The 288,358-nt window shown below is 47.5% G+C and overlaps 2 protein-coding genes across 4 annotated transcripts in view; both read left to right on the top strand.

The window, feature by feature from the left end:
• The first annotated feature begins 113,762 nt into the window (after nucleotides 1–113,762).
• Nucleotides 113,763–212,885, top strand: traf3 (TNF receptor-associated factor 3). 2 transcript variants are annotated; one of them, XM_072490431.1, is made up of 12 exons: nucleotides 113,763–114,004; nucleotides 114,261–114,507; nucleotides 188,491–188,772; nucleotides 189,786–189,837; nucleotides 189,941–190,045; nucleotides 190,825–190,989; nucleotides 192,433–192,510; nucleotides 194,206–194,280; nucleotides 194,656–194,748; nucleotides 207,110–207,250; nucleotides 208,174–208,366; nucleotides 208,758–212,885. In XM_072490431.1, exons 1-12 carry the CDS (start codon nucleotides 113,959–113,961, stop codon nucleotides 209,327–209,329), a joined length of 2,049 nt encoding a protein of 682 aa, XP_072346532.1. In that variant the 5' UTR covers nucleotides 113,763–113,958; the 3' UTR covers nucleotides 209,330–212,885. The 2 variants fall into 2 exon arrangements, with proteins under 2 accessions (XP_072346532.1, XP_072346530.1); XM_072490429.1 differs by having other exon boundaries at nucleotides 194,656–194,757.
• A 24,070-nt stretch (nucleotides 212,886–236,955) lies between these two features.
• Nucleotides 236,956–288,358, top strand: part of amn (amnion associated transmembrane protein) — a 106,693-nt gene continuing 55,290 nt past the window's right edge. The window contains exons 1-11 of one of the 2 annotated variants that reach the window (XM_072490428.1): nucleotides 236,956–236,970; nucleotides 250,435–250,553; nucleotides 250,644–250,688; nucleotides 257,999–258,086; nucleotides 272,803–273,038; nucleotides 274,897–275,034; nucleotides 277,272–277,380; nucleotides 280,692–280,774; nucleotides 281,650–281,830; nucleotides 285,043–285,211; nucleotides 286,986–287,103. In XM_072490428.1, coding sequence (XP_072346529.1) covers nucleotides 250,680–250,688; nucleotides 257,999–258,086; nucleotides 272,803–273,038; nucleotides 274,897–275,034; nucleotides 277,272–277,380; nucleotides 280,692–280,774; nucleotides 281,650–281,830; nucleotides 285,043–285,211; nucleotides 286,986–287,103 — 1,131 coding nt within the window. In that variant the 5' untranslated portion in view covers nucleotides 236,956–236,970; nucleotides 250,435–250,553; nucleotides 250,644–250,679. Of the gene's footprint in view, nucleotides 236,971–242,993; nucleotides 243,126–250,434; nucleotides 250,554–250,643; nucleotides 250,689–257,998; nucleotides 258,087–272,802; nucleotides 273,039–274,896; nucleotides 275,035–277,271; nucleotides 277,381–280,691; nucleotides 280,775–281,649; nucleotides 281,831–285,042; nucleotides 285,212–286,985; nucleotides 287,104–288,358 lie in introns of those variants that run through there. The other variant, XM_072490427.1, reaches the window with a different exon arrangement.

Raw genomic sequence — 288,358 nt, 5'->3', positions numbered from 1 at the left:
GGTGTGCGGTCTGTGGCCATACTACCCGATTCCCACGCCCATCTAGTCAGTGAAGCGGGCGTCTATCAGTCTGTCCCGTGCCCGCTGGGCCAGCCGGTAACGGTGGACAGCCACCCGCCTGTGTCTACCCCGTCTGCCCTGACCATTGCCCCCATCCCCCTCATCTGGGGAGGACTGCGCCTCTTCCTGCTGCTCCTCCACTCCGCCCTCCTCTGCCTGCGGCACATCGCCCCTCTGCTGGGCTATGTTGTGCAGGACGCAGCACACCACAATGATGCGGCCGACCCTATCTGACCGATACTGGAGGGCGCCCCCAGAGAGGTCCAGGCACCTGAAACGCATCTTCAGCACGCCAAAGCACCTCTCGATCACTCCCCTTGTCGCTACATGGGCATCATTGTAGCGGTTCTCCGCCTCATTGCGTGGCCTCCGTATAGGCGTCATCAGCCACGATCGCAATGGGTAGCCCCCTGTCGCCCAGCAACCAGCCCCTCAGCCGGGGATGGCGTCCCTCGTACATGCCGGGGATGGATGACCGCGACAACACGAATGAGTCGTGTACACTGCCTGGGTGACGGGCGCAGACGTGCAGGATCATCATGCGGTGGTCGCAGACCACCTGTACGTTCATTGAATAGGTCCCCTTCCTATTAGTGAACACGGCCCTGTTATCTGCAGGTGGCCGCACGGCGACGTGCATCCCATCGATCGCGCCCTGGACCATGGGGAACCCGGCAACAGTAGAGAAGCCCACGGCCCGGGCATCTTGGCTGGCCGGGGTCCACGGGGAAGCGGATGTAGCGGTGCGCCATGGCATAAAGGGCATCTGTCACTGCCCGGATGCACCGATGCACCGATGTCTGCGATATGGCGGACAGGTCCCCACTCGGTGCCTGGAATGACCCCGTTGCATAAAAGTTCTGGGCCACCGTAACCTTGACGGACACGGGGAGAGGGTGTCCCCCGCCAGTGCCACGCGGTGACAGGTGTGCCAGCAGGTGGCAGATGTGTGCCACGGTTTCCCGGCTCATCCGGAGTCTCCTTCTGCATTCCCGGTCCGTGAGGTCCTGGTATGACTGCCGGGGCCGGTACACACGGGGCGCCCTCGGGGTGCCTCCGTTGCCGTGGGGCCACGACGTCCTCCTCCCCCTCCTCGTCCTGTCGGTCAGGTGTCCCTCCAGCCTGGGCGGCTGCCGCCTGCCCCTCTGCGGCAGCCTGCGCCGCCTCTCTGGCACGCTCCTCCTCCTCCTCCTCCTCCTCCTCATCCAGGGCAACATAGACATGAGCGGCTGCCACCACGGCGGCCAACATCGCTGGATGGTCTGAAAACATGACGGCCTGGTGGGGGGGAGGGGAACGACGACATGTCATCATTGCCCATATCCCCTCCTCCCCCCAGCCAGGTGGCATGGACCGCATGGGTCCAACTGTTGGAGGCTGGCACCTGGCCAGGTGGACCAACTCATTTGCCCCCCCAACCTCCACCCTGGCACGGACCCCCCTCCCCAACCCCCAACCTCCACCCCAGCACGGACCCCCCCCCCAACCTCCACCCTGGCACGGACCCCCCTCCCCAACCTCCACCCCGGCACGGACCCCCTCCCCAACCTCCACCCCAGCACGGACCCCCCCCCCAACCTCCACCCCGGCACGGACCCCCTCCCCAACCTCCACCCCAGCACGGACCCCCCCCCCCCCCAACCCCCAACCTCCACCCCGGCATGGACCCCCTCCCCAACCTCCACCCCAGCACGGACCCCCCCCCCAACCTCCACCCCGGCACGGACCCCCTCCCCAACCTCCACCCCGGCACGGACCCCCTCCCCAACCTCCACCCCAGCACGGACCCCGCCCCCCCCCAACCTCCACCCCGGCACGGACCCCCCCCCCAACCTCCACCCCGGCACGGACCCCCCCCAACCCCCAACCTCCACCCCGGCACGGACCCCCTCCCGGCACTCCCCCGGAGCCCAGCCTACTCTAACCACCCCCCCCCCCCCCGCCGCACACACACACAAGCCGAGACACACCTCTCCTCACGCAATCAGTCTGCGGCCACGCCATTTCCTGCCCAGAGCCAACCCCCCAGGCCGTCACTCACCTCCTCGCTGGTCGGCGTGAACCTGGAGCACCGGGTCACGCCGATGAAAAGGAGGTTTGATTGACGTCGACGTGAACGGTCATCACGTCGACGGGACTTCGGCCCATCCGGAAGGGAGAATATCGGCAGGCCGAAAATCGGCTGCCTTGCGCAGACCCGTGACATTCTCCGCGGGAGCGGCGCCATTAACGCCCCGCCGACTTTTCTCCCTTTGGAGACTTCGGCGGGGGCGGGGGCGGGATTCACGGCGGCCAACGGCCATTCTCCGACCCGGCGGGGGGTCGGAGAATGACGCCCCATATCTCACACAACTTTTAGAATTCTTTGAAAAAATATCGAAGAGGCTAAGTTAAGGAAAATCAGTGGATGCAGTTGGCACCAATTTTTAAAAAGCTTTTGATAATGTGCAACACAGGGCAGCACGGTGGTGAAAGTGGTTAGCACGGTTGCCTCACGGCGCCGAGGTCCCAGGTTCGATCCCAGCTCTGGGTCACTGTCCGTGTGGATTCTCCCCGTGTTTGCATGGGTTTTGCCCCCACAACTCAAAAAATGTGCAGGGTTGGTGGATTGGCCACGCTAAATTGCCCCTTAATTGGAAAAAATGAATTGGATATTCTAAATTTATTTAAAAAAAGATAATGTGCAACACACGAGACTTGTAGTAACGAAGAGCAGGGGAGCCTCTCCCTGGCAGACTCCCATCAGCTGCGCTTCCTTGCTCAACTCATCCCTGAACCTACCTGAGGGCAACTGCAAGCGAAATAAGTAGCTGTCAAAGAAATGTCTGAAATGGGCTGCCCACACTGCACCAAGTCTGGATTTGGAAATTTCTGTTCCGTCAGCTTTTGTTTCTGTAGCAGATACGAAAAGATGGCTAAAGCCAATGGACACTTGGAACGTGTTCTGACAAAACTGTTCACGGGAGTCTACAGCAGCTGGGCAGCAATCAGGAAGTCAACTGTTTGATTGGCCATTTCTCCCAGTGCAACTCATGTAGCACATTAATTCCTACTTTGGCACTTGCAATAAAAAAGAGAGAAACCTAACAGGGAGCAAGTAGCAGTCTAAAGCATCAACCATCGTCCACATCCAGGAATGAAGAACAATTTATGATGAAGGGTTATCAGAATCACAGAAATGGTACAGTGTCGAAGGAGGCCTTTCGGCCTATCGTGTCTGCACCGGTTCTCCGAATGAGCAATCCTCTCAGTGCCATTGTCCTGGATTCTCCCCATAGCCCTGCACGTTTTTACGTTTCAGATAACAGTCTAGTTCCCTTGAGTGAACCCTACCTCTACCACAACCTTACCTCTACGGGCAGCATGGTAGCATAGTGGTTAGCACAATTGCTTCACAGCTCCAGGGTCCCAGGTTCGATTCCGGCTTGGGTCACTGTCTGTGCGGAGTCTGCACATCCTCCCTGTGTGTGCGTGGGTTTCCTCCGGGTGCTCCGGTTTCCTCCCACAGTCCAAAGATGTGCAGGTTAGGTGGATTGGTCATGATAAATTGCCCTTAGTGTCCAAAATTGCCCTTAGTGTTGGGTGGGGTTACTGGGTTATGGGGATAGGGTGGAGGTGTTGACCTTGGGTAGGGTGCTCTTTCCAAGAGCCGGTGCAGACTCGATGGGCCGAATGGCCTCCTTCTGCACTGTAAATTCTACGATATGATGATGACTTTCTCAGGCAGTGCAGCCCAGACCCCAAACACTCATTATGTGTAAAAGAGTTTTCTCAGGTCACTTTTGCTTCTTTTGCTAATTACCTTAAATCTTTGCCCTTTGGTTCTCAATCCTTTCATGAGGGGCAACAGTCTCTCCCTTCCCACTCTGTCCAGACCCCTCATGATTTTGAATACTTCTGTCGACCCTCCTCTCGATCACCTCAATCAGCCCCTAAAGCAATGCTGTTGCTGGCAGTAGTTAAGACTGAGGGTGTCCATGCATGGAGAGTCCCTGCATAGGTTGGTGTCAACAGCGGCGGTGCACTGGGAATCCCCTGTTGTGTTCTCTGTGAGGGGATTTGCATAATTGCCACAGATTAAAATATTGGTTTGGGGCTGGTAATAAACAGGGTGGGGGGGAGCAGTTAACTTGAGTTGGGGTCTAATAATGCTGACATAGTGAACCCTTGTATTTAGAAGCTATTCGAAGAATGGGAGCATGACTTAAAGCTGCCAGTGCTGATTTCCAGCTAATGATGTTACTTTCAAAGGAACACATGAACGTTCAGGTTTGTGAGGTCATTGATGTTTCTTTGATAGGATAAAGGTCAGTGCTTTTGCATGTGCCGTCACTATAGAGGAGGTGGTTGCAGCCAGCCACGTATTTTCAGATAAAAGTGCTTGCGATGCATCCTGTAGTTGAACATTGTTGAATATTGCCTACAGGAACCAGGGTATCTATATTTTACAGACACACTGGGCGACATTCTCCACTCCCGCGCCGGTTGGGAGAATCGCCTGGACCGCCAAAATTTCGGGAATAGCGCGGGAATGCTGGGGGGATGGCCTGCGGGGGGGGGGGGGGGGGATCCTGCACCGGGGGGTACCTCAAATGTGGCATGGCCCGCGATCGGTGCCCACCGATCGTCGGGCCGTCCTCTCTGAAGGAGGACCTCCTTCCTTCCGCGGCCCCGCAAGATCCGTCCGCCATCTTCTTGCGGGGCAGACTCAGAGAGGACGGCAACCACGCATGCGCGGGTGACGTCAGTTATGCGGCGCTGGCCACGTCAGCTATGCGGCGCCGCCTTTACGCGACGACAAGGCCTGGCGGGTGTAGATGACGCAGCCCCGATCCTAGCCCATTGTCGGGGCCTGAATCGGTCGGGATCGGGGCCGTTTCGCGCCGTCGTGAACCTCGATGGCGTTCACGACGGCGTGGACACTTTGATGAAAGCCAGGGGCATCATTGTAAAGTTAAAAAAAATAATGCCAGTAAAATAACCTAATACAGTGGACCAACCAAAATATATTCATGAAGTTTTTTTTTTCACAGTCCTATGATCAAACAGGTGTTACATGCAAAATATTTTTCTCTGAACTGGAAATGATGACCTGAAGCCTCAAAGGCAGCTCTTGTCTTGTGGAGCATGAGAGCAGGATGTTGTGATTATGGGGGACATCTCTGATACCAGAATGTCGTGACATTGCTGACTCTACACCTATCCCTTCAGGTGGCATGAAGAAGATGCACCTGAGTCAGATCAATGAAGAGATGGGTGAAGAATGCGTACCTCAGGTGAAAAAACAACCACCATTTGTTCAGAATATTTTTACAATGGCTTCAATGTTTACTATAAATATCTTGACATTTAATAAGCTCAAATCCCCCTCCTCCTGTATATTCCAAATAAATGGAGGCTAGTTCTAGTCATGAATTAATGCATTGTGTGATGTCATTGCCAAATCCAGCGTGCATAAGCGATTAATGAATCTCTGAAGGGCTGATGCACATCCGACACAGACACGTGCTGTAGACTATTCCATCTTTCCTCCATGTGTTTTTGTTTCCGGACCATTTTGATATCAAAGTAATTTAATATAATAGTTTACACGTTTTAATTTAAGAATCTAAGTGGCTTGGGAGCTGAAGTAGTATTTCTTGCTGCTTTTTATAGGCATGGAGTATTGGGAGGCCGTGCAGTTCAGGGATTTGTAAACAGCTCAGCTGTGGTGTAATGTTTCCTGTTCACCAGTTAGGTAAATAACAACTGTGAATTTACATATAGCTACAATGCAGAGTCTTGCATTGTGAACTCGTGGCTGCAAGTCAGCTTCCAGGATTGAACCGATGCAGAAACCTCCGTTTGCTAGGGCGATTCCCCACCCTGACCCCTGACAGGTTATCCAGGTCCCCTGACCCTCTGGACAGATGACCCCATAAAGGGGGCAAACACTACATGCAAGTTGACACAACGTGAGATTTCATTGGTAGGAGGGGGTTTTCTGTTGTCAGTTTGTTGATGCTACTGGAAACTCGGGATCTTCCTGGATCTTGTTCAAAGTGGAAGGTAAGCGTTGTGTGCAACGTATAAACAAAGGTTACTGCCCCGAACCATTATTCAGAGATGGCATGAATATGGCACACCACAATGTACAAAGGTATTTATCCAAACATCCCCTTTTCATAGAAAGCAATAAAATGTGAATGCCCTATTTGAAAATTATTCGGCATACATAGTCCACAAAGAAAATGATCACGCATGAACTAAACACTTTGTTTTATTAAGTTTGTTCCAATTTCACCTGCTCCTACACACACTGATGCGACCAGCAATTCACACGAGATGATTAGTGGAAGTGAACAGTGGTTTTAATAAGCTAGATTTGTGCCTGCCTGCGACTGCTCTGGACTGAGTGCTGCCTACAGGCTGCAGATCTATATACCACCCCCGAGGGGGCGGAGCCACAGGCGGAGCCCACAAGGGTATCAACATAATACAATACAGTGGTGAATTGTAGCAGCAATACGTTCACCACATTCACCCCCGTTAAAAAATTGAAGTCCTGCGGGGGTTAAATGGGCTCACAGATCGAGTCTGTCCGGCGCCTTGATCGTTCTCTGTGATCGCCTCAGCTCCGGCTTCGCCGCGGGCACTGGTGTTGGGCTCGTTGACTCCAGAGGCGTGTCATCTGGAGCTTCATTAAGGTGGATCGGCGATGGGGGGAGGGGGGGTGTAGGCCGTGTAGAGGTGGAGACGGTGTTCGGTGTAGGGGGGGGGGGAGGCGTAGGTGATGGTCGCTGGGGAACCGGCGGGAGCCAGATCCCGGAGGGAGACTGTATCTTGTCGGCCGTCGTGGTCCGCCATGTAGGCATACTGAGGGTTGGCGTGAAGGAGCTGGACCCTCTCGACCAGGGGGTCGGACTTATGGTTCCTCAAGTGCTTCTGGAGGAGGACAGGCCCCGGTGTTGTCAGCCAGGATGGAAGTGAGACCCCGCAGGTGGATTTTCTGGGGACGACAAATAGACGGTCGTGAGGGGTAACGTTTGTGGCTGTGCAGAGGAGCGACCGAATGGAATGGAGCGCGTCGGGAGGACCTCCTGCCAGCGGGAAACCAGGAGACTTCCAGACAGTAGGGCCAGAAGGACGGCCTTCCATTCCGTCGCGTTCTCCCTCTCCACCTGTCCGTTTAACCGGGGGTTGTAACTGGTAGTCCTGCTCAAGGTAATGCCCTTACCGAGCAGATACTGACGCAGTTCGTCGCTCATAAATGAGGAGCCCCGGTCACTGTGGATGTAAGTGGGGAAACCGAACAGGGTGAAGATGCTGTGCAGGGCCTTAATGACAGTGGCTGCGGTCATGTCGGGGCATGGGGTGGCAAAGGGGAAACGGGAGTATTCGTCAACGACGTTGAGACAATACACGTTGCAGTCAGTGGAGGGTAGGGGCCCTTTGAAATCGATGCTGAGGCGCTCAAAGGGGGGGATGCCTTCACCAGGTGGGCCTTGTCTTATGGCTTATTCACCAGGTGGGCGGCTTGCACTCCGCGCAGACTTGGCAGTCCCTGGTCATGTCCCTGACCGCCTCGGTGGAGTAGGGCAGGTTGCGGGCCTTGATTAAGTGGAGAAGCCGGGTGACCCCTGGGTGACAGAGGTCATTGTGGATGGCCCGAAGTCAGTAATCTTGCACGCTGGCGCATGTGCCACGGGACAGGGCATCTGGGGGCTTATTGAGCTTCCCAGGACGATACACGATGTTGTAATTATAGGCGGAGAGTTTGATTCTCCACCTCAAGATTTTATCATTCATGATCTTGCCCCGCTGTGTGTTGTTGAACATAAAGGCGACCGACCGTTGGTCGGTGACGAGGGTGAACCTCCTACCGGCCAGGTAGTGCCTCCAATGCCGCACAGCTTCCACAATGGCTTGAGCTTCCTTTTCAACCGAGGAATGTTGAATCTCGGAGGCGTTGAGGGTGCGGGAAAAGAAGGTCACGGGCCTGCCTGCCTGGTTAAGGGTAGCAGCCAGGGCGACATCCGACACGTCGCTCTCCACCTGGAAGGGGATGGACTCGTCCACCGCGTGCATCGTGGCCTTGGTAATGACTGCCTTGATGCGGCTGAAGGCCAGGCGGGCCTCAGTCGTGGGGGAAAAGATGGTGGCTTTGATAAGTAGGCGGGCTTTGTCCGCATAGTTGGGGACCCACTGGGCATAATATGAGAAGAACCCCAGGCATTGTTTCAGAGCCTTGGGGCAGTGGGAAGGGGAAGTTGCAGGAGGGGGTGCACGCGGTCGGGGTTGGGCTCTAGGACTCTGTTTTTCACGACATAGCCGAGGATGGCTAGGCGGGTTGTGCGGAAAACGCATTTCTCCTTGTTGTAGGTGAGATTGAGGGCTTGGGCGGTTTGGAGGAACTTCTGAAGGTTAGTGTCGTGGTCCTGCTGATCATGGCCGCAGATAGTGACGTTATCCAAGTACAGGAACGTGGCCCGCAGCCCGTACTGGTAAACCATTCGGCCCATCATTCTTTGGAATATCGAGACCCCGTTAGTGATGCCGCAGGGGACCCTGAGGAAGTGGAAGAGGCGGCCGTCTGCCTCAAAGGCAGTGTAGTGGTGATCTTCCGGGCGGATCGGAAGCTGGTGGTATGCGGACTTCAGATCTACCGTGGAGAAAACCCGGTAGTGTGCAACCTGATTAACCATGTCCGCTATGCGGGGACGGGGGTACGCCTCGAGTTGCGTGTACCGATTTATAGTCTGGCTGTAGTCTACAACCATCCGGTTCTTTTCCCCGGTCCTGACGACCACCACTTGGGCTCTCCAGGGGCTATTACTGGCCTCGATGATCCCCTGCCTCAAGAGCCGCTGGACCTCTGACTTGATACAAGTCCTGTCCTGGGCACTGTACTGCCTGCTCCTGGTGGCGACGCATTTACAGTTTGAGGTGAGGTTCGTGAAGAGCGGGGGAGGGGTGACCTTAAGGGTCGCGAGGCTACATACAGTGAGAGGGGGTAGGAGCCCGCTGAACTTCAGGGTCAGGCTTCTAAGGTTCCACTGGAAATCCTGTCCTAACAAGAGAGGAGCGCAGAGATGGGGGAGGACATAGAGTTTAAAATCGGCGTACTCGGCGCCCTGTATCGCTAGGTTCATGACACAGTACCTCCGGATCTGCACTGAATGTGATCCTGAAGCAAGGGAGATTGTTTGGGATGCAGGAGAAATCTGGTGGGAACAGCGCCTTACCGTGTCCGGATAGATGAAGCTCTCCGTGCTCCCAGAGTCAAACAGACAGGGCGTTTCGTGCCCATTGACCTCGACAGTCATCATCGAGTTCCTGAGGTGCTTGGGCAGTGACTGGTCGAGAGTGACAGCGCCAAGCTGCGGGTAGCCGGCGTGGTCGGTGGTAGCGGGGTGGTCCCAAGATGGCGGCCCCCATCGGTCGCACGTGTCGGGCGGCGTTGAAGATGGCGGCCAAGATGGCGGCCCCCGTCGGTCGCACGTGTCGGGTGGCGTTGAAGATGGCGTTGAAGATGGCGGCCCCCATGAGTCGTACGTGTCGGGTAGGGTTAAAGATGGCTGCCCCACGGATAGCACGAGGCGGATGACGCGTCAAAAGGGGGCGTTACTGGCAGACACGCAGCCACACTGTGGGGTCTGCGGGCCTGTGAGTCTGTGAGTCGGGCCTGCGATTTTGGAACTTTGGGTTGGGCCAAGCAGACTTTGGCAAAATGTCCGTTCTTGCCGCAGTCGCTGCAGGTCGCGTTCCGAGCTGGGCAACGCTGCTGGGTTGCTGGTTCTGACTGCAGAAATAGCAAGGCGGCCCCCCGGGTTGGGCGGGCAGCTGTGCGGTACAGGCCTGGGACACCTTCGGGTCGGGTGATGGTCGCGCCTCCGGCGCCCACGAGGATATCGCGTGGTTGGAGGGGAAAGCATTTAGGCTCTGGAAGGCTACCTCTAATGAGGTGGATATTTTTACCGTCTCTTCTAGGTCGAGGGCGCCCTTTTCGAGCAGGCGCTGTCTGACATGTTGGACCGGACTCCAGCCACATAGGTGTCCCGGATGGCGAGTTCCATGTGCTGCGAGGCCGTGACATCCTTGTAGTTGCAGTTTCGAGTGAGTACCTTCAGATCGCGTAGATATTCCTCCAGCGATTCCCCGGGGCGTTGACGATGTGTGGTGAGGAGATGCCGCGCGAACACTTCGTTCACCGGCCTCACGTAATGTCTTTTCAGGATCGCGACCGCGTCTGTGTACGTGGTCGCGTCTTCGATTAGTACAGAGATTCTGTGGCTCACCCGGGCGTGGAGGAGACTCAGTTTCTGTGCCTCTGTGACGGTGGGCGAGGAGGAGGCGGCGAGGTAGGCCTCAAAGCAGCGGAGCCAGTGTGAAAAGATTCCTTTGACTTCAGCTGCCTGTGGGTTGAGTTCCAGTCGATCAGGTTTGAGGGCGGCTTCCATTGCGATATCTTAGCTTATTAAATTGATGCAACCATCAATTCACACAAGATGATTAGTGGAAGTGAACAGTGGTTTTAATCAGCTAGATCTGTGCCTGCCTGCGACTGCTCTGTACTGAGTGTCGCCGACAGGCTGCAGATCTATATACCACCCCCGAGGGGGCGGAGCCACAGGCGGATCCCACAAGGGCATCAACATAATACAATATAATATAGTGGTGAATTGTAGCAGCAATACATTCACCGCACACACTACACACACTGGCCGGGATTCTCCCGTCTCACCTGTGGAGGGACCCGTTGGTTTGGTTTCTTCTGGTTTCTGGGGTGACATTGCCTCTCTGGGGAATTTTGCTGCTGTGGTAATTGTTGGGAATGGTTGACCTCTGGGACTGATGGTCATTCGGGTGGTGAAATCAAATCTGCCTCATCAGCTGTCTACTGTGAAAGAGCAGTTTCCCTGCTTACACGTAGATATCTTCCGTGGTCAAGAAAAATCACGTTGTTCACTTTCACTATGTATGATCATGGTAACAGCTTTTCTACATAGCTTCCAAGTTGCCATGTGGGCTGTCTTTCGTTGACAGCGTTGAATGTTCACACTCGGCTCTCCAACTCTCAGCTCTGACAATGATGATTTGGCAGCTTTATCAAAGTGAAATTTGGCTTTCTGGCATTTCACTTTGATCTTGTCACACACCCGTGTCACTCCTTCTAGCCTCAGTCATTTTCTCACTGTGAGAGGAGTAATCTGGCTGTGAAGTGCCATTAGTCATTGGACTGGACTACTTTCCATGCTTTCAGTAAGAGTGTTTCTGCACTCTGAGGTCGCCCTGTACACTTGTGTACTGGATCTAAACGACCTTTTTACGATTCTTTTTGTTCAATCTAAGCATTCAAAAGGGAATTAGACTGTTATCTGAAAAGGAAGAATGTGCAGCGTTCAGGGAAGGAGGCGGGGAAATGGCACTAAGTGCCATTGGCTGGCACTGGCACTGGCTCATTTAGAGAGCCAGTTCAGGTCAAATGGCCTACTGTACTGTAACATAGAACATAGAACATAGAACAATACAGCGCAGTACAGGCCCTTCGGCCCACGATGTTGCACCGAAACAAAAGCCATCTAACCTACACTATGCCATTATCATCCATATGTTTATCCAATAAACTTTTAAATGCCCTCAATGTTGGCGAGTTCACTACTGTAGCAGGTAGGGCATTCCACGGCCTCACTACTCTTTGCGTAAAGAACCTACCTCTGACCTCTGTCCTATATCTATTACCCCTCAGTTTAAAGTTATGTCCCCTCGTGCCAGCCATTTCCATCCGCGGGAGAAGGCTCTCACTGTCCACCCTATCGAACCCCCTGATCATTTTGTATGCCTCTATTAAGTCTCCTCTTAACCTTCTTCTCTCCAACGAAAACAACCTCAAGTCCATCAGCCTTTCCTCATAAGATTTTCCCTCCATACCAGGCAACATCCTGGTAAATCTCCTCTGCACCCGCTCCAAAGCCTCCACGTCCTTCCTATAATGCGGTGACCAGAACTGTACGCAATACTCTAAATGCGGCCGTACCAGAGTTCTGTACAGCTGCAACATGACCTCCCGACTCCGGAACTCAATCCCTCTACCAATAAAGGCCAACACTCCATAGGCCTTCTTCACAACCCTATCAACCTGGGTGGCAACTTTCAGGGATCTATGTACATGGACACCTAGATCCCTCTGCTCATCCACACTTTCAAGAACTTTACCATTAGCCAAATATTCCGCATTCCTGTTATTCCTTCCAAAGTGAACCACCTCACGCTTCTCTACATTAAACTCCATTTGCCACCTCTCAGCCCAGCTCTGCAGCTTATCTATATCCCTCTGTAACCTGCTACATCCTTCCACACTATCGACAACACCACCGACTTTAGTATCGTCTGCAAATTTACTCACCCACCCTTCTGCGCCTTCCTTTAGGTCATTGATAAAAATGACAAACAGCAACGGCCCCAGAACAGATCCTTGTGGTACTCCACTTGTGACTGTACTCCATTCTGAACATTTCCCATCAACCACCACCCTCTGTCTTCTTTCAGCTAGCCAATTTCTGATCCACATCTCTAAATCACCCTCAATCCCCAGCCTCCGTATTTTCTGCAATAGCCTACCGTGGGGAACCTTATCAAACGCTTTACTGAAAACCATATACACCACATCAACTGCTCTACCCTCATCTACCTGTTCAGTCACCTTCTCAAAGAACTCAATAAGGTTTGTGAGGCATGACCTACCCTTCACAAAGCCATGCTGACTATCCCTGATCATATTATTCCTATCTAGATGATTATAAATCTTGTCTCTTATAATCCCTTCCAAAACTTTACCCACTACAGACGTGAGGCTCACCGGTCTATAGTTGCCGGGGTTGTCTCTGCTCCCCTTTTTGAACAAAGGGACCACATTTGCTGTCCTCCAGTCCTCTGCCACTATTCCTGTAGCCAATGATGACATAAAAATCAAAGCCAAAGGTCCAGCAATCTCTTCCCTGGCCTCCCAGAGAATCCTAGGATAAATCCCATCAGGTCCCGGGGACTTAGTCAACAGTTCTGTGATTCTCTTGGCAATTATCACCATTGACTCGGCCTTTTTGTTTGATTGGGGATCGTGTGGAGATGAATTGTAGTGCTGAATTTTCCATTCATTAAGTGCTCTAAGTCACTCATGAACTGAGGGCGATTGTCACTCATAGAGGCATAGAGTTTACAGTGCAGAAGGAAGCCATTCGGCCCATCGAGTCTACACCGGCCCTTGAAAAGAGCACCCTCCTTAAGCCCACGCCTCCACCCTATCCCCGTGACCCAGCAACCCCACCTAACATTTGGACACTAAGGGGCAATTTAGTGTGGCCAATCCACCTAACCTGCACATCTTTGGACTGTGGGAGGAAACCGGAGCACCCGGAGGAAACCCACACACACATGGGGAGAACGTGCAGACACCACACAGACAGCCATCCGAGGCCGGAATTGAACCTGGGACCCTGGATCTGTGAGGCAGCAGTGCTAACCACTGTGCCGCTCATTGCAATATTGGGAATGACATATTGACTGAAATGTGCATCGGTTGTCATTGATATGAGCAAACCTAACTCACAGTAGTCTAAATAGTAGACAACTGTGACAATATAATCAGTACAAGTGAGGGTGAAGAGGTCTCCTCCAAGCTTCACCCACGGTCAGTCTGGGATGTAATGAGCCATGAGTCTCAGACTAAAGGGACGATCCTTTAAAACAGAGACGAGGAGGAATTTCATCAGCCAGAGGGTGGTGAATCTGTGGAACTCTTTTCCGCAGAAGGCTGTGGAGGCCAAATCACTGAGTGCCTTTAAAACAGAGAGAGATAGGTTTTTGATCAATAAGGGGGTCAGGCGTTATGGGGAGAAGGCAGGAGAATGGGGATGAGAAAAATATCAGCCATGATTGAATGGCGGAGCAGAATCGATGGGCTGAGTGGCCCAATTTGTTCCTATGTCTTATGGTCTTATGAGTGACCCTTTAGCTTTTGTTGCTTAATGTTCATCACAAGCACTGAGGGTCTCAACAAATTTTCCAGTCCCTCAGTGTATTTGTCGACATCAAGAATATTGAAATTGTATGAAGGCTCCTCAGAGAGGTCCATGCTATACAGAGAAAAGTTGAATTCTATTGCCTGAATTGGAATGTGAGGTAAAGGTAAAGTCTCCATAGTCCCAGATGACCATTGGCTGCTTTCCCCTTTGAGGGGGAGAGCTGATTGGTGGTGATTTAACCTGAGGATCACCACACCTCCGGTGAGGGCAAGGTTGAGAAGGCGGGGCCTTCTTGAATAACCTCAGCCGGTACAGGAATTGAACCCGTGCTGCTGGCCATGTTCTGCATCACAAACCAGCTGCCTATTGAAGCTGTATAGAGGCACCAAAGAGTGGAACATGGAGACATGTTGGATTTTATTGCACTTTCTGGAATGTTTGTGTCACAGAGTTTCATCGCACAGAAAGAGGTTCTTTGGCCCATCATGCCTGCATCGGAAATCTAACACCTACTATATTGACTTCTATGCTATGATGTTTCAAATACTCATCTAAATGTTTCTTAAATGATGTAGGAATTACCCCTCTACTACCCTTTCAGGCAGTGAGTTCCAGATTTCCACCACCCTCTGGGTGAAAAGGATTTTCCTCAAATTCCTGTTAAACCTCCTGCTCCTTCCCGTAAATCTATGCTCACTGGTTATTGACCCCTCTACTAAGAGGAAATGTTTCTTCCTATCTCCCCTATCTACGCCCCTTGTAATTTTGTACACCTCAATCAGGTTCCCCTCAGCTTTCTCTGCTTTAAGGAGAACAAGCCCAGCCTAACTTGCCTCTCTTCTTAGCTGAAACTCTCCAGCCCAGGCAACATCCTGGTGAATCTCCCCTGCACCCTTTCTGGTGCAATCATATCCTTCCTGTAGTGTGGCGACCCAGAATTGCACACAGTGCTCTAGCTGTGGCCTAACCAACATTTTATACAGCTCCATGAAACGTGGTCTGGGCGATGGCCATTTTGAGACATTTTCAGAGGACGCCATTTTATATCGGAGGTGCAGCAGAACTCACAGCCCGAGAAAATGCCCTGCATATTGCAAAACGTGCACCAGATGCTCCAAGAGAAACCATTTTGCCCAGCAATGCCTGTCAATTGCAAGAACGCAGCAACCTAAGAGTGTTAATGTAATAGCCAAGGCTAATAAAATTAGTGATTCATCAATTATGCAAAGTACAGCCCTGGACAGGCAAACTGAGTTTAATAGTGCACCAGAGGGCCTGGAAGGTTCTTTTTTCATGGACATGATCAATGCTGAACAACGAAACACAAAAATAGAAGAAGAAATAGCAAGCCACTTGGATAATTAGACAATTCCGCTCATAATTAAGCAAACCTATACAAACATCAAACTGGACACAGGTGACAGAGCGAATTTAATCAGTGAAGCAGACCTGCTAAAGATGTGGATTCAACCACGAATAGAGGATAACGATTGCAAACTTACCGACTACCATGGCGCACCAATCAACGTGGGAACGTGTAACCAGCAAGTCGAAGTGAATGCACAATTATTCACAGTTAAATTTGCAATTATTGAAACAGACAAGCGGTCACTGCTAGGCACAGCAGCATGTGAGTCACAGCAGCTAATACAGCGATTATCCGATACAGACATCGACGATACAGACACCGAACATGCAGACACTGACGATACAGACCCGGACTACACAGACGCCAACGATACAGACACCAACTATACAGACACCTAAAATACAGACACCAACTATACGACACCGAAGATACAGACACCGACTATACAGACACCGAAGATACAGACACCGAAGATACAGACACCGACTATACAGACACCGACTATACAGACACCGACTATACAGACACCGAAGATACAGACACTGACTATACAGACACTGACTATACAGACACTGACTATACAGACACTGACTATACAGACACTGACTATACAGACACCGACTATACAGACACCGAAGATACAGACACCGAAGATACAGACACCGACTATACAGACACCTAAAATACAGACACCAACTATACGACACCGAAGATACAGACACCGACTATACAGATACCGAAGATACAGACACCAATTATACAGACACCAACGATAGACACCAAAGATACAGACACCAACTATACAGACACCGACTATACGATACCGAAGATACAGACACCAATTATACAGACACCAATGATAGACACCGATGATACAGACACCAACTATACAGACACCAAAAATACAGACACCGACTATAAGATACCGAAGATACAGACACCAACTATACAGACACCAACGATAGACACCGAAGATACAGACACCAACTATACAGACACTGAAGATACAGACACCGATGATACAGACACTGACTGTACAGACACCGAAGATACAGACACCGAAGATACAGACACCGATGATACAGACACTGACTGTACAGACACCGAAGATACAGACACCGATGATACAGACACTGACTGTACAGACACCGAAGATACAGACACCGAAGATACAGACACCGAAGATACAGACACTGACAGTACAGACACCGAAGATACAGACACCGAAGATACAGACACCGATGATACAGACACTGACTGTACAGACACCGAAGATACAGACACCAAAGATACAGACACCGATGATACAGACACTGACTGTACAGACACCGAAGATATAGACACCGAAGATACAGACACCGATGATACAGACACTGACTGTACAGACACCGAAGATACAGACACCGAAGATACAGACACCGATGATACAGACACTGACTGTACAGACACCGAAGATACAGACACCGAAGATACAGACACCGATGATACAGACACTGACTGTACAGACACTGACTGTACAGACACCGAAGATACAGACACCGAAGATACAGACACCAACTATACAAACACCGACAGTACAGACACTGAAGATACAGACACCGAAGATACAGACACCAAATATACAGACACCGAAGATACAGACACCGACTATTCAGACACTGAAGATACAGACACCGACTATACAGACAACTGAAGCTACAGACACTGACAATACAGACACTGACTGTAAAGACACCGAAGATACAGACACCGAAGATACAGACACCGATGATACAGACACAGACTGTACAGACACCGAAGATACAGACACCGAAGATACAGACACCGATGATACAGACACTGACGATACAGAAACCGAAGATACAGACACCGATGATACAGACACTGAATGTACAGACACCGAAGATACAGACACCGAAGATACAGACACCGATGATACAGACACTGACTATACAGACACCAAAGATATAGACACCGACTATACAGACAACTGAAGCTACAGACACTGACAATACAGACACCAACAATACAGTCACTGACTATACAGAAACCAACGATACAGACAATGAAGATATAGACACCAATGATACAGACACTGACTGTACAGACACCGAAGATACAGACACCGATGATACAGACACTGACTGTACAGACACCGAAGATACAGACACCGAAGATACAGACACCGATGATACAGACACTGACTGTACAGACACCGAAGATACAGACACCGAAGATACAGACACCGAAGATACAGACACTGACTGTACAGACACCGAAGATACAGACACCGAAGATACAGACACCGATGATACAGACACTGACGATACAGAAACCGAAGATACAGACACCGATGATACAGACACTGACTGTACAGACACCGAAGATACAGACACCGAAGATACAGACACCGATGATACAGACACTGACTGTACAGACACCGAAGATACAGACATCGATGATACAGACACTGACTGTACAGACACCAAAGATACAGACACCGAAGATACAGATACCGATGATACAGACACTGACTATACAGACACCAAAGATATAGACACCGACTATACAGACAACTGAAGCTACAGACACTGACAATACAGACACCAACAATACAGTCACTGACTATACAGAAACCAACGATACAGACAATGAAGATATAGACACCAATGATACAGACACTGACTGTACAGACACCGAAGATACAGACACCAATGATACAGACACTGACTGTACAAACACTGACTGTACAGACACTGACTGTACAGACACCGAAGATACAGACACCGAAGATACAGACACCGAAGATACAGACACTGACTGTACAGACACCGAAGATACAGACACCGAAGATACAGACACCGATGATACAGACACTGACTGTACAGACACTGACTGTACAGACACCGAAGATACAGACACCGAAGATACAGACACCAACTATAAAGACACCGACTGTACAGACACTGAAAATACAGACACCGAAGATACAGACACCAACTATACAGACACCGAAGATACAGACACTGACTGTACAGACACCGAAGATACAGACACCGTAGATACAGACACCGAAGATACAGACACCGAAGATACAGACACCAAATATACAGACACTGACTGTACAGACACCGAAGATACAGACACCGACTATACAGTCAACTGAAGCTACAGACACTGACAATACAGACACTGACTGTACAGACACCGATGATACAGACACTGACTGTAAAGACACCGAAGATACAGACACCGAAGATACAGACACCGATGATACAGACACTGACTGTACAGACACCGAAGATACAGACACCGAAGATACAGACACCGATGATACAGACACTGACGATACAGAAACCGAAGATACAGACACCGATGATACAGACACTGAATGTACAGACACCAAAGATACAGACACTGACTGTACAGACACCGAAGATACAGACACCGAAGATACAGACACCGATGATACAGACACTGACTATACAGACACCGAAGATACAGACATCGATGATACAGACACTGACTGTACAGACACCGAAGATACAGACACCGAAGATACAGACACCGATGATACAGACACTGACTATACAGACATCAAAGATATAGACACCGACTATACAGACAACTGAAGCTACAGACACTGACAATACAGACACCAACAATACAGTCACTGACTATACAGAAACCAACGATACAGACAATGAAGATATAGACACCAATGATACAGACACTGACTGTACAGACACCGAAGATACAGACACCGATGATACAGACACTGACTGTACAGACACCGAAGATACAGACACCGAAGATACAGACACTGATGATACAGACACTGACTGTACAGACACCGAAGATACAGACACCGAAGATACAGACACCGAAGATACAGACACTGACTGTACAGACACCGAAGATACAGACACCGAAGATACAGACACCGATGATACAGACACTGACGATACAGAAACCGAAGATACAGACACCGATGATACAGACACTGACTGTACAGACACCGAAGATACAGACACCGATGATACAGACACTGACTGTACAGACACCGAAGATACAGACACCGAAGATACAGACACCGAAGATACAGACACTGACTGTACAGACACCGAAGATACAGACACCGAAGATACAGACACCGATGATACAGACACTGACTGTACAGACACCGAAGATACAGACACCGAAGATACAGACACCGATGATACAGACACTGACTGTACAGACACCGAAGATACAGACACCGAAGATACAGACACCGATGATACAGACACTGACTGTACAGACACCGAAGATACAGACACCGAAGATACAGACACCAATTATAAAGACACCGACTGTACAGACACTGAAAATACAGACACCGAAGATACAGACACCAACTATACAGACACCGAAGATACAGACACCGACTATTCAGACACTGGTGATACAGACACCGACTATACAGACAACTGAAGCTACAGACACTGACAATACAGACACCGACTATACAGACACCAATAATACAGTCACTGACTATACAGAAACCAACGATACAGACAATGAAGATACAGAAACCAATGATACAGACACTGACTGTACAGACACCGAAGATGCAGACACCGATGATACAGACACTGACTGTACAGACACCGAAGATACAGACACCGAAGATACAGACACCGATGATACAGACACTGACTGTACAGACACCGAAGATACAGACACCGAAGATACAGACACTGATGATACAGACACTGACTGTACAGACACCGAAGATACAGACACCGAAGATACAGACACCAATGATACAGACACTGACTGTACAGACACCGAAGATACAGACACCGAAGATACAGACACTGACTATACAGACACCGAAGATACAGACACTGACTATACAGACACCGAAGATACAGACATCGATGATACAGACACTGACTGTACAGACACCAAAGATACAGACACCGAAGATACAGATACCGATGATACAGACACTGACTATACAGACACCAAAGATATAGACACTGACTATACAGACAACTGAAGCTACAGACACTGACAATACAGACACCAACAATACAGTCACTGACTATACAGAAACCAACGATACAGACAATGAAGATATAGACACCAATGATACAGACACTGACTGTACAGACACCGAAGATACAGACACCGATGATACAGACACTGACTGTACAGACACCGAAGATACAGACACCGAAGATACAGACACCGATGATACAGACACTGACTGTACAGACACCGAAGATACAGACACCGAAGATACAGACACTGACTGTACAGACACCGAAGATACAGACACCGAAGATACAGACACCGACTGTACAGACACCGAAGATACAGACACCGAAGATACAGACACCGAAGATACAGACACCGAAGATAAAGACACCGATGATACAGACACTGACTGTACAGACACCGAAGATTCAGACACCGAAGATACAGACACCAATTATAAAGGTACCGACTGTACAGACACTGAAAATACAGACACCGAAGATACAGACACCAACTATACAGACACCGAACATACAGACACCGACTATTCAGACACTGGTGATACAGACACCGACTATACAGACAACTGAAGCTACAGACACTGACAATACAGACACCGACTATACAGACACCAATAATACAGTCACTGACTATACAGAAACCAACGATACAGACAATGAAGATACAGAAACCAATGATACAGACACTGACTGTACAGACACCGAAGATGCAGACACCGATGATACAGACACTGACTGTACAGACACCGAAGATAAAGACACCGAAGATACAGACACCGATGATACAGACACTGACTGTACAGACACCGAAGATACAGACACTGAAGATACAGACACCGATGATACAGACACTGACTGTACAGACACCGAAGATACAGACACCGAAGATACAGACACCGATGATACAGACACTGACTGTACAGACACCGAAGATACAGACACCGAAGATACAGACACCAAATATACAGACACTGACTGTACAGACACCGAAGATACAGACACCGACTATACAGACAACTGAAGCTACAGACACTGACAATACAGACACTGACTGTACAGACACCGATGATACAGACACTGACTGTAAAGACACCGAAGATACAGACACCGAAGATACAGACACCGATGATACAGACACTGACTGTACAGACACCGAAGATACAGACACCGAAGATACAGACACCGATGATACAGACACTGACGATACAGAAACCGAAGATACAGACACCGATGATACAGACACTGAATGTACAGACACCAAAGATACAGACACTGACTGTACAGACACCGAAGATACAGACACCGAAGATACAGACACCGATGATACAGACACTGACTATACAGACACCGAAGATACAGACATCGATGATACAGACACTGACTGTACAGACACCGAAGATACAGACACCGAAGATACAGACACCGATGATACAGACACCAAAGATATAGACACCGACTATACAGACAACTGAAGCTACAGACACTGACAATACAGACACCAACAATACAGTCACTGACTATACAGAAACCAACGATACAGACAATGAAGATATAGACACCAATGATACAGACACTGACTGTACAGACACCGAAGATACAGACACCGATGATACAGACACTGACTGTACAGACACCGAAGATACAGACACCGAAGATACAGACACTGACTGTACAGACACCGAAGATACAGACACCGAAGATACAGACACCGAAGATACAGACACTGACTGTACAGACACCGAAGATACAGACACCGAAGATACAGACACCGATGATACAGACACTGACGATACAGAAACCGAAGATACAGACACCGATGATACAGACACTGACTGTACAGACACCGAAGATACAGACACCGAAGATACAGACACCGATGATACAGACACTGACTGTACAGACACCGAAGATACAGACACCGAAGATACAGACATCGATGATACAGACACTGACTGTACAGACACCGAAGATACAGACACCGAAGATACAGACACCGATGATACAGACACTGACTATACAGACACCAAAGATATAGACACCGACTATACAGACAACTGAAGCTACAGACACTGCCAATACAGACACCAACAATACAGTCACTGACTGTACAGAAACCAATGATACAGACAATGAAGATATAGACACCAATGATACAGACACTGACTGTACAGACACCGAAGATACAGACACCGATGATACAGACACTGACTGTACAGACACCGAAGATACAGACACCGAAGATACAGACACCGATGATACAGACACTGACGATACAGAAACCGAAGATACAGACACCGATGATACAGACACTGAATGTACAGACACCGAAGATACAGACACTGACAGTACAGATACCGAAGATACAGACACCGAAGATACAGACACCGATGATACAGACACTGACGATACAGAAACCGAAGATACAGACACCGTTGATACAGACACTGAATGTACAGACACCGAAGATACAGACACTGACTGTACAGACACCGAAGATACAGACACCGATGATACAGACACTGACAGTACAGACACCAAAGATACAGACACCGAAGATACAGATACCGATGATACAGACACTGACTATACAGACACCAAAGATATAGACACCGACTATACAGACAACTGAAGCTACAGACACTGACAATACAGACACCGAAGATACAGACATCGATGATACAGACACTGACTGTACAGACACCGAAGATACAGACACCGAAGATACAGACACCGATGATACAGACACCAAAGATATAGACACCGACTATACAGACAACTGAAGCTACAGACACTGACAATACAGACACCAACAATACAGTCACTGACTATACAGAAACCAACGATACAGACAATGAAGATATAGACACCAATGATACAGACACTGACTGTACAGACACCGAAGATACAGACACTGACTGTACAGACACCGAAGATACAGACACCGAAGATACAGACACTGACTGTACAGACACCGAAGATACAGACACCGAAGATACAGACACCGAAGATACAGACACTGACTGTACAGACACCGAAGATACAGACACCGAAGATACAGACACCAATGATACAGACACTGACGATACAGAAACCGAAGATACAGACACCGATGATACAGACACTGACTGTACAGACACCGAAGATACAGACACCGAAGATACAGACACCGATGATACAGACACTGACTGTACAGACACCGAAGATACAGACACCGAAGATACAGACATCGATGATACAGACACTGACTGTACAGACACCGAAGATACAGACACCGAAGATACAGACACCGATGATACGGACACTGACTATACAGACACCAAAGATATAGACACCGAAGATACAGACACTGACTATACAGACACCAAAGATATAGACACCGACTATACAGACAACTGAAGCTACAGACACTGCCAATACAGACACCAACAATACAGTCACTGACTGTACAGAAACCAACGATACAGACAATGAAGATATAGACACCAATGATACAGACACTGACTGTACAGACACCGAAGATACAGACACCGATGATACAGACACTGACTGTACAGACACCGAAGATACAGACACCGAAGATACAGACACCGATGATACAGACACTGACGATACAGAAACCGAAGATACAGACACCGATGATACAGACACTGAATGTACAGACACCGAAGATACAGACACTGACAGTACAGATACCGAAGATACAGACACCGAAGATACAGACACCGATGATACAGACACTGACGATACAGAAACCGAAGATACAGACACCGTTGATACAGACACTGAATGTACAGACACCGAAGATACAGACACTGACTGTACAGACACCGAAGATACAGACACCGATGATACAGACACTGACTGTACAGACACCAAAGATACAGACACCGAAGATACAGATACCGATGATACAGACACTGACTATACAGACACCAAAGATATAGACACCGACTATACAGACAACTGAAGCTACAGACACTGACAATACAGACACCAACAATACAGTCACTGACTATACAGAAACCAACGATACAGACAATGAAGATATAGACACCAATGATACAGACACTGACTGTACAGACACCGAAGATACAGACACTGACGATACAGACACCGAAGATACAGACACCGAAGATACAGACACCGATGATACAGACACTGACTGTACAGACACCGAAGATACAGACACCGAAGATACAGACACCGAAGATACAGACACTGACTGTACAGGCACTGACTGTACAGACACCGAAGATACAGACACCGAAGATACAGACACCGATGATACAGACACTGACTGTACAGACACCGAAGATACAGACACCGAAGATACAGACACCGAAGATACAGACACTGACTGTACAGGCACTGACTGTACAGACAACGAAGATACAGACACCGAAGATACAGACACCGAAGATACAGACACCGATGATACAGACACTGACTGTACAGACACCGAAGATACAGACACCGAAGATACAGACACCGATGATACAGACACTGACTGTACAGACACCGAAGATACAGACACCGAAGATACAGACACCAATTATAAAGACACCGACTGTACAGACACTGAAAATACAGACACCGAAGATACAGACACCAACTATACAGACACCGAAGATACAGACACCGACTATTCAGACACTGGTGATACAGACACCGACTATACAGACAACTGAAGCTACAGACACTGACAATACAGACACCGACTATACAGACACCAATAATACAGTCACTGACTATACAGAAACCAACGATACAGACAATGAAGATACAGAAACCAATGATACAGACACTGACTGTACAGACACCGAAGATGCAGACACCGATGATACAGACACTGACTGTACAGACACCGAAGATACAGACACCGATGATACAGACACTGACTGTACAGACACCGAAGATACAGACACCGAAGATACAGACACTGATGATACAGACACTGACTGTACAGACACCGAAGATACAGACACCGAAGATACAGACACCGATGATACAGACACTGACTGTACAGACACCGAAGATACAGACACCGAAGATACAGACACTGACTATACAGACACCGAAGATACAGACATCGATGATACAGACACTGACTGTACAGACACCAAAGATACAGACACCGAAGATACAGATACCGATGATACAGACACTGACTATACAGACACCAAAGATATAGACACCGACTATACAGAAACCAACGATACAGACAATGAAGATATAGACACCAATGATACAGACACTGACTGTACAGACACCGAAGATACAGACACCGATGATACAGACACTGACTGTACAGACACCGAAGATACAGACACCGAAGATACAGACACCGAAGATACAGACACTGACTGTACAGACACCGAAGATACAGACACCGAAGATACAGACACTGACTGTACAGACACCGAAGATACAGACACCGAAGATACAGACACCGATGATACAGACACTGACTGTACAGACACCGAAGATACAGACACCGAAGATACAGACACCGATGATACAGACACTGACTGTACAGACACCGAAGATACAGACACCGAAGATAAAGACACCGATGATACAGACACTGACTGTACAGACACCGAAGATACAGACACCGAAGATACAGACACCAATTATAAAGATACCGACTGTACAGACACTGAAAATACAGACACCGAAGATACAGACACCAACTATACAGACACCGAAGATACAGACACCGACTATTCAGACACTGGTGATACAGACACCGACTATACAGACAACTGAAGCTACAGACACTGACAATACAGACACCGACTATACAGACACCAATAATACAGTCACTGACTATACAGAAACCAACGATTCAGACAATGAAGATACAGAAACCAATGATACAGACACTGACTGTACAGACACCGAAGATGCAGACACCGATGATACAGACACTGACTGTACAGACACCGAAGATACAGACACCGAAGATACAGACACCGATGATACAGACACTGACTGTACAGACACCGAAGATACAGACACTGAAGATACAGACACCGATGATACAGACACTGACTGTACAGACACCGAAGATACAGACACCGAAGATACAGACACCGATGATACAGACACTGACTGTACAGACACCGAAGATACAGACACCGAAGATACAGACACCAAATATACAGACACCGAAGATACAGACACCGACTATTCAGACACTGAAGATACAGACACCGACTATACAGACAACTGAAGCTACAGACACTGACAGTACAGACACTGACTGTACAGACACCGATGATACAGACACTGACTGTAAAGACACCGAAGATACAGACACCGAAGATACAGACACCGATGATACAGACACCGAAGATACAGACACCGATGATACAGACACTGACGATACAGAAACCGAAGATACAGACACCGATGATACAGACACTGAATGTACAGACACCAAAGATACAGACACTGACTGTACAGACACCGAAGATACAGACAGCGAAGATACAGACACCGATGATACAGACACTGACTATACAGACACCGAAGATACAGACATCGATGATACAGACACTGACTGTACAGACACCGAAGATACAGACACCGAAGATACAGACACCGATGATACAGACACTGACTATACAGACACCAAAGATATAGACACCGACTATACAGACAACTGAAGCTACAGACACTGACAATACAGACACCAACAATACAGTCACTGACTATACAGAAACCAACGATACAGACAATGAAGATATAGACACCAATGATACAGACACTGACTGTACAGACACCGAAGATACAGACACCGATGATACAGACACTGACTGTACAGACACCGAAGATACAGACACCGAAGATACAGACACTGATGATACAGACACTGACTGTACAGACACCGAAGATACAGACACCGAAGATACAGACACTGACTGTACAGACACCGAAGATGCAGACACCGAAGATACAGACACCGATGATACAGACACTGACGATACAGAAACCGAAGATACAGACACCGATGATATAGACACTGACTGTACAGACACCGAAGATACAGACACCGAAGATACAGACACCGATGATACAGACACTGACTGTACAGACACCGAAGATACAGACACCGAAGATACAGACATCGATGATACAGACACTGACTGTACAGACACCGAAGATACAGACACCGAAGATACAGACACCGATGATACAGACACTGACTATACAGACACCAAAGATATAGACACCGACTATACAGACAACTGAAGCTACAGACACTGACAATACAGACACCAACAATACAGTCACTGACTGTACAGAAACCAACGATACAGACAATGAAGATATAGACACCAATGATACAGACACTGACTGTACAGACACCGAAGATACAGACACCGATGATACAGACACTGACTGTACAGACACCGAAGATACAGACACCGAAGATACAGACACCGATGATACAGACACTGACGATACAGAAACCGAAGATACAGACACCGATGATACAGACACTGAATGTACAGACACCGAAGATACAGACACTGACTGTACAGATACCGAAGATACAGACACCGAAGATACAGACACCGATGATACAGACACTGACTATACAGACACCGAAGATACAGACATCGATGATACAGACACTGACTGTACAGACACCAAAGATACAGACACCGAAGATACAGATACCGATGATACAGACACTGACTATACAGACACCAAAGATATAGACACCGACTATACAGACAACTGAAGCTACAGACACTGACAATACAGACACCAACAATACAGTCACTGACTATACAGAAACCAACGATACAGACAATGAAGATATAGACACCAATGATACAGGCACTGACTGTACAGACACCGAAGATACAGACACCGATGATACAGACACTGACTGTACAGACACCGACTATACAGACACCGACTATACAGACACCGAAGATACAGACACCGACTATACAGACACCGAAGATACAGACACCGAAGATACAGACACCGAAGATACAGACACCGAAGATAGACACCGACTATACAGACACCGACTATACAGACACCGAAGATACAGACACCGACTCTACAGACACCGAAGATACAGACACCGAAGATAAAGACACCGAAGATAAAGACACCGAAGATAAAGACACCGAAGATACAGACACCAACGATACAGACACCGAAGATACAGACACCGAAGATACAGACACCGACTATACGACACCGAAGATACAGACACCGACTATACAGACACCGAAGGTACAGACACCAACTGTACAGACAGCGACGATAGAGACACCAACAATACAGTCACTGACTATACAGAAACCAACGATACAGACAACGAAGATACAGACACCGAAGATACAGACACTGACTGTACAGACACCGACTATACAGACCCCGAAGATCAGACACCGACTATAGAGACAACTGAAGATACAGACACTGATGATACAGCCAATGATGATTCAGACACTGGCGATACAGACACCAACTATACAAAAAACAACGATACAGACAACGAAGATACAGACATTGAAGATACAGACACCGATGATACAGACACTGACTGTACAGACACCGAAGATACAGACACCGAAGATACAGACACCGACTATACAGATACCGAAGATACAGACACCAACGATAGATACCGAAGATACAGACACCGAAGATACAGACACCGACTATACAGACACCGACTATACAGACACCGACTATACAGACACCGACGATACAGACACCGAAGATACAGACACCGACTATACAGACACCGACTATACAGACACCGACTATACAGACACCGAAGATATAGACACCGACTATACAGACACCGACTATACAGACACCGAAGATACAGACACCGACTATACAGACAACCGAAGATACAGACACCGAAGATACAGACACCGACTATACAGACACCGACTATACAGACACCGACTCTACAGACACCGACTCTACAGACACCGAAGATACAGACACCGACTATACAGACACCGAAGATACAGACACAGACTATACATACACCAACTCTACAGACACCGACTATACAGACACCGACGATACAGACACTGAAGATACAGACACCGACTATACAGACACCGAAGATACAGACACCGACTATACAGACAACCGAAGATACAGACACCGAAGATACAGACACCGACTATACAGACACCGACTATACAGACACCGAAGATACAGACACCGACTCTACAGACACCGACTCTACAGACACCGAAGATACAGACACCGAAGATACAGACACCGACTATACAGACAGCGAAGATACAGACACCGAAGATAAAAACACCGAAGATACAGACGCCAACTGTACAGACAGCGACGATACAGACACCAAAAATACAGACAACGACTATACGATACCGAAGATACAGACACCAATTATACAGACACCAACGATAGACACCGAAGATACAGACACCAACTATACAGACACCGAAGATACAGACACCGGCTATACAGACACTGAAGATACAGACACTGACGATACAGAAACCGAAGATACAGACACCGATGATACAGACACCGATGATACAGACACTGACTGTACAGACACCGAAGATACAGACACCGATGATACAGACACTGACTGTACAGACACCGAAGATACAGACACCTATGATACAGACACTGACTGTACAGACACCGAAGATACAGACACCGGTGATACAGACACTGACTGTGCAGACACTGAAGATACAGACACCGAAGATACAGACACCGATGATACAGACACTGACTATACAGACACCAAAGATACAGACACCGACTATTCAGACACTGGTGATACAGACACCGACTATACAGACAACTGAAGCTACAGACACTGACAATACAGACACCGACTATACAGACACCAATAATACAGTCACTGACTATACAGAAACCAACGATACAGACAATGAAGATACAGAAACCAATGATACAGACACTGACTGTACAAACACCGAAGATGCAGACACCGATGATACAGACACTGACTGTACAGACACCGAAGATACAGACACCGAAGATACAGACACCGAAGATACAGACACTGACTGTACAGACACCGAAGATACAGACACCGAAGATACAGACACCGATGATACAGACACTGACTGTACAGACACCGAAGATACAGACACCGAAGATACAGACACCGATGATACAGACACTGACTATACAGACACTGAAGATACAGACACCGACTATACAGACAACTGAAGCTACAGACACTGACAAGACAGACACCGACTATACAGACACCAACAATACAGTCACTGACTATACAGAAACCAACGATACAGACAACAAAGATAGAGACACCAATGATACAGACACTGACTGTACAGACACCGAAGATACAGACACCGAAGATACAGACACAGAAGATACAGACACCGATGATACAGACACCGAAGATACAGACACCGAAGATACAGACACCGATGATACAGACACTGACTGTACAGACACCGAAGATACAGACACCGAAGATACAGACACCGATGATACAGACACTGACGATACAGACACCGAAGATACAGACACCGAAGATACAGACACCGATGATACAGGCACTGACTGTACAGACACCGACTATACAGACCCCGAAGATCAGACACCGACTATACAGACAACTGAAGACACAGACACTGATGATACAGCCAATGATGATTCAGACACTGGCGATACAGACACCAACTATACAGAAACCAATGATACAGACAACGAAGATACAGACACCGAAGATACAGACACCAACGATAGATACCGAAGATACAGACACCGAAGATACAGACACCGACTAATCAGACACCGACTATACAGACACCGAAGATACAGACACCGACTATACAGACACCGAAGATACAGACACCGAAGATACAGACACCGAAGATACAGACACCGAAGATACAGACACCGACTATACAGACACCGACTATACAGACACCGAAGATACAGACACCGACTCTACAGACACCGAAGATACAGACACCGAAGATAAAGACACCGAAGATAAAGACACCGAAGATACAGACACCAACGATACAGACACCGAAGATACAGGCACCGAAGATACAGACACCGACTTACGTCACCGAAGATACAGACACCGACTATACAGACACCGAAGGTACAGACACCAACTGTACAGACAGCGACGATACAGACACCAACAATACAGTCACTGACTATACAGAAACCAACGATACAGACAACGAAGATACAGACACCAATGATACAGACACTGACTGTACAGACACCGAAGATACAGACACCGAAGATACAGACACTGACTGTACAGACACCGACTATACAGACCCCGAAGATCAGACACCGACTATAGAGACAACTGAAGATACAGACACTGATGATACAGCCAATGATGATTCAGACACTGGCGATACAGACACCAACTATACAAAAAACAACGATACAGACAACGAAGATACAGACATTGAAGATACAGACACCGATGATACAGACACTGACTGTACAGACACCGAAGATACAGACACCGAAGATACAGACACCGACTATACAGATACCGAAGATACAGACACCAACGATAGATACCGAAGATACAGACACCGAAGATACAGACACCGATTATACAGACACCGACTATACAGACACCGAAGATACAGACACCGACGATACAGACACCGAAGATACAGACACCGACTATACAGACACCGAAGATACAGACACCGACTATACAGACACCGACTATACAGACACCGACTATACAGACACCGACTATACAGACACCGAAGATACAGACACCGACTATACAGACAACCGAAGATACAGACACCGAAGATACAGACACCGACTATACAGACACCGACTATACAGACACCGAAGATACAGACACCGACTCTACAGACACCGAAGATACAGACACCGACTATACAGACACCGAAGATACAGACACAGACTATACATACACCAACTCTACAGACACCGACTATACAGACACCGACGATACAGACACTGAAGATACAGACACCGACTATACAGACACCGAAGATACAGACACCGACTATACAGACAACCGAAGATACAGACACCGAAGATACAGACACCGACTATACAGACACCGACTATACAGACACCGAAGATACAGACACCGACTCTACAGACACCGACTCTACAGACACCGAAGATACAGACACCGAAGATACAGACACCGACTATACAGACAGCGAAGATACAGACACCAAAGATAAAGACACCGAAGATACAGACGCCAACTGTACAGACAGCGACGATACAGACACCAACGATACAGACACCAAAAATACAGACAACGACTATACGATACCGAAGATACAGACACCAATTATACAGACACCAACGATAGACACCGAAGATACAGACACCAACTATACAGACTCCGAAGATACAGACACCGGCTATACAGACACTGAAGATACAGACACTGACGATACAGAAACCGAAGATACAGACACCGATGATACAGACACCGATGATACAGACACTGACTGTACAGACACCGAAGATACAGACACCGATGATACAGACACTGACTGTACAGACACCGAAGATACAGACACCTATGATACAGACACTGACTGTACAGACACCGAAGATACAGACACCGGTGATACAGACACTGACTGTGCAGACACTGAAGATACAGACACCGAAGATACAGACACCGATGATACAGACACTGACTATACAGACACCAAAGATATAGACACCGACTATACAGACACCAAAGATATAGACACCGACTATACAGACAACTGAAGCTACAGACACTGACAATACAGACACCGACTATACAGACACCAACAATACAGTCACTGACTATACAGAAACCAACGATACAGACAATGAAGATACAGACACCAATGATACAGACACTGACTGTACAGACACCGAAGATACAGACACCGAAGATACAGACACCGACTATACAGACACCGACTATACAGACACCGAAGATACAGACACCGACTATACAGACACCGAAGATACAGACACCGACTATACAGACAACCGAAGATACAGACACCGAAGATAGAGACACTGACTATACAGACACCGAAGATACAGACACCGACTCTACAGACACCGACTCTACAGACACCGAAGATACAGACACCGAAGATACAGACACCGACTATACAGACAGCGAAGATACAGACACCGAAGATAAAGACACCGAAGATACAGACACCAACTGTACAGACAGCGACGATACAGACACCAACGATACAGACACCAAAAATACAGACAACGACTATACGATACCGAAGATACAGACACCAATTATACAGACACCAACGATAGACACCGAAGATACAGACACCAACAATACGGACACCGAAGATACAGACACCGGCGATACAGACACTGAAGATACAGACACTGACGATACAGAAACCGAAGATACAGACACCGATGATACAGACACCGATGATACAGACACTGACTGTACAGACACCGAAGATACAGACACCTATGATACAGACACTGACTGTACAGACACCGAAGATACAGACACCGGTGATACAGACACTGACTGTGCAGACACTGAAGATACAGACACCGATGATACAGACACTGACTATACAGACACCAAAGATATAGACACCGACTATACAGACAACTGAAGCTACAGACACTGACAATACAGACACCGACTATACAGACACCAACAATACAGTCACTGACTATACAGAAACCAACGATACAGACAATGAAGATACAGACACCAATGATACAGACACTGACTGTACAGACACCGAAGATACAGACACCGAAGATACAGACACCGAAGATACAGACACCGACTATACAGACACCGACTATACAGACACCGAAGATACAGACACCGACTATACAGACACCGACTATACAGACACCGAAGATACAGACACCGACTATACAGACAACCGAAGATACAGACACCGAAGATACAGACACCGACTATACAGACACCGACTATACAGACACCGACTACACAGATACCGACTATACAGACACCGAAGATACAGACACCGAACATACAGACACCGACTATACAGACAACCGAAGATACAGACACCGAAGATACAGACAGCGACTATACAGACACCGACTAAACAGACACCGAAGATACAGACAGCGACTCTACAGACACCGAAGATACAGACACCGAAGATACAGACACCGACTATACAGACACCGAAGATACAGACACCGAAGATACAGACACCGAAGATACAGACACCAACTGTACAGACAGCGACGATACAGACACCAACGATACATTCACCAAAAATACAGACACCGACTATACGATACCGAAGATACAGACACCAATTATACAGACACCAACGATAGACACCGAAGATACAGACACCAACTATACAGACACTGACAATACAGACACCGACTATACAGACACCAACAATACAGTCACTGACTATACAGAAACCAACGATACAGACAATGAAGATACAGACACCAATGATACAGACACTGACTGTACAGACACCGAAGATACAGACACCGACTATACAGACACCGACTATACAGACACCGACTATACAGACACCGAAGATACAGACACCGGCGATACAGGCACCGAAGATACAGGCACCGAAGATACAGGCACCGAAGATACAGGCACCGAAGATACAGGCACCGAAGATAAAGACACCGACTATACAGACACCGATGGTACAGACACCGAAGATACAGACACCGACTATACAGACACCGACGATACAGACACCGACTATACAGACACCGACGGTACAGACACCGACGGTACAGACACCGACGGTACAGACACCGACGATACAGACACCGACGATACAGACACCGAAGATACAGACACCGAAGATACAGACACCGACTATACAGACACCGATGATACAGACACCGATGATACAGACACCGAAGATACAGACACCGACTATACAGACACCGAAGATACAGACACCGAAGATACAGACGCCGAAGATACAGACACCGAAGATACAGACACCGACTATACAGACACGAACTATACAGACACCGACTATACAGACACCGATGATACAGACACCGAAGATACAGACACCGAAGATACAGACACCGAAGATACAGACACCGAAGATACAGACACCGAAGATACAGACACTGACTATACAGACACTGACTATACAGATACCGACTATACAGACACCGACTATCCAGACACCGACTATACAGACACCGACTATACAGAAACTGACGATACAGACACTGACTATACAGACACCGACTATACAGACACCGACTATACAGACACCGACTATACAGAAACTGATGATACAGACACTGACTATACAGACACCGACTATCCAGACACTGACTATACAGACACCGACTATACAGACACTGACGATGCAGACACTGACGATACAGATACCGAGTATACAGACACCGACTATACAGACAGCGAAGATACAGACACCGAAGATAAAGACACCGAAGATACAGACACCAACTGTACAGACAGCGACGATACAGACACCAACGATACAGACACCAAAAATACAGACAACGACTATACGACACCGAAGATACAGACACCAATTATACAGACACCAACGATAGACACCGAAGATACAGACACCAACTATACAGACACCGAAGATACAGACACCGGCTATACAGACACTGAAGATACAGACACTGACGATACAGAAACCGAAGATACAGACACCGATGATACAGACACCGATGATACAGACACTGACTGTACAGACACCGAAGATACAGACACCGATGATACAGACACTGACTGTACAGACACCGAAGATACAGACACCTATGATACAGACACTGACTGTACAGACACCGAAGATACAGACACCGGTGATACAGACACTGACTGTGCAGACACTGAAGATACAGACACCGAAGATACAGACACCGATGATACAGACACTGACTATACAGACACCAAAGATATAGACACCGACTATACAGACAACTGAAGCTACAGACACTGACAATACAGACACCGACTATACAGACACCAACAATACAGTCACTGACTATACAGAAACCAACGATACAGACAATGAAGATACAGACACCAATGATACAGACACTGACTGTACAGACACCGAAGATACAGACACCGAAGATACAGACACCGAAGATACAGACACCGACTATACAGACACCGACTATACAGACACCGACTATACAGACACCGAAGATACAGACACCGACTATACAGACAACCGAAGATACAGACACCGACTATACAGACACCGACTATACAGACACCGACTATACAGACACTGACTACACAGATACCGACTATACAGACACCGACTATACAGACACCGACTATACAGACACCGACTATACAGACACCGAAGATACAGACACCGACTATACAGACACCGAAGATACAGACACCGACTATACAGACAACCGAAGATACAGACACCGACTATACAGACACCGACTAAACAGACACCGAAGATACAGACAGCGACTCTACAGACACCGACTCGACAGACACCGAAGATACAGACACCGACTATACAGACAGCGAAGTTACAGACACCGAAGATACAGACACCGAAGATACAGACACCAACTGTACAGACAGCGACGATACAGACAGCAACGATACATTCACCAAAAATACAGACACCGACTATACGATACCGAAGATACAGACACCAATTATACAGACACCAAGGATAGACACCGAAGATACAGACACCAACTATACAGACACCGAAGATACAGACACCGGCTATACAGACAACTGAAGCTACAGACACTGACAATACAGACACCGACTATACAGACACCAACAATACAGTCACTGACTATACAGAAACCAACGATACAGACAATGAAGATACAGACACCAATGATACAGACACTGACTGTACAGACACCGAAGATACAGACACCGACTATACAGACACCGAAGATACAGACACCGACTATACAGACACCGACTATACAGACACCGACTATACAGACACCGGCGATACAGACACCGACGATACAGACACCGACGATACAGACACCGAAGATACAGGCACCGAAGATACAGGCACCGAAGATAAAGACACCGATAGTACAGACACCGACTATACAGACACCGACTATACAGACACCGACGGTACAGACACCGACGGTACAGACACCGACGGTACAGACACCGACGGTACAGACACCGACGATACAGACACCGAAGATACAGACACCGACTATACAGACACCGATGATACAGACACCGAAGATACAGACACCGACTATACAGACACCGAAGATACAGACACCGAAGATACAGACGCCGAAGATACAGACGCCGAAGATACAGACACCGAAGATACAGACACCGAAGATACAGACACCGACTATACAGACACTGACTATACAGACACTGACTATACAGATACCGACTATACAGACACCGACTATACACACACCGACTATACACACACCGACAATACAGAAACTGACGATACAGACACTGACTATACAGACACCGACTATACAGACACCGACTATACAGACACCGACTATACAGACACCGACTATACAGAAACTGATGATACAGACACTGACTATACAGACACCGACTATACAGACACCGACTATACAGACACCGACTATACAGACACCGACTATACAGACACCGACTATACAGACACTGACTATACAGACACCGACTATCCAGACACTGACTATACAGACACCGACTATACTGACACCGACTATACAGACACCGAAGATACAGACACCGAAGATACAGACACCGAAGATACAGACACCGAAGATAGACACCGAAGATACAGACACCAACGATACAGACACCGAAGATACAGACACCGATGATACAGACACCGACTGTACAGACACCGAAGATACAGACACCGAAGATACAGGCACCGAAGATACAGACACCGAAGATGCAGACACCGAAGATACAGACACCGATGATACAGACACCGACTGTACAGACACCGAAGATACAGACACCGAAGATACAGACACCGATGATACAGACACCGAAGATACAGACACCGACGATACAGACACCGAAGATACAGACACCGACTATACGGACACCGAAGATACAGACACCGAAGATACAGACACCGACTATACAGACACCGACTATACAGACACCGAAGATACAGACACCGAAGATACAGACACCGAAGATACAGACACCGACTATACAGACACCGAAGATACAGACACCGAAGATACAGACACCGAAGATAGACACCGAAGATACAGACACCAACGATACAGACACCGAAGATACAGACACCGAAGATAGACACCGAAGATACAGACACCAACGATACAGACACCGAAGATACAGACACCGATGATACAGACACCGACTGTACAGACACCGAAGATACAGACACCGAAGATACAGACACCGATGATACAGACACCGACTGTACAGACACCGAAGATACAGACACCGAAGATACAGACACCGATGATACAGACACCGAAGATGCAGACACCGAAGATACAGACACCAACGATACAGACACCGAAGATACAGACACCGATGATACAGACACCGACTGTACAGACACCGAAGATACAGACACCGAAGATGCAGACACCGAAGATGCAGACACCGACTATACAGACACCGATGATACAGACACTGACTGTACAGACACCGAAGATACACGAGTATATACCCGTGGCTCACACGGAAATGTCAGTACAGACTCCAGAGGAACAATCCAAGACTCAGGCCACAGCTCCGCACACAGCGAATGCCAAAAAAGGTTCTACTGAAAGGGCAGTGGACCTAGAAGATACGGGTGCCCTCGAGAGTATGAAACAATGCATAAATACCAAGTCGTAAGTCGACAGATACAAAATATTCAAAGCGAAGCAAAGGCTGCTTCAGAGGATGACTCTATGGGTTCTGGAGACAAATGTCTCCTCAAAAAAAAACACGACGGTGATGTCAATAGCTGCTCGTCAAAAATCAAACAGGAATGTTGCGCGGAACAATAGAAAACAAGAACGAACTGTCCGAAGAGCAGGACAAACAAGAGTTTGAAAAGCAATGAAAGAGATCAAATAAGCCAAGAAGCACTGATCTTGAGCGACAAACACAAAACAACTGGCGCAGTGTAGCATAGGATGGCCTCACAATAGAAAATGATGTGCTTTTGGAATTGAAACAGCATCAGGAGCTAAACGTGAAGGAACTGGAGAGGACACGAGCTGTGCAACGGGAGGAGAAGAGGCAACTAGAAACCCTGCAACTGGCCTCACAGTGTCAACGAGCAGAAATAGTACACCAGAAACAGCTTATTGAGGAGAATCGTCAACTCATAAACCAGCTCAACACAAAGATGAATTCCCTTCAGCACAGGATTTAGTCTCTAGAAAGAGAGCGAATTCCCATGAAAGGGAATTGCCTTGAATTGGAGAAGAAACTTATTCAGTCGATAAAAGCATTTGAAGCAAGCGAAGACAATAACAGAAATTACACACGGAGATAGGTGAATTGCATCAGGAAATCAAGCAACTGAACATCCAGAAGGAAGAGCTAAATAGAAAGACAGACGCTACGGAAACCCGCCTGCAAGAGAAAAGGGTAGAGCTGCAAGTGGTGACGGATAATCTCAGAGATACCAAAGAACAGCAGCTCAGTGCAAAGTGCAGCACACTCCAGCAAGTAGAGGACAAGCTGACAGGGCAGTCTGACTATGAAGAGGTTAAAAAAGAGATGCATATCCTGAAGTTGATGGAAGGTGTAGCATCAGAAGGACCTGGATCACAGGACACATCCACAACATGAGAGGTACTTCTGCTGGAGAAGAACCGCCCATTGCAATCTGAAAATGCAACTCTGCGTATCACCAACAGTGATCTCAGTGATCCAGTTCCAGCATTAGGTCGAGGACAACAGCTCCAGCTCAAAGTCCAGCGTATGCAAGATATAGAAACCGAGAATCAGAAACTGCGGGACACACTTGAGGAATACAACATGGAGTTTGCAGAAGCCAAGAATCAGGAAGTAACAATAAAAGCACTTAAAGAAAAAAATCAACGAGTATGAGCAGATCTTGAGCAGAAAAGCAGAAAGCCGTGCTCTTGGAAAAGAGCAGAAATTACAGAATGACTTCACAGAAAAGGACAGGAAGTAGAAGGAGACTCAAGCATTTTTGACCTCCAAATCTGAGGAGGCTGATCACAACGTTGAAGTATTACAGACAGCCCTGGAATCAACCCAGGCTGAGCCATGTGATTTAAAAGCAAAGTATGATGCAGAATCAATTGCCAAAGTGCTACCCACTGTGCTACCGTGCCGCCCTATCCATCCAGGGGTGGTTAAGGCATTATTGGCTTTTATGGAGCAGATCAGGGAGGGCAGACCTGTGAGCATTTTTACATCTTAGTAACAGGACTTTTTTTTTCCCCCATGTCCATCAGGTCTATTCTCAGATTGACTTTTTCTGGTGGATATGTCTCTCCTCTCCTTCCTGGGGTGAAGAGTACGGGGTACTCGGCAATTGTGATCTCAGATCATGCCCAACATTTTGTGTATCTGCTATTAGAGCCAGGTCCCTTTCAACGCACGCTGTGGAGATTGGACATGCCGTTGTTGGCAGGCATAGGATTTTGTGAGCGCATATCCTCCACTATTGGGGAGTACATTACGTTCAACAAGAGTGAGTCTGTCTCACCTTCTGAGTTGTGGGAGGCCCATAAGGCAGTCATTGGTGAGGGCGGGGGGGGGTAACCTTCTACATGTCACATAAGGAAAGGATTGGGAGGGTGGAGCAGCAGAGGCTGGTGGGTTCCATCCCTGAGGTGGACCATCGGTACTTGCTTGCCCCTACACTAGAGTTGCCTGTGAGCAGGAAAAAGGTGCAGACGGAATTTGAGCTACTCTCAACAGGTAAGGCGGTGAGCCAACTGCGGCACTCGAGGGGGACACTCTACGAACACAGGGAGAAAACCAGTTGCCTTCTAGCGCACCAGCTGAGACACAGGCTGCCTCCCGTGAGATTGTGTAGGTAAATGACTCAGTTGGCAGGTTGGTTTCCGCCTCATTGAAGGTTAATGCCGCTTTTGAAGCCTTTTATCAAAGTTTCTATAGATCAGAGCCTCCGGAGTGGAATTCGTCCATAGTGCAGTTTTTGATGGGGCTGTCCTTCTCGGTGGTGGAGGGGGAGAGAAGGGTGGAGTTGGACTCCGCATTAGGCCCCGAGGAGATTATGAAATGTATTGATTTAATGCAGTTGGAAAAAGCTCCGGGACCGGTTGGATTTCCCATCGAATTCTGTCAGACATTTGCGGGTCAGTTGATCCCACTGATATTGGACATGTTTAATGATTCCTAGTCCCAGGGGGTAATGCCAGTTACACTGGCACAGGCCTTGATTTTGAAGAAGGGTAAGGACCCTACAGACTGTGGGTTGTATCGGCCTATCTCGTTGTCGACTGCTGGTGCTAGATTGCTGGCTGACGTGTTGGCCATGCGGCTGGAGTCCTGCCTCCCAGTGTGGATTTCTGAAGAGCAGGCAGGTTTGTAAAGAATCGGCAGTTTTGGGCCAATATGTCAATTATTAAATATCATTCTTTCCCCCTCTCCAGGGCCCAAACCGTAGGTGATTGTCTCAATGGATGCCTAAAAAAGCATTTGACATGGTCGAGTGGGGGTATCGATCTAACATTCTTGGGAGCTTTGGCTTTAGGCCAGGTTAATAGTTTGGATTTGTCTTCTGTATAGGGCTCCCACTGCAAGTGTTTGCACAAATGCCTTGAGCCCGGGTTTCTTTCGGTTGAATAGGGGTACAAGGCAGAGTTGTCCATTGTCTCCACTTTCAATGGCTTTGGCAATTGAACTGCTGGCCATAGCATTAAGATCTGAGCAGGGAGGGAGGGAACATAGGGTTTCCTTGTACGTAGACGATCTGCTTCTTTATATCATGGACCCAGTTTCCACCATAGATAAAACAAGGAGGCTACTTAGGGGTTTTGGCTCCTTCTCCATGTATAGGTTGAATTAGGACAAGAGTGAATGCTTTCTGGTGAACCCCCCAGGGAGGGGAGCCGATCTGGGGATGTTGCCTTTTTGCTTTGCCTGGTCTAGCTTTCGTAATCTGGGAATCTGGTTGGCCCAGGATTGGGCCTCATTCCATAAATTAAATTACGCTAGTCTGGTGAATGGGGTCAAGTCTGACTTGTGAAGTGGGATAACCACTCCCTGTTCTTAGTGGGCAGGGTTCAGACTATTAAAATGAATGTCCTCCTGAGGTTTTTATTTCTTTTTCAGTGCCTCCCTATTTTTTATCCCCAAATCTTTCTTTGCTAGAGTCAACAAAATGATAGCTTCCTTCAATTGGGTGGGCAAGTTTCTTCAGAGGGAGAGACAGTTGGATGGATTAGCTTTCCCTAACCTGTTGTTTTATTACTGGGCAGCTGATATTGAAAAGTTATTGGGGTGGCTCAAGGATCTGAATTCCATATGGGAAAAGATGGAGGCGGCTCTTGTAGTGGTTCTAGCTTGGGGGCCTTGGTAACTGCCTCTCTTCAGTTTTCTCCTGCAAAATGTATCTTAATTCCGGTAGTGGTGGCCATTCTGAGGAACTAAAGCTCAGCCAGTGACATCCACATCCCATGAGCAAATAAAATGGAGGCAGTTTAAACAACATTTTAAGCTGGGCTCGATGTCGTTGTTCGCCCCTATTTGTCAGAATCATCCCCTTGTGCCAGCGGGTTTAGGCTCGTTCAGGTTGTGCGAGGCAGATGTCAGATGCAGAATCCGTGGCCTTGCAGATGAGCTGTTTCACAATGTGAACCCCTTTTTCAACCTTTCCATTGGACTGCGGATAGTGTGGGCTGGAAGTGACATGTTAGAAATGGTATGACTTGGCAAACATAGTCCACCCGTGGCTGTTGAAGCACGGGCCATTGTCATTCATGACAGTGAGTGGGATACCATGCCTGGAGAACGTCTCCTTACAGGCCTTGATGACGGTCCGAGATGTGAAGTCTGAGAGCTTCACGACTTCAGGGTATTTGTCAATAATCAACACGTAGTCACAACAATTTGCACGAAAGAGGTCGATGCCAACCTTGGACCAAGGGGAGATCTTGATCTCATGCTGCTGGAGCATCTCCTTGCTCTGCGCTGGCTGGAAGAGTTGACAGGTCGCACAGTTGAGGACCATGTTCGAGGTGTCCTGGTTAATACTGGGCCAGTAAACAGCCTGCCTGGCTCTGCGTCTGCACTTCTCGGTGTCCCTCATGGATTTGGCGGAGCACCAAGCTCTGGACACTGAGTGGAATGACAATCCGGTCCAGCTTGAGGAGGATGCCATCAATCACCGTCAGGTCGTCCTTTACATTGTAAAATTGAGGGCACTGCCCTTTCTGCCAGCCATTGGCGAGGTGGTGCATGACACGCTGCAAGAGGGGGTCTTTGGCTGTCTCCTCGCGGATACGAACCACCTTCTCACCAGATGCCGGGAGGGTGCTAGCACACAGCTGCACCTGTGATTCAATCTGCCGGATGATTTCCAGCGGTTCTCTAGGCAATGTGATGGAGCGGGACAATGCATCAGCGATAATGAGCTCCTTGCGAGGCGTGTACACTAAGTCAAAGTCATACCTTCTGAGTTTGAGGAGGATGCGCTGCAACCGAGGCGTCATGTCGTTCAGATCCTTGTGGATAATGTGGACCAGAGGCCTATGATCCGTCTCGACAGTGAATGTTGGCAGGCCGTAGACATAGTCGTGAAACTTGAGAATGCCAGTGAGAAGACCCAGGCATTCCTTCTCTATTTGCGCATACCTTGCTTCGGTGGGCGCCATGGCCCTCGATGCGTAGGCTACCGGTGCCCAGGATGAAGTGTCATTGCGTCGAAGCAGCACCGCACCGATGCCATCCTGGCTCGCATCTGTCGGGATCTTCGTCTCCCTGTCTGGGTCGATAAATGCCAAGACGGGTGCAGTGGTGAGCTTGGCTTTCAGCTCCAACCACTCTGCCTGATGTGCTGCCTTCCACTCAAAGGCAGTGGACTTTTTTACCAGGTTTCGTAGGGCTGTGGTGTGTGAGGCCAGGTTTGGGATCAACTTGCCCAGAAAATTGACCATGTCCAGGAAGCGCAACACCGCCTTCTTGTCTTCAGGGACCTTCATGGTTTTGATGGCCTTGACCTTGTCTGTGTCCGGGCGCACGCCCTGCTGAGAGATCTGGTCACCTAGGAACTTGAGTGTCGACATGCCAAAGCAACATTTGGACCTGTTCAGCTTCAGGCCATTGGCGTGGACACGGCGGAATACCTGCTGGAGACGGGAAACATGCTCTTCAGGGGTCGTGGACCATATGATGATGTCATCCACGTACACACAAACCCCTTCAATGCGCTCCATCATCTGCTCCATGATGCGATGGAAGATCTCCGATGCCGAGACAATGCCAAACGGCATGCGATTATAGCAGTATCTGCCAAACGGTGTGTTGAAGGTGCAGAGCCTTCTGCTGGGCTCATCCAGCTGGATTTGCCAAAATCCATGTAACCCATCTAACTTGGTGAAAAAACGTGCGTGTGCCATCTCACTGGTGAGTTCCTCCCGCTTCGGGATGGGGTAGTGTTCACGCATTATATTCTTATTGAGATCTTTGGGATCAATGCAGACGCGCAAGTCTCCCGAATGCTTTCTAACACATACCATTGAGCTGACCCAGTCAGTCGGTTCGGTTACCTTGGAAATTATGCCCTGGTCCTGAAGATCCTTTAGCTGCGCCTTCAGGCGCTCCCTCAGCGGAGCCGGGACCCGGCGTGGTGCGTGGACCACTGGCTTGGCATCAGGTCATAGCAGAATCTTGTATCGATATGGCAGCGTGCCCATCCCGTCGAAAACATCCGGACACTAAGCAAGGATGTCAATGTGTAACCCCGCTGCACGAGGTTCAGCTGCTTGCAGACATGCGCACCAAGTAGGGATGCCCTGTCTGGCTTGACAATTTCAAAACGTAATCGTGCATGGGTGCATTTCCGTTGTAGTCCAGGAGCCTGCAGGCTGCTGGTAGGACCTTGGGGGGCTTCTTGATGCTTTGAAATCCGCCTGTGAAAGGAGGTTGGCAGAAGCACCTGTGTCCAGCAGTGGTTGACCTGCATCACCGCACGCCATTCATCCGCAGAATCCACAGCGAGGATGGATTGAATTTGTGATGAGTTGGATGTGGCACATTCACATTTGGTAATGATGCCCACACAGTAGGCGGAGTCCAGGCATTCTTCCTCTGGATCCATTGTGCTGCCAGGATCAGAATCCTGTAATCGTTGTTGCACACCCTGAACGCACATTCGTCGGAATTGGGATCGCTGGCCCCTGACTGGTGGTGCAGACCTGCACAAGGCTGCATAGTGTCCAGGCTTCCCGCAGTTTAAACATCGCCTGCCTCTTGCAGGGCAGTGTTTCTTTAAATAGGCGTTGCCGCAGTTCGGGAACGTCATGACTGACGCTCCACACGTCATCGCACATGCGCAGTGCGGCTGTCCGCCACTTTGTTATCCCGTTCGCATCGCGCATGCGTGGGGCCCCGGGAATAGCGCGTGAAATAGCCGCTTTCATCAATGCTGAGACGCTGCTTCCAGGAGATGGCCTGCACGCACACTGCCTCGTGGGAGACAAGTTTCTCATTTTCAGCCGATTTGTACTGGGCATAGTGATTTTCAGCGTGTTCATGCACTGTGCATGTTTCAATCGCGACTGGCAGGGTCATATGCTTGATTTTCAGTAGCTGCTCTCTCAGAGGATCAGAGTGAACTCCAAAAACGATTTGGTCTCTGATCATGGAGTCAGCAATATCACCAAAGTTGCAGGACAGCGCTAGCAGGCGGAGGTTAGTTAAGAAGGAGTTGAAAGATTCATCTTTACCTTGAAGACGCTGTTTCAATGTGTCGCGCTCGAAGATTTTATTGATGTCCACGTCACAGTGACTATCAAACTTGAACAGGATGGTCTGAAACTTTGTCTTGTCCTGGCCTTCGGTGAAGTGAAAAGAGTTGAAGAGTTTGATGGCTTGATCACCCGCTGTTGAGAGGAGAAGCGCGATCTTCCTTGCATCAGACGCACCCACGAGGTCTGAAGCTTCGATGTACAGCAGAAACTTTTGCTTGAATGTCCGCCAGTTGGCACTGAGATTGCCGGAGGTCCTGAGCTGGTGAGGAGCCTGAATCTTCTCCATGGTGCCGGGATACATTCGCTGGTTGTCACGGAACAGACTGAGGTAAACCACCTGGATCAAGCAGCCTCCTGGTAGCATGATGTGTTATGTACTCTGGGATAACACAGGCTGCAACTGGATGCAGCTTTAACCAGAAGATACTCCAGACCTTGAAGTTAGTTCAATCTGATTTATTGAACCGGTAGCAGTTAGCACAGTTCTCTATGAGTTCGACTCTCTGCTAACCTAAGTGTGGTTACTCTGTCTGACTGAACCAGACTAGCTCTTAGCCATGTGCTGGAGGTGTAATACTGTACATACACCCTGACTCACTCTGTAGATGTTCATCAGTGGAAAGAGGCAGAGTGTGAGTGCCTTGTGCCTTTTATATTGAGATACCACCCCTGATTGTCCTGCCTGCTCATTGGGCATGTCCTGTTCTCTGTGTTCATTAGCTGCCTGTCTGTGCCTGTCTATATATCATTATCTGCATGTCTGCATATCATGACCCAGGTCATGGGAGGGAGGAGGTTTGGGGATCTGTCTGTGGATGGTAGGTTTGTCGGTTTTAAGGGGCTGTTGGACAAATTCCAGCTCCTGAGGACTAATTTATTTTGGAATTTCCAGGTTCTCAATTCTTCGCGTAAGGAGATTTCTTCATTTCCCTTGGCACCTTCACCCTCCCTCTTGAATAGGATCTTATCCACGGCCGAGTTGGGTGAGGGAAGGATTTTGGACATTTGTAGCCAGATTCTGTTGGCGGATGAGGCTCCGTTGGATGAGGTGAAGAGGAAGTGGCAGGTTGAGTTGCGTCCAGTTTGTGATGAGGGGTGTGGAGTGTGGCTCTTCTCGGGGTCAACTCTACCTCCTCATGTGCCAGGCTCAGCTTGATTCAGTTCAAGGTTGTGCACAGGTGCATCTGACCAAGGCAAGGATGAGTGTTTTTTTCTCGGGATTGGAGGATAGGTGGGAAGGTTGTTCTGGGGGGCTGGCAAATTATACCCACATGTCCTGGTCGTGTCCTAAACTTGTTAACTTCTGGGTCTCCTTCTTTAACACCACATCAGGGATCCTTGATATTGAGCTGGTACCTTCCCCGCTGGTGGCCATTTTCAGGGTATTGGACCCTCTAGTGCAGTGCTGCAGATGGAGATGAAGGCGGATGTCCTCACCTTGGCCTTGTTGATAGCCCGGAGGTGAATTCTGCTGGGGTGGAGGTCTCCTACACCATCTAGTGCCTCGGACTGGAGTTTCTATATTTAGAGAAGGTCAAGTACACCATCAGGGGGACAGCAAGATGGTTCTACTCGAGATGGCAGACACTCATTTCCTTTTCAGAGAGATAGTCACCGTCAGCTGATGATGGGGCGGGCTTCAGTTGTTTAGCTTTTAGGTTGTATGTTGAAGGGTGGGGTTTAGGGGGTTAAGTATTGCATTGATTGTGCTATTTTTGTGTTATACCTTTATGCATTTGGTGTAAAGAGTAATGTTTATTTTGTTATAATGAAAAAATTCTTCAATAAAAATATTTTTAAAAAGTAGTTAAAGTGTTTCATTTTATTGTTAAGCATTGTTACCAGGTATTTGAAAGCTATTTCTAGTATGATAAAGTTAGTTCAATCCTGTGTTAGTACTAAAGTCGATTTTCATATACCATATTCCCATTTGTGCATGGAACCACTCCTGGAGCGAAGTGTCCTTTCCACACAGTCTTACAAATTAAATTAAATATTGGGGTTTCTATCCGGTATCCTCGCCACTGTTAGGGTCTGGTCCAGTATCGTAATAGCAGATATAGGTATCAGTTACAGCAGAAGTTAACTAAAGCCACAAATGAATGCCAAAAATGCAAACTGATCAGGTGGTATCCGCATGGTAAATGTATACAAGTTCTGTTTGTGGCCAGAAAAAACACATAGGTCCTTTGAAAGATTTAGCATGGTGGTGAGGATTGAGGAGTAGGGTATGGTTGAAATGTAAATGTATATGTTGTGTATTCATTTTCACTATTGAGGATGATACAGTGGTAGATTCCTTGGATATAAATGGATCAATGGCCTTAGTTTGGTTTGAGGCCCTGGAGATTGATCAGATTTCTAGATCTGATAACATTTAACCTCAAATGCAGGAGAAAATCAGACTAGGTGATCCATTAATTTTGCAGACTAATAGTTCTTTGAACTCTAAATTAGTTTGAATTGACTGGGGAAAGGGCTTGATACACGAACATTTTTACACATGTACCAAGCCCCATTCATTGATAACTAGATAGGAACAAACAAACAAACACGAGTCGGTCATTCAGCCCCTTGAGCTTGTTCTGCTATTATGGCTGATCTGTGTCTTAACTCTATTCAACCAGTTTTGCTCCATGTCTTGTCAGTAAAGCTCATGTTTTGGCAGGCTGGAGTAACATAATTAAAATATTGCATGGGGAATTTCTAGCTATGCTAAATGTTTTATGGTTTAAAATACAATGCCAAATGGCACTTATAATTTTCACGTAAAAAGCAATGTTTTGCTGATGTTTGGGGACTCAAAATATTAAAACATAGGAAAACAATGTAATAGATGATTGAGAAATGATATGACCAACACATTTTCTTTCGAGCTCCTGCAACTCAAACTCAGCAGCACCAATGATTGTTGCAGTGAGAAAGAGCGGGAATGAGGGATGGTGGAGGGAAGAGAGAGTGTGTGCAAGGGGTGGGGGAAGAGAGAGTGTGTGCAAGGGGTGGGGGAAGAGAGAGTGTGTGCAAGGGGTGGGGGAAGAGAGAGTGTGTGTGAGGGGTGGGGGAAGAGAGAATGTGTGTGTGAGGGGTGAGGGAAGGGAGAGTGTGTGCGAGGGGTGGGAGAAGGGAGAGTGTGTGTGAGGGGTGGGGGAAGAGAGAATGTGTGAGGGGTGGGGGAAGAGAGAGAGTGTGTGAGGAGTGGGGGAAGAGAGAATGTGTGAGGGGTGGGGGAAGAGAGAGAGTGTGTGAGGGGTGTCATGATATTCAAACACACACATCATGATAGACACACCAACAGACAAATCAGAACACACAACACCACAACCAATGACAGAAAGATATAAAAGCACAGACACGACCCCCGGTGGTCAGTATTAGCTGCAGAGGAGGACCAGGACAGATCGGTTACCAAACACACTCAGGGAGACAGCACGTGCAGAGTATCCAGAACGAACTGTATTATAAGAGTTAAAATAAAATAGAGTTGTACCACATACAACTGTGTTGGCTCATCTGTGCACCAGAGCACCCAACACCACATGGTACAGGAGTGGATCGATACCTGCCGGCATACCTCAGTGTACAGAGACAAGCAGCAGTGCCCAGGCAAAATGATAGAGCTCCCGGTTCCGCAGCCGCTCCAGTGCCACGGCGACCTCCGCGAAAACTGGCGCCGATTCCGGCAATGGTTCGAATTGTTCCTGGTGGCAGCTGAACTCCAAGACCTGGATGATAGCGAAAAAATTGAATTTCTCCTCACCATCGCCGGTGCAAGGGCAAGAGAAATATTCACAAGGTTCAGGTTCTTCAGGAGGCAGCAAAGGTACGATTACCAGGCAGTCCTGGACAAATTCTCCAAGTACTGTGAAGAAAACGCAATCCAATCGGCAAGTAAAGGTAAGAAAAGCTGCAGTACTCACCTCGTGGCTGGGATCCCGGAGCCCGAATTCCCAGAGGCCGAAATCCCGGGCCTGAGAGGGGGCTGGGTCGAGGTCGGCGGCCATCTTGCTAAAGGTATCACGCTAGCACAGTTGCGCGAGCAGTGCGCAGAACCGGAAGTTTCGTTTGCGCATGCGCGAGATGCTGCGCATGCGCAGTCAAGAAAACGGCCATCGGTAAAGGAACAGCGATTTGAGCATGCGCAGTCGCTTCCTACGTGCTACATACCGAGCGTCAGGATGTCAGAGGCCCCAGACTGCACCAATTTAAAGGGGAAACGTCCCAAATCCAATTTAAAAGGGAAACGTCCCAAATCAAAAAAACAAAAATCTGTTAAAGCTGTAAAACAACCTTCCCTCACCTGGAATGACAGCACAGTGCCGCAAATTGACCCAGGAGATGAATTTGACCTCCGAAGAACCCTCCGACAAGCAGTTACCTACGCACAAGCCGATGATTCCGACCTCGAATACTTCGATGACGATCTTTACAGTGTTTCCGGACCTCGCGAGCCCAATGATAGCTCCGTGGTCCTATACGACTATGACTCGGACGAACCTTTCGTGTTGCACATTGGCGGCCCCCACATTGAATCCGACGCAGATGCGGATTCATTTTTCGGATTTGAGGATCTTCAATCCAGCAGATATGATGGTCCAACTTATCAGTACCGGATGATGCTGCAGCCTGACATTAACAGACAGGGAGCGGTGCAAGCACACGGAGAGCGCCCTGCTGCCACACAGAGCGTGGTCCACGTCTCGCTCAATGTTCCCGACTCTATGAAAGAAGACATGCAAGACTCCAGAGCGCAGTCCTCGCATGAACCAGAAGTGACTCCAGTGTCACAAATCTCCACAGCTGAACCGGCTTGAGGACCAGCCCATTCTTGAGGCGGTCACCCATTAGACTGGACTTATAACGCTGTTCATACGTTCAAAAAGTCAAACACTTCTGTATTATAACCTGTTGTTGTTTATTGTTCCAGATATCGTCTGACCAGACCAATGTTCAAGTTTTTTTTTCTCTCGCATCCAAGTTTTGTTATGGTACAACCTTGTTAGTGTGACGCACCCGACATCGCCCCATGTAAATAGTTACGTCATAAACACACGCTGTACACAACACAAACACACACTCTTAGATGCACTCACGACACAATTATATTTATAACCACGTAGGCACATATCTTTGTAAAAAGGGGGGATGTCATGATATTCAAACACACACATCATGATAGACACACCAACAGACAAATCAGAACACACAACATCACAACCAATGACAGAAAGATATAAAAGCACAGACACGACCCCCGGTGGTCAGTATTAGCTGCAGAGGAGGACCAGGGCAGATCGGTTACCAAACACACTCAGGGAGACAGCACGTGCAGAGTATCCAGAACGAACTGTATTATAAGAGTTAAAATAAAATAGAGTTGTACCACATACAACTGTGTTGGCTCATCTGTGCACCAGAGCACCCAACACCACAAGGGGTGGGGGAAGAAAGAGAGTGTGTGAGGGGTGGGGGAAGAAAGAGAGTGTGTGAGGGGTGGGGAAGGGAGAGAGTGTTTGAGGGGTGGGGGAAGAGAGAGAGTGTGTGAGGCGTGGGGGAGAGAGAGAGTGTGTGTGAGGGGTGGGGGAAGAGAGAGAGTGTGTGAGGGGTGGGAGGGAGGGAGAGTGTGTGATGGGTGGGGGAAGAGAGAGAGTGTGTGAGGGGTGGGGGAAGAGAGAGAGAGTGTGTGAGGGGTAGGGGAGAGAGAGAGTGTGTGAGGGGTGGGGGAAGGGAGAGAGTGTGTGAGGGGTGGGGGTAGAGAGAGAGTGTGTGAGGGGTGGGGGAGGAGAGAGTGCCTGTGAGGGGTGAGGGAAGGGAGAGTGTGTGCGAGGGGTGGGGGAAGGGAGAGTGTGTGTGAGGGGTGTGGGAAGAGAGAATGTGTGAGGGGTGGGGGAAGAGAGAGTGTGTGTGAGGGGTGGGGGAAGAGAGAATGTGTGAGGGGTGGGGGAAGAGAGAGTGTGTGCGAGGGGTGGGGGAAGAGAGATAGTGTGAGAGGGGTGGGGGAAGAGAGAGAGTGTGTGAGGGGTGGGGGAAGAGAGAGAGTGTGTGAGGGGTGGGGGAAGGGAGAGAGTGTGTGAGGGGTGGGGGAAGAGAGAGAGTATGTGAGGGGTGGGGGTCAGAGAGAGTGTGTGAGGGGTGGGGGAAGAGAGAGAGTGTGTGAGGGGTGGGGGAAGGGAGAGAGTGTGTGAGGGGTGGGGGAAGAGAGAGAGTGTGTGAGGCGTGGGGGAGAGAGAGAGTGTGTGTGAGGGGTGGGGGAAGAGAGAGTGTGTGTGAGGGGTGGGGGGGAGGGAGAGTGTGTGATGGGTGGGGGAAGAGAGAGAGTGTGTGAGGGGTGGGGGAAGAGAGAGAGAGTGTGTGAGGGGTAGGGGAGAGAGAGAGTGTGTGAGGGGTGGGGGAAGGGAGAGAGTGTGTGAGGGGTGGGGGTAGAGAGAGAGTGTGTGAGGGGTGGGGAGGAGAGAGTGCCTGTGAGGGGTGAGGGAAGGGAGAGTGTGTGCGAGTGGTGGGGGAAGGGAGAGTGTGTGTGAGGGGTGTGGGAAGACATAATGTGTGAGGGGTGGGGGAAGAGAGAGTGTGTGTGAGGGGTAGGGGAAGAGAGAATGTGTGAGGGGTGGGGGAAGAGAAAGTGTGTGCGAGGGGTGGGGGAAGAGAGATAGTGTGAGAGGGGTGGGGGAAGAGAGAGAGTGTGTGAGGGGTGGGGGAAGAGAGAGAGTGTGTGAGGGGTGGGGGAAGGGAGAGAGTGTGTGAGGGGTGGGGGAAGAGAGAGAGTATGTGAGGGGTGGGGGAAGAGAGAGAGTGTGTGAGGGGTGGGGGAAGAGAAGAGAGTGTGTGATGGGTGGGGGAAGAGAGAGAGTGTGTGAGGGGTGGGGGGAGGGAGAGTGTGTGATGGGTGGGGGAAGAGAGAGAGTGTGTCGGGGGGGGGAAGGGAGAGAGGGTGTGTGAGGGGCGGGGGAGAGAGAGAGTGTGTGAGGAGTGGGGAAAGGGAGAGAGTGTGCGAGGGGTGGGGGAAGAGAGAGTGAGTGTGAGGGGTGGGGGAGAGAGAGAGAGAGAGTGTGTGAGGGGTGGGGGAAGAGAGAGTGAGTGTGAGGGGCAGGGGAAGAGAGAGTGTGTGTGAGGGGTGGGGGACGGGAGAGAGTGTGTGAGGGGTGGGGGAAGAGAGAGTGAGTGTGAGAGGCGGGGGAAGGGAGAGAGTGTGTGATGGGTGGGGGAATTGAGAGTGTGTATGAGGGGTGGGGGAAGAGAGAGTGTGTGAGGAGTGGTGGAAGAGAGAGTGAGTGTGAGTGGCGGGGGAAGGGAGAGAGTGTGCGAGGGGTGGGTAAAGAGAGTGTGTGTGACGGGTGGGGGAAGAGAGAGAGTGTGTGAGAGGCGGTGGAAGGGAGAGTGAGTGAGAGAGGCGGGGGAAGAGAGAGTGTGTGAGGGGTGGGGGAAGAGAGAGAGTGTGCCAGGGGTGGGGGAAGGGAGAGTGTGTGCGAGTGGTGGGGGAAGAGAAAGAGTGTGTGAGGGGTGGGGAAGAGGGAGAGTGTGTGAGGGGTGTGGGAAGAGAGAGAGTGTGTGAGGTCTGGGGGAAGAGAGAGAGTGTGTGAGGGGTGGGGAAGAGAGAGAGTGTGTGAGGGGTGGGGCAGAGAGAGAGTGTGTGAGGGGTGGGGAAAGAGAGAGTGTGTGTGACGGGTGGGGGAAGAGAGAGAGTGTGTGAGAGGCGGTGGAAGGGAGAGTGAGTGTGAGAGGCGGGGGAAGAGAGAGTGTGTGAGGGGTGGGGGAAGAGAGAGAGTGTGCCAGGGGTGGGGGAAGGGAGAGTGTGTGCGAGTGGTGGGGGAAGAGAAAGAGTGTGTGAGGGGTGGGGAAGAGGGAGAGTGTGTGAGGGGTGTGGGAAGAGAGAGTGTGTGTGAGGTCTGGGGGAAGAGAGAGAGAGTGTGTGAGGGGTGGGGAAGAGAGAGAGTGTGCCAGGTGTGGGGGAAGGGAGAGTGTGTGCGAGTGGTGGGGGAAGAGAAAGAGTGTGTGAGGGGTGGGGAAGAGGGAGAGTGTGTGAGGGGTGTGGGAAGAGAGAGTGTGTGTGAGGTCTGGGGGAAGAGAGAGAGTGTGTGAGGGGTGGGGAAGAGAGAGAGTGTGTGAGGGGTGGGGCAGAGAGAGAGTGTGCGAGGGGTGGGGGAAGGGAGAGAGTGTGTGAGGGGTGGGGAAGAGAGAGAGTGTGTGAGGGGTGGGGAAGAGAGAGCATGTGCGAGGGGTGGGGGAAGAGAGAGAGTGTGTGAGGGGTGGGGGAAGAGAGAGAGTGTGCCAGGGGTGGGGGAAGGGAGAGTGTGTGCGAGTGGTGGGGAAAGAGAAAGAGTGTGTGAGGGGTGGGGAAGAGGGAGAGTGTGTGAGGGGTGTGGGAAGAGAGAGTGTGTGTGAGGTCTGGGGGAAGAGAGAGAGTGTGTGAGGGGTGGGGAAGAGAGAGAGTGTGTGAGGGGTGGGGCAGAGAGAGAGTGTGCGAGGGGTGGGGGAAGGGAGAGAGTGTGTGAGGGGTGGGGAAGAGAGAGAGTGTGTGAGGGGTGGGGAAGAGAGAGCGTGTGTGAGGGGTGGGGGAAGGGAGAGAGTGTGTGAGGGGTGGGGAAGAGAGAGAGTGTGTGAGGGGTGGGGAAGAGTGAGCATGTGCGAGGGGTGGGGGAAGAGAGAGAGTGTGTGTGAGGTGTGGGGAAGAGAGAGAGTGTGCGTGTGGTGAGGGAAGAGAGAGTGAGTGTGAGGGGTGGGGAAGAGAGAGTGAGTGTGAGGGGTGGGGAAAGAGAGAGTGAGTGTGTGAGGGGTGGGGGAAGAGAGAATGTGTGTGAGGGGTGGGGGAAGAGAGAATGTGTGTGAGGGGTGGGGGAAGAGTGAGCGCGTGTGAGAGGCGGAGGAAGGGAGAGTGAGTGTGAGAGGCAGGGGAAGAGAGAGAGTGTGTGAGGGGTGGGGGAAGGGAGAGAGTGTGTGAGGGGTGGGGAAGAGAGAGAGTGTGTGAGGGGTGGGGAAGAGAGAGCATGTGCGAGGGGTGGGGGAAGAGAGAGAGTGTGTGTGAGGTGTGGGGAAGAGAGAGAGTGTGCGAGTGGTGAGGGAAGAGAGAGTGAGTGTGAGGGGTGGGGAAGAGAGAGTGAGTGTGAGGGGTGGGGAAAGAGAGAGTGAGTGTGTGAGGGGTGGGGGAAGAGAGAATGTGTGTGAGGGGTGGGGGAAGAGTGAGCGCGTGTGAGAGGCGGAGGAAGGGAGAGTGAGTGTGAGAGGCAGGGGAAGAGAGAGAGTGTGTGAGGGGTGGGGGAAGAGAGAGTGTGTGTGAGGGGTGGGGGAAGGGAGAGTGTGTGTGAGGGGTGGGGGAAGAGAGAGAGTGTGTGAGGGGCGGGGAAGAGAGAGTGAGTGTGCGAGGGGTGGGAGAAGAGAGAGTGAGTGTGCGAGGGGTGGGGGAAGAGAGAGTGTGCAAGGGCGGGGGAAGAGAGAGTGTGCGAGGGGTGGGGGAAGAGAGAGTGTGCGAGGGGTGGGGGAAGAGAGAGTGTGCGAGGGGCGGTGGAAGAGTGAGTGTGTGAGGGGCGGTGGAAGAGAGAGTGAGTGTGCGAGGGGTGGGGGAAGAGAGAGAGTGTGCGAGGGGTGGGGGAAGGGAGAGTGTGTGTGAGGGGTGGGTGTTGTGTTATGTAATTTGGAATAACACAAGCTGCCACTTGATGCTTTGAGTAAAAGATGCTCCAGTCTTTGAAGAGAGTTCAATGTGTTTTATTGAACTATTAGCACAGTTCTCAATGAGTTTGACTCTCTGCTCATCTAAATTACATCGAAACATACCTGTTGGACTTTAACCTGGTGTTGTAAGACTTCGTACTGTGCTCACCCCAGTCCAACGCCGGCATCTCCACATCACATCTAAATGTAGTAAGTCAGTCTAAGTGAACCAGCCTTGCTCTAAGCCATGTGCTGGGGTGTGATGCTGAGGATACACCCTGTCTCACTCTGTAGATGTTGATCTGTGGAAAGAGTCGGGGTGTGAGTGCCTCATCCCTTTTATAGTGAGATACCACCCCTGAGTGGCCTGACTGCTCATTGGTCGGGTCCTATTCTGTGTTCATTAGCTGCATGTTTGGATATCATGACAGTGGGGAAGAGAGAGTGTGTGAAGGGTGGGGAGAGAGTGTGTGAGGGGTGGGGGAAGAGAGAGTGTGTGAAGGGTGGGGAGAGAGTGTGTGAGGGGTGGGGGGAAGAGAGAGTCTGTGAGGGGTGGGGAAGAGAGAGTCTGTGAGGGGTGGGGAAAAAGAGAGTCTGTGTGGGGTGGGGGAAGAGAGAGTCTGTGTGGGGTGGGGGAAGAGAGAGTCTATGAGGGGCGGTTGAAGAGAGAGTGTGTGAGGGGTGGGGGAAGAGAGAGAGTATGCGAGGGGTGGGGGAAGAGAGAGTGTGTGAAGGGTGGGGAGAGAGTGTGTGAGGGGTGGGGGAAGAGAGAGTGAGTGTGAGGGGTGGGGGAAGAGAGAGAGAGTGTGCGAGGGGTGGGGGAAGAGAGAGTGTGCGAGGGGTGGGGGAAGAGAGAGTGAGCGAGGGGTGGGGGAAGAGAAAGTGTGCGAGGGGTGGGGAAAGAGTGATGTGTGAGGGGTGGGGGTAGAGAGAGTGTGTGTGAGGGGTGGGGGTAGAGAGAGTGTGTGTGAGGGGTGGGGGAAGACAGAGAGTGTGTGAGGGGTGGGAGAAGAGAGAGTGTGCGAGGGGTGGGGAAGAGAGAGTCTGAGAGGGGTGGTTGAAGAGAGAGTGTGTGAGGGGTGGGGGAAGAGAGAATGTGTGAGGGGTGGGGGAAGAGAGAGTGTGTGAAGGGTGGGGAGAGAGTGTGTGAGGGGTGGGGGTAGACAGAGTGTGTGTAAGGGGTAGGGGAAGAGAGAGAGTGTGTGAGGGGTGGGGGAAGAGAGAGAGAGTGTGCGAGGGGTGGGGAAGAGAGAGTGTGCGAGGGTGTGGGAAGAGAGAGTGTGCGTGGGGTGGGGAAGAGAGAGAGAGTGTGAGGGATGGGGGAAGAGAGGGAGTGTGCGAGGGGTGGGGGAAGAGAGAGTGTGCGAGGGGTGGGGGAAGAGAAAGTGTGCGAGGGGTGGGGAAAGAGTGATGTGTGAGGGGTGGGGTAGAGAGAGTGTGTGTGAGGGGTGGGGGTAGAGAGAGTGTGTGTGAGGGGTGGGGGAAGACAGAGAGTGTGTGAGGGGTGGGGGAAGAGAGAGAGTGTGTGAGGGGTGGTTGAAGAGAGAGTGTGTGGGGGGTGGGGGAAGAGAGAATGTGTGAGGGGTGGGGGTAGAGAGTGTGTGTAAGGGGTGGGGGAAGAGAGTGTGTGTGAGGGGTGGGGAAGAGAGAGTGTGTGTGAGGGGTGGGGAAGGAGAGAAAGTGTGTGGGGTGGGGGAAGAGAGAGTGTGTAAGGGGCGGGGGAGGAGAGAGTGAGTGTGAGGAGCGGGGGAAGAGAGAGAGTGTGTGAGAGGCGGGGAAGAGAGAGTGTGCACGGGGGGGGGGGAAAAGAGAGTGTGAGGGGAGGGGGAAGGGAGAGTGAGTGTAAGGGGTGGGGGAAGGGAGAGAGTGTGTGAGGGGTGGGGGTAGAGAGAGAGTGTGTGAGGGGTGGGGGAGGAGAGAGTGCCTGTGAGGGGTGAGGGAAGGGAGAGTGTGTGCGAGGGGTGGGGGAAGGGAGAGTGTGTGTGAGGGGTGTGGGAAGAGAGAATGTGTGAGGGGTGGGGGAAGAGAGAGTCTATGAGGGGCGATTGAAGAGAGAGTGTGTGAGGGGTGGGGGAAGAGAGAGAGTATGCGAGGGGTGGGGGAAGAGAGAGTGTGTGAAGGGTGGGGAGAGAGTGTGTGAGGGGTGGGGGTAGACAGAGTGTGTGTAAGGGGTGGGGGAAGAGAGAGAGTGTGTGAGGGGTGGGGGAAGAGAGAGAGAGTGTGCGAGGGGTGGGGAAGAGAGAGTGTGCGAGGGTGTGGGAAGAGAGAGTGTGCGTGGGGTGGGGAAGAGAGAGAGAGTGTGAGGGATGGGGGAAGAGAGGGAGTGTGCGAGGGGTGGGGGAAGAGAGAGTGTGCGAGGGGTGGGGGAAGAGAAAGTGTGCGAGGGGTGGGGAAAGAGTGATGTGTGAGGGGTGGGGTAGGGAGAGTGTGTGTGAGGGGTGGGGGTAGAGAGAGTGTGTGTGAGGGGTGGGGGAAGACAGAGAGTGTGTGAGGGGTGGGGGAAGAGAGAGAGTGTGTGAGGGGTGGTTGAAGAGAGAGTGTGTGGGGGGTGGGGGAAGAGAGAATGTGTGAGGGGTGGGGGTAGAGAGTGTGTGTAAGGGGTGGGGGAAGAGAGTGTGTGTGAGGGGTGGGGAAGAGAGAGTGTGTGTGAGGGGTGGGGAAGGAGAGAAAGTGTGTGGGGTGGGGGAAGAGAGAGTGTGTAAGGGGCGGGGGAGGAGAGAGTGAGTGTGAGGAGCGGGGGAAGAGAGAGAGTGTGTGAGAGGCGGGGAAGAGAGAGTGTGCACGGGGGGGGGGGGGGAAAGAGAGTGTGAGGGGAGGGGGAAGGGAGAGTGAGTGTGAGGGGTGGGGGAAGGGAGAGAGTGTGTGAGGGGTGAGGGAAGAGAGAGTGAGTGTAAGGGGTGGGGGAAGGGAGAGAGTGTGTGAGGGATGGGGGTAGAGAGAGAGTGTGTGAGGGGTGGGGGAGGAGAGAGTGCCTGTGAGGGGTGAGGGAAGGGAGAGTGTGTGCGAGGGGTGGGGGAAGGGAGAGTGTGTGTGAGGGGTGTGGGAAGAGAGAATGTGTGAGGGGTGGGGGAAGAGAGAGTGTGTGTGAGGGGTGGGGGAAGAGAGAATGTGTGAGGGGTGGGGGAAGAGAGAGTGTGTGCGAGGGGTGGGGGAAGAGAGATAGTGTGAGAGGGGTGGGGGAAGAGAGAGAGTGTGTGAGGGGTGGGGGAAGAGAGAGAGTGTGTGAGGGGTGGGGGAAGGGAGAGAGTATGTGAGGGGTGGGGGAAGAGAGAGAGTATGTGAGGGGTGGGGGTCAGAGAGAGTGTGTGAGGGGTGGGGGAAGAGAGAGAGAGTGTGTGAGGGGTGGGGGAAGGGAGAGAGTGTGTGAGGGGTGGGGGAAGAGAGAGAGTGTGTGAGGCGTGGGGGAGAGAGAGAGTGTGTGTGAGGGGTGGGGGAAGAGAGAGAGTGTGTGAGGGGTGGGGGGGAGGGAGAGTGTGTGATGGGTGGGGGAAGAGAGAGAGTGTGTGAGGGGTGGGGGAAGAGAGAGAGAGTGTGTGAGGGGTAGGGGAGAGAGAGAGTGTGTGAGGGGTGGGGGAAGGGAGAGAGTGTGTGAGGGGTGGGGGTAGAGAGAGAGTGTGTGAGGGGTGGGGGAGGAGAGAGTGCCTGTGAGGGGTGAGGGAAGGGAGAGTGTGTGCGAGTGGTGGGGGAAGGGAGAGTGTGTGTGAGGGGTGTGGGAAGACAGAATGTGTGAGGGGTGGGGGAAGAGAGAGTGTGTGTGAGGGGTAGGGGAAGAGAAAATGTGTGAAGGGTGGGGGAAGAGAAAGTGTGTGCGAGGGGTGGGGGAAGAGAGATAGTGTGAGAGGGGTGGGGGAAGAGAGAGAGTGTGTGAGGGGTGGGGGAAGAGAGAGAGTGTGTGAGGGGTGGGGGAAGGGAGAGAGTGTGTGAGGGGTGGGGGAAGAGAGAGAGTATGTGAGGGGTGGGGGAAGAGAGAGAGTGTGTGAGTGGCGGGGGAAGGGAGAGAGTGTGCGAGGGGTGGGGAAAGAGAGAGTGTGTGTGACGGGTGGGGGAAGAGAGAGAGTGTGTGAGAGGCGGTGGAAGGGAGAGTGAGTGAGAGAGGCGGGGGAAGAGAGAGTGTGTGAGGGGTGGGGGAAGAGAGAGAGTGTGCCAGGGGTGGGGGAAGGGAGAGTGTGTGCGAGTGGTGGGGGAAGAGAAAGAGTGTGTGAGGGGTGGGGAAGAGGGAGATTGTGTGAGGGGTGTGGGAAGAGAGAGTGTGTGTGAGGTCTGGGGGAAGAGAGAGAGTGTGTGAGGGGTGGGGAAGAGAGAGAGTGTGTGAGGGGTGGGGCAGAGAGAGAGTGTGTGAGGGGTGGGGAAAGAGAGAGTGTGTGTGACGGGTGGGGGAAGAGAGAGAGTGTGTGAGAGGCGGTGGAAGGGAGAGTGAGTGTGAGAGGCGGGGGAAGAGAGAGTGTGTGAGGGGTGGGGGAAGAGAGAGAGTGTGCCAGGGGTGGGGGAAGAGAGAGTGTGTGCGAGTGGTGGGGGAAGAGAAAGAGTGTGTGAGGGGTGGGGAAGAGGGAGAGTGTGTGAGGGGTGTGGGAAGAGAGAGTGTGTGTGAGGTCTGGGGGAAGAGAGAGAGTGTGTGAGGGGTGGGGAAGAGAGAGAGTGTGCCAGGGGTGGGGGAAGGGAGAGTGTGTGCGAGTGGTGGGGGAAGAGAAAGAGTGTGTGAGGGGTGGGGAAGAGGGAGAGTGTGTGAGGGGTGTGGGAAGAGAGAGTGTGTGTGAGGTCTAGGGGAAGAGAGAGAGTGTGTGAGGGGTGGGGAAGAGAGAGAGTGTGTGAGGGGTGGGGCAGAGAGAGAGTGTGCGAGGGGTGGGGGAAGGGAGAGAGTGTGTGAGGGGTGGGGAAGAGAGAGAGTGTGTGAGGGGTGGGGAAGAGAGAGCATGTGCGAGGGGTGGGGGAAGAGAGAGAGTGTGTGAGGGGTGGGGGAAGAGAGAGAGTGTGCCAGGGGTGGGGGAAGGGAGAGTGTGTGCGAGTGGTGGGGGAAGAGAAAGAGTGTGTGAGGGGTGGGGAAGAGGGAGAGTGTGTGAGGGGTGTGGGAAGAGAGAGTGTGTGTGAGGTCTGGGGGAAGAGAGAGAGTGTGTGAGGGGTGGGGAAGAGAGAGAGTGTGTGAGGGGTGGGGCAGAGAGAGAGTGTGCAAGGGGTGGGGGAAGGGAGAGAGTGTGTGAGGGGTGGGGAAGAGAGAGAGTGTGTGAGGGGTGGGGAAGAGAGAGCGTGTGTGAGGGGTGGGGGAAGGGAGAGAGTGTGTGAGGGGTGGGGAAGAGAGAGAGTGTGTGAGGGGTGGGGAAGAGAGAGCATGTGCGAGGGGTGGGGGAAGAGAGAGAGTGTGTGTGAGGTGTGGGGAAGAGAGAGAGTGTGCGAGTGGTGAGGGAAGAGAGAGTGAGTGTGAGGGGTGGGGAAGAGAGAGTGAGTGTGAGGGGTGGGGAAAGAGAGAGTGAGTGTGTGAGGGGTGGGGGAAGAGAGAATGTGTGTGAGGGGTGGGGGAAGAGTGAGCGCGTGTGAGAGGCGGAGGAAGGGAGAGTGAGTGTGAGAGGCAGGGGAAGAGAGAGAGTGTGTGAGGGGTGGGGGAAGGGAGAGAGTGTGTGAGGGGTGGGGAAGAGAGAGAGTGTGTGAGGGGTGGGGAAGAGAGAGCATGTGCGAGGGGTGGGGGAAGAGAGAGAGTGTGTGTGAGGTGTGGGGAAGAGAGAGAGTGTGCGAGTGGTGAGGGAAGAGAGAGTGAGTGTGAGGGGTGGGGAAGAGAGAGTGAGTGTGAGGGGTGGGGAAAGAGAGAGTGAGTGTGTGAGGGGTGGGGGAAGAGAGAATGTGTGTGAGGGGTGGGGGAAGAGTGAGCGCGTGTGAGAGGCGGAGGAAGGGAGAGTGAGTGTGAGAGGCAGGGGAAGAGAGAGAGTGTGTGAGGGGTGGGGGAAGAGAGAGTGTGTGTGAGGGGTGGGGGAAGGGAGAGTGTGTGTGAGGGGTGGGGGAAGAGAGAGAGTGTGTGAGGGGCGGGGAAGAGAGAGTGAGTGTGCGAGGGGTGGGAGAAGAGAGAGTGAGTGTGCGAGGGGTGGGGGAAGAGAGAGTGTGCAAGGGCGGGGGAAGAGAGAGTGTGCGAGGGGTGGGGGAAGAGAGAGTGTGCGAGGGGCGGTGGAAGAGTGAGTGTGTGAGGGGCGGTGGAAGAGAGAGTGAGTGTGCGAGGGGTGGGGGAAGAGAGAGCGAGGGGTGGGGCAAGGGAGAGTGTGTGTGAGGGGTGGGTGTTGTGTTATGTAATTTGGAATAACACAAGCTGCCACTTGATGCTTTGAGTAAAAGATGCTCCAGTCTTTGAAGTGAGTTCAATGTGTTTTATTGAACTATTAGCACAGTTCTCAATGAGTTTGACTCTCTGCTCATCTAAATTACATCGAAACATACCTGTTGGACTTTAACCTGGTGTTGTAAGACTTCGTACTGTGCTCACCCCAGTCCAACGCCGGCATCTCCACATCACATCTAAATGTAGTAAGTCAGACTAAGTGAACCAGCCTTGCTCTAAGCCACGTGCTGGGGTGTGATGCTGAGGATACACCCTGTCTCACTCTGTAGATGTTGATCTGTGGAAAGAGTCGGGGTGTGAGTGCCTCATCCCTTTTAGAGTGAGATACCACCCCTGAGTGGCCTGACTGCTCATTGGTCGGGTCCTATTCTGTGTTCATTAGCTGCATGTTTGGATATCATGACAGTGGGGAAGAGAGAGTGTGTGAAGGGTGGGGAGAGAGTGTGTGAGGGGTGGGGGAAGAGAGAGTGTGTGAAGGGTGGGGAGAGAGTGTGTGAGGGGTGGGGGGAAGAGAGAGTCTGTGAGGGGTGGGGAAGAGAGAGTCTGTGAGGGGTGGGGAAAAAGAGAGTCTGTGTGGGGTGGGGGAAGAGAGAGTCTGTGTGGGGTGGGGGAAGAGAGAGTCTATGAGGGGCGGTTGAAGAGAGAGTGTGTGAGGGGTGGGGGAAGAGAGAGAGTATGCGAGGGGTGGGGGAAGAGAGAGTGTGTGAAGGGTGGGGAGAGAGTGTGTGAGGGGTGGAGGAAGAGAGAGTGAGTGTGAGGGGTGGGGGAAGAGAGAGAGAGTGTGCGAGGGGTGGGGGAAGAGAGAGTGTGCGAGGGGTGGGGGAAGAGAGAGTGAGCGAGGGGTGGGGGAAGAGAAAGTGTGCGAGGGGTGGGGAAAGAGTGATGTGTGAGGGGTGGGGGTAGAGAGAGTGTGTGTGAGGGGTGGGGGTAGAGAGAGTGTGTGTGAGGGGTGGGGGAAGACAGAGAGTGTGTGAGGGGTGGGAGAAGAGAGAGAGTGTGCGAGGGGTGGGGAAGAGAGAGTCTGAGAGGGGTGGTTGAAGAGAGAGTGTGTGAGGGGTGGGGGAAGAGAGAATGTGTGAGGGGTGGGGGTAGAGAGTGTGTGTAAGGGGTGGGGGAAGAGAGTGTGTGTGAAGGGTGGGGAGAGAGTGTGTGAGGGATGGGGGAAGAGAGAGTCTGTGAGGCGTGGGGAAGAGAGAGTCTGTGAGGGGTGGGGAAAAGAGAGCCTGTGTGGGGTGGGGGAAGAGAGAGTCTATGAGGGGCGATTGAAGAGAGAGTGTGTGAGGGGTGGGGGAAGAGAGAGAGTATGCGAGGGGTGGGGGAAGAGAGAGTGTGTGAAGGGTGGGGAGAGAGTGTGTGAGGGGTGGCGGTAGACAGAGTGTGTGTAAGGGGTGGGGGAAGAGAGAGAGTGTGTGAGGGGTGGGGGAAGAGAGAGAGAGTGTGCGAGGGGTGGGGAAGAGAGAGTGTGCGTGGGGTGGGGAAGAGAGAGAGAGTGTGAGGGATGGGGGAAGAGAGGGAGTGTGCGAGGGGTGGGGAAGAGAGAGTGTGCGAGGGGTGGGGGAAGAGAAAGTGTGCGAGGGGTGGGGAAAGAGTGATGTGTGAGGGGTGGGGTAGAGAGAGTGTGTGTGAGGGGTGGGGGTAGAGAGAGTGTGTGTGAGGGGTGGGGGAAGACAGAGAGTGTGTGAGGGGTGGGGGAAGAGAGAGAGTGTGTGAGGGGTGGTTGAAGAGAGAGTGTGTGGGGGGTGGGGGAAGAGAGAATGTGTGAGGGGTGGGGGTAGAGAGTGTGTGTAAGGGGTGGGGGAAGAGAGTGTGTGTGAGGGGTGGGGAAGAGAGAGTGTGTGTGAGGGGTGGGGAAGGAGAGAGTGAGTGTGAGGAGCGGGGGAAGAGAGAGAGTGTGTGAGAGGCGGGGAAGAGAGAGTGTGCACGGGGGGGGGGGGGAAAGAGAGTGTGAGGGGAGGGGGAAGGGAGAGTGAGTGTGAGGGGTGGGGTAAGGGAGAGAGTGTGTGAGGGGTGAGGGAAGAGAGAGTGAGTGTAAGGGGTGGGGGAAGGGAGAGTGTGTGAGGGGTGAGGGAAGGGTGAGTGTGTGAGGGGTGGGGGAAGGGAGAGTGGTGGGAGGAAGAGAGTGTGTGAGGGGTGAGGGAAGAGAGTGCGTGCAAGGTGTGGGGAAGGAGAGAGAGTGTGAGGGGTGGGGGAAGGGAGAGAGTGTGAGGGGTGGGGGAAGGGAGAGTGTGTGAGGGTGGGAGGAAGAGAGTGTGTGAGGGGTGGGGGAAGGGAGAGTGTGCGAGGGGTGGGGGAACAGATAGTGTGTGAGGGTGGGAGGAAGAGAGTGTGTGAGGGATGGGGGAAGGGAGAGTGTGTGAGGGGTGAGGGAAGGGAGAGTGTGTGAGGGGTGAGGGAAGGGAGAGTGTGTGAGGGGTGAGGGAAGGGAGAGTGTGTGAGGGGTGAGGGAAGGGAGAGTGTGTGAGGGGTGAGGGAAGGGAGAGTGTGTGAGGGGTGGGGGAAGGGAGAGTGTGTGAGTGGTGGGAGGAAGAGAGTGTGTGAGGGAAGAGAGTGCGTGCAAGGTGTGGGGAAGGAGAGAGAGTGTGAGGGGTGGGGGAAGGGAGAGTGTGTGAGGGTGGGAGGAAGAGTGTGTGTGAGAGGTGGGGGAATGGAGAGTGTGCGAGGGGTGGGGGAACAGAGAGTGTGTGAGGGTGGGAGGAAGAGAGTGTGTGAGGGGTGGGGGAAGGGAGAGTGTGCGAGGGGTGGGGGAACAGACAGTGTGTGAGGGTGGGAGGAAGAGAGTGTGTGAGGGGTGGGGGAAGGGAGAGAGTGTGAGTGGTGGGGGTAGAGAGAGTGTGTGGGGTGGACAGAGTTGTTAATCCACCTCTGCACTCCCTCGGGAAGCAGCCAACCCTGTTGCCGGTGGGGGTGGGGGGGGGTGGGGGGCGGAAGATGTGCGTCGGGCTACCCTTGTCTCTGACATCCCCTGACCACCTTTACTGTCTCCCCCACCCTACGACTCCCATTCCATCTTCACTCACCTTTGGTCTGGGGTCCCACGGCATTTCTGGACTTTGGGTGGGCACAGTGCTGGCACTGGTGGGGCTAACTAGCTGCCGACCTCTGGCTGGCACCTCTTGGAGGTTAGGACTTCTCCTGCCAGGGACCTCAATCGCAGGGGGGGGGGGGAGACTCAATGGTGGCCACAAGTGCCTGAAGAACATTTGATCCCATCCGGCTTAGATACCCCGCTGACTCTCCTACCAATGGGCAAGACTCCCATTGGCCCCATAAAATCCAACCCATTAACTCTGCAGTCACGTTACATTTGTATTCAATCCTTGTTTGGAGCCAATAAAATGATTTCATAACAACAATGACTGGCATGGTTTACTATTCTTAGTAATCATGTTATCGTAGTAAAACATGTTGAAAATGTGTAATTTGGCTGGCCCAGATGATTGAGCAGTGAAGATCAAGAATTCTATTCTTAGTGCTCCTACTTCTAACTCTATTCCACAATAGGGGTCATTTCACCAGTGGAGCCACCTAGTGGAGCATTTGGTTGTAGCACAGTAACAAAATCTCGAGAATGATAGATCCAGCAGTTTAATATTGGTTAAAGGGAAGGTGTTGGTATGCATTATAAAGGATACAATTGATAATCACCCAGGTAAGTTAGCAGCTACTAGATAATTCTGCAGTGGCTGTAGGAAATGGAGGTATTATCTGCTTTTAGTTCAATGAGGAAATAACCAAATTAGCAGAGGAAGGCAGGACTGTCGATATGGTAAGCTTTTATTTTCAGTAAGCTTTAATAAACACATCATTTCAAGAGCTGTTGGGTAAGATTTCATCATGTACGATTGATGGTGAGATATTATGGATGATTGATGGTAAGATATTATGCCGGATAGCAATTTGGTTACAATATTTAGTGTTTGTGACAATGTCGTTCTAGCTCTGTTTTCAGTCCTTGGTTCCTTCAGCAGCACTTTATCCGTCTCTGTAGAAAGTTGTCTCTGTAAATTCAGAAAGCGCATCACCAAGAGCGAGGTTACGGAATTCATTATGGGATGGCTTTACCACATGCATCAGTCTCCATGCGACAAAGGGAGACTGATTTAAGTCAGTCAGGATGGATTCCGCAGCACGGAAAGTGAATGTATGCACTCACAGGGCTTCCGGGAGGAGTGGCGATACAAGTCACTGCCTCGATGTCTCGGAAGACTCACGCCACCCTTCCAGGAAAAAGCAGGGCAACTCATTTGTTCACTGAGGCAGGCGAGGTTGTATTAATCCTGGAAATGCAAGCATTTAAACTTTTAGACAGAATGATTGGCTGATGCTGTTAATTGTCAGTTATCAAGGGATAAATTAATGTAATCAATTTATATCAATCTCAATCACTAGTCACATCTGATAATTATAATTAATAACAGTTTGTCATTTATTTAGCATCCAGTTAATGCTGAATTACTGCGACATTACTGAACTCCTTTTGTTACCAGTTATTTACTTTGCCTATGGTGTTTCAGAGGGTGGTAATAGTTGATAATGTGCAACTTGTCTGAACTCTTCGATTTCACAAGCAAAGTTAACTCATTCATTTGACTTGTCTTACTTGTAGTTAATTTTTTTTTCTTTTTAAAAAAAATGTTTCCAATTAAGGGGCAATTTAGCATGACCAATCCACCTACCCTACACATCTTTGGGTTGTGGGGGTAAGACCCACGCAGACACGGGGTGAATGTGCAAACTCCACACGGACAGTGAACCGGGGTCCTCGGCGCTGTGAGGCAGCAGTGCTAACCACTGTGCCGCCCCTCCAATTGTAGCTAATTGAGTAAATTCAAATATAGTCTGAACTGGTTGATGTAAACGAGTTGTGCAAGGTAAATGTAGGCATCCAATTTACTTTTTGTGTCATACTAGATTGTAAATTTAATTTAATTTTAATTCATAGATGGTGACGGATTAAGGATTAATTTGGTGACGTTGATAAATATTCTTCTCAGTCTGTTTATTTTAATACAATTTACCTTGCTTGTAATTTTAGGAGCTACATTCTCTCCAATATCCAAGTCTCTAAAATTGACCTAAGTAGCTCTTGAATATCTCCCCCAACTCCCATTGATCTTCCAGCAATTCACCCGTCTGTCCACTCAGGGGGTCCCACTTCACATTTAATAATTCTTTCTTTATTTACAGGGTTGCAGATTTCTGGACTTACTGAAATACTTTTTTCAAACTCAACCCTCTTTCTCTCTGTTTTCATATTTTCTCATATTCTTTCTTATCTGTGTCATACGCGCTGCTGCAGGTGTCCTGAAACTTGAAGCTGTCGCCCTTTTCAATGGTGTGCTTATTTTGAACTTTTGCAGTCTCATTTCAAAAATATCCCATTCGAAACCTAAATGTGCCAATTTCTCTTTCAATTTCATTTCAACTCCACCAGCAAGATGATGAGGCCATTAGGAAGGCAAGTGTGGTATTACCAGAACAACACAGTATAAAAATAAATTGATAGTTATATATACGTAAGCTGTACTAGGACATGCCGTTACTATTATACAAGTAATGTGTTTAGTTTTAGTTTGCAGTCCACGCTGGCCGGTTTGCGCCGGCCAGTGAACGGGAGTGAGGTGGGGGGAGGGGCTGCGGCCATCGGAGCCTGGCAGAACAGGGTCCGAGTGGTCTAGCCGGGGTGGAAAGTTGGGGGGGGAAGGAACCGAGGGTAGGGGGAGGAGTTTTACAAGAGGCAGTGGACGGGAGGAGCTGGAGGCCTGGGGGGGGGGAGGGGGGGGGAGCTGTGTAAGATTAAGGGTGACTACGGGTAATCCCTGATTTATTTTTGTCATTTGTTTATGTAAACATGCGGGTTGAGGTTTGGGGGTTGGTGGGTAGATGGGATCGTTGTTGTTATTATGGGGACTGACATATCTTGCTGATTATTGTTTATTGTTGATGGATGTAAATGTGGGAGAAAATGTGAAAATGGAGGAGAATAAAAAAAATTTTTTTTTAAGTTTTAGTTTGCACACATAATAAGGGGTATATTGGAACCTTGAAGAGGAGTGTGACGAAAGTAGAACCAGGCTTGGTTCTTGCTTATGAGGCTAGACTTGATGTATTAGACTATAAGACCGTAAGATACAGGAGCAGAATTAGGCCATTCGGCCCATTGAGTCTGCTCCACCATTCGATCATGGCTGAAATGTTCATCCATATTCTTATGCCTTCTTCCCATAACCTCTGATCCCCTTATTAATCAAGAAATCCCCTATTAATCAAGAGCACCAGATTTTGCTCAAGATGCTGTTACCTACAGGGCGCCAGACCAAGAGCTGGAAGGTGGAATTAAACAGAATAGTTCTTCTTGGGACTTGCGGACTGGAAGCAGGAGTAGGCAATGTAGCCTCTCGAGCCTGCTCCACCGTTCAATACGATCATGGCTGATCTCATCATGGCCTCAACTCCACCGTCTTGCCGGTTCTCCGTAACCCTTCAACCCATCACTAATTAAAAATCTAACTCCTCCTTAAATTTACTAATTTTCCCAGCATCCACCACACTCTGGGGTAGCGAATTCCACAGATTCTCCACCCTTTGGGAGAAGTAGTTTCTCCTCATCTCTGTTTTAAATTTGCTCCCCCTTATCCTGAGACAATGACCTCTCATATTAGAAATATCTTCATTCGAGAAATAAAGCTTAGAAGGGATGTGGCAACATTTTTCAAATGAAAAAGAATAGATGATTTTACATGGATGTGGATGAAATACCTCAACTGGGTGCAAAGGAAATATGCAGGCAAAGAGTTAGGTTAAATGCCAAGAGATTTATTTCCGCAACAGATTACGGAAGCATGCAGTCAGTATAAATTCCCTACCATCCTTCAAAAAGGAGCGGGACAGGTGCCTGAGAGAGGATGACAAATAATAAAAAAACGGATACATGGTAGCTGAGAATAATCAGATAAGCTCCCCTTCTTACACTGCCTTAGGGGATCTTTTTATATACCAAAATGGGTTTGGTTCTTCTTGATTATTTTTACCCTACACAAGAGATTGTGTAATTAATGAGCATGGGTCAATGTTGTGGCTGCTTAAGTAGTACTTGAAGGACTTGGTATTCTTTTAAAATCGTTTTTGTTTACATATTCATACAAGTTTCAATAAACATAGTTAACCAATAAGAGTTATTTCTGTGAGTCAACATTATTTTAGAAAGGAAATGTGAGGATTACCTGTATGATATCTGTCATGATATTCAGGTAAACATCATAGCACAAACATACATTCATACTGATGGACAGATCAACGGACCAATCAACACACACACAACACCACAGCCAATCACAGGCAAGAGCATACACAGTACAAAACAGGGAACACAATACTTCCTGGGCATTCCAGCAGGAGACAGCTCAGGCTACAGAGCTCATAGCAAGCCACTTAGACATCCACCATGTGCTGAGTGCCACTACAAGATAGTATTAGGAATAGGTCCACAGATTCTAGGGTTATGATCGAACCTCAGTAACCAGTTTACCACTGTAAATAAATGTTAGTAATAAAACTGAGTTGTACCATTCGCAACCCTGTTGGTTCGTCTGTAGCAGAGTACCCAACACATCATAGTACCAGGAGTAACTGTGGTACCTACCTACGAATCCTCCGGAATCTGCCATCCTGCGCCATGGACACCGTCAGCACACCGCAGCCGCTACAAATCGCTGGAAACCTCGGCGTTAATTGGAAGCTGTTCAAACAGCGCTTCCAGTTCTTCCTGGAAGCCACCGAAAGGGAGAGCGCTTCGGACACCAGAAAGATCGCCATCCTCCTCTCCACGGCAGGTCAACACGCCATCCATGTCTACAACTCCCTAGTGTTTGCGGAAGGTGAGGACAAGACCAAGTACAAGACGATCCTTCTCAAACTCAACCAACACTTCAACGTTGAGGTCAACGAGAGTTTCGAGAGGTATCTCTTCCAGCAGCGCCTGCAGGGTAAGGATGAGCCCTTTCAATCTTTCCTAACACACCTCCGTATCCTCGCGCAGTCCTGCGGTTACGACACCACCTCCGATTCCATGATTCGGGACCAGATCATTTTTGGGGTCACCTCGGGCACCCTACGCCAGCAACTCTTAAAAATTGAAGGCCTCACCCTAGCCTCCGCAATCGAAGCCTGTGTCCTGCATGAAAACGCGACTAGCCGCTACTCCCAATTTCAGGCTGCCGAATCGGCGCGGCAGGGGTCCTACGCGGCCGGATCGGCGAGGCAGGCATCCTACGAGGCCAAACAGGTCCAGGCGATCGGGTTCCTCCTGGCCTGTGGCCGGGACGAGGGCGGCCATTTTGCGCGCTTTTCGAGGCCTTCCGCGTTTGTACGCGCCAAAAACGACATCGACACAGAGGGACGTGATGCACAGGTGCGCTCGACACAAGACCGAACTGCGCATGTGCGGTGGCGCAATGAACGGCATGACGTCACGACGTGCGGCAACTGCGGAGCCGCACATTTAAAGCGGCAATGTCCAGCAAGAAACCGACAATGCCTCCGCTGTGGCAAGATGGGCCACTATGCTGCCTGCTGTCGAGCAGCTCAACCTGCCAATGTTCCCCATTTCCGACAACCTCGCAGGGACGTGCGGACCATTCAGCCTCCTTACTACGAGTCGTGCCCAGACGATATCCAGACCAGTGACACAGACGACCAGGACGCCTTCCGTGCTGTGGTCATTGATGGGAACCGGATGTCTCCAGCCAGGACCCACCAGCCGTTGCAAGTGAACAGTGTCAATCCGGGTGATGAATGGTGTGCCACACTAACGGTCAACCGATCACCGATAACATTCCGTCTGGACACTGGCACCTCCGCCAACCTCATAGCATGGTCAGCCTTCTACGCCATGAAGGTCAGACCACCAATTTGGCCATCCCGTTGCAAGATGGTAGACTACAACGGGAACGTTATCCCGGCTATGGGATCCTGCCAGCTCCAGGTGACACACAACACACACACGGCCACACTCTCATTCGAAATAGTCGGATCATCAAAGGACTCCCTGCTCGGCGCACAGGCATGCAAGGTTCTCCACCTCGTACAACGAGTCCACGCTCTGTCTCCAGAAGGCACATCTGACTTCCCGGATGCAGACTTCAGGGCACAGCTCCAATCGCTCCTCGCCCACAACCAGGAGGCATTCGAGGGCATGGGAACACTGCACTACACCTACAGAATTTGGGTCAAACTGGACGCCACACCGATCATTCACGCACCTCGCAGGGTCCCAGCGCCACTCAAAGACCGCCTCAAACGGCAGCTGCAGGATCTCCAGGACCAAGGGGTGCTATCCCGGGTCACGGAGCCCACGCCATGGGTCAGCTCCATGGTGTGTGTTAAGAAGCCCACTGGCAAGCTCCGGATCTGCATTGATCCAAAAGACCTCAACAACAACATAATGAGGGAACACTACCCCATACCCAAATGGGAAGAGATCACGAGCGAAATGACCCGGGCTAAAATCTTCACAAAACTGGATGACTCGAAGGGTTTTTGGCAGATCCAACTGGATCAGTCCAGCCGAAAGCTGTGCACCTTCAACACCCCTTTCCGCAGGTTCTGCTACAACCGGATGCCATTTGGCATCATCTCGGCATCCGAGGTTTTTCACAGGATCATGGAGCAGATGATGGAGGGCATCGAAGGGGTGCGCGTCTACGTGGACGACGTCATCATCTGGTCTGCCACACCACAGGAGCACATCAATTGTCTCCAGCGCGTCTTTGCGGCATACGGGAAAACGGCCTGCGCCTCAACCGAGCCAAGTGTTCTTCGGCCAAACCGAGCTGAAGTTCCTGGGGGACCACATTTCCCGGTCAGGGGTCCGTCCGGATGCAGACAAGGTGAGCGCCATTACAGCCATGCCGCAGCCGGCAGACAAGAAAGCAGTGCTACGCTTCCTAGGCATGGTCAACTTCCTGGGGAAGTTCATTCCCAACCTTGCCTCCCACACGACGGCTCTGCGCCACCGAGTCAAGAAGTCCACGGTGTTCCAGTGGCTGCCCAGACACCAGAAGGAATGGGAGGAGTGTGGTAGTATGCATTAGGGGTCATGTGGGACTGTGAAGCCATGATGTCATTGGCTGACAGATCCCGGGTCCTGGTTGGACGTTGACCTCTAGCTCCGCCCTGAAGGCGGAGTGTAAGTACCTGGAGCCCTCCCCCGCAGGTAGTCTACTACTGAACTGCGGGGGAAACAGTCACGCTTAATAAAGCCTCATCGACTTCACTCTATTCGTCTCTCGGAGTCTTTGTGCGCTACAATTTATTAAGCGTGCCTAAAAAGGACTATGGAGCTCAGGATCATCCCGGAATGCCTGAGGATCAGCCCCCACGCAGTGAACGCGGCAGCAGCTTTCAAGCATTGGCAGACTTGTTTCGAGGCCTACCTCAGAACGGCCACCGGCCGGGTCACAGAAGACCAAAAACTACAGGTCCTGCACTCGAGGTTAAGCACGGAGATTTTCTCTTTCATCGAAGACGCGGAGGATTTCCAGACGGTGTTCGCAGCACTGAAAAGTCTCTATGTCTGCCCAGTAAACCAGATCTACGCTCGCTATCAACTCGCAACGAGACGGCAAAGTCCCGGAGAATCGATAGATGAATTCTACGCCGCGCTACTAATTTTGGGACGAGCCTGCAGCTGCCCGTCGGTGAACGCAAATGAACACACGGACATGTTAATGCGCGATGCTTTTGTGGCAGGTATGAACTCCTCCCAAATCCGCCAAAGACTTCTAGAAAAAGAGTCGCTAGGACTCTCAGAGGCACGGGCCCTAGCAGCCTCCCTAGACGTGGCCGCGCGTAATACCCGCACCTATGGCCCCGACCGCGCGGCAGCCCATTGGGCTCCGTACGTACCCGTCACGACAAACTCAGCCCCCCCCCCCCCCCGGACACCCCACAGGCTTGCGCGGTCCAAACACCAAGTCGCACCGGGGGCGCCCGCTGCTATTTCTGCGGCCAGGCGAAACACCCCCAGCAGCGCTGCCCGGCCCGCTCAGCGATCTGCAAGAGCTGCGGTAAAAAGGGCCATTTCGCGGTTGTGTGCCGGTCCCGCGAGGTCGCCGCTGTCCCGGGAGAACAGGGAGCCCTGCACGCCGCTTACGCTCCCCAACCCCCCCTGCACCCCATGTACGACCCGCAGGCGCAGCCACTCTGGGTCCCGACCACCGCGGTCCCGGGAGAACAGGGAGCCCTGCACGCCGCTTACGCTCACAACCCCCCCCCCCCGCGCCCCATGTATGACCCGCCGGCGCTACCACTTTGGGTCCCGACCACCGCTCTCCCCGGAGAAGAGGGAGTTCTGCGCGGCTCTAACGCCCCCCAAACCCCCCCCCCCCCGCGCCCCACGTATGACCCGCCGGCGCTACCAATTTGGGTCCCGACCACCGCTGTCCCCAGAGATGAGGGAGCCCCGCGTGTTCCTAACGCTCCCCAACCCCCCCCCCCAGCGCCCCATGTGCGACCCACAGACGCCGCCATTTTGGGTCCCGGCCACCACGAGGGGAGGAAGGGCGCCGCCATCTTGGACCACCCCAGACCTGTACGACGCATGGGGGTGGCCATTTTGTCCACCCCGCCGCCATCTTGTGACCCCCCAGCCATGTGCGATGCATGGGGGCAGCCATTTTGTTCATCCCCGACGCCATCTTGGACGGCAACAACAGACCCCAGTGTCGACGGCTCCACGGGGTTCGAAGAAGACGCTCCACTACTACAACCACGTCTCGCTTCAATAACGCTGGACCAAGCTCGGCCCCGGACACTCCAGACGACGACGACAACGGTGCTGATAAACGGGCACGAGACACCATGCCTAGTCGACTCCGGGAGCACGGAGAGCTTTATCCACCCCGACACGGTAAGACGCTGTTCCTTGACCACCCATCCCAGCACACAAAAGATTTCCCTAGCTGCAGGATCCCACTCCGTACAGATCAAAGGCTTCTGCATAGTTACCCTAACGGTGCAGGGGAGGGAGTTCAAAAACTACAGGCTCCACGTCCTTCCCCAACTCTGCGCCCCCACATTACTGGGATTAGACTTCCAGTGCAATCTACAGAGCCTTACCTTCAAATTCGGCGGCCCAATACCCCCACTCACTATCTGCGGCCTCGCAACCCTCAAGGTGCAACCCCCGTCCTTGTTTGCGAACCTCACCCCGGATTTCAAACCTGTCGCCACTAGGAGCAGACGGTACAGCGCCCAGGACCGGACCTTCATTTGGTCCGAAGTCCAGCGGCTACTAAAGGAAGGCATAATCCAGGCCAGCAACAGTCCCTGGAGAGCACAGGTGGTAGTAGTGAAGACAGGGGAGAAGCAAAGGATGGTCATAGACTATAGCCAGACCATCAACAGGTACACACAACTAGACGCGTACCCTCTTCCCCGCATATCCGACATGGTCAATCGGATTGCCCAATATAAAGTCTTCTCCACCGTGGACCTCCAGTCCGCCTACCATCAGCTCCCCATCCGCCCAAGTGACCGCAAGTACACAGCCTTCGAGGCAGACGGGCGATTATACCATTTCCTAAGGGTCCCATTTGGCGTCACAAACGGGGTCTCGGTCTTCCAACGAGAGATGGACCGAATGGTTGATCAACACGGGTTGCGGGCCACGTTCCCGTATCTCGACAATGTAACCATCTGCGGCCACGACCAGCAGGACCACGACGCCAACCTCCAAAAATTCCTCCAGACCGCTAAAGCCTCGAACCTCACGTACAACAAGGACAAGTGCGTTTTTAGCACCAACCGGCTAGCCATCCTGGGCTACGTAGTGCGCAATGGGATAATAGGCCCCGATCCCGAACGTATGCGCGCCCTCATGGAATTTCCCCTCCCGCACTGCTCAAAAGCCCTGAAACGCTGCCTGGGGTTCTTTTCATACTACGCCCAGTGGGTCCCCCAGTACGCAGACAAGGCCCGCCCTCTAATACAGACCACGACCTTCCCTCTGTCGACAGAGGCTTGCCAGGCCTTCAGCCGCATCAAAGCGGATATCGCAAAGGCCACGATGCGCGCCATCGACGAGTCCCTCCCCTTCCAGGTCGAGAGCGACGCCTCCGACGTAGCTCTAGCGGCCACCCTTAACCAAGCGGGCAGACCCGTGGCCTTTTTCTCCCGAACCCTCCACGCCTCAGAAATCCGCCACTCTTCAGTGGAAAAGGAAGCCCAAGCCATAGTGGAAGCTGTGCGACATTGGAGGCATTACCTGGCCGGCAGGAGGTTCACTCTCCTCACCGACCAATGGTCGGTAGCCTTCATGTTCGATAATGCACAGCGGGGCAAAATCAAAAACGACAAGATCTTAAGGTGGAGGATCGAGCTCTCCACCTTCAACTGCGAGATCTTGTATCGTCCCGGAAAGCTGAACGAGCCGTCCGATGCCAACGCACAAATTAACCGCGTCCAAACCCTCCACGAGGACCTCTGCCACCCGGGGGTCACTCGGTTTTTCCACTTTATCAAGTCCCGCAACCTCCCATACTCCTTAGAGGAGGTCCGTACAGTCACAAGGAACTGCCACATCTGCGCAGAGTGCAAACCGCATTTTTTCAGGCCGGGTGGTGCGCACCTGATTAAGGCTTCCCGCCCCTTTGAACGCCTTAGTCTGGATTTCAAAGGACCCCTCCCCTCCACCGACCGCAACATATACTTCCTTAATGTGGTGGACGAGTACTCCCGCTTTCCATTCGCCATCCCCTGTTCTGACATGACCGCGGCCACAGTCATTAAAGCCCTGAACACCATATTCACACTGTTCGGTTGCCCCGCATATGTCCACAGCGACAGGGGGTCCTCTTTCATGAGTGATGAGCTGCGCCAGTTCCTGCTCAGCAACGGGATAGCCTCGAGCAGGACGACCAGCTACAACCCCCGGGGGAACGGGCAAGTAGAGAGGGAGAACGGCACGGTCTGGAAGACCGTCCTACTGGCCCTACGGTCCAGGGACCTCCCAGTTTCCCGGTGGTAGGAGGTCCTTCCGGACGCCCTCCACTCCATCCGGTCACTACTGTGTACTAGCACTAATCAAACGCCTCATGAGCGCCTCCTTGACTTCCCCAGGAAGTCCTCCTCTGGAACGTCGCTGCCGACCTGGCTGGCGGCCCCAGGACCCATCCTGCTCCGAAAGCACGTGCGGGCGCATAAGTTGGACCCGTTGGTCGAAAGGGTTCACCTCCTTCACGCGAACCCGCAGTACGCCTACGTGGAGTACCCCGACGGCCAACAGGACACGGTCTCTCTGCGAGATCTGGCGCCCGCCGGCAACACACACACCACCCCGACACCAATCACCCAACCCCCCCCCTTCCTGCCACCGCCGCACCCCGTGACCGCCCCCTTCCCAGGAGGATCAGTCCTCCTCCCAGGCCCGACCAGGAATAAAGCCCAAGCTGAAACCGTAAGGCTCCCGGAGTGGACAACACCAGAACAAGCACCACCACCACCGGGGCCGAGGCGATCGACACGGACGACCAGACCGCCCGACCGACTCGTGGCGTCGCTCTAACAGTACAATGTGGACTTTAACGAGAACATTTTGTCTTTTCCTGACGATTACTGTAAATAGTTGAAACAAAAAAAAAACCTTGTACATACTGTTATATTGAAAGTTTTCCTCCCAGGACCAGCCTTGTAAACCCTTACCACCATGCGAAGCATCACCCCGCTGGGTTCATTTTTAACAAGGGGTGAATGTGGTAGTATGCATTAGGGGTCATGTGGGACTGTGAAGCCATGATGTCATTGGCTGACAGATCCCGGGTCCTGGTTGGACGTTGACCTCTAGCTCCGCCCTGAAGGCGGAGTATAAGTACCTGGAGCCCTCCCCCGCAGGTAGTCTACTACTGAACTGCGGGGGAAACAGTCACGCTTAATAAAGCCTCATCGACTTCACTCTATTCGTCTCTCGGAGTCTTTGTGCGCTACAGAGGAGCTCAAAATTAAGCTCACCACAACCCCGGTATTGGCATTTTTCAACACATTTCGTGACACTAAAATTTTGACTGATGCCAGCCAGTCCGGCATTGGGGCGGTACTCCTACAGCGGGATAACACTGCATCATGGGCCCCGGTCGCCTATGCCTCACGGGCTATGACCCCCACAGAACAGCGCTACGCGCAGATCGAAAAGGAGTGCCTGGGTTTGCTGACCAGAATAGACAAGTTCCATGACTACGTGTATGGTCTCCCCCAGTTTACCGTTGAGACTGACAATCGCCCCCTGGTCAGCATCATAAATAAGGACCTGAATGAGATGACCCCTCGCCTCCAGCGAATCCTACTTAAACTCAGGAGGTATGACTTCCAACTGGTCTACACCCCGGGAAAGGACTTTATCATTGCGGATGCCCTATCTAGAGCAGTGAGCACACCGCCCGATTCGGAGGGGTTCGTCTGTCAGGTCGAAGGTGGCCTTCGCATCGGCAAATCTGCCAGCTGACGACTCCAGTCTGGCCCGTATTCGCCGGGAGACTGCGGCTGACCCACTTCTACAACGGGTGATGCGCCACATGACGGGAGGGTGGCTCAAAGGACAGTGCCCGCAATTCTACAATGTCCGAGGCGACTTGGCCGTCATTGATGGTGTCCTCCTAAAGCTGGACCGGATTGTGATTTCGCACAGCATGCACAAGCTGGTCCTCGACCAACTACACGAGGGCCATCTGGGGGTCGAGAAGTGCAGACGGAGGGCCCGAGAGGCGGTATACTGGCCGCGCATCAGTGATGACATTGCCAATATGGTGCTCAACTGCCCCACCTGCCAAAGGTTTCAACTGGCGCAACCTCCTGAGACGCTTCAGCCCCATGAGCTGGTGACGTCCCCCTGGGCGAAGGTGGGTGTGGACCTTTTTCACTTGCTTGGCAGGGACTATGTAATCATCATTGATTACTTTTCAAACTATCCAGAGTTCATACGCCTGCACGATTTGACATCGTCCGCTGTCATAAGGGCCTGCAAAGACACCTTCGCTCGCCACGGCATTCCGATTACTGTCATGTCGGACAATGGGCCCTGTTTTGCCAGCCAGGAATGGTCGTCCTTTGTTGCTTCGTCTGGCTTCACACACGTGACGTCCAGCCCTCTGCATCCCCAGTCCAATGGAAAGGCGGAGAAGGGCATTCACATCGTCAAGCGGCTCCTCTGCAAGACTGCTGCTGCCGGATCGGATTTCTGCCTAGCCCTGCTGGCCTATCGCTCGGCCCCACTAGCCACTGGCCTCTCACCAGCCCAGCTGTTGATGGGTCACGCCCTCAGGACCACTGTGCCATCCATTCTGGTACCCACAACCAACCATTCTCTGGTACTACACAGAATGCAACAGCAGCACGCTCGCCAGAAAAGGGCATATGACACACGGGCAACTGATCTTCCCGCCCTGACGCCTGGAGACGACGTCCGCATCCACCTACCAGAAGGTGGCTCCTGAAGTTCTCCGACGCGTGGCTCCCCGCTAGTTCCTGGTTCGCATGCCTGATGGATCCATTCGTAGGCGCAATCAGCGGGCTCTTCGCCTACTTCCACGCTCGCCTCCAAAGTTGTATATTTGCTTCAGCTGTGGGATAAAGATAAAATAATCCTTAACAGACACGGTAGTTACAACAAACTAGATTGAATAATTTTATCCGTTCCCTCCCCCGCCCCCTCCTCCCCATTCCTGCTCCTCCGCATATCTTTGACTTTTTTCTACGTTGATCGTAATTCTGTTTCTTTCTTCTATTCATTCTATCACAAAGTCAGAACTGTTAAACTAGCAGCGCTTAGTATGTAAGTATATTGCCCTCAGTCCATTCCCAAGGCCTTGGGAGCTGCCACTGTAAACCAAAGGTCTCCTCATTGAATTTGCACTCACTGTGTAATTGACAGCCCTTTCATGACAAAGAGGGGGGGGGAAATGTACAGAACGTCCAGTGTCACTGCCATGGCTGTACATCCACTGGGAAGGGAACATCCACTACCACTGCTATGGCTGTGCACACACTGGGAAGGGAACATCCAGTACCACTGCCATGGCTGTGCATACACTGGGAAAGGAACATCCAGTACCACTGCCATGGCTGTGCATACACTGGGAAGGGAACATCCACTACCACTGCCATGGCTGTGCACACACTGGGAAGGGAACATCCAGTACCACTGCCATGGCTGTGCATACACTGGGAAGGGAACATCCAGTACCACTGCCATGGCTGTGCATACACTGGGAAAGGAACATCCAGTACCACTGCCATGGCTGTGCACACACTGGGAAGGGAACATCCACTACCACTGCCATGGCTGTGCATACACTGGGAAGGGAACATCCAGTACCACTGCCATGGCTGTGCATACACTGGGAAAGGAACATCCAGTACCACTGCCATGGCTGTGCACACACTGGGAAGGGAACATCCAGTACCACTGCCATGGCTGTGCATACACATGGAAGGGAACATCCACTACCACTGCCATGGCTGTGCACACACTGGGAAGGGAACATCCAGTACCACTGCCATGGCTGTACACACACTGGGAAGGGAACATCCAGTACCACTGCCATGGCTGTGCATACACTGGGAAAGGAACATCCAGTACCACTGCCATGGCTGTGCATACACTGGGAAGGGAACATCCACTACCACTGCCATGGCTGTGCACACACTGGGAAGGGAACATCCAGTACCACTGCCATGGCTGTGCATACACTGGGAAGGGAACATCCACTACCACTGCCATGGCTGTGCATACACTGGGAAGGGAACATCCAGTACCACTGCCATGGCTGTGCATACACTGGGAAAGGAACATCCAGTACCACTGCCATGGCTGTGCACACACTGGGAAGGGAACATCCAGTACCACTGCCATGGCTGTGCATACACTGGGAAGGGAACATCCACTACCACTGCCATGGCTGTGCATACACTGGGAAGGGAACATCCAGTACCACTGCCATGGCTGTGCATACACTGGGAAAGGAACATCCAGTACCACTGCCATGGCTGTGCACACACTGGGAAGGGAACATCCAGTACCACTGCCATGGCTGTGCATACACTGGGAAGGGAACATCCAGTACCACTGCCATGGCTGTGCATACACTGGGAAAGGACCATCCAGTACCACTGCCATGGCTGTGCACACACTGGGAAGGGAACATCCACTACCACTGCCATGGCTGTGCATACACTGGGAAGGGAACATCCAGTACCACTGCCATGGCTGTGCATACACTGGGAAAGGAACATCCAGTACCACTGCCATGGCTGTGCACACACTGGGAAGGGAACATCCAGTACCACTGCCATGGCTGTGCATACACCGGGAAGGGAACATCCACTACCACTGCCATGGCTGTGCACACACTGGGAAGGGAACATCCAGTACCACTGCCATGGCTGTACACACACTGGGAAGGGAACATCCACTACCACTGCCATGGCTGTGCATACACTGGGAAAGGAACATCCAGTACCACTGCCATGGCTGTGCACACACTGGGAAGGGAACATCCAGTACCACTGCCATGGCTGTACACACACTGGGAAGGGAACATCCACTACCACTGCCATGGCTGTGCATACACCGGGAAGGGAACATCCACTACCACTGCCATGGCTGTGCATACACTGGGAAAGGAACATCCAGTACCACTGCCATGGCTGTGCACACACTGGGAAGGGAACATCCAGTACCACTGCCATGGCTGTGCATACACTGGGAAAGGAACATCCACTACCACTGCCATGGCTGTGCATACACTGGGAAGGGAACATCCACTACCACTGCCATGGCTGTGCACACACTGGGAAGGGAACATCCAGTACCACTGCCATGGCTGTGCACACACTGGGAAGGGAACATCCAGTACCACTGCCATGGCTGTGCACACACCGGGAAGGGAACATCCACTACCACTGCCATGGCTGTGCATACACTGGGAAGGGAACATCCAGTACCACTGCCATGGCTGTGCATACACTGGGAAGGGAACATCCAGTACCACTGCCATGGCTGTGCACACACTGGGAAGGGAACATCCACTACCACTGCCATGGCTGTGCATACACTGGGAAGGGAACATCCAGTACCACTGCCATGACTGTGCATACACTGGGAAGGGAACATCCACTACCACTGCCATGGCTGTGCATACACTGGGAAAGGAACATCCAGTACCACTGCCATGGCTGTGCACACACTGGGAAGGGAACATCCAGTACCACTGCCATGGCTGTGCATACACTGGGAAAGGAACATCCACTACCACTGCCATGGCTGTGCATACACTGGGAAGGGAACATCCACTACCACTGCCATGGCTGTGCACACACTGGGAAGGGAACATCCAGTACCACTGCCATGGCTGTGCATACACTGGGAAGGGAACATCCAGTACCACTGCCATGGCTGTGCATACACTGGGAAGGGAACATCCACTACCACTGCCATGGCTGTGCATACACCGGGAAGGGAACATCCAGTACCACTACCATGGCTGTGCATACACTGGGAAGGGAACATCCAGTACCACTGCCATGGCTGTGCATACACTGGGAAGGGAACATCCAGTACCACTGCCATGGCTGTGCATACACTGGGAAGGGAACATCCACTACCACTGCCATGGCTGTGCACACACTGGGAAGGGAACATCCAGTACCACTGCCATGGCTATGCATACACTGGGAAGGGAACATCCAGTACCACTGCCATGGCTGTGCATACACTGGGAAGGGAACATCCACTAACACTGCCATGGCTGTGCATACACTGGGAAGGGAACATCCAGTACCACTGCCATGGCTGTGCATACACTGGGAAGGGAACATCCAGTACCACTGCCATGGCTGTGCACACACTGGGAAGGGAACATCCACTACCACTGCCATGGCTGTGCACACACTGGGAAGGGAACATCCAGTACCACTGCCATGGCTGTGCACACACTGGGAAGGGAACATCCACTACCACTGCCATGGCTGTGCATACACCGGGAAGGGAACATCCACTACCACTGCCATGGCTGTGCATACACTGGGAAGGGAACATCCACTACCACTGCCATGGCTGTGCACACACTGGGAAGGGAACATCCAGTACCACTGCCATGGCTGTGCACACACTGGGAAGGGAACATCCACTACCACTGCCATGACTGTGCATACACTGGGAAGGGAACATCCACTGCCATGGCTGTGCATACACTGGGAAGGGAACATCCAGTACCACTGCCATGGCTGTGCACACACTGGGAAGGGAACATCCACTACCACTGCCATGACTGTGCATACACTGGGAAGGGAACATCCACTGCCATGGCTGTGCATACACTGGGAAGGGAACATCCAGTACCACTGCCATGGCTGTGCACACACTGGGAAGGGAACATCCACTACCACTGCCATGACTGTGCATACACTGGGAAGGGAACGTCCACTGCCATGGCTGTGCATACACTGGGAAGGGAACATCCAGTACCACTGCCATGACTGTGCACACACTGGGAAGGGAACATCCAGTACCACTGCCATGACTGTGCACACACTGGGAAGGGAACATCCAGTACCACTGCCATGACTGTGCATACACTGGGAAGGGAACATCCAGTACCACTGCCATGACTGTGCATACACTGGGAAGGGAACATCCACTACCACTGCCATGACTGTGCATACACTGGGAAGGGAACATCCACTGCCATGGCTGTGCATACACTGGGAAGGGAACATCCAGTACCACTGCCATGACTGTGCATACACTGGGAAGGGAACATCCAGTACCACTGCCATGGCTGTGCACACACTGGGAAGGGAACATCCAGTACCACTGCCATGGCTGTGCACACTGGGAAGGGAACATCCACTACCACTGCCATGACTGTGCATACACTGGGAAGGGAACATCCACTACCACTGCCATGGATGTGCACACACTGGGAAGGGAACATCCACTACCACTGCCATGGCTGTACACACACTGGGAAGGGAACATCCAGTACCACTGCCATGACTGTGCATACACTGGGAAGGGAACATCCACTACCACTGCCATGGATGTGCATACACTGGGAAGGGAACATCCACTACCACTGCCATGGCTGTGCATACACTGGGAAGGGAACATCCAGTACCACTGCCATGACTGTGCATACACTGGGAAGGGAACATCCACTACCACTGCCATGGCTGTGCACACTGGGAAGGGAACATCCACTACCACTGCCATGACTGTGCATACACTGGGAAGGGAACATCCACTACCACTGCCATGGCTGTGCACACACTGGGAAGGGAACATCCACTACCACTGCCATGGCTGTACACACACTGGGAAGGGAACATCCAGTGCCACTGCCATGGCTGTACACACACTGGGAAGGGAACATCCAGTACCACTGCCATGGCTGTGCATACACTGGGAAGGGAACATCCACTACCACTGCCATGGCTGTACATACACTGGGAAGGGAACATCCAGTACCACTGCCATGGCTGTGCACACACTGGGAAGCGAATGCCACTCTCATTGCCATGGCTGTACATACGCTGTGAAGAGAATGCCAGTGCCACAGCTATCGCTGTACATACACAGGAAAGAGAATGCCCAGTATGTTATGGGCCAGGGTTTAGAGAACCCCAAAGTGTATCATGGAGTTCACCTGACCCACAACTTTTAATAGGTTGTGGTATAGGGGGCACATGGCCCACTCTACAGGTGTGGTACAGCAGAAATGGAAAAGTATTTTTTAAAGCAAAACAATGTTTATTCTATGAACTCAAGTTAACCTTTTTAAAACATACAGTGAACATCTTAGCAACCATTAATTCAAATACAACCCCCAAAGAATACAACATTAATAATTCTTAAGCTGTCCTTTTAACATCCAGAAGACTTTTTTTTAAAAAACCTTTCAGCAGAAGCACATCAGGTTAAAGTCACTACTAAGAACATTTATAATTCTGAATTCACCAAATGATCAAGAGACAGTCTTTTCATGGCAGAGAGAACATCAGTACAGCTGCTTTGTCTGGCTTCAGCTCCAACACTGAAAACGAAACCAAAAAGACACCGATACATTCAAGCTTTTTTCAAAGTGAAACTAAAAAACAGAGCCAGAGCTCAGCTCCACCCACTCTCTGACATCACTGCAGTAATAAACACCCTTTTCTTAAAGGTACTCTCACTGCAGATATTTATATATACACACCCATTTATAAACACCCATTTCTTCAAGGTACTCTCACATGACACCTCCCCCCAAGAAAAAAAAAGTAACCCATCTACTTCAAGATGGGTTCATTTTTCACCTTTTCACCATCCTTTAAGAAATGCACATAGTAAATATACTTTACCGTAAAAAAACAAAACACACGCAAACAGGTATAATAATATCGTCCATTGTTTTTCGTTCTTCTTCCTCCAACTGAAATCCTTCTCAATTGCCAGGCTCTTGGAACAAGAAGGTCTCTGCACGATCCTTCCATTTCTCTATGCCTCGGCATTTCTCTTTAAAGTCAGATACTTTAGTTCTTTCTGATCACAGAGTCCTTTGTAATTCTCCCACACAGGAGCATTGGTTTTCACAGCTTTCAGACCATTAAATGCCTGTTGAAAGTTCGCTGTCTACTGAAGTTTTTGACGTTTCTTAAGCAAGTCCATCAGTGGAGCAACCACGCTACAAAAATGTTTCACCAATGTTCGATGAAATCCACTCATGCCAAGAAATCGCATTACTTCCCGTCGTGTCGAGGGTATCGGAAACTCCTCAAGGAAAGTGACTTGGGCTTTTCCAAATTCACTTTTGGCGAGGTTTATCACCAAACCCACCTCCTGAAGTCGATCAAATAACTCCATCAGATGTTTTAAATGTTCTTTCCATGTCGGGCTGAAAATTACCAGATCGTCGCTGTATACCGCACAATTGGGTAATCCTGAAAACCTTTGTTAGTTAACCGTTGAAATGTGGCTGGGGCGTTTTTCATGCCAAATGGCATAACTTTGAATTGGTATATACCATCTGGAGTCACAAAAACTTAACTCTCCTTCGCCTTTTCGGATAAAGGCACCTGTCAGTAACCTTTAAGTAAATCCAATTTGGAAACAAAATCCGATTGTCCCACCTTCTCAACGCAATCCTCCAAACGTGGGACAGGACAAGAGTCCGTTCTTGTAACTGCATTAACCTCCACAGTGTAGCCACCTGAGTTGGCCACTTCCTGACTTAAAATGGAGAACAGCAAAGGCTAAAGGGAAATTCAGTCAACACAGGCAAAAACTAGCAGGTGCAAGTTTACTGTGTATTAGACTCTGCAAAAACCCAGACAGCATCGATACAAGCAGCCATCTGCATAGTAATGTAGCAGCCATCTACATAGTAATGAGCGATCCCCGGGAACAATCGAAACATTTGAGGTAAACAAGGCCAAGCCAGACTCCTCGCCGCCAGCAGGAGCCAACACAAAAGAGGTTAACAGACACATAAAGACCGCCCAACGATCAGGGAACAGCTCCAGTATTGGAGAAACCGAACCAAGCGATTGGAACGAAGTCCAATCACTTGAAACCAGGTACGGGGTCCGCCTCGAAAGGCGGGAAAGCTCCTGGGGACTATAAAGTGAAGCCCCCAAGTTCAAATCATCTTTCTTGACAGGGTCACACAGCAACGCGAAGCAACCCTTGACAGTGACCTGTCCGGCGGCCTCCAAGAACGTAAGTTTCAAGTCAACGCGCGCTATTGGATAGGCGCTCCTAGCTACCAGTCCATACCAGCTTTTGAATCCCGCAGACTCAGAACCCGAACGAAAGGCCATTTGTTCCCCTGACCTGGTGGGCCAGTCCGAAGCTAAGTATTGGCCTGTTAGTGATAGAAATAGCTTAGAAAGTAGAGTTTATGCATGAGTAGCGATTTACTGTGTATACTAAATGTGCTTTGATTTGAATCTTACTAATTGGTGTACTGAGTTATTGATCATTACTTGAGCTTGAACCTCGTGGCGGTATCATAAAGATACCTGGCGACTCTCGAGCAAAGGTTATAAAACAGAGCAAATTGAACCAACCAAAACTTAGCAACATATTACTGGCGACATCCTGATGGGACCCGATCTAGAAGTGGCTTAACCACTCCGGGTGAACCAAAAATTTGAATTAGAAATCCAATTGGGAACAGAAAAACCACAAGTGTTTAAGCAGTTCTGGATCAATCCTCTTAATTCGGAAGTGTGTTAATGCATGCGCAACTAACAGGGCGATAAGGTAATACTGATAGATTTTTTTGTTGCAACAAAACTGTTGGGAGTTTGTATTCCGGAAAATGGCGGAAGCCGTACCCGTAATTACAGCGCCGCCTTAATACCCCTTGTTCCAAATTTCAAGAGAAGCATTTAGAGAGGAAAGATGGCAATGCAGGCAATGCAACGCCTCATTAACCCCGAAGAATTCGTGATCGCAGTGACCAGCAGTAGAGTAGGACTGTGTCCCGTTTGGGAAGAGGAAATCAGAAAGTACCTCAAAGGGAAAGGATGGCCCCTTTGGAGCAAATTCTGTGAAAATGAGGAAACAGGTTCCGGGAGTACAGGACATACTTGGTGGGAGAACCTGAGCGAGATTCACAAGAAGAGCTTAGGAAAAGCTCGCAAGCCGATGGCAATCGTGTCCTGTTTGGCACAATTGTGAAGCACAGAGGAGGTTGTTAGGATGCTCCAGAAAGAGATAGAAGGCATACATCGAATGAGCAAGGTCGATGTCAGTGAGGTAGAGAAAGAGAACGTAGAGTTAAGGAGGAAGTTAGCGGCAAAGGACGGAGAGGTGGATGATGCCAAGTGGGCACACCAGTCTTGTCAAGCGCTCTTAAGCAGCTTCCAATCCCAGTACGAAAAGGCCTATCAGGACACGCAACATGCAGCCCTGGTACGAGAGGAAACTGAGAAGCAGGTAGAGGCATTGCAGAGGCAGTGTCGTGACCTGAAGGCAGCATTAAGAGCACTCCATGCTGCCACCACGGAGCAAAGACAAAGCTCATTAGACCACGCAAAGTGCCGGAAGCAGATTGCAAAACTGCAATCTCTGCTTTCAGTTCAAAAAGGATTCCAGGAAACCTTTGGATCACAGTTAGATGAGGAAGACGGCCCTGATTGGGAAGAATTGAGTGAGACAGCGCAGAGATATGTTCAGGGAACATGTGCGCAGGGAAAGCCCCAGAAGGGAAAAGCGCCCCAACCCCCCACAGAGGAGATAGTTCAGGCTCCAATGAACCCAGTCACCACCCAACGCACAGCCACATCGGACGACACGGAATTTCTGTACACCTCCCCCTTAACAGTGACCCAATTACGGGACGTGTGCGATAAAATCAAATCGTTCCTCCCCACCTCAGACGCCCACCACTTCTTTGCCAGAGTAAAACAGCAGGCTACCATGTATGGCCTGGATGAGCGAGAGCAAGTAAAGCTCACAGTTTTGAGTTTAGACCCTTCGGTCGTAGCAGCCCTTCCCGACCCACAGAATGTAGGAGGAGGCACCCTTGCAGAAATGCATACCGCGATCCTAGACCCGATCGGGTATAACAGGGGTGACCCCGTAGATGGCCTCAATAAGTGCAGACAAAAGAAAACCGAGCACCCCACAGCATTTGCTGGACGCCTGTGGATCCATTTCGCAGCAGTTTTCGGAGACTTAGACCGCGCCCATTTGTCCCCAGACAACATGGCCAAATGGACCCGCACCCTTATCTCCCATGCCACAGAAACAGGACAAAAAGCTTGTGCCAATTATGATCCCTCAGAGGAGGCTCATAATGAGAAATGGGTTGTAAAAAGATTGTCCCAAGCCTGGGAGCAATCTGTTCAAAACAAACCCACGAATAAAAATCCCGAAGAACAGCAGGCAGAAGCAGACATACACGAAGTTAAGGCACACCAGAACCCCACATGGGTAAATGAAGGCAAGAACAGCCCCCCACAAAAGTCACAGGAGTGTTACAACTGTGGACAGTTGGGACACTTTGCAAGTGAATGCAATGCCCCACGAAAGCAACAGAGAGCCCAGCAGGCAGGCACTCTAAATAACACCAGGACAAAGCCAATACATAGCGTTAGCACCCGTTCAGAGCAGACGGACCTGACCGGAATGGACTGACTGTGTTCGGGCTCTCCCAGTTGGGTCTGCGACACCCTTTGGGATAGGCCCGGCCGACCAGTAGTTGCAACAAAGATTCGGGGACAGCCCATCGAGTTTCTTTGGGACACAGGAGGGTCCCCCACCACAATCAATTCCTCCACCATGTTTCAGAAAGACACGTGGCCCACTACAGCCACCATCACCCTCAGCGGCTTTACAGGCCACTCACAACAGGGACAGATCACAGCCCCTGTACCCATTCAAATCGGCAACATCACCACCAAGCACCCCATAGTTTTAGTCGATCTACCCCACACAGCAGAACACATTTTAGGCATAGATTTTATGAATTCCCACAACCTATCCTTTGATCCAGTCAATCAATGTGTCTGGAAAATGGCAAAATCCGCAAGAGCCCCCGCAACGCTCACCATAGGAGAATATGCCAACAGAATTAGCGCAGTAGGCGAATTTTGGTTTGACCCGACTACGATTAGCACGGACAAGCAGGTTAGGGCAGTTCTGCAGAAGCACAGGACAGCATTCGCGACCCACAAACACGACTGTGGCTGGATGACTGGTTCCGTTCAAATCACAGGACCTGACCCTAGACCCCAAAAGCAATACGGATTTCCCCAAGAGGCAGAGGGAGAAATCGCAAAAGTTATCAACAGCTTATTAGAGCAGGGCGTACTTAGATCAGTAGCCTCCACTAATAATGCCCCGATTTGGCCAGTGAGAAAGCCCGATGGATCATGGCGACTGACCATCGATTACCGGGAACTCAACAAAGTCACCCCAGCAGCAGCCCCACGGTAGCCACATGTCCCGAGACCATGCTCAAACAGGGACTCAATTCATGATACTTTACGGTTTTGGACATCAGTAATGGATTCTGGTCCATTCCATTGACAAAAGCGTGCCAATACAAATTTGCCTTCACGTTTAAAAATCAGCAGTACACGTCGACATGCCTTCCACAAGGATCCACAACTCCCCCTCCATTTTCCACCACAGCTGGCAAATGGTTTAGCCAAATTTTCTCGCCCCGAATGTCTGGTCCAGTACGTAGACGACCTACGACTGCAGACAGACACCAAGGAAGAGCACATCGAGCTTCTGTCCGAACTCCTGGAACTCCTACAAGCAATTGGATGTAAAGTAAATCCCAAAAAGGCCCAGATTTTGGAAAACAAGGTGATATATTTGGATACAATTATCACACATGGTAAACGCGAGATCGAGCATAAAAGGATTGACTCGATTGCCAAATTGCCCCTTCCCCAGAATGTTTCAGCCCTCCGGTCGTTTTTAGGACTGGTTGGCTACTGCCGAAACCACATTGACGGTTTCGCCAGCAAGGCAGCGCCCCTCTCAGACCTCCTAAAGAAAGGAGCCCCCTGGGAATGGCTTCCGCAGCATACGGATGCTGTGGATGCTTTGAAAAGAGCCCTCATAACAGCCCCCGCACTACAAGTTCCAGACCTGCTTTCCCCCTATGCGATAGAGGTAGCAAGCACAGACCGCACCCTTTTGGCCGTGCTCCTCCAGGAACGGCACGAACAGTTAAGGCCCGTGGCTTACGCCTCCAGAGTTTTAGATGCTGTGGAGCAGGGATTTTCAGCCTGTGAAAGGCACCTGCTCGCAGTTTTCTGGGCAGTTCAGTATTTTTCTTACATAACCGGAGTAAACCCCATCACAATCCTTACGGAACACACCTCCACCCAACTTTTACTTGACAGACGACTCAAGGACGGTACAGTTAGTCAGATTAGAGCAGCCAGATGGACCCTTCTTTTGCAGGGACGGGACATCACTGTTAAAAGGACCAAGACCCACACATGCCTAGCCGATAACCTTCAGTACCCAGGCACCCCCCATGAATGTGAAATCATCTTACCGCACCACAACACAGGCCCCTTTATTGCAAAAACACTCCCCAGAAAGATAGGTAGTCCAACCCAGAGCCCCAAGCACACAGACACGTGCGAACCCATAAGAATATATGTGGATGGATCTTCCACAATATTAGAAGGGAAGCGCATAACAGGATGCGGCATTTATGTCGAGGACGCGCAGGGACGCGACCTAGAAGAAATCACAATAAAACTTCCAGGACACTTAGGCGCGCAGGCGGCAGAGCTAGCAGCCGTGGCGTACATTGTAGAACACCCAGATTCCTTCCCCAGCCCAGCAGACATATACTCGGACAGCCTCTATGTTTGCAACAGCCTTACAGGATTCCTACCCCTGTGGAAAGCAAGAGGATTTGTTTCCGCAGACAGAAAACCCCTCTCCTCAGCCCCATTGCTCCGTCACATTTTAGAAAAAGCATAGGGCAGGACTTTTGGAATAGTTAAAGTTCGAAGTCACCACCGTCCCTCCCCCCCTGGAAATGTAAAAGCTGACGCACTGGCAAAAGCAGGTTCCAGGCACGGATATTTTTGGACACCCCCTGAAAGCGCACCAGTGAATGCAGTTCAGGTCTCGCAGACTAATATCGAGGATTTAGTGCAGGCCCAGAAGCAGGATAGCAATCTCAGGGAGATTTTGAAAGGAAAATTTACGGCACCTTACGATAGGTTTAAAAATGCTCTGACCACACATGATGGTTTGGTGTTAAAAGACACCCTTTATGTGGTTCCTGAACAGGACAGGAATTAGCTCATTTGTTTGTTCCATGACGGTCATGGACATCAGGGAATTGATCCCACTACAGCCCACCTCAGGCAGCTCTGTTGGTGGCCCAGTTTAAAAGAAGACGTAACGCACTACGTTGAGAATTGCCTTATCTGTGCCCAGAACAATCCGGACAGATACGCAAAGAAAGCTCAGCTTAGTCACACCCGCCCCGTTAATGGCCCCTGGACTAACTTCCAGATTGATTTTATAGGATCATTGCCCCCTTGCAGGAATGGTTATAAGTATGTACTCGTGGTGATAGACACATTTACCAAATGGGTGGAAGCATTCCCATCCAGAACAAACACTGCAAAGACCACAGCCAAGATTTTAACCCACCACATCTTTACAAGATGGGGACTCCCCCGCAGCATTGAATCCGACCAAGGCTCCCATTTTACGGGAAGTGTCATGAAGAATGTCCTCACGATATTTGGCATTACCCAAAAGTTCCACATCGCATACCACCCCCAGTCCAGTGGTATCGTGGAGCGCATGAATCGGACCCTAAATGCTACCCTCCGAAAAATGGTCCAACAAAACAACACCACTTGGGATTCAGTCCTCCCTTTTGCGCTGATGTTTTTGCGAAATACGGTTTCAACATCTACAGGTTACACCCCACACACCCTCATGACCGGACGCCCCATGAAAGGCACAGAATTTTTATTGGGATTAAATTTGACCAGCCCCGAGGTGACGGCCCTCACACACAAGAAAGCAGTAGAACAACTGGTAGAGAATGTTAAAACGGCTCAGCTAGCATCCACGGTATGATTAGGCACACGAAAGAAACAGCACAAGGCCTGTTTCGATAAGACAGTACATGCGACTTAGTTCAGTGTAGGACAGCAAGTCATGCTCTCCTTATACAACCCCAGCACATTCCTGTCACCTAAATATTCAGGTCCGTACTCCATTGCGGACAAAGTAAGGCCCTCCGTGTACAAAATAAAGTTCCCCAACGGAAAGACTGCGTGGTTCCATATTAACCAGCTTAAGGCATATGGACCACAGTCGAACCACGCACACCACGTCATGCTCGACACAGCAGACCACGCCCCGCCCACAGCCAACGTAACCCTACCCTCCCCCAACACGTCCAGCCCAGCCATGGACTCAACCCCGACTCCACCCCCGAACTCAAGACTCCGCCCCGAAACGCCCAGACAGCAGCAGCAGCAACAGCGACTGTGACTCGGACAATAGCCACAGCACGCCTCCCTACTATCCCCATGAAACAGGACCCACACCCAGCAAAATCTGACCACGATTCGAGTGATCCCTTCCTCGTCATTTTCCTCAATAAACCCCACCAAAGACCACCCCCCTACGATTACGACCCCGATTCCGTCCCCACAGACCTAGACACCACCTTTTGGCACCGAGATAACTCATACAGACTCGTCCGGAATGACGAGAGGGATCCCAAATCACACCATGCAGCCCTATCCGCCCTGATACACTCGAGAGTTTGGCATCTGGGAGAAGATGACGACTTTGAGTTTGATTCCCAAAACGAGAACCCCTTTGCGACCCTGTTCGCAACCGATAACTGAGGTGTCCAGATGATGTTTTAAAAAAGGAACCGCTTGGGAGAAAACGGTGTCCTTTCTGATGGAACCTGCAGCATGTTTTATGTTGTTTGTAGTGGTATTGTTTAATGTTGTTTGTAAGATCGGAAAAAAAAAATTTCCACGGCCCCCCACCTCCACCCTTCTGATGCCCACTGGCAATCAGAGAAACTAGTTTGTCCCAGACGCTAGTTCAGAGGAACTAGTTTGTCCACAGAGACTTGTTAATGTCCCATACGCCAGTTCAGAGGAACTCGTCTGTTGACAGAAACACAGACCCCCGTTCGTAACTGCCCTTCTGGTTCGAAGGAAGAACCAGTACGGCAACCCCCCACGATGACTACATTTCTTGCCTGTTCTTGTCGGTTGCTCGGGCAGTGGAGAAACGGCATTGGGACCCGCCCTGCCTGGGAACCCCCCCTCTGGTCAGCTACGCTCGGGTAGAGCACACACGGCATTGGTCGCCGTCCTACCCGGGGACTCCATCCAACTCTTACCCGTCACGGCCCATACGCACCTCATTTCGGCACTTTACATTCAAAAAGTTTTGTTTTGCTTTCAGGTGACCCTTAGGTTGCCATCCCTATGCTATTTACATCCTCAAACATTTGGATGGTAAATCGCACAGCCTGCGAGACGGCTCGCACTGTTTCAGAATTTTTAAGTGTCCGGAATATTCGGTTTAAAAAAAAATGAGGGGGTCTCACATGGTGACAAATTATAAAGTGAGAATTGGCACAAAAGGACAGACATACTAACAGACGAGATATTAAACCAAGATAGTAACAGACACTATGCTTGATCCCACAGAACCCCAGAAGCTCCAGGAAAAGAGACAAAGAGAAGAGAAGAGAAAGAAGAAGAACCATGATGACATCCTCCGTGTTGCTCATCACCCTAATGAACATTTGGTTGCGCGCGAATGCGAACCCCCTGACCCCAACCCCCCCCCCCCTAGCCGTTAATGATTCACTTCCCCATAGCATCCAGAGCCCAGTCACAAGCGACACCACACCATCTTGGTGTGACAGGTTTATAATCTGGTACTCCCTGTCCTACTTAATAGAATCCCGATTAGCGTTGGCGATACTCTGCAGAATCGTGCAGACTATCCGCATGAGGAAATGGAGAAGGAGAGCCTACTGCGCTCGCACCCCGGTATATAGGATAAGATCCCCTATTTTCGGTTATGACCAGACCCCCGACCCCCGCGATCTATAATAAAGAACATTCGTTTGCGTTCTTTTTGTGAATAAAGAAATGTGTTCCATGAGCAACGTACAATCCTGAGCTTGACTGCCAAGCCAGGAAAAATGTGACTAATGCTGCCATGATTTTGTGTTTATTGTTTAAGAAGTTAGTATGATTGAATGTTTGAGTGAGTGTAGTTGATTAAGGACAGTTAGAGGTACCGTTTTTCTTATTTTGTAATGCATGTCCCTGTTTTGACATAGCGCCACTTAGAATTGTCAGTTAAAATTTCTTGCATAGTTATGGTCAGTGTAGAGGCCATAGAAGAGTGCTCGCCGGGTCAGGGAATGAAGACAACACAGTTATGTGATCCTTCACGCTTCGCGTTAGGATCACAAGGAGGGTGCATAGCCACCTGAGTTGGCCACTTCCCGACTTAAAATGGAGAACAGCAAAGGCTGAAGGGAAATTCAGCCAACACAGGCAAAAACTAGCAGGTGCAGGTTTACTGTGTATTAGACTCTGCAAAAACCCAGACAGCATCGATACAAGCAGCCATCTGCATAGTAATGTAGCAGCCATCTACATAGTAATGAGCGATCCCTGGGAACAATCAAAACATTTGAGGTAAACAAGGCCATGCCAGACTCCTCGGCGCCAGCAGGAGCCAACACAAAAGAGGTTAACGGACACTTAAACACCGCCCAACAATCAGGGAACAGCTCCAGTATTGGAGAAATCGAACCAAGCGATTGGAACGAAGTCCAATCCCTTGAAACCAGGTACGGGGTCCACCCCGAAAGGCGGGAACCCCCTGGGGACTATAAAGCCCCCAAGTTCAAATCATCCTTCTTGACAGGGTCACTCAGCAATGTGAAGCAACCCTTGACAGTGACCTGTCCGACGGCCTCCAAGAACGTAAGTTTCAAATCAACGCTCGCTACGAGATAGGCGCTAATAGCTACCAGTCCATACCAGCTTTTGAATCCCGCAGACCCAGAACCCGAACGAAAGACCATTTGTTCCCCTGACCTGGTGGGCCAGTCCGAAGCTAGGTTTTGGCCTATTAGTGATAGAAATAGCTTAGAAAGTAGAGTTTATGCATGAGTAGCGATTTACTGTGTATAATAAATGTATAATAAATAGCCAATTCACCTGCTCTATTTAATTGTTCCCTAAAATTTGACACATAATCCAATAATGTAATTTCCGATTTCTCACTCACCAATTTTTCCTTAATCAATTTAAGTGGTCCTCTTACCTCATGACCAAAAATTGGTTCAAAAGGACTGAATTTGGTTGATTCATTAGGTGCATCCTGAATTGCAACAGTACGAATGGAATTCCTTTATCCCAATCCTCTGGATAATCGTGACAATAAGCCCTCAACATTGTCTTTAATGTCTGATGCCACCTATCTAATGCTCCCTGCGATTCTGGATGGTACACAATTTAAATTGTTTTATTCCTAAGCTATCTATAACTTCTTTGAATAACCTTGATGTAAAATTTGATCCTTGATCCGATTGTATTTCTGTGGGTAGTCCATATCTAGTAAAGAATTTAAGTAACTCCTCCACAATATTTTTAGCTGTAATATTACGTACTAGAATGACCTCTGGAAACCTAGTAGACACATCCATTATAGTCAAAAGATACTGATTCCCACTTTTCATTTAAGGAAGCGGTCCTACGCAATCAATTAGGACCCTTGTAAAAGGTTCCTCAAATGCTGGAATGGGTATTAAGGGCGCTGGTTTTATCACTGCTTGAGGTTTCCCTATCACTTGACATGTGTGACATGATTGACAAAATTTAACCACATCTTTGTGTAGTCCAGGCCAATAAAAATGTTTCTGGATTTTAGCTTGAGTTTTCCTTATTCCCAAATGACCTCCCACTGGAACCTCATGGCAACTCGCTACACCTCCTTTCTATACCCTACCGGCAATACTACTTGATGAGCCTCTGCCCACTTTTCATCCACCTGCCTATGTAAAGGCCTCTATTTTCTCATCAAGAAATCACTTTTACGGTAATAACACTCTGGTATACACGCAGATTCCTCTTCCGTGTATGCTTTCTGATACATCCGTTTTATTTCTACACCTTTTTGTTGTAACTCCGCCAATTTTCCTGAACTAAAAATATCCGCCTCATCCTCCACCTGTTCTTGTTCTTTTTCAACCATCTGATCAAAAATTTCTGATAATTGCACTTCAACATCATCTTCACTCTTTGATTTCTCCTCTTGTCTTAACCTGTGACTTTGCAACCTTGTTACTACACAATCCGGAAAAATCCCAGATTATCCGTCCTTCATCACTTCAGTTGTCTGATTTTCCACTGGCTTATCAACCACAGTAGGCCTCACGCCCACCTGCGATCCAGCTATATCATTACCCAAGATAAACTGTATTCCTGGACAAGATAGTTTCTCTGTTACTCCTACTACTACTTCACCACTCTTCACTGGACTTTCCAACCTTACCTCATATAATGGAACACTACTCCTCTCACCCTGAATTCCACATATTACCACCTTTTCTGGCAACATTCTTCCCAGACTACATAACTCCTCATTTCTCACCATTAAAGATTGACTAGCTCACGTATCTCTTAATATTGTGACTTCACTACTTTCTGCACACAAGTAAATTGTTTAAAGAGATGCGGCACCTTCTTATCAATCACCTCTTGATCAGGCTGTACAATCCTTTGCACCTCCTTCGCTTCACTTGGGCTTTCCTTTACCACTTTAACAAACCCCACTGTCTTCTCCTGTTTTACCACATCAGCCTTCCCAGTGCTTTTCTTCAACCACCAACACTGTGACTTTACATGGCCTAGTTTATTACCGTGAAAACATTTGAAACTTTTCATTTCTTTTCTACCTGTAGCCACGTAAAATGGCTGCTTCCTGATTAATTTGGCCAAACCCCGATTTAAAATGGCTAACCGGAAAGGCTGATGGGAAAAGCAGGTAACAAGACATAAACGGACAGCTGCAGGCAGAATATCATATTCGGTTCTGGGGAAGTCGGCCCAGATCGATACTCAGGGCTATTAACAGCCCATCAACCCAGACATCTGCAGTTATACTCAGGACTATTAGCAGCCCATCAACTCAGACATCTGCAGTTTAATCGGCTATCCCCGGGAACAATTGCAACCTATTAGCAATTGAATACCGGGCCAGACCTGTCGGCGCCTGCAGTGGCCGAAACAAAGGCAGGTGAACGACCACCCCCCGATCGGGGAATCGCCTCGCAATTGGACGTATCGAACCCAGTGATTGGGAACAAGTCCAATCACTTGGGACTCAGGGTCAAGGGCCGCCCCGAGAGGCGGGAAGCCCCTGGGCCCTATAAAGTGAGGGGCCAAGTTCCGATCGCTCTCTCTCTCCCTTCTTCCCCTGCTCGAGACCTTCGCAAGAACAGCAACCGGCAACTGTAAGTTTGAATCCAGCGATCGCTATCCGATAAAGACTCCTAGCCATCGACCTGTATCAGCCTTTTGAATCCCGTGGGCCAGATCCGATTGGATAAGCCATTCGTTTCCCTGACCTGGTGGGCTCTTCCTAAAGTTAAGTATTGGCCAGTAGTGATAGGTTTATTATATAGATAGGATTATTGTATAAACATTACTTGTATATAATAAATGACCGTTGATTTCAATCTTACTAAGCGGTGTGCTGACTTATTAATCATAACTTGAACTTGAACCACGTGGCGGTATCAGAAAGATACCTGGCCACTCGTGAGCAAAGGTGACGTAATCAGAGCTAATAAACTAAGGCTAAAAAGAGCAACATACCCTCCTGGATTTTATTTTTAATCTGTGGTACACTCTCCTTATTATCGCCCATCAGATTACCTTTACCTTTACCACTTGAGTATTTCTCATGTCCCCAGTTTCTATCCCTCACAGGCTGAAACTGAAGTCGGAAACCAAGCTTTGATTTATGAACTAATTCATAATCACTGGCCATTTCTGCTCCTAATCTCACAGTTTTAACCCTGTGCTCTTCCACATGAGTTCTCATTACATCAGGAATTGAATTTTTAAACTCCTCCAAAAGCATAATTTCTCTGAGAGCTTCATACGTTTGGTCTATTTTCAAAGCCCTTATCCACCTATCAAAATTACTCTGTTTGATCCTTTCAATCTCCATGTATGTTTGACCAAATCCTTTCCTTAAATTTCTCAACCTCTTCTGTAAGCTTCAGGCACTAGTTCATATGCACCTAAGGTGGATGTTTTCACCTCCTCATACGTCTCATATACCTCCTCTGGTTAGAGATGCAAACACTTCACTAGCTCTACCTACCAGCTTTGTTTGAATCAGTATGTCCTGTGGCCATTTCATTTATTTAGATACGTTCTCAAATGAAATGAAAAAGGCTTCCACCTCCTTCTCATCAAACCTTGGTAATGCTTGGACATATTTAAATAGATCCCGACCAAGCCTTCGACTATGATGCTCTTTCTCACTATCCACATCACCAGCAACCAACTGTACGTTTCCCTTTACATCTGCCAATTTTAACTGACTGTCATGTTTCATGGCCATTTTCTGAAGTTCGAACTCTCTCTATCTTTTTCCCTGATCTGTATCTCCCTTTCTCTTTCTTTTTGTTCTGCTAGGACTATTGTTTCTGTTTTCCTTTCTTCTCTCTCTTTTTCCTCTCTCTCTCTCTTTCTTTTTCCTCTCTCTTTTTCGTATTCAAGCTGCTTAATTCTTTCTCATGTTCCATTTATTTAATTTGTAACTGAATTTTTGCCATTTCCAATGAGTCAAACTGTATCTCAGGCAACGTTAAATGCTTAGCCACCACCATAATTACCTCATCTTTTCGTATTTTGTCAGGTAATGTTTACTGCAATGTTTTTTCCAAAACTAACAGTCTGCTTTTAGTCTCTGTCTGTAAGGTACTGCATGTGACCGTCTGCACACACAAAAACTTCAGAGCCTCTGAAAGAGCCATTGTCCACAACACACTTCCCACTTAAACTATAATACCACACCTGAAAAGCACCCACAATATGCTCACCCCTCACAGTCTTTAAGTTCACAAAGCCAATCCAATAGATAGACTTTTATCCCCCTCAAGCCCTCAATTAGTTATGGGCCAGGGTTTAGAGAACCCCAAGGTCTATCACGGGGTTCACCTGACCCACAACTTTTAACAGATTGTGATATGGGGAGCACACGGCCCACTCTACAGGTGTGGTACAACAGAAATGGAAAAGTATTTTTTAAAGCAAACCAATGTTTATTCTATGAACTCAAGTCAAGTTAACCTTTTTAAAACATACAGTGAACATCTTAGCAACCATTAATGCAAAGACAACCCCCAAAGAATACAACACTAAGTAATTCTTAAGCTGCCCTTTTAACATCCAGAAGACTTTTAAAAAAAAAACTTTCAGCAGAAGCACATCAGGTTAAAGTCACTACTAAGAACATTTATAATTCTGAATTCACCAAATGATCAAGAGACAGTATTTTCATGGCAGAGAGAACAGCAGTACAGCTGCTTTGTCTGGCTTCAGCTCCAAAACTGAAAACGAAACCAAAAGACACAAACACACCCAAGCTTTTTTCAAAGTGAAACTAAAAAACAGAGCCAGAGCTCAGCTCCACCACTTTCTGACATCACTGCAGTAATAAACATCCATTTCTTAAAGGTACTCTCACATGACAAGTACCACTGCCATGGCTGTACACACACTGGGAAGACAATGCCAATATCACTTCCATGGCTGTACATACACTGGGAAGAGAACATCCAGTGCCACTGCCATGTCTGTACATACACTGGGAAGAGAATGCCAGTGCCACTGCCATGGCTACACATACACTGGGAAGGTTATTAGAAAATCAATGATGCGCTCATTGCACTTTTTTCATGCACTGAGCAGGAAATCAGGGTGCTCATGATTTTTTTAATTAAACTGCCTTTGAGCTCTGTTGCAAGGTTCTGAAATATTTCATCCGACATGTCCCAGTAACACATTTCAGAAATACCACGCGAGGGCTCTTGTGCCCACAACTCTTGACAATCAAGCCCATATGGCTGTAGGCTTGGAGACCTCCTCCCATCATGGTTTCCAAGTATGAACAAAGGTATTACTGGAGTTCAAGGGAAGAGACAAAGGAAAGATGTGCAGGTTAGGTGGATTGGCCAATGCTAAATTGCCCCTTATTGTCAAAAAGATTAGGTGGTGTTACTGGGTTATGGGGATAGGGTGGAGGCATGGGCTAAGTAGGGTGCTCATTCCAAGGGCCGGTGCAGAGCCGATCAGCCGAATGTCCTTGTTCTGCACTGTAAATTCTCTGATCTCTGATCAAAGAGCACTGGTAAGCTGGCTGTTTCTCCATTTAAGATCACCTAGACCATGAGGGCATTGGCTTTGAGGTTTATTTTGCAACAGTGACAAAGATTAGGGTCCCTTCAGCCTGTTCCTGAAAGAGCCAGTGAGCCAGACTGGCCTGATCAATCAACAACACCCTTTAGAGGATAATGCAGGAGGAACAAGGAGGCTCAGGGTTTTCTAACTAATGATGTGGATTTTGAATACCGTAAGATCCTGACGGTTATTGACAGAGTGGATATGGAGAGCACGTTTCCTATTGTGGGAGAATTTAGAACTAGGGGGGTCACTGTATTAAAAAAAAGGTAACTCCTTTAAGATGGAGATGAGGAGAAATCTTTTCTCTCAGAGGATCGTGAGTCTTTGGAACTTTCTTCCTCAAAAGCCAATGGAAACAGAGTCTGAATATTTTTAAGGCAGACCTCGATAGATTCTTGATTAACAAAGGGGTGAAAGATTATCCGGGGCAGGCAGCAATTTGAGGTTGATGTTGCAAGCGGTTCAACTGTAATCCTACTCAATAGCAGAGCAGACTCAAGAGGCCGAGTGGTCTGCTCCTCCTAATTCATATATATGTAGGTTATGAGCCAATAGAAGTGAGAAGGACAGGAGTGATGAGCAAGCAGATCTTAGTTTGTGGTCAGTTGAATTTGGGTGAGTCAGTTTATGGATTGTGGAGCTTGGGGAGAAACACGATTTGAAGAAACTAAGCCTTGAGACAATTAAATAAAGGATAAAGGCTTCATTTGGGCTGGAAGTGAACTAAGGGCAGAGGTAAGCGATGTTGCAGAGAGGGAAGAAAATATTATTATTGATGGGCTAAAATATAATTTGAAGCTCAATTCAGAATCAAACCATATTGTACACTGTCGAGTTCAACCTGGTGGAATAACCAGAGAGGTGGATGGAATGGGATCAAGGATACAGCACTTTTGCCATCAAGCTTCCTAATGTTAAGTTGGACAAATTCTGATTGATTCATCACTTGTTGTTAGATAAGGCATCAGATGGTGATACCAATAGAGCTGATTTCTGTCTACATGTGCAAGCCAATCCTGTGTCTATTAGTAATACCACCAATAGACCAACAAATGAAACAAAGAAAAGGAAAACCCAACGATGGAATTGGGGAGGTGATCCCGAGGTAACAATGTAAAGGTTCGAGGTGAAGTCATTGATAGTGATGAGCTGACAAAATTATTGTTGAAGACAGCAAAAGGATTCAGGATGAAGTTTCTAAAAGTGCAGGGGTTGAAGAAAGAGAGTTGTAAAATTTGCTTTAGTCTTGTTTTGAAGCTACCTGGGTGTAGTAGGATTTGCCTGCAGAAAGGAAGAAGTTTAAGGTGGTTGAACCACATTGAATGGTGACTCAGTCACACAGTAACTCTGTGTGAGTTTGTGGCCCTCCAATTTAGATTTTTGAAGGTGGAAACTGTATCGAGGAGCAAAGATGGTGACAAACGTGTGAGGAATCAAAGGTGCTCGCCTCCTCCACCTACAACTACACTTTAATGCAGAAATCATTGGATAATGGATTGAAGAGCCAACAAGTTAAATTTTCCTCCGTCCCTGTGAAAGTATACTGAGGCCAGATATAGTCCTGGTATGGCGACTATTATCCTCTGCAACACAATTTACCAAATGATTTCTAGTTATCCTCGTGGCAAGTTGGAACGCGGTGGCGCTGTGGTCAGCACTGCTGCCTCACGCCGCCGAGGACCCAGGTTCGTTTCTGGCCCCGGGTCACTGCCTGTGTGGAGTTTGCACATTCTCCCCGTGCCTGCGTGGGTCTCACCCCTACAACCCAAAGATGTGCAGGGTAGGTGGATTGGCCACACTAAATTGCCCCTTAATTTGAATTTGATTTTAAAGTTGGAACACCTAAAACCTGTTCACACAGCTCTCCGTGTACAACAATTTATACTTGAATACTTATCTTTCATTTTATTGTTTATCTTCTGCTCCATTTCCTTTTTGATTTTTTCTTCCTCTGCACTCTCATCTACTTTCTTCAATCCTGAAGGTGTTGCTTCCTGCTGTATAATGGCTCCATAGCACCATTCAGTGCTCTGCCCAACTGACCATTATTCAGATGTGAACTCTGAGAGATTACGTGGTGGTGGAATATTTGACGACAGTGGATATTGCAACCAAGTCCAACCAGTCCTCAGTTAGGTCTCCACATATACACAAGTCCTACATGGATCACGATAGAAATCTATTGCAAAGATTCGAGACAATCTTCCTTTGCTCTTAAGCAGATCCACTCAAGAACAATGGGGAAACATTTATTTCCCCAAATATTTCCCGATCTGAGGAATCACCAACAGAAAAACAACCTGCAGAAAATATAGTGTCATTAATGCAGATCATTTCTCCAGAGGTCACAAAAGAAAGAGACGATCAAGAGTGGTTAATGGCGATGGTTGAGATAGTAAAAAGTCACCAGGTTAAAGTCCAACAGGTTTGTTTCAAACCTCATTGTTCCTCATTCACCTGAAGAAGGAGCAGTGCTCCGAAAGCTAATGATTCGAAACAGACCTGTTGGATTTTAACCTGGTGTTGTAAGACTTCTTACTGTGCTCACCCCAGTCCAACGCCGGCATCTCCACATCATGGTTATGAGTTAGGAGGGAGAAGTGAAGAGGCTGTAGGACAGTGGGGGGGGCAACCTGCATGATGCCCACCAGGATTCCGAGTGCGGTCCCGATACATTTTGTTGACCGTTGCCCATGTGCAGGGTTGGCAGATTCCGTCTGTCTCCGTTGTGTAGTTTATTTCCTACCAGTGTTGCTGAAGAGATACACAGTAAAGCAAGGGCAAGTGAAATAATATTGTCTGTGATAGCCGTGTGCTCCTTCTGCGTCCAATCAAAGAGCACTGAGTATGATGTAAGGTAAGTGTTAGGAATTTTGGATAATAACGAGGTTAACAGTGAACTTGAGATGAAAGCAAAATAATAGGCAAGTAACAAGACTAGCAGGCAACTGGAGGAGTAATGAGACGCAATTTACCCAGTAACAAGATTAGCAAGTGTCTCGACACACTGAGGTGTGAATGGCCATATAAGAAACATTGTTTACCAGAGATCAGTGGGGCTCTACAAATGATAACTTCTAAAGGCAAGGAATTTGAGAGATGTAGACAGGCGGATCCATAGGCTGGAATATCAAAGAGACTGAACAGTATAACTGATAGCACCCCCATTGGGGAAGGAGGCTAGTTCTCCTTCCAACAGTCAGACAGGCCAGTTCCATCCATGACCCAAGCTCGGGAGACCCGTTCCATCTAACATTTAGCGGTGTGTTTAGTTGTTAATAAACTTTAGTGTCATATTGTAAAGTAGTCTTTTGTCCTTTTTTTACTTTAATAAATATTATTTATTAATTGTTTACACAACGTGTCTGGTTCCTCACTGGGAGGTACATTGTTCCTCATATTATTCCAATCAAACACACACCAGTAAGAATCACTGTTTCAAGTCACTCTTCGGGGTTTTGATAAACATCAGTGGGGTTCTCAACAAAATTGAGTGCTCTTGGCTGGGATTTTACAAAGCATAATTCCTTTTTGGGTATTGGAGGTTTGTGACTTTTTGAATGTAACGAGAGTGAGGAACATACGGAACGAAGTGGGAACATGTTATTTAAAATAAGCAGACTGCAAAGATGGTTCTTGCTCTAGCCTAGGTTTATCTGGAATAAACAATATAACCTTAGCAAATTAGAAAAGTATAGCTAAAGCAAAATTGATGGAATTGGCAGATAAATTGGAATTGGAATTCTCCATAAGAGCTAAGAAAGCTGATGTAATTGAAAGCATAGCAACCGATTTAGGGATACAAGTGGTGTTAGACAGACCCAGAGAAGTGGTAAATTTGAATGAGCTAAAATTTGATTCCAAAGAGAAATAGAAATGAAGGAATTTGAAATGCAAGAAAAAGAGAGAGCTTTCTAAAGGGAAGTGGAAATGCAGAAGATGGCAATGGCACAAAGAGAAAAGGATAGCGAGAGAGAACATCAAATTAAAATGCAAAAAATTGCAGCCAGGCAACACATCTGGATGAAATAGAAAGTAGTTCTAGACATGGGCCTGGAGGGGAGATGTTTAGGTTTGTGCAGGCACTTCTAAAATTTGATGAAAGGGACACTGAAGCATTTTCTAATGCTTTTGAGAAAATAGCTAAACAGACGAAATGGCCATAAGATATTTGGACTCGGCCCTTACAAAGTAATCTTGTAGTTAGGGCTAGTGAAGTCTATGCAGCTTTGTCAGAGAAAAGGTCTGGGGAATATGAGACGGTGAAGAGATCTATATGGAGTGCTTATGCATTAGTATCAGAGGTTACAGAAATAAATTTTGAAATATAAGAAAACAGTCAGGACAGACTTATATTGAATTTAAAAGGGTTAAACAACTTCATTTTTATAGGTGGGTGAAAGCATTAAAAATGGAAGAAACCTATGAGGCCCTTAGAGAAGTAATTATATTGGAAGAATTTAAATACTCATTACCTACAATGATAAGGACTCGTGCGGGGAACAAACAGTTAAAACTGCAAGACACGCAGTTGGCGATTGAGTTAGTTCATAGGTCAAATAGGTCAACACCTTTCCTTCAACACTCTTTCAAATCCGAGAAAGTTGGAAAATGGAAAGGTGCGAGAAAGGGCACTCAAGCAAGAAAGGGAGTGGTTGAAAGTTCCAAGGAACACTTCACCTTAAAATAAAAAAAGATTGTGCTGAGTGGATAAAGGAAATGACAAAAAGTAGATGTTTTTATTGTAATAAACTGGGCCACACCAAGTCAGTATGCTGGGGATTAAAGTTGGTTGGAGTTATAGATCTTAAAAAGGGAAATCTGAAATCAGAGGTTGGAGAACAGGAGAATTAGGTGGATTTATACCGAGAAAAAGAGCAACCAATAGAAATGGAAATGTGCACACAAATGGGATTGGAACAGAGTTACCACAAGGTGGCTGATGTGTTTAAATATTTTGTGTGTGAAGATGTGAACAGACTAGAATAGGAAAAGATATTAAAATTTTAAGAGATACAGGCATGAGTCAATCACTAATGTTGTGGGATAAAGATATTTGTTGTCCAGTAGAGGTTCAGGTCAGCAGCAATCGTGGTGAAATAAGACAAATTCCTTTGATAAAAATAAACTTATGGAGTAGCTTGAAGATGGGAGACCTGGTTGTAGGGATGGTAGAAACATTGGCCATTGCAGAGATTCACTTAATTCTAGGGAATGATATAGCAGGATTGCAGATAGTAGTGATGCCTATTGTGGTTGAACAGCCGGTAGAAAACCCAGCTGCAGAGAAATTGCAAACTGACCATTCAGGGGGTTTTCCGGATTGTGCAGTGATGAGATCATGGGTTCATAAGATAAAACAAAAGACGGAGGAATTGCGAGCACAGGATGAGACAAGTGAGATCAGGTTGTCTGATATGATCTTTAGCCAGCTGAATGAAGATGGAAAAGATGAAGGTGAGTTTAATTCGAAGAGACTGATAGGATTACAACAGGGTGATTCCAAATTAAAACAAATCTATCAGACAGTGTATTCAGCATTGGAAGCCCAAAGTATTCTTGAATGCTATTATGTCAAGGATTAAATAATAATAAAAAAATAGCCCTCATCACATGTTAGCACAGTGGACATATGGGCAGAAATACACCAAATTGTATTATCTCCTGAGTATAGGGAAGAGATTCTAAGGATAGCTCATGAAATTACATTAGGGGGACATCTAGGAATTAAGAAAACCCAAGCAAAGATCCATGAACAATTTTACTGGCCCGGAATACATATAGATCTAGGTAGCTTCTGTGTAACTTGTCACACTTGTCAAGAAATAGGGAAACCCAAGCTGAAATAAAATCAGCACCTTTGATCCTTATTCCAGCTTTTGAAGAACCTTTTACAAGAGTTCTAATCAACTGTGTAGGACCGTTGATGGGAATGTGAGGTGGAAATCAATACTTGTTAACTATTATGGATATATCCACTATGTTTCCTGAAGCCATACCATAAAAACCATGACAGACAGGAAAGTGGGAGAGAAATTAACCAAGTTCTTTACTAGATATGGCTTACCGAAGGAGATACAGTTAGATCAAGTGTCAAATTTCATGTCAAGATTTTATAAAGAGGCCATGACTAGCCTGGAGATAAATCAATACAAATTATTGAGAATTACAGAGAGCATTAGAGAGGTAGCATCAAACTTTGAAAACCACGGTGAGAGCGTTTAGCCAAGGTTACGCCCATGATTGGGACAAAGGGATTCCATTTTACTATCTGCCATTCGGGAATAATTCTACCAAATTTAGTCCTTTTGAATTGGTCAATGGACATGAAGTTAAAGGACAAATGAAAAGTATTAAGCAAGAAGACAGAGACTACATTTTTAGATGTTGTCTTGAATTTCAGAGAAAGATTGAATGGTGCTTGTGAGGAGGCAAGGAGACATTTAGAGACAGCACAGCAGAGAATGAAAGCAATGGCTGATAGGAGGCACAGACTCGTAGTTTCGTAGCAGGGGAAAAGTGCTCGCGTTATTATCCGTGTCATGTGAACCACTGACGGCCAGATGTAGTGGGCCGTATCAAATGGAAAGAAAGTTGAGTGAAGTAAATTATCTGGTACACACGCCAGATAGATGCAAATCACATAGCGTGTGTCATATCAACATGTTCAAGAAGTATTGGGATAGAGGAGTTGAGGACAACATGAAGTCTTGATAGTAATAAGAAGGGTTAAATTCGAACAGAGACTTCCCTAAAAGTCATTTGGGTAATGAGGAAGTCCTGAAAAATTTAATCAACTGGTTATGTAACCTTTCAGATAAGAGCTGGAGTGAATTGAGTTAGTTACTGCAGTCCTATAAATGTATTTGTGGGAATAAATCAGGTAGAACGGAAGAGGTAGCAATGCATGAGACCACATCTGGATTATTGTGTCCAGTTTTTGGTCTCCTTATTTGAGGACGGATGTGGGGGCATTGGAGGCAGTTCAGAGGAGGTTCACCAGGTTAAGTCTGGGGATGATGGGGTTGACGTCTGAGGAGAGATTAACCAGTTTGGGCTTATACTCGCTGGAGTTTGGAGGATGAAAGGGGATCTGATCAAAGTGTATAAAATACTAAAAGGGATTGATTAAGCACACATAGACCAAATGTTCCCCCTTGTGGGGGAATCTAGAATGAGAGGTCACGGATATAGGTTGAGAGGGGTAGGTTTAGAACTGAGATGAGGAGGAAGTACTTCTTGCAGAGGGTAGTGAATTTGTAGATCGGAATGGATCTAAGTAGGAAGAGGTACCTGGGTAGTACGTTCATTTTGATTGGCTGGACTCTCCCCGCGAGGGAGAGTGGGAATGTGTTCCATCTTTGCAGGTCCTTTTTTTACTTCTTCTGTCAGACTAGTGGGATTTCCATTTGTGGATCCCTTTCCAGTCATGGGCTATTTGGATCCCCAGGTAGCGGAATTTGTGTTGGGCTTGTTTAAACGGCAGTCCCGTTAGTGTCTCCCCCCCTACTTGTGGGTGAACCGGGAAGATCTCGCTTTTGCTCATGTTGAGTTTGTAGCCCGAGAAGGCGCCAAACTCTTTCAGGAGTGTGATGATTCTGTCCATGCTGCTCTGTGGGTCCGAAATGTAGAGGAGCAGGTCATCTGCATAGAGTGAGACTCTGTGTTCTCTGCCACCCCTTCAGATCCCCCTCCAGCTTTTTGCTGCTCTGAGCGCAATTGCTAGTGGCTCGATCGCTAGAGCGAACAGCAGCGGGGACAGTGGGCATCCTTGTCTGGTGACCCTATGCAGCTGGAAGTATCGGGAGTTGGTATTGTTGATCCGTACGCTCGCCATTTGAGTGTTGTATAGGGGTTTTACCCAGGAGGTGAACCCTATTCCAAGCCCGAACCGCTCCAGTACCTCTATGAGGTATTTCCATTCGACCCTGTCGAAGGCTTTTTCTGCGTCTAGGGAGATGATCACCTCTGGTATTCTCTCCCCGGAGGGGGTCATTATCACGTTCAGCGGGTCCTGATGTTTGAGGTAAGCTGTCTACCTTTGACAAAGCCCGTCTGGTCCTCTGCGACCACCTCTGGTACGCAGTGTTCTAGCCTCTTGGAAGGATTTTGGCATCTGCGTTCAGCAGTGAGATGGGTCTGTATGACCCACATTCCATTGGGTCTTTATCTTTCTTAGGTATCAGCGAGATTGAAGCCTGTGCTAGCGTGGGTGGCAGTGTGCCCCCAGCTAGCGAGTCTGTGAACATATTCCGCAGGTGCGGGGCTGGTGCTATCGCAAATGTTTTGTAGAAGTCCGCCGGGAACCCGCCTGGTCCCGGCGCCATCCCCGCCTGCACGGAGCTAATGCTGTCTATGATTACTGGTGCGAAAGCTGATGGAACACAAAGACTTTGTGTGGACTTCAGGAGAAGGAATACCATCACCAAGAAGAATTTGTTTCCTATTCCACATTTGGAAGATTGCATCAAAAGAGTTGGACAGTCTAAATTCATCACAGAGGCAGACTTACTAAAGGGCTATTGGCAAGTACATTTGACCAATAGGGCAAAAATGATCTCCGCATTCGTGACATCAATCTAAGTTATGCCATTCAAGAAGAAGAGCGAATCTGCAACTTTTTAGAGACTCACTTATAAAGTTATTCAAGATCTGAGTCACTGTTCAGTGTATATTGCCGATTTAGTGGTGTTTAGTCAAAGTTGGGAAGAACATCTGCACCACTTGAAAGAACTGTTTGACCGCTTGAAAAAAAGCCAATCTTGTCATGAATTTGGCAAAAAGAAAATTCGCTAAAGCCCAAATTTCATATCTGGGACCTATCGTGGGACATGATCGAATGACCCCACGAGATGCAAAAGTACAGGCCATTTGGGATTTTCCAGAACCCACCACAAGAAAAGAGATTTAAAGTTTTTTGGGAATGAGTAGATTCTATCACAAGTTCGCGCCGAACTTTAGCAGTGTGGTAGCACCATTCACAGAAGAACAAGCGCTTTAATTGATGGCGGCACAGTGGTTAGCACCAGGGACCCGGGATCAATTCCGGCCTTGGGTGACTGCATGGAGTTTGAACATTCTCCCAGTGGCTGCATGGGTTTCCTCTGGGTGCTCCAGTTTCTTCCCACAGTCCAAAGATGTGCAGGTTAGGTGGGGTTACAGGGATAGAGTGGGGGATTGGGTTTAGGTAGCTCTTTCAGAGGGTCCGTGTAGACCTGATGGACCAAATGGCTCCCTTCTGTACTGTAGGGATTCAATGGATTCCATGGAGGACTTCAAAACGGCATTCAAACATTTAAAAACTAGGTTAACGAACCAGTGTTTACTGCACCAAATTACAACAAGCAGTTTAAACTAGTTGTGAATGCTAGCGTTGCTACAGGAAGATGAACTTGGCATTGAGAAACTTGTGGGCTATTTCTCAAGGAAATTAAATTGTCACCAACAGAAGTAGTCCACCTTTGAAAAAGAGAATTTAAGCTTGGTACCGGCATTACAACATTTTGAGATTTACGTTTCCAGTAATCCCGCAGAAACCATCATATAATTGGACAATAACCCCCTAAACATTCTGGAAAAACCTCAAGATTGGAACACCTGGTTATGCCGACGGAGCCTGTTGTTACAACCATTTAATTTCAAACTCATTCCTGCGGCCAGGAGAGGGTACGCCATTGTGGATGCTTTATCACAAGTATAAAAGAGACCTTTGGGAACATTGGGTGTAAATTCTCTGTGGTATAATTATATTGTTAATGTATGCTTTAAATCTCAGTAATAGTTGATAAGGTAGAACAGCTAAGGAATGATTGAGAAATGAAAGCGTCTTTCAAAGTAAGACATTTCATCTTTTGAAAGGATATACGTGTTAGGAATAAGGGAAATTAATGAGGCTCACATTGAGCTTGAGTTGAAAACAAAATAACCAACAAGTAACAAGATAGTAGGCGCCTAGAAGGATAATGAGATGTGATTTGCCCAGTAACAAGATTAACAGGCATCTAGAGACATTGAGGTGTGAATGGCCGTATCAGAAACATTGGATAAAAGCTAATTACTGCGGATGCTGGAATCTGCAACTAATGAGAAAAGAGCTAATGTTTCGAGTCCAGGTGATCCTTTTCTCTCCCTACAGATGCTGCCAGACCTGCTGAGATTTTCCAGCATTTTCTCTTTGATATCAGAAACATTGTTTACCAGAGATCAGTGAGACTATACAAATTATAATTTCTAAAGGCAAGGAATTTGAGAGATGTAGGCAGCCAAATCCAAAGGGTGGGATATCAAAGAGACTGAACAGTAGAACTGCTAGCACCTTCATTGGGGAAGGAGGCTAATTCTCCACCCAACAGTCAGACAAGACAGCTCCTTCTATAATCCAATCTACGGATGCCTGTTCCATCTAACATCTGAGGCATGGCAGTTTGTAAATATGCTTCCTTAAAAAACGGCATTTCGTGCCTTCACTGAACCAGGAAAAGACGTTTCCCAGTCTTAGTCACTTAAGGGGTATTGTGTGGTAACTATTAGCTAGATCTGACCTATATAGAGTTACTAAAATTGGATGTTGCTTGGGAAAAGGAGCGTGTCAGTTAGTTCAGGAAACGTGGGTATATTTTGGGAACAAGAGGTAGCTTCAGATAAAATGGTGTGATGAGTTATTAATGTACTTGAGTGTCATCATGTATAATAGTCTTTTGTTGTATGTTTTTTCTTTCCTTTTACTTAAATAAATATTCTTTATTTAGTGTTTACTAAACAAAGTAACAACTGGACTGGTTCCTCACTGGGATGTACATTGTTCGTCACATTATTCCAAGCAAACATACACCACTCAGAACCAGTATTTTTAGTTATCCTTTGGGGTTTTGAGACAATCTCACAGGTAACATCAGCATTTGCTTCTACCATTTGAAGTTGATGGTTGTATTAATATCCCAATGATTAAACATTTTCTATAATTCGTTATCAAATATTGCACACGCATTAAATCTTATTGGTAGGATCATGGTTTGTGTACATGCACGATTTCAATCTTGTGGTCCACTGAGGATCATAGAATCATAGAATTTACAGTGCAGAATGAGGCTATTCGGTCCATCGAGTCTGCACCGGCCCTTACAAAGTGCACCCCACTCAAGTCCACGTACCTACCCTATCCCCGTAACCCAGTAACCCCCACTTAACCTTTTTGGACACTAAGGGCAATTTATCATGGCCAATCCACCTAACCCGCACATCTTTGGACTGTGGGAGGAAACCGGAGCACCCGGAGGAAACCCACGCAGACACGGGGAGAACGTGCAGACTCCGCACAGACAGTGACCCAGCGGGGAATCAAACCTGGGACCCTGGAGCTGTGAAGCAACTGTGCTAAACACTATGCTACCGTGCTACCCCTAGCAAAAGGAAGGCCACTCACTAGCCTAGGTTGCCCATCACTGCTGTAGAACTGAGTCAGGAATTTCAAAGCTGGTGCCTTAGCATGGTCAGCAGCAATGAGGTGAAGGAAGAAAGATTCACAAAAGGCCATAACTGGAAGAATGGAGTTTTTCCGGGTAAAATATTATGGATGTCGAAATCTCAAATCGAAACAAAAACTCCAGGAAATACCCAACAGGTCAGGCAAAATCTGTGGAAAGAAAACAAAGTTCACCTTTCAGGTTGTGATGACCTGTCCTGATGAAAGGCCATCTTGACCCGAAGTGTTAATTCTGTTTCGATCCACAGATGCTGCCTGACCTGCTGAGTATTTCCAGCATCTTTTGTGTTTATTTGCAAGTTTCTCAGAGTATGGGGAGGGAGGGTCTGCTGGTTGTAAGGCTGGGAAAGTTGAGAAAGAAAGAGAGGGGGGGAGAGGAAGAACGGCGATGAAGGGATATAAACAGAGAGACTTTTGGTGGTTGGAGGCCAGGCCCACCTCCGTCCCTACTCAACGTATGTGTTGCTCAAACCCTCACCCAGAATGGATTATTCCAATGCTTCCCCAGATAGCCGCTGCATCCTTTAACCTTCAGCTCATCCAACATTCTGCAGTCAGTAACCTAACCTGAGTAAAGCACTTCACACCTTTCACGTGGCAATAAGGGGCATTGGGAGGAGGGCAGGGTGGTCAATCATATCACAGTACGAAGTCTTACAACACCAGGTTAAAGTCCAACAGGTTTGTTTCGATGTCACTAGCTTTCGGAGCGCAGCTCCTTCCTCACCTGAGGAAGGAGCAGCGCTCCGAAAGCTAGTGACATCGAAACAAACCTGTTGGACTTTAACCTGGTGTTGTAAGACTTCGTACTGTGCTCACCCCAGTCCAACGCCGGCATCTCCACATCATATCACAGGCAGCAGAGAAGGTGGGGACAATGCAACCTGCTGACAGCCCTAGAGGATGTCATCTGTGCCTTCGGTTTGGATGGAGTTGCAGGAAATGGGGAAGTATACTTGGGGGCATGTCATTCACAGGCTGAGTTTACACAGCTGGAGGGGTCAAAGTCAGATTATGAGGATGGGGCGATGACTGCTCTGTGGAAAGAGAGAGAGACAAGGAACTGTTTAGATGGGAAGTTGAATAGTCTGGTGGGAGTGGAGGTGGATCTCATGGGCGGGGTGAACTCAGAGGCGGCATGAAGGGAAACAAGGAGAATCATAGAATCTACAGTGCAGAAGGAGGCCATTCAGCCCATTGAGTCTGCACCAGCCCTTGGAAAGAGCAACCGACCCAAGCCCATACCTCCACCCTATCCCCATAACCCAGTAACCCCACTTAACCTTTTTGGGGGGCAATTTATCATGGCCAATCCACCTAACCTGCACATCTTTGGACTGTGGGAGGAAACCGGAGCACCCGGAGGAAACCCACGCAGACACGGGGAGAACGTGCAGACTCCGCACAGACAGAGACCCAAGCTGGGAATCGAACCTGGCACCCTGGAGCTGTAAAGCAACCCTGCTGCTGGGAAGGGGAGGGTGATCAGGACTAAGTACCAGTTTGATTTGGTGGATGAGTAAAGCAGACAATGATGTCAATCCTAATGAGAATGAAAGTAATGCTGTTGATGGTAGCAGCACACACGCCCTACACTGCACAACCGCTCTGCAGGTGGTTCCCACGCTGAGAAAAGGCGAGAATGTCACAATTTACTCAGCTCCAATGGAAAGTCAAGGAGGACTGGCTCTTTTGATATTTAACCCAAAATAAGTGGGCAGCAGCATTCTAATTTGGGAGAGGGGTTATTTCGAGGTGTTGGATGTCGATAAATACCATCCAATGAGGGGGGATCAGACCAACTCGGTGAGCCGATGACATCAGGGGGCGAGAAGCTCTTTAATTCTAGTGAAATGAGCTGGGCGCCCAAGAGTAAATGTAGCTGCATTTGTGGAGATGTGCGAACATCACTGGTGTCAGCACCGGCGCTCTTACCTTCTGTCTAATAGCCCACGATTTCTCAATTTAACTAAAGCAACCATCAGCCAGCCCGGCGCAACAACAACAAAAAAATAATGCTTCACTCGCCACATTTGGGGGACCTTTCGCTTTGACATGCGTCTCAGCAAATGTTGATTATAAATTACAAAGCGGTAAAATGGATCACCGTAAGAGGCACGTTTGTGCATTTGTGTCACTTTAAGGCACATTAATCGGCAGTCGGTCAAAGTGCTGCTGAGTGTGTGTGTGTGTGTGTGAGTGAGTGCTGCACTGCTGTTATATTGTTTGTAGAGAAGGGGATTTCCAGAGGCAGAGGAAGTGATATCGACACGAGGGGCTTTCCAGCCAGAGCAGTCAGTCATTGCAGTGAATGGATCGGCGCTCGCACCAACATGGGGAATTTTAACATTGTGCAATCGCTCTTTTTCAGTGCAAGGCGTCCAAAATGGCAGCAATGAATCAGAGGTGCTTTTCGGCTTCATCTTTACCAGAAGGCGCCGTTTTCCGGTTGGCTGCCCCGCGAAACTGACACGTTTGGGTCCGGGTCTGAAGAACAGCGAGACCGACAGAGAGGGAGCAGAGGCAGCGAGTTCCGAGGGTGCAAGTACCGGAGGGCAAGGCAACCACAACGAAAAAGCAGGGGCCCCCCCGCGTTCGGATGAAGAGCAGCATTTGGGGTTAGTACCGGCTCCTGCTAAAGGAACAGGGTGGCGGCGGCGGAGAGAAGGGGGGGAAGTGGGGTTTAAACATTGCCGGGTGCCACCCCGGAGCTGCCGGCTGCCACCCCGGAGCTGCCGGCTGCCACCCCGGAGCTGCCGGCTGCCACCCCGGAGCTGCCGGCTGCCACCCCGGAGCTGCCGGCTGCAAAGAGGTGGAACATTGCCGCTGCTCAGGCCGGCCTTCGCGCTGGGGCACTGCTGGGTCCTACAGTCTCGGCATCGCCCGGCCGGCTCACTCACTTTGAATTGCATGAAATTCAAACTAGCAAAAAATAATCCACACGTTTGCTGAAAGCTGGGCGTGTTCTTCCCAGGAATTTGATTGAAAATGCATACGGCCGGGCTCTACCCACACATTTCATCAATAGCCCCCCCCCCCCCATCATCATCGGTTGGATTTTACTAAAAAAAGATGTACAGACTGAATGAATGCCAATTCCAGATCAGAACACACCTGTTACACAGGAGGAGTTGCTCTGTTAAATGGTAACTGGAGCTGATGGAAGTGTGTAGGTTTGAAGCATATTTGTCAATGCTCCAAAATGACCATGGTGAGACTAGTCCAACTGTGATCACTTGCAGCAGTAGTTAAAAGCGGGGGGGGGGGGGGGACTGAAGTGCTGTGGATGGAGTATGTTCCTAGTTTGGGGGGGGGGTGTGTGAGTAAAATGCGGTGGATGGAGTATGTTCCTAGTTTTGTGTGTGTGTGTGTGTGTGTGGGGGGGGGGGGTGAGTAAAATGCTATGGATGGAGTATGTTCCTAGTTGGGGGGGGGGGGGTGAGTGAAGTGCTGTGGATGGAGTATGTTCCTAGTTTTTTTTTTGGGGGGGTGAGTAAAATGCGGTGGATGGAGTATGTTCCTAGTTTGGAGGGGGGGTGAGTAAAATGCGGTGGATGGAGTATGTTCCTAGTTTTTGTGTGGGGGGGGGGGGGTGAGTGACGTGCTGTGGATGGAGTATGTTCCTAGTTTGGGGGGGGGTGTGTGTGAGTAAAATGCTATGGATGGAGTATGTTCCTAGTTTTGGGGGGGGGGGGGTGGAGTAAAATGCGGTGGATGGAGTATGTTCCTAGTTTTGGGGGGGGAGGGGGTGAGTAAAATGCGGTGGATGGAGTATGTTCCTAGTTTGGGGGGGGGTGTGTGTGAGTAAAATGCTATGGATGGAGTATGTTCCTAGTTTTGGGGGGGGGGGTGGAGTAAAATGCGGTGGATGGAGTATGTTCCTAGTTTTGGGGGGGGGGGGTGAGTAAAATGCGGTGGATGGAGTATGTTCCTAGTTTGGGGGGGGGGTGTGAGTAAAATGCGGTGGATGGAGTATGTTCCTAGTTTTTGTGTGGGGGGGGGTGTGTGAGTAAAATGCTATGGATGGAGTATGTTCCTAGTTTTGGGGGGGGGGGGTGAGTGAAGTGCTGTGGATGGAGTATGTTCCTAGTTTTTTTTGGGGGGGGTGAGTAAAATGCTGTGGATGGAGTATGTTCCTAGTTTGGGGGCGGGGGGGTGAGTAAAATGCGGTGGATGGAGTATGTTCCTAGTTTGGGGGGGGGGTGTGAGTAAAATGCGGTGGATGGAGTATGTTCCTAGTTTTTGTGTGGGGGGGGGGGGTGTGAGTAAAATGCTATGGATGGAGTATGTTCCTAGTTGGGGGGGGGGGGGGGGGCGAGTGAAGTGCTGTGGATGGAGTATGTTCCTAGTTTTCTTTTGGGGGGGTGGAGTAAAATGCGGTGGATGGAGTATGTTCCTAGTTTGGGGGGGGGGGGGTGTGAGTAAAATGCGGTGGATGGAGTATGTTCCTAGTTTTTGTGTGGGGGGGGGGTGTGAGTAAAATGCTATGGATGGAGTATGTTCCTAGTTTGGGGGGGGGTGAGTAAAGTGCTGTGGATGGAGTGTGTTCCTAGGTTTGGGGGGGGGGGGGAGTACAGTGCTGTGGATGGAGTATGTTCCTTGTTGGGGGAGGGGGGTTGAGTAAAGTTCTGTGGATGGAGGATCCTAGTTTGGGGGGGGTGGGGGGTGAGTAAAGTGCTGTGGATGGAGTATGTTCCTAGGTTTGGGGGGGGGGGGTAAAGTGCTGGGATGGAGTATGTTCCTAGTCCGGGGGGGGGTGAGTAAAGTGCTGTGGATGGAGTATATTCCTAGTTTGGGGGGGGGGTGAATAAATTGCTGTGGATGGAGTATGTTCCCAGTTGTGGGTGGGGGGGGGGGGAGTAAAGTGCTGTGGATGGAGTATGTTCCTCGTTTGGGGGGGGGGCTGAGTTAAAATGCTGTGGATGGAGTATGTTCCCAGTTGGGGGTGGGGGGTGAGTAAAATGCTGTTGATGGGAGTATGTTCCTAGTTTCGGGGAGGGGGGGGTGAGTAATGTGCTGTGGATGGAGTATGTTCCTAGTTTTGGGGGGGTGCGTACAATGCTGTGGATGGAGTTTGTTCCTAGTTGGGGGAGGCGGGGTGAGTAAAGTGCTGTGGATGGAGTGCGTTCCTAGTTTTTGCGGGGGTGGGGGGGGGGGGGGGGGGAAGAGTACAGTGCTGTGGATGGAGTATGTTCCTCGTTGGGGAGGGGGGTTGAGTAAAGTTCTGTGGATGGAAGATCCTAGTTTGGGGGGGGTGGGGGGTGAGTAAAGTGCTGTGGATGGAGTATGTTCCTAGGTTTGGGGGGGGGGGGTAAAGTGCTGTGGATGGAGTATGTTCCTAGTCCGGGGGGGGGGGGTGAGTAAAGTGCTGTGGATGGAGTATATTCCTAGTTTGGGGGGGGTGAATAAATTGCTGTGGATGGAGTATGTTCCTCGGTTTGGGGGGGGGGGGGGGGTAAAGTGCCGTGGATGGAGTATGTTCCTCGTTGGGGGGTTGTGGAAGGGGGGTTGAGTAAAGATCTGTGGATGGGAGTATGTTCCTAGCTTGGGGGGGGGCGGGTGCGCGTAAAGTGCTGTGGACGGAGTATGTTCCTAGTTGGGGGAGGGGGGGTGAGTAAAGTGGATTGGATGGAGTATGTTCCCCGTTGGGGGGTTCGGGGAGGGGGTTGAGTAAAGTTCAATGGGTGGAGGATCCTAGTTTTGCAGGGGTGGTGAGTAAAGCTCTGTGGATGGTGTATGTTCCTGTTTTGCGGGGGGGGGGGGGGGAGAAAAGCTCTGTGTATGGAGGTTCCTAGTTTGGGGGAGGGGGTGAGTAAAGCGCTGTGGATGGAGTATGTTCCTAGTTTCGGGTGGGGGGGGGGATGAGTAAAATGCTGTGGATGGAGTATGTTCCTAGTTAGGGTGGGAGTGTGGGGTAAGTAAAGTGCTGTGGATGGAGTCTCTTCCTAGTTTCGGGTGGGGGGTTGAGTAAAATGCTGTGGATGGAGTATATTCCTATTTTGGGGGGGGGGGGGTGGTTTACGTAAAGTGCTGTGGATGGAGTATGTTCCTAGTTTTGGAGGGGGGGGGGTGAGTAAATGCTGTGGATGGAGTATGTTCCTAGTTTGGGGTGGGGGTGATTTACGTAAAGTGCTGTGGATGGAGTATGTTCCTAGTTTGTGTGTTTGGGGGTGGGGGTGGAATGGGCCGTGGTGAGTAATGTGTTGTGGGTGGAAGGTGTTCCGAGTGCGGGGGGGTTGAGTAAGATGCTGTGGATGGAATATGTTCCTAGTCGGGGTGGGGGGGTGAGTAAAGTGGATTGGATGGAGGATCCTAGTTTGGGCGGGGGGTGTGAGTAATGTGCTGTGCATGGAATATGTTGCGAGTCGGGGGTGTGTGAGTGAAGTGCTGTGGAGTGAGTATGTTCCCAGTTTGGGGGGGGGGGGGGCGTAAAAGTGCTGTGGATGGAGTATGGGGAGTATGTTCCTAATTGGGGGGTGGTTTTCTTAAAGTGCTGTGGATGAAGTATGCTCCTAGTTTTTGGGGGGGCGGGGGGGGGGGGGGGGGGAGATGGGCCGTGGCGAGCAATGTTGTGGATGGAGTATGTTCCTAATGTGTGGTGGGGGTGGGGGGAGATGGGCCGTGGTGAGTAATGTGTTGTGGGTGGAAGATGTTCCTAGTTTGGGGGGAGGGGGGGTGTGAGTAAAGTGCTGTGGATGGAGTATGTTCCTAGTTGTTGCCACTCCTGTCTGGCATCTGTTGCCTTTGCAGGTTCAAAAATGTTGAGCACCGAATGTTTGTATCCTGTGTGCACCAAGGATGAGAAGATAAAGTAAACCATAATTCTCCAGGTTGAGCAAGGCACTTGGCAGTCACGGTAACGTAAACTGTCTGAGGCAATGGGAGAAAATTGTGAGGTGACCTATCCTTCTCCCTTCACCCAACCCCACCCCTTCAAATAGTTACATTTTACTCTTGCTCTTTCCACTGTTGCTTATTTTCCAAATATATGTAGGATGGGGGAAACTGCTGCCACCTTACCAGCTGCAGTGCAATGTCAGCAAAAACAAAATGCTGGAAGACCTGAACAGGCCAGTCAGCTTCTGTGTTGAGAATGGAGGAATGACAGTTTTGGCAACCATTAACCCCCTTCTGTTCCCTCCAGTCCATGTTGCCTGACGTGCTGTGGGATTCCAGCATTTTCAGTTTTTTTTTTTTTATACAGGCTTTTGGTGCAAACGTGTTTGAAATATGTGGAAAAGCTAGAAATGCCATTGGATGTTGAGTGATCTGTTTGGGATTGAGGGCCATCGGGGCCGAATGTTACAAATTGCTGTTTCCCCCTTTATATTGGTACTCTTGTGAAATGCCCCAATTGAGGGCAGAGGGATAAAAAAGCTAATCAGTCAATCCGTCTTGCCTTGCAGATATTACTTGAGATATAGATCATGGTGACATTGTTTGAGCGTTGGTGAATTTGAACTTTACAAATTCCTGTTGGATGTTCAGCAGTTTGGTTTTCTTAATAATGGGACTGAATTGTCTTCATTGCCGTTACTATGTTAAATAAAACATGGCAGGGCCGTGGATCATAGGTTTAAAATGCATCTGCACACTCAGCTGTTGCCTTCTCTCGGGGCCAGTGTCACTTCGCACTCAGTGCATTACTGTAGTTTGTGTGTGTGGTGTGTGTGTTGCGGAGGGCATCTGCCAAAACATCCCAGCAAAATTCCGAAGCCACCCTGAGGAATGATGTGGCTGCTGATCCTTTAGGAAGTTCAGTTTTTAGTAGGGGTGACATTCAATTTTCCAGTTAATAGTTGGGTGTCGGTGTACTCTATTTCGAATGGAGAAAACCTTGCCAAGCAATGGCAGATCCAGAGGGTAATACTGACATTGGGGTCCATGCGCACAGTTCACTTTGCCTGTTCCTGTAGATGGAGGGTTATAGATTCAAGAAATGAAGGCCAAAAGATTTGCAACGGTTGGAATACCCAATGTTTTAATTTACGCATTTTGGAGAGTGAGTATGAAAGCAAGTTTTGTTTTATTAAAATGTTTTTCTTGTTAGTTTTGAATTCACCCTTTGCCTCCTTTCGTAACTGTGATGATGTATCTTGTGGCACCTTCCACATCATGGCTACCATCGATGTATCTTGCGGCACCTTCCACAGGTACTAACAGTTCTCTGCAATAGTACCACCCGAAATGCCTTTCAGGAGAATCGTAACATTAAGTTGTAACAAAGATCTGATTCCAATGTGTCTTTAGCAATGGAAAATGACACCATCCTTGTTTCTTTGGCCCCTATTATTGTTTCTGCAATTGACAGAGGTTAAGTAGAGGTTAGCTGTCATTTTGTTATGTTTGAACCTAGACAGACAAGTGAGAACCATCAGGTTTTTGGACTCTGGTATTTAGAGCTTCATCCTCTGATCAGCAAGTGTTTAGCGCATCAGCCACTGAGTAATCATTAGGATTGGAAAGGTTTTTTGTCTTCTCAAGCTTGAGAACACTGATGCTGAATTGCAACATCCCACAACTGCCTTTCTGAGATCTGCTGTCTCGGCATTGAGTGTTGAACTTGGGACCTTTCTGTGCCTTTTAATCTATTGGAAAGACCGCTATTAATTAAATTAAATTTACAAACAGAAAATGTTGGAAATACGTAGCATGCTAGGCAGAGTCTGTGGAAAGGGAATTTATAAAAAGTCAAACACCTGAAATATTAACTCTTTAGAGCCATAGACACGAAAAAGGCCCTTCGGCCCATCCCATCTGCGCAGGTTAAAAACAACCACCTAACCATTCATATCCCATTTTCTATCACTTGGCCCATAGCATTGTATGCTTTGGGATCACAAGTGCATATCTAAATGCTTCTTAAATGTTATGAGGGTCTCACCACCAGACTCTCACCACCCTCTGAGTAAAAATGTTTTTCCTCCCATCCCCTCTAAACCTCCTGGCCCTTACCTTAAATCTATGCCCCCTGGCATTGATCCCTCCACCAAAGGCAAAAGGTTTTTCCCATCTATGCTATCAATGTCCCTCATAATTTTATACATCTCAATCATGTATCCTCTGCCCCAAGGAAAACAACCCCAGTCTATCCAATCTCTCTTCTTAACTAAAACTCTCCAGCCCAGGCAACATCCTGTTAAATCCCCTCTGCACCCTTTCCAGTGCTATCACATCCCTCCTATAACGTGGATTCCAGAACTGCACACAATACTCTAGCTGTAGCCTAACCAATGTTTTATACAGTTCCAGCATAACCTCCCTGCTCTTAAACTCTATGCCTCGGCTACTAAGGGCAAGTATACTATATGCCTTCTTAACCACTGTATCTGCCTGCTCTGCTACCTTAAGGGACTGATGTACATGGCACCAAGGTCCCTCTGATCCTCAGTGCTCCCAAGGGTCCTGCCATTTATCATGTATTCCCTTGCCTGTTTGTCATGCCCAAGTGCATCACCTCACACTTTGCTGGATTGAATTCCATTTGCCACTGATCAGCTCATTGACCAGCCCGTCTATATGCTTCTGTAATCAAAGGCTATCCTCCTCACTATTTACCGCCCCACCAATTTTCATATCATCTGCAAACTTACTGATCAACCCTCCTACATCCATATCTAAAACATTTATATAAACCACAAACAGCAAGGGTCCCAACACAGATCCCTGTGGGACCCCACTGGACAGAAAACACCCCTCGACCATCACCCTGCTTTCTGCCACTCAGCCAATTCTGGATCCAATTTGCCAAATTTCCTTGGATCCCATAGGCTCTTGCCTTCGCTACCAGTCTCTCATGTGGGACCTTGTCAAAAACCTTGCTGAAGTCCCAAGTAGACGGCGTCAAATGCATTTCTCTCATCTACAGACCTGGATCACCTCTTCGAAAAATTCAATCAAGTTAGTCAGCCATGACACCCCCCCCCCCCCCCCCCCCCCCCCCCCAACAAAACCGTGCTGACTGTTCTTCATTAATTCCTGCCTCTCCAAATGCAGATTAATTCTGATTCTCTTGTCTCACTCAGACTGGGATACATTTCATCTGGCCCTGGATATTTGTCTACTTTTAAGCTTGCCAGATCACTCCGAACCTCCTCGCTGTCTGTCTTTACCCATACAGACGTTGTCAGATCTGCTTCAGTTTTTCCATCATTTTCTGTTTTCTTTTCGATTTCCAGCAACCATAGTATTTTGATGTTTGTGCTAGTTAACATTGTTGAGTTGTATAGAAAGAGCACACATTATACAGTTTCAGAACTTGTGTTTATTGTGCACAGGCAAAGAATATAGCCATTCCTTAAGGGTGTAGCTTAATTACTATTGAGAAGCTGCCCATCCCGGAATATATCTATCACTTGGATAGAAAAACAACACAGTTTCCATTTCAGATTATTTGGAGAAATATAAATAAAACCATGTCAGCTAACTATTAAGATTTTTATTTAGGTTTAAAATTGCACTTGATTTGTTCACTTTAAACCTCTTCCATTGTAAATTCAAGACGTCACAAAAAAGATACCTAATAGAGGGGCGACACGGTGGCACAATGGTTAGCACTGCTGCCTCACGGCACCGATGCCACTGGTTTGATCCTGGCCCCGGGTCATTGTCATTGTGGAGTTTGCACATTCTTCCCATGTCTGTGTGGGTCTCACTCCTATAACCCAAAGACGTGCAGGGTAGGTAGATTGACCATGCTAAATTGCCCCTGAATTGGGGACTAAATTTAAAGAAAAGAAAAAAAAGATGCAGAATAGAGTTGATGGTAAATGCCCACTTGAAGAAGAATATTCATTGGTTACAGTTCCCAAGTATTGTATTTCACATATCATTAAAATATTTGTAATACTGTACCAAACTCCCCACCTCCCCCCTCTTCTATTCTTGTCAAGAAAGAACTATATTTATTTAGCGCCTTTCACAACCATGGGGCATCCCAACGTGCTTTCTGGCCAGTGAAGTGCTTCTTCTGAAGTTACAAAATTGCTACAGTGCGGAAGGAGACCATTTAGCCCATCGAGTCTGCACTGGCCCCCTGAAAGATCGCTTTACCTAGGCCTACATCCCTACCCTATCCCAGTAACCCCACCTAACATTTTGGATACCAGGGACAATTTAACTTGGCCAATCCATCTAACCTGCACATATTTGGACTGTGGGAAGAAACCAGAGCCCCCGGAGGAAATGAAATGAAAAATAAAATGAAAAATCGCTTATTGTCACAAGTAGGCTTCAAATGAAGTTACTGTGAAAAGCCCCCAGTCGCCACATTCCAGCGCCTGTTCGAGGAAACCCACACAGACACAGGGAGAATGTGTTACCTCAATACAGACAGTTACCCAAGGCCAGAATTAAATCTGCGTGCTTAGCGTTGTGAGGCAGCAACACTAACCACTGCCACCATGATTCCCTAAGTGTAATTACTGTTGTAATATAGGGCAATTTACACTGAACATGGTCCCAAATAATAACCAGATGATCTGTTTGGTGATGTTAATTTCAAGGATGAATATTGCAAAAGGACTGGAGTATAAAAGTTGAGAAATGTTGTTGCAATTGTATAGGGTGTTAAGACCACACCTGGAGTAGTGTGTCCAGTTTTGGTCTCCTTATTTGAGGAAGGATGTGATGGTATTGGAGGCAGTTCAAAGGAGGTTCACCAGATTGATTCCGGGGATGAAAGGGTTGACGTATGAGGAGAGATTAAGCAGTTTGAGCTTGTACTTGCTGGAGTTTAGAAGGATGAGAGGGGATCTGATCGAGGTATATAAAATACTAAAAAGGATTGATAAAGTAAATGGAGACCAAATGTTCCCTCTTGTGGGGCAACCTATAACAGGAAGTCACAGATCTAGGTTGAGAGGGGATAGATTTAGAACTACGATGAGGAGAAACTACGTCTCGCAGAGGGTGGTGAATTTGTGGAACTCACTGCCCAATAGTCCGGTGGAGTCTGAGTCATTAAATGGTTTCAAGAAGGAGATAGATATATTTCTGATTAAAGAACGGGTTAAAGGTATATGGGGAACAGGTAGGGAGGTGGATTTGAGATCAGTCATGATCGGGTTGAATGGCGTAGCAGGATCGAGGGGCTGAATTGCCTACTTATCCTAATTCCTATTTTCCAATTGGTCAAGCCATCAGAGAGAATTCCTTAGCCATTTGCCAAATAGTGCTGTGGAACCTTTTTTATACCCAGGAGAGCAGGCAGAAGTGTGATTTACATCTCGCCCAAAAGTTAACAGTTCCCTCAGTATTGTACTGAACTGACAGCCTAGATTATGGACTCCATGCTCTGAAATAAGATTTGAACTCCTCATTTTTGTCATAATATACACCAGTATATCGTGGTGCAGACACACACACACACCGATGGACATGCAGTGGGACCAATCAGCATACACAACACCGCAACCAATCACCAGTGAGTGCACACGCACTATAAAGACAGGGGACAGGAGAGTTCCCGCTCATTCTAGTAGCGGCCAGCTCGGAGCACAGAGCTCACAGCCTGCAACACAGACATTCACCATGTGCTGAGTGCATCGCCTGGTTAGGACTAGGCAGGGGTCAACAGTTAAAGCTGGTATTGCATTTACCCACAGTTCAAGTATGTTAATATAGTTAACCTTATAATAAAATAGAGTTGCACCACTTCCAGTGATGGTGACCTGTTTGTGATCCAGAACACCCAACACATCAATTTTCGGAATCAGTTGAAATGTTCCCATTGCAATTGGTGAGAAAGGCGGAGGAGGGTAAAGAGAGGTCAGCATTAGGTGGAACACTCTATCGTTGGAAAATCTTCAGTAACCAATACTCAAGGCAGCTTTAGCACAATTCCTTTGTAGCATTTTTGTGCCAGAATTGGGGGGGGGGCCTACTTGATGGATCTTTCCTGTGGTCAGTGCCGTATATGTGATCTCACTGTTGAACATACACACTGTCTCTGTGCATACATAGCTACATTCTGTGTCGTGCATTCCAGGAAATAGCCAAGTCCACTCCTGCCATTGTGATGAATTAATTATCTGATCTCCATAGCAATGACGACAGAAGCATTATAATCTGCTTCATCTATACAGTTTGGGAGGGCAGAAAAAAAAATCACCCAGGGATGTTGTTCTTTATCTAATAGCCTCTGGCAATGTCTGTGTGGATGTTGGGCAAGATCTGGCTGTGATACCTTTAGCATTAGTAATGTATTCAATACTAATCAAAAGCTGCTATTTAATTGAGACACTGAACAGGTTTTAATTTGGAACTTTTTTTTTAAGTAAGGGAATCCAGGGTTATGGGGATACGGCGGGAGAGTGGATTATGGGATCACTCATGATCTCATTGAATGGTGGAGCAGCCTCGATGGGCCAAATGGCCTCCTTCTGCTCCTGTGTCATATGGTCTGTGGGACCATAAACTGTTGCATCACCTGCTCCAGGAGGGAACATTGGACGGAAACAAATGAAGTCAGGAATATCTTGTTTTAGGAACACTTCTGTATATATTCAGATTTAATTGTAAAACCCTTGAGAGTCTTCAGATGTATAATTTGCCATTCATCATTGTTTTCCATTTCCCCCTTGTTCCATGGTCTTTGGTTTTCTGTTTTTCTTTCAGCAATGTGAAATATTAATTGGAAAACATTTGAAGAGCAAAATGAGTTTCTGTTGTGGTGCGCAGTATTGTCATATTGTGACCGACTGTAAAACCCTTTGATGTGACATTTAAAAAGGTCACTCCACCCCTCATGATCTATTAGGACAGATTTCTGTCAGAAACTAGGGTCATGGAACCTTCTAAAATGGCAAGGGTGTTTTTTCAAAAGTAGTTTCGGGAGGATTCTTTTAAATTCTTACTGAAGTGCAGAGAGCATGGGCGGCACGGTAGCACAGTGGGTAGCACAGTTGCTTCTCAGTTCCAGGGTCCCAGGTTCGATTCCCGGCTTGGGTCACTTTCTGTGCGGAGTCTGAACATTCTCCCCGTGTCTACGTGGCTTTCCTTCGGGTGCTCCGGTTTCCTCCCACAGCCCAAAGATGTGCAGGTTAGGTGGATTGGCCATAATCAATTGCCCTTTGTGTCCAAAAACGGTTAGGTGGGGTTACTGGGTTATGGGGATTGGGGGGGGGGAGGTATGGGCTTAGATAGGATGCTCTTTCCAAGAGCCGGTGCAGACTCGAAGGGCCTTCTGCCGTGTAAATTCTATGATTCTATCAAGTGGCAGACTTAAAAAATAAAAAACAATTAGTTGAACTTGTATGGCCTAATAAATTGATACAAGGTGCTTTTTAAAAAAAAAAAATTAGGGAGAGCAACTAAATTTAATGGGAAGTATGTAAGCAACCTAAAATAGTGATTAGTTGCTAATTGTTGCTGCAGTGCTTGTAGAAGGCACTTTTTGAATTGGGACTTAGTAAATTGTAGTTTCTCTGCATCTTTGAGCATTTTTATTCTCTAGGTTGATATCAGACTGTACAGGAACAGTTAATGGATTTACCACATAAAAATATGCTGCTGTGAAGAGTTTTGAATGCAGTTTGTTCCGACCAGCAGAGCGCTGGCTGGCTGGACTGCACTGTGGTAATATTTAGCAGGAGGGTATTACCCAGGAAGTCACAGTGCCAATGCCTGACCTTTTTTTTCAAAGAAGATGCACCCGTTTTGGTATTAATATCTGAAATGTACACAGCAGGAGAATGCAGAAGCCAAGTGTTTTTGTGCTGTGCCATCTATATTTACAGAGTGATCATGTTTTTAGTTTCAAGGTCTCCAAACATGATTTGTGTGTGCGTGCGTGCGTGTGTGTGTGTGTGTCACACACCAGGGCGGATGGACATATGTTGGCCCAGCTACCGGAACCTTATCCTATCTGTTATTCCAATACGTTCCGACTGAAAGATCCTAACAGTGTTGGTAACTGATAATGGCTCAGGTTAGTAGATACTGGGTTATAAAGAACAGGAAAGTTCCTAGGTTTTGTAACCAATTGGTGCAGAATGCATTGATTGATCTCTGCTCTAGTATCTGTGGGGATGATGCAGCTGGCCCGGGTTGGGGGTGGGGGCAACCCCAACGGCATTCATAATTTTCACCAGCCAGTGACTCTTGCTGGGAAATATGTGAGGACAGCATGAGGCCCAGCTGTGATGTTCAGCAAGATAAAATAGCTTGATGATGGTCGTTGATCAGACTCACAAATGAAAAATAGCTCTGTGGGTGGAGGTAGCAGGAGGTGTCTACACCTGCAAGCGGTGGCCATCTGGAGGAAAGGGAAAATAGTTTTAAAAATGAAATTCATGGGACGGCACGGTGGCGCAGTGGTTAGCACTGCTGCCTCACGGCACCGAGGACCCAGGTTCAATCCTGGCCCTGGGTCACTGTCCGTGTGGAGTTTGCACATTCTCCCCGTGTCTGTGTGGGTCTCATCCCCACAACCCAAAGATGTGCAGGGAAGGTGGGTTGGCCATGCTGAATTGCCCCTTAATTGGGAAAAAATAATTGGGTACTCTTTAAAAAAAATTTTTGAATGAAATTTATGTCACTCTGCTCTGGGATATTATTGCTTTAGGACTTGTTACAGCATTGCTATAAAATGATATGTCAGTAATCCTGCATTTGATCTACTGGTACTGGCTCTGTCATTCAATTAAATTAACTTGTGATGATTGTGGCCGTTTTTGAAAAATTCATTTATGGGATGCGGGCATCGCTGGTTAGGCCAGCGTTTATTGCCCATCCCTAGTTGCCCTTCAGAAAGTGATGGTGAATTGCCTTCTTGAACCGCTGAAATCCATGACATTTAGGTCTACCCGGAGTGCTGTTGGGGAGGGCATTCCATGTTTTGACCCAGCAACAAGCAATGGCGATATATTTCCAAGTCAGGGTGGTGAGTGACTTGGAGGGGAACATCCAGTTGGGGGTGCTCCCATGTATCTGCATCTCTTGTCCTTCTAGATGATAGTGGTCGTGGGTTTGGAAGGTTCTATCTAAGGAACCTTGGTGAGTTACTGAAGTGCACCTTGTAGATGGTACACGCGGTTGCCACTGTTTTGTCAGTGGTGGACGGTTTGAAGGTTTGTGGAAGGAGGAGCAATCAAGCAGGATGCTTTGTCCTGGATGGTTTGTCCTAGATGGTGTTGAGCTTCTTGAGAGTTGTTGGAGCTGCACTCATCTAGGCAAGTGGAAAGTATTCCATTACACCCCTGACTTGTGCCTTGTAGTTGGTGGACAGGTTTTGGGGAATCAGGAGGTGAGTTACTCGTGGTAGGATTCCTAGCCTTTGACCTGCCCTGGTAGCCAACGTATTAATATGTGTAGTCCAGTTCAGTTTCTGATCAATATAACCCACAGGATGTTGATTGTGGGAGATTCAGCGATGATAATGCCATTGTATGTTGAGGGCCGGTGGTTAGATCCTCTCTAAGGGGCTGGTTTAGCACAGGGCTAAATCGCTGGCTTTTAAAGCAGACCAAGGCAGGCCTGCAGCACGGTTCAATTCCCGTACCAGCCTCTCTGAACAGGCGCCGGAATGTGGCGACTTGTGGCTTTTCACAGTAACTTCATTTGAAGCCTACTTGTGACAATGAGCAATTTTCTTCTTTCTTTTCTTGTACGAGATGGTCATTGCCTGGCACTTGTGTGGCGTGAATGTAACTTGCCACTTGTCAGCCCAAACCTGGATATTGTCCAGGGCTTGCTGCATTTGGACATGGACTGCTTCATTGTCTGAGGAGACGGGAATGGTGCTGAACATTGTGCAGTCATCTGCGAACATCTGTACTTCAGATTATGGTTGAGTACAGTGCTGCTGTTGATGGCCCACAGCACCTCATAGATGCCCAGTCTTGAGCTGTTAGATCTGTTTGAATTCTATTCCATTTAGCACGGTGGTAGTGCCACACAACACAATGGAGGGTATCCTCAGTGTGAAGATGGGTCTTTGTCTTCACAACGACTGTGCAGTGGTCACTTCAACCGATTGGTGAAGATGAGGCCAAGTATGTGTTTCCCTCTTGTTGGTTCCCTCACCACCTGCTGCAGTCCCAGTCTAGCAGTTATAACCTTTAGGACCCGGCCAGCTCGGTCTGTGGTAGTTCTACCAAGCCAGTCTTGGTGATGGACATTGAAGTCCCTCACCCAGAACATCTTCTGCCGCCTTGCCAGCCTCCGTGCTTCCTCCAAGCGATGTTCAACATGTAGGAGAACTGATTCATCAACTGATGGTGGCTGGTACGTGGTAATCAGCAGGACGTTTTGCCCATGTTTAACCTGAAGCCATGGGACTTCATGGGGTCCAGAGTCGATGTTGAGGACTCCCAGGGCAAATCCCTCCCGACTGTATACCACAATGCAGCCACCTCTGCTGGGTCTGTACTTGCCAGTGAGACAGGACATACCCAGGAATGGTGATAGTGGTGTCTGGGACATTGTCTGTAAGGTTTGAGTAATGCCTCAAACTCTGGAATTAGGGAAAAATATTTGCACTGTACCTGAAACTACTGCTTTTTGATTATTTCCTCCTTTTCTCCTCATTGCTACTTCCTTCAGCAGAAGAGTAGCTTTGGCCCTCTCTGACTGCCAATTCCCTTCTTCACTGGAATGGATAAGCAGTTGCCCTGTCAAAAATGGATTTTGTACAGGAATTTTTCTCCAGATTGCCTCAGTGTTTATCAAAAGCATTTTAGTGATGTTTGACAGCACTCCGCACTGACCCTCGCACCACCGATGGCAGCTTGAGAGGTAGAACTTCGAAGTTACGCTGAAATCTCCGAAGGAGGAGGACATTTGCCATGTTGAGGTAGTTTGTCCATGGTCCCTTAACGTTGGCGTGGCATTATAACGGCTGGCCCCAACATTCTGGCTTTCTGGCAGGAGCCTGCAATCCGAAATTCCATGTTCAGATTTGTCACTTCAAGCACTTGTGGGTGTCCCAGGCTGTGGAGATTGTCGGCAGCGCAAATAGGAATAACATCAAAGCACTGGGGTACTACAGCACATAGATCAACTCTATTCGTACTGACGACTTCCGGTGCGGCGATGACCAGCTGAGTCGCACGTTTCGGCAGCTCCCTGTGAAACGGACTTTTGGGCTCTTGATAGGAGCCCCAACGGCAATTTTAACGGCTGAAAACACCGTGCGATAAACCAGAAGGGTGTTCCCCCTGGACACGGATGGAAAAAGGAGAGGAAAGTGGCCGGATTGCAGCGGATCCTTTGGAACAACGGCAAGGAAGGCAAGCAGAAACCAAGATGGCGTCGGAAGGTGGCAGTTTCATATGGGGCCCTGAACAACAAGAGTTTTTGAAACGCTGCGTGGAGGAGATAAAAAAGGAAATGAAGAAAGAGTTGTTGGCCCCGATATTACAGGCGATTGAAGGGCTGAAAGAGGAACAAAAGACCCAGGAGCAGGAGCTTCGGGTCGTGAAGGCGAAAGCAGCAGAGAATGAAAACGACATACAGGGCCTGGTGGTGAAGTCGGAGATACAGGAGGCACACCAGAAACGATCTGTGGAGAGGTTGTAGGCACTGGAAAATAACGCAAGGAGGAACAACTTGAGGATTCTTGGCCTTCCTGAAGGTGTGGAGGGGGCGGACGTCGGGGCATATGTGAGCACGATGCTGCACTCGTTAATGGGAGTGGAGGCCCCGACGGGTCCGTTGGAGGTGGAGGGAGCATACCGAGTTATGGTGCGAGGACCGAGAGCAGGAGAAGCTCCCAGAGCCATAGTGGTGAGATTTCTCCGTTTTAAGGATAGAGAAATGGTCCTTAGATGGGCGAAGAAAACTCGGTGTAGTAAATGGGAGAACGCGGTGATCCGCGTCTATCAAGATTGGAGTGCGGAGGTGGCGAGAAGGAGGGCGAGCTTTAATCGGGCCAAAGCGGTACTTCACAAAAAAAAAGATAAAGTTTGGAATGCTGCAACCGGCAAGACTGTGGGTCACATATCAAGGGAGGCACCACTACTTTGAGACGGCGGATGAAGCGTGGACTTTTATTGTAGAAGAAAAATTGGAATGATTGGACTACGAAAATGAACGTTTGGACAAAGTGGTGGGACGAGTGGGGGGGGGGGGGGGGGAGAGAAAGAGCGATTGTATGATTAATCCTGCGGTATGGTAACTTTTCTTTCTCCCACAGGTGGTGATGGGGGGAGGTGGGGAGGGAGAGGAGATGGGGCGTTGGCCATGGGAGGCGGGGCCGAGGGAGAGGCGCGGGCTTGGTTCCCGCGCTTTGATAATTATGGCGGGAATAGAGAAGCAGGAAGGAGGGGGCGCCGCACGGGGCGAGCCGTGATCACGGGGGGAAGCCGAGGTCAGCCAGAGTTTGCTGACTTCTGGGAGCAACATGGGGGAGTAATTACGCCAGCGGGGGGTCTAGCGGGGGGGGGGGGAGGGGGGAATTACTGGGTTGCTGCTGCTGGGGAAAGGGGGGAGTGGGTGCGGGAAAGGATGGGCGGGGGGGCACCGTCTGGGAGAAATACAGCCGCGTGGGAACTGGGCGAGAAGCTGGAAAAAGATGATGGCTAACCGGCAAGGGGGGGGGGTGGGAAGCCCCCCAACTCGGCTGATCACGTGGAACGTGAGGGGGCTTAACGGGCCGATAAAGAGGGCACGAGTACTCTCACACCTTAAGAAACTTAAAGCAGATGTGGTCATGTTACAGGAAACGCACCTGAAACTGATAGATCAGGTTAGGTTGCGCAAAGGATGGGTAGGGCAGGTGTTCCATTCGGGGCTGGATGCGAAAAACAGGGGGGTGGCTATATTAGTGGGGAAGCGGGTAATGTTCGAGGCAAAGACTATAGTGGCGGATAACTGGGGCAGATACGTGATGGTGAGTGGCAAATTACAGGGAGAGATGGTGGTGTTGGTAAACGTGTATGCCCCGAATTGGGACGATGCCAATTTTATGAGGCGAATGCTAGGACGCATCCCAGACCTAGAGACCGGAAAGCTGATTATGGGGGGAGACTTTAACACGGTGTTGGAACCAAGGCTGGATAGGTCGAAGTCCAGGACTGGTAGGAGGCCGGCAGCAGCCAAGGTGCTTAAGGATTTTATGGAGCAGATGGGAGGGGTGGACCCGTGGAGATTCAGTAGACCTAGGAGTAAGGAGTTCTCGTTTTTCTCCTATGTCCATAAAGTCTATTCACGCATAGACTTTTTTGTGTTGGGTAGGGCATTGATCCCGAGGGTGAGGGGAACGGAATATACGGCTATAGCCATTTCGGATCATGCCCCACACTGGGTAGACTTGGAGATAGGGGAGGAAACAAGAGGGCGTCCACCCTGGAGAATGGATATGGGACTAATGGCGGATGAGGGGGTGTGCTTTAAGGGTGAGGGGATGCATTGAAAAGTACTTGGAACTCAATGACAATGGGGAGGTTCAGGTGGGAGTGGTTTGGGAGGCGTTGAAGGCGGTGGTTAGGGGGGAGCTGATATCAATAAGGACACATAAAGGGAAGCAGGAGAGTAAGGAACGGGAGCGGTTGTTGCAAGAACTTTTGAGGGTGGACAGACAGTATGCGGAAGCACCGGAGGAGGGACTGTACAGGGAAAGGCAAAGGCTGCATGTGGAATTTGACTTGCTGACCACAGGCACTGCAGAGGCACAATGGAGGAAGGCGCAGGGTGTACAGTATGAATATGGAGAGAAGGCGAGCAGATTGCTGGCACACCAATTGAGGAAAAGGGGAGCAGCGAGGGAAATAGGGGGGGTGAGAGACGAAGATGGAGAGACGGAGCGGGGAGCGGAGAGAGTGAATGAAGTGTTTAAGACATTTTATAAAAAATTGTATGAAGCTCAACCCCCGGATGGGAGGGAGAGAATGATGGAGTTTTTGGATCGGCTGGAAATTCCCAAGGTGGAAGAGCAGGAAAGGATGGGATTGGGAGCACAGATCACGGTAGAAGAAGTGGTGAAAGGAATTAGGAACATGCAGACGGGAAAGGCCCCGGGACCGGACGGATTCCCAGTTGAATTTTACAGAAAATATTTGGACTTGCTCGCCCCGCTACTGACGAGGACCTTCAACGAGGCAAAGGAAAGGGGACAACTGCCCCCGACTATGTCAGAAGCAACGATATCGCTTCTTTTAAAGAAGGAAAAGGATCCGCTACAATGCGGGTCCTACAGACCAATCTCCCTCCTCAATGTAGATGCCAAGGTCTTGGCCAAGGTAATGGCAATGAGAATAGAGGAATGTGTCCCGGGGGTGGTTCATGAGGACCAAACTGGGTTTGTGAAGGGGAGACAGCTGAACACGAACATACGGAGGTTGTTAGGGGTAATGATGATGGCCCCACCAGAGGGTGAAACGGAGATAGTAGTGGCGATGGATGCCGAGAAAGCATTTGATAGAGTGGAGTGGGATTATCTGTGGGAGGTGTTGAGGAGATTTGGGTTCGGAGAGGGGTATGTTAGATGGGTGCAGCTGTTGTATAGGGCCCCAGTGGCGAGTGTGGTCACGAATGGACGGGGATCGGCATATTTTCGGCTCCATAGAGGGACAAGGCAGGGATGTCCTCTGTCCCCATTACTGTTTGCACTGGCGATTGAGCCCCTGGCGATAGCGCTGAGAGGTTCCAAGGGATGGAGGGGAATACTTAGGGGAGGAGAAGAACACCGGGTATCTTTATATGCGGATGATCTGCTACTATATGTGGCGGATCCAGCGGAGGGGATGCCAGAAATAATGCGGATACTTGGGGAGTTTGGGGATTTTTCAGGGTATAAATTGAACATGGGAAAGAGTGAGCTGTTTGTGGTGCATCCAGGGGAGCAGAGTAGAGAAATAGAAGACCTACCGTTGAGGAAGGTAACAAGAGACTTTCGTTACCTGGGGATCCAGATAGCTAAGAATTGGGGCACATTGCACAGGCTAAATTTGACGCGGTTGGTGGAACAGATGGAGGAAGATTTCAAGAGATGGGACATGGTAGCATTGTCAATGGCAGGGAGGGTGCAGGCAGTTAAGATGGTGGTCCTCCCGAGATTCCTTTTTGTGTTTCAGTGTCTCCCGGTGGTGATCACGAAGGCTTTTTTCAAAAGGATAGAAAAGAGTATCATGGGTTTTGTTTGGGCCGGGAAGACTCCGAGAGTGAGGAAGGGATTCTTACAGCGTAGTAGGGATAGGGGGGGCTGGCACTACCGAGCCTAAGTGAGTATTATTGGGCCGCTAATATTTCAATGGTGAGTAAGTGGATGGGAGAGGAGGAAGGAGCGGCGTGGAAGAGATTAGAGAGGGCGTCCTGTAGGGGGACCAGCCTGCAGGCTATGGTGACAGCCCCATTGCCGTTCTCACCAAGGAACTATACCACGAGTCCGGTGGTGGTAGCTACACTGAAGATTTGGGGACAGTGGAGACGACATAGGGGAAAGACCGGAGCACTGGGGGGGTCCCCGATAAGAAACAACCATAGGTTTGCCCCGGGGGGAATGGATGGGGGATATGGAATGTGGCAAAGAGCAGGTATAACGCAATTGAAAGATCTATTTGTGGACGGGAAGTTTGCGAGTCTGGGAGCGCTGACCGAGAAATATGGGTTGCCCCAAGGGAATGCATTCAGGTACATGCAATTGAGGGCTTTTGCGAGGCAGCAGGTGAGGGAATTCCCGCAGCTCCCGACACAAGAGGTGCAGGACAGAGTCATCTCAAAGAAATGGGTGGGGGACGGTAAGGTGTCGGATAAATATAGGGAAATGAGAGACGAAGGGGAGACTATGATGGACGAACTAAAAGGGAAATGGGAAGAAGAGCTAGGGGAGGAGATTGAGGAGGGGATGTGGGCAGATGCCCTAAACAGGGTAAACTCGTCGTCCTCGTGCGCCAGGCTAAGCCTGATTCAGTTTAAGGTATTACACAGGGCACATATGACTGGAACACGGCTCAGTAAATGTTTTGGGGTGGAGGATAGGTGTGCGAGGTGCTCGAGAAGCCCAGCGAATCATACCCATATGTTTTGGTCATGCCCGGCACTACAGGGGTTTTGGATGGGGGTGACAAAGGTGCTTTCGAAAGTAGTAGGAGTCCGAGTCGAACCAAGCTGGGGGTTGGCTATATTTGGGGTTGCACAAGAGCCGGGAGTGCAGGAGGCGAAAGAGGCCGATGTTTTGGCCTTTGCGTCCCTAGTAGCCCGGCGCAGAATATTGCTAATGTGGAAAGAAGCCAAGCCCCCGGGGGTGGAGACCTGGATAAATGATATGGCGGGGTTCATAAAGTTAGAGCGGATTAAGTTCGTCCTAAGGGGGGTCGGCTCAAGGGTTTACTAGGCGGTGGCAACCGTTCGTCGAATATCTTGCGGAAAGATAGATAGGGGAGAACAAAGAAGGCAGCAGCAGCGGCCCAGGACTTGGGGGGGGGGGGGGGGGGGGGGGAGGGATGGGGGGGGTGGCCTGAGACAAGGCAGTTGCCAATTAGGGCTAGTTTTTATTTTTTGTTATTTAATATTTATTTATTTGTTGTTGTTTTTGTTTAAATTTAAAAAAGGTCATTATTATCTGTATTGTTACAATGTTGTGTAAAGGATGCACAATGTACTGTGTTGGTTGACCAAAAATTTTCAATAAAATATTATTTAAAAAAAAAAAACTCTATTCGTACTGTTCCTGTAGTTCCGAAGGAGAGACGTCTTGAACTTGACGTGTTTCTCTCTCCACAGATGCTACCCAGACCTGCTAAGATTTTCACCACTTTCAGTTTTTATTTAAGATTTTCAGCAACTGCAGTATTTTGCATTTATTTATTTTTACTGTTTGGTACCATTTCAACTAATTTGCATACTTAAAAACTGGCTTGAAATAATATTTGCACCATATTTCAGTAATTTCTAACATTATGGAATAGAGAGTGTTTCTTTATTAAATACCACTTTCATAACTCTGACTGCAATTGGTGTAAGTTCACTCGATTGATGATTTGAGATGGTCACAGTGAGCACCTGTAGAACTTTCTGCCATACGGTACCTATTTTTTTGTTTGTCAAAAGAGTAAAACACTCGTACAGGAAAGCTATAACAATTTATTCAGTGCTGGGAACATGTCACAATGACCAAAAATGCTTCAGAGTTTTGAAGTCCAAACCCTTGCAGAAATAAAAAGAGACATTTGGGAAGATGATTGACTGTTTGGTTGAATAGGTATACATTAAAGTGGGAAGGAAAAAGCAAGGATGGATTTAGATGAGTTCTAGATCATGGAAGCGAGGCAAAAGGCATTGCCACGAATCACACAAGAATGATAGTTGAATGAAGCTTTCAGGGATAGGATGCGAGTGGAAGAATTCTGGATTTGTTGGAGGTTGTGTCAGATGGAGTTCAGCAGGTGGGCAGGGAAAGCATGGGCAATGTTGAGTCTTGAAGATTCTGAAAGACAAATAGCAGCAACAGTCAGATGTAATATTTTGGAAGTGGCGATCTTGTTGATGAGCTAATGTGTTGCTTGAGGATAAGAAGTTTATGAAGGTAGCCATGGAGAAAGATGGGATCAGGGCTCAGGCTACAGGGCATCTTGGAGGTGCAGAACAGGAGGGGATTGCAGAGAGACGGAGGAAAATTAGGCAAATAAGACTAGTAAAGACCAGGTTGTTGGATTTGCAAGGGTTGTGTTTTAACCATATATTTAATTCCATATAAAATGCCAAACCTGTGTTCTTGTGATATCCTTTATATTATTGTCCAAACATTCTCTGAATATTTTTTTTATTCGTTCTTGGGATGTGGGTGTCACTGTCTGGGCCAGCATTTGCTCCCATCCCTAATTGCCCTTGAGCTGAGTGGCTTGCTGGGCCATTTCGTGGGAGGGGGGCAGTTAACAGTTAACCGCATCGCTGTGTGGATACGGCGGTGTGTCAAGTAAGATTGGAAAGGCTCATCCTTACCCTGCAGGCGCTGCTGGAATAGGTACCTCTCGAAGCTCTCATTGACTTCCACGCTGAAGTGTTCCTCGAACTTCAGAAGCACCGTCTTATATTTTGTTTTGTCCTCGCCTTCCGCGAATGCCAGGGAGTTATAGATGTGGATGGCGTGTTGCCCCGCCGTGGAGAGGAGGAGGGCGATCTTCCTGGTGTCCGATGCATTCTCCCTGTCTGTGGCTTCTCGGAAGAGCTGGAAGCGCTGTTTAAACAGCTTCTAGGTGACGCCAAGATTTCCAGCGATTCGGAGCGGCTGCGGCGGGCTGATGTTTTCCATGTAGCAGGATGGCGGATTTCTGAAAGGGTGCAGGTAGGTCTCACAGTCGTTGGTTAGTGTCCACTACTGGTATCATGTCGTGTTGGGTGTTCTGATGCACAAATGATCCAACAAGGCTGTAGATGGTACAACTCAGTTTTATTGTCTAAACAACTGTTACAACTAACTATTGGCTTGGGCACGTGCTTCACCAGCTAACCTGTGGACCCAGCCCTATCACTATTTTAGTGAAGCACTCAGCACATGGCCTACGGCTGAGTGGTGCGCTGTGAGCTCTGTGCTCTGAGCTATCTCCTGGTAGAATGAGCGGGAACTGTGGTGTTCCTAGTTTTACAGTGCGTGTGCTCTCACTGGTGATTGGCTGCGATGTTGTGTGTGCTGGTTGGTCCAACTGCCTGTCCATCAGTGTGTGTGTGATTGCACCATGATATGCTGATGTGGCTGTCATGACAACGTGTATGCCAGACTGGGTAAGGATGGCAGATTTCTTTCCCGGAAGGACACTCGAGAATCAGATGGGGTTTTACGACAATTGGTAATGGTTTCTTGGTAATCATTAGACTTTTTAATTCCGGATTTTTATTGAATTCAAATTCATCAGCTGCTGTGATGGGATTTGAACCCTGACCCCCAGAGCATTACCCTGGGTCTCTGGATTACTAGTCCAGTGACAATACCACTATGCCACCGCCTCCCCCAAAATTAATTAAACTGTTACAGCCAGTGATTTTTTTTTTTTTGGGGGGGGTTTGGGCACATGCCAGCCTCCATTTTTAAAAAAGATTACGTTTCTGTCCTTGTTTTTCTCAATTCCATTGTGTACAGATATCTCCGAACGTCCGTACGTATGCTCAGGTGAGCAGATTTGATGCATCATTGCATTGTAGTCGTATCGACCATTGGGAAAAGGATTGAGGGATTTCCCTAGTGTTATTCCACATCATGTGTATGTGAGGTATTATAATGGTGAAGGGGAGGGAAATTGAAATCGGGGATGTTGACCGCCATTGCACTCTGAACACCTGGTAGCTAGACTTTTTAATGAAAAGTCCCACTAGCTGAAGCCAGTGAGTAGGTTGCGTGTCTGCAATTTCACTTGAGGAAGCATGTCAAGACACACACTACTGCTTCCAAATAGATTTGAGTGTTACTGTCCATGACTAATGCAGAGCACTTGCTGATGGATCTCTTTTTTGCAGTTCTTCACCTGTCACTGTGAATAATTGAAATTAATATTGACCACAAACTGCTGCGATTTAAGCTGGTATGTAGATACTGGACCACAACCCAGTGGTATTTCTGCTTGCGGAACTAAGCATGAGACTGACAAATGGTGCTGAGCATGAGCCATTTAAAGAATAAAGTGTGCTCTAACAAGTGAGGACAGAGGACCGATCCAACAGAAATAGTATGGGAATTTCCCAATTTGAACTGCGAGCAGGAATAAAGTGGGATAAAGGACATACCGTACATTATCTTGTTTATAGATGTGACTTCACTTCTGCATAGTTCACATGACTCTGGTTTAGGGGAACCATTCTTTTGCTAACAGAAAGCAGTATTTTATTTTCGTGGTGTGGTGTTCACCTTTTACTATTCCAGTATTTGAAGCATGTGTAGAGCTGGCAAGACCCTTGGGCATTTCCAGACCATGGACCTTCCTCCTCTGACTTTTGTGTTCCTCATATAGGATCGTTCAGGATATGTTCCATAACTTCTGATTATATAAGTTGGACCACGTGTAGAAAATAATTTAACCATCTTTTTGTTATTATTTGATTATTTTTTATATAAAGTGTTATGGTGGTAATTATCTTGACTTATTAGTGTTTGAAGTTTTTAGTATGACACCATTTTAAGTGTTTGGAATGATTCATAGATTCTTTAGTTTGGAACATTCATGGCTGCAAGTGATTCAGTAACTAAATATTAAGCCAATGCTCCTCGATTTAAGATTTGAATTGTGAGTTGGAGCCACATAACTTCATGATTAGCTTATGTGACCCAAGCCTGTAATTGATATACAAGTTAGAGCAGAAAAGTTGCTGTTCTTATAACTTGCACAGCCTTCTAATGATGCATAGTTATAGAGGCAAGATTTATATGATCTTCTGTATTGGGTCATTTTTGTTTTTTCTTGGTTTTCGGTATCTTTAGTGGTGTGTAGTTATCTAAATGCTGTAGATAGCAGCTTTGGAGGAGCTGGCACCAGTTCGGGTACAATGAAGTGAAAGACATTCTCCTATACTGACATTCCCAGGAGTGGCACCCTAAAACAGTAACAGAGGTAGATCTTTTTAGTTCAAGTGTAACATCAATCAGTATTGGAACCTGGCTTCGAGATTCATGTTGAATGCCAAACATCCTTCCTAATTCATGGCACGCAGCATACCTGTCTGCCCTGTGGAAATGGAGAGTTTGAGCAACGCTTCTGAAAAGGAGATCCTACAGTTGGCTTGTCCTCTGGAATAATATCCTCTCGGCAGAGTATACGACTGGGCAAAATATGGGAAAACGGTAGCAATGAGTTTGAAATATTCACACTGGCCCAATTAATTATAACTGGACTTAGCCCACAATGTCATTATTTAATTATGTGGTTTTTTTAACCAGTGTAAACAATTGAGGTTTGCATCTTTTAAGACCATAGGAACAGAAGCAAGACTGGATTGTACAGTCCCTCGGATTCGGACAACTTTCAAAGAGATTAGGGCTGATCGTGAATCTCCCTTCCAATTTTCTGCCCAATCCCAAATCCCTTGATTTTTGTGGAAGCTCCAGTAATATTCTATGATGTGAAATGGGCAATGTCTGTTGCTAGTGTAGCCATAACAATAACCACTGAAGGCAAAATACTCAGTCAGCTCTTCTTTGCAGGCTTTGTATTAATTATTGAGGTAATTAAGCCCTTCCGTTCATACTGCGACAGAAGGTCCATAACCTACCTCTAAAAGATGATTCAGTTAGTGGACAGTGTGTGGTTTGTACATTCATGGAAGAGAATGAGACGATTATTGTGTTTATTCACTAACTAACTCCCATTTAGGATTTCAATCTAGTTTATCCAAATGATTGATATCATCATTCAAACCACTCTTGTCCTATCAACTCTGTCTGTTGAGCTTAGTTTATTGTTTCATGGTGACATGGGATAAGGTCTCATCATTCATTGTTTATGCCAAACATTGTGTCTGAATATCACTTATTTCCTTGAGGTCATAATGGTGAAGTCTTATTCGGAACCTGGAATCTTTTGTCGAAAGGAAATAAACCTTTTGCACAATGCTTAATGTTTTCTGTTTAAATCAAACACAATAATGAGTCATTTTAGACACCCGTTTACTTCCTGTTGGAATAAAGCCCCCCATTAGATTTATCGCTAAACTGAGGTTCGCAAATTGGGCAAATAAATGCTTGGCCTTGCCTTGCCTCCTGACTGCTTGTGAACCACCAGGAACATAGGAGCAGGAGTAGGCCATTCAGCCCATTGAGCCTGCTCTGCCATCTGGCTGATTATTCACTTCAATGCCTTTTCCCCATACTGTCCCCATATCCCTTTCATGTCATTGGCATTTAGAAAGCTGTCAATCTGTACTTTAAACCTATGCAGTGGATGAGCTTTCACAGCCCTCTGGGGTAGAAATTCCAAAGATTCACCACCATCTGAGTAAAAAAAAAAAAAAACTTTTCTCATCTCTGTCCTAAGTTGCTTCCCCTTATTTTGAAATCGCGTCCCCTGGTTCTAGACGCCCCAGCCAGGGGAGGCATCTTACCTGCACCCACCCTGTCTATCCCTTTAGTATTTTGTAGGTTCCAATGAGATCACCTCTCATTCTTCAAAACTCTGGAGAATAGGCCCAGTTTCCACAGTGTCTCTTCATAGGACAGACCCGAACCAATCTGGTGAACCTTTGTTGCACTCCCTTTAAACCAATAACACCTTTCATAAGGTCAGGGGACCAAAACTGTGTACACTGCTCCAGGTGCTGTCTAACCAAGGCTTTATACAGCTGAAGGAAGACATCGCTACTTCTGTATTCAAACCGTCTTGCGATTAAAGGCCAACGTACCATTAGCCATCCTAGTTGTTTGCTGCCCCTGCATGTTAGCCTTCAGTGACTTATTGACAGGGACATCCAGGTCCTTTTTTTTTTTACGTCTACACTTCTAATCTCTTACCATTTAAGAAATACGCTATGTATCTGTTCCTCCTACCAATGGACTACCTCACATTTTTCCACATTGTATGTCAATCGTCATGTTTTTCCCTCTCACTGACTGTCCAAATCCTCTTGTCACTTTGCATCTTCCTCATGACACATATTCCCACCTAGCTGTGTGACAACTGTGAACTTACCTTTGGTCCCCACATCCAAATCATTGATACATGTGAACAGCTGGGGCCTGCGTACTGATCCCACCTCACCTGCCAACATTGTGATGATGTGGAGATGCCAGCGTTGGACTGGGGTGGAAGTCTTACAACACCAGGTTAAAGTCCAACATATTTGTTTCGAATCACTAGCTTTCGGAACGCAGCTCCTTCCTCGGGTGAATGAAGAGGTGGGCTCCACCAACACATATAGACAGATTCAATGATGCAAGATGATACTTTGAACGCGAGTCTTTGCAGGTAATTAAGACTTTACTGGTCCAGACTGTGTTTCTGGAGAGAGGAATTGCGAACATTGCGAATGACCCATTGATTCCTACTCTCTGTTTTCTGCCTGTTAATCAAACCTTAACCCATGCCAGCATATTACCTCCTCTCCCATGCGCCTTAAGTTTGCTAACAAACGTCCTGTGGGGGACTTTATCAGAAGCTTTTTGAAATTCCAGGTTTGGTACATCCACAGACTCCCCCCCCCCCCCCCCCCCACCCCCCCTGATTAATTCTGTTAGTAGCATCTTCAAAAGGAAACGCCCAACAGGTTTGTCAAAAAATTAATGCATGTTCTGTCTACAATTTTGTAGCTTGTTTTGCTTGCTACTGCTGTAAGGTAGCTATCTGAGGCAACTTGTATACTTTCATTAAATCCGATTGCTTTATCAGCGGAGGACATTCAGCAGTTTTGTGTTCAAATGCGGGAAAATGTAGTTCGTTCTTCGGGGTCAGCATGACTCTGCTGGCCTAGATTTGTGCATAAAAGTTAAAAAGATAAAAGATAATTCAATACTTCTGATTGAAATCTTTTATTGGAACACACTGCCTTCCTTTTCAGCTCCCTTTCTATATTAACTTTTCACTATCCTCCTGATAGCCATTAACAATCCCGATTGAGTTGTTCATTTCTGATTTCAAAGTAGATCTATATTGTAGATTTGTGATCCTAACTCAACTTGATTTTTTTTTTTGTTGGAATTATTGTTGATTCTGAAACATTCAGTGAAGGTTGTATGTTACCAATTCAACATTTCTTACTTGGGGAATGCTAGTCTGGAATGGGAGGCTACTCCATTGTATAGGGGTGTCTGTGGTTCCTACGACCACAAGCAAGAGTAGTCTGACCACAAAGCCCAAGCAAGTCAATTGGTGCGTTTATATTATATGTTTTTGGGACAAATTAGCCCTTGCACCTAAAGGAGTGATGCGATGATTCCATAAGGAATTGTCCACTGGAAAACCAGGTCTTCTACCAATACAGGGTTAGTTCATAGTCATTACCAAATGCCCTTTTCCAGATTTGTATCCTGTAAACATGAAGCAAACCAAAATTACTAGTTTTGAAAATGATGCTGTAACCCCTCCTATCTTCTTTCCATCCCAATTGCGGCTGCAAAAGTAATGAATGATCCCAGGGACAGTGATTAAATCTAAGGAGGAGTTAGACAGATTTATAATTGGTAATGGGTTGAAGGGTTACGGAGAACGGGCAGGATGGGTGGAGTTGAGGCCATGATGGGATCAGCCATGATCACATTGAGGGTGTTTAGGCTTGGGAGGCTAAATTGCCGACTCCTCCTAGGTCATGTGTTCTCGGGAGGAGAAGCTCTGGCTGATTTTGCAATCCAGCTCTTGTTCTGTAACATTGTAGGTAGCAGATGGTCTGTAACATTGTAGGTAGCTTTGCTAGAATGGCGGAGCAGACTGGATTGGGCCAAATGGCCTAATTCTCCTCCTATATCTTATCTTATGAATTTAAATTGAAATGTGGGGTGCTATTCTGCTCCCCCCACGCCGGGTGGGAGAATCGCCGGGGCGCCGCGTAAATCGCGCCACGCTGCCCCGAACCCTGCACTCGATTCTCCCACCTCCCGGAAACCAGCGGCGCGCGGTTCGCACCAGGCCGCTCGGAGAACCAGCGAGCGGCAGGTTCCCGCCAGCGCCGTACACCCTGGTCGCTGCTGGCGGGAACTCTGCGGGAACGCTGGGGGGGGGGCATATGGGGGAGGGAGGGAGGCTCCTTCACCGTGGTGGCCTCCGATGGGGTCTGGCCCACGATCGGGGCCCATCGATCGGCAGACCGGCCTCTTTTTTTTTTTTTTTTTCCACCCCCTCCGGGCCTACCTCCTTCCGCGCGTGGCCCCAGAACACCGGCGCCATGTTGGTGAGGGGCCGGCATGCGTAAGGCGTTCCCCGCACATGCGCAGGATGGCGCGGCCCAACTGCACATGAGCAGGATTGGGCTGCCCCACCTGCGCATGCGCTTGTTGGCGCGGCGCCCATTTGGCGCTGCGTAAGGATGCTGGAGCGTTGTGAACTGCTCCAGCGCCTTGCTGGCCCCCTGTGGGGGCCAGAATAGGTTGTGCCCGGGCCCTGTTCGCGCCATCGTGAAACGCGACGGTGTTCACGATGGCGCGAACACTTGGCCTCCATATCGGAGAATCGCCCCCGTGATGTTTATTCACGTCTATTTAATAGTATGAAGTAGTGGCATATGCATTTGATACTGTTTATTATTCTTGCGAGGTAATTTGCCTTACGCTTGTTCTTTTTATAGGATAAGTCCCTATCTGTTTTAACATTTTATTTCCGATACTTTCTTGTAGGTGGTATGACACAAAACAAATTTTATTCTTGAAACAATATTCTTGCCTGCTAGTGTAAGCTCCAGGGCAATTTGAAAGTCACTCCCATCTGTAAAACCATCAGAGTTGCCAACTGGAAGGTAGAGCCATGAATTCTTCTCGGAGTATGCTCACCACCTGTGGAGCTGCTCAAGTTCCTCAACATTTTCAATACAGAAGAATTGTTTTGAGATTTTAGTTATCAAACTAGCTAATTGTATTACCCACTGCGCGTCTAGTTCTATAATGGATAACAGCATGTTGTGAATGTCCCCGAACAGGTGCCGGAATGTGGCGACTAGAGGCTTTTCACAGTAACTTCATTTGAAGCCTATTTGTGACTATAAGCGATTTTAATTTTCATGTTTTAGCCTCCAATTGCCTTAAGCCAATCTTTTTTGTGTTCAGAATAAGCGACTGTCTAATGTAATTGGATAGAATCTGTGTTTGGATTCCGTCTGTTCCAATCGAACTGGCTCTAGTGAGGGAAATAACAGATGAGCGAGTGTCTGTAAGTAGAAATTGGATTAGATGAACATTATGATCAAGAATTTCTCATTTACAATCCAGAACAGATTATTTTATTGATGGTGTGAAACTTGCGAATGGATTGCAAACCTGGAGTTACTTTTATCCATAGTCATTCTTAGCTGGAGATTTTCATTTCACAGAAACCTTCTAAAACATAGACTTTTTGAAAACCGAGTGAAGGATTTGCAGAATATCATTTTTTTTTTTTAAACTGTCATTCTGATGTGTTTACCCCTTAATTGCCCTCCTAAGAAAACCCACTTCATTCGCCAGTTTTAATCTTTTCAATGAGAATGAGCTTTTCGTCAGTATCAGCATTGACATTTATTGAATTAATCATAGAATGATCATGGCTGATCTCATTTGCCTATGTGATGCAGGTTTCAGGAAAGCATTATATTCACTCCTGACCGGGGCGGCACCGTAACACAGTGGTTGGCACTGTTGTTTCACAGCTCCAGGGTCGCAGGTTCGATTCCCGGCTTGGGTCACTGTCTGTGCAGAGTCTGCACGTTCTCCCCTGTGTGCGCGTGGGTTTCCTCCGGGTGCTCCGGTTTCCTCCCACAGTCCAAAGATGTGTAGGCTAGGTGGATTGGCCATGCTAAATTGCCCTAAGTGCCCCAGAGCGGTTAGGTGGGGTTACTGGGTTACAGGGATAGGATTTAATTCAGATAAGTTTTTTTTCGGACAGAAACATGAAGTGGGAGAAGAATTCCAAACCATAGAAGGAGATTTTAGGGAAAATAAACCAGAACTTGATCAAAGGTGATGTGTTTTAAGGAATATTCTTCTAAAGCCACAGAGCAGGATAAGTACAGGGTTTCGAGACAGAATTTCAGAGCTTGGTATCAGCAAGGAGAAGGAAATACATAGAGGCTGAAGTCATATAGATGGAAAATATTTGGGGGAAAGAGTTTGTAGTGTTGGAAGGGCGGGAATTTTAAATTTGGATGTCGAGGGACCAGCACCTATTGTAGGTCAGTAAAGATTGAGTCGGACTTGGAACAGAACCTGCCGTAAAGGATGTGCGGATAAGCTGATTATCACACAAGATGGAGGATGGGAGGCCGGACAGAATTATTCAGTAGTCCTAGATTTGTTACAATTTCCTCCAAGACCACTAATGTTGAAAGAGAAATTCAGAATTTGTTATTTACCACAGCACTGAGCACCCGGGTTCGATCCCAGCCCCGGGCTCAATCTCTGTGTGGAGTTTGCACTTTCTCCCCGTGTTTGCTTGGGTCACACCCACACAACCCACAAAATGTGCAGGGTAGGTGAATTGGCCACACTAAATTGCCCCTTAATTGGAACAAAAAGAATTGGGTACTCTAAATTGATTTATTTTTTAGAAATTGTAATTTACTGAGAGAATGTAGCCACAAGATTCCACAGTTTAAACAAATGAGGGTTGCTACACACCAGTCCGACAAAGCAACCCGTGCTGACAAAACACTATTTAGGTTATCATTATACTTTTAAAAAAACAAACCATAAATACAATCACTTATTCTTGAAAACGTAAATCCTCAATTAAACCTTCCCCTTTCCACTTTGACGCCAGCCTCTGTCACTGGCAATGTTTGGCTACTTACCTTGAACTTTTTTGAAGATTCCTTAACTTGCTGGGGCCAGTTCTAAAGCTTTCCATGACTATGTTCTGGGTTTGAGATTCATTGGGCCGTCCTTCGACTTACATCTGTTATGTAATCCCGTTTAAATCTTTTTAACCCCCTCAAGATTGAGTTCCTCAGCTCAAGCATTAGCAGTCCTGCACTCTTGCTTCGTGAATCCACCTCAGAAATACACTTAATTTCTAATAGCCCTTTAACTTCTAATCTAAACTGCTCTACTGTACTTGGTACTCTTCATTTTTCTCTGTCATTATCTGCCTGTCCCTAAACTGAACTTTTTTTTTGTTGCTGTGAGCCAAAAGCAGTTAACCCCCTCCCCGCCTCCGAAGTGCTGTTCCCTGCAACCTCTCCAAGGTAACGTTACATACCTGGGATGTTGCAAACAGAAATTTAACCTAATTGGCTTTTACCTTCAAAACAAACCTTGGCTCTGTGACCTACACAACTAATTTATATCTCTAATGGAGTTAATCACCCTTTTCCCCCCAGACTTGCTGATTCCACCAATAAATTCCTTTTGTTTACAAGGATGCTTTTAGCTTCAATGCCAAACCATTTCATAGAATTTTTTTTTGAGAATGACTCTTGAGTTCTGCATGAATAATTGGTAGGATGATGCAGATCAGCAAAACTGTCTCGAATGCTTCAGCTAAACAAAGGCCTGCTGTTCATAGAATCCCTACAATGCAGAAGGAGGCCATTCAACCCACTGAGTCTGCACCGGCCTTTGGACAGAGCACCCTACTTTAGCCCATGCCTCCACCCTATTCCCGTAACCCTACCTAACCTTTTACACACTAAGGGGCAATTTAGCATAGCCAATCCACCTAAACGGCACATCTTTGGACTGTGGGAGGAAACCGCAGCACCCAGAGGAAACCAAAGCAGACATGAGGAGAAAGTGCAAACTCCACACAGACAGCCACCCGAGGCTGGAATTGAACCCGGGTCCCTGGAGCTGTGAGGCAGCAGTGCTAGCCACTGTGCTTCCCTATATTGTTGTTCTTTAAGGTTTTCCCCTCCTAATTCGGACTTTTTTATGTACACATGGAAAGACCTTTGTGTGTATATGCCTGGGTGGTCTGGCAACCTCTAACCCCCATAGATTCTGTAACCTTGCATCGAAAAGATTAACCTTTCCGAAACTGGAAGTTACCTTTAATATATTAATATAAGCCATAAAACTAATAAACGATGATAGGTTAGCTTTTTAATTGTCTCATTGCGGTTGTGTTATTGGATGTGTTAACACTTTAGCTTGGTCGTCAGCATTCGACAAACGATTTGGGCCATACCCAAGTTTGATTGCAGCAGGAATGGTAATTCAGGTAGCATTTAGCTGAACCATAGTCACGCTGCAACATTCAATTGCCATGTTCCTCCCAAGAAGATACTTAAGTAGCAATAAGCAAAACAGTGTATGAACAAGCATGGAGAACGTTTAACCATATAACAAATTAAAAATAGTATACAACAATTGAAAGATGCAATGACTGATGAATCCAATGGAGGTTAGTGTAAAATAAATGAAGGTGGCTTAATAGGTGTCAAAGATAATCAGATTAAACATTCATTATAAATAATAATCTTCTTTGTCACAAGTAGGCTTACATTAACACTGCAATGAAGTTACGTGAAAATCCCCTAGTCGTCACATTCCGGCACCTGTTCGGGTACATGGAGGGAGAATTCGGAATGACCAAATTACCTCACAGCACGTCTTTCGAGACTTGTGGGAGGAAACCGGAGCACCCGGAGGAAACTCGCGCAGATACAGGGAGAACGTGCAGACTCTGCACAGACGTGACACAAACCGGGAATCGAACCTGGGACCCTGGCGCTGTAGCAACAGTGCTAACCACTGTGCTACCATTCCGCCACATTATTAAATGTTGTCTGTCTCTAGTTGTTTCCACTTTATCCCCCAACTGACTTGAATTTTTAATTTTCATAATCCCTGTGCGCAGTATAGAAAAGTTCAGGAATTCTATCGCAAAATGGCTGAAAAATGTTTTTGTGTAATATTTTGAAATGAGATTCTATACATGTTACACCCAATATTCTCCAAATTAAATTACAGCTGACTAATGTTACTGGTTCTTGCACCTGGAAGTTTAAGGCTGTTCTGATCGTATTGTGGTCAGCTTAAATTTGTATTTTCACATGTGACTGGCTATCAAGTGCATTCAGAAACTACTATTATAAATTTGTTCTTGTGTCTGTAGAGCACATTGCACCAACGGGTGCCTTTATTAATCAACTCCAATGTGCAGATGGAGCTGAATCACACATTATTGCCAGGATTGCCACGACAGTAGATTTGTCCAAGAACCACAATGGGCTAATAATAATAATAATCTTTATTGTCACAAGTAGGCTCACATTAACAATGCAATGAAGTTACTGTGAAAAGCTCCTAGTCGCCACATTCTGGTGTCTGTTCGGGTACACAGAGGGAGAATTCAGAATGCCCAATTCACCTAACTACCTAACAGCACGTCTTTCGGGACTTGTGGGAGGAAATCGGAGCATCCGGAGGAAACCCGCGCAGACACTGGGAGAACGTGCAGACTTCACACGGGCAGTGACCCAAGCAGGAATCGGATCTGGGACCCTGGAGCTGTGAAGCAACAGTGCTGCCCACTGTGCTACCGGACTGCTATTATTCAGTGTTACAGTTATTTTAACGAAGCGAGAAAGGATGTCCAAACAATGGGGTCAAATAGAAATTGTGTGTGGGGCGGTGGGTTGATAATCCCCTCCCATCTGCACTCCTCCCATCGCCAAGAGCTTTATCAGACCTACATAGAAACCATATTTCTGATGCTGAAAGGATTAAGGTAGGATATTTTTGATGTATGTGCAAGTATTGCATTACCTAGAGTATTTCTGTGTATTAGGAAGCTGGATCATAAGCTTTCATGTAGTCTGAATAGGCATGAATCTTGGTTCTGCTGATGTTGTATTCTTCCAGAGAATTCGAACAGGCATGATGGGCTGAATGGCTTCTTTCTATGCTGCAACCTTTCTGATTCTAAGTTTTGATATCTTTTTAGAGGTGTTCAGCCTCAACATTCATTAAAACAAGCTCTTTGGCAAAAAGCAATGACTATGCAAGTCCTGTGTAAAGTAGTATTTCAGTGAGTGATTGTGAAAGAGCATTATGACCTTTATTTGTAGGTTAGTGCCTTCCCCTTCAGGTACTTGGAAATGAAGGAATAAAAACTGAAGACCTGCGAAGAAAACAATTGCCTTGTGTTTAAGAAAAAATAAATAAAGGCATCTTCTGTGCATTGAAAGGACTCTGTCATCTCAACGTTGTGCTGCACACTAATAATCCTGGAAATGTTTTTAAGTGTACACTTGTGGTCTTCTATGCATGGTGTTCAAATGAACGACAGGCGTGGGTTGACTTCTCCTGAACAAAAGGTTTCAAACTGGTGGTGTGTTTTCAGTTTAAAGCTGAAAAGCATAGTCTGACAACTGATGTAATCTTTTCACAGAGGAGTAGTTTTTCTGTTCGAATGTAGTGTGCCATTATTAATACAGATACAGACATGGTGGAGGCTTTGTGGTGCAGGAATAGGATGAGTTAATCACATGTTTTCATCCAAGTTCCTTTGACAATTCTACTGAAGAAACACATTTTATAACGAGGAGAAGTGTTATTGAATGTTTTACATGAATTTACCAGGCCCTGCTTTTGCAGCAGTTACTATTTCCATTAAGGGCAAAGAAAAAAGCAATTAGGTTTGTGGTTTCCTATAGAGAATAATAAAGACCCTTATTCTTCACCTTGTTTTTAGTAGAACCTACCTTTTCAGTCATTTTGCATTGAAAACAGCCACATCCCTTTAACCTTTGAGCAGAAAATTTCCTTTACTAAAGCAAACAAGAATGTTTTCCATCACCTACCAAAATAACTGCCTGGTGTTCTTCCCCTGAGGTATTTTTGTTGGTAATTTGAAGAGCATTTTTATTAATAATTGAGACTTTTTTTGTGTTTGTGTGCAATGCTGACAAATGATCGAGACACCAGCCCAATTTTAGAAATGTTTAGGCGGGTTCTATGTAACTGGGTTGTCTAAACTTGACTTTTTTTTTAACCTGCGAGAACCAGGCCCTCAAGGGGATGGCAGGTATTTCTGGCAGTTTGAGTAGGCCTTTTAATTGCCAATAATTGTTATTGCACACGACAAATCAAAGAGGGGATACTTACATTGTATTTTCCCCTGTTTAATGCTTCTCAATGGTGCAATTCAGGAATCCCTTAATCTTTCAGTTTAGCTCTGCTGTAATGTGTGGATTTAAGCCACACTTGGAAAAACTTGAGCATATGTTCTAGGCAGTATTGAGGAGTTGCTACACCGTCAGAGGTGCCACCTTGGTTCGAATAACCATGAAATGAGAAGATCCCGTGGCATCTTTGGCATGACACTTTTGAAGAAAAGTGGATTTTTTTCCCCAGCATTTTCCACCATTTGCCCCTCAACTAGCATTATTGAATTTGTAGAATCCCGAGAGTGCAGAAGGAGGCCATTCGGCCCATCGAATCGGCATCGACCCTCTGAAAGAGCACCCTACCTAGGCCCACGCCCCCACCCTATCCTCATAACACCATCTAACCTTTTGGAATCTAATGGGCAATTTAGCATGGCTAATCCACCTGACCTGCACATCTTTGGACTGTGGGAGGAAATCAGAGCATCCGGAGGAAACCTAGCGTCCCACACCACCACCTCAATATTTAGTGGCCCCAGTTTATGGTGTGGATGATGGATTGGGACATGAACTTGGCATGTAGATTGTCACAGCCATATTCTAGATCGTATTTGGGCAAGGTACAGGACTGCCTTTACCACCCTTATTACAGCAACTCCATTTGTATAACTGACAACAGAAAAGGAAAGAAGAAATGAGGAAGAGATCATTGTGTTTGTGAGAGAGAGGAAGAGATTTGTTTAGTTTGGAACAATTTCCATTTTCCTTTTAGGAAATTTGAAAGGGCTTTCACCTGTCTGGGGGTTACCACTCAGGTCATCCCTAGGGGCAGTTGAAGCCTAAATCTAGCTCACTGAACTGTCTTACGTGAACCAGCTTTGATTATGTTGGACTTTGGTGTGCCAACCTTCAGTTAGGATACACGCCTGCTGCTGAGTAAATGATTTTTTTTTCTACTCAAGTCATCAAAAATGTCAAAGAAATAAGTTTTATATACTATAAACGATTGCTCTGAGGAACACAATCAGCAGCACTTAAGGACTGAATATGCAAGTGTTCAGTGGTGGTGGTGTTGTTACAACACACTCGGGGAGTCTGGGTTGTTGTGGCAACGTACACTTTTTACTAACATGTGATAGTCTGGAGCTGTGGATAGTGCTGATCGAAGCTTCAATTTCTTTCCATCTCATGGATGACCAGAAATCTCTCCCACTTTTACTGTCTGACGTTTGTGTGCATTGACAGGATTCCAAGTTGCTAATCAACCCATGTGGCTGCTTTATGTCGTGTTGGGTGTTCTGCTATACAGACGAACCAACACGGTTGCAGATGGTACAACTCTGTTTTATTACTATCTGTAAACTTATGACTGTGGTTTGTTCTTTACCCTTTAACCTGTGGACCCAGCCCTTACACTGTCCTAGAGAGGCACTCAGCACATGGTGTATGTCTGAGTGGCTTGCTGTGAGCTCTGTGCCCTGAGCTGTCTCCTGCTGGAATGAGCGGGACCTGTGGTGTTCCCTGTTTTATAGTGCGTGTGCTCTTGCTTGTGATTGGCTGTGATGTTGCATGTGTGTTGATTGGTCCATTGATCTGTCCATCAGTGTGTATGTGTGTTTGCACCATGATATTTGTCTGAATATCATGACATCCCCCCCCTTTTTTACACGAATATGTGCCTATGTGGTAAATAATATAAATGTGTACTGAGTGCAGCTGAATGTGTGTGTGCAATATCTACAACATGTACATGAGGCTAAACTATATACATAGGAAGGTGCCAGGTGCAACATACCAACGAGGTTGTACCATAAACAAAACAAGTGTAATCATCAAACATCAAAACGAACTCCTGTAACGACAAGAAGAGAAACATATTAACATTGTGGCATAACACTTTAGTGAGTCTAATGTTCAAACAGGCTCATAAGTCCAGCCTAGTAGGTGGGCGACGAATTCGGGTTGACCGCCTCAAGGGTGGGTCAGGATCCACCGGCTGAGGAATGAGCCTGGCCACAGGCAACAGAGGAATGGGCATGGTGGCAGGAAGCTCCACAGTCGACATCCGGAACAGCAGGAGGGCGTGGCACCGGTGTATGATCACGTAGGGAGCGCGACCAGCCACCCTCGGGTAGTTGGATGCGGATGTTGTCTCCAGGCGCCAAGGCAGGAAGATCAGTTGGCCGAGTGTCATGTGCCACCTTCTGCTGAGCACGCTGCTGTCGCATCCTTTGCAGTACTGGAGCATGGTCCGGTGTAGGAACAAGAATGGATGGCACAGTGGTCCTGAGGGCGCGACCCATCAACAGCTGGGCTGGTGAGAGGCCAATGGCTAGTGGGGCCGAGCGATAGGCCAGCAGGGCTAAGCAGAAATCCGATCCGGCATCAGCAGCCTTGCAGAGGAGCCGCTTGACGATATGGATGCCCTTTTCCGCCTTGCCATTTGACTGGGGATGCAAAGGGCTGGACGTCACGTGTGTGAAGCCATACGAAGCAGTAAAAGAAGACCATTCTTGGCTTGCAAAACAGGGCCCATTGTCCGACATGACAGTAAGCGGAATGCCATGGCGAGCGAAGGTTTCTTTGCATGCCCTGATGACAGCGGACGATGTCAAATCGTGCAGGCGTATGACCTCTGGATAATTCGAAAAGTAATCTATAATGATGACGTAGTCCCTGCCGAGCACATGAAAAAGGTCCACACCCACCTTTGCCCAGGGGGACGTTACCAACTCATGGGGCTGAAGCGTCTCAGGGGGTTGCGCCGGCTGAAACCTTTGCCAACATGGTGCTCAACTGCCCCACCTGCCAATGTCGTCGTTGTTGCCCGGCCAGTATACAGCTTCTCGGGCCCTCCGCCTGCACTTCTCAACCCCGAGATGGCCTTCGTGTAATTGTTCGAGGACCAGCCGGTGCATGCTGTGTGGAATCATAATCCGGTCCAACTTTAGGAGGACACCATCAATGACGGCCAAGTCGTCCCGGACATTGTAGAACTGCGAGCAATGTCCTTTGAGCCACCCTCCCGTCATGTGGCGCATCACATGTTGTAGAAGGGGGTCAGCCGCAGTCTCCCGGCGAATGCGGGCCAGACTTGCATCAGTAGCTGGCAGATTGGCCGATGTGAAGGCCACATGCGCTTCGACCTGACATACGAACCCCTCCGAATCGGGCGGTGTACTCACTGCTCTGGACAGGGCATCCGCGATGATGAGGTCCTTTCCCGGGGTGTAGACCAGTTGGAAGTCATACCTCCGGAGCTTGAGCAGAATGTGCTGGAGGCGAGGGATCATCTCATTCAGGTGGTCTTGTATGATGCTGACCAGGGGGCGATGGTCGGTTTCCACGGTGAACTGGGGGAGACGATACACGTAATCGTGGAACTTATCAATGCCGGTTAACAAACTCAGGCACTCCTTCTCGATCTGCGCATAGCGCTGTTCTGTGGGGGTCATGGCCCGCGAGGCATAGGCGACCGGGGCCCATGATGCAGTGTTGTCCCGTTGCAGGAGTACCGCCCAATGGCGGACTGGCTGGCATCAGTCGAGATCTTCGTATCTCGAGATGTGTCAAAGAATGCCAATACCGGGGCTGTGGTGAGCTTAATCTTGAACTCCTCCCATTCCTTCTGGTGTGCGGGCAGCCACTGGAACTCCGAGGTCTTCTTGACCAGGTGGCGAAGAGCCGTTGTGTGAGAAGCCAGGTTGGGAATGAACTTCCCCAGGAAGTTGACCATCCCGAGAAAACGTAGCACTGCCACCTTGTCCGGCTGCGGCATGGCTGTAATGGCGCTCACTTTGTCAGCATCCGGACGCACCCCTGACCGGGATATGTGGTCCCCCAGAAACTTTAGCTCAGTTTGGCCGAAAGAACACTTGGCTCGGTTGAGGTGCAGGCCATGTTCCCGTATCCGCGCAAAGACACGCTGGAGACGACTGCTGTGCTCCTGTGGTGTGGTGGACCAGATGATGACATCGTCAACATAGACGCGCACCCCTTCGATGCCCTCCATCATCTGTTCCATGATTCTGTGAAATACCTCGGATGCCGAGATTATGCCAAACGGCATTCTATTGTAGCAGTATCTGCCAAAGGGAGTGTTGGAAGGTGCACAGCTTCCTGCTGGACTGATCCAGTTGAATCTGCCAAAAATCCTTGAGGCATCAAGCTTTGAAAAAATGTTAGCCCGGGCCATTTCGCTCGTGATCTCTTCCCGTTTGGGTATGGGGTAGTGTTCCCTCATGATGTTGTTCAGGTCTTTCGGGTCGATGCAGATCCTGAGTTCGCCAGAGGGCTTTTTAACGCACACCATGGAGCTGACCCATGGGGTGGGCTCCGTGACCCGGGATAGCACCCCTTGATCCTGGACATCTTGCAGCTGCTGCTTGAGGCGGTCCTTGAGTGGTGCTGGGACTCTACGAGGTGCGTGAATGACCGGGGTGGCGTCCGGTTTGAGCCGTATTCTGTAAGTGTAGGGCAGTGTGCCCATGCCCTCGAAAGCCTCCTGGTTGTGGGCGTGGAGCGAGTGAAGCTGTGCCCTAAATTCTGCATCCAGGAAGTTGGACGTGCCTTCTGGAGACAGTGTGTACCCGCTGAACGAGGTGGAGAACCTTGCACGCCACTGCGCCTAGCAGGGAGTCCTTCGATGATCCAACTATCTCAAAGGACAGTGGGCTGTGTATGCATTGTTTGTGACCTCGAGCTGGCAGGATCCCATGGCTGGGATAACATTTCCGCTGTAATCGACCATCTGACAGCGGGATGGCCGAATCGGTGGTCTGACCTTCAAGGCGTAGAAGGCTGACCATGCTATAAGGTTGACGGAGGCACCAGTATCTAAACGTAATGTGATTGGTGATCGGTTGACTGTTAGGGTGGCACACCATTCAACACCCGGATTAACGCTGTTCACTGGCATCGGCTGCTGGGTCCTGCTTGGGGGCATCCGGTTTCTGTCAATGACCGCGACGCGGCAGGCTTCCCGGTCGTCAGTATCACCGGTCTGTACTTCGTCAGGGTATGACTCGGTGTATGGAGGCTGAATGGCCCGCACGTCCCTACGAGGCTGTCTGAATTGGGGAGCATTGCAGGTTGAGCTGCTCGACAGCAGGCAGCGTAGTGGCCCATCTTGTCACAGCGGCGGCATTGTCGATGCTTTGCTGGACATTGCCGCTTTAAATGTACGGATCCACAGTTGCCGCACGTCGTGACGTCATGGCGTTCATTGCGCCATCGCGCATGAGCAGTTTGGTCCTGCGTAGAGCGCGCCTGCGCGTCGCGTCCCTCTGCGGCGACGTCTTTTTTTGGCGCGTACAAGCTCGGGAGGCCGCGGAAAGCGCGCAAAATGGCCACCCTCGTCCGGGCCGCGGACCGGGAGGAACTCAATCGACTGGATCCGCTCGGCCTCATAGGACTCCTGCCGTGCCGATTCGGCCGCCTGGAATTGGGAGTACCGGCTGGTCGCGTTTTCATGGAGGACGCAGGCTTCGATGGCGGTGGCTAAGGTGAGGCTTTTAATTTTGAGGAGCTGCTGGCGTAGGGTGCCTGAGGTGACCCCAAAAACTATCTGGTCCCGAAGCATGGAATCGCAGGTGGCCTCATAACCGCAGGACTGCGCGAGGGTACGGAGGTGTGTCAGGAAAGATTGAAAAGGACCATCCTTACTCTGCAGGCGCTGCTGGAAGAGGTACTTCTCGAAGCTCTCGTTCACCTCGACGCTGAAGTGCTGCTCGAGTTTAAGAAGGACCGTCTTGTACTTCGTCTTGTCCTCACCGTCCGCGAACACCAGGGACTGGTAGATGTGGATGGCGTGTTGCCCTGCCGTGGAGAGGAGGAGGGCGATTTTTCTGGTGTCCGAAGCATCCTCCCTTTCTGTGGCTTCTAGGAAGAGCTGGAAGCGCTGTTTAAACAGCTTGCAGTTGTCGCCGAGGTTTCCAGCGATTTGGAGCGGCTGCGGCAGGCTGATGGTGTCCATGGCGCAGGATGGCGGATTCCTGAAGATGTGGAGGTGGGTCTCACAGTTGCTGGGTTCCAATCCTGGTACTATGTCGTGTTGGGTGTTCCGCTATACAGTGAACCAACACAGTTGCAGATGGTACAACTCTGTTTTATTACTATCAATAACAACATCTGTAAACTTATGACTGTGGTGTGTTCTTTACCCTTTAACCTGTGGACCCAGCCCTTACACTATCCTAGAGAGGCACTCCGCACATGGTGTATGTCTGAGTGGCACGCTGTGAGCTCTGTGCCCTGAGCTGTCTCCTGCTGGAATGAGCGGGAACTGTGGTGTTCCCCGTTTTATAGTGCGTGTGCTCTTGCTTGTGATTGGCTGTGATGTTGCGTGTGTGTTGATTGGTCCGTTGATCTGTGTGTATGTGTGTTTGCACCATGATATTTGTCTGAATATCATGACACTTTATGAATGCACTTTCCATAGCCATCAAGTCCTGGGGTGTGCTTGAACCCTGAACCCTGGCTCAGGCAGGGACATCACCCACTGCACCACAAGACCTCCCATTAAGTATTTAACATATGGGGCTAATTGACAGAATGACGGTTTATAAAAACAGTTCATCCAACTCAAAATAATTTAGCAGTTAACTGCTTGATTATTACAGACAACTGAGATTTGTATCTGCGATAATAATCTTTTATTGTCACAAGTAGGCTTACATTAACACTGCAATGAAGTTACTGTAAAAAGCGTCAAGTCGCTGCACTGCGGCGCCTGTTCGGGTACACAGAGGGAGAATTTAGAATGTCCAAATTACCTAACAGCACGGCTTTCGGGACTTGTGGGCGGAAACCGGAACACCTGGAGGAAACCCACGAAGACACTGGGAGAATGTGCAGACTCGCAGACAGTGAATCAAGCCGGGAATTGAACCTGGGACCCTGGCGCTGTGAAGCAACAGTGCTAACCGCTGTGCATCCGTGCCCTGATATAAATAAAGAAACAAATTCCCTTGAGCTAACAAACTATTTTAAATTTAGAGTGCCCAATTCATTTTTTCCAATTGAGGGGCAATTTAGCGTGGCCAATCCACCTACCCTGCACATCTTTTGCGTTGTGTGGGCAAAATCCAGGAAAACACTGGGAGAATGTGCAAACTCCACACGGACAGTGACCCAGAGCAGGGATCGAACCCAGGTGCTCAGTGCTGTGAGGCAGCAGTGCTAACCACTGCACCATCATGCTGCCTTTGAGTTAAACTTTTTAAAAAATATATTTTTATTGGCTTGTCTCATTTATAAACAGTTGTTAGTTATATACATTACATATTTCTTGCCCGCACTAATTTGCTTTAGTTTACAGAGAGGTTTGGTTTGTCCTTCATTTGACTAACTGTACATATTTTGCTGCCCTCTGGATCGGTCTATGATATCCCCCCTTCCTCCTTCCCTCCCTCCCTCCCCAGGGTTGCGCAGTCCTTTGGTTCTTCATCTTTTTTTTTTTTCCCCCCCCTGGCTTACTACCTGTTGCTGGCCTCGAAGAGGTTTTTTGAGCTAACAAACCTAATAGTATAAGAAAGATAGTCCATTTTGCAGTCTATTAATTTGATTCATTTCATGTGAAATCAAGAAAGAGGTGAAGACACTGGATACAGCAATGGCTATGGGTCCTGACAACATTCTGGCGCTAGTCGCTAAGATCTTGCTCCAGAATTAGTCGTACCCCTAGCCAAGCTGTTCCAGTACAGCCACAACACCAGATGGAAAATTGCCCAGGTATGTCCTGTTCACAAAATGCAGGACAAATCCAACCCGACCAATTGCAATCCATCAGACTACTCTCAATCATCAGCAAAGAGGTGGAAGATGTTGTCATCGTCAGTGTTATTAAGTGGTGCTTAATCAGCAACAATCTGTTCACCTTCCTCTGAGAGGATGGTGCTAGTCTCCTGATAAGTCACAGTGAAAACTTCTGCTTGTGGAGGCAATATCCATTCCTCCTGGATCCTCTCCACCTGGGTAAATCCATCTTTCACACTGATAATTATATCTGGACTAGCTGCTTTAAATCTCACCTTCTTTCATCTCCGGGGAACGTCCAGATGACGATTTGGTTGTAACTGGCTGGTGTAACCTTCCTCATTCTCTTGTCAGAGAAGCATTTTCTGATTATTTTTTTGCAGTGTGCATTGTACTGGATACGGCAAAGGCTGCAGACCCTGACGACAGCTTGGCTGTTTATTTGTACTGCAGCGCCAGCTGTAGCCTCAGTCAAGCTGTCATAGTACAGCTACCTTGCAATGTGGAAAATGACCCAAAACTGGACAAATCAAACCTGTACCATTCCAGCCCCATCAGATTTTTCTTGATTGTCGGTAAAGTGATGGAAGATGTCGTCGACAGTGCTGTCAAGCGGCAATTGCTCACCGATGTTCAGCTTGAGTTCCGTCTGGACTACTTGGCTTCACACCTGCTTCAAACATGGATCAAAGCACTGAATTCCACAGAGATGAGGTGAGAGTGACTGCCTCTGACATCAAGGCTGCACTTCACTGTATGTGGCATCAATAAGCCAGAATAAACTTGAAGCCAATGGGAACAGAGAAAAGTTCTCTACTGGTTGGAATCATACCAAGCATGAAAAGGAAGACGGTTGTGTTTGTTGGAGGCCAATCACTTCAGACCCAGAACATTGCAGCCGGAGCTACTCTGAGGGATGTCCTAGCTTCATCAATGACCTTCCATCATAAGGACTGAAATGGAAATATTCGCTGATGATTTTACAATGTTCTCTGAAGTAATCCCTGACCATGCAGCAAGACCCCGACGACATTCAAGGTTTGACTGAGGTGTGGTATGAAGTTACTTGCTGCATAGTTACTGACTGACACCAAAGACCAATCTAACCATCCCATAGAGACTGCAACAGTTCCAAGAAGGCAGTTCACTACTGCCATCTCCTTGAGGGAGGTTCGGGATGGACAATAAATTCTGGCACTGCCAGTGACGCTCACATCCCAGGAATACATAAAAATGATTGTGTGTATATATACTAGACAAAAACTCCTACGCTCTGGAACACAAAAACTACTATACGAACTGGAACTAAACTAGGACTGAAAATTGAGCTTGCGCATCAAAAACGTTACCCCACCCTTACTGTGTTAGTACCCTTGATGATGTCCAAATCAATGGTGTGTGGGGAGACACGCAAGGTTGCTCTTTTACTGTCTAGTTTTTCCGATCTTAGCTGACAAAGGGGTTATGCACCGATTCCGATAAACGCCTTGGTGTTTTCCTCCTGACCAGGCTGCCTGTAGACCTGTGGTTTTAAGGCTTGGTTTCTTTTCCTGGTGAGGAAAACTTTACTTGTGGAAGCACTCATGGTTAAGTTAGCATTTCCGAGTATTCAGTTTCAAGGACGCGCTTCTCTTGCACGATCCAAACCACAAGTACAAGCGACTTTGGATGTCGGAATAATTTATGGTGCTGGTGACAAATATTTTACTGCGCTCAGCCTGCTGAGTTAACCTGGCTTTAAAAGGAGAAAGACAAGCTTAAATTTACACAGCACCTTTGACATCCGAACACCCCAAAATTATTTGCACCGATGGAATACGTCTTGAAGCTGATCACTGCAGTGATGGAGGGGAACTCAGCAGTACATTTTCCCACAGCCAGTTCTCACAAACAGCAATGACCTAATTGACCGTGTCATCTCTTTTTTTTCGTGATATTGGCTGGGGAAAGAATGTTGGCCAAGAGAACTGCCTTGCAGTACGTGATATGGAGAGCCGGTGCAGACAACTTGGGCCGAATGGACTCCTTCTGCGCTGCAAAAATTCTGTGGGATCTTTTACTTGAGAGGCCAGGTGGGACCTCAGTTTAGCACCTCCTCAGAAAATCGGTGGCTGCAACTGTGCAGCACATTCTTTGTGCTATAGTTGAGTTGAAAGTAAGTGCACAAGACCCTGAAATCTTCTTTAAATCTATGTGTCTCTGCATTGTTTGCTTTCCATCCATTTAAATTTAATAGTTAGAATGTGGACCACCACTTGATTTCCTGATCAATATTCAGGGAGAGATCTATTGCTTACCAGGAACCCTTCAATTGGAGAATTATCTGACGCAATGAAATGACATCATTCACAGAACCATAGAAATGTTTTGGTGCAGAACGAGGCCATTCAGCCCATCCTTTCTGTGCCAGCCAAAAGGAGGAAAAAGAAACTAGCTGCTTATTTTAATCCCTCTTTCCAGCACCTAATAATAATCTTTTTTAGTGTCACCAGTAGGCTTACATTAACACTGCAATGAAGTTACTGTGAAAAGCCCCTAGTTTCTCTACTCCGGCACCTGTTTGGGTACACTGAGGGAGAATTCAGAATGTCTGATTCACCTAACGAGCACGTCTTTCGGGGCTTTATGGGAGGAAACCGGACAAACCCATCCAGGCGCAGAGAGAACATGCAGACTCCGCACAGACGGTGACCCAAGCCGGGAATTGAACCCGGGTCCCTGGCGCTGTGAAGCAACAGTGGTAACCACTATACTACCGCACCGTACTAGTTCATAGCCTTGCAGGTTAAACAACTTCAGATGTACATCCAGGTACCTTTTTAAATTTGTTGAGCGTTTTCCAAAACATTGTAATTATTTGATATCCAGACCAATTACTGATCATTTGTTCTTGAGTTATAACATTTTCTTTTATTGATTACCTTCAGCAACGACTGCCATGTTAGTATTAAGATTTTAAGCAATCTTAGCCGATACCTTATGGAATTGCTGATGTAACCATCATGGCTGCTGGGAAACATTGTGGGGAAAGCATTTCAAACAATTCTTCAATTAAAGACTTCTTTGATTGCTTTGAAAGCTAATGGCATTCTGCCCCTCCATTTGTTTTCACCATATGGAGCTTCTGTTATGCTCTGTAAGTTTATCAAGATATGTTGTTAGGCATATTATTTTAAAAGTTCAAATTGCAGCAGAAAGAGTGCGTGTTGCTGTGGGAACTTTCCCCAAATAGTTTTTCTGGGAATTTTTGCTAGGCCATCCCCAGCGCTACCAGGAACTGCTCCTGTTTAGGAAACTCCCTAATTGAATGACTGATTCAAGTTCTGTTTATTGCTCATTTCGGCTGTCACAACAGTCGAAAGGCAATATCTTCATGGCCGTTTTTCCAGGTGAGTACAATTTATTTTCAAGAAAATGCTGCTTGTCGATCAGCAGCATGTCGATGTCAAAAGGATACCGTGTAGATTGAAGATATTGTAGGAAGCTTCAGTGTGCAGTCCTACTGTTTCTCGATATAATGCACACAAATCCGGAGGAGCCCGCGGTGAATTTTTACCAACATTAAGTATATGTTTAGAAGGGGATGTGTAACTGAGCAAGGGGAGGATTGCTGTGACATTCCTGCTTGAAAAGACTGCCCACAGCCTCCGAATGTCTACTTGGTGGGTCTCTTATGAAAAACTACTGTTCACTGAGATTTTACCAACACCGGTTCCGAGGCCAGAGTGGCGCTAAGTACTGAGTTAACAAAGAATCAATCAACATTCATGTAGATGTGATCTTCTTCACTAAAGTTGATCCCTCGTTGAAGCGCATCTTGCCACATCACGTCACATACACACACACACTGGGAAAATTGCAGCATTTTCATTAGATTTATAAATGCATTTAAAAGATGTGTTATTACAACGTCAATGTTATTAAATCTTACAACACCAGGTTAAAGTCCAACAGGTTTGTTTCGATGTCACTAGCTTTCGGAGCGCTGCTCCTTCCTCAGGTGAATGAAGAGGTATGTTCCAGAAACACATATATAGACAGATTCAAAGATGCCAAACAATGCTTGGAATGCGAGCATTAGCAGGTGATTAAATCTTTACAGATCCAGAGATGGGGTAACCCCAGGTTAAAGAGGTGTGAATTGTGTCAAGCCAGGACAGTTGGTAGGATTTCGCAGGCCAGATGGTGGGGGATGAATGTAATGCGACATGAATCCCAGGTCCCGGTTGAGGCCGCCTTGGAGAACGCTTACCCGGAGATCAGAGGCTGAATGCCCTTGACTGCTGAAGTGTTCCCCGACTGGAAGGGAACATTCCTGCCTGGTGATTGTTGCGCGATGTCCGTTCATTCGTTGTCGCAGCGTCTGCATGGTCTCGCCAATGTACCACGCTTCGGGTAGTTTGCAGCAAACTACCCAGTCTTTAGAACAGTGACCACGACACCACACAACCCTGCTATGGCAATCTCTGCAAGACGTGCCAGATCATCGACATGGATACCACTATTACACGTGAGAACACCACCCACCAGGTATGCAGTACATACTCGTGCGACTCGGCCAACGTTGTCTACCTCATACGCTGCAGGAAAGGATGTCCCGAAGCGTGGTACATTGGCGAGACCATGTAGACGCTGCGACAACGAATGAACGGACATCGCGCAACACCAGGCAGGAATGTTCCCTTCCAGTCGGGGAACACTTCAGCAGTCAAGGGCATTCAGCCTCTGATCTCCGGGTAAGCGTTCTCCAAGGCGGCCTTCAGGACCCGCGACAACGCAGAATCGCCGAGCAGAAACTTATAGCCAAGTTCCGCACACATGAGTGCGGCCTCAACCGCGACCTGGGATTCATGTCGCATTACATTCATCCCCCACCATCTGGCCTGCGAAATCCTACCAACTGTCCTGGCTTGACACAATTCGCACCTCTTTAACCTGGGGTTACCCCATCTCTGGATCTGTAAAGATTTAATCACCTGCTAATGGTCGCATTCCAAGCATTGTTTGGCATCTTTGAATCTGTCTATTTATGTGTTTCTGGAACATACCTCTTCATTCACCTGAGGAAGGAGCAGCGCTCCGAAAGCTAGTGACATCGAAACAAACCTGTTGGACTTTAACCTGGTGTTGTAAGACTTCGTACTGTGCTCACCCCAGTCCAACGCCGGCATCTCCACATCAATATTATTAAATCCCTAGCTTGGATTTGCATATCCGGATTAATCTAATGCCAGCAAATAAGTGGGGTTGATGCCAGTATTAAAGTAATGTCAGTTTGAACTACGAAGCAAGTTTAAATCGATGGCTGTGTTTAGGTTCTGTAGTCTTCTGTGAGATTGAAAATAGGTTTGGAATTTGATGTGAGGGTGTGTTTGTGTGTGAGTTTAGCATTGCTGTGAAGTGGTTTCAGCTTCACAATGCTGATAGGGTTGGGATGCTAAGGCGTGAACTGTTGAACGACTCCGTGCTCCAGGGTCAGCTCAGGTACTGTCACTGATTTTAAATGGAATTTATACCATAACTGCTGCATTAAGGCAGAGCGAAATCGGCTTTGCATCTATGCTCCAAATTTGGCATAAATGCACCATAAACCTAGCTCTGGACTAATATAATCCCAAATGTTGGTGAGTAAATCTCCTTCTTGGTGTTTTGCATTGTACGGAGTGGAAGAGATTTTGCTGTTTTGATCTTGAACTCATGGGCTCTGCTTTATCGGATCAGGTGGGTGCTGGCAGCACACACTTTGTCTGCTTTTGTGCTATTACCGACAGATGCTGCTCTCCCCTGTTACATGCATTTTGAGTGTAGCATTTCAACTCTGGGACTTTCGATATGGGTGCCTTAAATGTGCTTATGATAGTATAGTATACAGACAGTATCGTTATGATGCCACTGTGTCTTGAGTTGCAGTTGGTGGCAAGATGGACACCAGCTTGTGTGGTGCTGCTGGTTTTATTTTTCCTGTGAAATTACAACAGCGAAAAATTGCCCCTCTCTAAAATATAAAATGTCCAGCTTGTCCTCATGACCAAGAACATCCTTAGCATGTGCACTATATGAAGGGGAAGGGTAAGCCAAGCGTACTCTTTCCTACCGTTTAGCATGGTAAATGCACCTGCGTATTTTTATTAATTACCTCATGGGATGTGGATGTTTCTGGCTCGGCCAGCATTTATTGCCCATCCTTAAGTTCCCATGGAGAGGACAGCTTGGACTGCAGCAGGTAGCATAGAGAACAGTTAGATTGCACTACATCTGCTGGAGTGTTGCTGTCTTCAGCCTGTTGAATTTCGAAACTGTTGTTGAAATGTTGCTTGAAGGAATTAAAGTTCTGTTTCGAAATCTCCTGCTGTTGAGGCAGGAGGAGGTCTTTTGGCGCACAGGGTAGCCTACTGGGTCAGACGCTCTGGATGACCAAAGTGTGTCAGACCAATCAAAAAGAAATGGCAAAATGGGTTTTGGTTATGTTTAAAAACTGACCAGAGCCAACAATTGATTCAAGCCAAGAGACCACTGATCATATCCACCTTCCTGGCTCCCTGCCCAGCTCATACATCTCCAGTTCAGTTCGCTGAGCTATGATTCCAGCCCCACACCCAGTCCACGACCAGAAGCACTTCGAAATCTGAAATGCAATTGCTTGCTCCTTGTTGATTTCCCCACTGCACCCACTCCCACCCCCCATCATGTGGTCCCTGTGTTGGCACACTCAACTTCGGAGACATAGACTCGAGCATATCAGACTTAAAATTGGTTTAGCCAACCAGCACCGTGGTTAGACCACACCAGTTATTGGCTGCGGTAGTCGGGTCATTCTGGAGAGCAAAGCTAGCCCTTTAATTGCTCTCTGCCCCCTCGACCTACACTTTTAGTAGCAATTAATTGACTTCCTCGCCTATAAAATTGAATCGTGCTGATTGACGTTTGGAAGTTTACCTAATCTGTCTCCTAATCTTTCAGTTGCTCACAGAGCAAAACCTCCATAAATTCCCCCACCTCCCTGGCTTTACCTGCCCTAGCCTTGAACCTGTGTTTCTCTACCATCAACCCTGGTGCTCTTTCATAGCTCATCTCAGTCATGAGACTTCTACTTCCCTGACCAAATTTAACTAAGCCGCTGACCACCCAACCTCCCTTCCTGGTTTCCACACTAGCTGACACTGTAAACCTCCCCATCCTCTCCTCCCCCTTTCAAAATTATCATCATCCACTCTCCTCAAAAAGTCCATCCTCAAACCCTCTTTCCTGCCACATTTACTTCATCTCCAGAGCTTTAGAAAATGTTACCTTCCATATACGTGCCAATGTTTCGTTCCGCTTTCTGCTCTGTCACACCTCCCTGAAATAACTGTGACGAACATCAGAAAATACATCCTTTTGTGGTTGTAATTGCAATGCATTCGCCTTGACCTCATCAATGTTTGGCACACTTCATTCTCCTCTGATGCCTTCCCTCTGTTCTCCAGCTCAGTGTTATTTCCCTTGCTTGGTTTCATTCCTAGAAGCCCTACAGTGCAGAAGGAGGCCATTCAGCCCATCGAGTCTGCATCGACCCTCTGAAAAAGCACACCTTCTATGGGCAATCCACCTAACCCGCACATCTTTGGACTGTGGGAGGAAACTGGAGCACCCGGAGGAAACCCACGTAGACACGGAGAGAACGTGCAAACTCCACACAAGACAGATTCTGACCAGGTGACTAACTTGTGTCTCTGGCATGGTGAGGCAGCAGTGCTAACCATTGTGCTACCGTGCCACTCTATCAGGTTGTTACCTCTGGAGTCACCCAAAGAATGATCCTTGACGTATTCCTTTTCCTTATCTATATGGAGCCCCTTGGTGACACCATTTGTGAGCAGAAACTGATCTGGACTAGCCAAATTTATATTGTGGCTACCAGGGCAGGTCAAAGGCTAGGATTCCTAGGGTGAGTAACTCGCCTCCTGACACCCAAAGCCTGTCCACCATCTACAAGGCAGAAGTCACGGGTGTAACGGAATGCTCTCCACTTGCCTAGATGAGTGCAGCTCCAACAACACCTCAAGAAGCTCAACACCATCCAGGACAAAGCAGTCCGCTTGATTGCTTCCCCTTCCACAAACATTCAAACCCTCAGCACCGACTTACAGTGGCAGCAATTGTGTGTACTACCTACAAGATGCACCGCAGGACCTCAGCAAGGTTCCTTGGACAGCACCTTCCAAACCCACGACCACTACCATCTAGAAGGACAAGAGCAGCAGATACCTGGGAACCCCATCACCTGGAGGTTTCGCTCCAAGTCACTCACCAACCTGACTTGGAAATATATCACCATTCCTTGTCACTGGGGTAACATCCTGGAACTCCCTCCCTAACAGCACTATAGGTGTACCTACACATCAATGACTGCAGCGGTTCAAGAAGGCATCACCCCCTAAAGGGCAACTAGGGATGGGCAATAAATGCTGGTCTAACCAGCGACGCCCACATCCCGTAAATGAATTTAAAAAAAACATGGGATCAGTATCCATGTGCACATTGACCCCAAACAGCTCCACCTTAAGCATCAATCTTAAACCTTGTTTGGTCTTCCTGCTGCTGATCATATATCAGGGCAGGTTGATGACGTAGTGGTTAGCACTGCTGCCTCACAGTGCCAGAAACCCTGATTCGATTCTGACCTTGGGTGACTGTGTGGAGTTTGCACGTTTCTCCCCTCTCTTTCTGCGTGGATTTCCTCCGGGTGCTCCGGTTTCCTCCTACTGCCCAAAGATGTGCAGGTTAGGTGGAGTTGTGGGGATGGGGTGGGGGAGTGTGCCTGGGTGGGGTGCTCTTTCGGAGATTCAGTGCAGATTCAATGGGCCGAATCGCTTCCTCTGCACTGTAGGGTTTCTCCTATCTATTTTATATTTCAGCACTTTGCCAATCAATATGTTTTAATTTTTTTTTGGTCTTCTGTCCAGTTGACAACTACCATTTAACTAATTCCCCTTTTCTCAACCTCATTTATCCATGTTAAATGGCGTTTTCCACCTGTCAGCCCAACTCTCCAGATTGAGCTGCATAAACTAGTCGGACCCCCAGTCGGTCTGCTGCATTAGTTTCAGGTTCTTGATCAAAATCCTGTGACTCCTGTTGAAAAATTTGGGAGGTCATAATGAATGGCTCCTGTAGTCGGCATAAAAATCGGAGAGGCAAGTTTGAGTGAAAACTGATTGCGAAGCTAGTATACAGATCAGAATGGACTGTGGACTGACAAAGTATTAAGGGAAAGGTGATAAAGACAGAAACCCACAAAAATTCAAAATCAGGGGTTGCTAATTCATTTGGCAAAAAAGTCACTTTCAATTCTGCTCACAGTCTGTCTGCAAATAGCCCCTTCACCCTCCACTGAACAGGCCAGCCATGATTATTCTCACAATTACCATACTCCGGGGAGGGGAAACCCAACGTGGCCATTGTACAGAGTTCCAGTAATAAACTCAGATTTTCGATCACTTTAACTTTTCAGGTATACCAAAATAAAGCAGGTTTGCTGACAGTTTTGAGCTCCACATAATGCATCAGACATCACCACTGTTGTCCCATCTGCTGGTGTTGGCATTATAATTACAATTATATATGAACAGATCTGAATTAAAACTAAAAACTAAATCTGCCTTATTCATGTGGATGATTTCAGTGACTGGACAATTCACATTGCAATAAAAACTGAAAATGCTGGATAAACTCAGCAGGCCTGGCAGCATCTGTGGAGAGCAACAGAGTTTAACATTTTTGGATCTTTAAGTTGCAAGTTGTCATCCAATTTAAAAATACTACATTTACCCTGTACAAAGTGTCAAAGGATTTCACAGGACTTTTAGCACTACAGAGAAGACGAGTTATTCCCAGTCACCGAATTGTTACAGCGCCGACGAGTTATTCCCAGTCACCGAATTGTTACAGCGCCGAAGACCATTCAGCCCATTGGGTCTGCTACTGCTTTATGAATGAGCATTTCTTTCTTTTTATATAAATTTAGAGTACCCAATTATTTTCTTTTTCCAATTTAGCATGGCCAATCCACCTAACCTGCACATCTTTGGGTTGTGGGGGTGAGACCAACACAGACACTGGGCGAATGTGAAACTCCACACGGGCAGTGAACCAGAGCCGGGATCGAACTCTGGTCCTCAACGCTGTAGGCAGCAGTGCTAACCACTGCACCACCGTGCCGCCCGAATGAGCATTTCACCAGGTGCCATTCTCCTGCCTTCTCCACGTGACCCTGCAGGTTGTGTTTTGTTTCAAGTAATAATCCCATTCCCTCTAGAATGCCTCTAATTAACCAGCCTCCGCCACATTCCAGGCGCTAACCACTCTATTGGAAAACATTTTTCCTCATGTCGCATTTGCTTCTTTTGCCAATTACTTTAAATCTGCGCCATCTCGCTCGTGATCCTTTCCATGAATGGGAGCAGTTTTCTCCTGTCTACTCTGTCTAGGTCCCTCATGATTTTGAATACATCTGTTATATCACCTGTCTGCCGTCTTTCCTGCAAGCAAAAGAATCCCTACTTCAGAACTGAAGTTCCTCATCCCGGAACCATTCTTGTGAATCTCTTCTGCACTTTCTCCAATACCTTCACATCCTTCCTAAATTGTGGCACCTAGAACTGTACGCATGCTCAATATATACAAATGAAAGTAATTGATGCCATACACGCTCAAGTATGCTTGATAATGCCTTTCTACTTTATGATACCATAATATCATATTTTATGGTGCACCATTAAAACTAAGATTGTTCCATCTGCCAAGATTATACCAGGGAGCAAGGAGAGTGAGCAGCAAAGAATCTCCGCACCATCGGTAGGCCACAACTGGGCAGCCTTGAATGGAAATTTAGGTAAACATACAGATTTACTGAGGGCCACAGACTTGGCGAATAGATCAATTGGTCTTCCACATCTATACTTTACTGTGAGAAGTATTGTATTCATAAGAACGTGTTTTAATCATGAACATTTATGTATCATCGCCAAATGATTTAGATCAAAGAAGTATGGCACAGACTGAGCCAATTTTCAGAAATCATTGACCTAGTTAAGTCATAATTTCGCCTATCCCATTGCAAAATGCGATGATTTATGCAGGAAACATGTACAGCATAACAAATCTCCCATGGTCCAATGCCAGACACAAACAGGATTAGCATGGAAATTAAAAGATGCGACCAAAAGCCAGTATTTTTAACAAAGCTTTTGTAGGATGACAAATGATGGAGGGATATGGAGAGGGTCCTAGCGTAAGGGGCCGAGATAACTGAAGGCTCTGCAGTCTTTAGTGAAGGAAACACAGTAAAGCAGTGTTGGATTTGCAGCATGTGAACAGGACCATAGGTTGGAAGGAGGTTGAGAGTAGGGAGGAGAGGAAAACCTAAACCTCTGCCATCAATTCCATCTCGCTCCTTAATGGCCTAGTCAAACCAAACCAAATTATTCACAATCATGGTGTAGCATGCAAACCCCAAACTCTGCTTCCAACTCCCTATAGTCCTCTGTAACCTTGTACACCTCCACTCCTGCCTCAACCCATCAGCTGCTGAATTGATCATCTATAACATTTGTTACTCCTGATTCAATAATTCCAATGTTCGCCTGGCTTGCCTTCCACATGCTCTGTAAACTTCAGCGAATCTGAAATCTGCTATTCCACATCCAGACTCCCTCGCTGACCACCCCTGATCCCGGTTATCCTCATTTGCCTCCCTAATGCCCCAATGCCTCAAATTTAAAGTTGTCTTTTGCATGTTTGACATTCTTCATGACCTTCCGTACTCCCCCCCCCCCCCCCCCCCCCCCAATATTTGTATCATTCTCCATCCCTTCAACTGCCCCTTCTTCCCCCCCCCCCCCCCCCCCCCCCCAATTGCTTTTTCCGATTCTTGTGAATATTCACTGCGTTGAGATTTCTACAGCCTTTCAGGCATAATGCTATTTCCCTTCGTGAGCTGTGTCATGTGAGAATACCTTTTAAGAAATGGGTGTGTATATAAATATCTGTAGTGAGGGTACCTTTAAGACATGGGTTTTTATTAGTGATGTCAGAGAATGGGTGGAGCTGGGCTGTCTGTCAGCTTTTTACTTTCGTTTTTGAGCAGGCTGCAGGGTGTGGTTTAGTTTTGTTTTCAGTGTTGGAGCTGAAGCCAGACAGAGCAGGTGTACTGCTGTTCTCTCTGCCATGAAAAGACTATCTCTTGATCATTTGGTGAATTCAGAACTCTAAATGTTTTCAGTAGTGACTTTAACCTGATGCTTCTGATAAAGGTTTTGTTTTTGAGTCGTATGGATGTTAAAAAGGAAAGCTTAAAGGTTTACTTGGTGTTGTAGTCTTTGGGGGTTGTATTTGAATTAATGGTTGCTAAGATGTTCACTGTATGTTTTAAAAAGGTTAACTTGGGTTCATAGAATAAACATTGTTTTGCTTTTTAAAAAAAAAACACCAACATTTCCATTTCTGCTCTACCACACCTGTAGAGTGGGCCGTGTGCTCCCCATACCACAATCTAGTAAAAGTTGTGGGTCAGGTGAACTTCATGATACATTTTGGGGTTCTCTAAACCCTGGCCCATAACAGCTGCACCACCTCATTTTCCAAGACCCTCCTGGAAACCTACTGGCCAGCTTTTGGATGCTCCTCCTGATTTCTCCATCACCGTTGACTCGGCATTCATTTTTCCCTGATTTCAACTCTAAGACACCTTGGGATGTTTTTCTTCCTTACAGGAGCTGGATAAGTGCAAAGTTGTTCTTGACAACAGTATTGCCGATAACACATTTGTAAGGTGGGATTTTCCAGAGGTGGCATGTCATTGGCCACTGGTGGGATCTTCCAGTCCCACCGATGTCTATGGCATTTTACCTGGTTCGTCTGTCCCGCTGTCATGGAACCTGCCGTGGGTGAGGGCCGCCTTTGGCGGGGCCGGAAGATTCCACGAGCAGGAAGAGCTGGAAAATCCTGTAGTTTTTGTTCACAGTAAGTTTGCTCCTGTCAAATAATGGTGATACCCCCAGACTTGGCATGAATACTTTCCGCTTGCACAATGGAATACTCTGAAGTTATGGAGTTGTTCCTGGTCTGGTTCCGTGGTTGAGTGTATGTGTGTGTATCTACTACTGAGGTGTATGAAACTAAGTTCCGATAGTGAAAGTACTTGGACAGGTTACAGGAAAGCAAGAATAGCTTGATCTGGTTCCCAGCTGGGATTCCCCGAGTCTGTGTATCAATACGGGATCAGACAAATATAATCTAAATAGAACAGGAACCAGCTTGTTTGGAATAATTTTAAGCATTCAATCAGTGCTAGTAACTGGCTGATTTCCCCCCCCCCCCCCCCCAAATCAGAAACCTGCTGTATGAGGGACTAATTCCAGGAGAACCGTGAAGATTGGGTTTTACGACCCTGTCTGCTGGGCGAGAATTTGGCAGGGGTGATGGGGCTGGGGAGTGAATCATGTAAAATACGAGGGATCACCAGCCAACCGCTTTGCCACTCACTCCCGAACTATTCCCCATAATCGGCAGGTGACAAAATCCACAGTCCACTTGGCATTTTAAAATAAATAATAAATTAACAGTCAATTGAGCTTATTCCCAAGATAATTGACCAGGGTATCGCACTGCTCACACCATAATATCTTTGGTGTGGGCAGGATTGGACAGGCCATTTTTTTTCTTTTGGTTGAGCCCAAGCCCAAAGAGAGTAGGACAAAGTAGGGGTCGATCAACATGGAGAAAAGAGTACCCTGTGCACATTGGGAATTCCTCCCTCTCTCTCTCGCTTCTCTCTTTTCCCCCCCCCCCCCCCCCCACCCGGTGCCAAGATTTTACCCCTCCCATTCCTTCCGTCCTGCCCTCCAAAATTAACCGCCACTCTGTGCTTCCCCCACCCCCCCAGCTGCTCGATCCCTCCCCACCTAAAAAGGCCTGACATGGGCCCTGGCATCCATCCTCTCTACGTGGGCCTGCTTCCAGCTCTGGCATTGGCTACTTCTGAGATCTGGGGCTGAGTGGCCGGCAGCTCGAGGGCAGGACCTCCATGACAACCACCCCCAAACTGAGGGGCAAAAGTCCCCCTCTCTTCTCATTTAGCCTTCCGGCATCACACTGTGGGGGCTTCTTCCAGGTGTATGGGCTACCGTTTGTCTTTTCATCTGATCGGAAGGGGGGGTGGGGCAAGTAATTGCAGCAAAAGAATCTGTCCCCTCCTCCCCATGAAATCCAGTCTTCAATGGCACTGATCCAGAATTTACACAAGATATTCTGGCACAGAGGGCAGGCACAGATTGCTGGCACAGAGTGATACCATCCTGTGTAAACCTTGGGCAGTAAAGGCATCACAGCAGCCCACGGAATAATATCTTCACATTCATTCACAAGAAGTTCCTTTGTAGCAGTCACTCTGTGGCGTTGGTTTTTAATCTTTAGTTTTTATACTTGCGTCTTTAATTACCTTTTTTTTGTTTTAACTCATTTCACTGATGCCCATTTGGCCTTGGGCTTTCGGATTTCTTGGTAAGACCTTCAGAACAGAAACAAGAAAAATAGATAATTATCTTTTTTTGCTGAAAAGCTTTACTGGTGGATTTGCCAGTTTAGCTATTAAGCTGAATGAACAGATCATTCAAAGCATCTGCAGAGAGAGAAACACTGTCAACGTTTCGAGTCCGAATGATCTTTCCAGAGGGGTTCTGTAGAAGGGGCATATGGTCGCATAAACAAATGACAAAAAGGAATCTGGAATCCTCCATAGTCACCATTAACACATTCAGTCCTTCTCCCCTCAACCCTCCCAGCACCCCGCCCCCTAATGTTCGATGTGATCCAATTCTCGAAAGTGCATAATGAATAACGCCCATTAATTGTAGAACCCTTCCATCCTTCCCCTCAGTTCAAATTTGACCTTTTCAAGCGTCAAGAATTCCAGCAGGTCCTCCCCGCCACACCACGGCACAGGGTGGAGAGGTTGATCTCCACCCTAACAGGATCCACCTTCGGACGATCAACGAGGTGAAGGCTACAACATCTGCTTCTGCGCCCGTTTCCAACCCCACCTGGTCCGACACTCCGAATATGGCCTCCCGGGGGCCCGGGTCCAGTTTCACGTGCACCACTTTAGGGATTACCCTAAAAATCTCCTTCCAGTAATCCTCCAGCTTTGGACAGGACCAAAACATCTAAACATGGTTTGCGGGGCCCCCCCAGCAACGTTCACACACATCATCTACCCCCTCAAGAGCCGGCTCATCCTTGCCCTTGTAAGGTGCGTTCTATACATCACCTTCAGCTGTATCAGCTCCAACCTTGCACACGAGGCGGAGGCGCTCACCCTCCGGAGCACCTCACACCAGAATCCCTCCTCCATACCCTCTCCCAGCTCTTCCTGCCACTTTGCCTTGATCCCTTCTCACGGCGCCTTCGCCTCCTCCAAAATAGCCATGTAAACCGCCGATACTACCCCCTTCTCCAGTCCTCTTGGCGTCGGCACCTTCTCCAGCAATGTGGAAGCCGGCTCTACTGGGAAGCTCTGTATCTCCTTTCTGGCAAAGTCTTGAACCTGCATGTATCTAAATATTTCCAAGGCAGCACGGTGGCGCAGTGGGTTAGCCCTGCGGCCTCACGCCGCCGAGGTCCCAGGTTTGATCCCGGCTCTGGGTCACTGTCCGTGTGGAGTTTGCACATTCTCCCCGTGTTTGTGTAGGTTTCGCCCCCACAACCCAAAAATGTGCAGGCTAAGTGGATTGGCCACGCCAAATTGCCCTTTAATTGGAAAAAATTAATTGGGTACTGTAAATTTAAAAAAAATAAAATATTTCCCCTGCTCCAGCCCATACTTCGCTCCCAGCTCCTTCAATCCTGCAAAACGACCCCCAAGAAACAAATCTTTTAGTGTCCTAATTCCTTTCTCCTCCCATCTCTGAAAATTTCCATTCCACTTCCCTGGCTCAAATCTATGGTTCCCCTGGATCGGCATTTCCCCTGACCCTGCCCCCAACCCGAAGTGTTGGCGAAACTGCCTCCAAATTCTCAACAAAGCTATTACTACCGGACTCACTGAGAATCCTCCCGGGGCCGTCGGGAGCGGCGCTGTCGCTAGCGCCTTCAATCCTGACCCCCCTACCCAAACTCTCCTCCATTCTGACCCATTGAGAATCAACCCCTCTGACCCAGCTCCGCACCTTCTCCACATTCGCCGCCCAGTAATGATACATCAGGTTCGGAAGACCCAAACCCCCTGCCTCTCTGTAGTAGCACCTTTTTAATTCTGGCCACCTTCCCTCCCCATATGAACGAGGTAATCATCCCTTCAATCTCTCTTTTAAAAATAAAAAAAAATGCCTTTGGCATTGAAAAATAAATCGGAATCTCGGCAGCACATTCATTTTAACCACCTGTACCCGACCCGCCAGTGACAGAGGGAGGCCATCCCACCTTGCCAGATCAGCTTTCACCCTCCCCACCAAACTAGAAATGTTGTACCTACAGAGCCCCACCCAACCTCGAGCAACCTGCACCCCTAGGTATCTAAAGGTATCTAGGTATCTTACGGAATAGCAGCCCCCAACCCCTGCCGCCACCCCTGGCCAAGACACCACAAAATATTCACTCTTGTCTAGATTTAATTTGTACCCCGAGAAAGACCCAAACAGCCGAAGCAGCTCCAATATTCCCCCTATTGACACACTCAGCTCCAACACGTATAATAACAAGTCATCGGCACATAAGGATAACCTATGCTCTAACCCCCCCGCACTATTCCTTTCCATACCCCCGAACTTCTTAATGTGATGGTCAATGGCTCAATTGAGAGTGCAAACAGCAGGGGGGGACATAGGACACCCCTGCCTTGTCCCACGGTGGAGAGGAAAGTATTCTGAGCTGATGTTATTTGTGTGGACACTGGCCCTCGGCTCCTTTTATAAAACTTCACCCAGTCCACAAATCTGGGTCCAATTCCAAACCGCTCTAGAACTGCCATCAAAGTACCCCCATTCTACCCGGCCAATTGCCTTCTCGGCATCCAATGCTGTAACCACGTCTGTTTCCTTCCCCTCTGCTGATGCCATAGCCGCGTTCAATGCCCTCCTAATGCTCGAAAAAAGCTGCCTTCCTCTCACAAACCCCGTCTGATCTTCACCCATCACCTTCGGGAGGCACTCCTCTAGCCGGCACTCCTCTAGCCTACCTGCCAGTACCTTTGCCAATATCTTTGCGTCCACGTTTAAAAGTGATATTGGCCTACACGACCCACACTCCGTCGGATCCTTATCTTTCTTAAGTAACAGGGAAATCGATGCCTGTCCCAAAGTTTGTGGTAACACCCCCTTCCGTATTGCCGCCTCAAATATCCCCACCATCAGCGGTACCAGCTTATTTTTAAATTTTTTAATAGTATTCCACCGGGACCCATCCGGCCCTGCTACCTTCCCCGACTGCATCCTCCCTATCGCATCTTTTATCTCCTGCTCCACTATCGCCCGCTCTAATGTAGCCCTGTGCCCCTCCCCTTATGTCGGGTACTCCAGCCCATCTAGAAATTCCTGCATCTCCCAGCCTCCCCCAGGTGGCTCTGACCTGTACAACCTCTCATAGAATTCCTTAAAGACCTTGTTAATCTGATCTGGAGCTACCACCAACTTCCCTGCCCTGTCCCACCCCTGGACAATTACCCTTGCCGCAGCCTCCCTACGGAGCTGACCCACCAACAGACACCCCGCCTTCTCTCCATGCTCGTAAACTGCCCTCCTTGCTCGTCTCAATTGGCGTGCCGCCTTCCTGGTAGATAGTCAGTCAAAGCTCGCCTGGAGTTCCTTCCTCTTTTCCAACTGCGCTCGGCCCCTATCTTCTGCATACCTCCTGTCTACCTCCAGCATCTCATCTATTACCCTCTGACGTTCCAATCTCTTCTCTTTGTCTTGCCTAGCCTTGAACGAGATCACATCACCCCTCACCACCGCCTTTAAAGCATCCCAGACAACTGCCTTCGACACCTCACCTGTGCAGTTAAAACCTACATATTCCTTGATTACTTTTTCAATTTTGTCACAGAACCCTAGGTCCCCCAACAGTCCCACATCTAATTTCCACCTGGTCTCTGCACCATCCCCTTCTCCAGTACCATAGCCACCCAATGTGGAGCATATTCTGATATTGCAATTACCGAGTACTCCGACCCTTTAATCTTCCTACCATGAAAAAGTCAATCGGCGAGTACACCTTGTAGATCCCCCCCCCCCCCCCCCCCGCCCCCCGACGGGACCAGCGAGCGCGGCTCTGACCTGTCCAATTTTGGCTCCTGCACAAGTTCCAGTCTCCTCCTCCTCCCTCTCTCTCTCTTCTCCTCCCCCCCCCCCCCCCCGCCCACACACAAAATTATCAATTTTTGTGTCCAAGTCGGGGATGGCCCCACACACCACCTTCGCGAATTCCACATCGTCCCAATTGGGACCATATAAACTTACCAGCGCCACTAGCCTCCCCTACAGCACCCCTGTCATAATCACATTTCTACCCCCCTGATCTGCAACCACCTTCTCCATCTGGAACCGTACCCTTTTGCTGACCATAACCTCTACCCCTCAGGCTCTTCCATCAATTCCAGAGTGAAACACCTGACTAACCAATCCCTTTTGAAGTCTCACTTGGCCCTTCACCCTCAGGTAAGTCTCCTGCAGCATTGCTACATTGGCTTTCAAACTTTTAAGATGTGCAAGCACCGTTGACCTCTTGACTGGGCCTCCCAGCCCCCTCACATTCCACGTGACTATCCTAACTGGGGGTCTCTAACTCCCCTACCCCCCCCTTCTCTTTTTTCCCCCCTTCCTAGCTACCATCATCATAGCACCGGGGCCTGCCCCATGACCCTGACCCCGCCCCTATCCATTATTAACATCGAACCCCCATCCCCCCCCCCCCCCCCCACACTTCCCCTCGCAAAAAATCTCACCCAGTATCGATCCTACACCCCCCCAACCCCCCACTTGCTTGCCTCGTAGGCCCATCAAAACCTGCTCCAATGTCCACAGCCCTCCTCTCACCTCACCTCTGTTCACTAGCCAACTTTAGTTAGCTAGTGCGGGTAGCCCCCTCCCCCCACAAATGGCATATAGTCCCCTCCCACCCAGTCCCAGAAGAAAAAGAAAAACAAACTAACCCATGCAATTCAATGAAATAACATATAACATGCAACAAAAAAAAGGAACAAAAATGCCAATCCCAAACAAAAACTTAAACTCTAACAATGTGAAGTCAAGTAAGTTACAATACAGGTCAGTGAAATGAAAGTTATAACATTTATACATTTTCCAGCTCCCCAATCACAGTCTCTCTTCCAAACAAAAAAAATTTCAAAGTTCAAAAAATCTCTTCTCCTTCAACCATCCCAAACATTCATTTTTAGCAGGGGGGGTTCCCCGGTGTGCATTGCTCCCCCTCTACATATGTGCTGGGTTCAGGTCTCGCCCCTGCTCCTCCAGTCACGGGGGTCCAAACTGGCCCGACCCGGTGCCCGTCCCTCGGGGCCCCAAAAGAAGAAATCGTGACCGGCGCAACCACGGGGGATCCCTGGAAAACGCTGACCGGCGGGAACCACTCTCCAGCACGACCGCTCCGCCCGCGCGCACCACCAGAAGTCTCATGGATGCGAAATGTTAACTTGTGTTTCTCTCTCCACCGACGCTGCCAGATCTGAGTTTTTTCCAGCATTTTCTGTTTTTCACCATTTTCGGTATTTCCAGCATCTGCAGTATTTTGCTTTGATTTAGACGATTCTGAGAGTTGGGTTTTGATCCAATGAATCCAGCAAGTTGTTCCTTTGCAAATAATGCATGAGCAATGACTTAGTGCCTGCCATGACTTCCCAAAATAATTTGTAGCCAATTAAGTACTTTTGAAGTGTAGATATTGTTGTAACATAGGGAAACCGAGCTGTGAATTTGCAATACACCTGCAATTCTGTCATAAACAGCAATCCTGTCATAAACAGCAATCCGTTTTAGTGATGTTGGTTGAGGGATAAATATTAGTCATAGAATCATTGAATTAGCAGTGCAGAAGGAGGCCTTTTGGCCCATTGAGTCTGCACCAGCCATTGGAAAGAACACCACACACCTCCACTCTATCCCTGCACCCAGTAACCCACCTAACCTTTTTGGACAGTAAGGGCAATTTAGCACGGCCAATCCACCTAACCTGCACATCTTTGGATTGTGGGAGAAAACCGGAGCCCCCGGAGGAAACCCACACAGACACTGGGAGGACGTACAGACTCCGCACAGACCGTGACCCAAGCTGGGACCCTGGAGCTGTGAAGCAATTGTGCTAACCACTGTGCCACCATGCCCTCAGGACACCCAGGAGAGCTACTGGACTCCTCTTTGAGTAGCACTTTGTATTTTTGGTATGTCCATCTGAGAGAGCAGAAGGGAGGTCATTTGAGCATCTCGTCAGAAGGATGGCACTTCTGACAATGCAGGACTCTCAGGACAACGCGAGGGGGTTGCTTTACATAATGCACTTGTGAAGCCCTTAAAGATTACTTTTAAAATGATGTTTGAACCATTATTCTGTTCAGAGTAGGTTTAAAAGCCAAAAGAGTATTATCCAGTTATGCACTTGTCAGTTCTGTAGTTGCCGCACGTTTGTGAAAACGAGAAAATCTTTTCAAAATAACTTCTGCATTTACTGGAAAGGTTACAGAACTGACGATTGTCATTGTCTCCTGGGACAGAAAGTTCTGAACTACCTCAGCTGGTCCAAAACGAGCACTCTCAGGGAATTTCCCATTCTTTCCCTCATTCCTCCCCCTCAAACCTCTTGAGGCTTTCTTTCACATTCATAAAGCCTAAACCAATCCAATTCATAACCATAAGGACTGCTGATGTTCCTCTCCATTTTCTTTTCCCATTTTTCTTTCCCTGTTTGTCCATTCTCCTTTGAAGTGACTGTATCTTGTGAAACCTTTTGATCCATGTGGCTGTTGCTCTTACATGTGAGTCAGGACAATAGAGTTTGACATGGGCTTCATCATAACCAAGCCTGTTCCTCCCCTCATCTAACATGCCTACACAGATTGCACCAAGAATCAATGGACAGAGAAACACTGTCTACTTTCTCTCCCTACTGTTCTCCCCTCCTTCCTAATCTATGGGTGCTGAGGTTATCTGTAGCTTTCACTGCTGTGTTGACAGATTGGCTAATGTTGTTTCAATTGATCTCAAAATCTTTCTGGTCTCCATGACTCAGTATCCCTACAGTGCAGAAGGAGGTCATTTGGCCCATTAAGTCTGCACCAATCCTCCGAAAGAGCACCCTAACGAGGCCTATGCCTTCACCTTATCCTCATAACCCCGCCCAATCTTTGGACACCAAGAGGCAGTTGAACATGGCCAATCCACCTAACCTGCACATCTTTGGACTGTGGGAGGAATCCAAAGCTCCCGGAGGAAACCCACGCAGACATGGGGAGAACATGAAAGTTCCACACAGTCACCCAAGGTCGGTACCGAACCGGGTCCCTGGCGCTATGAGGCAGCAAGGCGAACTGTTGTGCCACGATGCACACAAATTAATCATTGGGGTTCATAGGATTCTGCCTGGCTCTATGCTCAGGCTTGCTATAGGGTAAGAAGTGTCATGTTGTATCGAGCTGCACCAGAGGATGTAGATGTAGCAGAACTCCTTGCAGGAGCAATGAGGGGAGTAAGAGGTGAAGAGAGTTGAATCCATGAGTACAGTGCTTCAGAGCTAGCATCTGAGTTGGGCAGAACATTACCGGTGACCATATGCAGAGCTCCAATTGAGAAAATTTGAATTTCCTGTCTCCTTAGCAGGAATGATGTATGGAAAAGGATACAGGCCAACTTAATATCAAAACCCACAGAATTGAGGGAACAATTCAACCTGCGTGAAGGCATGCTCAGTCGCTTTGTGCGTGTGATGGTGTGCAGCCAAACCATGATTGACAAGCCAAGAAAAGTCCGATGTAAATAAATCTCATTCATTCCAGAGCACTGAGTAATGGGGAATTAGGAAATGTGCACAATTGATCATATGCCACTGCTGTCTATTTTGTAACCTTGATGTACAATTATGTTACAAGTATGATATGTACAAGTAGCATAAAGGATTAGAGGGTGTGCTATTGGTAATTTTGTTTTGCAGTAGGGTTTAATTTAGGATCTGGGACTTTCCTCTTACCTCCCTTATTGACTCTGAAGGCATCCTGCCAGTGAATTTGAGTGTTTATTAGATTTTGGACGTGATACAAGTTCTTTGGTCATCCAGTTCTCTCACAACTGAGAGGATGAAGGAGCGGAATGTAAAAGACATGTCCGTCTGCTAGGGGTGCACGTATAAATAGAAGACACGAGGACTGAAGTTGCAGACTCTTGGAAACGAGAAACTTCCATCATTATTCTAGTTGCTTTATTGATAGAATAATTTTTCAATAGAGCAAAGGAATTTTGTGTATGTTCACTTTGTATGGCATCCCTTTTAGGTGCATAGATATCTCGTGTCACTTGAAAGTTGAAGAGAAGCCTTTGTGTTTTTGAGGGTTTTCGGTTGAAGTTCACTTTGAGTTGGATGGATAATGAAATGATTTGAAAACTGCTCCTTCACCGGTGAGGGACCTGAATTCTAATCAAGTTTTAAAAAGAAAATCGCAATCCCAGTTCCAGTTCAACACTGGAGAACTATCACTGTCAGTAGCAATACAACTGAACGCTATAAAACAGACATGAAAATATAAGTCTTACGACCATTTGCGAGAATGTAATTGGAATCCAGGTAGGATGAGGTAATGTTTTCATTACTGTTGATTTGTTTGTCTGTAAAACTTGGATTGGATTTTAAGCTTCTCTGCCAGGGTTTAAAGGTGGGGGAAGGGCATGTAAAATTCAGCAGCTTTTTAGTCCACCTGCTCCTAACCTGTTGAAATTTTCAGGGCTTGTGGGAGAAGTGTCAGGTCACCCTCCTGCCTTCAGCCTATTGAAGCCCCTAAGTGGCCAATTAATGGTTGCTTAAGGGCCTCATCCCACCCCTGCTGGTACTTTACCAAAGCAGGGGAGGCCCACGCCATTCAGGAAGAGGGCTGGTGTCAGGCATGGAGAGGGAAACCTCTGAATCCATCAGAGGCAGCCCTCTCAATGATATAGCCTCTTTAACCCTTCTCCTAACCTGCTAAACCCAATCCCCTAGCTCGTTCACAAGACTTCCATGACTCTAGACTGACCTGGCTCCTCTGCATGATGGGACTGCCTATGATCCCTGCAGTGACTGCCACTCCCAACAGGTGCTGCTGGGACTACAGAGCTGTTGGCCATCCGATTGTTTGGCAGCTCTCTATGGTGGGACTTCCTCCCCAGATAAGGGCAGAGGCCTCGTCTTCAAGCAATCAATGCTGTTCCCAGCTTCAAGTTGCTGCGAGGCAGCACTGGGATCATGGGTGGGCTTCCACCCACAATCTCCTGGCTGGCTGGGAAAAGGTGGAAGCTGCAGTGCCCCGGGAAATCCAGCCCTAAATCTCAAAAGCAAATGGACGAATTTCAACGAAACCTGGAACACATGGTGCAGTCCAAGGAACAACAAATTGTTTTTTGTCAAAGATGCAGATCTGGATCCTGGAATTTTTTTTAAAAAAAGGATCCTTTAACATTTGGCAAAGGGGTGATTGTTGTAGGCTGTGCGTTGCCTCCGCTGCTGTGGTGGAATTTGTCACAGCTGTCAAAATGTAAACCGAGGTTTTGGAGCAGGTTGTTGGAAATGGATTGGCCTGAAGCTTCTCCCGTAAGATGGATGCTGTCAATAAAAAATATTTCTGCTTTGTAGTTCTAAAGCAAGCAGGGGAAAACCTCAAGGAAGAGCTGAGTCATTGTAATAATGTTGAATTAACACAGCGTGGCAGAGGTATGCTCTCTTCTGAGTGCCCTTGTCTCTTGTTTTCAGTGTTTTCGTTTTGAAGAGACCAGCTTTCTGCCAGTAATTTGACTGAAAATATAGTCCTTTCAACTTTGACTGAAAGTCTCCAGTTTCAGAAGCCCTTAGATTTGTTCATCTTTGCCACCTAGCCCATTCAAGGCCCGTGACCAAGGACATATTTCCTGTTTAATGTAGAATAGTTTGCAGCTCTGTATTTGTCACAAATATGGAGCACACACGCGGGCACCGTGCATGTGCGCACACACCCTATACACACATCTCTGTATGCGTACACACACCCTTCTGCATCTTGACTGGTAGAACTTCCCTGGGCATATGTATTTCTATGGATATTATCTATATCAACAGTTGGAGAAATAACTACTGCAGTAAAATGGACCTTTGTCAGGCACGAGCATTTCTTCTTAGTATTATGATTTGAAGTGAGAAAGAACATAAGAACTAGGAGCAGGAGTAGGCCATCTGGCCCCTCGAGCCTGCTCCACCATTCAATGAGATCATGGCTGATCTTTTGTGGACTCAGCTCCACTTTCCGGCCCGAACATCATAACCCTTAATCCCTTTATTTTTCAAAAAACTATCTATCTTTATCTTAAAAACATTTAATGAATGAGCCTCTACTGCTTCACTGGGCAAGGAATTCCATAGATTCACAACCCTTTGGGTGAAGAAGTTCCTCCTAAACTCAGTCCTAAATCTACTTCCCCTTATTATACAATTGCAGCAGAACCTCCCTAGTCTTAAACTCCATCCCTCTAGCAATGAAGGACAAAATTCCATTTGCCTTCTTAATCACCTGTTGCACCTGAAAACCAACTTTTTGCGACTCATGCACTAGCACACCCAGGTCTCTCTGCACAGCAGCATGTTTTAATATTTTATCATTTAAATAATAATCCCTTTTGCTGTTATTCCTACCAAAATGGATAACCTCACATTTGTCAACATTGTATTCCATCTGCCAGACCCTAGCCCATTCACTTAGCCTATCCAAATCCCTCTGCAGACTTCCAGTATCCTCTGCACTTTTTGCTTTACCACTTATCTTAGTGCCGTCTGCAAACTTGGACACATTGCCCTTGGTCCCCAACTCCAACTCATCTATGTAAATTGTGAACAGTTGTGGGCCCAACACTGATCCCTGAGGGACACCACTAGCTACTGATTGCCAACCAGAGAAACACCCATTAATCCCCACTCTTTGCTTTCTATTAATTAACCAATCCTCTATCCATGCTACTACTTTCCCCTTAATGACATGCATCTTTATCTTATGCAACAACCTTTTGTGTGGCACCTTGTCAAAGGCTTTCTGGAAATCCAGATATACCACATCCATTGGCTCCCTGTTATCTACCGCACTGTTAATGTCCTCAAAAAATTCCACTAAATTAGCTGGCACGACCTGCCCTTTATGAACCCATGCTGCGTCTGTCCAATGGGACAATTTCCATCCAGATGCCTCGCTATTTCTTCCTTGATGATAGATTCCAGCATCTTCCCTACTACCGAAGTTAAGCTCACTGGCCTATAATTACCCGCTTTCTGCCTACCTCCTTTTTTAAACAGTGGTGTCACGTTTGCTAATTTCCAATCCGCCGGGACCACCCCAGAGCCTAGTGAATTTTGGTAAATTATCACTAGTGCATTTGCAATTTCCCTAGCCATCTCTATTAGCACTCTGGGATGCATTCCATCAGGTCCAGGAGACTTGTCTACCTTTAGCCCCATTAGCTTGCCCATCACTACCTCCTTGGTGATAACAATCCTCTCAAGGTCCTCACCTGTCATAGCCTCATTTCCATCAGTCACTGGCATGTTATTTGTGTCTTCCACTGTGAAGACCGACCCAACAAACCTGTTCAGTTCCTCAGCCATTTCCTCATCTCCCATTACTAAATCTCCCTTCTCATCCTCTAAAGGACCAATATTTACCTTAGCCACTCTTTTTTGTTTTATGTATTTATAGAAACTTTTACGATCTGTTTTTATATTCTGAGCAAGTTTACTCTCATAATCTATCTTACTCTTCTTTATAGCTTTTTTAGTAGCTTTCTGTTGCCCCCTAAAGATTTCCCAGTCCTCTAGTCTCCCACTGATCTTTGCTACTTTGTATGTTTTTTCCTTCAATTTGATACTCTCCCTTATTTCCTTAGATATCCACGGTCGATTTTCCCTCTTTCTACCGTCCTTCCTTTTTGTTGGTATAAACCTTTGCTGAGCACTGTGAAAAATCACTTGGACGGTTCTCCACTGTTTCTCAACTGTTTCACTATAAAGTCTTTGCTCCCAGTCTACCTTAGCTAGTTCTTCTCTCATCCCATTGTAATCTCCTTTGTTTAAGCACAAAACTCTAGTGCTGGATTTTACCTTCTCACCCTCCATCTGTATTTTAAATTCCACCATATTGTGATCGCTCCTTCCGAGAGGATCCCTAACTCTGAGATCCTGAATCAATCCTGTCTCATTACACAGGACCAGATCTAGGACCGCTTGTTCCCTCGTAGGTTCCATTACATACTGTTCTAGGAAACTATCGCGGATACATTCTATAAACTCCTCCTCAAGGCTGCCTTGACCGACCTGGTTAAACCAATTGACATGTAGATTAAAATCCCCCATGATAACTGCTGTACCATTTCTACATGCATCTGTTATTTCTTTGTTTATTGCCTGCCCCACCATAATGTTACTATTTGGTGGCCTATAGATACTCCTATCAGTGACTTTTTCGCCTTACTATTCCTGATTTCCACCCAAATGGATTCAATCTTATCCTCCATAGTACCGATGTCATCCCTTCCTGTTGCCCGGATGTCATCCTTAAATAACAGAGCTACACCACCTCCCTTACCATCCACTCTGTCCTTCCGAAAGGTTTGATACCCTCGGATATTTAACTCCCAGCCGTGACCATCCTTTAACCATGTTTCAGTAATGGCCACTAAATCATAGTCATTCACGATGATTTGCGCCATCAACTCATTTACCTTATTCCGAATACTACGAGCATTCAGGTAAAGTACACTTATGTTGGCTTTTTTACCTCTGTTCTGAATCTTAACACCTCGATCAGTAACCTCTCCTAAGTTATATTTCCTCTTAACCTTTGTCCTAATTTTCCTTGTCGTCGAACCCATATCTTCCTGTAACAACCTGCCGCGTCGCTTACCATTAATGTTTTCACTTCCCGTTTTATTTCTTTTAGTATTCCTGGTCCTATTCGCTGAGCTCCCCTCAGTCACTGTACCTTGTACTGTCGCCCTTTTTGATTTTTGACTATGGCTTCTCTGCCTTACACTTTCCCCCTTACTGTCTTTTGTTTCTGTCCCTGTTTTACTACCTTCCAACTTCCTGCATCGGTTCCCATCCCCCTGCCACATTAGTTTAAACTCTCCCCAACAGCTCTAGCAAACACCCCCCCCCCCCCAGGACATCGGTTCCAGTCCTGCCCAGGTGCAGACCGTCCGGTTTGTACTGGTCCCACCTCCCCCAGAACCGGTTCCAATGTCCCAGGAATTTGAATCCCTCCCTCTTGCACCATCTCTCGAGCCACGTATTCATCCTCTCTATCCTGACATTCCTACTCTGACTAGCTCGTGGCACTGGTAGCAATCCTGAGATTACTACCTTTGTGGTCCTACTTTTTAGTTGAACTCCTAGCTCCCTAAATTCAGCTTGTAGGACCTCATCCTGTTTTTTACCTATATCGTTGGTGCCTATGTGCACCACGACAGCTGGCTGTTCAACCCCCCCCCCCCCCCCCCCAGAATGTCCTGCAGCCGCTCTGAGACATCCTTGACCCTTGCACCAGGGAGGCAACATACCATCCTGGAGTCTCGATTGCGTCCGCAGAACCGCCTGTCTATTCCCCTTACAATTGAGTCCCCTATCACTATAGCCCTGCCATTCTTCTTCCTGCCCAGCTGCGCAGCAGAGCCAGCCACGGTGCCATGAACCTGGCTGCTGCCGCCTTCCCCTGGTGAGCCATCTCCCTCAACAGTATCCAAAGCGGTATACCTGTTTTGCAGGGAGATGACCGCAGAGGACACCTGCACTGCCTTCCTACTCTTGCTCTGTCTTTTGGTCACCCATTTACTATCTCCCTCAGTACCTTTCACCTGCGGTGTGACCAACTCGCTAAACGTGCTATCCACAACGTCCTCAGCATCGCGGATGCTCCAAAGTGAGTTCATCCGCAGCTCCAGAGCCGTCAAGCGGTCTAACAGGAGCTGCAACTGGACACACTTCTTGCACGTGAAGGAGCCAGAGACAATGGACGTGTCCCTGAGCTCCCACATCGCACACGAGGAGCATGACACGGGTCTGAGATCTCCTGCCATGTCTTAAACCTTCGGTTAACTTCAACAATTTCAATTCCCCCCCCCCCCCCCACAAAAAAATTAAATAAATAAATAAACAACGAAGAAAAAAATAAATAAATATACCAATGAAAAGAAACAGAAAAACAGAAACACTACTTACCAGTCACTTACCAGGGATAAAACTCACTTCCTCCCCACCCAGCTTCGAATTCCCACCTAGATTCAAATTCCCAAACTCACTCTTAGCTGTGTCTCACTCCTGGCTCTGTCTTCTCTCTGGCTCACTGGGAGAATTCACCTGGATCACTGGGAGAAAGGCTAACCACTGGATATTTGAAAGCTGATTAAGACTGTCAGTTGAATTAAGCCTTGCTTACTTTTCCCATTTCTCTCACCACTGCTTTCCCTCCTCTATTCGTTCTTGCTTTTTTGCTGTCACAATGCTGACCTTCCAATGAGCAGTTTTATTTGTATTACTCAATGACAACGTTCCTAATGGTAGAAAACCTAATAATGCAGTGTCGCAATGTTAGATTGGACGCTTCAGGTCTGAGCGACATAACGTATTAGTATTCTACCTTCAACAAAGGGCAGAATTCTCCCATCTGGGACTAAGTCCCATGGCGGGGCGAGAACGTGGAATGTTTACCGCTGCAGAGGTTGGCAGGCAATCACGGTATATCCCCCGGCCCTGACTGAGTGTTTTGCAGCAAGGCAGGCCCGATGACATATAGTCCGCCCTCCTATCCAGCTGCCATATTGAAAAAGTCTCCCAACATCACTGACTCACTATGGACCTCCTGAAAAAGAAGATAATATCCAAGAAAACACGAGCTGGAAGATGGACCTCCTTATGACTCTGAATCTGGAAGGTCCACCTGTCCACCCAGACATTGTTCAAGAGAGTCCCAACATCTGTACGCCATGTTGTTCCGGACATGCTTTGGATCAGTGTGTTTTCCTGCTGCTGTCAGAGAATCGGGCGTGGGTGGACAATCTTCGGGCCTTCATTTGCATCCCATTAGCAGGATGCAAGGCAGCTTCGCGCTGGCCTCCAGTGGATTTCCTGATTCGCCATGGTGAGCGCCAGTGGCAGATACCGTGGGAACTTTTCATGCCAGCGTGAAACTGATATTTGCAATCCCTCCAATTTCCCCTCCCTGCCTGTCATTGAACCCGCTGGCGAGGGCTTGGAGGAACTTCGTCCAAAGTGCTTCAGTGTGCCTATAGTACCTATAATATCTAGAGATGCTCTACAAAATTGACTCATCACCAATTTACTTTAACTAGCCTATCATTTCGTATTCTAAAGTGGGACCTACACTATCATCTGTTATGAAAGACTCTGGATTTTAGGATAAATTTACTACACAGATTTTATTTTAGAATTTTCTTCCCCTTGCTTTGGGACAGGAGACTTGCATATATGTGTATTTTTGCGCACACTTTTTTGATGCAGGAGAGGGGTCAAGCTCAGAAATAATACACTGAGAGGTTTATCACCCAAATATGGTAAGATTGGATTCGATCCAGATCGATGGAATAAAAATCTCCTTCCTTTACTGCTTCCAAAGACCTCTTGTGAATTGAGTTAGACCAGACTCAACCCAATTCCCAGTAGATATGGATGCAAGAATTGATGATTCAGGCAATAGAAGTCGGTCTGTACACTCCACGTTTACACTTCTCCTGGTAGACATTCTTTTGGAGTAAGGTTGTGAGTTTTTTTTTCTCCCCGTAGGGGTCAATGTGTAGTGAGCAGGATGTGGATTAGTTGTATCAAATTAACCTAAGTGATAGACAGTCTTAACTCGACTTGATCCTTTTGCTTACCTGTTGATGCCTTAACCTGAGCTAAGGGCTACCAGAAAGGGGGTATGCAACTCCATAATGTGCAGCTTCAGTTTATGCAATGCAGTCAGAGACCTGGGCTATTAAACCTCCATACTAAAAGCTGCTGCTTCTTTACAGATTTGGACGGCCATCGGCCATGGCAACAGCAAGAAACATAGAGTCATCAGCCCCACTGCTTTCCCTGGAGTCCCTGGTGCAGCAGGCAAATGTGTCTCACCTTCCAAATAGCAAGCTGTCATCCCTAAGCATTGAACCAGAGGATGGGGGTTACGGGGAAAGGTTTGTGCTGAAACTTGAAAACAAGTACAAGTGTGAACATTGTCGTCTTGCCCTCTGCAACCCCAAACAGACTGCGTGTGGCCACAGATTCTGTGAAAGTTGTGTAAGGAAAATTCTTGGGTAAGAGACCACTTATTTTAAATTCTGATGTATAATTTTGGATAAATGAAATGGATCCTCTTTCAGATATTGCAATTATTGTTTGTTCAATGCATTGCCCAAGGGGGGGAAAAAAAAATTCTTGGGCTCATTTCATCTGAATACGTAACTTACTTTGCAAACTATTATCTGTGACGTGGTGAGAGCAAGATACCCGAGTTCAATAAGAAACTTTGTCAAATATTGAATTACTGATAATTGACTGATGCTTCAGAAATACCAGTTATAATAGCAACCAAATTTCTCTGGGAATAGTCAGCACATAAAATTTGGTGTATGGTGGGATCAGTATTGTGCTAACAAACCGGAGACTGTTGGGAAAATGACAAATGGGCCAAAAGAATATCTTTTATTATTGAAAATAATATTCCCAATCACTTCCTTGGCGATCAATTGATGAGTCCTGTTTATGTGACTAGTACCGTATTTTGAAGTATATAATGTAAACAAACAAGCATCAAAAATGAGAGACTTGTGATCTAGAGTCCATGGGGATGGATGAGCTCTGCACCCAGCAACACCAGAATTAGGAGCGGGAGTAGGCAATTCAGCCCTTCGCGCTTGCTCCCCCATTCAATCAGATCACAGCTGATCTCTTCCTGGTCTCAAATCCACCTCCCCAACTGTTCACCATATCCCTTTAACCCGTTTTTAAAATCAAAAACATATGTATCTCCCTCTTGAAACCATTTAATGACTCCGACTCCACCGCACTATAGGGCAGCGAGTTCCACAATCAACCTTGGGTTGATGGCATCAGGAATGAACATGTGGATATATTGCCAAGAAACTCCCCACAATAATTTTTAGATGGAGTTTAGAAATTTTTCTGGTACTATAACTTGAATAGTACTCAGACTAAGAAAGCTAAAAGGGAAACGTGTCTTTTTAAATATCTGAATTTTGCAACCAGAACGTTGTTTCTATACCATTAGGATTTAAATTGTGTCTGTATTCTTATTTGATGTTTTTAGGAGTCCAAAACCGGTTTGCCCAGTAGATGATGAGCCTTTATTTGGGAATATGGTAGGCAATCAAGTGAATCGTACAATAAATAGCCTTTATATTTGGTTTCTGTACTTAATCTGGACGAATTTTGACATGGCTTTCATGTATTTTTTTTTTTAAGGTTTTTAAGGACATGTGCTGTAAAAAGGAGGTTCTTGCACTTCAAATCTACTGTAGGAATGAGCTAAATGGCTGCAAGAAACAGCTACCTCTCGGAAAGCTCGAGGTAAATGATCCAACATCTGAACTGAAGCATGTTCAAGCTTTTTTTTGATGCATTGTGGACGGAGGTATTATCAGGTTTTAATTTGGGGTGTTCATTTCTAAAGGATCTGACTCTTATTAATGCTCATTTTATGAGTCATTTGAACGTATACAAAAGCTTCAATACTCGGACATTATGACCACAAAATTTAATTTTAATATGAGGATTTTATTTTGAGAACTTAATTAAAAATTAATAAAGCAGTCCCATGCCTTACTGATTGGATAACTGATGGTACTATGTTTATTGCTGAGTTTTTATAAATATCCATTCATGAGTGTGTGTCCAGCATTCAATGTCCGTCCCTAAATACCTTCCACTTAGTGACTTGCTAGGTCATTTCAGAGGACAGTTAAGGGTCACCTACATGCTATGAGTCTGCAGTCACATAAAGGCCAGACTAGGCAGGGGCAGCAGATTTCTCTCCCTAAAGGACGTGGTAAAACAGTGTTGGTTTTTTTTCCAACCATCCAGTATTTTCCTAGTCACCATTATTGATGGTAGTCCTTCATTCCGGATTTATTTAATTGACTGAATTTAAGCTCCCCAGCTGCCATGATGGATTTGAAGTACAGGTTTTTCGTCAAGGCCCCTGGATTCCGGATATGCTACTGGCCAGTAACATAACCACTTTCCTACTGTGTCCCCAATAATGAAATTCATGCTACATTTGAACATTATCTGAATGGAATAGTTTCATGTCAATATTAATTTTGCATTGTCTCTCTCTCCTCATAAAGGGTCACTTACTTGAATGTCCTTATCAGGAAGTCCGGTGTGCACGCCGGGGGTGCACGGAAATGGTGCAAAGGAAAGATTTAGCTGACCATTTAAATTCAAGCTGTAAATATCGGGAGCAAACCTGCAAATACTGCAGGAATGAAATCACTATTGCAGAGTTAAAAGTAAGAGACTTTTGAAATGCTCCTCTGTTTCTTTCTCGCCTTTCATCAGCCATGTTTACAATATGTCAGTTCTACCATTATTGAAGGATAATTAGAATTGTGCTGGAAGCTTTGGAGCAATTCGGTGTTACTGCGGCAAACTTTTGTGCCGTGTTCTTCCTAACCTTTTGTGGTCGCTGCCAAGATAAGTGTCCCTTGTTGGTCCTTTTAGTTTTGAAGGGCTGGTAGGACGCGTGTTCCTGTGGTGGTGGCCACCCTGGTCACTCTGTGACTTGAGTGTCTTAGAACGTTTAACTACAATAAAGAAGCTAGAGTAGGTGCAAGTATTTATTTAGCCCAATAACTTCTTTCAGGAGAGGGCAACAAAATGAGAGCGAGCGCAGCTTTTACATGGTAAAAGAAGAATTAACGCAGATGTGGCTCCTTTACTGCAAATAGGCTGGGATATCGTATGGACAAAGCCTTAACCACCGCAAAATATATATATTTTTGCAGTTCAGCAGTGCTGGCCACTAAGGGGTAGTTTGGTAAGGATGTTTCTGATTTCAGACAAATGTTGAGGTTGTTTCTTGCTTGCATAACAGTACTTGAGATTTTATTCCATATCTGTTTATAACCAGTGGTGGTGAGGAAGGTGTTAACCAAAACAGCAACAGTTTAATCTCAAATAATGAATGCTTGGGTAAGCTTCTAACCCAAGTGACGCTGTTAGCTTTTCCCCTTTGCTACCTTGAAAGAGCATGATAGCCTTCAAGGGTGATTTTTTTTGTTGTTGATTTTGTACCAAGTGAGTCACAGAGAACTAAACCGGGTTCTCATTATTCTTTAATCCTGACCTTTCAGCAGTAACGACCATTACCGTACTTTCCTATCAAAATTGAGACCGAAAGACGGGCATCTTTCCGGGTCACACTGGGCTTGGGTTTTATACAGGAATTTTGGCAGTTAATTCAACATAGAAAACTGTACTTAAACCTTTACCATGTTGCATAAACAGTATCTTTAGTGTCTTTCAATCAGTCACATTCTGAATTAAATACATTTTGTGTAATCAGATCTGCCTGTTGCCACCTTGCATCCAGAAGGAGGGGAGAAGTTTTCTTTGGGCAGGGTGCGAGGGATGGTGGATGTAGGGAAGTGGGGGTGGGGAGATGGGATTTAAACATAAGGATCTGCACTTATTCTTCAAAGTGAAATGCATCAAACTTATACTTGTAAACGCAAGTCATTCGGATTCAATATTTCTGATCAAATGCCTTCAGGGCAGTTCAACATGTAGATTCTGTAATTGAAATCAGCTGCTTAAAATAAGATGTATTAAAAAGTGCACATGACTGGGAGTAAACAGATGGATGCAAGTTAAAAGGCCGATGTATGAACATCTTTAAATTACTTCAGTGAACTATTTTGAAAAAATAAAATGATGGTTTCTCCTTCTTCTAGAAACATGAAGACTTTGACTGTCCGTCATTCCCTGTGCCATGCCCAAATAAGTGCAATGCTTATATTCTGAGGGGAGAGGTAAGTGTGCTTTTATCTTTTATTAAGAGTTGTTAGCTGGACATTTTTGATTATGGATTCAGTTAATATGAAGAAATAACTTTAACTGCGTGATATAACATTACAAATTATTCTCCCATAAGAAAATCACCACATAGAGAGGAAAGAGCAACGTGATGGCAAATTGTCACATTTACAATGGGTTTCTGTTGAGACCTGGAATCTGCCTTTGTAGGATTTTGCTGAGTTGTGTGCATTTAAAACAAAATAAATTTAGAGTACCCAATTAAGGGGCAATTTGGCATGTCCAATCCACCTACCCTGTACATCTTTGGGTTGTGGGGGTGAGACCCATGCAGACACTGGGAGAATGTGCAAACTCCACACGGACAGTGACCTGGGTCCTAGGCACTGTGAGGCAGCAGTGCCAACCACTGCCCTGAATTGTGTGCATTCTAATCTGAGTTTAAGATTCCCAGTCTCCCATTCCCATTATTCAGATGGTGACGTATCCACGCTCCTATGTGCTCAGGCGCAATGTTCTCTGGACTGGTTTGTTAAAAGCCATTGTGGACAATAAGAAGTCTTTGTTGTGCTTGACTGAGAGCTAAATGCACTCTAATTGAGTGTCTACTTCAAGCAGTGAGTTTCTGCGAGGTTTATATCACACTTGTGTCTTTTGACCCATCAAATTACAAAATGCTATGTTCCCCATTATGGAATAATAATGCAGAGCGTTTAAGAGAATTGAGAGCCGGCAGCACTGTAGCGCAGTGGGTTAGCCCTGCTGCTTACGGCGCCAAGGACCCAGGTTCGATCCCAGCTCTGGGTCACTGTCCGTGTGGAGTTTGCACATTCTCCCCCGTGTTTGTGTGGGTTTCGCCCCCACAACCCAAAGATGTGCAGGGTAGGTGAATTGGCCACACTAAATTGCCCCTTAATTAGAAAATATTAATTGGGTGCTCTAAATTCATTTTTTTTAAAAAGAGAATTGAGAGCCTAGAAGATGGGTTTAGGATTTCATTATACTCTGCACAGAGAGGAAGGAAATCTTCCGGTTGTGGTCCAATCGGCCAGAAATCATTGTTCACTCCTTTGTTTGCTCATATTATGGTGTGTTTACTGGTGATTCAAGTGCTTTATATTCCAAGGTCATTATTGGGGAAGGGACAGTTCCATCACCTAATGCCTACAGACGGTGCTTTTTGTTGTTTTGCTTTCAAACCAGTTTTTCAGTACACATCATTGTTTGGATGCTGACACGGGCGACACAAGATGAAGAAAATTAATTATCTTCCAAGTGGAATACATGTTCAAGTATTAAACATGGCAACACTCTCTCTCTGGCCTGGAATATTGGAAATCTCAAATAAAAATAGAAACTGCTGGAAATACTTGGAGGGTCTGGCAGCATCTTTTACAGAGACAAATAGGAGTTTCTGTTCCCGGGTGATGACCCTTCATCAGGATTCGGAAGCAAAGTTGCGAATGTTAACATTACAGTTTAGATCTTTAAGTGAAGCAAAATCATCTTCTGTGTATTTAGAAGCATATTACCATTTTTAGTGCCTTGACTGGTTTCTACTACAGCTTCATTCTTTATCGGCTAGTGTAATTTTCACCTCCTGACTGTTGTAATGAGTAGCTTATTAGTGCGAGTGCATGATTTGAGCATTACAGAGCCTTTATTGACAATACTCTGCTTTGTATCTGCAGTTAAAAAGTCACCAGTTGCAGTGTCTCAACGTGGTCACGTTTTGCCCCTTCTCCAAGTATGGATGTACCTTCCAAGTAAGTACAGAATCTTTTTATTGTTCTTCATATTGAAGTTTTACTATAAACCGAAGAAAAATCTCGATAACGGTACTAACATTCTAGGGCTGGATGGAAATGGCGTGCGAATGGAAGCCATTCTTGAAATTAGAGATCGAAGGAAATCAAGGCATTCTCTAGTACCTCGTCAATGCACTGTGGATAGCTGAATTATGATATTGATAATGTAACATGTAGAACAAAAGACATACTTTATAATGAACTTAACCTGGTAAATCTATGCATGAATGATTACTGTTTAATGGCGGAGTGCTGCCCTGAGTTTACATTCTGTTTCTCCTCCCTTGTTTTCTCCACAAGCACCCATTGAATTTTATTTGTTCACGGTTTTAGGGAACCAATCAAGAACTTAAAGTGCATGAAGCTGAAACTACGGCTCAACATTTGAACTGTGTGCTGATGAAGAACGGAGATCTGGAAGAAACGGTAATCAGAGTGAGCAATAACTGTGAATTTGCTTGGCCCATCAAAACGTTTGTTTTTCAATCAATGGAAATGGTCAACAAGATTACTTTCATTTTCACCTGCCAAAGACGATGGCTACAGAAAGTTGTGTCAGCCTGTGTGTGTGTCACTTTTATTGTTTTAGAAAGGAAAGTTGCCACCTGCGTTTCGAACACATTACACCAATGGCTTCAAATAATGAGTAGTATGGAAGCGGCCCTTTGTCCAGTCGTTTGTTCCAATATTTGGACCACATTTGCAGTTGTTTCAACAAAATCAAACTCTGTTGAAAGGTGTTGATACAGTAAAACAACTCCTCTTCACTGACAGACCCTGTTGTTTCATCGCGAATCGCACTGTGATCTTCCTATTCCAACTGGCTATCATATTTAAATATCCAGCCTATAATTCAAGTTCTGTCCGTACTGCAGTCATCTCCGGCTGCGCGCTATCATTATGGCCCGCCAATGTTGGGGAGGATAAGTGCATCTTTTTATCAAACCCCAAATTTGATCCCTGGGTCTATCGTGTGTTAGTTGATTTCGTCCAGTGGATCCCTATCGTTGTAATCTCCTCCAGCTCCACAACCCGGAGTTATCTGAAATCTTCTCATTCTGGTCTCTTGTGCGGCCCCAATTTGAATTGCTGCACAATTGATGGCTATGGCTTCAGTTGCCTGCACTCCAAGCTCTGAGCTACTCTCCCTGTGCCTCTGTCTCTCCACATCGCTTCCCTCTTTTAGATATTCCTGGAAACCGGCCTCATTGACCAAGCTTTTGGTCATCTGACCTAATCTCCTCCTTCTGGGGCTCGGTGTCATTCTTTGTTTTATAACGTTTCTGTGAAGCACCTTGGGACACTTCATTATGTTAAACATGCTGTTGTATTGTCACAATAATGGAATATTAGATTGTAAATCATTGTGTTTAAACAATATATTTTGGGCTAACTAATTAACACTAGAGATATGTTAAAACAGTTCAGTTTCGCTTTCTAAGAAATTTAATTTGTTTCCTATTACACTTAGAAGATTTGATGCAAGGGATGTCTATTTAAAAAAAAAAAAATAGGAGCTCTCACCATCATGGGTAACTTATCCGAGCATTCTTTTCCAGGACTGTCTCACATGCGCGCGCACACAGACACATCCCGTGTTTGTCTTTGGTTTCTCATTCTGTGGTGCTGTTTCACCCAGTGGAAATCCCAGAACATTCTGTTGCTTCCTCTTTGTCATGAGATAAGGGAACATTGTTAAGTGCTTGCAAAATCCATTATTCTTTTTAAATGCCAAGTTATTCAGTTACATTCTTGCCTGCTTCTTTCTCCTTCCCCCCCCCTTTGGGAGGTCAAAATTGAAATACTTCGCCAAAAACTGTGCCTGCTATTGTTAACCCAATTTAATGCTGAAAACAACGTTAAATTAGTTGAAGGAGTGACATAACAAAATAAAAGTTTGTACCAAAATGCTCCTGAGATTGGAAGGTTGTTTGGAATTGTGAAATCCTAGGCCCTGATTTAGCCTGATGGTAATGTACGGGGAGGTGGACTGGGCGCTTTAGCTGGTGTGTATCAGCTACTCTGTTGCAGAATCGCTCAACGTTCCCTTTATTGTACAAGTAAATTAGGATGTGTTGCAGCTGCTCAATGCACCATCTAGTGGCCTGATTGAAGTCAGCAAATGGACTGGGTGCTTAATCATCTGAGAACAGGGTGCTCTACATCTTGTTAATACTGACCCTGCTAGTTAAAATGAACACATTTAAAATGGGCAGTCGCTTATATTGACAACGACTGTTATCCGTTTACATTGCCGTTAATTTAAAAGCTTGCTGCATAAAGAATCTCGCGGGCTTTTGTTTTTTTTTGTCGCTTAGTCACGCGATAAGATAAAATAATCTTCAAACTTGAGAGAATGTTCCACAATGCCAATTTCTAGGCTGCATAAATTCACTAATATAAAATCCTTTTAAATGCAGACAGCAGAGGCAGCAGCTGTCGTGATTGTGTCTGCTGTATTTGACCATGGAGCAACTCTTGATATTTCTGTGACCAGGATTTATCTAACACCGTTCTGGCTATGGCTTGACCTTTTTAGTTTTCATTCGCTGAATTAGCTTGTATAGCATTTTCACATTTACTTTGATTCGTTCATTTAATATCCCTGTTTTCCTTTACCTTCTAAATTCTTGTTTAATCCTTCCAGCCTTTTTGTTTGGTTGCCAACATGCTGGTAGTAACCTTTTTTAATTGATGTTTTTATTCAAGATTTTTCCATAATTTTTTACAAAACACTACAATAGAAAATATAATGCAAAGAAGGCAAAACACTGCCAACAAAACAACTTAACCCCCTAACCAACTAAGAATTTAATAAACAAAAACAAAACAAAGTAGGGCATCCGCCCCTTACAAATAAAATGAAATCCCCCCCCCCCCCCGGGTTGCTGCTGCTGCTGACATCCACCTAACGCTCTGCGAGAAAGTCAAGGAACGGTAGCCACTGCCTGGAGGACCCCTGCACAGACCCTCGCAAGGCAAACTTTATCTTCTGCAACCCGAGAAACCCCACCATGTCACTGATCCAAACCTCCACGCTTGGGGGTTTCGCATCCCTCCACATTAACAAGAGCTTTCTCCGGGCTACCAAGGAGGCAAAGGCCAGGACTCCGACCTCTTTCGACTCCTGCACTCCCGGATCGTCCGATACCCAAATATCACTATTCCCCCAGCTCGGTTTCACCCGAGTGTCCAAGACCTTGGACATAGCCTTTGCAAAGCCCTTCTAAAATTCCGTAAGTGCTGGGCATGTCCAGAACATATGGGCATGGTTTGCTGGGCTCCTCCACCCCAAAAAACCTGCTCATTCACACCCTTGTCATATGCACCCGGTGCACCACTTTAAACTGAATCAGGCTAAGCCTGGCACAAGATGAGGAGGAATTGACCCTGCCCAGGGCATCAGCCCACAGGCCCTCAACCAGCTTCTCGCCCAGCTCCTCCTCCCACTTGCCCTTCAGTTCTTCCACCGAGGCCTCCTCCTCCTCCTGCAGCTCCTGGTATATGTTCGATACTTTGCCATCCCCCACCCACACCCCCGAGACCACCCTGTCCTGTATCCTCCGGGTAGCAGCAGCGGAAATTCCCCCACCTGTTTTTTCACAAATGCCCGAACCTGCATGTACCTAAAGGTATTCCCCGGGGGTAGCCCAAATTTCTCCTCCAGCGCGCTCAGACTGGCAAAGTCCCATCGATAAGGTCTCTAACTTTTTTTACAAAGGAGACCATTCGGCCCATCGAGTCTGCACTGAGCCATTTAAAGAGAACCCAACCCATGTCCACTCCCCTGCCCTATTACTGTAACCCCACCTAACCTGCACATCCTTGGACGATAAGGGGCAATTTAGCACGGCCAATCTACCTAACCTGCGCATTTTTGAACTGTGGGAGGAAACCGGAGCACCCGGAGGAAACCCACGCAGACATGATGAGAAAGTGCAAACTCCACACCGACAGTCACCCAAGGCCAGGATTGAATCCGGGTCAAAGGCACTGTGAGGCAACAGTGCTAACTACTGTCCCACCGTGCCGCCCCTTGAGTCACACTGTTTCTTCAGTCACTTGAAAGACTGCCAGTGTGAACCAGATTACCACCAATGCTCCCTCTAAGCTACATGGTACCAAGAGTTACACGTCTACAAAAGCTACCACACAAAAAATTGTGAAGAGCCCTCCCACTGACAACAAGAAAAAAAAGAGGGCATGTTAATTAGCACATTGTAAATTTATTGAACAAATAGGCTTTGAAATGTTCTGAAAAATGTAATTTTCACTCTTCAATTAATTGGCTGTTACCTGCTTTGAAAAAACTTGCTTTGCCTGGTTCCTTAACTTCCCGAAGGTCTCAAAGTGCTTTCCAACAATGAAGTATTCTAAAAGTAGTCACTATTATGTTGAAGGGAAACTACTTAATGGGTATGATTCTCTAGGTGTTCGCTGTCACTCCCAAGATAGGCTAAAGGAAACATTTTTTTAAAAAACTTGGCTGATGTGAATTGCTGACAACTAAGGCTTGCAGATAGACTGCTGGGTGATCCCAGGATTTCAGTGTGACAATTGCAAGGACTCTTAAAGGAGGATGGAAATGTAGAAATCATCCACCGGCTGCATATATGACATTCCAGCCTGTAATTGGGTTTCCTTGAAGTACTAGTGGAGCTGGTGGATTTTGGCATCTCTTTAGGAAAATTATTGGTCCAGTAACTTTGTGAACAGGTTCAGAACTGTAGAGCAGTGTCTCCAATCATCCTCTGCAGCAGATTAGAGGCTCAGCCAGAATCCTCTCATTGGACAAATCATATCAAAAGTAAAAGTAGCAAATGCTGGAATTTCCAACTGGTTGGTTAGCACCAGAAAGATATTTTAGTTGTTCCCCTTTGTCAGGAGTTCAAATTATATCCACGGTGGAGTAAAACTGACCTCCTAACAGACATGACACATATCGAAGAGGTATGTAACTGCTGAACTAATTCAGCAGCCTCGGGCTACGTCGGGAACTCTTTGCCGCAGAAGGCTGTGGAGGCCAATTCACTGAGTGCCTTTAAGACCGAGATAGATAGGTTCTTGATTAATAAGGGGATCAGGGCTTATGGGGAGAAGGCAGGAGAATGGGGATGAGAAAATATCAGCCATGATTGAATGGTGGAGCAGACTCGATGGGCTGAGTGGCCTAATTCTGCTCCTATATCTTATGGTCTTGTGTCAGGTTATGATCTTCATGGAACGGTTGATCATGGGATAACATTTCATGAAGTTCTGGTAAAAGGCCTGTAATCCCATATAACAAAAGCAGCATTTGATTTATTCAGTTGCCATTAGGATCCACCTCCTTGGCACCAGTGAGGCAAAGGCCAGGATGTCAGCCCCCATCCTCGTCTGGAGTTCCGGCACAACCGAAACCCCCAAAATCCCCACCAATGGGCAAGGTCCAACTCAATGTTCAGGATTGCCAACATAGTCTCAAGAAAGGACCTCCAGACGTTCGCCAGCTTTGAGCACGACCAGAACATGTGCGCATGAAGTGCCGGGCCCCCCCAGACACTGATCGCATCTCACATCCACCCCTTCAAAAAATTGACTCTTCCTAGCCTTTGTACGGTGTGCTCGGAACACCACTTTCAGCTGGATGAGACTCAGCCCCACACAGGCCGAGGTCGAGTTCACCCTCCTCAACACCTCGCTCCAATCCGCCGCCTCTAAGATTGGTCCCAGCACCTCTGTCCACTTTGCCTTCACACCCTCAACAGAGCCTGTCTCCTCCCCCATCAACCGCTTGTATATACCCGACGTGCTGGCCATCTCTGAACCAGAACAGGAATAGATCCTCTGGAGCAAGGTAGAAGACTGCTTCATCGGAAAGGCTGAAAAGTAGTCCTTTTTAACCCAGTTGCACACCTGGAGATACCTTAACTCATCAGCATCTGTGAGCCCATATTTTTCTTTCAGTTTCCCGAAGTCAGCAAACCGACCTTCGGGAAATAAGCCTCCCACTTTCTGTAAACCTTTATCCTTCCGTTCCCTAAATTTCACACCCGACCTAGCCAGTCCAAATAACTGATTCGCAAATAGGGGTCAGCCGAGAGGCAGTCCTCAAGTGAAAATGACGGTGGAGTTGCCACCAGATTTTTAATGTGGCTACTACTACTGAGTTAGGCGAGTGCTTCTTTAGTACTACCGGTAACGGAGCTGATACCTGCGCCGAAAGGCTTGCACTCCTCAGACTTTGCTTCCACCTGAACCAAAAGCTTATCTGAATCACCGAACCACTCTTATCACCTTTTCAGCATTAGCTGTAAGTATTCACACTTTCTTTTATTTATCTTCTAATCAGAGAAGGCCCCAAAACACTGCAAGATTCCCATAATGCTATCAACGCCTCCGGAACCATCACATTTAAGAATTTGTCGGAGTACGGCGAGACCCTGTGTTCCACTCCATCTCTAACTATTCTTCCCTATGTATTTGAGGGCCTCAGGGCCATGACTAGTGACTCTATTGCTCGTGCAAACAGCGAAGGGGACATCGGACATCCCTGGCTGGTACCCTGGCAGAGATGAAAGGGGACGGAGGTCACTTTGTTAGTGCAAACACTGGCAAATGGAGCCGTATATAACAGCCGCACCCATGCTACAAAGCCCGGCCCAATTACAAATTTTTCTAAAACCGCAAACAGATAATCCCACTCTACTCGGTCGAACGCCTTCTCCGCATCAAGCGAGATTATGATCTCCGGGACCCGACTCGGCCTTTGGAGCAAGCACCGCATTCAACAGTCGCCTCTGATGCGCCGTCAACCTCAGTCCCTTTAACAAAATCCGTTTGTCTTTCCCTACCACCCCTGGCAGACAAGGTTCCAGCCTTAACATCAACAGCTTTGCGTCCACATTTAATAGGGAGATTGGTCGATACGACCCCCTGTCTCAGGAGTCCTTGTCTTTTTTCAAGAGCAGGGTTATCGAAGCCTTAGAACGTAGAACAGTACAGCACAGAACAGGCCCTTCGGCCCTCGATGTTGTGCCGAGCTTTGTCCGAAACCAAGATCAAGCTATCACACTCACTGTCATTCTTCCTCAGTGTCTGTGGCAAAGCACCTTTCTCCAAGGAATCCCTGAACATCCCGAACAATAAATGGGCTAATAGGGATATGAATGTTTTATAAAATTCCTGGTGCCTTTCCCCCCCCCCCCTTCCCCGACTACATCAGTTTCAGCGCCTGTTTGATCTCATCCAACTCCAGTGTAGCTTCAAGGTCCTCGCATAACTCCTCCTTCACCTTGGGAAACTCCAACTCACTCAGGAATTCCACCTCTTTCTCACCCGTGAAGGTTCCGATCTGTATACATTTTCGCACATGTGGGTCTCCTGGAGGAATGTCACATCGGCTCCCAAGTTCTTTAAATGAGCAAAAACCCACGCTCTTATGACTGAGCTCCCTAGGCCCCACACATTCCAGGTGACCACCCTTGTGGCGGGGGATTGCCTCGAGTCAGTCATTACCTCTACAAAATATCACCGCTTTGCCAATGATTCCCAGGCTCGTGGCCTAAGATGGCGACTCCTCACACCTAAATGGTGGAACAGAAAAAGATAACTGGTCACTGTCAGTATTTCCCCCCCCCCGAACCCCACCCCAGTCAACAAATAGCCTATCGTCTCTTCTAACCTCCGACCCATCGTGCTTAACCAAGCTGGCCTGTTAAGTCGTAGCCCCATCCCCCACTTGACTTCTGTTAACTAGCTAACTTTCTGGTGCTAGTAAGGTGACCACCCCATCCCAGGTCCCAACTACTCCTTAACCATCGTCTTCATATCTGCCCCATGCACATTTCACCCCCCCTCCCCCGGCAATCTTCTTTCCCGCCAATAATAAATAAAGGCCTTAAACTGAGGAAAGGCGCCCCCATTCCCCCGGTGTCCTAAATACTAAGCCCCTAAAGAGGGTAATCTTTTTTTTAAAAAACAGAACAAAGGAAACAACCCCATCCAAACAGCTCTGCCACTAACCCAACTCAACTCATGAACAACATAAGAAAAACAGAAAAAACAGAACAACATAAAAATAAGAAAAACAGTAAAATATTAACACCCCAGCCGCCCGCCCACATCCCTCCAGCCGTGTCCAGACCACGATCTTTGATGAAGTCCTCCGCCTGCTTGGGAGTTTTGAAATATAAATCTTTTGAGTCATACGTGACCCTTCATTTCGCTGGGTACACAATCCCAAATCGCACTCCTTGATTAAACAGGACCATCTTCGCTTTATTGAAGGCCGACCGACGTTTCACCAGTTCCGTGCGAATGTTTTGGTAAATCCTTACCATGTTGCCATCCCAGTTGACTTTCTTAGCCCATTCCAAGACCCGTTCCTTCCTCTGGAAACGATGAAACCGAATGACCACCGCTTGAGGTGGCTCATTCGGTCGTGGTTTCTGCCTCAAAAGGTCCTGTGTGCCCTGTCGATCTCCGGCGCAGTAAATACCTCGTCACCGCTCATCAAATGGGAGAACTTTGCAGCGAAGTATTCGGTCGGCCTTGCGCCCTCAACTCCCTCAGGTAGACCCACCAGCCTCAGTTTATGCACCTGGACCTATTTTCTAAATCATCCAGCCTCGCCTCGAGGCCCTTGTACCTGTCACAGACAATCGCCATTTCAGCTTCCAAGGAAGCAAGTCTGTCATTGTGCTGCTGGGATAAGATCTCCTCCACATTTTTCAATTTCTCTGCCTGTGCGCCCAGTTGTTCTCTGATTGGGCCCAAAGCTTCCTCCACAGTGGTGTTAAATCAAGCCTTCATTTCCTGACCTTGTTTCTTGAATGTTTGTCCATTTCTCCACAAATTTTTTAAGTCCTCTGGCTACCACCCCCCCCCTCCACCCCATCATGTTGAGGGTGATGGACATGGCCGCTTACTCCGCCATCTTTGCCTCATTGTTTGGGCTCGATGCTTGCAACTTCACTTCTCCGCCCCTCTTTGCTGTCAATTTCGACATTGCACTCTTTACGGTCGATTTCTCTGCCGGGCAAGTCTTTAAAAAAAATTATTCCGATCGGGTAGATAAGCCCAAAATGCCGGAGCCTGCACGGGAGCCACGTTACTTCATGTAAGGTTTATATTCACATATCAAATCAATGATAGGCATAGATTGGAATCTTTCTTGGTGCTTAGATACAAAAAGCTGTCCGGTGTTTGATTGTGAATCCTTTTCAATAATGCGAATCTGACTTTCACAATACAGCTGTTTTGACTCTGCTCACTTATAAACAGTCACAGCAGATGTTGATGGTTTGTGCTATCTGATTTTTAAAAGTTGTGTCTTTGAGTCTCTGTTTCGGACACACAATCTATCCTTTTATTTTTACAGCAGTGGTGTAGATCAATTTTTCGTGGGTTCCTCTGTTGTCCTATTTTCATGGAATAAAAGGAATTTTTGGAAATAGGCCACATTTCCCCCCCTTTTCTAAGAGTGCCATTGGCTGAATGGTGGCCCTAGTTCCCCTTTAATGCGGGAGGCTGTGACTTCAAGCCCATTCCACCGTCAAGAGCACAAAATGTAGGTTGGCATGTCAAGCAGGGTGCGATGTTAAGAGGTGCTAACTTTTGAAATTAGGTCCTGTCTGTCTGCTTGGGAATTAAAATTGCGCCTTTCAAAATCTCAGGATAACGCAAAACTCTTACCACTTAAAAAATACACCTGGTTGTAATAATCCCTATTGTAATGTCTGGAAACATGGCAATCAATTTGCACGCAGCATGATTCCACTAGAGTAGCAATTACCAGTTCATAGATTATCATAGAATTTACATTCGGCCCATCGAGTCTGCACCGGCTCTTGGAAAGAGCACCCTACCCAAGGTCAACACCACCACCCTATCACCATAACCCAGTAACCCCATCCAACACTAAGGGCAATTTTGGACACTGGGAGTAATTTAGCATGGCCAATCCACCTAACCTGCACATCTTTGGACTGTGGGAGGAAACCGGAGCACCCGGAGGAAACCCACGCACACACTGGGAGGATGTGCAGACTCCGCACAGACAGTGACCCAAGCTGGAATCGAACCTGGGACCCTGGAGCTGTGAAGCAATTGTGCTATCCACAAGGCTACCGGGCTGCCCTGCCTAATCTGTTTGTTTCGGTAACCTTGGTCGAGGAAGAAGCAATGACCAGGAAACTTGGGACAGCCCTCTTACTCTTTAAATAGCACCATGAGATCTTTCTCCATCTGGATTAACATCTCTTGCAAAGAATGGCACCTCCCAACAGTTCAGCACTCCCTCCGTATTGAACTTGAGTATTAGCCTAGATTAAATGTTCAAGTCTTTGGAGTGCGACTTTAGACAAACCTCTGCCTCAAAAGTTTAGGGTGTGATATTTTAATACTGTATTTAAATTCTAGGAGACCACTCTGGTATTCATCTGTACAGTATTTATCCCTCCACCAACTCTATGAAAAGCAGATTAATTGGCCATTGATCTCCGTGCCATTTGTGGGATCTTGCTGTGTGACGATTATCTGCCAGGTTTTGACGCGTTGCAACCGTGGCCAAATATCAGGAAAGAGATTGTTCAGAAGCATGTCTATATATGCTGAGATTGTGAAAGGCACTTTATATAAATAAATTCTATTTTTAAACTTTTAACGCTTTCCATTCCAGTCTTTGCATATGTTTTGTAGGGAAGAGCTTGAGACAGTCTTTCAATTCTCTCAGATTTTGTGTGGGAAGTCATTAATAATTCTGAAGTCTTTAGACTGAAAACTCAGGACGTTTCTTTCCCTCCATTGTGTCATTGACTGTCATTAGGTGTGTGTTGGTACATATCTTGCTCTTTTTTTTTTATTAGCCCCATGTGCGTTCATATGAACCTGTGAATTGGGAGCAGGAATAGGCCATTTGGCCCCTCAAGCCTGCGCCACCATTTAATAAGATTTGTGGCAGATCTGTGATTATGGCCTCCACTGTACTTTCCTGTCTACCCCCTTTGATTCCCTTCCTTCTAATACACAAGTTCCAATCTTTTGATCTATTCTCTTTACGCCAGTAGTTTTTATCCAATTTATTTCCCTTTACGTTAATTAGAAAGACACTGATTGACACAATTAGGATAATCTCAAATGTTAAGTTAATAGCGTCTGTTTTGGAAACTGTAGCTATGACAAGGAAGAGCTGTTTTTGTGCTATGTGTTGGGTCTTTGATCTGGTTTGACTGCCGTTAGCCATGTTGAAATGATGTTAAAAGTTCTCATTTATGTTTCTGGGCAATGTTCCAGCTATGAGCTCCTTAGTCTAGACATCTGAGAGCTATCGAAAAAGCTTGTGATCCACCCTTTTTATTCATCTTAAATCTAAACTCGATTCCTTCGTTATATGCAAGAATAATGTTCACTGATATGAATTGTGCTTCCTGAAGCATTATACTTTTAAGTACGCGATTAGTTTCCAACTCCGTTTTATGTTTTATACTCCGACTGGGTTAAATTAAAATGCAAAGTGCACATTGTAACTTCTAATTTAGCTGAGATCCAGATATGTTTATTGTGGATCACTTTCTGACACCTTGGGTGCGATTTAACTAAATGGGAACGAAGTTCCGTAGCGAGTGTGTTTAGCCACGTGTTCCCCGGCGGCCGCAGCGCTGGGAAACACAACGCTATTAAATGTCACTCGGGTTAGATAGGAGGCCTCAGTGGGGAACGCGCAGCTGGGACAGCACAGAGCCCCATTTTCTGCACTGAGGAGCTCCGCTTCACAGGACTCCTCAACGTAGCGAGAGATGGCGTCCCGATTTCTGGTGCCCCCAATGCAACCCGCCAGGATACTCCCGGCCTGATCACTGCCACGTGACAAATACCAACTTGGCACCTTGGCAGTGCCAGGGTAGCACCTGAGGGCCTCCAATCCCCTGGGAGCCCCCCAGAGTGTTGTTCCGTCTGGTCCCTGTTTGTGGAGACCAGCACTGAACGGCACTCGCCCGAGTTCTCTAAGGCGATGGGGATAGATCCCAAAGCCTTGGGTGCTTTGGGGATCTGCATATTAAAGTGAGACTGGTTGTCTTGCTCTAATATGCAGATTTGCCAAAAAGGGATCCTGCCCACAATGGGCGGGATTCACATCACAACGTTTTGTGAGATTGCGTTAGATCCTGCTAGGCTTTGCGAGCCGGGTAGATCCGACACGCTGCTTTTCGGGCGCAGCATGGCCGTTCGATTGCACTCAATATTTGGATATATAGGTTGGAGAGTAATTTTGTTTTATTTTTGGATTCATAAAGGATGAGTGGAGACAATGTCCCAGATATACAAAGTCATTTGACATATTTGTCATTTTATAAAAGTATGGAAATTGGGGCAGACCAATGGCTCCAGTAGGAGTTTGGGCTCCAATTTATATCCCAGCAAGCATCTGTTTGGCCCATTAACAAGTGATGAAAGTTTCCTCTTGAGAGAGAGAGAGAGAAAGAGAGAGAGAACTGAGAACTTGATAGCAATTAGGATGCTTTCTAAAGGGAAAACCCCGTCTGTAGCAGTGCTAACTCTTGTCAGATGATCATGGTATCCAGAGACAGCCTGAGGCCCAGGTTATCCTACTCTCCCAGCAGTACAAATGGCAGATGAGAAGAACATATCTGAGGTGTTTATAGATTTTGGTCTCGGCAAAAAGTGACAAATTGATGTCCGTACAATATAGGACATAAGTCCAAAATCTCTTGTGAAGAGATAAATATTGCTTGCTGATTTATGAGGGATTCCTTGGTAACAGCATTTAAAAAAAATCTTGTTGCAGATTTTTGAGCTTCAGAACAAATTGCAGGAAAAATCTAAAACGATTGATATTATGGCAGCTCAGATCAGCCACTTGGAGAAAGAGCAAAGTAAATTAGGACAGCTTGCAAATAAGAATGAAAGTCGACTCGGACACATGCAGGTAAGAACTATTGGCTCAAATAAAAAAATGCTTTGTTATCTGCAGATCCCAGTTAGTGGGAATGTATAAGAACTATGCCTATGATATAATTTGATGTAGAATATCGAACTGCTTAGGAATAAAAAGTCAGAGGACATCTTGACCAGACTGTACAGTGCTCCTCTGGTCAGACCATCTGCTTGCTGAGCAACCAAGGTGACATTCAGGATCTAAAGACCACGAAGCTGAACAACAGTGTGAAAGGGCATGAACTATGAGTAAAGATTCAAGAGGCACCGGCTTTTTAATCAAGAAGGATGCAGCTGAGCGGTAATCTTAAGAGTTTATAAAATAGTTAAAGGTTTTGAAAAGGTACCAAAATCCGAGAATAGAATCTTGGAATTCTTGGAGTGCAGAAGGAGGCCAGTTGGCCCATCGAGTCTGCACCAGTCCTTGCTCCAATAGGGCACCCTACCTAGGCCCAATCCCCCCGCTCCTAACCCAGTAACCCCACCTACCTTTTTGTGGACAATATTAGAATGACCAATTCACCTAAGCTGCACATCTTTGGACTGTGGGAGGAAACCGGAGCACCCGGGAGGAAACCCACACAGACACGGGGAGAAAGTACAAACTCCACACAGTCACCCGAGGTCTGAATCAAACCCGAGTCCCTGGCGCTGTGAGGCAGCAGTGCTAACCACTGAGCCACCATACCAACCAAAATTGGAACAATTTTTGTGACAAACTCCCTGTCTGTTCCAAACAGTGGAAATGTATCAGAGAACAAACCTTTGCCTCTTCTGTCGCTGAGCATGGATCTGATCCTAAATTATGTGGTTTTAGGTTACCCAGGATGCTGAGTCTTCCTGTCCACCTCTAAGAATATCCTTCATAGTGTGTCAAATATGGCATTTAATTTTTCTTTTTTTTTTGTCTTGTAGAGAATGTTAGCTAGTCACACCGATAAATTGATGAACATTGATCAGGCATCACAACAGACATGTCAGAAGCAGGAGGAATCCGTGGGAGAGGTGAAATCTTTGGAAGAATCTGTAAACCAGCTTCAAATCCAGGTCCGACAGCTGGAACTGTCCGGCAGAACTGGTGGGACAGGCACAGGAACGGCAAGTCTGAGTGAGTATGGTACAGTTACTCTATTCCCTTACCTTATGTCACCTGCTGTTGTAGATTAGCATAGGTTAGCAGCAATGCAACCAGTTTTATAAATAATGGAGAATTCACAACGAGGTTACACTGATAATGTGCAGATGTTTCAGGGAATACTGCATCGTAATTAAAGGCATTAAAATTTTATTTGTTTAGAGGGTGGGTATTATTGTCACAACAATGATTTCCGCGTGGTAACTTTTAAAATTGAAACACTTTTTTTTTCTCGATCTGCTATCTGCCTCCTCCTTGAGACGGCTATGCTTGCGACTATCCTTAAATCAGCTCATAGTATTTATTGCTAAATTGCTCAGCTCAAATAAAGGCTTTCAATCTGAAAATATTTTTGGTTTTGCAGCTGCACTGGATAACCAAGTGAAGAGGCATGACAACCTCCTCAGCGTCCACGATGTGCGCTTGGCAGATATGGACCTTCGCTTTCAAGTGCTCGAAACAGCAAGCTACAATGGAAAACTGATCTGGAAAATCCGCGATTACACACGGCGAAAACAGGAGGCCGTTAGTGGAAAAACGTTGTCCTTGTACAGCCAGCCATTTTACACTGGATACTTTGGCTACAAGATGTGCGCTCGAGTTTACCTCAATGGAGATGGTATGGGTAAAGGGACTCACTTATCGTTGTTTTTTGTCGTTATGAGGGGAGAGTACGACGCACTGTTGCCATGGCCTTTTAAACAGAAAGTAACGTTGATGCTGTTGGACCAAGCTCCGGCCAGTCGCCATTTAGGCGATGCGTTTAAGCCAGATCCGAACAGTAGTAGTTTTAAGAAGCCAGTGAGCGAGATGAATATTGCCTCAGGCTGCCCGCTCTTTGTTACACAGACTGTCTTGGAAAGTGGGACGTATATTAAAGATGACACTATCTTCATAAAAGTAGTTGTTGATACCTCAGATTTGCCAGATCCATGACCCATTAATGTGCTAAACACGAGGGGAATTAAAATTACAATACAGGGTCTGCACCAGTGGAGTACAGCGTCGTTGATTTTCAACAGAAGGACATTCCTCGCAGCTGGTCGCCGAGAGCTAGAGCGGTTCACCTGACCATCTGGAGCGCAAGAACTTTACCTCTCACGACAAAAGAGGTTATACTGGAACGACACCGATAACTTTATCATGTCAATATTTGGTGGTAATTGTTCATTCTGTGGGGTACTTCAGGAGTTGTGTTAAATACAAGGTGTCCTGAAGTAATGACTGACAGCATTGATTGTCCAATGAAATTGGGAGTTGTAGTTGGAACAATGAAAAGCACTTAACATGTCCCTTTGTTAGCATTACAACCTGGCTACTCTGTAAGCTACAGCATGGCCAAAATGTGACTTCCATTAGTTTAGCTTCAAGTTCGAGTTGGGTTCAGCAATGAGTTATGGTAAAGGGAATCTCCAGAGTTGCAACAGTGTGACTCCAGGTCATTGTCTGTAAAATTCCCCAGTAATCTTCAGTTCCAATTAGCTGAGTAGCTGTGGTTTGATGGGAGGGGTGACAGAGAGGAAACCTGTAAAATGAGATTGAGCCAAACACGTTCCTCCTGTTTCATGTAGTCTGATATGCAAGGACAGTTCATTTAAAATGAAGCTTCAGATTGAGTTGAAGATATGAAAGTATTTAATTCCTCTGCTTGGAATCTTACTGAGCACACAATCCTGAGGATAACCAGATCTAATCAGGTTCCCAATTCTGGAGTAAATAGGCTACAAACTGAAAGCTGTAGTGAATCACATGTTGTTTGGCATCCACAAATTTGAACTTAAGAAATGAATCATATCTTTGCCCCTAAATCAATCCATTATCAGTGTAGTCTCACTTGCCTAACTACAGAAGGCTCCACGGGCAGGATAGTTCCCTTATTGCAGCAAACTCTCTCTTGTGGGGAGTTACATGGCCATGATAGCCCCCTTCCTCCTGACGAGCAGCCATGTGTGATTGGATGTAGAAGAATATTGCAACTTGTTCATGTGATGTGATGAGAAGTAATAACAAATTGATGGTGTGGCTAGAATGAGGAGACCATCTGACCATGAAATCCATTTTCACAAATTAGCAATAATCAGACATTGGCCTAGTTTGTACTGAAGTAGAGCCCATTGAGTAAGGAATGCACAATCAATTTGAATTTTATTGTTTCCAAATGTATAGCAAAAGATATATTTATTTAATTCACCTCTGTCTCTCCCCGCCCCCCCTTGATGGTTTATGACATGGCTCATTCAGACATGCTATATTTTCTAATAAATACAGTTTCTGATGCTGGATTGGTAAATACACTCCATTTTGTGGTATTAAACCTACAAACGGGTACGGTTCCTGGCTCAATATCCCTGGTCTTTGCTGAATTATCTGTTGTGGTGCACATTGGGTGGTTTCAGTGTCTGCAGCCTGGAAAGGAATTGGCCACAGCTTCAAAGATCCAGCGGGAAATGCAAATGTGAAAACGTTCAGCAGTGCAGCGTTTTGTTATGATTTTGGTGTCTTGTTGCCAAAGGATTTGATTCCAGGAGCAAGGATGTCTTACAGCAACTGCACAGGACCACACCTGGATTATTGTGTGCAGTTTTGGGGTGCGGTATAATTTGTTGTGGAGGAAGTGGCCTGCTATTGGCCTCACCAATGTCTATGGGGTCTTGCCTTCCATGCACCCTCCGCTACCGGGGAGCTCACCACAGGGGCCGCCCTTGGCGGGACTGGAATATCCCCCTGGTGGGAAGGGCTGGAAAATTTTGGTCTTGGTCTCTTTGCCCAAGAAAGGATATACTTGCCATAGAGGAAGTGCAGCGAAGGTCCACCATCCTGATTGTTGGGATGGCAGGATTCTCGAATGAGGAGTGATTGGGTCAACTGGGCCTGTATTCACTGGAACCTAGAAGAATGAGAGGAGATCTCATTGAAATGTATAATATTCTGACTGGGCCGGGCAGACTGGATGCAGGAATGATGTATCTCTGGCTAGGGGCCTAGAACAAGGGGTCACAGACTCAGGATATGGGGTAGGCCATTTAGGACCGAGATGAGAAGAAACCTTTCGCTCAATGTGGTGAATCTGTAGAATTCTCTGCTGCTGAAGTCTGTAATGGTCAAGTTACTGAATATGTTTTACAAGAAAATAGATAGATTTCTAGACTGTAAAGGTGTGAAGTGTATGGGGAGCATGTGTGAGTATAGCATTGAGGTAAAGGATCAACCGTGATCATATTGAATGGCGGAGCAGGCTCAAAGGGCCGAAATGGCCTACTCCTGTTTTCCATAATTCTATGTCCAATCACTAATGAAGAACAGCCCATGTGGACCCATGTCAACACGAATCACTACCTTCAATTGAGGAGGAAAGATTTATTTTTAATCCATTACTATCTTCAGTCAGTGACTTCAGTACTCTGAAGACCAATGGTTGGCAACATGTGAATTTGTCATTTTCACTGTGTTACAGTGAAAAATCAGCAGGTATTCCAAGGGAAAGATTTAGCGATTCACACTGTGCTTTTCTCCACATTTTGCACCAGGCAATACTTCGTAGATTTGCCAGCGTAAAGAGGCTTGCAATATGAACTATTGCAGCTTTGTCAAATTTTACTGAGAGTAGCCAACTGGCAGTTACAAAAGGTGGAGGTTGATCATTTAAAATGGGGATTATTCTTGAAATAAGGATTGGTCATGAAATTTGTAGGTAACATTCAGACCCAACCATTAATGATTTAGATTTGCTCCTCCTTTGCAATGTTTTTGTGTTCACTCTCACTTTATTTAAAGTCTCCCGAAATTGGGAGTTGTTTGACGCAAGTTACCACTGAACCAAATTACTGCATTGTTTACTGCAAATCTACCACAGAGCTATGCCTTAATCACTGATGTGCAAGTGAGGATCTGATTGAAATGCTAAATCAGTCTCCCCTTTGAGATCCTCATTAAGGATGGGCCTCTTAAGTTTATTTTCAGCAACTCTCTGTTGTTACTTTCATTGGATGCAGTGAAAGGGTTGTCACCTGAGGCGCTTATACTCTGGTATTTGCTTATTTTAGTTCCCAGCATTAGTGTCTGTCAACTTGTCTCTCCACAGTCACTTTGCTAATTCGTAGACCCATGTTTACAAAGCTGCTGTCATGTCAGGTCAAGCAAACGGGATTCAGTGCTGGAACTGTTGAGGAGCTGGGATTTAGGAACAGATGCATCGGGAGCTGGGAATCGATGCTGGAAACCTAAGTACCGGTGTACAAGAGCTTTGTAAAAAGGATGAGCTGGTAAAACAATGAGGGGCATCATGTTGATCTAGAATGTCACGTCCATGTACCCACTGGATAGTTTGCTCCATGCTGAGCAGCTGGAAACCACAAGCATTTCAAATCCGTTCATCCCTTTGAATAAATTATTTTGTTCCAATCTTTCAGGTTATTGTAGTGTTTACTTTGTAACAAATGTAACCTCAACATTTTTGACATTGCTGAAAATTATACTATTTAATAACTGGCAAGTTTGGTTGTCTGACAGTGTGTGTGTGTTGGTTTTATTATTATTCAAACTGGAAGGCACCAACGATGTTACATTTTGTAAGACCTTCTTTTCCTAACTTTGTCGAAACCTTCATTTCTTTCACCTCCTTTTGTCACTGATGGCTGTGAAACAATAACTTCTGAGAACAAAGAAATTTGACCATTTCTTGAGAAATGTAATTTCAATAAATACAGATATACCTCAAAAGGAAACTTCTCTACTCCAATCCTCTGCAAGTTTATAGTTACCCATGTGTTCTAAGCAGTGCAACAACAAAAATAACATGTATTTTTATGATGTCTTTAATTTAGTAAAACATTCCCAGGCCGCCTTGAAAGAGCATTATCAAATAGAATGGCACCAAGCTTCGTGTGATGTTGAGGTTGGTGACCAAATAAATGCTTGTTCAAAGAGGTAGGTTTTAAAAAGGATCTTTAAGGAGGTTGTCGGGGCAGAGAGGTTTTAAGAAGGGGATTCTAGAATTTAAGCTGAAGGGATGGGCACCAATGATGAAACAATTGAAATCCAGGATGTGCTAGAGGCCAGAATTGGTGGAGGATGGTTATTTTGAAGGGTTATGATGTGGAAGAGATTTCAAGAGTTGGGGAAGGCAAGCCTAGCGACGGATTTGGAAACTGGGATGAGGATTTTAAAATGTCATCGTTGCTTACACGTGAGCCAATTTAGATCAGTGAAAATAGAACTGACAGGATTTGATGCGAGTGAGGATTTGGATTTTGTTTATTGTCACGTGTACCAAGGTACAGTGAAAAGTATTTTTCTGCGAGTAGCTCAACAGATCATTAAGTACATGAAAAGAAAAGAAAATACATAATACGGCAACACAAGGTACACAATGTAACTACATAAACATCGGCATCAGGTGAAGCATACTGGGGTGTAGTGTTAATGAGGTCAGTCCATAAGGTCGTTTAGGAGTCTGGTAACAGCGGGGAAGAAGCTGATTGAGTCTGTTTGTGCGTGTTCTCAGACTTCTGTATCTCCTGCCCGATGGAAGAAGTTGGGAGAGTGAGTAAGACGGGTGGGAGGGGTCTTTAATTATGCTGCCCGCTTTCCCCAGGCAGCGGGAGCTGTAGATAGTCAATGGATGGAAGGCAGGTTTGTGTGATGGACTAGGCTGTGTTCAGAATTCTCTGAAGTTTCTTGCAGTCTTGGGCCGAGCAATTGCCATACCCGGCTGTGATGCAGCCAGATACAAGCAGCAGAGGTTTTGCTTACCTTAATTTTGTGGAGCGTGACGGGTGGGAGGCTGGCTAGCAGTGCATTGGAATAGTCTTACACTGACACGTAACTTGGAAAATATAGCCAAGGGACAGCCTGTAGATGAGAAATAGGAAGGGGCTAAGAGTCGATCCTTGGAGCACTTGTTAACAATGTGAGAGCAGAAAGAAAAGCTATTATTGGTTACTCCCTGGCTATGGTGAGAATGGAACCAGACAAGTCCTTTGCACGAAGCTGCATTATGGAAAGGTATTGGGAGTGGAATGGCCTGGTGAACCATGTCTAGGCTACAGGTTAAAAAGGACATGGAAGGATCATTTACCAATGTCACAGCCTCTGACTTTGGTATGGTAGCACACTGGTTAACACTGCTGTCTCAGCGCCAGGGACACTGGTTCAATTCCAGCTGGTGACTGTGTGGAGTTTGCATGTTCTCCCCGTGTCTGCATGGGATTCCTCAGGGTACTTCGGTTTCCTCCCACGATCCAAAGATGTGCAGGTTATGTGGATCGGCCATTTTAAACTGCCCCTTGGTGTCCAATGATGTGCAGGTTAACTGGGGATAGGCGGGCATGGAAGTGGGCCTAAGTAGAGTGGTCTTTTGGGGGGCCAGTGCAGACTTGATGGGCCGAATGGCCTCCTTCTGCACTGTAGGGATACTATGGGTTCTCTTTTGGCACTGTGGCTGCGGCCGAACCAGATTGGAGGGATTCCGAATTGGAATTCTGAGAAAGGTGAGCACAGATTTGGGAGACACAAGGAAGTTCAAGAACTTGAGGAAAGGGAGATTGGAAATGGGGGAGGGGGTAGTTTGCAAGAATGTTGAGAGAGGGGGGGGGATGGGTCAAGGGTCTTTTTTAAAGAAGAGGACAAGACCTTGAAGAGAGAACTGTTTTCAATATTGACTAAGTTGTGGACCAGGAAAAGAATTGGGTGATCAACAGCTTTGTGGGAAAAAGGTTGAGGGAGCAGGAGCTGTACATCAAGGATGAAAAGACTTGGAAGGGCGTCGGTACATTGGTTAAAAAAAATAATTGCAATGTAAAATGAATTGCAAAGTGTTTACCAGAACAAATCAATGCAAATAAAAACAACTCGGGTACACAATTATTGGCCAAATCTGGTAGCAGAAATTCATTCATCAAGTTTTAAAATGCTACACTTGATCTCAGCCACTTTTGAATAAAACAGTTTCACATCGACATGTCAGAATTTGTACCCTTTTGGATATTCCTTTTCTCTTCCATCTAGCAATACCCCCATTATCAGATTTGCATATTTTGCCAGAACTATCATTGATATTTGAAGGATTAATAATTGTGTCCTTACACTAGATATTTGGCCAAGCATATCGATTTGAAACCAATGCGATATTGTGCTGGATGAGAATATGTCAACATTAAAAATAGCACTTTCCATGTGATCCAATAAATTGGTTGGTCACGGCTATTGCTGAATGTGTCATTAACCCATTTATCATTACCGACAGCAACAACAATTTTGCAATGCCTTAGACATAATGAAATGTCTCAAGGTGATTCACAGGAACGTTATAAAACAAAATATGACACCGAGACACTTAAGGAGGGATTAGGTCAGATACCAAAGGCTTGATCAAAGAGATAGGTTTTAAGATGCGCCTCAAAGAAGGAAAGTGAGATGGGGAAGAGTATTTTCGAGCTTAGGGGCTAGGCAACTGAAGGTGCCGACATTAATAGTGGAGTAATTAAAATTGGGGATGCTTATGAGGACAGATTTAACGGAGAGCAGATATCACTATGGGTAATGGGACTGGAGGAGGTTACAGAGATGGGGAGGGATTTGAAAACAAGGATGAGAGTTTTAATATCAAGCTGTTGCGTGACCAAGGGCTAGTGTAGTCTGGAGAACAGAGGGATAATAGGTGAATGGGACTTGGTGTGTGTTAAGGGACAAGCAGCAGAGCTTTTGATGACCTCAAGCCTACAGAGAGAGAATGTGGGAGACCATTCAGGAATGTATTGGAATAGTCAAACCTGGAGGTAATAAAGGCACAAAGGGACTGCAGCAGACAAGCTAATGCGGAGGTAAAGTCTGGTGATGTTATGGAGGTGGAAATAGCCTCGGTGATGGTGTGAATTTGTGGTTGGATGCTCAAGTGTGACGCCAGATTTATGAACAGATTCATTTAATCTCTGATGCGGGAGTGGAAAGAGAAGCCATTGTAAGTTATACTCTGGATATACTTGTGTAGAGAAGAATAGGTGGGAGATGTCTCAGCCAGTTGGGTGACAATGGAGAGGCATGAAATTGGTGTGGTCAACTGCACCAAAGGCTGAAGACAGGTGGAAGTTGTCACTTGTGACTGATGAGGGCTGTTTCAGTACTGGGCAGGGGCAACTGAAAAAGACCACATTGTTAAGTTGTTGTTCTTTAAATGCCGGCTCAAGAGATGATTTGCCAAGAGTGTGACAATATTCATGAAATCTGGCATGTATACAAACTAGTTGTTCTGGTTAGATTGTTGTTACTGCAGTGGACCACCACCATGCTAATTTTACATTAGAAAATCAATTATTTACATTTTTTAAAATTCTTAACAAATTGCAGTGCAAAGAAAACTCTCTGAAGAAGCAGAATCTTCAGGCAGCTGATTATATCCTGGCATATTCTCTCATCTGTCTGTTAGCATCGGTCTTTACACGAGAGAAAATTGTGCCCTAAACTTACTTGGTTAACCTTAAAGGTTTGCCATAAACCAAAGTATATGGTGATCATGATTGCTAAATCCCTAATCTTGAGCAAAATCAAAGACGACAAACGGGTAAGTTGGCCATAATTAGTATTTTCTTTAGCTTTAATTCCAAGTTCACAGCAGAATTTATGGTGCAGAAGGAGGCCATTTGGCCCAACATGTCAGCACCATCTCTCCAAACGAGCATTGTGACTTTGTGACATTTCCCTGCCTTTTTCCCATAACCCTGCACATTTTTCTATTTAAATAATTTTCTAGTTCTGTCTTGAATGCCTCAAGTGCATTCCAGACCCCGAACCACTTGCAGTGTGAATTGATTTTTTCTCGCATCCCATTTGCTTCTTTTACAAATCATTTTAAATTTGTGCCCCCTCGTTCCTGATCCTTTTGCTAGCAGGAACAGTTTCTCCCCATCTATTCTGTCCAGCCCCCTCATGATTTTGAACAACTCTTATCAATTCTCCTCTAAGCCTTCTTCTCTCCAAGGTCCCAACCTCTCCAATCTATCCTCACAACTGAAGTTTCTCATCCCTAGAACCAATCTTGAAAACCTCTTCTGCACTCTCTCCAATGTGTTCACTGTGGTGATGTGCATCACTGTGGGTACATGGCGGGTTAATGTAAATACATGTAGGCTAGCTAGACACTAGAGGGAGCACCAGAGACATACACACACACTCAACCAATAGATCAGTTAGATAGGACACGACCAATGGACATTCATGATACACAGAGGTGACACGACCACAGGAGGGCATTACGCCAACCTTTATATAGAGGACACCACACACATGATCTGCCTCTTTCCAGTGGAGACAGTCAGTGAGTACAGACACAGGGTTGATTAAATATCACTCCCACCACGTGGATTGCAGCAACTGGTTAGTCAGTCTGGGTAACTATAGTAGGATTAGCAGTAGTGTCGAACCCGAGTAATAGAAGTATGCTTTATGAACTGCCCGTCATCTGCCCTGTGACTGTCAATGATCTATGCACATATACACTCAGGTCCCTCTGCCCTTGCACCCAGAGAAGAATTTTATCCCTTGTTTTATATTGTCTCTCCATGTTCTTTCTACCAAAATGCATCATTTCACACTTCTCCACACTGAATGTCATCTGCCCACTTGCCTATATCCTTTTGAAATTCTACACTGTCCTCCTCACAGTTTACAATGCTTCTAAATATTGTGTCATCTGCAAACATTGAAAGTGCTGCCTGCACACCAAGATTTAGATTATTAATATATATCAGAAAAAACAAGGGTCCAATACAGACCCTGGGGAACTCCACTACAAACCTTCCTACAGCCTGAAAAATATTCATTCATCATTACACTTTTCTATTATTCAGTCAATTTTGTCTCCATGTTATCCCTTGTTTTATATATCATTATTGTCACAAGTAGGCTTACATTAACACTGCAATGAGGTTACTTGAAAAGCCCCTAGTTGCCACAGTCTGGCTCCTGTCCGGGTACACCGAGAGAATTCAGAATGTCCAAATTACCTAAAGGTACGTCTTTCGGGACTTGTGGGAGGAAACCCGGAGCACCCGGAGGAAACCCCCGCAGACACAGACAGTGACCCAAGCAGGGAATCGAACCTAGGACCCTGGAGCTGTGAAGCACTGTATTTAGGAGCTCCATAAATATAAGCATCTTAGTGGCATGAAATCCACTTCCATATGTAATTTGGAAATACAATAAGTTCTCAATTAAAGTTTTATAGTTGTGTTCCTGAAAATTGTGACTTTAAGTGAAACAGTTCCCAATAAACCAATGTAACAGCTGCAATTAGGTTCTGTCACACCTTCCTCATTACACAAACCGTGAGAACATTATGCCCAAGTTGAAATACTTTATATTGCTACATTTCTATATTGGTAAATGAAATAACTTTTGAAATAAAATAAACTTTAAGAGCCCCGCTGATAGTAATTGCGAGGGTACCCCAAAACCCAGAAGGGTATCTTGGAACACGGTTTCTAATTATTTACTTTTCAATTTGGCATAAGGTGAGGGAAGTTCCAGTCTTGTTGCAATCATTCAACTAAAAACATGTTTACTGGCTTGTAAAAACATACAACAAGAAATGCCACCATGCAAAACAATGGTATACTTAAATGCAATAATGATGACACACATAGTATCCTTGAATTAAGCTCATCCCACATCTATCTACATTCCTAAACTCTGAGAAATGTCCCTTCTCCCAAAACAACATCCCATCCAGTTTAACCCTATTAGCTAAATCCAGCAAACAGTTACCACACACGAGTTGTGTCTTTAATTTTGGGAAGCTTTTCTTCTGATTCAGTGGCGACTTTGAGGTTTTCAGACAGCAGCTTTGAGCATAGAATCCTGATTTGGGGGGAACTTTTCTTTCCAGCTGGATGTAGCTATGATCATAACTGTGAACCACCTTCTTCTACTCCAGTACAGAACTAACCCTGCTACTGATATACAGCATTTCCCTTTTGGTCTCATTCTATCAAACACCCTGCCTTCGAAATCAGCCTTTTAGCACGGAGGTATGACATGCCTTCTTACATCTCCATTTTGAACTCAACTCTTCTGTAGTTTTCGCATTTATAATTCTATACTCTATTGTTCTCCACTTCACTTAAGTAAATGTCTGTTTAGCCATCTGCTAAGCTAATTCGCATAGCAATAACTCCCCAGGGTAGTTGCATTCTTATCAATTCCCTTTTATCCAATTCTTTAAACTTTATTGTATCCAAATCTTAATTTTATTCAGGATTCTTGACACCTTAAAAATAAAAAATAAATATGGTAACTTTCTACTTGTACAATCTCCCACTCACTGCTGGTCCTTTTTTCAGCTCTGATGTCTTCAAGCTCTATGCCTCTGTGTAAATGTTCTTACGTGCCTAGTCTCAATTAATGAACCCACAATCTGTTTGCACAATATCTTGTGAGAAATTGGAGCCTTTATGTCATTATTAAAAACATAACAGCTGCTTCACCTCTGTTTTACTGCGGCAGAAAGGATACTTGCCTCGACCTGATGTCCCAAACACAATCCATTGGTGAGTAAATTGTTAGGATAATGGGCCTATTACCAGGAGATTTCTGGGAGATGCTGCAGACCTGAAGGATCAGCAGTGAGTGGGTAGGTTAGGGAGTGGGAGAGGGCACTTCAAAATGGTGCCAATAAGGTCACATGGCCCCTACATCAGACTGGGGAAATTAACGTAATATGAATCTCATGACATTAAACAAGATTACAGACTTCATTAACTGATTGTTATAACCTGCCCTGATCCTATTGGCTGGGGACAATTGGTTACCCCATGGTACTTGGGGAAATGAGCTCCCCCAATAAGAGGAGGGGTGGGGCAATCAATAGCAGTGCAATTGTATAAATAGAACTGGTCTGTGTGGTACTGGCTAGAGAAGAAATCAGTAGTGAATTACTGGCCCTGTGTACAGATGCTTGTAAATACAAATGCTGTCTGTTTGATGCTATGAATTTGTGCTGGATTCCTCGTGGCCCCCACAAAACTGACCAATGTTAAAATGAAACAACATTAAACAGGGATTTGTTCTACCCAATTTCCATCATGTATCCCAACCTCTGGCAGTCTATCTACCTGGTATGAAGTCCTGGAAAAGCAATATTTTCTATTTGCAGTTCTCATAAACTATACATTGTGCACAAAATCATGCATAAATTTCATGAGATCAAGTTTTGTGTTCAGGTAGCCAGTGAAAAAGTGAATGATGGATTTAGGAATGGCAAATGGATTTTAATATACTTAATTGGAGTGTGTTGAATGTTGGAACAACAGACATGAAAGATTTAATACTACCAAAGATGGGTTAGCAAAATGGGTTGTGGTCTAGTTATTGACCAATCATTGAAAACATCCGGTTAATGTGTAAAGATATTATAGCAGAACTCCAACAACTACAGTGATATAGTCATTACACACATTTTCCTGTGGTTTGGGTCTCGGAATACTGAGACTTCTGATGGGATAGAGCTGCTACCTATGCCCCCATCTACAAGTGTGACCAAATGGCACTGACACACTTGTATATCCAAGCATAAATAGGGGGGCATCTGAATGAGCACTTTGACACCCAGCCAAACATATCATGCTCATACATGGATACCAGGTTCTAAGTCACTAGAATGGTCTTTAGTGTTCACTTGCAGGAGAAGAGAGCTCAAAATGCTAAGGTGATGGCCTGGCCAGATGGTGCACATGTTAAAGTCAGGGTGATTGATCAAGTGGAGTAGAGGGCCATGAAAATAGTGCATGTGCCTTCTGTAGCCATCTGGGATGGTCACGTCCCGATTACAAAATGGACACTTTGCAAAGATTGCAGGGAAAATGGACAATACTGAGAAAACAAGCAGGTTCAGGGTTTGTCTGTTGATTGGAGCCGCAGCTCCCAGACAAGACCAAAACTGTAGGTCCATTAGCATACTAATGGCCCATCTCCGGGAACAAAAGAGTAACATTTGAGTAACCGATACTAAGGCAGACACCCCGGCACCAGAGGAGACCAGAACAAAGCAGGCCAACGGCCACCTAGGACACGCCCAGCCATCAGGATACCCACCCCTTTATTGGAGGAAATCGATAGGAACGATCGAGAAACGGCCCAATTAATTGGGGCCAAGTTCAAGGCCCGCCCAAAAGCACGTGAAGCCCCTTTTGGGTATAAGAAGGATCCCCCAAGAGAGAATCGTTCTCTTGGCTCCGTCTCTTACCGAGTAGAGTCCTGCTCAACAGCTGCACCAGACAAGTAAGTCCAAGGTCAACGCACGCTACCAGACAGACGATCTTAGCTGTTCCCCTTCACCACTTCGACCCCAGCAGCCTCAGAACCGAACAACAGCCATTGTTCCTCTGACTGAGTGGGCGCCCGAAGCTAAGTATAGGCTTTAGCAATAGTGATAGTTTAGTCTGTAGTATTTGTGCATGAGTATATTTAACTGTGTGTGTAAATAAATAAGCATTTGACTTTGAACTAACTAACCGGTGTATTGAGTCTTTGACCAGTATTCGGTTTGAACCTTGTGGCGGTATCGGAAGACACCTGGTGACTCTAGAGCAAACGTAATTAAAATTAAGGAAGGCGACCATATTGACCGCCATATTCAGAGCCAAATAAAGAGAGAAACAAATTTAGCAACATTTACTGGCGACTCGGCCGGGACTCGACCTAGAAGTGGCCTAGTCACTCTGAGAGAACCCAAATTTGAATTGGAATCCAATTGGAAACAGAAAAACCACAAGTGTGAGAATGATACTGATCAAACCTCCGAGATTCGGAAATGTGTTAATGCATGCGTACTAACAGGGATATAAGGTAAACCTGAGAGATTTTGTTGTGTAAAACTGTCGGGAGTTTTGTAGGTCGGAAAATAGTGTAAGCCGTACCTGTGTTTACATCACCACTTTATCACCCCCTGTTCCAAATTCAGTAGAGGTCCCAGAGAGAGAAAATGGCAATGAAGGCAATGGAACGCCTTATGAACCCCCAAGAATTCGAGGCGCAGCAACCAGTAGAGTAGGACAGTGTCCCGTATGGGAGGAGGAAATCAGAAAGTACCTCAAAAGGGAAAGGATGGCCCCTTTGGAGCGAATTCTGCGAGAATGACGAAACAGGACCCGGGATAATAGGACATACTTGGTGGGAGAACCTGTCAGAGATCCACAAGAAGAGCTTATGGAAAGCTCGCAAGCCGATGGCAATCGTGTCCTGTTTGGCACAATTGTGAGGTACAGAGGAGGTCGTTAGGATGCTCTGTAGAGAGATTGAGGAGAGAGACAGAAATAGTGAGGGAGATGTGAGCGAGATAGAGAAGGGGAATAGAGATTTAAAAGAGCAGTTAGCAGCAAGGGACAGAGAGATGGATGATGCCAAGAGGGCACATCAGTCTTGTCTCGCGCATTTGAACAGTTTTCAGACGCAGTATGATAAGGCCTACCAGGACACGCAACGTGCGGTCTTGGTAAGACAAGAGACAGAACAGCAAGTGGAGAAATTGCAGAAATAGTGCAATGATCTGAAAGCAGCCCTATGAGCACTCCATGCTTCCACGACGGAACAAAGGCAGAGCTCCGTAAACCACGCAAAGTGCCGGAAGCAAATTGCAGAATTGCAATCTCTGCTTTCTGTCCAGAATGGGTTTCAAAGTACATTTGGACCCCAGTTAGACCAGAAAAACTGCCCCGATTGGCAGGAGTTGAATGGAACTGCCCACAGATACATACATGGGACATGTACGCAAGAAAAATCCCAGAAGATAAAAGCACCCCAACCCCCGACTGAACAGGCAGAACACATCCCCATGAACCCTGTAACCACACACCGCAGGGCCGCAGCAGAAGGAAACGCAGATTTCCTATATACAACCCGTTAACCGTGACCCAATTACGGGACGCATGTGGAAAAATTACACCGTTCCTTCCCACATCAGACCCCCACCAGTTTTTCGCTAGAGTTAAACAGCAGGCTACCATGTACGGCCTGGACGAAAAGGGACAAGTGAAGCTCACAGTTTTAAGCCTCGACCCTTCAGTCGTAGCAGCCCTTCCCGACCCACAGAATGTAAGAGGAGGCACACTCCAAGAGATGCACACAGCGATTCTGGATGCGATCGGCTATAACAGAGGAGACGCCGTAGAAGGCCTAAACAAGTGTAGGCAAAAGAAAACAGAGCACCCCACAGCATTTGCTGAATGCTTGTGGATACATTTCGCAGCAGTTTTCGGAGAGTTAGCCCGCGTCCATTTGTCCGCGGATAATATGGCCAAATGGACTTGAATCCTACTCTCTCATGCGACAGAGGCAGGACAGAGAGCTTGCGCAAATTACGACCCCTCAGACGAGGCCCACAACGAGAAATGGGTTTTGAAAAGATTGTCCCGCACTTGGGAACAATCCGTCCAAGGCAAAACTGCATTTGCAAAACCCGAGGAAGAGCAGGCAGACATGAATCCAGTTAGGACGCACCAGAACCCCGCATGGGTAAATGAGGGAAGGAACAGACCACAGCAGCCTAAATCCCAGGAATGCTACAACTGTGGACAATTAGGTCACTATGCACGAGAATGTCAAGCCCCCCCAGAAACAGCAGAAACCCCAAAAGACAGGCACCCTAAATAAGAATAGGGCAAAGCCAATCCATAGTGTTAGCGCCCATTCAGAGAACGCAGACATGAACGGCATCGACTGACTGTGTTCGGGCTCCCCAACTTGGGCCTGCGACACCCTATGGGACCAGTCCAGTAGACGGTAGTCGCAGACAAAGTCCGGGGACACCCCGTAGAATTTTTTGGGGGCACAGGAGGGTCCCGCACCACGCTCAATTCCTCCACGATGTTTCAACGAGACACGTGGCCCACAACAGACACCATCACACTCAGCGGTTTTACAGGTCATTTACAACAAGGACACATCACAGCCCCGTAGCGATACAAATAGGGAACATTACGACTAAACACCCCATAGTTTTGGTCGATCTACCCCAGACAGCTGAACACATCCTAGGGATCGATTTTATGAGCTCCCACAACCTCTCTTTTGATCCAGTTAATAAATGTGTATGGAGAATGGCAAAGGCAGCACGAGCCCCCGCCACGCTCACAGTTGGAGACTATGGAAACAGAATTAGCTCAGTAGGAGACTTCTGGTTCGACCCTCGAGCCGTTAGCCAGAATAAAGAAGTTAGGGAAGTCCTGCCGCAACACAAAGCAGCATTTGCACAGCACAAGCACGACTGTGGCAAAATAGCTGGCTTAGTGAACATTACAGGTCCCGACCCCAGACCCCAAAAGCAGTACGGTTTTCCCCAAGAAGCAGAGGGAGAAATCTCAAAGGTAATAGAGAGTCTGCTTGATCAAGGTGTACTCCGATCAGTAGCGTCCACAAATAACGCACCAATTTGGCCCGTCAGGAAACCCGATGGATCATGGCGACTGACCATTGATTACCGGGAACTGAACAAAGTAACCCCAGTAGCAGCCCCCACCGTAGCCAAGAGTCCTGAGACCATGCTCAAACAGGGACTCCAGTCAAAATAAATTTCGGTTTTGGACATTAGCAACGGCTTTTGGTCCATTCCATTGGATAAAGCGTGCCAACACCAATTCGCCTTTACATTCCAGGGACAACAATATACGTGGATGTGCCTTCCACAAGGCTTCCACAACTCTCCCTCCATTTTCCACCAACAGCTGGCAAATGGACTAGCAAAATTTTCCCGACCCGATTGTTTGGTTCAGTATGTAGATGACTTGCTACTGCAGACAGTCACAAAGGGAGAGCACATTTCGCTTATCGCTGAACCCCTAGGACTCCTAAAAGAGACTGGATGTAAAGTCAACCCCAAGAAGGCCCAGATTTTGCAGGAAAAAGTGAAATGCTGGCCTGCCTTGGTCTGCTTTAAAAGCCAGCGATTTAGCCCAGTGTGCTAAACCAGCCCCTAACTGTACTTGGGTACAGTAATCACTCATGGTAAACGCAAGATCGAGCAAAAGAGAATTGACTCAATTGTCAAGTTGCCCTTTCCCCATAATGTCTCAGCCCTCCGGTCATTTTTAGGACTGGTTGGCTACTGCCAAAACCATATCAACGGTTTCACCACAAAATCAGCGCCCCTATCTGAACTTCTCAAGAACCAGGCACTTTGGGAATGGCTTCCACAGCATACGGATGCGGTGGATGCTTTAAAGAGAGGCCTCAGCATAGCTTCCGCATTACAGGTCCCAGATCCACTTTCGCCGTACGCAATCGAAGTTGCAAGCACCGACCGAACCCTTTCGGCCGTGCTCCTCCAGGAACGCCATGACCAATTACGCCCCGTGGCATACGCCTCACGCGTGTTAAATCCGGTCGAGCAAGGATTTTCTGCCTGCGAAAGACACCTGCTCGCAGTTTTTTGGGCAGTACAGTCCTTCGCCTACATTACATGACTCAACCCCATCACCATTCTCACTGAACACACCCCAGCACAGCTATTATTAGACGGTCGAGTTAAAGATGGCACAGTTAGCCAAATCCGCGCAGCCCATTGGACCCTTCTTTTACAGGGACGGGACATTACAGTTAAAAGAACCAAGACCCACACTTTCCTAGCTGACAATTTGCAACGCAGGTACCCCACATGAGTGTGAGATCATCACCACAAAACACAACACAGGCCCATTTATACCTAAGTCAGCTCCCAGGAAAGCAGGAAATACACCCCAGAAACCCCAGCCCACAGACACGTGGGCACCCCTGAAAATTTCTGTGGCTGGCTCCTCCACAGTTTTGAATGGAAAGAGAATCACCGGCTGCGGCATTTATGTAGAGGACACGCAGGGACGCGCCCTAAATGAGATTTCACTAAAGTTGCCAGGACATCTAGGCTCGCAGGCAGCAGAACTGGCAGCCATAGCGTACATTGTAGACCACCCTGACTTGTTTCCGACCCCAGCAGAAATATATTCGGACAGCTTATATGTCTGGAACAGTTTAACGGAATTCCTACCCCTGTGGGAAACTAGAGGATTTGTTTCCGCAGACGGAAAGCCCCTACCCTCAGCCCCATTACTCCGGCATATCCTAGAGACAGCTAAAGATAGGGAATATGGCATAATTAAGGTTCGCAGTCATCACCGTTCTTCCCCCCCACTGGTAACGTTAAAGCAGACGCCCCAGCGAAGGCAGGTTCCAGGCATGGTTACTTTTGGAATCCCCCGGGAGCACCCCAGTACAGATCAACATTCAGGATCTAGCGAAAGTCCAGAAGGAAGATGAAAAACTCAGGGAAGTTTTAAAAGGAACCTTCCCAGCCCCATATGAGAAGTTTTATTGGTACCTTTATTGGTAGAGGGATTGAGTTCCGGAGTCAGGAGGTCATGTTGCAGCTGTACAAAACTCTGGTACGGCCGCATTTGGAGTATTGCGTACAGTTCTGGTCACCGCATTATAGGAAGGACGTGGAGGCTTTGGAGCGGGTGCAGAGGAGATTTACCAGGATGTTGCCTGGTATGGAGGGAAAATCTTATGAGGAAAGGCTGATGGACTTGAGGTTGTTTTCGTTGGAGAGAAGAAGGTTAAGAGGAGACTTAATAGAGGCATACAAAATGATCAGGGGGTTAGATAGGGTGGACAGTGAGAGCCTTCTCCCGCGGATGGAAATGGCTGGCACGAGGGGACATAGCTTTAAACTGAGGAGTAATAGATATAGGACAGAGGTCAGAGGTAGGTTCTTTACGCAAAGAGTAGTGAGGCCGTGGAATGCCCTACCTGCAACAGTAGTGAACTCGCCAACATTGAGGGCATTTAAAAGTTTATTGGATAAACATATGGATGATAATGGCATAGTGTAGGTTAGATGGCTTTTGTTTCGGTGCAACATCGTGGGCCGAAGGGCCTGTACTGTGCTGTATCGTTCTATGTTCTATGTTCTAAGTTTAAGAACGCAATTACCATACATAACGGTGTGATTTTGAAAGAAGGCATTTATGTAGTTCCCAGCCAGGACAGGAACCAGATTATTTGTCAGTTCCATGACAATCATGGACACCAAGGCATTGAACCCACCCTAACCCACCTCAGACCTCTCTGCTGGTGGCCTGATAAAAGCCGATGTTACTCACTACATTTTTAAAAAATATATATATTTTATTCAAAATTTTTTGGCCAAACAAAACAATACAAAGGTTTTCCTTTTTTCAACAATAAAACAATATAAATAACAGTGGCCGTTTTAACAAATAAATAAATAATATATAAACTAAATGGCAACTGCCATATCAAAAATAATAACTCTCCAAAAATAAAATCAAGCAATCCAATATACATAACCTGGTACAAATATCTATACACAAACATCCCTGAGGACCCGCCCGGGCCCTCCCCCCCCCCCCCCCCCCCCCCCGGGTTGCTGCTGTTACCTTCCCATTTCCTTTATCGTTTTGCGAGGTAGTCAATGAACGGTTGCCACCGCCTGGTGAACCCTTGAGCCGAACCCCTTAGTGCGAACTTTATCCGTTCTAGTTTTATAAACCCTGCCATGTCATTTATCCAGGTCTCCACGCCCGGGGGTTTGGCTTCCTTCCACATAAGCAATATCCTTCACCGGGCTACTAGGGACGCACAGGCCAAGACATCAGCCTCTCTCGCCTCCTGCACTCCCGGCTCTTCTGCAACCCCAAATATAACCAACCCCCAGCCTGGCTCGACCCGGACCCCCACCACCTTCGAAAGCACCTTTGCCATCCCCACCCAGAACCCCTGCAGTGCCGGGCATGAGCAAAACATGTGGGTGTGGTTTGCTGGGCTTCTCAAGCATCTCCCACACCTATCCTCTACCCCGAAAAATTTACTGAGCCTTGCTCCGGTCATATGCGCCCTGTGTAAAACTTTGAATTGTATCAGGCTTAGCCTGGCGCACGAGGATGACGAGTTTACCCTACGTAGGGCATCAGCCCACAGCCCCTCCTCAATCTCTTCCCCCAGCTCTTCTTCCCATTTCCCCTTCAGCTCATCCACCATGATCTCCCCCTCGTCCCTCATTTCCCTGTATATATCCGACACCCTACCATCCCCCACCCATGTCCCTGAGATCACTCTATCTTGAATCTCCTGCATCGGGAGCTGCGGGAATTCCCTCACCTGCTGCCTCGCAAAAGCCCTCAGTTGCATGTATCGAAATTCATTCCCTTGGGGCAACCCATATTTTTCCATCAGCGCTCCCAGACTCACAAACGTCCCGTCTACGAACAGATCTCTCAGTTGCACAACCCCAGCTCTCTGCCATGCTCCAAATCCCCCATCCATTCTCCCTGGGACAAACCTATGGTTATTTCTTATCGGGGACCGCACCGAGGCTCCCGTCCTTCCCCTATGTCGTCTCCACTGCCCCCAAATTTTTAGTGTTGCCACCACCACTGGACTTGTGGTGTATTTCTTCGGGGAGAACGGCAATGGCGCCGTCACCATTGCTTGTAGGCTGGTTCCCTTGCAGGATGCCATCTCCAATCTCTTCCACGCCGCTCCCTCCCCTTCTCCCATCCACTTACACACCATTGAGATATTGGCGGCCCAGTAGTATTCACTTAGGCTCAGTAGTGCCAGCCCCCCCCTATCCCTGCTATGCTGCAAGAACCCCCTCCTCACTCTCGGGGTCTTCCCGGCCCACACAAAACTCATGACACTTTTCTCAATTCTCTTGAAAAAAGCCTTCGTGACCATCACCGGAAGGCACCGAAACACAAAGAGGAATCTCGGGAGGACTACCATTTTGACCGCCTGCACCCTACCCACCAGTGACAGGGGCACCATGTCCCATCTCTTAAAATCCTCCTCCATCTGTTCCACCAATCTTGTTAAATTAAGCCTATGTAAGGTTCCCCAACTCCTGGCTATCTGAATCCCTAAGTACCGGAAATCTCTTGTTACCTTCCTCAGCGGTAAGTCATCTATTCCCCTGCTCTGCTCCCCCGGATGCACCACGAACAACTCACTCTTACCCATATTCAATTTGTACCCCGAAAATTCCCCAAACTCCCTGAGTGTCTGCATTATCTCAGGCATCCCCTCCAATGGGTCTGCAACATACAGCAATAAATCATCTGCATACAAGGATACCCGGTGTTCTTCTCCTCCCCTGAGCACTCCCCTCCACTTCCTGGAGCCCCTCAGTGCTATGGCCAGGGGCTCAATCGCCAATACAAACAGTAATGGAGACAGGGGACACCCCTGCCTCGTCCCTCTATGAAGACGGAAGTAATCAGACCTCTGTCTGTTCGTGACCACGCTCGCCACCGGGGCCCTATACAGCAGCTGTACCCATCCAATATACCCTTCTCCAAAATCAAATCTCCTCAGCACCTCCCACAGATAATCCCACTCCACTCTGTCGAATGCTTTCTCGGCGTCCATCGCCACCACTATCTCCGCCTTCCCCTCTGGTGGGGGCATCATCATTACCCCTAGCAACCTCCGTATGTTCGTGTTCAGCTGTCTCCCCTTAACGAACCCAGTTTGATCCTCGTGGACCACCCCCGGGACACAGTCCTCTATCCTCGTCGCCATCACCTTGGCCAGGAGCTTAGCATCTACATTTAAAAGGGAAATGGGCCTGTAGGACCCACACTGCAGCGGGTCTTTTTCCTTCTTCAAAAGGAGCGATATCGTTGCCTCCGACATAGTCGGGGGCAGCTGCCCCCTTTCCCTAGCCTCATTAAAGGTTCTCGTCAAAAGCGGGGCCAGTATGTCCATATACTTCCTATAAAATTCTACCGGGAATCCGTCCGGTCCCGGGGCCTTCCCCGCCTGCATGCTCCCAATCCCTTTTTACCACCTCCTCCATCTCAATCTGTGCTCCGAGTCCCACCCTCTCCTGCTCCTCCACCTTAGGGAATTCCAGCTGATCCAAGAAACACATCATTCCCTCCTTCCCTTCCGGGGGCTGAGCCTTATATAACCTCTCATAAAATGCCTTGAACACCCCGTTCACTCTCTCCGCTCCCCGTTCCATCTCTCCCTCCTCATCTCTCACTCCACCTATCTCCCTCGCTGCTCCCCTCTTCCTCAATTGGTGGGCCAGTAGCCGACTCGCCTTCTCTCCATACTCAGACTGTACACCCTGTGCCCTCCTCCACTGTGCCTCTGCCTTACCCGTGGTCAGCAGGTCAAATTCCACATGTAGCCTTTGTCTTTCCCCGTACAGTCCCTCCTCCGGTGCCTCCGCATATTGCCTGTCCACCCTCAAAAGTTCTTTCAGCAATCGCTCCCTTTCTTTACCCTCTTGCTTCCCTTTATGTGCCCTTATGGATATCAGTTCCCCTCTAACCACCGCCTTCAACGCCTCCCAGACCACTCCCACCTGAACCTCTCCATTGTCATTAAGCTCCAAGTACCTTTCGATGCACCCCCTCACCCTTAAACATACCCCCTCATCCGCCAATAAGCCCATATCCATTCTCCAGAGTGGGTGCTGTTCTTTTTCCTCTCCTACCTCCAGGTCTACCCAATGTGGAGCGTGGTCCGAAATAGCTATGGCTGTATATTCCGTCCCTGTCACCTTCGGAATCAGTGCCCTTCCCAAGACAAAAAAGTCTATCCGTGAGTATACTTTGTGAACATGGGAGAAAAATGAGAACTCCTTACTCCTAGGCCAATAAATCTCCAGGGGTCTACCCCTCCCATCTGCTCCATGAAGTCCTTGAGCACCCTGGCCGCTGCCGGCCTCCTCCCGGTCCTGGACCTCGACTGGCCCAGCCCTGGATCAAGCACCGTATTGAAGTCTCCCCCCATTACCAACTTTCCCGCCTCCAGGTCCGGGATACGTCCCAACATACGCCTCATAAAATTTGCATCATCCCAGTTCGGGGCGTATACGTTCACCAGAACCACCGCCTCCCCTTGCAATCTGCCACTCACCATCACATATCTACCCCCACTATCCGCCACTATGGTCTTTGCCTCAAACAGTACCCGTTTCCCCACTAAGATAGCCACCCCCCTGTTCTTCGCATCCAAACCCGAATGAAACACCTGCCCCACCCATCCTTTACGTAGTCTGACCTGGTCTATCAGTTTCAGATGCGTCTCCTGCAACATAACCACATCTGCCTTTAATTTCTTTAGGTGTGCGAGTACCCGTGCCCTTTTAATCGGCCCGTTCAGCCCTCTCACGTTCCACGTGATCAGCCGGGTTGGGGGGCTCTTTACCCCCCCCCCCTTGTCGACTAGCCATCCCCTTTTTTAACCTAGCTCCTCACCCGGTTCCCACGTACCCGTGTATCCCCCCGACGGCGCCCTCCCGCCTCGACCACCCCATCCCATAACAGCTCCCCCTTCTCCTTAGCAACAGCAACCCAGTTAACCCCCCCTCTCTCCCCCCCCCCTCCGCTAGATCCCTTTCTAGCGTAGTTGCACCCCCCATGTTTCTCCCAGAAGTCAGCGAACTCTGGCTGACCTCGGCTTCCCCCCTTGTCCTCGGCCCCCACTGTGCGAGGCCCCCTCCTTCCTGCGTCCCTGTTCCCGCCACAATTACCATAGCACGGGAACAAAGCCCGCGTTTCCCACTCGGCCCCGCCCCTAATGGCCGGCGCCCACAGTTCCTCATACCCCCCCCCCAACATGGGGAAGAGAGAAAAGTTACAGGATCGCAAGATTAACAAATTCAAAAATCATCCCCCCCCCCCTTTTTCCTCGCCCCACATAATCACCCCACCACTTTGTCCCAAAAGCTCTTTCTCTCGCCAGACTATTCCAGCTTCTCGTCCGCAATGAATGTCCACGCCTCTTCTGTCGTCTCAAAGTAGTGGTGCTTCCCTTGGTGTGTGACCCACAATCTCGCCGGTTGTAACATTCCAAACTGGATCTTCTTTTTGTGAAGCACCGCCTTAGCCCGATTGAAACTTGCCCTCCTTCTCGCCACCTCCGCACTCCAATCCTGGTATACGCGGATCACCGCGTTCTCCCACCTACAGCTCTGAGTTTTCTTCGCCCATCTGAGGACCGTCTCTCTGTCATTACAGCGGAGAAACCTCACCACTATAGCTCGAGGTATTTCTCCAACCCTCGGTCTTCGCGCCAAAACTCGATAAGCTCCCTCCACCTCCAAAGGGCCCGTCGGGGCCTCCGATCCCATTAGCGAGTGAAGCATCGTGCTCACATATGTCCCGACGTCCGCCCCTTCTGCGCCTTCGGGAAGACCCAGAACCCTTAAATTCTTCCTCCTCGAATTATTCTCCAGTACTTCCAGCCTTTCCACACACCTTTTGTGCTGTGCCTCGTGCGTCTCTGTCTTCACCACCAGGCCCCGTATTTCGTCTTCATTTTCAGCAGCCTTTGCCTTCACGACCCGAAGCTCCTGCTCTTGGGTCTTCTGCTCCTCCTTTAGCCCTTCAATCACCTGTAATATCGGGGCCAACAGCTCCTTCTTCAGCTCCTTTTTCAGCTCTTCCACACAGCGCCGCAGGAACTCTTGTTGGTCCGGGCCCCATAACAAACGGCCACCTCCCGACGCCATCTTGCTTTGAGCTTGCCTTCCTTGCCGCTGCTCCAGAGGATCCTCCGCAATCCGGCCACTATCCTCTCCCTTATCCATGCGTGTCCGGGGGGATTCCCTTCTGGTTTACCGCACAGTGTTTTGGGCCGTTTAAATTGCCGTTGGGGCTCCTATCAAGAGCCCAAAAGTCCGTTCCAACGGGAGCTGCCGAAACGTGCGACTTAGCTGGCCATCGCCGCACCCGGAAGCCTCGTTACTCACTACATTGAAGATTGCTTGATCTGTGCCCAGAACAATCCGGACAGATATGCAAGAAAGGCTCAGCTTAGTCACACCCGCCCCATTAATGGCCCCTGGAAGAATTTGCAGATAGATTATATAGGACCCCAACCCCCCTGCAGAAATGGTTATAAGTATGTGCCGGTGGTCATCGACACCTTCACAAAATGTGTGGAAGTTGTTCCATCGAGAACGAATACAGCCAAAACAACAGCTAAAATCCTAACACAGCACATCTTTACAAGATGGGGCGTCTCACGCAGTATAGAGTCCGATCAAGGCTCCCATTTTACAGGACGAGTAATGAAGAACGTCCTCATAATTTTCGGAATTAGGCAGAAGTTTCACATTGCATACCACCCCCAGCGGCATTGTAGAAAGAATTAACAGAAGTCTAAAAGCCACTCTAAGGAAAATGGTGCAACAGAACAACAGCTCCTGGGATTCAGTTCTCCCATTTACTTTAATATTCCTACGAAACACGGTATCCACGTCCACAGGATACACCCCCCACACCCTCATGACCGGATGCCCCATGAAAGGGACAGAGTATTTATTCGGACTGGATTTGGCCAGCCCCGCAGTCACAGCCCTCACGCATGAAAATGCTGCACAACAGCTTATTGAGAATATAAAGGCAGCCCAGCTCGCAGCAGCTGTGAGACTTGGGACCAGGAGGAAACAAAGCAAAGCTTGTTTCGATAAAACGGTACATGCCACCGAGTTTGTAGTAGGGCAGCAAGTGATGCTTTCCCTATACAACCCCAGTTCATTCCTTTCCCCCAAATTTTCCGGACAGTACTCCATTTCGGACAAAGTCAGCCCCTCGATATACAAGATCACATATCCCAACGGCAAGTCTGCGTGGTTTCACATAAACCAGCTTAAGGCTTATGGCTCGCAGAACAACCATGTACACCACATCTTGCTCACGACGAGCACGCCCCGCCCACAGATGACGTATTCCTACCCTCCCCCAGCCAGTCCAGCTAGTTTGTCAACAGACACCACTCATAGCTACTCTTCTGATTCGATCACGAGAGGCAGCCCCCACGACGACCACATTCTTACCCGTTCTTGCCGGTCGCTCAGGCAGCGGAGAAACGGCACTGGTCCCCGCCCTGCCTAAGGACCCCCCTCTGGTCATCTACGCTCGGGTAGAGCACAAACGGCACTGATCACCGTCCTACTCAGGGATTCCACCCATTTCTTACCCGCCGCGGCCCAATACGCACCCCATTTTGGCACTTTTAGTTCAAAATTCTTTTGTTTGTTTCTGGCGACCCTTAGGTTGCTTCCGTATGCTATTTACATCCTCAAACACTAGGATGGTAGATCGCACAGGCTGCGAGACGGCTTGCACTGTGTCAGTATTTATCTCGGATGTCTTGTCCAAATATTCGGTTTAATTTTTTAAAATGAGGGAGTCACAGATGGTGACCAATTATAGTGGGTAATTGGCAACAAAGGACAGACAGACAGACATACGAGATCTTAAGCAAGATAATAACAGATATTATGCGTGTGTCCATAGAACTCCGGAACCTCAGGAACCCTAAAGGAAGAAAAAGAAGAAGACTGACAAAAGGAAAGATGAAGGCAACCTTCATGTTCTACACTTGGATCTTAGCAGGATCCCTCCAGTTGCGTGTGGACGCTACCCCCCTGACCCCTACCACACAGGCCGTGAATGATTCCCACCCCTGCCATACATTGTACCCCGAGATAGTTAACCCCGAGGTAGTTAACCCTGAGATAGTTAACCCCGAGATAGTTACCCCCGAGACAGTTACCAATACCCCAACTTGGTGTGACAAGTTTATAACCTGGTATTCACTATCTTACATAGTAGAATCACTCGTGGTACTGGCGATACTCTGCAGTATCGTGCAGATACTTAGACTCAGAAAATGGCGAAGGAGAGCCTCCCGCTCTCGCACCCCGGTATACACGTTTAGGTCCCCTATTTTCGGACTTCACCAAACCCCCCAACCCCTCGAGTGAATTAAAGTGCATCCGTTTTTCTTTATGTGTGCTTTGTTCGTTCAATAAAGAAATGTAAACCTCTGTGCTTGACTGCCAAGCCAGAGAAACTTGTGTTGCTGCTATTTGTACAGTTTAAAGAGTTGTAGATTATTTTTGATTGTTTGAGTGAGGACAGTTTATTGAGGATAGTTAGAGGTTCCAGTTGTTTCATTTTGTAATGCATGCCTGAATGTCATAGCGCCCCGTAGAGTTTTATAATGATGTGTGTATGTAAAATGATTTTAGGTAAAAATTGTGTTTCATAGGATAGGGCAGTGTAGAGCCCGTGAAGTGTTTATGGGTGCCCCGCTTGGTCAGAGAATGAAGACGGTGCGGTAATGTGATCCTTCACGCTTCGCGTTGAGGACCACAAGGAGGGAGTGGAGCCATCTGGGATGACCACGTCCCGATTACAAAATGGACACTTTGCAAAGATTGCAGGGAAAATGGACAATACTGAGAAAGCAAGCAGGTTCAGGGTTTGTCTGCATATTGGAGCCGCAGCTCTCAGACAAGACCAAAACTGCAAACCTATTAGCATACTAATGGGCCATCTCTGGGGATAAAAGAGTAACATTTAAGTAAACAATACTAAGGCAGACACCCCGGCGCCAGAGGAGACCAGAACAGAGCAGGCCAACGGCCACCTAGGACACGCCCAGCCATCAGGGCACCCACTCCTTTATTGGAGGAAATCGATAGGAATGATCGAGAAACGGCCCAATTAATTGGGGCCAAGTTCAAGGCCCACCCAAAAGCGCGCGAAGCCCCTTTGGGTATAAGAAGGATCCCCCAAGAGAGAATCGACTCTTGGCTCCGTCTCTCAGCGAGGAGAGACCTGCCCAACAGCTGCACCAGAACAAGTAAGTCCAAGGTCTACGCACGCTACCAGACAGACTATCTTAGCTGTTCTCCTTCACCACTTCGACCCCAGCAGCCTCAGAACCGAACAACGGCCATTGTTCCTCTGACTGAGTGGGCGCCCAATGCTAAGTATAGGCTTTAGCAGTAGTGATAGTTTAGTCTGTAGTATTTGTGCATGAGTGTATTTAACTGTGTGTGTAAATAAATAAGCATTGACTTTGAACTAACTGGTGTATCGAGTCTTTGATCAGTATTCGGGTTTGAACCTTGTGGCGGTATCTGAAGACACCTGGCGACTCTAGAGCAAACGTAATTAGAATTAAGGAAGGCGTCCATATTGACCGCCATATTCAGAGCCAAATAAAGAGGGAAACAAATATAGCAACACTTTCCAGACCAGTGCAGGAGATGGCAAATCATCCACTTCTGGTGCCAAAGGTGGTGTTAAAGGCATCTTCAATCATAGTTGAAGTCGTGGTGGTGATGATTGCTCAGCATAGGGGAGATGAATCAGACATAATGATGATTTGGCACATGTTAAAACATAAAAGAAGAGTTCCAGTTTTAATAATGACCTGTAACTGCAATGTGCACTCACACTGAAGAAGGATTATGCTAATGAACTCTTGTTGTGTGTCATACAGGTCCTATTGCCTCATTCCCACCCTCCCAGAACTGGAATTTCCCTCGAGCATCAGGAGGAGGATGAAAAGATTTCCAGATTCCGAGTTGGTCGTTGTGAAGGGCACAGTACCAGAGTGCAGAAGAAGGTGTCAAAGACATATGTGGAAAGCTCCATCAGAGAAGGGAAGGCAGTGATGATGTTGCTGCAGCTGCTATAGAGATGGGGCCTCAGAAGTCACCTTATGGGCCACAGTACCTAGACCAGCAGGTGAATGGACACCTGATGGAGTTCCCTGAGGTAATGTGCGCTCATGCACTGTGAGTAGAGAAGTCCATCGCAGTGAAGAGCTTGACTGCATGAGCTCCAACCGTGAGAGTGAATGGCCAGTTTCACAGGGAGTCACAGGCTACACCACTCCCAATGGATACAGGGTGCAGGGTGAATTCCTGCAAAGGCAACGAGACTCATTGTGTATGAGCACTGTCCTCCAGGGAATACATGAGGAGCTGCAAACCCATAACAGGGCGTTCTCGCTGGTGGCACAACAGATAACGGAATGGATGACACCCTATCCAACCATCCAGAAAGCCACCCATTGCTGGGGAGGTTACAGAGGGGAATGAGCCTGCTGTGAGCAGTTCCTCATTTTCCCCTGCTTCCCCGGCCCTTCCGACAGACCCCTGAAATGCAGTACGTGCTCCAGGCTGCCCCTGTAGAATTTCAGGTCCCACAGTCTCAGGTAGGTTGGTTAACAGGAACGTGCACAAAGAGATGGACCACGATGCTCTTCAATGCCTCATGGACAGAGAGGTGAGCACATTGTCTCCACCTCCTCTGAGGCAACACGTGGGGAGCACCACAATGGAGTTTATGATCTCAAAAATTGTCAAGGCATTTTAATCACTGATGGGTTCTCGTGCGGTGTTATATCTCACATTGTTCAGTATATCTTTCCCCCTTTATGTAAATACACTATATAAATTAAAGAATGGCTATCTATACTTGCTTAGTGGCAAATACAATGACCGGGTGGACGTGTGAATGAATGATCTTACCAGTGTCACTGAAGTTTGCAGGAAGAAGTCCAACCCTCAGTCACCTGACAGTTGTGATGCATTCCCACAAAGTGAGCCTGCCCCTTTCACACAGCTGTCCACATCAGCAATGCCTGGAATGGGAGTGGAACATCTGGATCCGGGTTCTGCCCGCCATTTTGAACACTCCACAGATCTCCCTGACTCCATAAAAATTCAGCCATGGTCTTGAATCTGAAGGGTGCCAGCCTTGTTTTTCTGTTGGCTGCAATGATGCCACGTAAAATGAGTTTGCACAATCTCAATCCAGTTCCCCAGTAGTCAGGAAGCCTCAACACAAGACTAATTGGTTCATAAATTAGGAATGGAATCTCACTCCGAGACACATAGAAAGTAAGATCAGGCGAAAAACATTCGGCCCTTGTAGTCTGTGTTATGTTACCCTTGGTGAAATATGTCGTTGTTCTTTGTCTTTTGATCCTGAATGGTCTGTTGAGTTGATGACAAAGAATCCACCAATCATTAGTCACTAATAATATCCTTGTGTTAACTCTCTCTAATCTAATCACCTCCTTGTGCTGTTCTCAGGTTTTCTCCTTTGCTAATCACCCAGCATTCCCTGAGGTCTGATTTATATACTGAGATATGGTGGTGCCCTCTAGTGTTTGAATTACACAGAGATGTAATAATTAACCCTTCACTAGCTTGCCTATATACATATCATTACAGTCTGCTCTGTCATTCAATATAATCTTGGCTGATCCTCAATCTCAACACCATACTCCCACTGTCTACCCATACCCCTTGATGCCTTTAGTGTCTAGAATATTTCCTTCCAAAATCTATTATGACTTGGCCTCTTCAGCCTTCTGTGGTAGAGAATTCACAGATTCACAACCCTCTGAGTTAAGAAATCTCTTCTCATCTCAGTCTTAAGTGACCTAACCCGGATCCTGAGACTGTGACCCTTTGTTCTAAACACCCCAGCCAGAGGAAACATTATCTCTACGCCCAGTCCATCCGGCCTTTTCAGAATTATATATGTTTCAGTGAGATCCCCTCTCATTCTTCTAAACCCTAGTGAATACAGGCCTAGTACAACAGGATTCCAGGAAATGGAATAATGTTACATCAGTGCAGCAAAAGGTGAACTTCTAAAGTTGATGAGAGTTGAGGTAACTTTACATTTGCTCAGGACGCGGAAGCTTGCTTCTCCCCATGGGGGGACATTGGCCAAATAGTTAATTGTCCTTTGCTAGTATCTCGCACCTTAATCAGCACAAGTGGCATCAAATCACAGCCAATTGAGCGCACTATGAAATGGCTGCCTGTACCTGAGAAACTATATTTTAGTATGAACTGAGGTCTTTGGACCTGAAAGAGTGAAATGTTAGAGAATGTGTTACGAAGCAATATACAAAAGCAAAATACCGCAGAAGCTGGAAATCTGAAATAAAAACAGAAAATGTTAGAAATACTCAGCAGGTCAGGCAGTATCTGTGGGGAGAGAAACAGAGTTAACATTTCATCAGAAGGGTTGATGAAAGATCACGTTCTGAAACAATAGCTGTTCTACATAGAACATAGAACATCGAATGATACAGCGCAGTACAGGCCCTTCGGCCCACGATGTTGCACCGAAACAAAAGCCATCTAACCTACACTATGCCATTAGCATCCATATGTTTATCCAATAAACTTTTAAATGCCCTCAATGTTGGCGAGTTCACTACTGTTGCAGGTAGGGCATTCCACGGCCTCACTACTCTTTGCGTAAAGAACCTACCTCTGACCTCTGTCCTATATCTATTACCCCTCAGTTTAAAGCTATGTCCCCTCGTGCCAGCCATTTCCATCCGCGGGAGAAGGCTCTCACTGTCCACCCTATCTAATCCCCTGATCATTTTGTATGCCTCTATTAAATCTCCTCTTAACCTTCTTCTCTCCAACGAAAACAACCTCAAGTCCATCAGCCTTTCCTCATAAGATTTTCCCTCCATACCAGGCAACATCCTGGTAAATCTCCTCTGCACCCGCTCCAAAGCCTCCACGTCCTTCCTATAATGCGGTGACCAGAACTGTACGCAATACTCCAAATGCGGCCGTACCAGAGTTTTGTACAGCTGCAACATGACCTCCTGACTCCGGAACTCAATCCCTCTACCAATAAAGGCCAACACTCCATAGGCCTTCTTCACAACCCTATCAACCTGGGTGGCAACTTTCAGGGATCTATGTACATGGACACCTAGATCCCTCTGCTCATCCACACTTCCAAGAACTTTACCATTAGCCAAATATTCCGCATTCCTGTTATTCCTTCCAAAGTGAATCACCTCACACTTCTCTACATTAAACTCCATTTGCCACCTCTCAGCCCAGCTCTGCAGCTTACCTATATCCCTCTGTAACCTGCTACATCCTTCCACACTGTCGACAACACCACCGACTTTAGTATCGTCTGCAAATTTACTCACCCACCCTTCTGCGCCTTCCTCTAGGTCATTGATAAAAATGACAAACAGCAACTGCCCCAGAACAGATCCTTGTGGTACGCCACTTGTAACTGAACTCCATGCTGAACATTTCCCATCAACCACCACCCTCTGTCTTCTTTCAGCTAGCCAATTTCTGATCCACATCTCTAAATCACCCTCAATCCCCAGCCTCCGTATTTTCTGCAATAGCCTACCATGGGGAACCTTATCAAACGCTTTACTGAAATCCATATACACCACATCAACTGCTCTACCCTCGTCTACCTGTTCAGTCACCTTCTCAAAGAACTCGATAAGGTTTGTGAGGCATGACCTACCCTTCACAAAGCCATGCTGACTATCCCTGATCATATTATTCCTATCTAGATGATTATAAATCTTGTCTCTTATAATCCCCTCCAAGACTTTACCCACTACAGACGTGAGGCTCACCGGTCTATAGTTGCCGGGGTTGTCTCTGCTCCCCTTTTTGAACAAAGGGACCACATTTGCTATCCTCCAGTCCTCTGGCACTATTCCTGTAGCCAATGATGACATAAAAATCAAAGCCAAAGGTCCAGCAATCTCTTCCCTGGCCTCCCAGAGAATCCTAGGATAAATCCCATCAGGCCCCGGGGACTTATCTATTTTCAGCCTGTCCAGAATTGCCAACACCTCTTCCCTACGTACCTCAATGCCATCTATTCTAATAGCCTGGGACTCAGCATTCTCCTCCACAACATCATCTTTTTCCTGAGTGAATACTGACGAAAAATATTCATTTAGTATCTCGCCTATCTCTTCAGACTCCACACACAATTTCCCATCCCTGTCCTTGACTGGTCCTACTCTTTCCCTAGTCATTCGCTTATTCCTGACATACCTATAGAAAGCTTTTGGGTTTTCCTTGATCCTACCTGGCAAATACTTCTCATGTCCCCTCCTTGCTCGTCTTAGCTCTCTCTTTAGATCCTTCCTCGCTACCTTGTAACTATCCATCGCCCCAACTGAAACTTCACACCTCATCTTCACACAGGCCTCCTTCTTCCTCTTAACAAGAGATTCCACTTCTTTGGTAAACCACGGTTCCCTCGCTCTACGCCTTCCTCCCTGCCTGACCGGTACATACTTATCAAGAACACGCAGTAGCTGATCCTTGAACAAGCTCCACTTATCCAGTGTGCCCAACACTTGCAGCCTACTTCTCCACCCTACCCCCCCAAGTCACGTCTAATGGCATCATAATTGCCCTTCCCCCAGCTATAACTCTTGCCCTGCGGTGTATACTTATCCCTTTCCATCATTAACGTAAACGTCACCGAATTGTGGTCACTGTCCCCAAAGTGCTCTCCTACCTCCAAATCCAACACCTGGCCTGGTTCATTACCCAAAACCAAATCCAACGTGGTCTCGCCTCTTGTTGGCCTGTCAACATATTGTGTCAGGAAACCCTCCTGCACACACTGTACAAAAAACGACCCATCTAATGTACTCGAACTATATCTTTTCCAGTCAATATTTGGAAAGTTAAAGTTTCCCATAATAACTACCCTGTTACTTTCGCTTTTCTCCAGGATCATCCTCGCCATCCTTTCCTCTACATCCCTAGAACTATTTGGAGGCCTATAGAAAACTCCCAACAGTGTGATCTCTCCTTTCCTGTTTCTAACCTCAGCCCATACTACCTCGGAAGATGAGTCCCCATCTAGCATCCTCTCCGCCACCGTAATACTGCTCTTGACTAGCAGCGCCACACCTCCCCCTCTTTTGCCTCCTTCTCTGAGCTTACTAAAACACCTAAACCCCGGAACCTGCAACATCCATTCCTGTCCCTGCTCTATCCATGTCTCCGAAATGGCCACAACATCGAAGTCCCAGGTACCAACCCATGCTGCCAGTTCCCCTACCTTGTTTCGTATACTCCTGGCATTGAAGTAGACACACTTCAAACCACCTACCTGAACACTGGCCCCCTCCTGCGATGTCAAATCTGTGCTCCTGACCTCTATACTCTCATTCTCCCTTACCCTAAAACTACAATCCAGGTTCCCATGCCCCTGCTGCATTAGTTTAAACCCCCCCAAAGAGCACTAACAAATCTCCCCCCCAGGATATTTGTGCCCCTCAGGTTCAGATGTAGACCATCCTGTCTGTAGAGGTCCCACCTTCCCCAGAAAGAGCCCCAGTTATCCAGAAATCTGAATCCCTCCCGCCTGCACCATCCCTGTAGCCACGTGTTTAATTGCTCTCTCTCCCTATTCCTCATCTCACTATTACGTGGCACGGGCAACAACCCAGAGATAACAACTCTGTTTGTTCTAGTTCTGAGCTTCCATCCTAGCTCCCTGAAAGCCTGCCTGACATCCTTGTCCCCTTTCCTACCTTTGTCGTTAGTGCCAATGTGGACCACGACTTGGGGCTGCTCCCCCTCCCCCTTAAGGACCCCGAAAACACGATCCGAGACATCACGTACCCTTGCACCTGGGAGGCAACATACCAAACGTGAGTCTCTCAAGCTCCCACAAAATCTATCTGTGCCCCTGACTATCGAGTCCCCAATTACTAATGCTCTGCTCCTCTCCCCCCTTCCCTTCTGAGCAACAGGGACAGACTCCGTGCCAGAGGCCCGTACCCCATGGCTTACCCCTGGTAAGTCCCCCCCCCCCCCACAAGTATCCAAAGCAGAATACTTGTTTCTCAGGGGATCCTCTCCACGGATGTTTCTGAGCTGCCTAGTAGTTCCAGCGTTTCTTGCTTTTATTACTAAGCACTAGACCTCATTACTGTTTAACTAATGTGCGGCAGTTTACCTCTACACTTGACGTTGCCACAGATGGTTCAAAGTTTACTGTAAAGTACAAACTTTGATTGCATAACAGCAGAGGAAACTATTCCTGCAACATGAGGTCAGCACACTTCATCTCCTTCAGCTTGTTTTTCCGTGAGTATTGTTTCCGATAGAGTAACTTTAGTATTTGCGTGAGTAGGACGGATGACGATACATTAATTGGGCTTTGGAATGAGAAGAAAGAAAAACTGTTTTTCTTTTCTCATGGTAAAGCTGCCTTTGACTGAAAAGGTGGGGTCGTCCAGGATGGTTATTATCTGAGTAAAGATAGCTGGTGTCTGTTCCATATGTGCAATGAAACAATGCTAATGCAGTAATTATACATGCGAGTGTAACCCCACTATTCAAAGAAGGAGGTAGAGAGAAAACAGGGAACTACAGACCGGTAAGTCTAACGTCGGGAGTAGAGACATTGCTGGAGTCCATTATCAAAGATTTCATAGCACAACATTTGGAAAACAATCAGACAAAGTCAGCATGGATTTACGAATGAAAAATCATGCTTGATAAAATGACTTGAATTTTTTGAAGATCTAACTAGTAGAGTTGACCAGGGAGAACCTGTGGATGTGGTTTATTTAGACTTTAGGAAGATATTCAACAAGGTATCACATGGCAGATTAATATGTAAAGTTAAAGCACTTGGGTAGTGTCTTGACAGCTAGTTAGCAGACAGGAAGCAAAAAGTTGGAATATATGGGCCTTTTCCCGATTGGCAGGCAGTAACTATTAGGATACACAGGGATCTGTGCTGGGTCCCCAACTGTTCACATTTTATATTAATGATTTGGATGAGGGAACTAAATGTATTATCTCCAAATTTGCAGATGATACAAAGTTGGGTGGGAGGGTGAGCTGTAAGAGAGATGTAGAGATGCTTCAATGGGATTCAGACAGGCCAAGTGAGTGAGCATATGCATGGTAGATGCAGTATAATGCGGATAAATATGAGGTTATCCGCTTTGGTAGCAAAAATAGGAAGGCAGATTATTATTTGAATGGGTGTAAATTGAGAGAGGTGCATACTCAGTGAGACCAAGGTGTCCTTTTGCATCAGTCATTGAAAGTAAATGCACAGGTACATACAACAGCAGTAAAGAAGGCAAATGGTATCTTGACCTACACAGTGAGAGGATTTGAGTATAGGAATAAAGATGCTTTACTGCAATTGCAAAGGGCCTTGGTGAGGCCACACCTGGAGTATTGTGTGCAATTTTAGTGTCCTTATCGGAGGAAGGATGTTCTTGTTATGGAGGGAGCGTAGCAAAGGTTTACCAGGCTGATTCCTGGCATGGCAGGATTGTCATATGAGGAGAGACTAAGTCGGTTACGATTATATTCATTGGAGTTTAGAAGAGTGAGGGTGGATCTCATTGAAACTTACAAAAATCTAACAGGATTAGACAGGGTAGATTCAGAAAGAATGTTGCCGATGATGGGGAAGGCCAGAACCATGGGTCATAGTTTGAGGATGAGGGGTAAACCTTTTAGGACTGAGATAAGGAGAATGTCTTCACCCAGAGAGTGGTGAATCTGTGGAATTCACCACCACTGAAAGGAGTTGAGGCCAAAACATTGTGTAATTTCAAGAAGGAATTAGATATAGCTCTTGGGGCTAAAGGGATATGGGGGAAGGTGAGATCAGGGTATTGAACTTGACGATCAGCCATGATCATAATGAATAGCAGAGCAAGCTTTAAGGGCCGAATGGCCTCCTACTGCTTCTAGTTTCTATCTGGCCTCAGAGCTCCCAGAGGACGCCCGTCAGGGGCATCGAAGGCCACGGAATGAGGTAAGTAGCTGGCCGCCTCCTTCTCAGATATGCATCCTGGGGAAACACCTTGACGTAGCAGTAGAGCGAGGAGGGCAAAGCACATCGAGGATCAGTGAACGGCTTCCATCTCCGGGTAAACCCCTCCACAGTCCTTCTCAAGGCAAACTTGATCTTTTCCAATCTGAGGAATTCTGCAAGGTCGTTCACCCAAACCCCCGGTTTTGGCGACCCCGAGTCCCTCCATTCCAACAAGATCCGTCTCCGGGCTACCAGGGAGGCAAAGGCCAAGACGTCAGCCTCTCTTGCCCCCTGGACTCACGAGTCTTCTGACACTCCAAAGATTGCCACTTCTGGACTCGGGACCACCTTCGCCCTCAACACCTCAGTCATCACATCAGCAAACGCCTGCCAGAATCCCTCCAGCTTCAGACAGGCCCAAAACATGTGCACATAGTTCGCAGGCCCACCCGCGCACCACCCACACCTATCCTCTAACCCCTCAGAACCTACTCATCCTGGCCACCATCATATGTGCCTCCAATCATTGCCCCAGCTCTTCCTCCCACTTGCGCTTGACGTCTCATAACGGGGCGCCCTCGCAGTCCATTAACTCTTTGTAGATCTCCAAGATTCTGCCCTCACCCGCCCCTTGGGTCCTGTTTTTTAATCTATTTCCTAACTCCCTAAATTCTGCTTGCAGGACCTCAATACTTTTTTTGCCTATATCATTTTCTCCCCCAATGTGTACCATGATATCTATCTGTTTGCCCTCCCCCTTCAGTATGCCCTGCAGCTATTCAATGGCATCCCTGACCTGGCACCAGGGTGGCAACATACCATCCTGGCGTCTCTTTTGCAGCTGCAGAAACATCTGTCTGTTCCCATAAGACCATAAGACATAGGAGCGGAAGTAAGGCCATTCGGCCCATCAAGTCCACTCCACCATTCAATCATGGCTGATTTCAACTCCATTTACCCGCTCTCTCTCCATAGCCCTTAATTCCTCGAGAAATCAAGAATTTATCAACTTCTGTCTTAAAGACACTCAACGTCCCGGCCTCCACAGCCCTCTGTGGCAATGAATTCCACAGACCCACCACTCTCTGGCTGAAGAAATTTCTCCTCATCTCTGTCCTAAAGTGATTCCCTTTTATTCTAAGGCTGTGCCCCCGGGTCCTAGTCTCCCCTGCTAATGGAAACAACTTCCCTACGTCCACCCTATCTAAGCCATTCATTATCTTGTAAGTTTCTATTAGATCTCCCCGCAACCTCCTAAACTCCAATGAATAAAATCCCAGGATCCTCAGACGTTCATCGTATGTTAGGCCTACCATTCCTGGGATCATCCGTGTGAATCTCCGCTGGACCCGCTCCAGTGCCAGTATGTCCTTCCTGAAGTGTGGGGCCCAAGATTGCTCACAGTATTCTAAATGGGGCCTAACTAATGCTTTATAAAGCTTCTGAAGTACATCCCTGCTTTTATATTCCAAGCCTCTTGAGATAAATGACAACATTACATTTGCTTTCTTAATTACGGACTCAACCTGCAAGTTTACTTTTAGAGAATCCTGGACTAGGACTCCCAAGTCCCTTTGCACTTCAGCATTATGAATTTTGTCACCGATTAGAAAATAGTCCATGCCTCTATTCTTTTTTCCAAAGTGCAAGACCTCGCACTTGCCCACGTTGAATTTCATCAGCCATTTCTTGGACCACTCTCCTAAACTGTCTAAATCTTTCTGCAGCCTCCCCACCTCCTCCATACTACCTTCCCCTCCACCTATCTTTGTATCATCGGCAAACTTAGCCAGAATGCCCCGAGTCCCGTCATCTAGATCGTTAATATATAAAGAGAACAGCTGTGGCCCCAACACTGAACCCTGCGGGACACCACTCGTCACCGGTTGCCATTCCGAAAAAGAACCTTTTATCCCAATTCTCTGCCTTCTGCCTGACAGCCAATCGTCAATCCATGTTAGTACCTTGCCTCGAATACCATGGGCCCTTATTTTACTCAGCAGTCTCCCGTGAGGCACCTTATCAAAGGCCTTTTGGAAGTCAAGATAGATAACATCCATTGGCTCTCCTTGGTCTAACCTATTTGTTATCTCTTCAAAGAACTCTAACACGTTTGTCAGGCACGACCTCCCCTTACCAAATCCATGCTGACTTGTCCTAATCCGACCCTGCACTTCCAAGAATTTAGAAATCTCATCGTTAACAATGGATTCTAGAATCTTGCCAACAACCGAGGTTAGGCTAATTGGCCTATAATTTTCCATCTTTTTCCTTGTTCCCTTCTTGAACAGGGGGGTTACAACAGCGATTTTCCAATCCTCTGGGACTTTCCCTGACTCCAGTGACTTTTGAAAGATCTATCTAACGCCTCCACTATTTCTTCAGCTATCTCCTTTAGAACTCTAGGATGTAGCCCATCTGGGCCTGGAGATTTATCAATTTTTAGACCTCTTAGTTTCTCTAGCACTTTCACCTTTGGGATGGCTACCATATTCAACTCTGCCCCCTGACTCTCCGGAATTGTTGGGATATTACTCATGTCTTCTACTGTGAAGACTGACGCAATTTAGTTCCTCAGCTATTTCCTTGTCTCCCATCACTAGATTACCAGCGTCATTTTGGAGCGGCCCAATGTCTACTTTTGCCTCCCGTTTGTTTTTAATGTATTTAAAGAAACTTTTACTGTCATTCCTAATGTTACTGGCTAGCCTACCTTCATAATTGATCCTCTCTTTCCTTATTTCTCTCTTTGTTATCCTCTGTTTGTTTTTGTAGCCTTCCCAATCTTCTGACTTCCCACTACTCTTTGCCACATTATAGGCTTTCTCTTTTGCTTTGATGCATTCCCTAACTTCCTTTGTCAGCCATGGCTGCCTAATCCCCCCTCTGATAACCTTTCTTTTCTTTGGGATGAACCTCTGTACTGTGTCCTCAATTACTCCCAGAAACTCCTGCCATTGCTGTTCTACTGTCTTTCCCACTAGGCTCTGCTCCCAGTCAATTTTCGTCAGTTCCTCCCTCATGCCCCTGCAGTTACCTTTATTTAACTGTAACACCTTTACATCTGATTCTACCTTCTTTCTTTCAAATTGGAGATTGAATTCTACCATATTATGATCACTACCTCCTAAGTGTTCCCTTACTTTAAGATCTTTAATCAAGTCTGGCTCATTACATAACACTAAGTCCAGAATGGCCTGTTCCCTCGTGGGCTCCATCACAAGCTGTTCCAAAAAGCCCTCCTGTAAACATTCAATGAATTCCCTTTCCTTGGGTCCACTGGCAGCATTATTTACCCAGTCCACCTGCATATTGAAGTCCCCCATGATCACTGTGACCTTGCCTTTCTGACATGCCCTTTCTATTTTGTGGTGCATTTTGTGCCCTTGGTCCTGACCACTGTTAGGAGGCCTGTACATAACTCCCATTATGGTTTTTTTGCCTTTGTGGTTCCTCAACTCTACCCACACAGACTCCACATCATCTGACCCTATGTCGTTTAGTGCTATTGATTTCATTTCATTCCTAATTAACAAGGCAACCCCGCCCCCTCTGCCCACCTCTCTGTCTTTTCGATAGGTTGTGAATCCCTGGATGTTTAAATGCCAGTCCTGAGCCCCCTGCAACCATTTCTCTGTGATGCCTACCACATCATACCTGCCAGTCACAATCTGGGCCACAAGCTCATCTACCTTGTTCCGTACACTGCGCGCATTTAAATATAGCACCTTTAATTCTCTATTGACCGTCCCTTTTTGTTTTCTTAGTGTGGTGGACCTTGGTTTACTGAGCCTTTCCATACACTGTGTCATATTTTGTCGGAGGGGGACTATCGTAACCTCTCCTGAGTTCTGTCTTTTCGTGCTTTTTTGTATTCCTAAGCAGCTACGCTTCCCACTGATTACCTCACCTCTTGGTTCCCTGACTTTCCCTTCCCCCCCAATCTCTAGTTTAAAGTCCTATTGACCACCCTATTTACTCTTTTCGCCAGAACACTGGTCCCAGCTCAGTTCAGGTGGAGACCATCCCAACGGTATAGGTCCCCCCTGTCCCAAAACTGATGCCAGTGTCCCATGAAAAGGAACCCCTCTTTCCCACACCACTCTTTCAGCCACGTGTTAACTTCCCTTATTCTTGCCTCCCTATGCCAATTTGCACGTGGCTCGGGCAGTAATCCGGAGATTATGACCCTTGAGGAACTGTTTTTTAATTTGAATCCTAGCTCTTTATAATCTCTAAACAGGTCCTCTTTTATAGACTTGCCTATGTTGTTGGTACCGACATGGACCACAACAACTGGATCCTCCCCCTCCCTCTCCAGTATCCTTTCAAGCCGGTCAGAGATGTCCCGCACCCTAGCACCGGGCAGGCAACATACCATGTGTGGCTCTTTATCCTGCTCACAAAGGATACTATCTATCCCCCTGATAATAGAATCCCCTACAACTACAACTTGCCTATTTACTCCCTCCCCTTGAATGGCCTGCTGAACCATGGTGCCTTGGTCAGCTGACTCATCCTTCCTGCAGCCCTGCTCGCCATCCACACAGGGAGCAAGTGCCTCGTACCTGTTGGACAGGGTCAAGGGCTGAGGCTCCTGAGTTCCTGACTGCTGGTTCCCTTTACCTGCCTGACTTGCAGTCACACCCTGCTGTCCCTGGCCATTGGCAGGATTTAAACTACCTACCCTGACAGGTGTGACTGCCTCCTGAAACACAGTGTCCAGGTAAGTCTCCCCCTCCCGGATGTGCCTCAATGTTTGAAGCTCAGACTCCAGCTCATCAACTCTGAGCCGGAGCTCTTCGACCAGCCAACACTTACTGCAGATTTAGTCGCTGCAGCTCGCAATGGGATCTGCCAGCTCCCACATCAAGCAGCTCAAGCACATCACCTGACCAGCCATCACTAATTAATTAATTAGTTTAATTTAAGTTTACGAGTTTAGCTTTGTTTTTAAAAAAAATTTGTGGCAATTGAATCCCCTGCCGCTATAGCCCTGACATTTTTCCCCCCTCCCCTCTTGTGCAGCATGAAGTTGGCTGCCACTGCTTTCCCCTATACAGTCATCTCCCCCAACAGTATCCAAAACGGTATATCTGTTAGAAAGGGGGATGGCCACATGAGACTCCTGCACTGCCTGCCTTCCTCTGCTCTGCCAGGTGGTCACCCAGCGGAGTACAGGCTTTACGGAAAACAGCTGCAGAAATTCATGCCCACAAAGTTGATTCGAGAGAGTTTAATCTTAAATCCTATAACAAATGATGGCAGGACAAGGGGACATAGGTATAATCTGGTTAAAAAGGCAGGTTCATCTCAGGAAGCAATTTCTTATGCGGAAAAAGGTGAATCCCTGGATAGGTCTTGCAGGTCGTATATTGGAGGAAAATTGCTGTGAAGGAAGCTACTTTCTCTTGGACTGAACTCCAATGGCCCAGATTGTCTGCTACATCTTACTTTTGTGTTTTTTGCAAATTCTTCGCAGACACCGATTGTGAACTGTTACATACACCTGCTTGCACCTTACCTGTTGAGTGAACCTGATGCGTGCTTCTCTAGTCTTCTTAGTTCCTATGCATTTATTTCAATTATCATATAATATTTTTGTTAAAGAGGTTTCGGGTGCTTTGTACAGACAATGGATCCCTGACACCAACTTCAACAATGCCACAAACTGGGACAAGGGGAGAATCCCTTGTGAAAATGATCGAGTCCAATTTCTCAGAGATCAGGTATGCTAGAGTTGTCTTGCTTTTCTATTGATTCTCTTTGTTCGTAATGTGTCATAAAACTCACTTTGTAACCCTATTGTTATCTTGCAGAGTGTAAGTGTTCTCGTGCAATCACCGCTTAACTTGATGGAGATGGTAAGAATAATATTGTATGTTTCTCAAGGAAGAGGCTTTTGTAAAGGCAGAGGTGAAATTCAAATGTGCTTTTTACCACTGGCAAAGCAAATGCTATTTCACTAAGCATTAATGTGCTGTGTAGTTTAAAGTGTTTGACCATATAGTTACTATGAATGCAGATGTTGTGTATTTGTACAGATAAGCATGTAAACGAGGTTTCCGCTGAGGTTAATGCAACTGATCAGGAGAACCCTGATAAAATTCACAGCATTAATCCATCAATATAGGACTGATTTTATACAGATATACCTAAATGCCAATTGATCGCTTTACAGAGTGTCGGACATGAGAAGAGGATGAAATCGTCCTTTCGCATATTTTAAAAATAATTTCCTAATAACTGAGTTATTAATTTTTCTACTTTCCTATTTTCTTTTATTTTTCAAAGTTCACCAAATTTTTGGCAGGGAATGCAACAATTCCACATTTTGCATCCAGTTTCAGCAACAACTTACATTGATATAGTGCATTTAACTTAATAAAACATCCTAGCAAGAGCAATACAAACTCAGCACTGTCAGAGGACACCATCTCAGCCTAAAGGGACGATCCTTTAAAACAGAGATGAGGAGGAATTTCTTCAGCCAGATGGTGGGAAATCTGTGGAACTCTTTGCCGCAGAAGGTTGTGGAGGCCAATTCACTGAGTGTCTTTAAGACAGAGATAGATAGGTTCTTGATTAATAAGGGGATCGGGGGTTATGGGGAGAAGGCAGGAGAATGCGGATGAGAAAATATCAGCCATAATTGAATGGTGGAGCAGAATCGATGGGCCAAGTGGCCTAATTCTGCTCCTATGTCTTATGGTCTAAAAGTCTGTGTGGAGTTTGCACGTTCCCCCCGTGGGTTTCCTCCGGGTGCCGGGGTTTCCTCCCACAGTCCAAAGATGTACAGGTTAGGTGGATTGGCCATGATAAATTTCCCCTTAGTGCACAAAGGTTAGATGGGGTTACATGGTTTTGGGAATAGGGCGGGGGAGTGAGCCAAGACAGGGTGCTCTGTCAGAGGTTTGGTGCAGACTCGATGTGCCGAATGGCTTCCTTCTGCACTGTAGGGATTCTATGGATGTCGATTCTAACAAGGAAAAATATTTTTGACACTGGGCTGCAGAAGGAGAACTTAGGACAGATGATATAAAACACACTGGGGTGGCATGGTAGCACAGTGGTTAGCACAGTTGCTTCACAGCTCCAGGGTCCCAGGTTCGATTCCCGGCTTGGGTCACTGTCTGTGCGGAATCCCCGTGTTCTCTGCGTGGGTTTCCTCCGGGTGCTCCGGTTTTCTCTCACAGTCCAAAGATGTGCAGGTTAGGTGGATTGGCCATGCGGAATTGCCCTTAGTGTCCAAAAAGGTTAGGTGGGGTTACTGTGTGCCGGGGATAGGGTGGAGGTGTGGGCTTAGGTCGGGTGCTCTTCCAAGGTCCGGTGCAAACTCAATGGGCCGAATGGCCTCCTTCTGCACTGTAATTTCTATGATTTGCTCCTGTCGACTAACTCCAAAAGCACTACACCATTGAGACATTTTCACATACACCAATTACCCTGCAGTCCTCTCAGCAGTATGGTCAAGTAAACATCAAAATTATGAGCACCTCTTGTTAACTCATCCGAGTCTGTTCAAAGTAAAGTAGCGACACTTAAAAATATTTAATATGTATTGGCGATGGGATTGACATTTAATTTCTAAAGTTTAGTATCTTCTGGGTATAAAACTGTCGAATGTTTAAATAAAGTGCCCCTGGCACACTGAAACCTGTGTAAACTTCCACTTTTGTTTCACCATGGAAATGCAATACTATTCCTCCCTCCACTAAGCATGTGACAGCTACATCAAGATAGAACAAGTTAACCCTTATTTTGTTTTGGTGAGGCCTTTAATTATAATAATAATTTGTATTATTGTCACAAGTATGCTTACATTAACGCTGCAATGCATTTACTGTGAAAATCCCCTAGTCGCCACATTCCAGCGCTGTTTGGGTACACTGAGGGAGGATTCAGAAATAGTCTTTATTGATATGGTGCGTGAATACCTGAAAAAAGTATTTGCTATTTTGTCCTGTGTTCAACTTTCAGCTGATAGGGCTGAAGGAGTTGTGGGGTGGGGGGAGGGGGGTCACATCTTTATTCCTCCTTGCTATAATTTCATCAGATGTGTTGAATTTAAATTAAACCAAATCAAGCCACACCTTTTAAAAAATAAAACTTGACATGTTCTGGTTGAATGACTGGACAAAAGCTAAAACTGCTTAGTTCAAGATCAACGTTGCAACGTGGCTCTTACTGCACTGCTGATTACCATATAGGATCGACGTGCAAACAAGGTTGAAATTAGAGTGAGTTCTCGGGATGAGGAGTAGCCGCCAATCAGACAGCAGTTTGCCTTCATCTCTGAATAAATGGTTTCTTTAAAATTAGCTGAGTTTTTTTTATGGAAAAGTAGAACATTTTCAGATTTGGCTCCTAGGGCCAGTCAGATGTAACGTTCCATTTGCTCTCTCAACACAAATTGCTTCTTACTGATTTCCCTTGAACCTCATCACCCAGAACATGCGCCCTGGTCCCACAGTTTGGTCTTTTGGTACTCCCTACGCCATCATGGATTTCAGCTTCTTCTCTCTCATTGCTCCTCAATGCTCTGCTGGAATATTGGACCCATTATTGAACACTATTAATCACTGAGGCCGTTACTCACTCCATTGGACTCCTGCATGAATCTTTAATGAGTCATGATTAACTCTGCATTTTCCATTGGACAGCCTGCACCCCCTGATTGAATGTCACTCAAACAGTTGCTAGACCTGTTTTCTCTCCACAACTGTGTGTGAGCCTGGAAGCTGTTGTAAAGGTGCTCGAATCAGACTCCACACCCTAGTTACAAAGCAACTTCATCCCATCACAGGATCTTGGGCTTTAACTTTTGATTCTTTTATTCTATCTACTCCCTGCTCACACTTAGGACAGAGAGGAGCCATTAGGCTAATTTAAATATGTCTGCACCATATTCTGCCGAGGCCCGGGATCAACCGGTCGGGCCTGTGAGACTTCTCCATGGCGCTGTTTAGTGCTGGTCCACACAAGTCATTACAGACCCCTGGGTGGTCGGGCTTTGGGCAGGGTGGTACCCTGGCTTGCCTACTGGCACCCAGGCACCTTGGCACTGCCAGCCCAACACCTTGGCACTGCCACCCAGGCATCCAGGCAGTGCCACCCCAGCACTGCCAGGGTGCCTGGGTGGCAGTGCCAGGGTGCCATGCTGGCAGTGCCAAGGTGCTTGGGTGCCAGGTTGCCCATGCCCAAAGTCAGGTCCAGGGATGCCTTTCCCGTAAGAGGTGGGACGAGGGGCTCGAGGACCCCCTATGTGGTAGGTTGGGTGTAGTGGGCGGGTCTGGAGGCCACGGTGGGGTTGTTGAGGTGTGACATTTAAAAATGGTGCCCTAATTCACAAGACATCTTCCTGCAATGGCGAGCTGAGCTGGTCAGTGCAGGAAATTAGGCAAATGTGGCCTCAGCAGGGCGTTCCTCATGCAGGCCAAAAAAATCAGCAAAGTGCCATTAAAATGCACAAAGCTTTGTTGCCGATGAAGGCGCCGAGAAACATCCTACCAAACAAGACTCTGTTCTTGCCTTGTTAAATCACGCTCCTGGACTTAAAAAAAACCTTCAATTCCTTAAAAAAAGGAATCCTGGGCTTTACAAACATAGACACAGAGTGCAAAAGTGCAGAAGCCATGGTGAAGCGCTATAAATCTCAATTTTGTCCACCGTCAATGCCGGAATCCTCCCACCCTCGTTCACAGCTGGGATTTTCCAGTGCTGGAATGGAGTTTTGGCTGGAATGCTATATTTTCTGTTCTTGCTCGTAACAGGTCCCGCCCAGGACGTGACCAGAGATTCCCGCCCATTGGGTGGCATCATCCAAAAATTTGTCAAAGTGTCAGTGTCAGTCTTAAAACCGGTGTGTAGCTCTCCAGCTGCACGGCCGAGCTTTCGCTCCAGGCTTTCTGTGCACTGAGTGGCACCACAGGGTCAGGGTGGGGCCTGATGGAATCGATAAGGCCAGCTCCACAGAGATCAGGACACCCACAAGCATCAAGGCAACCCTGCCACCCCATCACCCAGGCGTCGGGGCATGCCGGTTGGGTGGGAAGATATGGTGAGGGTGAAAGTAGCAGCATCAAGCCCGCTAATTATATTATAATGGATGGTTTGAGTCCTTCCTGGGTGGGAACCTGATTGCATCATCGGACAGAGGTGGGGAAGATAGGAATAAAAAATCTTCCCGGTGCAAATCCCGTTTTTGGCCGCTCATGAGATTTTGTCGCCATTGCGGGATTTGCGTAGTTGCTGTGTCCAAGTCTGGCACTGCCCTTTAGGAGGAATGTAAGGACTTTAGAGCGTAGGTGGAAAAGATCTACAAGGATAGTCTCAGGGATGAGGAACCAGTTACATGGTTAGATTGGAGAAGCAGGATATTGCTCTCCTTAGAGAAGAAGAGGTTGAGACATGATTTGATGGAAGTTTTCAAAATCATGAGGGGTTTAGACTGGGTAGATAGAAGTGTCGGGTGCCCAGCCAGTGCCATTGGTCACCGGTCATCCTGCAGCATCGCACAGAGGTCAGTGACAGATTCCCTTGAGAGTTTCAGTGTCCTCTATCCCTGATGCCCCAACATCTATGTGTGATGCATTCGATTTCTGAATACTCTCGCATGTGGCGCAAACTTTCTTTGGCCTTTCCCATCCTGCCAATACACATGGTGCCCTAGCCCAGCCTGCCCAGCTGTGGGCTGCACCTCTTGCTGCTCCTGACAGCTCGGTAATGGCGGCGCTCAGGCCTGGTATACTCTTCCCCTGTGCCTCTCCTCCACTGCTCATGGGTACAAAGGTTTGGACGGATGAGCCCCATCTTTAGATTACAGCCCCTTCGCTGGCTACTGTCCTTGGATGCAGTACCGAGCGAATGCCCCTCAGCCTCTCCGAGCTGCCCCTCTCCTCCACAGTTCGCTAGTCCGAACATTTGCAGTGCAATGGAAGGCAGCTCCAGAATGGCTGACCTTCCCCTCAGTCTCTGACCTCACCTGGCAACTACCAGCTTTTAATGGTTAGGGAAGCTGATGGTTCAGAATTTGCCTCCGCGAATTCAGAGAGCAGCATATAAATACAGTCAGGTAGGCTCATTTGACTTGATGACCTTTTCAATTATCTCAATTACCCCTGTCCAGGCCGGCTTTCAGATAGGGTAATAATGGGCCTCAGCCGGGTGGGCCTCCTCCCACTAGCGGGGAGCACGTCTTCCATGAACCTCATGGGGCGATCGAGTGGGGTATCCCCGTGGGCCTGGTGAGGGTTATTACAGAGTCCCAGCATGGATCGTACAAATAAAGGGTCACAGTGGCCCACCATCTTTGACTGTCATCACTGAAAGGATTGTGATTCTTTCAATTTCTCAGGTTAATCGTTGAGTATATTCAAGACAAATATTGATACGTTTTTGGATACTAAGGGAATCAAGGAATATGGGCTTCATGTGGGATGGTGTTGTTGAGATGGAAGATTAGCCATGATTGTACTGAATGGCAGAGCAGGCTTGAGGGCCATGTGGTTGTCTACTCTTCCTAATGTTCAATTCAGCTTGCCTTCGCCACTCTGATTTTACTGCCCTCCGTGCCACTGGCCGGGGGCCTTCTGCCAGTGTGGGGTGGCCAGGAGGTAGGCTGTGGGGTCAGGGCGGGCGGGTACGCGATCCAGCATGGCCGGTGCCATTTTTACCGGTGCGACTGGTGCGTGTGTGCGGGGTGCAGGCGTGTGCGCAGCTGCAGCTTGTCAGCCCTGCGCATGTGCAGCATGGGACTCGGCGATCCTCCAACCATTTTCCACACATTCCGCGGATGTTTCACATGTCGCCGGTGCTAGCCCCTCACTGGTACCGGAACTGGTGAGGGTTTCGCGCTAATCTTCCTGTCGTGAAACACCACGGATCCTCTGTTGGTGCCGGCACTTTAGCCTCAGGAATGGAGAATCCAGCCCTATAGCTTTCAGCCTCGCCACAAGCCCTATACTCTCGCCATCAACTCTTTAAAAAAAAAAAAATTTAGAGTACCCAATTCATTTTTTCCAATTAAGGGGCAATTTAGTGTGGCCAATCCACCTATCCTGCACATCTTTGTGTTGTGGGGGCGAAACCCACGCAGACACGGGGAGAATGTGCAAACTCCACATGGACAGTGACCCAGAGCCGGGATCGAACCTGGGACCTCAGCGCCGTGAGACTGCGGTGCTAACCACTGCACCCCGCGCTGCCCTTCGCCATCAATTGTGGCTCCCTTCCAGGAAACTACCTTGTGCTGAACCAGACAGTTCACAACTTCAGTGTACTATTTGACCATGACCTCCTACCCTCCTCCATCACAAAGACCATCTACATTCATTGTAACCATGCCCCTCCTCCTAAAATCCTGATCCATGCCTTTTATTCCAGATTCAGTATAATCTGGAATCCTTCAATCCCACTCAGGGAGGGAAGCATGGTATCACAGAGGTTAGCACTGTTGTTTCACAGCGCCAGGGACCCAGGTTCGATTCCCGACTTGGGTCACTGTCTGTGCAGAGTTTGCACGTTCTCTCCATGTCTGCGTGGGTTTCCTCCGGGTGCTGGTTTCCTCCCACAAGTCCCGAAAGATGTGTTTTTGATGAATTGGACATTCTGAATTCTCCCTCTGTGTACCTGAACAGATGTTGGAATGTGTTGACTGGGGGATTTTCACCTTGACTTCATTGCAGTGTTAATGTAAGCCTACTTGTGACAAGAATAAAGATTATTATTATCATGCCCATTAGGAACCGAGTTGAGTTTGTCAAATTCATGCAGCTAGTGGAGAGAAGAACATTTACTTCTATCAGTCTGAGATTAACTCCCCATAACGTTGCACAAATTGACACTAAGTTGACAGATGCTGGGGTGCCTGGTACAGGAACTGAAGACGCTACACACGAGCAATAGTGATGTTTGTCTGAAGCTGGGGCTAACTTTATTCTGCTGCTGATGCTGGTGAACTTTGAAATAAATTTGAATAATCACTGAAAGTAATGTTTTCTACGTAATGTAACATCTTAAAATATTACTGTCTAAAATATACCACCATGCCCCAGTCCTGACCTAGTCCCAAAATACAGTAGTGTTAATATAAAACATTACAATGATGATCGATTTGGACTGCCATCTATTTGGATTGAAAATAACTTATTTATTTTTAACTTGATCCATTTAGTACATGCCTCTGGATGGGGAGATCATCCTCAGCCACGGTGCGGGATTTGCTGCCAGTGATGGTCAGAGTGAATCAGGATGCAAAAGAGGTATAATGTCATTTAATGATTCACTTGTTTTACTTAAAACAGAACGTTATCAACCTGTCTAAAGCCCGTGCTAATGTATTTTAAATTTTCACAATACAAAACCACAACCCCAACCAAACAACCCCCCCCCCCCCCAACAGAACCCCCCATCAACGATCAACGTAACCAACTCCCAAACGTGCACATTGAACAAACCCCGCCCCCCCACCCTCAGCTGAAACTTCACCTTCTCCAGGGTCAAAAACACCAGCAGGCCCCCCCGCCACGCGGCACAGGCTGGAGAAGCTGGCCTCCACCCCAACAGGACCCGCCTGTGAGCGATCAATGAGGCGAAGGCTAAATCATCGTGTCCCCCCCCCCCCCCCCCCCCCCCCCCCACCACCCGCCTGAAGTTCGGGCCGGTCCGACACCCCAATATGGCTTTGCACTCACGTGCAAGACCCCCAAGATTGTACTGAAAACCTTTCCAGCTTCGGAAGGAAGGACCAAACCATATGAACATGGTTCACGGAAGGGCAGCACAGTGGCGCAGTCGTTAGCACTGCTGCCTCATGGCGCTGTGGTCCCAGGTTCGATCCCGGCTCTGGGTTACTGTCTGTGTGGAGTTTGCATATGCTCCCTGCGTTTGCATGGGTTTCACCCCCACAACCCAAAGATGTGCAGGGTAGGTGGATTGGCCATGCTAAATTGCCCCTTAATTGGAAAAAATGAATTGGGTACTCAAAATTTATTTTAAAAAACATGATTTGCAGGGTTCCTCCCACATCGCTCAGGCATCCTGCACCCCCTCAAACAGCAGGCGCATCTTTGATTTAGTGAGGGCACCCTGTACACCCTGTGCACTTACCCTCCGCAGCACCTGACACCTCAGCCCTTCTTCCCCTCCATGGACACCCTATCCTCCTCCAGGATCCTCCTGTAGATTGCCACAACAACCCCCCTCTCCAACACCCCCACTGACAGCACCGCCTCCAACAACGAGGGGCTGGCCCTATCGGGAAGGTCAGGAAAACATTTCTTGCAAAGTCTTTATGTGCCTAAACCCTTCCCCTTGCACCAACTTCACTCCCAGCTCCTCTAAGCTCGCAAATCCCCCCCCCCCCCACCCCCCCCCCGCAAAGGAACCAATCCTTCATTTCCTTAATCCCCATTTCGTCCCATCACCGAAACCTCGCATCCATCCTCCCCGGTCGAACCCATGATTCCCCCTGATCCGCAGCCCCCCTGACCCGGCCCCCAGTTTAAAGTGCTGCCTAAACTGCCTCCAAATCTTCAATGTGGCCACTACCACCGGACTCGCCAAGTACTTTCCTGGGGCCATCGGGAGCGGTGCCATTGCCAGCGCTCGTAACCCTAACCCCCTACACGAGCCTGCCTCTATCTTTACCACAGAGCAACCCCCTCCCTCCTTTCCCCAGCCCCACATCTTTTCCGCCCAAAATACAGCAAGTTTGGGAGGCTTACCCCCCCCGCCCCCCACCAATCATCCCTTCTGCAACACCACCCTCCTAATCCTGGTCACCTTCTCCCCCCCCCCCCCCCCCCCCCACAAATGAACGAAGAGATCAACTTGTCAACCCCCCTGAAGAAGGACTTTGGTGAAGAGACCGCTAGACATTGAAATAAAAACTGGAATCGCAGCAAAACATTCATTTTGACTGCCTGCACCCGGTCCGCCAACGACGAGAGGGAGGTTGTCCCACCTCGAAAAATCAGCCTTCACCCTCCCCACCAAACTAGTGAAATTAAACTTCCAAAACCCTGCCCAATCTCTGGCCACCTGCACTCCCAGATACCTAAAGTGGGATGCCGCCAAGGAGAATGGTGGTCCCCCCCCACACCCGCTCTGACTCACGATGGGGAGACCAGAAAATACCCACTTTTTCCTAGATTCAATTCATACCCCGAGAACGTCCCCAATCCCTGGGCAGCTCTACTCTACTCCCCACTGACATGCTCGGTTCAGAAATATACAGCAGCAGATCATCGGTGTCTCGGCAAGCAACATACCCCGGTGAAGTGCTAAGTACCCCGAATTTATGCTGTTAGTGCGCATACTCGCCATTGGCTCCTAATACAGCAGTCGCACCCACGCCACAAACTTTGTCCCAATTCCAAATCACTCCAGTACCACCATTAAATAACCCCACTCTACCCGATCAAACGCCTTTTCTGCATCCAGTACCACCACCATCTCCGTCTCACTTCCCCCTGCAGGAGACAGGACCACATTCAGAAACCTCTTCATGTTTGAGAACAACCTCCTTCCCTTCACGAACCCCGGCTGATCCTTCCCAATTACCTTTGGAGACAACCTTCTAACCTTGACGCCAGCACCTTTGCCCAATATCTTGGCATCAACATTCAGCAGAGATATGGGCCTATACGACCCACGCTCCACCCGATCCTTGTCCTTCTTTAGTAGCAACGAGATAGAAGCCTGCCCCAAGTCTGCCCATGGTTTGTGGCAAGACACCCCTATCCATCGCACTCTCTTTTTTAAAAAAAGTATTTTTATTAAGGTTTTGCAAAATTTTTCATAATAAAACAATAGTAACAATAATAAAAAAACAAGCTAGAGTGAACATTAATAGTGCAAACAGAGAATATACAATAACAATTAAATAGACATTACCCCACGCGACTCAGTCTTCCCACACTATCCCAATGAAGCACTCACTGCCCGCCCGCCCCCCCCTGCGGATTGCTGCTGCTGACATACATTTTAATTTTCCCCGAGAAAGTCGACGAATGGCTGCCACCTCCGAGAGAACCCCAGCCATGTCGCTAACCCAGGTCTCTACACTCGGGGACTTCGAGTCCCTCCACATTAATAAAATCCGTCTCCGGGCTACTAGGGAGGCAAAGGCCAAGACGTCGGCCTCTTTCGCCCCCTGAACTCCCGGGTCTTCTGACACTCCAAAGATCACTATCTCTGGACTCGGCACCACCCGTGTGTTAAGCACCTTGGACATTGCCCTCACGAAACCTTGCCAGAACTCTAAGCTCCGGGCATGCCCAAAACATGTGGACATGGTTTGCAGGGCTGCCCTAGCACCTCATACAACTGTCTTCTACCCCAAAAAACTTGCTCATTCTCGCTTCCGTCATGTGTGCCCGGTGGACCACCTTAAATTGAATTAGACTGAGCCTGGCACATGATGAGGAGGAATTAACCCTGCCCAGGACCTCTGCCCACAGACCCGCTTCCAACTCCTCACCTAGCTCCTCCTCCCAGTTGGCCTTGAGCTCCTCCACCGGGGTTTCCTCCGCTTCCTGTAGTTCCTGGTAGATATCCGACACCTTTCCCTCCCCCACCCAGGTGCCGGAGACCATCCTGTCCTGTATCCTCAGTGGCGGCAGCGTCGGAAAGGGCACGGCCTGTTTTTTCAGGAAGGCTCGTACTTGCAGATATTTAAAGGCGTTTCCTGGCGGCAGATTAAATTTGTCCTCTAACACCTTCAAACTGGGAAAGCTTCCGTCTATGAACAGATCTCCCATCCTTCTGATGCCTGCCCTCTGCCAGCTCTGGAACCCACCATCCATCCTACCCGGGACAAACCTGTGGTTGTTACATATCGGGGTCCAGACCGACGCACCCTCCACCTTCTTGTACCTCTTCCACTGTCCCCGGATCCGCAGTGTTGCCACCACCACCGGACCTGTGGAGTAACGGGTCGGCAAGAACGGCAAAGGAGCCGTTATCAAAGCTCCTAGGTACCTTTACATGGACGCCACCTCCAGCTGCTCCTACGCACCCCCCCCCCCCCCCCCCACCACCCCCCATCGCCCACTTCCTAATCGTAGCTATATTGGCCACCCAGTAGTAGTTTCAATAGTTCAGCAGCGCCGCCACCCCCCCCCCCCCCCCCCCCACCCCGACTGCGCTCCAACAGCGATCTCCTTACTCGCGGGGTCTTATTCGCCCACACAAAGCCCGAAATGATCCTACTCACCCGCTTAGAAAAGGCCTTGGGGATGAAGATGGGGAGGCCCTGAAAGACAAACAAATATCTGGGGAGGGCAGTCATTTTCACGGTCTGCACCCTGCCAGTGACAGCGGGAGCATGTCCCACCTTTTAAAGTCCCCTTCCATTTGCTCCACCAACCGAGTCAGGTTGCGCCTGTGCAGGGCACCCCATTTCCTGGCCACCTGTATACCCAGGTAACGAATCTTTTCTCTACCATCTTGAGCGGCAGCTCTTTCAGTCTCTCCTCCTGCCCCTTGGCCTAGATCACAAACAACTCGCTCTTTCCCATGTTCAGTTTGTACCCTGAAAAACTACCAAAATCCCTCAGGATCCGCAGAACCTCCTCCATCCCCTCCACAGGGTCCGAAATGTACAGGAGCAAATCATCCGCGTATAGCGAGACCCGATGTTCCACACGCCTCCCGAACCAGTCCCCGACAGTTCCTCGAGGCTCTCAGCACCATAGCTAGCGGTTCTATAACTAGGGCAAATAGTAACGGGGCTAGGGGACACCTATGCCTCGTTTCCCGGTGAAGCTTGAAGTATCCCGACCTCAGCCGGTTTGTACATACACTTGCTACAGGCGGCTGGTACAGCAATTTCACCCAGCCAATAAAGCCCTCACCAAACCAGAACCTCCCCAGCGTTTCCCACAGGTACTCCCACTCCACCCGGTCAAAGGCTTTCTCTGCGTCCATCGCTGTTACCACCTCCGCCTCCCCTCGCTCAGAGGGCATCATAATAATATTCAAAAGTCTCCGGACATTGGTATTGAGTTGTCTGCCTTTAACAAACCCAGACTGGTCTTCCTCTATCACCCCTGGGAAGCAATCCTCAATTCTTGTGGCCAGAATCTTAGCGAGCAATTTGGCATCCATGTTTAAAAGCGAAATCGGCCTGTATGACCCGCAGTGTTCCGGGTCCGTCCCGAATGAGTGAGATCAAGGCCTGTGACATTGTTGGGGGGGGGGGTTCCTTTCTCTCTAGCCTCATTGAAGGTCCTCATCAGGAGTGGGCTCAATATTTCCGAAAATTTCTTATAGAATTCTACCTCGTAACCGTCCGGCCCCTGGGCTTTACCCGATTGCATGCCCTCTATATCCTTGACAATCTCCTCCAATTCAACTGGGACCCCCAGCCCCTCCACCAGGTCCCCTTCCACCTTTGGAAACCTCAACTGGTCCAAAAATTGCCTCATCCCTTCTGCTCCCGTCGGGGGCTCCGACTCGTATAGTTTACTATAGAACTCCTTAAAGACTCCGTTCACCCCCCCCCCCCCCCCCCCCCACCGCCGCCCCCCCCCCCCCCCGGATCCAAGACCATGTTACCCTCCTTATTCTTTACTCCCCCGATTTCCCTGGCCGCCTCCCTCTATCGCAGTTGGTGTGCCAGAATTCTGCTCGCTTTCTCCCCGTACTCATAGACTGCCCCCCTTGCTTTCCTCAGCTGTGCTACCGCTTTCCCTGTGGTCAGCAGTTCAAACTCCGCCTGCAGACTCCGCTGCTCCCTCAGTAGCCCCGCCTCGGGCCTCCGCGTATCTCCTGTCCACTCGGAGTATCTCCTCCACCAGTCTCTCCCTCTCCTCTCTTTCTCTCTTTTCCCTATGGGATCGAATTGAGATGAGCTCCCCTCTGCCTTCAGAGCCTCCCAGACCGTTGCCGCTGCTACCTCACCCGTATTGTTTGTTTCCAGGTATTCCTGGATGTTCCTGCTAATCCGCCTGCAAACCTCTTCATCCGCCAGCAGCCCCACATCCAGTCTCCAGAGTGGGCGCTGCCCTCTCTCCTCACTAAGCCGCAGGTCCACCCAGTGCGGGACATGGTCCGAGACTGTGATTGCTGAGAATTCTGTCCCCGCTATGTCTGCCTTTAACCCCTTTAAATGCGCGAACACACATGCTCTTTTGACCGGCCCATTCAAACCCCTCACATTCCACGTGATCAGCCTGGACGGGGGGCTAAACCCCCCCCCCCCCCCCGACTAGCCATCACCCTTTTTTGGCCAACCTCGAGCCCGCGCCCTTCGCTTCCTCGAGCGCCCCCACAGGGAGCCCCGACCCTCAATTGGTATCCCGAAATTGATGCCTCCTCTGTCAGCAAAGCAGCATCCTCCACCTCCCCTCCTCCCCACAACAGCCCCACGATCTAAAACCCCCCGCCAAGCACCAGCTGAGCACTTGCTCACCCCCCACTACGCTCCCGAGAATCAGCTGACCCATGCTGACCCCGGCAGCTCCCGCCCCTGGCGCCGATCAGACTGTCGCCTCATTGTCCGGACCCCTCTCCCCATGTGAATAAACCAATTAAACTACCTCTCCAGCCCCAGTGAGTAAATAGTAATACCAAACAAAAAATAAACAGAAGACACTATCATTGCCCCGTGAGGAGACACTTGTTGAACCAAGGCTCCAACTTCCTGAAAAACCGGACTAAGTACAGGGCCCCTCCCCCCTCCGTATCTCAACTTTGCCGAAAACACTGCACCCTCCAGCCATCACCACAGCCCTTACACGCACCCAACATTGTATACAATCTTATATTAGAAAGGGTACCGTGTTACCCAGCCCCACCACCGCATTCCACCAAAGCTTAACTGTCCTTTAATTCGAGTCCAGCTTTTCTTGTTTGACGAATGACCACGCCTCGTCTGGCGTCTCAAAATAGTGACGCCGTTCCTTGTACATGACCCATAGCCTCGCTGGGTGTAGCATCCCAAATTTCTCCCCCTTACTGAAGAGGGTAGCCTTCACCCGGTTGAATCTAGCACGCCTCTTGGCCAGCTCCGCACCCAGGTCCTGGTAGATGCGTATCACGCTGTTCTCCCACCTGCTGTTCCATTCTTTTTTTGCCCACCGCAAGACAAGTTCCTTGTCCGAGAAGCGATGAAATCTCACCACCATGGCCCTCGGCGGTTCATTCGCCTTGGGCTTCCTTGCGAGGGCTCTGTGCGCCCCGTCCAGCTCCAGGGGTCGAGGGAATACCCCCATCCCTATCAGTGCCTCCAGCGTCTTGGACACAAATGCTCCCGCATCCGACCCCTCCACACCTTCGGGGAGGCCCACAATTCTCAAGTTTTGTCTCCTGGACCTGTTTTCTAGGTCCTCCAGCCTCTCCTGCCACTTCTTGTGGAGGTCGTCCTGCACCTTCACCTTAAGGGCCAATTACGACCAACCCGTCCTGTAGCCACCTGGGTTGGCCACTTCCCGACTTAAAATGGAGAACCGCAAAGGCTGAAGGGAAATTCAGCCAACACAGGCAAAGACTAGCAAATACAGAAATCATGTATATTGGAACCTGCAAAACAACCAGACAGTACTGAAACCAGCAGCCACCTGCACAGTGATGCAGCAGCCATCTGCATAGTAATGTGCGATTCCCAGGCACAATGACAACAGTTAAGGTAAACAAAGCCAAGCCAGACCCCTCGGCGCCAGCAGGAGCCAAGACAAAGGAAGGCCAATGGACACGTAGGACCGTCTAGCAATCAGGGAACTGCTCCAGCATTGGAGAAATCGATCCAAGTGATCAGAAAGTAGTCCAATCACTTGGAACCAGGTACGGGGTCCGCCCCAAAGGGCGGAAAGCCCCTGGGGACTAAAAGTAAAGCCCCCAAGTTCAAATCGTCCTTCTTGGCAGGGTCACTCAGCAGCGAATCAACCCTTGAGAGTGAACTGCCCAAGCTGCCGCATCAAGCAAGTAAGTCTCAAGTTAATGCTCGCTACGAGATAGGCGCTCCTAGCTACCAGTCCATACCAGCTTTTGAATCCTGCAGTTTCAGAACCCGAACGAAAGGCCATTTGTTCCCCTGACCTGGTGGGCCAATTCCGAAGCTAAGTATAGACCTGTTAGTATAGAGATAGTTTATTAAGTAGAATTTATGCATGAGTAGCGATTGACTGTGTATAATAAATGTGCTTTGATTTGAATCTTACTAATTGGTGTGTTGAGTTATTCATCAGTAATTGAACTTGAACCTCGTGGCGGTATCATAAAGATACCTGGCGACTCGAGAGCAAAGGTTATAAAACAGAGCAAATTGAACCAACCAAAAGTTAGCAAAAGTCCTCATGGTCGGATAGCTTTTTCGCCATCTCCTTAATTGCTTTCCCTTGTGTCGCCTGAGTTGCGATCATTTGGTCTATTGATGCCTTCATCGGGGCCAGCATGTCCTTTTTAAGATCAGCAAAGCAGCCCATAAGGAACTCCTGTTGCTCCTGTGACCACTGCGCCCATGCACCATGGTCTATACCGGCCGCCATGCCGTGCCTCAGCGCGCACTCCGCACCCTTCTGTCTGTTGGGACTTAAACGCTTCACCCGGCCACTACTGGTCCAGCTATCCATACAACAGAGAGAGAATCCTTTTGGCAGTGTTCGCTTCACCAATCTGCCCCAAAAAGTCCATGAAAACTCCTGAAAAAAGGTCCGAGAGTCCGTTCCAGACGGAAGCTGCCGAATGCGCAACCTACTCCTCCATGGCCGCCACCGGAAACCTACCCATCGCACTCTCAAACATTCCCACCATCAACGGTGCCAGCTTGTCCCGAAATTTCCTGTAAATTTCAACATGGGAACCCATTGGGCCTCGCCGCCTTCCCTGCCTGCATCCTCCCAATTGCCTCCTTCACCTCCTGCTCCCCCACTGGCTCCTCCAACCCTGCCCTATCCTCCTCTCCCAGCCTTGGATACTCCAACCCGTCCAGGAACTCCCCCCCCGCTCATCCTCCAGTGGCTCCGACCTATACAGGTCTCTATAAAACTCCTCAAATACTTTATTAATCTGCTCCGTCCCATCCCCTACCCAAACTATCTCCCTTGCCGCTGTCTCCCTCCGGAGCTGGCCGGCCAGCATACGGCCTGCCTTCTCCCCGTACTCGGAGACCACCCACTCGCCCTCCTCACTGGCGCGCTAATTTCCCTGTGAACAACTGGTCAAACCGTGCCTGTAACTCCTTCCCCTTGGCCGGGAGACCCGGGTCTGGGTCCCCCACATACAGCCCATCCACCTCCAAAATCTCCTCTATCCATCTTTGGCATTCCTCCTTCTCCTCCTTATCCACCTTAGCCTTGAACAAGACCACTTCCCCCCTCAGTATCGCCTTCAGAGCCTCCCAGACTACCGACTGCAAGACCTCCCCTGTGCAATGAAACCCCACATATTCCTCAATCACCTTCCCAATCTTATCATAAAAGCCCCGTCCGCCAACAACCCCACGTCCATTCTCCACCCCAGCCTCTGGTCTATCCCTTTCTCCAAATCCATATCCACCCAATGTGGAGCATGATCCAAAATCGTGATTGCTGAGTCCTTTGACTTCCTAACCCCAACCAATAGCACCTTCCGCACCAAGAAAAAGTCGATCCTCGAATACACCTTGTGTACCAAAGAGAAAAATGAATACTCCCGTTCCCTCAGGTGTAAGAACCTCCACAAGTCCACTCCTCATGAGCCCAACCAACGCCTTCGCTCCTCGTGACTGGGCCAGTCAATGCGGCTGAGACATGTCCTCCCTCGGTTCCTGCACCATATTCCAATCCTCCACTCACTATCAGCTTGTAGGTATCCAGGTCTGGGATGGCACCCAGCACCCTCTTCACAAATCCCTCATCATTCCAGTGGGGGCCATATACACGTGCCAGTGCCACCAACCTGCCCTGTATCGCCCCCGACATAATCACTTACCTGCCCCCCGATCCGCCACCACCTTCTCCAGCTGAACCCTCACCCGTTTGCCCACCAATACCTCTACTCCCCGAGCCCTGCCATCGAACCCAGAGTGAAGCACCTGACTCACCCAACCCTTTGCAAGCCTCACCTGATCCTTCACCCTCAGATGGGCACCTGCAGCAACACCTCTTCGGCCTTTAAGCTCTTCAAATGTGTAAAGGCCCTTGATCTCTTCACCAGTCCCCCTAACCCCCTCACTTTCCACGTCACTATTCAGACCGGGGGTCTCTCCCCTCCCATCCGCCCTCATCATAACCCTGGGCCCTGCCCCTCAGGCCTTACCCGCCCCATCCCTTTGTTACCGTCAAACCCCTCCCTCCCAGAATCCCCCCATCCACTTCCTCCTGCGAACACCTCACCTAGTATCGATCCCATCCTCCCATCTTTCACACTTCCCAGGCCATTCGAAACCTGTTCGAATAGGTTCCAACGACCGCTGCCCCTCCCCCACCACACTCCCGGTCACTAGCCAACCTTCGCTTTGTAATGCAGAGGCCTCTGCCCAGGCCCCCCCTCCTACCAATCCCCTCCCCCATAACCCAGTCCCAGAAACAACAAACAAAATCAGTGCAATACTGCACCCCAGAAAACCGCCAAAAAGCCCAATATGCTTGTCACCAACTGTAAACAAAGATAAACTCCCCTCCCCTGTTCAACCAACCCCAAAACCCAGGCGTTCCCCCCATCAAATTCAAAACAAAAAACTACAAAAAATGGAGATAAAGACAAAGCACAGTGCCCATCCCCTCAGTCCAAGTTCCAATCCCAGTCCCATCTCTTATTTCAGTCCCAATCCTTCGGCCTTCACTAATATCTCTGCCGCCTCCAACGTCTGAAAGTAGAAATCCCTCGAATTGTGCATCACCCTCAAATTCGGCGGGTAGACCACACCAAACCTCACACCATTGCTATGTCATGCTGCCGTCTCCCGTCCGAAGGCCGCCCACCTGCTCGCCAGTTCCACCATCAGATCTTGGTATATTTGAAAGCCAACGCCATACCACTTCACCTCCTGCCTTTGCTTTGTCCAATTCAAAGCCTTTCCCTTAACATGAAACTTATGGAAGCAAATTATAACTGTCCTTAGTGGTCCATTTGCTTTTCGCTTTGGCCTGATGTGCTCTGTCCAACTCACTTCGGGAGGGTTCTTTCCCCCTCCCCCAGCAGCTCTGCCAGCATCTTTGTGAAGTACTCGGTCACCCTCGGGCCCTCCATCTCCTCAGGCAGGCCCATGATCCGTAGGTTTTGCTGCCCCAACCTGTTCTCCAGGTCCTCCACCTTGGCTCTGAGCCCTTTGTTGGCCTCCACCACCTTGCGAAGCTCCTCACCCATTGGGGTGAACCGATCGTTGTGCTGCGACAAAGCTTCCTCCAACCCCATCAACTTCTCTCCCTGCTCCCGTACCTCAGCCGATGTCTTCGACACCGCTGCCTTCACCGGGGCCATCGCCGCCTCCACCCACCACTTCATCGCAACCATCATCTCCTTTCGCATCACCTCCATGTGCTTAGTGAACTGCCTCTCAAACTCTCCAGCCATCACCTCGGTTAAATTCTTTACTGTGAAGGGCGCGGCACCACCCAGTGATCCAACCTCAGCCATCTTTCTTCCTGCTGGACTCACCCGCTCACTCGACGGCAGACTTTCGCTCATCCCCTTCTTTCCAGTGCCCTTCTTCTGGGCCTTCAACATCCCCCACCTTACTTATACCCTCGTGCACCAACTCATTCAAAAACTGTCCCTGAAACCGGGCATTAAAGTCCAAAAACCAGAGCCTCAAGTAGGAGCCACCCAAAGTGTGACCTCCACCTACATGCCAACACTGGAAGTCACTCCACCCTTGTTAATGTTAACGTTAACGCTAACCTTACTTCCAAATTGTAAACGCTTTCAATCCCTAGTATTGACTAACATCTTTAGTGTATTTCAATTATAAATCTTTGCAAGCTCGAGCACAACTGATTAGTGTACACAGGCAGACAGACTGCTGTCAGCAGTAAGTCAATAACCAGGTGGCATAGATTTAACATCAGGGGCAGGAGATTTAGAGGGGGTTTGAGGAAAAACCTTTTCTTTGGGGATTTGGAACTCACTGCCCTAAAGGGTGATAGAGGCAGGAACCCTCACAACATTTAAGAGGCATTTAGATGAGTACTTGAAATGCCATAGCATACACGACATCTTTGCCTTCTAATCCTTTGGGATTAGAATACATAGGTGCTTGATGGCTGGTGCAGACACGATGGGCTGAAGGGCCTCTTTCTGTTCTATAAAACTCAATGACTCTAAAATAAAATACCTGACACAGGTATTATTTTTAACGATTACCTCTTGCTGTCTGCGAAGCTGTGCCAACAGACCATTTTGCACGTTTTTCACCGTTTAAACGTGTGGTTTTTCCCCATGTCCTCTTGATATTATCGAGGGACCACTGTCCTTTGGGGATATCATATTTTGATTCAATTTTTCTTGAAACTTCACACAGTCCAAATTGTCTACGAATCAAAGATCCAAGTTCACCCAATATATCGTCAATAGAGACATCCGGTACAGCGCGACCTTCCCTGGAAGTTGTGGGAAGTAGTTCTCTACCATTTGAAGGTTTTGAATCTATTTTAGGATTCATTTCCACCATAAACTCAACCTTACACCCAATTTTTGGTCGTCAACTATGTGTAATCTGTGTACACAACCGCGACTATTCTTTCAGTCCCGTTTATTTTAGTTTCAACAAAAGGCACCCGATTGAATTAACACAGTCCATCAAAAGGTCCTTTCCAGGGGTCAAAGCACTGCTTGATGCGGCTTTAAGACTTTTAATAGGTGAAAAAGATGTTTCTTACCCCAGTCTAGCCGTTTTTCTTTGGGTCTCCCGTCCTCCTGGGCTTTCGTTAGCGGTACGATCGTTCGTCTTCCGAGTCCTCCGAATTTCCCCGATCGTCTCCGACTTGTTCCGAAGGTTTCCGAACCTCGCCGATTTCGTCCGATTTCGTCTTAGCGCTCCTCCCCTTTTGCCGAACTACACCAGTTGTAAGAGATCTACCATGCGGAATTAGTGAGGAACTTGCGACACTAAAACTCAGTAGAAATTTGAGTTAAAACTTTTCGGATGCAAACCAGAATCGTTTATTGTCTCTATTTGATTACAATTGAGAGTCACTTAAATCTTATTCTCTAATAAATCTGGCTAGCAAAAAGGACTTAAAGAGAAGAAACTTGTACACAATTTAACTTCTAATATAATACAGAAATGGTTTCTTGCTTATGGCACAACAGCTTGCATTTACTTCAAGAGTTAGAGTGGAAAAGTGAAAAATAGAGATAGCGAATAGTCTAGATCAAAATATACAATGATCCGGATAAAGATGGCCGTTCGGACCTTCACGGTTATAGGAAATCATATCAATCTTTAGCCATCTATCTACACCTCTAAGTCATCCTAATTGGTTTGGGTTAGAATCAAATGAGTTTGATTTGACGGTTAGCTGTCAATCTTTAATGTGCAACATTAGCTTTAAATGTTTCATGTCTGAATACTTGTGCATGTTATGGAATGCAATTCTGTGCTGTTATCACGACCAGTTTAAACTGGACTTCTGCTGACTTAGCTGTTAGCCACATTGTACACATTAGCGCCTTAATGTTGCTATGGTGCCTGCCCTGTCCTTGGATTTATATCTGATACGGCTTGTGTTTTAATGTCACACTGTCTTGCAAATGTATTTGCTAGAACAATGGAGCTCAGTTACAGTGAATTATGCTGTGTCATGCTGTTTTGTGTCTCGATTGAAGCTATATGTTTTGAGATGACCTGAGGTTATGAGTGAATTTAAAATGGGTATTTAAAACTGGGGCTTAATATTTTACGCTAAATAGCCATCTTTTACCTATCAGGTGTATTAGAAAATAGTTGGTTTCTACACAGGTCTCTAGAAAAGATAATTTTGCCCTTGATATTTTTTCTATATCCTGACTCCAGTGAAGGCTCCCTTGGCTTTTGCTGTTAGTTCTGGGTCACAACCTCCAGGCAATTTTGGATCAATGTTCCCTCTTCCGTTCTGCTCCTTTTTCACAGTGACCTCCTGGACTCAACATTGTGCTCTAACCATTTATTTTGTGATTGCTCTGCACATTCATGAGCTGTTCTCAGATTATGAGCTCTCAGTGCACGCAGCCTTCATTCCTTTTCCGATACAACTGGCTGAATCAACACAGCTTGATCTCCTCCTTCAACGAGGAAGAAAAATGTCTTGTTTCTCGTAATTCTGCAAAGACGCTGTTTAGCCACATTTTTTATCTGTCCAATCAACAGCTATCATCTTTTAAATAAAAACAGAACCAAAATATGCACAAGAGGGTCTTTCAACACTTGTAAGTTAAACATTTCTCTGTTCTTTTCACGAGGCAAATACACCTGCCCTTTCTGCATTTGCAGAGCGTTAAAATCAAGATTTCAGCTCTAATGTCTTCTTTCCCAAAACCACAAAAACGTGCAGCTTCTTGCAAGTTGTTCATACCTAGCGTCCTTGGTACATGCTTCAGGTTTACCTCTGAAGCTGATTGAAATCTGTCACAGGTCCTTTCTAGATGCCTATCAAGGGTCTTGAGCTCAATTCTCAATCAAGCCCAGACTGTCCATTAGAACAAATTTCACATAATTCACCACTGTTCACCACGATTGTCCCTCAAAGAAGCTGTGATGCACGCTGTTGTGAGAAATGGTACAATTTGGCACTGATGTAGTAGAGGACAGGCTTCCGGAATTCCAGTCGACGCGCACCTGTAGGGGTTTTCCAGGAGGTTTTTTTAATGGATGTAACCCATTACACAGGTAACAAAGTTCAATATTGACACAGGGTTCACAAGGTGAGAAATACTTAAATTCCCAGCAATAATTGTTTTGTTCTAGATTGAGAACAACAAATAATCCCACACAGAAAGGAAACATATGGAACAATTAAGAGTGAGACATTAATTCTGGAGTGCTAAAATGACATACCCTATTTTGTTTAACCGCAGGCGAGGATATCACTTTCAAAGACCCCAATCAGTATAAATGGTATGATCCCAAATATTGGCACACAGCTTTATCAATGAGTGACCTGGAAAATGAGAAATACCTGTTCACTTTGGATGAGGAAGGCGTCCCTTGCCAATATGACGATGTAATTTTCAGACCTGGCACATCTTTTCGTGTGGACCTGGATAGTGATATACAAATTATCAATGTTAAAACCATTTCTATAATGAATAGGGTGAGTCCTCCATTTCTTCAAATGCTACCTGAGTTTCGATCCTGTATATCTGTGATTTTCAAACTGGGGGTCGCGACCCGCAGATGGGTCGCTGAATAGTTTAACATGGGTCGCCAAAAGGTCACCAAAATGATGTCAAATACCGTCTGACCATGTTTACCGTTTTCTCTCTGGATAAATTCTCACTGCGTTACTGTGTATGACCGCGGGTGGCTGATTAAGACGCCGGTGCCGTGGACTTCCTTGTCTCTCTGGACCAATATGTAGTTGGGCACTTTGCAGTGATAGACCTGTAAAATTCTCTTTGGTGGCATTTCCTGCTACTGTGCTCAACGTGAGAATCTGTATTATTTCTTGAGTTCAGTTTGGTATTATTTCTTGATTTCAGTGTGTCGCTGACCAACCCCGTGTGTATTTTATCATTCTGTCAGTTAAGCTGGACATACAGCCTCCTCCACCCCTACAAGGCCCTATGTTCACTCCTTCCATTTCCGAATTGTCTCTCCACACCGGGGCTCTTGTCCTTAAAGGACGCATATTTTTTTGATCACGTTTTGAGTGTACTTTCCCATCCGAGGCCGTGTTAGGTTTTGAACGCCAGGCCATGACGTTGTTAAAACTGTACAATGCTGAGTCTATTAATCTTTCCAGCGCTTGAATGCAATTTTCCAAATGAGAGCAATGGGTGTGAAGAAATAAAATAGTCAAATAATTCTGCGTTACACCCTTTAGCAATGTGTCAGGGTAGAGCTCTCGTTTAAGATGAAACAGCTGCTCAATTTACAAATTTACATTCAATGATACAGAAGTGCCAACAATGCGTGTGACTTTTTAACAGTAATATGGAAAACATTTTGAGAATGTGGTGTGGGTCGCGATAGTCGGCTATTCAACAAACGTGGGTCGCTCAAAAAAAAGTTTGAAAATCACTGCTGTATATTAATACACAGCACCCATAATTCTCAATTTAAAATATATGGGGGGAAAAATGGATGAGCAGCCATGATCGTATTGAATGGCGGAGCAGCTCAATGGGCTAAAATTAAAGCAAATTACTGCGGAAGCTGGAATCTGAAACAAAAACAGAAAATGCTGGACCATCTCAGCAGGTCTGACAGCATCTGTTGAGAGAGAGAAGGGAGCTAACTGAATGACTCTTTGTCAAAGAGAAATCTGGCTGTGAATGTGGTAACTTTGGCGTAAGCATCAATCTCATATCAACTTACTGTGCTGATCTTAGAGTCATTCTGACTCTTTGTCAAAGCTTTCTCAACGCTTTGATAAAGAGTCATTCAGACTCGAAACATTAGCCCCCTTCTCTGTCCACAGATGCTGCCAGGCCTGCTGAGATTGTCCAGTATTGCCTGTTTTTGTTTAGGCTCAATGGGCTGTTCCTATGTTCCTCTCAATCTCGTGATTCGCAGAAAGGCCGATTGAGGGGAAAAAAATGGCAAATTTGGTCTGCCCATTTTTCACGGGTCCGACGGATATACCTGACCCTTAAAATGTGGCTAGACCCAAATTGGGCCCAATAGGCCTGTTTTCGAATGTCTCTGGGAAAAGGAGCTGCCCTGGGCTGAGCAGGGTCAGGGTTTTTTAGATATATACATGCCCAAGTCAATGGCTGCCACTGGAAAGGTAAATTATATATGTATCCGTTCCACAGCACTCATTCCTGCCATAATTGGCCAATCACTTGCTGCATCTTCAGCCCTCATGGGACTTAGTGGCACTTGCAAACTGGTCGACATGAATTTCTAGACCTTCAGCACGTTGGCAAATTGATTTGATGCAAAATAACGACACTTATTTGCTTATTTAAATAACATGAGGCTGAATATTTTGTTTCATATAATAGAAATTTGCCAGCAATGACGAGTTTGCTGAGCATCAGTGGTCAAATACTGGAAAACTACAGTTTCAAGGAAATGGATCAATTGCTGTGACTAACACCAAGTGTGAAGATAAATCTGGCTGTGAGTGTGGTAACTTTGATGTAAGCATCAAGCTCAAATCAAATTTCAGTGCTAATCTTAGATTTGTCGAGCATACATTTTCTAGACTTCTATTAAGTTATTTAGACAGTGCCAAAACATAAGCTTTCAAAAGGTTCCAAAATAGACACTTCCGTGGATAATAAATTAAACAATTTTTGACTTTCAGATATTTGTTGGCAATAGGATAAGAAAAATCTTTATGCTTTTGGCTTAACAACATTTTAACCTTCACTCAAATATTTCTGACGGGATTCACACTCTGACTGCAAACATTTACACCCATAAGTGCGATGTTACTGTCTATGAACCAGAGTGTGACATTGTGTATGCCTGGGCCAGCTGTCAGCTTGGCTTCCTTTCACACCATTCTGGCCCCTGAGTCAGGATCCATTCTACACGAGCTATTAGTCTAGCCAGACAGTCTTGTGCAGCGCCGAGCGAGTGCTGCACTGTCCAACAAACTTTCATATGAAACCCTAAACTGTGTGCTTGCTGTGGTGACTGTAAAGGGTCACGAGGGCCAATTCAAAGAAGAATGGGAAGTTCTTCTAATATCCAGACCATCATCTAAAATAGATGTTCTGATCGTTAATTCATGAGGATTTGCTGTGAGTAGTGGCTATACTGCATCTATCTGAACAACATAGGAGGCACGGTAACACAATGGTTAGCACTGTTGCCTCACAGCGCCAGGTTCCCAGGTTCGATGTCCGGCTTGGGTCACTGTCTGTACGGAGTCTACACGTTCTCTCTGTGTCTGCATGGGATTCCTCTGGGTGCTCCGGTTTCCTCGCACAAGTCCCAAAAGGTGTGCTGTTAGGTAATTTGGACATTCTGAATTCTCCCTCTTGTGTACCCGAACAGGCGCCGGAATGTGGCAACTAGGGACTTTTCCCAGTAACTTCATTGCAGTGTTAATGTAAGCCTAGTTGTGACAATAAAGATTATTACTATTATTATTAAGGATTCTAGTTGGTTATAAAGTGCTTTGGAATATTCTGAGGATATGGTTTTGAAATGCAAATCTTCTCTTTCTTCTGAATGCAATATTGCCTTTTATTAGCTTCCTGCAATTCACACCAAACATTTTATGCTCTTGCAGTCTTCTGATAGTCACACAAGTCAACACTCAATTGGACCATGTGACTTGGGCCATAAACTAACACTGAAATTTATTGCAAGCAAAGGTTAAGCAGAAGCATATTGTTCATTCAGCACTTTTCACTTGGTTATAAGCTTTCTCACATATCTCCTTGAAGGCAAAAATGACGATAAGGTGCGATTTTTGTTAATTCTCGTGCTAAAAATAAACCTAAACCACAGATTTCATTGCGGTCATTGTGAAGTCTCTACGTGCCACCCAGGCTCCAGTATGCTCATGTCTCCAGTGACCCAAAGGGACAAGATTTCAATCAACCCGATTCAATAGAAAGATAGCTGGGGGGTGGGGGTGTTAGTTAACTGGAAGCTTTTCTCATGATAATATGCTACTTACGTTGCGCATAAAATGTGTTACATTAAGGCCCACTGGTGTCATGGCAACAGTATTTGGCTGTGTTGACTTTGGGCCCTGGCTTGCGTCGCAATGTAAATTCTAGCCACACCTACAGAGTGTGAATCCCGTCTCTCCTAGAGACTTGCAAATGCTCAAATGTAAATTTAAAATGTCAGTCGCTATTTCTTAGGTCGAGATTAACGAAGTACAAACAAGAAAGTTTAGGGTAATCTGAAAACGTAGAATAGAAAATGCGGCAAACACTCAATAGGCCAGCGAGCACCCGCTGAGAGAGCAGACAAGTTGACTTTTCAAAGTTTTCTCCAAGGGTCCACACCTAAAACACCAACTGCTTTCTCCCCAACAGCATCGGTGGAACATAGTCACCCTTGTCCCGACTGCTAGTAAGAAATTACAATTAGCGAGGAAGGATGTTAGATTTAGCTTCCTTAGCACACAGGAGGCGGAGTAATTTGTACGATGTAGAGCAATAAATAATTCCGTCTACACCTCTGATCAAATTTACCACGTTCTGCATTTCAAGTGGTGGAGAAAGATGCTGTCAAGCTGAAAAGAAGTATAGAGAGCACCTGGAGGGGCTGTGTGGAGAAAGAAATAGATGAGAAAAGTTGCTGTGGGAGAACGGAACATCCGTCAACAATAAAGTGGGAATAGCAGACAGACCCAGCCTATTAAATGACTGAACACACTGTGCTTCCATAACTCATGGTTTATTTGCAGAATCACAGAAGGATTTGTTCTAATTTGCAACAAGGATCAGAAAACCATTTCCCAGGGCTTCTTTGTACAAGCCCATTAAAGCCTCAAGGACACTGCAGTAAAGTATGTGGTGAGTGTTTGCTAATGTTATATTTAATTTATATTCAAATATGATCTACTTTGATTTCTTTTTTTTAGACCTCTGACCACCCAGTTGATTTACATTTAACAGTTTTATGTGAATTGTGTGTCCATTAATGTGAGGGGTGTTACTATTACGAGAATGGGGAATTTTCCATTTCCAGCACCCAGCTTTCCCCTGTCAGATATAGGGCAATTAAATTCTGAGTAAAGTTTCCTCTTGTCTGCCCAATGACTGTACCTCAACACGCACTAAAGGAAAGCTGCCAGTTGTGAATTAAAATGATGACTTTTTATTTGCCACCTGAGTAGGATTACCAGTTTCGTGCCAAATTAGGAGCAGTTGAGTGAGCAATTGAATAGGACCCAAAATTAGTCTAAACTCAATGTTAGTTTGTCACTAAAAATTATTGAGTAAACAGACAAAATCTTACAATCCGGGATTTTAATGTATACCAATGATAACGTGAGAACAATATGTGAACATGACAACAGATAAAAACTGTGGTCCATCCAGCTTGTGTATCGCAACTGTAAACAATTATGTTGATATCTTGTGTATTACAATACATATGCTCTCTGCCCCAGTCAAAACTGAGGTGAAAAACAGTTAATAACCCAAGCCAATATAGTGGGGAGAATATCAGGAAAAATCATCTTTGACCCATGTAGGCTGTCATGATAGGCAGACACACACAATTTTAAAAAATAATAATAATTTAGTGTAGCCAATTCATTTTTTTCCAATTAAGGGGCAATTTAGCATGGCCAATCCACCTTGCCTGCACATCTTTGGGTTATGGAGGCGAAACCCACGCAAACATGGGGAGAATGTGCAAACTCCACACGGACAGTGACCCAGAGCCAGGATCCTACCTGGGACCTCAGCGCCGTGAGGCAGCAATGCTAACCACTGTGCCACCGTGCTGCCCATGCAGACACACACATAATGATAAACAGACAAGCAGCTAATGGACACAGAGAACAGGACATGACCAATAAGCAGGCAGGACACGCAGGGGTGGGATCTGACTATAAAAGACACGAGGCACTCACACTCCGCCTCTTTCCACTGATGAACATCTAGAGAGTCAGTCAAGGGTGTTGTTACAATCTCACACCTCCACCACGTAGCTAAGAGCTAGTCTGGTTCAGTCAGACAGAGTAACCACACTTACGTTAGCAGAGAGTCAAACTCACAGAGAACTGTGCTAACTGTGCTATTAGTTCAATAAACCTGATTGAACTAACTTCAAGGTCTGGAGTATCTTTCTGATCTAAGCTGCATCCAGTTGCAGCCAGTGTTGGACCAGTGTACCTAACACGACATAGGCGATCAAAACCAATCTGTTTTCTCAAGGGATTAATTTTTTTCCTGTATAGCCATATCCAATTTGTACATTCAATTCAATGATTGGCATCTACACTGAAAAAAGGACTCATTTTCGAAAAGGGTCCAAGCATGTACTTTAGAATCGTATCTCTACAGTGCAGAAGGAGGCCATTCGAGCCATCGAGTCTGCACCAACCCTCTAAAAGAATACCCTACCTCACAGTCCTCTCCCCCACCCTATCCCTGGAACCTCATAATCTTTGGACACTATAGGACAATTTAGTATGGCCAATCCACCTAACCTGCACATCTTTTGATGTGGGAGGAAACCGGAGAACACAAGGGAGAAGGTGTAAACACCACACAGCCACCCATAGCCAGAACTGAATCCGGGTCCCTGGCGCTGTGAGGCAGCAGTGCTAACCACTGTGCCGCCCCTTGTTTCTAGTATCATGAGTCTAGTATTCGATGTGCAGGTCATCGAGTACATAACTGGACGTTTAAATCAACATGTCCAATAAGGATCAGGGGCGTGATTCTCCGACCCCCTGCCGGGCGATCTGGCCCCGGGGGGTGCCCCCACGGTGGCCTGGCCTGCGATCGGGGCCCACCGATCCGCGGGCGGGCCTGTGCCGTGGGGGCACTCTTTTCCTTCCGCACCGGCCATAGCCTCCGCGATGGCCAAGGCAGAAGTGACCCCCCCCCCCGCGCATGTGCGGGGTTGACGTCAGCAGCCGCTGATGCTCCTGCGCATGCGCAGAGTTCCGCCGGCCGGCGGAGTCCCTTCGGCCCCGGCTGGCGTGGCGCCAAAGGCCTTTCCCGCTGGTCGGCGGCGCGCCAACCACACCGGCGCGGGGCTAGCCCCTCAAGGTGAGGGCTTGGCCCCTAAAGGTGCGGAGAAATCCACACGTTTGGGGCGGTCCGACGCCGGAGAGGTTCCCACCATTCCATCCCGCCGGGACCCCCCGCCCCGCCGGGTCGGGGAGAATCCCGGCCCAGGTCCTGATTCCGAAATAAACAAAAACAAATGAACTTGAATTCCTATAATATCGGCCACATTTCCAGATATCCCAAATGAAGCCAACTTTTGGAGTTGTAATGTTGGGAACTGCAGCAGCCAATTTGTCCAACATGAAATAAGAAGGTAAATATGGTTTTATTCCTATTGGTTGAGAGAGAAATATTGGCCAGGATATCCATGAATGTTCCTACTCTTTAAATAGAGCTGTGACATCTTTTACCCATTTGAGAGGGCAAGAAGGTCTCAGTTTGACATTCCAACCAAACAATAGCATCTTCAAAAGGTGCTGCAATGCAATCACTTAGTATTCATTGAGCTATCATCCTATTTTATGTACTCAAATCCTGGGAGGAACCAAGAGCTGCCTGACTCAGAGGTGAGGGTGCTACCACTGAACCAAAGCTGGCACCTAACCCATTCAATGGTTTCCATTGTGTACATCGCAATACTTGAACATGTAGAAATTTGTAAGGCCAGTTGAATTCTAAGGATGTATTTACCATTCAACACTGATACCGATGTGAGTCAGTTTCGCTTCACAGTAATGCTATGATTCCTTTGTGAATATAATCCGAATCTGGAGGTTTGGCCAAAACTGACATTTCTGGATTGATTCTTGCTCCCCTTCATACTGGAGTCAAAGGATCCTGCCACCCAATTTGCACTACACAAATTTAGTACCAATGTGCTTCAGATTGGAACAGAATAAGGAACTAGTGAGCGCAAGTCTAAAATAACTGTCCAACGTACAATTGTAAAGTGTTGAGTTGTCCCTTTAGGGAAGCAGCTAAATTATCACTTGTACCTCATATTGTAAGATATATTACCACACCACAGACAAATTGCAGGTTAAGTGAGATTATTACATAATTACTTAATTCTGCAGCAGTGAATTTTCCAAAAGGCTGGATCAATAACAAATTATTGCTGTCACATTGAATTCCAGGTGCCATTATTTATTTAGAATATGGTCCACAGTTTGATCTGGAATCATATCGGGCCCAACTCGGCTTCTCATTCCTTGGCTTGGTACGTTGTTTCCGAATCTCATTTCTTCTTTATAAAGGAATAAAGCTGGTCGAGCAGCATCAGCCGAATATTTTATAACTTTTATTTTTGTTCTGCTGTCTTTCTAATTCAGAGGGGAAACAACATCAAACAATGATAATGCACAAAGATTCCATGCTTTCCCTGCTCTGATCTTTGGTTACTCTGAAATTCCTCCCTAATGACCGCAAGGTGCTATAAAGATATAGGGCAGAATTCCATGGCCCTTCCTGCTGGCGGATTTTCCTGTCCTGCCAAAGTCAATGGACTTTTCAACGGCTCGTTGCATTTTCCAGCCTCCCCACTCTGCCACAATGTGGGTGCTAAAGTTCCACCCATTGTCCTGGACTTCCTCTGGAACTGATACTTCTCCAATACATAGACCGAGGACTCTAAAACATGCCTGGTTTCTAATGTTTAGGTTATGAATTGATGGCAGCGAACAGTATGGTTAAATATTGTAAATCTCCTAATAAAAATGGAACTACTCTTAGCCATCAGGGCCCCTTCAAACCAGATGGCATCTTCATTGTGAATTGATATTTAAACCTGACCATAAATAGAAAGAAATTCGAAAGAATCACAGCTATAATTCTTTAGAATGCTGGACTTAGAGGCATTTACCGTGAAAGCTAAAACTGCAAAAAGAGGATGGTTTTGAATTTCATCACATGCTCATGTTGGTATTTTGACTATGAGTAGAAATAAGTTTGTTTTCACTGACGCCGGTGACCAGCTCTGAGCCTTCCCGTGAAGTGGGTCTGCGAGCCTTACATCATGATAACGTTGCCTCCTGAATATTTTATATTTGTCTCTTATTCGATGTAGCTCAATGTTTATTTTCATTTTTATCAAAGAAATATGAAGGTGTACAAATGTCGGTGACGAAAGTCTACAAAAAACAGTCTTCAAAGAAAATCATCCCAACTGACGCAGTTCCCCGTATTCAGATTGTTTTAATTGACGAGGTGAAGTCAGCACCAGGAACACTTGCAGCTGAATTGGCAGAGGAAATTATGGGGGACATCACCTCCCGAGGTAACTATGTTAGTTCTGGTACAATTGATAAAACCATCAGGCCGCTGGGGTAGAGACTTGCACTATTAAGCCGTGTTATCGAAGTTGGTACTTCAAGACAATTCTGAAGATGAGCTGTACCGTTTATGATCTGGACTGGGCATTTATTTCTCCCACTCTTTCTGATAACAAACTGAGGAAATATTTAGTGAGGAAATAAAACAGAAAATGCTGGAAATACTTAGCAAGCCTGGCAGCATCGATATGGAGAGAAACACAATGAAGTCTCCCACACGCCTGTGATGGGCAGAGAATTTGGCGAGTGCCAAGTCAGGAAGCCGCCGATGTTATATCACGTTGCAATTCTCCCAACGGCTGATCGGTCTTCCCGCTGGCAGGTGGCGCGAAAGCCATTTGCATTCAGTTGCAACTCATGAATGCTCATTAAAACAGCAGCCCACTGGTGTCTTCTCTGGAAAGATTTCTAAGTGTGGTAGCGAGTGTGGACTGCCGCAAGCTTCCCGGCGCTGGGCCCAGTGAGGCCGGCAATGCTATTCAATGTTATTGATGATATTGGTCCACTTAATGAGGCCCCACTGGGTTCTTGGCATTGCGCCAGCCGATTCGCTGGCACCGCGCTCGCCAGCTCCCCGCTAACAAGGTTGAGACACACTTAAGCAGCACTTGCTCAGCCAACCCCAGCCAGCTCGCAACAATGGAGCCGAAGAGACAGGTCCCAAGATTCGTGAATGCAGATCTGGGGAGGCTCCTAGATGCAGTGGAGGCCAGGAGAAATGTCCTGTTCCCCCGAGTGTCCCAGAGGGTCAGCCACATGGCAGCCAGTGCTGCCTAGGTCGAGGTGGTGCGGCTGTGAGCGCCGGGAGTGTGACCAGGAGGACTGGCTTCCAGTGCCATAAAAAGTTGAATGACCTACACTGGGCAGCATGAGTGAGTAGACCAGCCGAGAGTCTGCCAACCCCCGCCGAGCACTGGGGTGGCAAGCCCAGTGCCCCGGGCTCTTTGCCTGTGAGCAAAGATGGCTCCTCACCTCCTCGACTCCCCGCAGATGCCCTTAAGCCAGGTACACATTTTTAAAAAGGAGCACTAATCGGCGCCAGTGTAAGCACTTGCTGGGGAGGCCGATGAATGATGGGAGGCTTTTGGATAAGGAGTGGCTCCCGTTAATTGTCTGGAAATAGGGCTTAAGTGGTTTCTTCCAAGCTATGGCGAGATCCCAATTTCGCCTACGGGAGCTGGCCGGTTGCATCGCAGACTGTTTGGCGCCTGGCGGCGTTCTCATTTTCGGGCTCTCCCGCTATTCACTGGCCTTGTTTCGCTCGAGCGAGAGCGCAACGAGACTGGAGAATCGCGGCCCACTTCGGCGTCAAACCCGATTGCTGAAGAATGGCATCCACATGGTGACCCTCAATTGGCAAGAAACTTCGGGGTGAATGCAGAATCGCTTTCTGTCATAGTGCTGCGCTCTCCACACTCTGCTGGGTAGACCGGTCCCTGCCTCCATCTCCATGCTGAGCTGGTCTTCATGGACAGCACCGTGCTGCTAGATCCATGGACCCTCCTGTGTCATCGAGTCGGATCAGTACTGCACCTGGGATTGTGGAGTATAGGAATCTCCTTCCCTCCCGATTGTCTCTCTGGACAGCCCTGTGCTGTGGGACTCTTGCAGCCACCGCAACAAAGGTCCGAAGCTCGACCAGGGCATGGGTGCAAGGTGAGAGGGCGTGGGGGACTGGTGACCTAACAAATACAAGGGGAGAAATGTGGAGTACAGTTCTGAGGGATCATGTGGTAGGAACGGGAATGCTTTTAAATGGATTTTGAAAAAAATTAAAAAATCTAAAATATGATTGCCACACATACCACAGAAAAATAAATCTTCATTTCTATTGAAAAGAAATTACGGGTGCGAATCAGTGGAAATAAATCCACTTTTGACTGCAGCATTGAGATTCACCCCTCTATTCACTTGCACTTTGCCGGTTTTCTGGGCCTCAAGGAGTTTCTCCACGTCGAAGCCACACTTTTCCTGTGCTGGCGAGCAGGACCGGCTCCTCGCAGATCGGGGTGCCATTTTGACTGGCTGCCCCGATAGCTACAATTCCCCCCAACCTTTCAGTCCCCCCCCCCCCCCTTCACCTCCCCAACCTTTTCTTGGCTCCTCAAATCCCTCCTCAGCTCCCCTCTAATGGGCAAGGACCCCCCCCCCCCCCTGCCGAGCCCTACCTGCCCATTGCACCTCGGCCTAATAGCCCTTATCTGCGTCATGCCCTGCAAGGGCGTGATCCAGATTGCGTTGGGCCTAGCGAGTTGGGTGACTCGCGATTGGCCCGGCCCCCAGCGTGGAGCCCGATTTGGGGCTCTCGCGGATTCACTCGTTATGTCCGGTTCAGCAGGGTCATTCAGTTGTAAAAAAACAAACACCGATTCAGTAACCTGTCTAAGACGGATTTGTATGTAAAGATCACCTTGACCTTGAATGAGAACATTCAACTTTTTGTGTCTTTACATCTAGATCCTTGAAGCTAGTCTGCTGGCATTGCCCACAATGGGTCTCTGCTCCCACTGCCTTCAGTGTCTGTTTGGAGGAGGTCCTGAGGGAGCAGGATCTCGCTCCTCCTCTGCACCTCCGGCACTGAAACCTCCAAAGCTGCAGCAGAGAACCTTGGAGCACATTTTGTGGCTGTGGTGCCATTTTCACTCCTCTTTCTGCTCAGAGGCCCTGTTTGAACTAGCTCCAAAATCTGCTCCAGCCAGAATACGCCTCACCTTTAAGAGGTGAAAGCTTGCTTTAAGTAGTCCGGGCTACCTTTTAGTGGTGCTAGCCTCACATGAACTTGGTTGCCCCACTGAAGTGTGGGACCATTCAGCAGCACACTCAGTGCTGTACGGCATTTAAATGAGCAGGCAGCACAAAGTGTGTGTGCTTTGTGCATCATTACGAACCGATATAGATTCATTGCACATTGTGATTCCCACTTGTCTAATCTATCATTGCCCTTTTGATTTTAACTAGCCTGAATACTTCATGTCTCCAAGAAAGAAATGTTTTATTCTTCTGAATCATTGCTGTAGCAAAATAGGTTGTAAAATCCCAAAATGTGATTGAAGAGTTATAGAGCTCATAGCAAAAAAAAAGGAGACTGCAGTTGGAGCAAAATAATGTTTTGAACTAATGGCCTTCAGCAGGCTGTCTCTGTTCTGTTTGCACCCAGGTGACACCTTTGGAATCATAAATGCTGAACTCAGGAAAAGCAGCAACAGTGAAGACCAGTTCGGAGGAAACATGAATGCAGGAAAGATTGTTGGAATTGTGGCTGGTGCTTTCATTGCTGCGCTGTTGATTGGAAACTTGATTTACCTCATCGCTTCAGGAAGAATTAGGTGAAAACAAATTTGTAAAAAGCAATCCTGATGGCCAGACCACAAAGGTTGCAAAGAATTCTGGAAAATATTACAATCTTTGGGCTAAAATGTACAGTCTCGGGCAGCATGGTGGCGCAGTGGTTAGCACCGCTGCCTCTCGGCGCCGAGGTTCCAGGTTCGATCCCGGCTCTGGGTCACTGTCCGTGTGGAGTTTGCACATTCTCCCCGTGCTTGCGTGGGTTTTGCCCCCACAACCCAAAGATGTGCAGGGTAGGTGGATTGGCCTGGCTAAATTGCCCCTTAATTGGAAAAAATTAATTGGATACTCTAAATTTAAATAAATAAAATGTCCACTCTCTGTCAGCGCATCCAGTCAGAAGTGACCAAACCAATGGAAAAGGTGAGGGAGCTGAATCAGTCTTTTGTTTTCCCCATTTCTGTTGACAGAAATATCTATATATATACTTGTTTAAATAGTGAGTCCTGATCGCACCACTGGAGAGTGGGTTTTGCTTGAGTCCCTGAATTAATGTGGTTGTTGAGGCTCACTGGGAGACATGAAAATTCAGCTTGTGCATTTCTTTCCAAGCTCGTTCCTCTCAACCACCACTCATTGGTTTTGAATTCTCCCCTCTGCCATTGGACGGTTCGATGGGACTAAGTATGTTGTTACTCTGAGTCCCCGGACGCCAAAATCAATAAATATGAAGACATCAAAACATAACGGATCTTAATCTTAATCAGAATTCTTTGTGACCTCTTTGTTTTTAGGCCAATGTTGGATGGTGGCGATTTGCTTTAGGAACAGGAGGATCCTGTATGTGATGATGTTTAAATTGGAGGCAGTGGACAAAAAGAACTTTTTGTATTTGCATTAAAGAGGGAATTGGATGCACCCAGGATTTGGGGATAAGTCACTGTGCTCCTGTTAAAAATGCTGTCAGGTTGCAGCTCGTGTAGTTTAAATGGTGCGACAACTGCTTTCAAGCAATTTATACAAATTCTTATAAGCGTTTAAAAAATAGATTCATGTTAAATCTTAAAAAAGGTTTAAAAGTTGGCAAATCTTAAAAAAAAGGTTTAAAAGTTGGCAAATCAACGAAGGAAAGTATCGCACACTTTGAAATGTAATAGGGTTTCAGTATGAAGGCTGGTCAATTGAGGGGCAGGGAGGATGAAATAGTTCCCACTACCGAGTTATTTCATATCCTTTGCCCAGTGCTTTGCTTAATGTACTCCCTAAACGTTTTAATTTGCAAGGATTAGATGCTGAGTGACGTGGGGGGGGGGGGGGGGGGATTGTTTTTCCATTATTATCTCATGTATGGTAGATTGCAGGCTTTTTCAAGCCCTTGTTCAGAATTTTCATTTCCCTGCGGGCAGAATGGTCACTGCTTATTTATTATACGGCTCGATTCTCGGGGGAATCAAAGTGCACCAATCTTTCATGATAGCATCTGAATGCAGCAGCTGGCTTCTTGCTGTGACATGTCTGGCCGACGAACACAATGCAGCAGAGCTATCGAACCTCTGTTCCCACGCATGTCCTGTAGCCATCTTGGGGGATGGCACGGCCAACAAAGCTGCCCATTCACTGGGCCCACCAACAGCTGGGAAAACCCAATAAATAAAATAAACCAAATCTTCCAGTGTTAAAAAATCCCAACCTGTTTAGCCTGCGACTGACAGTGATTGTGCATGTCCCTGGAGACAGGGTCAACAGCCGGAAAAAAAATTCCAAGTTTGCAGCGACTTATGTCCATAAAAAATGAAGAGTCTCTTTCCTCTCCAGAGCCAAGATTTCATCAGCTGTCATCAAATTTAGAAAATATAATCAATTTGAAAATGAAGAAGCTGCTGACCAAGGATTCAGGAATGTCGTGTATGGCTCATCAGTACATCTGTCACCTGTGAGTTATGAACATCTGATCCTTTTCCTTTCAAAAATGAAACAGTACATAATAAAGGTTGTTTGAATGATGCTCAAAGCATTAACCAAATGAACTCGGGTAGCAGTTTGGTGAGTTTGCAGGCCGAGCCTTCGCATATTTGTTTGAAGCTACTTTCTAAAATAGGGAGTTTCCTCAGAATGTGAGGCAGGCAGGAGGCCGCGCCTCAGTAACCAGCACAGAATCGTCCTCATCCCCGCCTGTCAGGTAACGAGGGAGGAGGAAAGGCCAGGGCAATTAACGCGCAAGGGAGAACAAAATAGACGTGCAGCTGCTCTTCTTGACTGACAGGAAAATCTTTTTTCCAAAACCAGAATCTCGTGGCTTCGTGGCCTTGCAGCTAATCCAGTGGTTTGCAAACCTTTTCACCCGTGGGACCATTTAGATCCCCGCCCCGCCCGCCACCGAACACAAGGCTGGTTCTGCCCCACCCCCTTTTTTACTGACTGCCACTGCAAAAAGTACTCATCAGAATTCTGGAAACTTCTGAAAACTATAAATAATTCACTGCTTTTTCCACCAACACTTCATAAATTTGTGAATTTTTAAAAAATTAACATCTGAGTAAATTAGTAAACCAGACAGCCCTTTGCGTCCGCTCTGCCATTTAAAATAATCTTGGCTGATCTTCTCCCTCAACTCCCTCCCCTATCCCTGATCCCCCAATGATTCCTCACCATAGACCAAAAAACATTGGGCGGGATTCTCCCATCGCCGGAATCGCGTTCAGCGATCGGCCGGAGAATCGGGGGCGCCGCCTTTTTTGCGATACTCCACCACCTCAAAAACGGCATTCTCGTGGAGTACCCGGCACGCCGTATGGGCAGCCTCAGGAACGTCACCTGAAGCCCTCCCCGATGCTCTGCTCCCGGTGGGCCGAGTCCCTGACGGCGTGGGACACATGTGCTCACACCATTCGGGGACCGCACGTGGCGGCTGCGGACTGAGTTCAGCGAAGCCCCAGTCAGGAGGGGGGGGGGGGAGGGGAAGAGAGCCGTTTCGCTGGCAGGGGGGCTTCAGCGAAGGCTGAGGGGACTGGTTGGGGGTGGTCCGGGGCTGGCAAGGCTGGTTACAGGTGGCAGTTTTGTGCAGGCCAGGTCCGTGTGCGGCTGGCGCCATGTTGCACGGCGCGGCCGCCACAGGCCGGCATGCGCATGTGTGGCCACGGACCCGGCCCGGTAAAGCCGGGGGCTATATGCTGTGCAGCTGCTAGCCC

This window comes from Scyliorhinus torazame, chromosome 2 (genome assembly GCF_047496885.1).
Source record: "Scyliorhinus torazame isolate Kashiwa2021f chromosome 2, sScyTor2.1, whole genome shotgun sequence".
Taxonomy (NCBI): Eukaryota; Metazoa; Chordata; class Chondrichthyes; order Carcharhiniformes; family Scyliorhinidae; genus Scyliorhinus; species Scyliorhinus torazame.
The sequence above is the reverse complement of the archived record's forward strand: the minus strand, read 5'-3'. Positions and strand labels throughout refer to the sequence as shown.

What these genes read in the sequence shown, in the direction of transcription:
- traf3 (XM_072490429.1), top strand. Translation starts at nt 113,959, where the DNA reads ATGTTGATTATAAATTACAAAGCGGTAAAATGGATCACCGTAAGAG. An exon ending in TGTGTAAGGAAAATTCTTGG is followed by an intron (nt 188,773 to 189,785) that starts GTAAGAGACCAC and finishes TGATGTTTTTAG; the next exon opens with GAGTCCAAAACCGGTTTGCC. An exon ending in CACAGGAACGGCAAGTCTGA is followed by an intron (nt 208,367 to 208,757) that starts GTGAGTATGGTA and finishes TTGGTTTTGCAG; the next exon opens with CTGCACTGGATAACCAAGTG.